A 288,358-nucleotide genomic window follows, 5' to 3' on the forward strand; every position below is an offset into this window, starting at 1 on the left:
CTTTCCAGATTGGGACAATGGTTAACTCTTTCCCTTATGCCATTTTCACACTGACAATTGGCCACAGAACTGTTATTTGCCCCCAAAGAGCTATTTGCAGTCAATATTCTGTATACAACATCCTTCTGTAGTTTTGTTCGCAGATTTTTCTGGCCTTCAGGCATACCAAGACATTTTATTCTTACAGCACACTTAAGATGATGAGACTTATACGAGCTGAATGAAAATGTATCTTGGATTATCCTCAGGTTTGTACCGTAGATTCCGGCTTATTAGGCGACTGGGCGTATTTGACGACCCCCCAAACTGGCAGCTGCCAATTTGGGGGTTCGTCTTATAAGCCCAGTCGCCTAATACGCTGGGCAGCTCTGCGCCAGGAGGAAGCTGCCTAGCGAAGCCAGCTTAATATCGCTGGGCAGCTTCCTCCCAGCGCGGAGCGGAGCCCGCCGCCTGCTGCTGCTGATGCGGCAGCTGCGGCAGCAGCAGTGGGCGGGCTCCATACCTGACATATAAGACGATCCACAACTTTTTAACCTCTTTTCTGGGGTTAAAAAGTCGTCTTATACGCCGGAATCTACGGTAAAAGTCACAGGGCATGTGCACACATTAGTTTCATGCCAATTCTCTCCCCCCTTGAAGAGCCCTGTTAAAGATTGAAAGAGTTAAAGATTGCAACTGAATTAAAGGGAAGGAATGAAAAGGAATGAAATAAAAATGGCCCTCCAATTTTTAAGACAACCTGATTTTATCTGTGTTGCAGAGACATTGCTACAGACAGCTACCAATATTTTGTTCCGGTCACACATAATTCCTTTAACATTCAATGAGCATGCATACTGTCTATGCAACTTACAAATGTTGACTGTCTCCATTAGAAGCCATGGGCTGGCTTCTCCTTTTAAAGGGATGGCATTGCTAAGAAATGAGACAAAAGCTTAGAAAACCTAGATTGGCATGTTCCATTTATTAAGAAATGACTACAATTATTTGAGAGTTTTCCTCCTATGTAAACATTGTCTAAATGTCCGAGAACGTAACAATACCAATTCATGATTTGTTGTGCTTGCACTTGGCAATTCAAACGTTATTGGCAGGGGATTTTGAAGTGACAATGAATGCAGCAGGAAATCTGAGAAAGAAACTAGAGGTGGCCTTTTAAAATCAGTATCAGAAAAACATTTCTTTGAATTAGCATTACTCACTTCATATGTTAACAAGGTGCTTCAGAACAGCTTCAAAATATGTTCTTCAAGCTCTAATTCTTGTCTCCATGATGAGAGGGCAAGAGGGTGTACAGATTACAAGGAACATGTACTAACCAGTGGATATTGCAAACGAAGGAGCACAATACAGCACATAATAGCTTTTAAAAAAAATCTTATCCATCGGTGCCGTGTGCCTCTTGGTTCAGCATCTCAATCTTATCCCGTGCTGCACCATCCTGAGATGCTGGGAGAGACTTTTCTGAGCCACTGTCTTTTTTCATATGCTCATTGAGTTCTGCCCATGTATTTGTCAATGGCTTCCCAAGTGTTTCTGGTAGCATCAGGGTTAGCACTCCACTCAGGAAGGCCATGACTCCTACAATCAGCTAAAAGAAAACAGGTCATGTAAGGGAGAGAAGCTAACTGCATGAAAAGCAAAACAAGAGGTTTTATTTACTATTGTTAACAATGACACAGATGAAGTTGCAGAGCAACCCAACCCCCCAAGTTGCACTTGAGAGGGTTGGATAGAGCCCCCCCTCCCAGCTCTGCTTGGCTCTGCCATCAATAGGGGAGCCCCACCACTGAGGAGTGTTGTAATTCAAACCATAGCTTAGCTCTGGATGAGGCAGCAGCAGGATGACAGGGAGGACTGAAATGGCCATGGTTTTAATTTTGAGTACCTACAGGCTTGTAACTTCAAGCTTAGCATTAGTTTGGCTTAGCATCATACGTGAACTGGTCCATTGTGGATATGCTCAAGTCATTTTCAAAGGGGCTGCAGTGCTGATATTTGTTTGTTCCAGGCCTCAACTACTGGCTGTTCTCACACCTGGCCATCTAGTACATTACTGGCATTGTCGAGTTTGATGAAGCTGTTAAAACAAAGCATTTACCTGTGGCATAAAGATCCAAACACTTGACAGGTAAACACAGAAAGGGGCTACCACGCTCCCTACCCGGCACATCATGCTCCCACTGCCCACTGCAAGGGTCCTGAACAGTAAACAAAAAGTCCAATTTCAACTGATACTGTTATAAGCAGAAGACATTTTCACAGAGCAAAGCTGCAGGATACAATTCCAATTCTTAAGGGGTAAAGAGTTTTGCCTTACCGTGCAACTGTTGGATATAGCTCTGCTGTATACAGGTAGATAAGGCCGAATGCAACACCTATTGCAAACTTTCCAGCCATATTTGCTGCAATAACTAGAACACTGTAATCCTGTTAAGAGGAAACATAGTTTTATAACAGCATAGGGAGCATGAATTCACTGAGGGTCACTGAGGGACTTATGTTCCAGAACTCAGTTCATAAAAGCCTTGCTATTTTGTAAACATTCAGGAACCCCTACTGCACTGTTCAGAGCAGATAATGGTTCGGTTTCCTTTACCAAGTAATTAATTCCATCTATGCACTTGATCATGACTGGACAGTATTTTTTGACTACTATTGTGGGCCCAAAGGCTGCAGTTTCCTTTCTTAATTTCCATCTAAGCATGTAAACACTCACATTTTGGAAAAGGTTGCTGTATCAGCAAGTTACCAGTTTTACAGATGGAATATTGCCGGTATTTCTGGAATTTATGGCCCATTTCTTTAAGCCATGGCATCAGCTATGATCTACAATTAGTTTCAGTAACAACCCTCTGTGTCAACCTAAGGTCCCATAATTGCTGCAACGTTGACAAGAGCTGCTATTGCCAAATGTGGCCTTATGTAGCCCAAAACTTGCCAAGAGGAGATGGAACGGGGGTGGAACTGGGGCCATATTCTTCCGTAGCATTCTGATGCAGTAATTCAAGCTGGCAGCAATTCAAAAACCTTGGGTGGAATTCAACGTCACACTGTTACAGATGTTCCATCTGTTCACATGTATCTGCTTGCCAGATAGGATGATATCCCATTTTCTTATCCTCTGCTATCCTGGGAGTTTTCTCAAACCCCAGGAGCCAATTTTGGGGAGTGCACAGGGGGAGGAGAGTGGGGGAACCCCCTGCACTGGGCTTCTGCTGGTGGGGTTCATTAGGTGAACCCTGCCCTTAGACTCCATCTGTACTATACATTTAAAGAAGAACCATGAGACTTTCAACAATCATGGGAACCAAACTTTGTTAAGGATGTTAGAAGACCCCTGTTTTCCCTAACAAAGCTACAATCCCCGAGTTCCCTCGGAAGAGGAATGGACTATTAAACCACTCTAAGAACTGTAGCTCTATGAGTGGAACAGGCGTCTTCCAACAATCCTCAGCATCTTTAAAAACCACCATTCCCAGGATTCTTCAAGGAAAGCCAGGACTATTTAATAGTGATACTGCTTTAACTATATAATGCAGATATGGCTGAAACTGACAAGAAACAACACATGCCCTGAATAGATCCTCTTGCCTTGCTCAGGATGCTACATTAGTACAAGACCCACAGCATGTTTATATACACCTGATGCAGGTGTGAGTGACTCACCTGAGGTATCACCATGACTAGAGCGCAGATCACTGCACTCGAGATGAGGAATGGGATCAAGGTGTTCCTTCGTCCCAGTTTGTCCATTCCTATGCAAGCCAGGACATAGGCAGGAAGCTCCACAGCACCTAGCATCAGATAATTCACATTTTAAAAATGTGTTAGATACATAAAGACATGGCTAGACTGCTGCTTCTCATGATTTTTATTTTCTCTCCAGTGTGGCCTTAGCCTGCCCCTCCCCTTATGCCTCAGCCCTCCCAATTTGCAATATGGCGATGGCAACAGGGCGGCCTAGAATACTGCAAGGTACTGAATATGAAATACACTTGCCACTTGGGGAAAATGATCTGCAGAAACAAAGGCTGTTACAAAACAACTTTCCCCAGGTGTCAAAAGGATACCTAAAATGGCTCCTGCAGTACTATGTCAAAAAGCCGAAATAAAAAAAGAGTTCTTTGCTCTGTGGCACTTTAAAGACTTACTGTGACACAGGCATGCATAGGGTGAAAAGGCCCTTAGGTCTGCCAGTTAACTGGAGCTCATATGACTAACATCCTGACACTAAATATATTGAAATAATGGGCACAATCCCATCAAACTGAAATACTGTGAAATGTCACTGATAAAAATGGAAGAGATTTAAGTGTATGTTTTAAGTCTCCCGCTGAAATCAGCAGCACGGCTCCAATTTGGCTAAACCATTCCTTAAGTGGTCAGAAGCTGATAAATGTCTTCATGATTACAGAAAAATTCACTTTTGTAACAGTATCGATCCACTGGCAACACACTGCTGCTTAACAAAATGGAATACTAGCACCTTATCTTAAGCACATCCTCAAAAATGTCAACTGATGATGCTAGTTTGCGAGAAAGAACAGCCCAGCCCCATCCACGGCTTCTGATGCTGTGGCACAGAGGCATTTGTCCTGCATACAGCTACAGCAGCCTTTCTAGGCAAGGCAGGTGAGGGAGGGCTGGCCACCTCTGTTCCCACAACCCTTCTGGGTTCCAAGTGCTACTTTCTGTCTGCCTGCATAAACGTCTGCAAGAGCATTAAATGGCCAGAGGACTATTAGGATACTCTCCTAGTAGCTATAGCAGTAGCAGGTGGCATGGTGGGGCAGAGACGCTGACTTGACCTCTTGGCAGGTGAGTCCCTGCTGCTTAAGAAAGGTGAGGTGGTAGGGAGGGCAGCACGGTCAACGCAAAGGCAGAGCCGACTTGGCGCTCCTGCTGCTGCGTTTGCACTGTGCTGCCCTCCCTGCCACGTCAGCTCTTTCCCATCCAGTAAGCAGCTGCAATTCACCTGCCAAGAGATCGGGTAAGCATCTCCACCCCACCAAGTCATCTGCTGCTAGGCTGAAGGCAGACCTGTACCCTGCCAGGCCTGAAGGAAACCCTTGCATGGTACTTCTGCATTGCATAGCAGCTCTTCCACAGTTTTGGTGCTGTTGTAACAATGGCTCCTGGTCAGATGTTGGGGCCAACTCCCGCTGCCAAAATAAGGAGACAAAAATGTTCTCTGGATTCAGCACTGGGAACCCTGCACTTGGTTCTAGGCTATGTTATTGCTGCACAGCACAGAAGCATCTGACTCCAAGCATCTGATCATGCAATTTCCAGCAGGTAATCTTATATGTGTAGTGAGGCATCAGTACAGTGCACTGCATGCACAACTCAACATGTGGCACAGAGTACATGTGCATACGCTTGATTTCAGCATTCTTTCCCCTCTTTGTGGATGTGCAAGGATTTGAGGACATGCATACAGAAGTATGCACCTGCATCCTCATAGCACACCAGGTAATGTGTACAGTGGGAGAAGCATGCATACTTGATTCTCATTTTTTGGCCAGCATTTCTAAACCACATTTGTGTAAACCAGGAGTGGCTAAACTGTAGCCCTTCAGATATTACTGAACTGCAGTTCACACGATCCCTGGCCATAGGCCATGCTGGCTGGGGCTACAGGTTAGCCACCACTGCTGTGAACTAACCTTAAGTGAAAGCCAAATAATTCATGCGAATAGTAGCCACTTGAAACCAACCCCATAGTAAGAAATTCTGTAGGCCTAAAGGGACAGAGAAGCTTTGCAGAACAGCCAGAACATTCATACAGGCAGACTATAGCCTAACATGTTTTAAGTTTGACAGTATTATATCTTAGTGAACAACAATGCTCCTTGCACATGTTTCTTTGCATCTCTAAAAGTAAAAAGTCTAGAGACTTGATGAAAGCTGAACATTTAGCTGGAATATCCCTGAGAGGGCCAGGTCCCCATTCCCATAACCACAGCCCTGCTTGAAACATGACAGTATTACCCTGCAAATCATCTGCCTGTGAAATGGCCCTCACATTATAATTTGCATGTGTGTATGAACAGGGCCTGAGTTTGGAAGTTCACTGGTGGTGGCGACAATCACTAGACATTTATTTTTAAAAAGTTGGTTGCATTTCTGTTGCAAGTACAGTAAGTTACATCAAACAATATTTACCTATGAGAAATAGATTTAAATATTCATTGCCTCCAAGGTTCACGGAACTGAGGGAGAACACATAATATCCTAAACTCCCAGTGAACCAAATCAGCCAGACTGTAATGGTCCTTCTTGCAATGTGCCAGTTATGAAACAGATCTAAGATGTTGTGCTTCTTCACGGGAGAAATGTCATTATCACCCGTTCTGCTACTGACTAGATCATCTTGGACGGGACACAGTTCAGATATTTTACAAGGAGTGCTTACTTTATTCCATCTTGCCATTACATTAATTACTTTTTGTGCTTCTTCGTATCTTCCCTCTGTGAGCAGCCAGAAGGGTGTCTCTGGGAGCATCCAGCAGCACAAGACAAAGGGGAGAGTTGTTACGGAAAGGCATATCTGGTAGACCCACCAGGTGGGGGCCAAGTAGCCTACCAGAGCCACAACCATAATCCCCAGTGCAAAAAACGCATGGACGTGCATGGATGCCCACGTGCGAGCCTTTATGCCAATATATTCAGTCACATACACAAACACTACAACCAGATAGCCACTTGAAACCTGGGAGGTGGGGGAAAAACAGAGAAAGAAAATGGCTTCAGTCTAGTCTCCCTCTACGACAAGAATTAAAAATAGATGGTCATGCTGCAGAGGCTCAGAATTTCAAGAAGTCTGCGATCTGCAATAAAGAGGAAAGCGGTGATCCAAGAACAAACGAAGCAATGGTACTGGATATAAATGTAGGCTATAATCCAGCCAAAAAGGGAGCCAATATGAATTGGATCAGGGTGATCTGGGTTCAGATTTCCCCTCAGCAATGGAAAACTCACTATGGGCTCATCCACACTTCTGTTTGTCCCATGATTACTAGGCCTGAGTCAGAGAGATTTTTCTTTTGTCCCACCACATTCCCTGGGAAAACCCATGCTTTGCTGCTGAATCGGAACAAATGTCAGGTTTTCTGCGGATTGATGTTTGTTCCAATTCAGCTGTATTGGAAAGTGGCAGGACAAAAGAAAAGCCTCTCAAACCCAGGCCTAGAAATCAAGGGGCAAACAGAAGTAATCATGGAACAAATGGATGTGTGGATGAGGCCTAAGCAGTCTTGGGACAATCACTCTCTTTCTCAGCCTAGCTTACCTCAACAAAGCTATGCAGGGGGAAAAGTAAGATTACCCAAGTTCACTTCCCTGCTTCTTTGAAAGAAATATGCTATATGGCTATATATAAATAAGAAAACATTCAGTATTTAAGATCTGTTGATCAAATGAGAGAGGTACATGTTTAATGCTTTCACCTTAAATGAATGATACTTCAAAGTGTTTCGCTTTGGCTGGATTGGGCCTACATATATTAAAGGGCAGTCAATATAAAACAAGGTTAGGCAATATGCTCAGAGGCAGCCAGGCAAACTCCTGGAGAAACTTTAGAAGCTCATAGAAGCATTTTTGTGTCACTGAAATCGTACTGAGATCAATCCGAGTGCTCTGGCTTAACTGGTTTAGAGACTGCAGCTAGAGTATGCTTTTGGAGGTTTAATAATGAAGAGCCTTCGAAACAGTCAAGGAAATTATTTTGTTGGAAAAATCAACTTGGGTTCTTACCATTGCAAGCAGGAAACGGACAATCACAAAGCTTGTGTAGTCAAATGTGAACGCCACTGCAATGCCAAATATAAATTGCCCAGTGCTGGTGAACCACATGACGGGCCGTCTCCCCATCCTGTGGAACGCAGTAAGAAAACAAGCATAAAAATAAATATTGTGGAAACTGCATCAGAAAAGCATTTCTAACTCTGGGGCTTGCATTACCAGAACAAGAGAGAAAGAGGGAAGCCCCACAAATGCTGTACCTAGCAGTTTATGGCTTACTGCAGATTTTACACTTGTTATTTACTAGATTTTTATACTTGATATTTCTGTAATAGATTTTTATTAATCTCTTTTTAAAAACAAAATTATTTTCATTTCATCAACTCAAAATGAGCTTCAAAGCTCATTTTCAGAGTTTGCATTTTAGCTAATGGCTTTTTCAAGGGCAGCTGCTATTACTTTATCTTTGGATGGAGTAATTGTATAGAGAATGAAGGCAACATCCTGTCGTAAGCAAACTTCCAGGGGCCAGAGGCAAAAGTAGGTGGAGCAACAGATGTGACTCTTGCCTTTGCACAGTAGGCTACATTCCTTCCTTGCAAAACAAAAAATCTACAGACACACACCTACAGCCAGCCAAAGCTACACACTTCTATGTCCTATTGAGTTCAAGCAGGAGAGAATGCTTAATTTAACTCCCACTTAAGTTTAAGAATTTTTTTAAAATGCTTGACTTTGGCTAAAAGTTTAAGTGTTCTGAGGTCACAGGCAGACTACATACTTTTAACTATGGAAAGGCAGCGTACAAAGGAAATGATGATGATGATGATGATACAAGCCTCATTGCTTGCTGCCCATTCTCAACATTCTGTAGGACCATCTGAAGTCCACCTACAGTGATGCTAAGGGGCTGGAGTATGTCTGCATTATATTGTGTGTTGCTTTTCCTCAAAAAGGATACTGAGGTGTGTGGTGGAGTTAGTGTAATTTCTCCAGCCTACGTGGCAGCTGCATTCCACCTACATCTTAGGTTCCCTTAGGCTACAATTCTGAGCACGCATGAATAGGATTACCTTTCCATTTTTTATGCTCAAAATACATTCCCATGGATAACATATAAGCAGGGCCTGCCTCCCAAGTTAATAAAAGAGATCCAAAAATGCACTGGAGCTATGTGCCTCTGGCTGAGTAACTTCTTTTCTTTTCTTTTGACTAGGGCATCAGAGAGGGTGGAAAGAGAACAGGACACCAACATTGCATGAGCTTGCAAGTCAACTACATTTCCTCTTGAAAATACTCAGTTAACATGCCTTGTTCAAGCTCAGCCTCCGACTGTTAACTTGATTGAATAGGAATTTTATTCCACATCTCTCAGCTCTGTGTTTTCTACTGCGAGCAGAAACTTGCTTGAGAAATCTAGAATGATATATTTTGATGGCATCCTTCTGCGCTCTCCTGTTGCGTCTAACAAACCAGACCATGTCAGGAGGGCTTTTTTTTTTTTTTTTTGGTGGATGGGGATTTGAACCCAAGTCACCAAAGTGGTTCAGTACTACTGTACCTGTCAGCAATATCTCCAAAGATCACTGCTCCAAAAAGGACTCCCAACATGAATGTGGGCTGTGTGAGTTTTGCAAGCCATTCCCGCTGACAGACCAAATCCCACTCTGTCACGATGGTGCTCTGCCATTTGGTCTGGTCATAGATGAATCCATCAGTGCATGGAACATCCGTCTTGTTACCACTGTATTCGTAAGTAAAATTTGAAGTGTCCTCTCGTTTGGACCTGCTGCACTGATTAAGTTCCCAAACATCTCCATTTTCCAGCTGGACCAAGATGTAGTGTTGTGCTGATGTCCAGAGTGCCCAGGCATCCTCTATTCTTGAACTAGATGAATTATAAATCAGAACACTACTCACGTTTCCAGGGACACTGCATATGAACTTTGGTGTAACAGCCAAGAAGACAGAAGCTAAGTAGTGGATGCCACAAGAAATAGATTGAAAAACAGATGCAAAATAAACCCATGCCTGATATCTGAAAAGGAAAACAAATAATTAATTACCATTATATTTACCATTTGAAATTATATCCTGATGTTATAAAAAGTGTCACATTTTTAAACTCAAAGAAATGGTTTTTAAAACTCAACTTTATCCCAGTGAATTGATAGAAGAAAGCACAGTTCTATTAAGATAAACAATATGCACATGGATCTAGTATGCCTTGTGTAAGGAACATAGACACAGGATCAGGGTCCAAAGTGTTTTGCAATCTGCAGTTGAAGGATTAAAATCTACACATTTTAGTGAGACAACTGGCAAAAATGACACCGATTTTAGCCAATCCAGTTTATAGACCATAAATCAATCTTGTCCTTTTTGCATATTTGGATTTCAAAATGGCTTCCTGCTGTTTCTATATTAACAACAGGTCAGGGGTGGAGATGGATGAAAATCAACCTGGGGTGTCAACATGGAAAAAACCTTAATCCCGGAAATTGCACAATCTGAGGCGGGGAAGGAACATCTCTCCAAGAAGTTCCCCTTTCTTGAGAATAGTCTCCACAGATGGAATAAAGGATTCAGCACACACTTACTGTGATAAGAAGTAGAATCTACACACATATAACACCCATTTTGAAAATGCTTTTTTTTAAGCTTTTTTTTAAAAAAAATACATTGGATTTTCCATAAGGCTCACCATCACCATCTAGTGTCACATTGTATATTGCACTTAAAACACACTTAAAATGTTTTATTTGCAGCTGTATAGCTGAGTCCAGAGTTACAGCCCAGTTTCAAGGAACAGCACCTCACCTTTGCTTTAACAGACTATATTACCTTTTTCTGAGCACTTCCAGTGTTAGCTCTTTAGTTACTATTGTTTGTTGACTGACTGTGACTTGTCTAATTATTGTTATGACTACTTTTTCTGTTACCTATAGATTTCTTTCACTAGACAAAAACAGTAAGCTTACTGAAATGCATCTTAGGCAACCTTGGATGAGTATATACTTTTATTAAAAAAGGCATTTATTTTGTTGAGAGACATCTATCCCCACTTTGATTATTTTTCCTAACCGTTGGTCTTGATTTTTTTCTTATATTTTCTGCTCTGTAGAACCATATTCATCTTTTTTTTGGGGGGGGGGTATGTGTAAAATTCTTTATGCAAGTTTTATTCCACTGATTTTCCATATCATGCATACAGCTCTCATCAAAACAAATAAATACAATTTGCTTTCATCAAGAGTCCTTATATCAGTATGGTATCTCAACATTTACAACTTACTAGCCTGAATAACTAGGTAATTTTCCTATTCCCCAAACCCAGCAAGTCTTGTACACAACACCCTCAACATACCAGGCCTACTGTGAGTGGAAAGGATGAAGAGCTTCTGTTCACAAACCCAAATTACTGCCAACATCGGGCAAAAGCCACACAAAGGGACTCCAAAACTGGCTTCACATCCACTTACTGCAACACTTCCCAAAGGGAAGTCAAGAGAAACTCGACTTATGGAAACCAGAAGCACACAGGACCCGAGCTGAAGCAGGGCTCTGAATGAAATGTACTGAAGAAAATGTATGTGAAGGAGCACTGAGAGAAATCTTCATTTATCACTGCCACCCAGTGTCACAGCTGAAACAAAGATGCAAAGAAGCAATGGCTGGAGGAGTGGTAGGAACTGGAAAGACCCTTCTGGCCTATCTTCAAATCCAGAAGTTAGCCACAGTGCCTATGGGGCCTCCCAGAAGCAACCTCATCCCACATTATTCTGGAGGCCTCAAACTCTCAGAGAGGCTTTATGAGGTGGAGGTGGGAAACAGGAAACTTTCCTTCCATGACCTTCCTCAAGTTAGCTAATCTTAGGCTCTAAGCCTGTGGCTGGATCTCCCAAAATAAATGAACAACAGGTTATTGAACATATTTCAGAAATAACAGCAAAACAACCCCAATAAAAATGCCTATCAATCAATAAAACCGTTACAGACTAAAGTATATGGGGCAAGAAAAGGAGAAGCGCTAAAATCCCATAGCAAGATGTTGCATTTCCCCTTCTAATCTGGAAACCTCAGAGCATCCCACAGGATTTATGGCACCAAAATTATTTTGGTACTTTTCCTGTCCTTCCAAATACCTTCACTAGGAAACTGCTTATTCACAGACAAAAAAGCAACTGTAGGGCAGCAGGCATCTGAGGGGTGTGTTCAGAGGGAGGAGAGTCCCAGTAATAATGCCACCAGTGATACCTACTGTGTTCAACAACTTTAAGAAGAAGGCACTACTTTCCACAAGCCAACAACCAAGTATAAATAGCTGGACATTTCTTCTTTTGGGTTACAGAACTGCCAGAAATGTATGGAAAGTTTGCAAGGCTACACAGCCCAAACTTTCCACAACACTTGCTGCTTTGTGCACCACTGGATGTCATGGAAGGACAATTCCAGTCCCCTCCCGAGGTGCTTTCAGAAATGTGTAAAGAAGTGTGTCAACAACAAACCTATTTGAGATGACTGTGTAGAGCAATCATTTGTGGAATGGATCTGTGGTGCTCTAGTATTTACCATCCCGTTAGGACAGGAGTGGGCAAACTTTGGCTCAGGAACTGAATGCAACCCTCCCGGTCTCCCTGTTTGGCCATCAGAACTCTGTCTAGGCTACACCCCATCTCCCGTCCTGCCCCACACCCTCCTTGAGTGTTTTTGCCTGGCTGGAATGTGTCCTTGAGCCCTGATCACGCCTTTGGCTTCCCTGGGTGGAGGATAGAGAGGGGTGTGTGAGTGCATGTAGAAACTAGCCTACTGAAACAAAGGTGAAATGTGCATTCATCACTCTGACCCCTTTGCCTCTGACCCCAATCACTTCCACCATGTAGCCCCCAGAAGGTTGCCCAGAAAGAAAAGCTTAAAAAAAAATGGTTCCCCAGCACTGAGCTGGCTCCTATACCACATGAATAAATCAATCCTCAAAATACATGAAGCCAGGAAAGTCATAGAATAGTGTGGACTTTGTGCAAAGCAAAAAAACAAAAGTAGAAGTCAACAAACTCCATTATGTTGCTTCTCATTTATAAGTACATTTTCTGAGGCCAAACACAGCAAGTAAGAGCTTAAAATGTCACTAAAAGGCACACATTTCACTGGGAATTAAGTGCCTTACGTAATCTCTTCAAAGTACATAATGAATGCTGTGCCCATTGAGCATGCTCAAGCCTCACTGGGCTGTTTTGGGTACACTCCACTCCATTCTGGTGTTTTACAGTGGGGTTGGACACATTTGTACTCAATTCCAGCTACAGTGGTACCTTGGGTTAAGTACTTAATTCGTTCCCGAGGTCCATACGTAACCTGAAACTGTTCTTAACCTGAAGCACCACTTTAGCTAATGGGGCCTCCTGCTGCCACTGCGCCGCCAGAGCACAATTTCTGTTCTCATCCTGAAGCAAAGTTCTTAACCTGAAGCACTATTTCTGGGTTAGTGGAGTATGTAACCTGAAGCGTATGTAACCCGAGGTAACACTGTACATGAAAAATACTGCATTTCTGCACCGATTCCTATGGGCAGCTCTCACTTCCATCCTTGAGTATATTTAAAAACAGCTTATCCAAATACAAAATTTTTCTTTTTCCTTTTTGTAGCTACCGTTTTAAAATATCAAAATCTCCCTTCCTCCATCCTCCTTTACCAGTCACTTCATTCCACTCCCATCCCATTTTCAGATATCCCCCTCTCTTGTGTCAGTCAGCATTCTGTGGCCAAGCGTTTTGGGTTATTTTGTGGGACTTAGAGGTAGCTTAGAGGTATTTTTTTACCTCTGCAAACCTTGGGGTTATCCTGGGTCTGTCAATATCACCCCCTTGTGTATGGATGGTCCCTTTTTGGGTACGTATGTGTGAGCACACGAGTGTCTGTGTAGGCAAACACTGAAACTAAGCTTAGTAAAAGCATGTCAGATATCCTATAAATATGTCATAACAGACCAGACAGTCAAGGCCTAATTGTCCCTTTTTGTTACCTGTATTTTTCATTTTTGGTATAGACCCATAAGGATTCCCTGGGTCGCAAATAAAACCTTAGGCAGTCACTTGAACAGAGGCCACCTGCTATAATTACAATGAATCTGTCAGCACTGAACATGCCTCTTGACCTCACAAATACATTATGAACCCCACAGAAGGGGGAAAAATGTTTGGGTTAAGCGGACGGAGGTTCAGATTTAGAGCAAAGCCATTGCAGGTTGACATATAGGGTGAAGGAAGCAACCCCACTCCTTCTCCCCCTCCAGCTTCCTGCATTACCAGTGCTGCTCTTCCTTTAAAAAAAAAAAAGCACATGGGGGCACCTTACATACATAGATTAGTTCCTCGTATGTTCAGTTAGCCCTTCGTATCCCACTTTTAAATGTCCTGGTGAGACTTTTCCCAAACAAGAACAATCTGCTTCTGTCCATTAAAACCTAGTTTTGCCTTTCCCTTCCTTAAATCCTTAAAACACATACACAACCATTTAATAACAAACAGGTACAGAGGAGCAAATTACATTTTTGTATCTCATTACTGGATATGCTTTATTTTCGTTAATTTCTAATCTTCAAATGCTCTTCAGCATAGTACTTCCATCCATCAATTATGATGCATGTTTGATGGGATTTAGTTCATTGGTTTGTCTATTTATGCAAGTTATGAAGCAATACCAGTGTTCAATAAAATAAGATGATATCCAACATTGGGCATATTCGAAACGGACCCACTGAGACCAATGGAGTTGCAGAACCTAAGTCAATTAATTTCAGAGGCTCTGCTCTATGACTTTGTTGGATATCACCCTAAGTCTCTGCTAACTACACACTATAATTGAGACATCTACAATACCATATAATTGTCTGAATGTTGTCTATATTAGGCCTATTTCTGTATTTGCACTTGAGTTCTTCTTTTCTCCACAGGTTGTAGGGCTTCTCAAATACCAGTGAAATCTAGAACACACTGAACCCTAGAGCAACTTAAGACAGTTAACAGGATACGTTAATATACCGTGAACAATATCTCTACATGCGTTCAGGTTTTCTTGCTTTTAACAGACTGCTCCTCAGGGTTTGCTGGAACTGATCAAAATTCTGCACATAACGTCTGGATTATTTACCAGTCAGTCACAGAACAGAATTTGCCCAAGGCATTGTGGTGCTTTTGTATTATGATACAGGTGCACTTTGCAGCATTACTGAGACAAGACTTCACTTGCGCATCGAACAAAATATTTTAATAATTTAAGCAGTTGCCCACCCATGGAATTATAAACAACTGTGTGAGTCTCAAGGCTGTCTTCTTTGGCTTATAAGCAAGGCGTGCCCTCCTGCAACTAAAAGAAAAACGTGCAGAGATTTAATTTATACGCCTTTTTCTAAGAAAGGTACAAGAAACCACCAAGATAGTTACTTGGAACTAGAGGTGAAATTAATCACATCTTTGAATTCCCTGCTTGGTGTTCTCCTCTTTTTAAACCTAACTGCAGCAGTAGGGCTGAGGGCATGGTGTTGAAGGAAATTTGTGCTTTCACCCATCTTTACTTTCATACCATTTTCCATTTTCACCCCTTTGCTGCTTTTTACCCATGATATTTCTATTGCAAACAGAAAGGAGGATGTCCACAGGGGAAAGAATTTCTAGAAACCTACAGTCCAGCAAATAAAAGTCAACAGCAGGTATGGGAAACCTGTGATGCTCCAGATATTACTGGATTGTAGCTCCATATGGGGTGTATGGGTCACCAGAGGAGGGGAAGCACCTTTGGTGGGAGCACATCATGCTTCTTCTGGGATAGTTTGTCCATCTTTGGTTCCCACCCTATGCTCAGCTCCCCAATATTTTATTCCAGTTGGCACTCCTGCTTTGGTGCTGCTTATGCAGCGGTTTGACTCCACCCCCCAAGGTGCACTCCATTGTCTCTTGAAACAGATGGATGCCAACAATAGCTCCAATCTTCCCTGGCCATTGGCTTATGGAAGTTGTAGACCAACATCATATGGCGGCCCACAGGTTGCCCATTAGTTCATAGTCAAGCAAATGAATAACATGTAACCCACACTGGTAATGTGCATCAAATCACCAGTTCCCTCCAGGCTTTATGTAGTTACTACCAACATAATGTTGCAGTGTGCTCTTGACCTTTTAGCCATCAAGAAGTTGCCAGTATTGGTGCAAGGCAATAGTGGCCATGAGCACACTGCTGTATTGTCGTTTCAGGTGTTGGGCTAGGATGGAGGCACCCAAAGTAGTCCATTGGGGCACAGAAAAGGGGGGGAGTGGCAGCAGAAGTATCAGTGGAGAGGAAGAACAACAGAGCGGACAAACAGCAGGTTTTGGACAAGCAGTCCCCATGTGTTTTTCCAGGCTATACAAACATTTCTCTCTTATAATGGCTCTAGTGTTCAGCATTAGCCCTTGAATGCCCTGTCAAGAATTCATTTCAATAACTGTCTTGTTATTCATCAGTGGACTCCAATCTAGAGATAAGCTCCAATTAAATGCCAATTACACATGCATAATTGGCCAATTACTGTATTTGCCCAGTTATTTGTAGAGAGAGAAAAGCTCACACTGATATATATTAAGCCTTCCTCTTTATTATTACCGTATAATTTACTATACTCGATTTTCCATGTATACTATACAAAGCACAACTTCCACCACTGCAGAAAAAAATAGATGATGACTTAAATGGAATATATTGACCAATTCCCAGCCCGTTTTCAAGGAAAAGCAGGTTGAAAGCAGAAAGTTGTGTAAATAATACCCTTTTAATCTCCTACCTACCCTAACGATCCTAAAAAGGAAATAACATATTGTTAACGTATTGTTAACTTTTAAAAAAGTTATATTAATAGCAAAACATTCATTGGTTCATCATTTGCTGGTGAGGATAAGCAACATAGAAAGTGGCTTGGTGAAGCAAGGGTTCCCTTCTGCTCCTGGAGCAGCTGGTTATATGAAATTCAGAACCTTATATAAAACTCTGCTATCGGAGTAACACTCGTGAAGATTTATGCTCTTTGGTAAACAAGAATGGGGTGGGGAGAATTGCAGGTTTTAGCGTCATAATTTTAACAGGTAAATCTTAGAAGCAACAAGCTTAACATTCCAAGAGGGGTACAAAGTGCCTAGCTTATGAAGGGTCAAAGATACTTACTAACCTGAAAAAGCAAATGACTGAAGATGCATAAAAAACATACTCAAAGCAGCTATAAAGCAGTCACAGTTTCTATACGCAGTAGTTCTTAAGAATGCTGCTTCAGGACCTGATCAAGCCCTCAAACTCTAACTCTAACTGTACTCAGCTTGAACCACCCTTGCAGTTATGCGTTAACATGTCATTCTGTGATAAAACTGTGGACTCAGCTACATTAGTCAAAAAACAGAGTTTTAATTGTGTTGTAAACATGCAACACCAGATGGAGCTGTAGAGCACAAAACTTTTCTATGTGATTTACATAGGTTTTTTTTTTTTAACTTTAGTTACAACTTATGTTGTAATTTATGACTTATTTATAGCTTTTTTCCTGTGTGTAGATCCACCCAGTGATTCTGGTTTTGGATATGTGTGCGTTATATATGCACATACACAATGCAAACTGAAGGTGAGTGTAGGAGGGCCTACATGCGTATGGTTCAATGTCTGCATTTCCTGGACTTTCTTGCTTTCATGAGAAAGTAGTCTGTTTCAAATTATTGGAAGAGGAGCCATAGCTTGTTGGTATAGCACATCCTTTGCATATAGAACACCCTAAGATCAACCATTGGCATCTGCAGGTTAAAAGGTATCCGGAAGCAACACTGGTGTGAAATATTGTGGGCATAGGGCAGTATATGAATTCAATAAATAATAATAATGTTGGAAAGCCACTACTCATCAGACACCTCTGGGTTAGACAGGCCAATGGTCTGGCTCACTATAAGCCAGATCCATACATATTCGTAATAACAGCATCTATGTAGAAGCTTTATGCAGTTATCTGTGATTGGATGCAGGCTCCCAATGAGGAACTCAGAACCGTTTTGCTTCTCCCCTATCTTTTTTGCTGTTGTGCCGCACTGTGGTAAGCCAAGGTTTGGCTTAGCATGCAATCAGAACATGGGCTCATGGTTAAGCTCTCTCCAGACTAACCAAGAGCCAAGGTTTGGCTTAGCACAATGAGGTCACTGTATCATCCAGTGAAATATCAAATCTGACATGGACAACACTTGCTCTGGAAGCCTCCCAGAGTGGCTGGGGTAACCCAGTCAGATGGACAGCTTATAAATAATAAATTATTATTATAATTTATCATACCTGTGCTGAGGGCAGAAAGGTACCCCTACCCCTCTACGCACAACAAGGGAGAAGGTGCTTTTAAATCGCTTTGAGAAGTGAAATTCCAGATGCAGTGTTACAAGATCTTGTTTCCTTTGGATAATATTTATTTATTTATTTACTTGCTGGCTTAGTTTGAGATAAACCCTACTGGAAGTAAGAACAACAGGTAGTAGATATTCAGATAGAAACACTTGCACCCCCTCCCAATGCTGCACCTAGTTTACACTAACTCTCTGTCTCTTGCTGTGTACATATCACTGCTTAATCTGGATCCAGTGCACACCCACCACTGGTTTTTGAATCCATATGCACTTTGCCCACTATACAAAATGATCCCGTAGCTTCTTGTGAAATACTGCTATTTGATGCATTTTACCTCAAACCAGCTACAATCCAAAAGAAAAACTGTTCATTTGAGAGAGCCATTGTGCATGCACAGAAGACAGCTTCATGAATAGGAGCTGGGTGTGCATGCAGCTGTAGGGAAACCAAACAGATAAATGCACAGACATCCCAATCCCCTCTGCTGTTTATAATAGCAAGGGGGAAGCAATCTCATTTTGTTTTAAGCCACTAATGTGCCCATTAACTCCAAAATATGGGCTCTCTCACACACACCTCCCTGCTGAGCCCTATTCCCCAAAACTAGACCGCCCATTCAGGAAAAATCAACATTCTTTTTTAATAAAACCCTGGATTACTCATTCACAGTGACTAAGCTGGCCAGACTACAACACATGTGCTTAATAAATAAACTACCAAGAAAGCTGTACACCAGATTTCTCTCTCTAAAAGCAAAAACTCTGTAGAGAAAGAAAAAAACTTAATAGGAACTGAACCTACAGGTACAAAGAAACATAGAATCATAGAATTGAAGAGTTCAAAGGGAACCCATGGATCATCTAGTCCAATGCCTTGTAATGCAGGAATCTCATTTAAATATACATGACAGGTGGCTACCAAAACTCTGCTTAAAGACCTCCAAGGAATGAGAGTCCACCACCTCTCGTGGGAGACTGTTCCACTGTCAAACAGCTTTTACTGTCAGAAAGTTATTCCTGATGTTTAGTCAGAATCTCCTTTCTTGTAACTAGAAGCCATTAGTTTGGATCCCAGCCTCTGGAGCAGGAGAAAACAAGCTTGTTCCATACTCCATGTGACAACCCTTTAAATATTTGACAATGGCTATCATATCTCCTCTTTTCCAGGCTAAACATACTCAACACCCTCAACCATTCCTCATAACCTTTTGTCATATTGGTCGTCCTCCTCTGCACATGTTCTAGCTTGTCAATATCCTTAAATTGTAGCGCCCAGAACTGGACACAGTACTCCAGGTGTGGTCTGACCAAAGCAGAATAGAACAGGACTGTTAGGTCCCTTGATCAGAACACTATACTACATCTGTTGATGTAGCCTAGAATAGCATTAGGGGTTTTTGTTTGTTTGTTTTTTGCTGCTGCATCACACTGTTGACTCATGTTAAGCTTGTGGTCTACTAAGACACCAAGATCCTTTTCACGTGTACTACTGGCAAGCTGCCCTGCAGCACATATTCAGGAGAAGAAAAGGCTAAGGAGTAAAGCCTACACAAATTTGGAGTGGTGTCCCTAAGATGGTTGGATTGGGCCTTGTACTCCTCCTGCAGCCAAGCTGGCGCCAAATGGTTTGCTCTGCTTTCCTTTGGACCACATCAGCGAGGCAGAAAGTAAGGACTTGTCATCTGGGCAGCTCAGGACTTCTATACACACTGCCCAGGCTTGTATCCGAGTGAGTTTACTTTGGTGCTGCTAAAACAGCCAAAACAATGTGGGAGGTAGCAGTTACCAGTCTGTGCAGTCACTGTGGGCCCTGTGATTCTCCAGCGGTTTGACTTCACCCCCAGAGGCGCACTCCATTGTCTCTTCAGACAGACAGATGCAAACAGCTAGCAAGCCAGGTGCCCCCCATCTTATATTTGTGCAGCTGGTTCTTCCTGCCTAAGTGTAGAGATAATTTCCTAGAGGTGAGAGCATACTCAAAGAACCCCAAGACACAGGTTTGCCAAGCCCCTCCTTACACACACCCCTGCTATAAGCAGCTTCCAATGTGTTTTGCACACACAGGGCAGGAAGAAAACCTCCACAACCCCCTTCAAACAGAATATTCCATCCCCATGTGGGAATGGGAGCCAAGGCTCACTTGGACCCTACCCACAGAGCTCATGCCACATAAATGACAGGAAGAGTTTTTTTGGAGCATGTGCAAAATAACCACTACCAGACCTCTGGGATAAAGGGGGAAATTTCCATAATTTAGGGAACTTCCTCTTTTTAGTCGTTTGGCCGAAAGATCTCTCACATATATAGTACATATACTCCCTTAAGGGTTCCTACACCAGTATTTTAAAGCAGGGGCTTTTATTAGCCTCCAAGCCCCCAAACGCTGCATTAACGTGCTGTAGTGAATCGAGCTGGGAAGACACCGGGGTTCGAATCACCATTCATTTCTGAAGCTCACTGGGTGGCCTTGGGGACAGCCACCATCTCTCAGCCTAGCCTACTTCGCGAGCTTGTTGTGCGAGGATAAGCCGCGAGCAGAAGAGAAGCGCGCTCTCTGCTTCCCGCTTTTTGGAGGGAGGGCGAGAGTCAAAACTAGCAGCAAGCCTTCACTGGAAGTGGCCAACCTTCGCTCCCCCGCGGTGGACACGTGTCTCCCTCCCGTACCCCTGGCGGGCGCCCGAGTCAAAGAAGCTCTCCGCTTCTCCCGCGCCTCGCCACCCCCACCCTCGCCCCTGCCCAGGGAGCGGAGGGGCAGACCGGAGACCCACAGTGCCTCCAACTCTCCAACCCCACTCCTCCTCTGCCGCTGCTGCCTCCCCCTCGGAGCTCCAGCCTGTTACCTGCCGAAGTGTCCCAGGGAGTCAAAGAGGAGCTCGAAGTTGCGAGCCATGGCGCGGACGCTCGGCGGTGTGCGGGGCCGGCCAGAGTCCCATCTCAGCCTCTCCCCTCCCTGCCCCGCAGAGCCCGCCTGCTGGGAAGGGGCGGCTCCTTCGCCCGCCTGTCCAACAGACGGACCCTTCAGGCCGGTGAAGGGCCGCTCTGTAACCCCTCCCCTGGCGCCAGGGGGGTCAGCTCCCCCGGCCGCGCGCGTTCCTTTCCCGCCCGGTGCAGGCTTCGCTCCCTCCAGGCCCCTGGCCCTTCCGCCCTCGCCGGGCGCACCTCAGCTCCTCTAGCCGCGCCAGGGTACACCTGAGCCCTTTCAGCGCGCTTAAAGCCCCGTTTAAAGTCGAATTCCCTGGCCAAATTTCCTAGGATATGGTGGTTTTGTTCTTGTGGCCGTTCGCCTTTTGTGGGCTTCCAGTCGGGGCGTATGGTTGCCCACCGTGAGAACAAGTACCGGTATGCTGGACTACATTATTTTTATTTATCTGCTTTCACATTCGCACCCCACTTTTCCTGCAAGCTCAATGTGGCGTCCATCGTTTTCTACTCCCCACCCCCCACTCCGCCTGTTTTTCTCCTCAGAACAACCCTTTGAGGTAGGTGAGGCTGGGAGGCAGTGACTGGGCCAAGATTCCCCTGTGAGCTTCATGGCTGAGTGTGGATTTTAACTCTGGTCTCCCAGTTCTTTGTCCGACACACTAACCGCTACACCATGCTGGCTCTCAGATCGGCCTTCTGTTTGAACCAGCAGGGCAATTCTAATGTTCATATATGGAGAACATATATGCCTCCTATGCGCCTCCCCCCCCCTTTAAGGTGTTGGACACCTTAAATACAACATTGTGGAGGAAATCATTAAGGGCTGCTTCAGCCTGGAGCACCCCAAAACCCACTTATGTTTCCTTGTAATACTAAACCTTGGAGCCCTGACTATATGAGACTGAATTGCCAGGTCAGCCTTTAACTCAATTTCTTTACATTCTGGCCTCTGCAGAAATGCATCTGTTTGAGGCTAAGGCAAGCGGCAATCAATGTGATGCACTCCAGATGTTGCTGGATTCCCGACTCCCATCATCAGCCCCAGCCAACACAGCCAATGGGCTAGAGGCACTGGCAGCAACATCTGAAGGGCACCACGTTGGCTTTCCCAGGTCTAAGGGATGCCCTGGGACTGCAGAGCAGAAGGAAGGCACACACCCTCCTTGCCTCTGCTATGAAGTCTGTGAGACATACATCCACTAACAGTCTGCACCCTCTTCTTCCCAGGAAGAAGAACATCATGGCAGTTGTGCTGTCAAGCAAAGTCTTTGTGGCAAAGGTCCAGGGCCCCATTCAGCGCCATCATGAGCAGGAGGACCTCCAAAGTGCAGCAGAGCTGGCTGCCCACATTTTGAGGCAAGTGAAGTTGTAATACACATTGCCATTTCAAGTGTGGAAGGGGGGGGGGCTAAGGCCATCATGCTGCCATTTAGGTTTAAAAATCATAGTTGGGGAAAATAAATGAAACAATTGGCCACATTCTGTGTGCACGGGTTTTGATATTTTTTTGGTCTTCTTAAGTATAGTTTATACTTTGGCAGAGCAGTTTGTAAAATTCTGAAGGCTGGAATAAAAAATGCTGAGGACTGGGTTGTGAATTGAACTGGAATGGAATTAGGTGCCTTTTGCAGAGGGGTGAACCGGAACTGGAACAAATTCCTTTTTTAAAAACAAACTTCTTTGGTAAAACTAACCATCATACACAAAGCAGGCCAAAATCACAGCTGGATTTATTACAAAGATTTTACAAAACAAGGAAATGAGGTTTTACTAACACACAGCCAGAATCAAAGGGTGGAAAGTGCTATTGAGTGGAGACTCATTAATTTCCCAGCAGGAGTTCATGTTGCCTTGAAAGCACGTTGTGCAGCTGAACAAGAGTCTTCATATAACATTGTCTCATGTGACCATTTATTGTTGAGCACGTAGAGATGGATTAGTGTCATCATTGTGAATGGTTTTGAAACAATCCACCCTTCAGAATAAACCTAACCTATAATTTTGCACTGCTATAAATCATGGTAATTGTGAAAAAGAGTCAATTTGCTTCTAGGTTGAGTCACCTGTTTAACAAGGAAGAAGTATATATATTTTCCCTTTCCACTTATCAGATGCTGGATGTACAGACAGGCTGTGACCTACAGCCCTCTAGTGACTAAATTTCCCAGACTTTGCTGGTTTTTGACTCACTTGTAGAAATAATAGCAAAAGCACATTCCTGGGGTATGGGGAATGGAAGGATGGGCTTCATTTTATACTTCAGGGACCCTATACAACATTAAGGGGAAAGGATTACAGTTGTTATAGGGCCACTGTTGCAGCCCCATATTAATTAGGGCTGAGTCAACTGAATCACATTCCATCATTATAAAGAGAAACTGAGAGGAGGTGATTCTACAGCTTTTAGTCAGAAAATAGTTCAACGGACTGATCTGAAACTTGGCTGTGTAAGCGATGTCGATTTGAGGATGGTCCATGCCAGCTCTAGGGTAGAAATAATAAAGGCATTCTTTTAAATGAATTAAATGTTTGACAAGTTGAAAGATGGCATGCATTTTTCTTCCATGGGTTTTACTAGGATGATTTTTAGGAAAATATTTCTCGATTTGTTCAGTAACTTTTGGGAAATGATTTGCTGTGTTGGGTTAAACACAACAAGCATGTGGCTTTACTCATGAATTGTATAACATGCTTGCAGTTTTGGTTTGTTTTTCTTTTTAAAGGTATTTCTGTGGCCAGTGTTAGTCAGTGGTATTTCAGAAGGGTGTTCATCACTCATGTTCAATATGAACCTGTTCTGGGAGAAGGTTAAGTGGAAGGAGAGTTGAAAGGGAAGTTTAGTGGTGTGAGAATGAGTGACAGAGAGGGTGTGTTGGCAAACAGCTGTGTGTGAGGAACATGAAAGGACAGTGGGAGGGAGAGATGAGATGTTTGCTGAAGCTCCAGCATGCTGGGAAATTACAACTGCTAAGGGTCAGAAGGGACGCGGGTGGTGCTGTGGGTTAAACCACAGAGCCTAGGACTTACCAATCAGAAGGTCAGCGGTTCGAATCCCCATGACGGGGTGAGCTCCCGTTGCTCGGTCCCAGCTCCTGCCAACCTAGCAGTTTGAAAGCACGTCAAAGTGCAAGCAGATCAATAGGTACCGCTCCGGCGGGAAGGTAAACAGCGTTTCCGTGCGCTGCTCTGGTTCACCAGAAGCGGCTTAGTCATGCTGGCCACATGACCCGGAAGCTGTATGCCGGCTCCCTCGGCCAATAAAGCGAGATGAGCGCCGCAACCCCAGAGTCGGTCACGACTGGACCTAATGGTCAGGGGTCCCTTTACCTTTACCTTTAAGGGTCATACATTTAACATAAATGTTCTTTAAGCAATATTGATATGATGGCCTACCCTTTGGTTAGTTCTAGCTTCACTGCTGCATTGGAGTTGGATGGCTGTCAGTGCCAGTGTGGTGGACCTAAGTCCCAGATTGTCCGTACACTGCAATAGACACACGAAGTCTATGCAACTGAAGATATCATGCAATTGAATATAGAACACTGTGTTATAAGTACTTAATTCAACTGGTGACCAATGCTATCCAGCTGGTAAAGCCAATTAACATATGTAGCATGATCAAAATCCACCTTTCCTTAACAAACAACACCTGCAATAGTTTCTTCTGCTACATGATGTGCCCAGTTCTCATTGGCCTATGATGACACTACTTGTCAAATTCATAGTCCATGGCTCATTATAGTTTTGGTATCCTACAGTGGCTTAACTTTTCTTTTTTTTTACTATGTTTAAAAGTAGGAGTATTCTATGAACATGCCAAGATAGAACATAATACTGCAAACCTTTACTATCTTTGAATTTGACCCTTTTCCTCCTCTCAAGTGCAAGAAAGAAATGCAAATCCACCCCAACACTGATCAAGTCCACAGTTGTTTGCAAATCACAATAAAATATCCCCCCAAGGCCCTGTTTGGTGTGCCTTCATGCAGGGCTGTGAGGCAATTAAGCGCAAGAGATAGGAGCTTCTCAGCTCTGAAACGCCAACATTCTGGTGGATATCTGGTTCTTTTCACAATAGTTCCTTAAAGTCACCAGAATACCTGTTCAACCCCTTGGGCGTGTGAAAATAAAACTTTCATCTACGTAAGCAAATTTCATCACACCAGCTGCCATTGAGAAAGACCTTCCACTCTTTCAAGTTATGTACTGTAGTTAACAGTGCAGCCCTGCACATGTCTACTGAATTTGATGGGGCTTACTTCAAGGTAAGTGAGCACAGTGTAGGATTGCAGTCCAAGGGAGCCAATATACAACCATAGTTAATATCTCTGCTTGTGTGATATTCTCTGCACATCACACTAAGCTAAACTATTGCATGAGCTCACAGATTTAAATTCGAAATGAAAACGATCTGTTAAGTTTTTTTTAAAATTCTAAGAACCAAGGAATACGTAGCATGGAAACATAGTAAGAACAATATTAAGCATGGTAAGATCTTGCTCATCTAAAAGAGAGCAGGGATTGAGTCAGGCAGATCATAGGAGGACATCTTCTACCCTCCTCACCTAGGGGTAAAGTCCTTCAGGTTCTACAACAATTAACTTTATACACATGATTAATGATTTCAGGCACCATTTATTCTAACATAAATCTTAGTTAATCAATTTCTAGCATTATTGGCTTGGATCCTAAGTTCACAGAAATAACATTTTAAGCAGAGGTTGGATGGCCATCTGTCATTGATGCTTCAGTTGTGATTCCTGCATTGCAGGGGATTGGACTAGATGGCACTCAGGGTCCCTTTCAACTCATAACAGTTCTATCCTCTCCTCCCACTGCAATCACCTTCATACTCCCTCTGCACCTCCCAAATCTCTGGAGGGTGACGGGCTAAAAAATATGGGGTGGGGATCAGGGGGCTGCTGGAGGGGGAAATAATAATAATATTATAATAATTTATTATTTATACCCCACCCATCTAGCTGAGTTTCCCTAGTCAATCAGTCCAGTTTGGGGTGATTCTGCCCCCCCGCCCCCGGCAGCATCCTCCCATACCTCATCTCACAGAGTATGTAGGAAGTGGAAGAGATTATAAACTTTCCTTGCATTAAGTTAATTTAAGACCCAAGATCACATGCACACATATACATTTAAAGCACATTCATGCCACTTTAGCAGTCATGGCTTGCAAATTATGGGAACTGCAGTTTATCCCTTACAGAGCTACAGTTGCCAGCATCCTTTAAAAATCTGCAGTGCTCATGGTACTGTGGGACGGGGATCAGCCATAACTGTTGAAGTGGTATAAGAGTGCTTTAAATGCATGGTGCAGATGTGCTCAGGTCAGTACATTGCTGCAAAGACTGCAAAAACTTAATGTTTCACCCATGTTATTAGAAAGTGCCAGCCATTGCCTGTCCCTCTTGATTTCATATTAAAATTTCTCTGAAGGTTCAACCAAGTGACATTTTCCCAGTAATGCTAGAAGAAGCTGTGTGCCAGCAGCAACTTGCTTTGACACACTTGGCTCAGTGTGTTCTATGGGAATAACCTTACTTAACCAGAACCCTTTTTACAAAGGTTTCTGATTTCACTTGGCCTAACTTCTCAGCTACTCTGCCTGTCACCGTCCTTTATGAGAGATGCTGGAAGTTACTCATCTACCATTTCCTGATTTGGAACTCCTAAATCGAGAGGGGAGGTAGTCCTGGGTATTCAGTAGTGAGGGAAAGATTCTTTATCCAGCCACAGCAAAACTGGCATTCTTATGCCACCCCTTCTCCCATGGCTATCCTGCTCTGGCTCAACCAGGGTATAGGGCAAGGTGAGGTTCAAGGCTAGATGTGAAGCTTTGCTCTGGGGAACATGGAAGTTGATCCAGCAAGGAATAAGCAGAAACTGAGTGCTTTTGTAGCAGTAGCACCAGGACGGTATAGAAAGGACGGTATAGAAATCTAATGAATTAAATAAATAGTACCACTTATGGTTACAATATGCTTCTTTGCCTAAAGGGGCCTAGGCCTTATATACAGCTGTGGAATGGGGAAGGCTCAGGCCTTCTGCAGGAGAGCCCTCCAAATGCGAGGGTGGCAGTGCCACACCCTCAGGTTGGGGGTGCTGCTCTGTTGGTTCATTGGGTATGTGGTGCCCTGCATACCTGTCAGGGTTGGAGTCCTCACCTTCATCACTCAATTAAGAGGAATCCTGCTCCTGTTCCCTGACAACAGAATGCTACAGGTTAGCTTTTTCCTATTACAGCCCTTGCACCACCTCTCAGTTAGGGCCCTGCTCCTGTTTGTCATGTTCTTCCAGGGGTTTGACTCCTGCAGTGGGTGATCTTCCTCCCCAACCTGCATCACTGTCTCAGGACAGTCCACTCTGCTGTATCGAGAAATTTCTCATCTTGCCTGGTATCTTGAAAGTGGATAGGTGGGCATCAAGTTGCTGTACGTTCTCTTCCAGCAAGGCAACCAGCTTGCACTTGCTGCATGTGTAGTTTTTCATATTCTGAGACAGGAATACAAACATGGCACAGGTGTTGCAGGTCACGGCAGCAGCTCCCTCGCCGTCCATGTCTCTTGGTCCTACATACACTATGAGGCAGCGCTCCAGGCCTATCCCACAAAACAGCCTTGCAAACACTCCTGTTTACAAGTCCTTGGTCACAAGCTCCCACAGGCTGCGATAAATAGTTGGGTTGCAACATCGGCCTGCTGCCAACCCTCTCCAAACTGGCAGAGATCGTTGGTTGTTTATGAACATCGCTGCCATGCTTCCAGCAAATAGGAACACAGGAGATATGTGAACAGGGATGTAGCAGAGTTTTTCCAGAGCTGGAGCAAGACCAAAATTATCAAAGTGGCAAATTGACTGAATGAATCTCCTATGGCAAGTGAATGTGGTGACAATGAGACTTTTAAGCTTGTGGCAAATTATCATCAAGGGAATCTAAGAGTGAGGAAAATAATCCAGCATACTACTTTCTTTTTCTTTGGCGAGGTTCCTACTTTTCACTAACAGTTTAAATGTCAACACATCTGTCTGAGATTGTTTGTGTTTCTAATTAAAAGCTAAAGGTTGCGTTTTTAGCTAGCCAGAGGTCTTGTGTAAAAGCTCATTGTGTTTCACAAACTGATCCATTGCAGTCAGAATTCAATGGAGTTTGCTGCCCCAGGAAACTATACGCAGGATTGCAATCATGCTAGTACTAATAAATTGTGTATTATGCAATCTATTACTGCCACAGAGAGAAAGAGACCAGACAGACAGACCTGCCTGGATTTGTGGCATGGCTGCATTGGGGCATGACTACATTGGGGCATGACTACAGGGGCTGACATGGTGAACTCCTGTTCTCCAAAAAATTTCTACTGTCCCACTGAAGGGAAGCTGAATGGAGGCAAGCAGTGGGGCTACCAGTTACTTCCCTTCATCTGGGAACCAAAGTGGGAATTGGCTTCAGACACATCCTTGGCGCCAACCCTTCCCCCACAGTTACAGGGTTTCTCTTCCCAATCCTCCTTTTTGTGAAAAGGGCAATAATAGACTCTGCACCCACCCAGAATGCTGTGTATGTAAATGGGGAAGGCACATGCATAAAATGCACATCTCTGCCCTGCCCATCACATCTAGATTGGCCTTGAGCAACTGAAAATGTAACATTAGCAGAGCACACAGCACAGCAAGTGTTTGGAGGCAGTTTTCCTAACAGGCTCTTCTTCCTTGGCTGCTGCAGTCAAAAGCTCCCCGTCCTGTTGCAATCTGTCAAGAACAAACTTGTCTGTGACAGCTGTTAGCTAAAATTGCTAACATATCCCACTCTTGGAGAAAACAAACACAAGGGTAAAAGCTGGCGTTCTCTGCTTTTGTGCTTTCTGAATTCACGTACAATAGTCATTTTTTTTGTTAGCATTTTAAAAGAGAATAAAATCAAATAGAAAGCCATTCATTCAGCCCGAATAGATTAACAGAACATTTGAGATGCATTACTCAGAATAGCATCTGCCCAAAGCCAAGCCTCCATTGGAGAGGAGCCAAAACGTACTGTGAGAGGGTTTCACTTGATTCTCATGTTACTAAAAGAAACTGTTCAGTTGCTTTCTCTGGTCCTCCATGTGCAGAAGTCCCGTATACTTAATACAGCAGCAATTGTCCCTTGACATGTAAGCAGGCTTCTCGGTTCCTTATCTTATCTATGAGATAACAAAGCAGTATTTCTTTATAAAGAAGAAAGCAGCCACTGTATGAATGGAATATTCACTCTTAGACTAGAGCATAGGTGAATGAGGTACTGTAACTGGCACACTGAATGAAAATCTCTAGGCTTAAAATAGGATCAGAGAAGAGACAGATACTTCACTCTAAAAGGAAGAGCACAGAAATAATTTTCAAATGGTCTTGAGTGCTGGAGCAAACAATCTATCAGGAGTACCATTTCAGATTTTGAGGGAAGGGTAAGGATGGAAATTCACAGCAGAACTGAAAGGCCTGTTCCTTCTGTATACAAGAGGATGGAGTGTGTGTCATTTTAAAAGCATTTCATAATAATAAGAGACACAGAACCATTGTCAGAAACACTAGGAGGTATGCATGACTGTTCTTCAGTATATTAATGGCAGTCCTTCCATTTGGGGGGGGATTACTTTGATTTGCAAAAACCTGAAACCACACACACACACATAATCTGCTATTTGACTTTCTATGGCCAGATCAGATGGAAGGAAGATGAAAAGTGAAATGCAGGCAAAACTAAGGTTGTTTTATTTTTCTTTTAACTTATCCACCATATATTGAGGAGGAACATTCAAAATGACGTGCAATATAGAAGAGTAATTTTCAGTTAGAACAACTACTTTAAATTAGTGAGAGCCAGAAGTTATTATAAAAATATTAAAATGAGAGTCAGAGATTTCTGCTGTGAAATACTTGTCCAACTCTTTAAATTCACAAAGTGTTCTACAACGGATTCATTTGTAAAGCAAAATGGTGTGTCTGAATGGTAACCTATTTGAATGGTGCAGATGGTTGTGTTCTTCAATTGCTCGTGCAAATCTGTAGATCCCTTGCCACTATCTTTCAGTCCTGAACCAGTATTCATGACAGACACACCTCACTTTTCATAGCAAGCTCCGTGCTATAGATATCTGATATGGGAACTATTTTTAGCTGCAGGTCTGGTCTATTTATTTGATTGCACTGGCGTGAATAAGCAGTAAGCAAAGAAGCTGTTTCAGAATACGCATTACACGTACCACCATGTTTTTCACTAAAAGGACCCATGAGCTTAAATCCTTCTTTTTTTCTTTTGTCTGATTGAAAGATGGAAAACTGCAGAGATAACATGCAAGGAACAATACATAAGAAAAAATGGCAGACGGCAAACTTTTGCATAATGTGGAAAGCAGCCCGTGAAGCGCCCTGAGATCTTGTGATGAAGGGTGGTATATAAATATAATAAATAAATAAGCCAGAGAGAAGGCTTCAGAACACAAATGTGAAGCTATTTTTATTCATTCTAATATTTGCAGCTACTACCGGTATATGATGTGAATCTGGAGCTTTGCCTTCAGTCACCAACAGGGGGCCACCTTGTCATGTGCACTCACTTTCCTAAACTATGAAAAGTTCTAGGGGCATTGTCCTTACCTGGATTTGGTTTCATTTTGAAAAGACCAGGGATTCATGGTTTTTCAGTCTTCAGGGCCTGCCCCAGGTTTGAAGGGGCCCTAAGCAACAAGGGAAATAGCAGTAGCAGTTGCAGCTTCTTTGTCCAGCGCTTCTTTGCTCAGGTCCAGGCTAAGCATCACCACATGTCCCCCCATAGACCGGCACTGCTAAGACAAGACGCACTGGGTGAAACAACCCTGACAGTCGCCATCTTCATTTTCCCAGATGCATTCTGGGGAAATGAAGATGGAAGCAGCTGCAGGTTCACCCAACTAAAAGCATGCTGCCATCCAAATGTTTGCCTGACTGTTCTGGGTGCTGATGTTGGGCATGAGGGTATTATTTGAGTTTATTTACAAATATTTAGGTTGAGCATAGATGGAGGCAGATATCTTTTTTAAAAAAAAACAACACTCCCACAACAATTCCACTGGCCCTCATCAGATCTCCAAAGAGGCCGGCCCGAAAATGGGTTTTCCAATGCTCAAAGCTCTCTGACTTTCTCCGTCCCAGTCAAAAACTGCATTACTTTTGTATAGCAAGGGCGGTGTTCTCACAGACACAGATCTAACTTGACATCGTCTTTAGCTGGAATGTGGGGGGGACAGAAAGGCATGTTTTGTTGAAATGGCCCTCGCTTTCCAGAGGTGCCCCAAGCTATTTCCAAGCCATTGTATGCTATTTACCTGTCATTTTCCCAGGTAAAGATGTGCCTGGCAATCTGGCCTACTGCCTGTTAAAGAAGTTTCAAGCTGTTGTTTGTCCCACAGCTGTTAAAGGCACAGATGCCTTGCCAGAAAACCAAAACAAAACTGGCAAACTTCTGGAAAGGGACACACATGGTGTGGTTTGCATTGGACAATGTTTTCAAATTCTTGTGGTACAGAAAGTATTTTGTACCTAGTATGTGCAAATACAAGGCACAAACAACACTTTGAACATTGCTTTGTTTGGCATGCTAATGAAATAACTAAGGCCAAATTATTATTAACTGCAAAACACATTTTGAAAGAGATTCTTGTTTTGATTCAGTGTTCAGCATTGCCAGCATAACAGATGGTGAAGACATTCAATATAATACCCAGCACATGTTTAATTAAACTGGATTTATGTCATTATGACCTTTTTAGAGACTTTAGGGGGGAAAGTAGCCCCTAAGAACCAGCAAAGAAGAGGCCTTGGGTTGGGGAGTCATTTTCACAGGAAATGCTTAGCAGTGAGCTATGCTGAAAAGGAGAAGATGGGGTTGGATCATAGAAGTAGGAGAGGAGAAAGAAAATAAGAGGATCTAACATAGCTCAGTCGGTACAGCAAGAAATAACTCTTAATCTCGGGGTTGTGGATTTGAGCCCCACGTTGGGCAAAAGATTCCAACATTGCAGGGGGCTGAACTAGATGACCCCTTGCATCTCTACAATTCTATGATTCAGTGGGATATTACACTGGCATAGGACCAGGAGTGGCAAGGTAGCTGAGTGTCATTTTCAATGATTGCTGACACTTTGCATATGCAATATGCTACATTTTAAATTTTTTTTCATTTGCGTCACTGACCCACATCCCAGATCTCCAAATGCTCTTGTCTGCATTGCCACGGGCAGATCATCATAAGCCTGGCTGGCTCTGCTTTCTATCTGAGCTTCCAAAAGAATCACCATCCACTTCAGAGATGCTTTAGATGCCACAGGAGTTTGGGCTTCTACACAAGCAGCCAGTTTGGTAACCAGAAACTGGGGTCAAACTAGCAAAGTTATGGCCTGTTTTCTATGCTTCTTGATAGAAAGAGAGATGCCTGGTTACAGAATACTTCCTCTGTTTTCCAGATCTCACACAACTGGGATTGTCTCTTAATTCTCTCCCTGCCTAAAGTATACAACATATCCTGGCCACAGTTCTGTGCAGTTGTGACTGGTGGAGAGGCTTCCTCCAACAACTCGACAGCAGTAGATGTGTTCATTTCTTCTAAGCCTATTGCAAATCCATGCTATAAGCTAGCCAGTTGATCAAGCAGTATCACCTTTCGCTGCTACTGTATATCTTGGCCCTAAATAGCTGCTAAAGTGCATTCCCATTAGCACCATCGGAATATAACTGGAACTACCCCTGCCAATTGGACGTGGGTGGCGCTGTGGGTAAAACCTCAGCGCCTAGGGCTTGCCGATCGCATGGTCGGCGGTTCGAATCCCCGCGGCGGGGTGAGCTCCCGTCTTTCGGTCCCAGCTCCTGCCCACCTAGCAGTTCGAAAGCACTCCTAAGTGCAAGTAGATAAATAGGTACTGCTTTATAGCGGGAAGGTAAACGGCGTTTCCGTGTGCTGCGCTGGTGCTGGCTCACCAGAGCAGCATCGTCACGCTGGCCACGTGACCTGGAAGTATCTCCGGACAGCGCTGGCCACCGGCCTCTTAAGTGAGATGGGCGCACAACCCTAGAGTCAGACACGACAGTACGGGCAGGGGTACCTTTACCTTTTTACCCCTGCCAATGTACAGTCCCCACTTCACAATTACTGTATATGCTTATTTGTAAACACAAATGCACACACGTTTTGTGGGTGCCCTGCATCCTTAGGAAGGGGTGGGTGTGAGAAATCACTGCCAATGCTCTTGCTCCAGCCTCAAGACTGCTTTAGCCTGTCCACGTTCTGGTAGAAATCAAATTGGAATAGTAACTCTTGGCCTGCCACCCACTCCCTACATCCCCTCATAGCAGATGCAAGGGAACGTGTGCCTGCCAGCCATGCTCCGCATGTGTCAACACACACACCATCTGATTTCCTGGCCAGTCAGCATTCCCCAGTCAGTTGGTGGGGCTGTACATGTGTAGAGCCCCTCTGCCAAATGCTTGGTCGCCAGGAAGAGAAAGCACAGCTGACTTGCAAGGACATGGTCACTAGGAATGTTCCCACTAACCCCAATCATCTCTTGCACCTGTGAAGGGACCTCATTTGAACACCCATTTTGTGCACCTTGGAACCTAAAAAGAGGAATGTAGGAAGCTGCCTTATACCATTGCTCCATCTTGCTCAATATTATCTACACTGGCTGGCAGCAGCTCTCTGGGGTGTCAACAGAAGTCTTTGCCCAGCCTTACCTGGAGATGCCAGGAATTGACCGTGGGACTTTCTGCATGCAAAGCGGATGCCATACCCCTGAGCTATGGCTCTTCCCTAAACAGGATTTAGCCAGAGTATGCCAGTGTTTGAACCTCTTTAGCTCACTTGTTTTGGAACAGAACTTGGAAAGAACCAAGTCTCTATGCTTATTTGTTCATTTGTTTCTGTTCTTTTAAAAAATATTTTTTTTAAGAATGTTTAAATTTTTGTAAGAGTTACTTGCCTACAGGGGTGCTGTTGCAACTTTTAAAGAAAGCATTATTTGTACAAAAACAACCTTAAGCTGCTGAAGTAAATGATTGACACCTGGCCAATTAGCCATGATGTCAGAACCAAATTCAAAGGCAAGGGAAAGCAGGACATTTATGTACACTTTCCTCCACCACAGATTACATATACCACCCATGCTTTATTAGAAATAAGTGTTTCCAGACCAAGGGGATGATGCATTTCTCCCAGAATGAAATTGCAGTCTCAGCAAATTTTAGGACAGCCTTAATAAATCAACTAAAGACACAATTAGTTTCATGACTTGCTTATCCTTTCATTATACATTCTTGCACAATTGTACCCAGTTGCAAGCCATTTTGATTCTGTAACTTCTTATTCATGGAATTTCTGCATCCAATTATAGGATTGCAGCTTTCTCTCTATCATTCTTAGGGAGGGGCTTATTTTATGGGATCCTACAAGCCTGCAAGTGGAAGACAGGAGTGCCTGGCGTGCTCTGGTCCATGGGGTCACGAAGAGTCAGACATGACTAAATGACTAAACAACAACAACAACAAGCCTGATGCATGATATTCTTTTCTAGTGAGGGAAGTTGTGTTTCTTTTTCAAGCTGAAGTGAAAAAGTATTGTTATATGTACCTCACTTTCTCAAGCTACAAGAAGTTCCAGGAGAAGCCCAACTCAAGTCTGCTTTCCTTGAAATGAAAGTAATGGAGGCTTCTGATGTTGTTATAGCATTCATTTTATTTTACAGATGGACAAACATAGAATCATAGACACATAGAACTGTGGAGTTGGAAGGAACCCTCAGGGTCATCTCGTCCAACTCCCTGCAATGCAGCCATCTCAGTTAAAGCATCCATGACAGGTGGCCATCCAACCACTGCTTAAAAACAATCAAGGAATGAGTCCGTTCGACTTCTGTTCTGCTGTCAAACAGCTCTTACTGTCAGAAAGTTATTTCTGATGTTTAGTGAGAATCTCCTTTCTTGTAATTTAAATCCATTAGTTCGGGTCCTACTCTCCAGAGCAGGAAAAAACGAGCTTGCTCCACCTTCCATGTTACAACCCTTTAGATATTTGAAGATGGCTATCATCTCTCCTCTCAGTCTTCTCTTATTCAGGCTAAACATTCCCAGCTCCATCAACCATTCCTCATAAGGCTTGGTTTTCATCTTGATCTCCCTCCTCTGCACACTTTTTGGCTTTTCAATATCCTTCTTAAATTGTGGTGCCCAGAACTGGACACAGTACTCCAGGTGTGGTCACACCAAAGCAGTACAGAGCGGGGCTATTTCCCTTGATCAGGACATTATACTTGTGTTGATGCAGCTTTGACTAGCATTCACATTTTTTTTGCTGCTGCATCACACTGTGGACTCATGTTCAGCTTGTAGTCAACTAAGACCCCAAGATCCTTTTCACATGTGCTACCGGCAAGCCAGGTGTCCCACCATCTTCTGTTTGTTCAGCTGGTTCTTCCTGCCTAAATGCAGAACCTAACATTTGTTCCTGCTGAGATTCATTTTGTTAGTTTGGGCCTATTCTACAATCTGTCATGGTCATATTGATTCCCAATTCATGCTTCTGCGGCATTTGCTACCCCTCCCAGTTTATTGTAGTCTGAAATCAGGGATGGGAAACTGGTGGCCCTCCAGGTGTTGTGGGACTCCATCTTCCATTGGCCGCAGTCAGCCTGGGATTATGGGAGTTGTAGGCCAACAATATCTGAAGGGCATTTGGATCTCCACCCTTGGTCTTAAGTGCAGGTGGCCATGTAAGCCTATGTCACCCTTATAAGGCTATATACCAACAATGTCAAGTGAGATACCCAGAGAGAAAGTCAAAGTATTAATGCTGATGGACTGCTCACAGCACACACTCTCTTTCCCTCTGCCAAAATTCAATTTATTCACTACGCTCTTTTCCCCTGTCCTTTCTCCCCCATTCCACCTCCTCCAACCTTGATGGCTGACTCCTGCAAAAGGCTCTGAGAGAGATCTGCAGTTATCTCCTAATCAATTTAGTGGGTTAGGTTGGATATTTCTCAACCATCTTGGGCCATTAACTAGTAATCTGCCTAACAAAGGAAATAGGGGCCAGTGCCATAACATTATTGTTGAAGTTAAGGTTGAGTAATGCAGGCATTGGACTGGTGACTGAAAAACAACTGAACTTTAATCTCATCAGATGTTTTTCACTGAGTTGAGTCTTTTTGCTAACATACCAGGGAAGACAAAAACAGAAAACAAGACAAAAAATCCTGACCTTGGTCAATACTTTATATTTGATAGGACTACCCTTGAAAATGAATCTATTTTCCTGATGCTGTTTTGCTCCTGGGCAGCAAATATTCTATTTCCATGATCAAGCAAAGGGAATCTGGGAGTGAGTATGGATCTCCCATACTAGGAAGAAAAGGGCTAGTGTGTTTTTCAGAAGGGAGGGCAGACTTTTCTCACCCTCCAAATAGGTCATGAGGACTGTAATAGAGATAAGGGGCCATGAAATGTATAAAATAAAACATAAAAAGACCATTAAAACAGCACGAAAGTATCATTAAAATGACTGGGTAATCAAGAAAGTTTTAAACAACTGCATAGGCATGTCAGCACAAAAAGGTCTTCAAGAGACACCTGAAAGTAAAAAGCAGGGGTGCCTGCTGACTTTGCCAGAAGAGTGTTCCGCTGCAAGGGAATGACAGTACTCAGTGTTCAACTTCTAACTGAGGCCATTCAGGTCTCTGTAACACAAGGTGCAACTAACAATGCTTCTTTGTATGATCTCACTCATCAAGCTGGGATATAATATGTTGCATTTGGTTTTATTGGATGGGCTCAGGTGGAGAAATCCTTGAGTACAACATTGGACCCACATTAAGGAAGTATTGATGCCCATGGTTCTCCATGCTTAGCACACTCTTTCCAGGTTTTGTAGATATTTGTGGTTGAGGCACTTTTTCACACAGCACATGTTTAAACAATGGAATACATTAACCTGAAGATCCAGTACTGACGATTGACTGGGACACATTCATGGAGGATATTAGTGGTTACTAGCCATAATGGCCTGGTGCTACCTTCAGTAAGGGAGGTAGCATGTCTCTAAATACCGGTTTCTGGGGAGCCCAAATGGGGAGATTGCTCTTACACTTGTGTCCTGTTTGTGGGATTTTCATAGGCGTCTGTTTCACCACTTTGAGCACAGGATGATGGGCCTTTTCCCCTGTTTCAGCAGGGCTCTTCTTACACTTTGTTATGTTGTACTTCTTTCAAAACCTGTCACATCAGCTTGACCTTCAAATCATATATAAGCTGACATTTCAGTGAGCCAATTGATAGGGATGTATTTTTACATTTAGTGCTTCTGCTGCATATTGCCACTCCAATCCAGAGTTCTACATAATTTTTGCTGTACACAAAACTCAAACTCAAGTGGGAGTGGTGGTGAGTACCGTTAATTTCAATGGTGGCAGGTTTATCCACTTACAGTAAAAATGGCAATGCTACACTGTGTTCCTACTCAAGAGGGAGGAACTACAAAAGAAGACACTCCACTCAATATATATATTGCAGGCCCTCCCCTCTTACACACCCACCCGGAATGCAGTTGCTCTTATTAATAGTGACAGATACGCACAGGTGTTACAAAACAAATGCTGTCAGCAGTCTCAAAGTGTCACTATCAGCATGACATTACAAGACAACTGCAAATGTCAAAATGCCTTTGCTACTAAGTGGCTTATCTCAACCAAATAACAGAACTGTGCTGAAAGCAAATGCGCTTCTTTGCCCAACTCTCCATAATAATTCTATAGCACCCACAGTCAGCAGCAGGCCAAATGACCACTCTGCTGATAGGCAAACCTTTGTTTTGACTGATAACTTCATTTTATCTGCTGCACATGAGATAGCGTTGTGTTTTATGGTTGTGTTTTAATTGTTGTTCGCTGCCCTGTATGGTGCAAGTGCTAGGAGGGAAGGATAGAAGCATTTGCAATAAATAAAGCCTTTCCTGCTTGTTTATGCTCAACAAGTACCAGAGTTTCACCCCATAGTCATAGATAGGATCAGGCTTTGTGTATCAAGGTGCATGTATAAGGGGAAGAAAGCAGAGGGTATACAGATCTGTAAGGCCCAGGAGTCTCACTAATCCCCAACTATGCCCAAGGTGAAAGGCCATAGCTCAGTGGCAGAATATCTGCTTTATTTGCGCAGCTCTAGTCACCTGAATATTGTGGGAAGAAGCACCAGGGCTGTGATGGGGGCTGGAGTTGCCTTCTGCAGATTTCTCTAAACTTAGTTACAAGAGAAGCAGCAGAGCATCTGCTTTGCAGGTGATGGTCCTATGTTCAATTCCCAGCATCTCCAGGTAGAGCTGGGAATGTCCCCGTCTGAATCCCTGGAGAGCTGCTGTCAGCTGATGTGGACAACCCAGGGGAGCTAGATGACCAGTGATCTGACTCAACACAAGCAGCACAATATGTTGGGACTGTACAGAGACCACAAAGGAAACAGAACCTCTGTTGAAAAGTCCGTTGCCTTTGCTGGGCTGACAGATGATATGAAACTCGTGAATGTGCAACAAGGCAAATGCAGCACATGAGGCTGCAGTCATCAGATGATGAGTGTGCATGTGTAAGCCAGCCCTTGGACTCAGGTGGAAGTGTCATAAGCAGCTGAGCTCTTGCTCCTTTCAGGATGGGAAAGAGAGCTAGGCAGCGTCCAACGATAAATCCTGTTTATTCTTCAGGAAGCTTTGGGCTACCTCCTTGTTAGTTTTAATGGCACAGCTGCAATTGTATTTTAAAATGTGCAAAACATAAAATGTATTCTAAAATGCACATGGCCTGGTGTGTTTGGGTGGGTGTCACGTGGGGTTCTTATCTGCAGCCTGCCAGCAGTTGTTGTGCTCCAACTCCTAACAGCCCCAGCCAGCATGGCCAAGGCACATATACTGCAGATCTACATTTAGAACATATAACATCCCCCCCAAATCAGAACTGTAGTCTCCCTCTTCCAGAGCTACACTTCCTGGCGCCCTTAACAAAGTACAGTTCCTGAGGTTCTCACATGACTTTCCCCGATGAATTTTGGGAACTGTAGTCCCCAAGCTACATGTCTCAGCATCCTTAACAAATTGCAGTTCCCAAGATTTTTTGGGAGAAGCCATATCCTTTGAATGGGTGTTGAATGCACTTTAAATGTATGGTGCAGATCTGCCTGGAATTGTAGTCCAGCAATATCTGGAGGGTCACAGCTTAACCACACCTGCCACAGGCCAAAGATCTGAGCTGTTCTGCGATTTACACATTGGTTTGCAATGCATGGCTACAGAGCATGTAGGAACATGCCCCCCAGGCAAAGTGCCAATGTGCATGTTGACTGAGGGTATGGGTAGGCACAAGTGTTGGTCATGTGTATGCACTCACAAAAATGATCAGGTAAAGCAGTAACACATGGACTCTAACCTGGAGCTTTTCTTCTCCACACTTGCTGCCCCCCAAGATTTACCAGCAGAGGGCACCCAAAGCTTAAGAGAGCTGCTAAATTAGCCACACCTTGCCCACTAAGCAAAAGTCCAAAAGGATTAAGAAAATAATCTCTTTATACAAATGAAGCTGCGTAGATATTTGTAAGACAAAGACCCTGCCACCTAATTTTAACGTATAATTAACCAAATTGCATGAGATAAAACTTGGGTTTGGTGATCAAGTTTGCCAATGCAGCTTGTATCTTTGTTCCTCCCGTGCAAAGAAGCAAAGCAAAACACAAAGACTTCACGGATCAGAACAGGGGCTCAGAATCAAGAAGCAGAAGGCCCAGCTTTAGCCCCTGGTCCCAGAGAATTAAAACTACTGTATTGCTTTGACACTTCATATTTCAATTATTAGTAACAAGCTGAACCCCTCAAATAGCCCACAGTAAGACTTGGAATAAATTGAGGAAAACAATGCTCCACGAATCTAGTTTTAAAAGAATTTGGGCACTGTTTGGTTTGACAAAAGTGCAGTAGGGAGATTCTGAAGTGCAAAAAATGGAAGCAAATGTAACAAGCTGTATGTAAGTAAAAAGGAAGATGGGCAGAGAATAGCAACCAGAGGTGGAACAGTTTTATGTTTGAAATACCTGGCCTGACTTTCAGTGGCCAGTTCCAGTGCAAGATAGCCATTTTAATGTGCAATAGATAAACAGCTGTTACTCAGTGCTGGATATCCAAACCCTCTCTGCAATGTAATATTTGGATACTGCATTTCCACTAATATTTTGTTACAGAGAACCACAACTGCACAATTTTCACAGGTCTTTGTTGGTTTAGTGCCAAATTACATCATTACCTAAGTTCTACAGTATTCTGAGTGCTTTTTTAAAAAATTCATTTTTATTTATTTTTATGTAGACAAATACACGTGAAAGTAAAATACAACAAAACTAAATAGTAAAACTTCAAGTAATTTAGTCATTTCCCTTGGAGACACATATCATTAGAGTGCTTATGTGCCCTCATATTTTTGCTTACATTTTCTGGGTAGAAACATTCTGAATGACCAAAGTAAAATAAGTGAATAGGGGAATCTAGTCATAATTTTCCAAAGGTAAACTAAGCATTTGGATCGAAGCAGAGATGTACCTAGCTCACAAGCTACATGTTCTTCCCAGCATAGTTCCTTGAAGACTTTAAATGCAGCCCATCTCCTTCCTGAGCAAACACAGTAGAATAGTAATCCAATTATCATAGCGTAGTAGGCAAAATTTCCTTTATTCCCAGAATTACCAGCTGCTGGACACGCAGAAGCAGCAAACTTCTGGTGTAGCTTTAGATCAACATTACTCATGGCACTAAAAGCATATCTGAGTCTCTCTCACTTTGTATGTATCATAAATGAATGCTGCAATAGCAGGTGTATTGAAAGTATGATCTCATAGTTGGGCAATTTCCCACTCACTCGTTTGTTGAGTGCAGTGTTCATAAGGGATTCAGCAGAATCTGTGTCTTGCAATAATCTTGGGTGCTGTTTAGGATTTAAATCAAGAGTTGACAAGTTTCAGCACACGTTGTTCCAAAGCACGATCATTACTGTATCTAATTCTAGGCATGTTGAGTCTTTGTCATGATGACTCAGGATTACGTTGGTAATTTGATGACAGCCAAAAATCAGCCATAATGTAAGACCTACTGTCCTGTCTGCTGTTTGCATCTTAGTATCACTATAAGGGAGTTCAACTCAGGAGCATAATAGCACGTCCCTAGCACTGCATTACTTTTTTTGTGGCTTGGATTTTCGCCCCAAACCACCTCTGTCTTGCCTCTTGTCCCTTGACATCCCATGCTTTCTTTTCACAGCGGTACGGAATAGCTTTTTAGGAGGAAAATAGGAGGGGAAATCCAGAGTCCATTAGTTTTGAAAGGAATGCATACATGAAAAGTATTGAAGTTAACTAGTCAGCAAAAGATTAGCAAAAATTCTTGCTTCAACACTATTCATCTCAGCCTTTCAGAGAGAAAGAGAGACATAAAAAGGGAAAGAATTGCTTTAATTTATGCTTTGTTCACCTCAGATCACTCAATTCACTGAAGGCTGAAAGCTTACAAAAATTAAATGCAGGATTGATCCAATTAACAACAAAGGCAGCCATGATGCATTTTGATTAATGCTGTTAAAAATCTGAATGAGTCTGAACACTCTCAATCTGTTTTTTTTTTTTTAAAAAAAAAGCTTATTACTTACAAGCTTTGCCTTTCAATTGGGAGAAACGGAATGGAAAACTTGTCCCATTAACTTTCATCACTACAAGCTGGTAAATAGCAGTAGAGAAGAGAAGGATCAATCTTTCCACAGCATATGAGGCTGCCTGGCTTGTCTCATGTATTCCTGCATAGTACTTTGTCCACTTCACACCCTGGCACGTAAACCTGAAGCAAAGGCAAATCTGCCATGGTTGTTAAGGGAATGGGAGAGATGGAGGCAGCTACACTTGTTCCATTGTTTCGCCGAAATGCATGCGCCTATCAACTCCTGATAGCTGTATTGCTCCTTTAAAACATAATCCACAGTAAAGCAATATCTTTATTAGAATGAACCAATGCTCACAGTGCACTACTTCAGCTTTTGTTTCATGTTTATACAGAATCCCCCCTTAAACTGTACATTCTAGACTTTATTTTAAAGGGGAATAAACAAATATTTCCAAGTTAGGGGAAGCTATCATTGCATAACTACTGTATACAAGCAGGGATAGGGAATTTGCTTCCCCTACATATATTGTGGATGAGTGCTCTCATAATCTCTGGCCATTGGTAAGATTTAAAATGCATGTAATGTTGTCATGGGATGTGAGTTAGAAGGACAGAACTCGTGGCATTTCAGCCGCTTGGCCACTGTACTCCATGCTCTGGTAACTGCCAGACTGGATTGTTGTAATGCACTCAACATGGGGCTGCCCTTGAAGACAACTTGGAAACTTCAGTGGGTCCAAAATGCAGCAGCTAGATTACTGGTTGGGGTTTTATTCAGTTCTCACATATCCAGTTCTAAAGCAGCTGCACTGGTTGCCTATTTTGGGTCCATTTCAAGGTACACATGTTAATGTTTAAAGCCCTAAACAGCTCAGGCCCCAAATACTTGAAAGACCCCCCTCCTTCCCTACAGACCCTCTTAGGTATTAAGATAAGCAAAGCGGGACCTTCTGGAAGTTCTGCCGCCCTTAGAAGTTCTGGGGTGGTGGGCCGAAATATTGGGAAATTTTGGAACAAGATGGAGATAGACTAAAATTGCAGAGTTTTGAGAAATTAAAAAACAAAGTGCGAGACTGGCTTCATTATTATCAGATAATGGAGGCATATAATCTGGATAAGAAAATTGGTTTTCAGGTGGAAAAATCAAAATTAGAAACAGAACTATTAGAACCCAAAACTAAGATTTTGTCAAAGATGTATAACTTGCTGTTGAAATGGAATACTCAGGATGAAACGGTAAAATCTGCTATGATTAAATGGGCACAAGATGTTGGTTACAACATAATGATGGCTGACTGGGAACAGTTATGGACCACAGGTATGAAGTTTACGGCATGTAATGCCCTAAGAGAGAATATTATGAAAATGATATACAGGTGGTACATGACCCCAGTCAAGCTTGCAAAAATTTATCATTTGCCCGATAACAAATGTTGGAAATGTAAAGAAATTGAAGGTACATTCTTTCACCTTTGGTGGACGTGCCCAAGGATTAAGGCTTTCTGGGAAATGATATATAATGAACTGAAAAAGGTATTTAAATATACCTTCTTGAAGAAACCAGAGGCCTTTCTCCTAGGCATAGTCGGTCAATTGGTGCCAAAGAAGGATAGAACCTTTTTTATGTATGCTACAACAGAGCATACATGCTACCTTCTTGAAGAAACCAGAGGCCTTTCTCCTAGGCATAGTCGGTCAATTGGTGCCAAAGAAGGATAGAACCTTTTTTATGTATGCTACAACAGCAAGAATACTCATTGCAAAGTATTGGAAGACACAAGATTTACCCACTCTGGAAGAATGGCAGATGAAGCTGATGGACTATATGGAACTGGCAGAAATGACTGGCAGAATCCGAGACCAGGGAGAAGAGTCGGTGGAAGAAGATTGGAAGAAGTTCAAAGATTATCTACAGAAATATTGTAAAATGAATGTTAGAACGATGTTGGATAGAAATTAAGTGGTTTCTAGCTGTAATGCTCTAAGGGAATATGAAAAAGGGGTTGTTAAGAGGTAAAAATCTAATGTTATTATTTTAAGATCAAAGATTAGGATAAATAAAGAGGGTAAGGATTTGCTGAACCAACAAACTGAACTGGAATACAAAAAAGGGAGGTATGAGGAGGTCCGGGAAACAAGCTAAAGAAAAATAATCAATGGAAAACTTGAGTGTTTTTAACCATTTTTATTTTGTATTTTTTTTTCTTTTTCATTTTTATTGTAATACTTCAAAAAAATCCTAATAAATATCTTATATAAAAAAATAGAAGTTCTGGGGTGGTGGAAGCCCAGGAGAGAGAAATCTTTGCTTCAGCCCCTAAGCTGTGGAACTCTCTCCCCATAGAGGTGCATCTGGCAACTTCATTATACAGTGGTACCTCGGGTTACAGACACTTCAGGTTACAGACTCAGCTAACCCAGAAATAGTACCTCAGGTTAAGAACTTTGCTTCAGGATTAGAACAGAAATCGCTCTGCGGCGGCAGCAGGAAGCCCCATTAGCTAAAGTGGTACCTCAGGTTAAGGACAGTTTCAGGTTAAGAACGGACCTCCAGGACTTCCGGGTTAGCGCCATCGGCAATGGCGGAGTTCCTCTGACTGAGAGGAACCCACTCTGTGAAAATCGGGTCTTGCCGCCGCGGCGAAGGTGGAGACCCTTTAAAAATCCCAGGCGGAGGAAGCCTGGGAACGTGGGATTCGGCTGACACCAGGAGCGCCTCCCCTACTCTCAGGGAAACCCTTTTTCGGGGATCCGAAGCGACGTGGGGTGAGCGGCGCGGTGTCTTGAATCGACCGCTATTTTTACGGAGTGAAGCCGCACAGCCGTTGCCGGAGAGCGCTGACTTTTTCCTATGGACAATTGGACTCTAAACAAGTACCCGTGAGTAGAACGGAAAATTGGATTAAGAAACATTTTAATTTGGCACTGTAGCGGGAAGGCTCTAAACAGGAAGTCTGCCTTCTGCTTTTGTAAATAGACTGAAGCAAAAATTGTGCAAGCTAAAGTTTGGAAAGTTGTATATAAAGGTCTAAATTTCCTTCAGTTTTAACCACCAAAACCCCTCTTGGAAGCAGGGGAAAAGAGGGGGAATTTTGATTGTTCAAGCCTGCAGGAGAGAGAGTAAAGAAGGATAAATTTCCACTGTCTCAAACCTGGGAACGGGGTGTCAGAGACAGAAATTTCTGGGGAAGTTCATTGACTGTGAATGCAACGTTTTTTGACAGATAGCTAAAGAAGAGAAACAAATTGATTCCAATGTTGCCTTTTGCATTTAAAAGAAACAAAAAAATTGAAAAATGAAAGTAACTTTCTTTTGTTGGACCTGCTTTTAAAAGATGGATACAAATGGAAATTGTCTCCTCTAGAGGGAGCTTGTTAAATTGTTGCTGGAGTCGATCTGGGGATTTCACAGCTGTGGAGATTAGGATCGTGGGACCAGACTCTGACCTTGAATAAAAATGTGTTTAGAAGTTTTGGTGCTTGCTTTTTGCAAGACAAGTGCTTTGTTGGACCAGATACATGAGAAGATGGATGTCATGACTGTTGCAGTTAAAAACTTTGGACAAACAGCGAATACTTATATAGAAACCATTCAGGAACCAACCCAGGAACCTGTTTTGACATGGCAAGTGCAAATGCAGAAGACAATGGAGGAGGTTGCTGCTGAACCCCAAGTAATACAAATGGAGAGATCCGAGGCCCTGCAGGAGCACAAGCCGCTGTTCTTGAAGAATGAATCTGGAGCGGGCCAGGGGGGGTCTGGAGTTGTGGGGGCTCTTAATATTGGAGGGACTTTGAAACATGTTTTTAAATACTTTCTGGACTACACTGCTGACTGTGGGGAATGGGACTGTGGGGAATGGGCTGATCTGCTGAGGGGAGATGGAGATATCTTTGGGTTGGAGTTTCCCCGAGACCTACTCCTCAATGAGAAAGGAAAGAAACTAAGAAAGAGATCAACAAAAGACAAGGTAAAGTGCAGGTATAAACAAGAAGATCTGCAGAAGGGACATGGAAAAGACTTAAGAGCCTCGGACATAAGATTACCAGGTTGATGGACTAGATGGAATGGACATTAAGGACTGACATAACCCGAGACCAGGAAGAAGAGACGTTGGATGAAGATTGGAAGAAAGTTTTAAAAAACTTATTTTGGGAATTAGTGTAAAATTAATGAGTATTAGGAAAAATGTTGGAATGAAACTATTTGGCTTTAGTATAAATGAAATAAGGAGTTATGTATAAATAAGTATTAAGTTTTAAGCTCTAAGGTATTTTATGGTAAGATAAGGTTAAAATAAATTAAGGTCAACTGAATGACAGAATATAGTGAAAGATGGAAAGGATTTGTTGAGTTAATTAATAGGTTAGACTGTTAAGATAAACTACCCAATAAAAACTGAGAAAGATGGAAAGAATTTGCTGAAACAAATAATTAAACTAGAATACAAAAAGGGAGGTGTGAGGAGGTCGATGAAACAAGTAAATGAAAGATAAAGATATGGAATATTGGATGTGTGTTTTTTATTGTTATTGTTGTATTTTTTTTTACTTTTCTTTATTTTTTATGTATTGTAATGTATGTTTTGTTAATTTTTTTGTTGTTTTCTTTTCTTCTTTTTTCTGTAATTTTTAAACTTCTAATAAATATCATTAAAAAAAAAAAAAGAACGGACCTCCAGAACGAATTACATTCTTAACCCGAGGTACCACTGAACAGTTTTTGGAGAATGCTTAAGACACACTTTATTATCTTAGGCTTTGACACCTAAGATGTATATTTTTAGGACCAGCCCTATTTTTGTGATTGTAGGTTGCTTAGAATACAACATTAAGAATAGTTTAAAAGTGTTGTAATACTGGGACCTTAGAGCGATGGGCAGATAATAAATTAAAATACAACACCACCAGCACAATTGGCACTGGTTCTCCAGGATTCCAACTGTGGGCAATCCCAGTACTTAGAGATGCCAAGGATTGAACTCGAAACCTTCTACTTGCAAACCAGGTGCTTTATCACTGAGCGAAGGCCCTTTCTCAACAAAATACTGTTGCTCACCACCCCAGACTTTGAGCAGTGTGAGATTCCAGGGTTGCCAGGCCTTTATCCAGGGTTTGTGTTTCCTTTGGGGAATGAGGCATAGTACACACTCTGGTGTCTTTATGATATATGGTTTATTTACACATAGATACAACCTGAGCCAATGATAGAGGGTTTCACAGCATTAATACCCCAAGAGGGTCTTGTTTCTCCCATAGCTGCTTGGATTCAAACATTGTGCTCTGCCTCTCTGGAGGAGGGCCCCCACTCATTTGCCATCTGGCACAGAGGCCATTCTCTTTTGCTCTCTTAATAACCCATCACCTTTTCTTTGTTTTCTTAATGGCACTTCACCCAGACGATCACCTCATGAGGAAGCTAGCCTGGCTTATATATAGCCTGGCTTGCTAGGATTATAGGGATTTGAAGTCTGGCACCGACAAATTCATAACAATTCCCTCAGGAAATAATTGTCTCAGTGTTTGAATTAATAAATTGGGGAGCCAGTGCATCTAGAGAAAACCTTCTTCTGTAGTTTGTGTTCTGGATGATAAAAGCCTGTAAACTGTTCTCCAAGCTATCCATTCACTACTGGGTAGGGAAGGAAGTAGAGGACTCCTGGATGAAAGAAATACTGTACTTGTGAGCCTGTGATTCATGTGTGATATGGGATCCCTTAGCACGGCAAAATAGTGAGCTATTTTGACACACAGGACCACTGACTCAGGCTGAGGTAAAGACGTTACTATTCCATTGCTGCAGGAATGGACCTTGGCATCAGCCAGTTGAAGGAAGTTCTCATGTTGCTTCTTTGAGAAGTCAGAGATAGTTTACGTACATCTGAAACCTTGCTTACGTACAATCACCAAGAGTAACTATATTTGGTTAGTACTTTGGCAGGGAGAGTATGCCCGTGTTCTGCATTTTCAGATAATAGATGGCCTCAACTTTACATCTCGGCTTACTAGTTAGAAAACTTTGAAGCAAAGTGATACTAACTGTTTATGTGACTGTTTATCTCCGCATAAGGCAGAAATTAAGACAGTTGGAGTTGTTTTATACATCTCTGCTAGTATGGTAGAAGACCCTGACGTAGAGACAAATTGAAATTGCAGAGTTTTGAGAAACTAAAAGATAAAGTGCGAGACTGGCTTCATTATTATCAAATAAGGGAGGCCTACAATTCGGACAAAAAAATTGGCTTCCAGGTGGAAAAATCAAAATTGGAAACAGAACTGTTAGACCCCAAAACTAAGATACTATCAAGAATGTATAACTTGCTGTTGAAATGGAATACTCAGGATGAAACGGTTAAATCTGCTAGATTAAATGGGCACAAGATGTTGGACATAACATTATGTTTGCTGACTGGGAACAGTTGTGGACCACAGGTATGAAATTTATGGCATGTAATGCCTTAAGAGAGAATATTATGAAAATGATATACAGGTGGTACATGACAGCAGTCAAGCTTGCAAAAATCTATCATTTGCCTGATAATAAATGTTGGAAATGTAAAGACAATGAAGGTACATTCTTTCACCTTTGGTGGACGTGCCCAAGGATTAAGGCCTTCTGGGAGAAGATATATAATGAAATGAAAAAGGTATTTAAATATACCTTCTTGAAGAAACCAGAGGCCTTTCTCCTGGGCATGGTCGGCCAATTGGTGCTAAAGAAGGATAGCACTTTTTTATGTACGCAACAACAGCAGCAAGAATACTCATTGCAAAGTACTGGAAGACACAAGATCTACCCACCTTGGAAGAATGGCAGATGAAAGTGATAGACTATATGGAATTGGCGGAAATGACTGGCAGAATCCGAGACCAGGGAGAAGAGTCAGTGGAAGAAGATTGGAAGAAATTTAAAGATTATTTACAAAAACATTGTAAAATTAAAGAATGTTGAAATGATGTCGGAATGAAATTAAGTGGTTTTAGCAGCAATGTTAAAAAAGAGTATGTAAAAATGGATGGTTAACAGGTGAAAATGTAAAGATATAATATATTAAGATAAAGAATTAAGATAAAAACAAAGAGGGAAAGGATTTGCTGAAGTAACCACTTGAACTGGAATACAAAAAAGGGAGGTGTGAGGAGGTCAGGGAAATAAGTGAATGAAAGGCAAGACATTGAAAGATGGATTTATTTTTAACCGTTTTTATTTCTTTTTCTGTATTTTGTATCTTTTGTTTCTTTTTTATTTTTATTACTTTTTTTACTTTTGTAACCTTTTTTGAAATTCTAATAAATATCATTTAAAAAAAAAAGAAGAAGAAGACCCTGACGTAGAAATACCATATTTTTTTATATGCAGGATTTAATGGAATACCAAATCACTTTTGTAAAACTTAGCAGCTTAAAAGTGATTGTCTGAATTATTATCTCTTGTCTATATTAGTCACCAAGGAAAGCAAGAGTGAGCTTGATTACAGGCTGACAGGGACATGAGCATGTGTTTCCAACATGATAAACATTATTTTGCTCACTAGCCTTGTATGTACATTAAAGCTGAGGCCATTTCATAAGCTGTGTTATGAAAGGCTGATCACCCCACGTCTCTTGACTAACAGGACATTCCTGGAATGACCTCCCTTTGCAGTGCATAGAAATCTAACGCTCTGTCTTAATTCAGGATGCTTTCTTTCTTTCTTTCTTTCTTTCTTTCTTTCTTTCTTTCTTTCTTTCTTTCCCTTTTTCTTTTTTTCACTCACCCCTGCCAAATAGAAACACAGATTCAGTGCCCCAACTGATTTGGTCTCCTCCCACCACCCCTCATAACTTCCAAGGGCCATTGTAGAAACAGCTGATCATGAAGCAATTCAACAAAAGATGGTCACTAGACAGCTAATACAGGGCATGACCATTATTAATTAACACTTCAGAGACTTGCATCAAGCTTGAGTAAATTAGGATTCTAAAGGCATGCAAGCTACAAATCTTCATGTCTGAAAGCATCTGAAATATAGGAGCATACTGAAGTGTAAATTACAACATTTGATTTACAGCACAGAGTTGTAAATCAACTGCATATGATTTTCTTCATTAACTCACACATTGGAGAGGCATAGAATGGATGTGATCTGTTCTAGTGGTCCTAGATCATGGGTGCAATGACTTTGAAGAGGGCAAATTCCGCAAAGCAGCATGGGCATCTGAAGGTGGCTATGACACTCTTCAGAAAGAAAGCCACTGATTTAATATGGCCACTTCTCCTGACAGGGTTCCTCAATACTTTTGCTTCAAAAGGCAAAGTGCCACTCTCTCTGCCCTATTCCCGCTGCACTAAAAAAGCTCTTCAGTAAACTCTGAGTTCAGGCATTCACTCTCTTGGGTATGCAAACACAAAATGGGGTGAGCAAATACATATCTGTTCTCCTTGCAAAGTCTTGCTCCGTCTGTTTCCTCTGTCCACATCAACTATAATTGTGCAATCCGAATGTGCCAATATGTGGATCCCAACTGAAAATAGCAACAGTCTAGAAGATTAGATTAAGTGGCGTACAAAAACTGAAGCAACAACAGACAATTTAAATAAAATATTGCAAAAACACACAATTACATATAGAGATGTTACATTAATACAAAATTACTAATATAGATAAATCAGTATCAATTCATTTTCTTTCTGACACAGCCTCCCTCTCACCCAGAGGACTCTCACTCAGGGCCCAAACAAACTCTCATCTCACCCACAAAAGTCTCACAATGAGAAAAAGTGGACATCACCCTGCTTTCTCACTCTAGACTTGCTTTTTATGGGCAAGCCCAAGGAGCATGGTACTTCCTCAGGCTATGTCTGATTCAGCTGCACTCTCCACCCCCAGTTCCAGGTGCAGCAGGATTGTTGACCCAGGAGGTCCAGAGGATGGGCAAAGGACCCCCGCTCCACTCACAGCTCTTTCTTCACCCTCTGTCCTCTCCTCCTCCATCCATACTTTGTACCTTTGCCCATGTACACCCCCACACACCACAATGATTATTTATGGTTAGCAAAAACATTTTGCAGTGAGCAGAGCTGCAACTTAAGGACAAGCTCCACTATATCACTTTCACTGGACAACAGAACCTGGAGCATCCCAGTTAATGATTAGTATTGGGAGACTGCCTTTCAACTGATAGAGGAGGACGGGAAATGACTATTTTTCTGTGCCTTTCGATATGTGTATCTTTTTTTTATTATTGGTTTTTATTCATTTTGTAACATCATACATTAAAACAAACAAAAGAGACATACATAACACATTAAAAAAGAATACATAAAAAGAATAAAAGAGAAAAATAATAATAAAAAGGACAAAAGAGAAGAAGAAAAAAACGGGAAAAAATCTCCTGACATAAGACAACAACAGATTGACTACATTAACTACATAACACACAACACTGACTGACTTCCCTTCATCTCGGTTTCGGAATGTGTTATAAGATTTTTCTATCTGCAGTTTCTTTTCCTCGAAAAACTCTTTACATCACAAGTGTTATATCGCACCTACTGTAATTTTTAGATTTTTTACCCCTGTTTCCATGTATGCCATAAATTTATTCCAATCTTTATTAAACTTTGTGTCTTTTTGATTTCTTATTTTCTGTGTCATTTTTGCCAATTCTAAATAATCAAATAGTTTGGATTGCCACTCATTTATGGTTGGGATTTTTGGTGTCTTCCAATTCTGCGCTATTAGGATTCTGGCAGCCACTGTCGCGTACTGAAAAAGTGTTTGATCTTCCTTTTTGATTTCCTCTCCAATTATCCCCAGCAAAAAGGCTTCGGGTTTTTTTATAAAGGTATATTTAAATATTTTTTTTAGTTCGTTGTAAATAGATTCCCAGAATTTTCTGATAGGCTCACACAACCACCACATATGATAAAAATCGCCCTCCTTGATCTTACACTTCCAACATGATTTATCACCAGTTTTATATATTTTTTCCAGTTTTACGGGCGTTACGTACCACCTGTACATCATTTTATACATATTTCCCCTGAGTGTTGTACATGCCGAGAATCTCATACCTTTATTCCATAATGCCTGCCATTTATCAAACTCCATGTTATATCCGAAGTCCATTGCCCATCTCACCATTACCTCCTTTACTTCTTCATCCTTGGTGTCCCATTCAAGCAACAGGCTATACATTTTCGATAGGAGTTTTGTTTTGCTTTCTAGTATTTCAATCTGGAATCTAGATTTTTTCTCACTTATCCCATTTTTTTTATCCTCGGTCCAAATAGAATTAATTTGGTGAAATTGGATCCAACCTGTCAATTTGTTCTTTATTTCTTCATATGGCCTAATCCTCCAACCGGTCTCTGTTTTTACTAATAAATCTTCGTAGGTCCATCTTTCTCCTTCGATGTTTTTTTTTTTATTGTCAGGATATCAATTGGCGATAGCCACCAAGGGGTATTCTGTTCCAGTAATTTTTTGTTTCTTTCCCACACCTCCAACAGTGTCCCTCTAAAAATGTGGTTAGAAAATCCTTTATGGACCTTTCCCTTATTACACCATAGGTAAGCGTGCCAACTGAATCTTATATTAAATCCTTCTAAATCTAACAAATCTTTATTTTTTATAACAATCCAATCCTTGACCCAACAAAGGCACGAGGCTTCATAATACAACTTTAAATTTGGGACTGTGAATCCTCCCCTATCTCTTTGATCTGTAAGTAATTTGAATCTAATTCTCGGCCTTTTTCCTTGCCAGATAAATTTAGAGAGTATTTTCTGCCAATCCTTGAATACTGAGGTTCCCCTAATTATCGGTATATTTTGAAACAGGAATAACAGTTTCGGTAGTAAACTCATTTTTATTGCCGCCATTCTTCCCGACCAAGAGAGTTTTATTCTGTTCCAAGTATCTAAGTCCTTCCTTATTTCTTTCCATGTGGTTGTATAATTGTCTTCCATCAGATTAATGTTCTTTGTCGTTAACCAGATTCCAAGGTATTTTACTTTTTTAGTTACTTTAATTCCAGTCTGAGATTCAAGATGATTTTTAACCTCCTCTTTCACATTTTTAGTCAACATTTTAGTTTTTGTTCTATTTAATTTAAAACCAGATAGTTTTCCAAATTCTTCTAGCAAATCTAACACCTTACTGACACTCTCTTTTGGGTCCTCCAAAGACAACATAAGATCGTCAGCATAAGCTTTCAATTTGTATTCTTTCGCTCCAATTTTTATTCCGCGTATCTCTGAAGTTTTCCTTATCTTATTTGTAATTATCTCTAACATCATAATAAACAAAAGAGGTGACAGAGGACACCCCGGCCTTGTATCCTTCGAAATTTCAAAGGGTTCTGTTAAGTTATTATTGATAATTAATTTAGCACTTTGTTGTGAGTAAATTGCTTTTATTCCTTCCAGGAATGTGCCCTCTATCCCTGTCATTTCCAAACATTTTATAAGAAAACGCCAGGATACGTTGTCAAACGCCTTTTCGGCATCAATAAACAATAAAGCTGCAGGAATTTCATTTTTGCATTCTAAATATTCAATGATATTTATTGTATGTCTTATGTTGTCTTTTATTTGCCTATTGGGTAAAAAACCAGCCTGATCGGTATGGATAAGATTAACTAAGCATTTTTTAAGTCGAGTCGCCATTACGTCTGCATAGATCTTATAATCATTATTCAATAATGAAATCGGTCTGTAATTCTTAATATTCAGCCTATCCAAGTCAGGTTTCGGTATCCGCGTAATGTGTGCCTCTCTCCAGGACGCTGGTGCTCTTCCTCCTCTTAAAATCTCATTCATTACTTCACATAGCACTGGTGTTATAAATTCTTCTAGGACTTTATAATACTTGGCCGACAAACCATCTGGGCCTGGGGCTTTCCCCAGTTTCATCCTCTTTATCGCCTCTTGAATTTCCTCTGCTTTTATGGGTTTATTTAATAAATTTCTTTCCTCTTCCGATATGCTGTTAATTCTGTTTTCTTCTAGATATTTTCCTATTTCTATTTCATCTTCTTCTTCTCTTTTATATAGATTTTCATAGAATTTAAAAAAGCTCTTTTTTATTTCATTAGGCTCTTCCAAGATTTGTTCTTCTACTTTTATTTTATTAATAAGATTTTGTTTTCTTCTTTTTCTCAGTTGCCATGCCAGAAACCTTCCAGTTTTATTTGCCGATTTGAAAATTTTTTGTTTCATTAACTTAATTCCCCATTCTACCTCTTGGTTTATTAATGTTGAATATTGTGCTTGTATCATCTTATACAATTGCTTGTTCCCTTCGTCACTCGGTTTTTCTATCAAATTCTTTTCACATTCTCTCAATTGAGTAATTAACTCTTCCTTTTTTTGTTCTCTCGCCTTTCTTCTTTGGCTGTTTTGTTGTATCATAAAACCTCTTAGCACTGCCTTACTGGCATCCCAAACTATATCCATGTTTGACTCCTTGTTAATATTTAAATCATAATAGTCTTTTAAGGTAGTTTTAGCTTTATCAATCACTTCTTCTTTATCAAATAAATGATCGTTCATTCTCCATCTGTACATACCCTGGGTCTTCCAATTTAAATGTAATATTATTGGATTGTGATCAGATAGTGTTCTAGGTAGTATCTCACATTTCGACACTCTTATTGTTAATTCTCTTGATATCCATTTCTGATCCAGCCTACTCCAACTCTGATGCGGCTCTGAGAAGTGTGTGAATTGTTTTGTCATAGGGTTTTTATATCTCCATATATCTATTAAATCTAAGTTTTCCTCAAGGTCATTAAACGATCTCGGAAGTTTCCCTTGATTTAAATTCTTCCTTTTCGAGCTTCTATCTAATTCTGGTTTCGGCACTCCATTTAAATCTCCAAGTAGGACCAATTTGTTATTCTCTAGATCTAATAAAACTTGTTCCAATTTTTTAAAAAACTCCATCTTATTTGTATTTGGCGCGTAGACCGTTACCATGTTAAATTTTTCTCCCTGGTAGTTGATTTGTACTCCTAGGATTCTTCCTTCCTCGTCCTTACATATTAATTTAGGCTCTAATTTCTCTTTCACATAGATTACTACCCCTCTTTTTTTCTTTGAGTCTGAATTAATAAATTCTATTCCCAACTTTTTATTTATTAAAATATGTTTGTGTTTTTTGGCAACATGTGTTTCTTGGCAACAAATCACATCGATATTTTTTTTTCTTTATGATTTTCTCAAATTTATTTCTCTTGGACTTTTCATTAAAACCGTTCACATTCCACGACAAAAATTTAAGGGTCATTTCAACTAACTACACTTTATCCTAATTTCTGATTTAAATTCTAGTGCTTCTGTTTCCAATAGTTTCCACCTCTTCCCCCTCCTCTTCTTCCCCCGATCCCACATCCTCCGCTTCTTCCTCTGCTTCTTCCTCCCTCCCCTCCGCTCCCTTGACCTCTTTCCCTCCTCTCCTCCTCCAGAAGAAAGATCTGGAGGAGGAGAAAAAAGCATAGGGGAGAGGAGGGGGATATGTGTATCAATTAGATTCCATTATGCTTTTGTGTCAAGCTATACATACAGCAGAGCCTATTTACATAAATGAATTGGGCACTAATGGATAAATCCCTCCTCCCTGGAACATATGTACCTTTAAAATGTCTGATTAAGATGTTTTTAGAAGGCTTATAAAATAAGAGCATCAGTGAGGACCTGGCTTGGCAAAGGAGGGACCATTAGTCTCCCCCAGCTATGCCTGACTCTGTTCTCAGTGCAGAACCAACCCAGATCCTCAGAGAGGCAACGTCACCAGAGTTGATTATCCTGTCTGGGGCTGAGCTCTTGGGACAGATTAGATATTATGTTGGGGTAGCATTAGGCCCTCTGCCCAACCACCTCCCTTCCTGAGCAGAGGTGGCCTCAGATCTGTTGTTGAAGACCCCTAGGTTGTAATCCTGGGAGACTAACATCCATTCCAAGGCTCAGTCCACCTTGCGCCCTATACACATGGCAGGTCATGCACTTGGATTTGGCCAATATTACTTACAATGCATAACTACCTCTTCCACCTCCAATATCACAGAACGTTGGGAGCTGCATAGGCTGTTGTAATCAGGTAGTCCAACAGTTGAAGTTTCTTCCTGTCATTTGGGATCAGAAGGAAGTTGTGTTCCAGTTCAAGCCAATACAAGTTTATTGGCTGCTCTAACACTCTGAAACTAGCAGCTCAGTTTTAGTTCACATGGGAAGAAAATTCACACTACAGTCCTGATTTGAATATCTGATGGTGATCCATCATCGTTGAGTTATTGAATTTTATATTGGTACTAGATGATTCATAATAGTAACTAGGCAAAAGAGGAAAGCCTGTAATAGCAGATAGAAAATTGCCGTGAGTAGTGAGAGAGAGAAAATGATGAAACAAAAAGAAATAAACATATTGATTTTGTTTTACAATTGCTGGAATTATTAACAGATCAATCCTATCCCCTGCCCAGGAGCAGCAACTTATGACAAAGTAGCCTAGTCACCACGGCACCATTGGTCACACTGGGTGGGGGTCAAGGGTTGGGTTATGGAGGCTAGAATGGTGTCGTAATCAGGCCCAGTGCATCAACGGCAGCAATGGAGCTGGCTCAGACTATCAGAGGTGCAGTCATTAGGGGGGGAATTAATTTCAGCAATCACTACCAGTATGGCAGAGGCGCTGCTGTTCTTTACCTTTCTCTCCTTCTCTTTGCTAAAGTGGATTGGGGTCTAAAGTAGCAGACTGAATCTCTGTTTCTCAGACACTGAAAATGGCAGACTATGGAAGCCTGGACAAATTGCCACATAAAATCCTCTTGCATTTTTGTGTGTGTGTGTACACGCTGTTGAGGTTGGGTGGGGGTCCAGCGTGTGTAATATCACATCAAGGCTTTTTTGAAGCTGAACCGTCATTCCGAACTGGTAACTTAGTTTAGTTTTGCTTTTAGGCTCTTGAATCCAATATGAAGAGGGATTCAGTTAAATGTTCTGTGGGGGGTGGAATCCAGCTAACTTAGGGCTCAGGTTCATTTTAATTTTCTTATTGTAATCTCAGGGTTAGGTCCACAAAACACTACTTGTCACACTGTTTGAAAGTTAACTATTTATGATTGTCTCTTCATTTTACACAAACATGTACCGTATTTTTCGCTCTATAAGACGCACCAGACCACAGGACGCACCTAGTTTTGGGAGGAGGAAAACAAGAAAAAAAATATTCTGCATCTCAGAAGCCAGAACAGCAAGAGGGATCGCTGTGCAGCGAAAGCAGCGATCCCTCTTGCTGTTCTGGCTTCTGGGATAGCTGCGCAGCCTGCATTCGCTCCATAAGACACATTTCCCCTTACTTTTTAGGAGGGAAAAAGTGAGTCTTATAGAGCAAAAAATACAGTATTTTCTTCTTCAGATCTGGTATTATTATTAGTGTATTGTTGATTTTTAAAAGTTAAAAAAGAAATAAATGAAATGACAATCAACAATGTATAAAATGGATTAATCAAAATGTAACTCTTCTTAACATATGAGGGGTATTTTACTTTGGTTCCTGTCATTCCAGTATGTAAAAAAAACAAAAGTGCTACATTTTTCAATAAAGTTATTATCTACATACCTACTTTCTCTAACTCCTATGAATTAATTTGAGCATATACACTCATGAAGATGCACATGCTGATCAGTAGTGGCAGGAAGCCACTGGGGGATCAACTATACTGCAGAGGTCCCAATTCAGAATTCCACTGCAGAGTCGATCCCTGCCCCAAGCAGGTCTTGCTGTAAGTAAAGATAATATTTTTTCGTGGTTGGTTGGAGACATGCCCACAAAATGATTTAATTTTTTTGGTCACCTGACATTGCTGTGATGACTGTTGATTGACAGTTGGGCAGCCTCCCCCACCTGTCAAAATGGTCTACAGGATGTGAGAAAAGTCAGAATCTGGCTCACCAGCCAAATCCTGTTCCTCACCTCTGTCCTAGAGAAAGAAGGGGTTGAAATACTTGAACAGTGTGAACTCTGGAAAATGTTAGAAAGCACAATTGCAGCAGTAAGGAGCCTGGAGAAAGGGATCCAGAAATCTGGATGCAAATGGGCAAGTATCAGTTTGGTTAGGGAAACAATCTAGAAAGGTAGAGATGGATGGATGCATTTATTTGATCTTATGGGTAAACTGTAAAATTAGTTCTCTTCTATGGATGATTTTTTTCCAAAAAGTGTTTTAACTGAATCCTTAAGCAAAAGCACAATTTGTTTTGGAGAAATTTGGTCAGATGCCTTGTTATACAATCCATGCCAAAGTGCCATACCACTCTAGCCAATATTTGGAGTAGGTTGGGCCAGTAAAAATAGGGAAGCTTAAAAAGCTGTTTGCTTAGCAGCCAGAGAAATATAAAAATATGGCAGCAGTGAAGTTAACAAGAATGAATCATAGATTCGTAGAGTAGGAAGGGACCCTGAGGGTAATCTAGTCCAACCCTCTACAATGCAGGAATCTACACTAAAGCATCCACGCCAGATGGCCATCCAACCTCTGCTTAAAAGCCTCTAAGGAAGTCCACCACCTCCTATGGGAGTCTGTTTCACTAGCAAACAGCTCTTACTGTCAGAAAGCTCTTCCTGATTTTTAGTCAGAATGTCCTTTCTTGTAACTTGAATCCATTAGTTCAGGTCGTACCCTCCACAGCAGGAGAAAACATTCTTGTTCCATTGTCCATGTGACAGCCTTTAGATATTTGCAGATGGCTATCATATTTTCTCTCATTCTCCTCTTTACTCAGCTAAACATACTCACTTGCTTCAACCATTCCTCAAAAGGCTTGGTTTCCAGACTCTTGCTCATCCTTCTCTGCACATGTTTCAGCTTATCAATATCCTTCTTAAATTGTAGCGCCCTGAACTGGTCACACTACAGATACGCTCTGACTAAGGCAGAATAGAACGGGACTATTACTTCCCTTGATCATTACGCTATGCTTCTATTGATGCAGCCTAGAATAGCATTAGCTTTTTTTGCAGCTGCATCACACTGTGGTCTACCAAGACCCCTAGATCTGTTTCACATGTACTACTGGCAAGCCAGGTGTGTCCCATCTTATATTGGTGCAGCTCGTTATTCCTGCCTAAGTGTAGACTCTTACATTTGTCCTTAGTGAATTTCATTTTGTATGTTCGGGGCCCAGTTCTCCAATCTGTTAAGGTCATATTGAATCCTGATTCTGTCTTCATTTGCATTGTTTACTGCTCCCAGTTTGGTGTCATCTGCAAGGGTTGGCTTTCCTGGTTTGCTTTCTTCTCTTCACGTTCACAGTGCCATCTAAAAGCTGCACAATTGTAATACAGTCGTACCTCAGAAGTCAACCAGAATCCATTCTGGAAGTCAGTTCAACTTCCAAAGCGTGGCTTTTGATTGGCTGCAGGAAGCTCCTGCAGCCAATCGGAAGCCCTGTTGGACGTTCGGCTTCCAAAAGAATGTTTGAAAACCAGAACACTCATTTCTGGTTTTTGATTGTTTGGGAGCTGGAACATTTGACTCCCAAGGCATTCAGGAGCTCAGGTACGACTGTACTGTTTCTTAAACTCATAGTAGCTCCTTTCCCTGGAGAAAATCCACATGATTGGATCCTGCCTGCTGTTCCCATGGGCAGTGCTATCCTAAAGGTTCTGAATTGCTGTCTGTGAGCCATAGGAACCCTTTGCCATAGGTGGGAATTTTTTTTTTTCTATTTATAGCTTATTGCCATCGCTGCAGCTGTTAATAATCTGATAATAATTTTCAAATCCTCTGGCACTATAGAGCTTAAATAGCAAAAGAGAACTGCAAGTGGATCCATATATAGTTCATATGATCCGCTTGCAGTTCTCACTTGGTGTTTAAGCTCTATTGTGCTACCTGAGGATTTAGAAGTTATCAGATTATTAATTTTTAGTTCAAAGGTGTGCTAGAGGAACACGCTTTCCAATGGTTGTATCCCCCCAGAGGGCAGTCATGACGTCTTTCTTGAGGAACCTTCAAGGGTGCCAGCACTTACAAGTTCAGCTTTCTTGGAATAAAGTTCACTGGAGCCTGTGATGTCATTTTGATACATGGTTTTAATTACACATAGATACAACATGAGCATAAGATGAATGATCTAATTGCATTAACACTGCAACCGATTTTGCTTCCCCTTAGGATTCCAGGCTGTCTTCAGAGCCACAGCTATGGTTTCAACACAGAGAGCAAGTCTTCCCAGCTCCTGACCAGACAAGACCAGCTCCTGGACTGTTTTTCTTGTACCCCTAGAATGACATCCACCCAGGTGAGAGGTGAAAGCCTACCTCTTTCTTCTGGAGGCTTTACTATTTAGTTGTTTCTGTGGCAACATGGCCAACTCTTTAGTCATGTAAAAAGGGTGTTTAATAGGCTTGGCAGAGCCAGTAACTTAACAAAGAGACTTGTTTGACCCTTTCAGCAGTTTCTTCCATTATAGACTCCCATCTAGAAACATATATGGGGGTGGGGATACAAAAAAAAATTTGCTAACTTTTGTGCAGACTTCCAACACTGATATAGGGCAGTTCTTAGGATGAGTTGTGGGTTCGGGGTCATTTCATACCTCACACTCCTTGGCAGTTTTATTTTTCTAGAAAAAGAGGTGCTGGGACAGAGTTCAGTGTGTTCTGGCTGAAAAAAGCCCTGCTTCTTGGGTAGCTATACCTCTACTTCCTACCAATAAAACTAGCATGATTACTGAATTGTGTTGTGCTAAACCTGTGACTGTTTAAACAGCAGTCTTCTGCTAGCAGTATATATTTCACAGAATTTCAGCTCCCTTCCCTCCCCACTACTAATTGGAGAAGATAAGAGGCAAGGTTGTTCGCCAAACTCACACACCCAGCTAGATTTACACCTTGCAGCAGCACTCCTGCACAGCATGGTAGGTACTGAAGGAAATTCATCGCCTGAGTTAATACAATATTCTGCCAAGTACTGCTTTGGCTCATTCTGTCTCAGCAGCATTTAAATACGTTTATATGGAACAGTGGTGTGCCTGAAAGCTAATTTAGGCAGGAGAACAGCACATTTGATGGACAGTCAAATTTCAGCCGTACACGAGGGCTGCATGTAATTAAAAAACAACACACACAAACTTGTGCTGATCTGAACAGATCCCATCCACAGCAAAACAAAGAATGGAATCCAGTTTAATTAAAGACTGGACCAGAAAGTTTGTTTTCATAGAAAATCTACATCTGAAAATATACTTGTAAATCTGAAAATAATCTTAAACAATAACAGCATGCCCTGAATGGGCCAAGCTAGTATGGGCTTGAAAGAAATTCATTAGGTCTTCCTAGGCTTCCAGTTTTCTATTCATCAACAGTGGGATAATAACCAATTAGTTTCAAAATGAGGATCCTTTAGGCCAAAAGGCAGGAGTAGGTTAATAAAATAAAACAAGAACAAAGTCTCTACAGGTTCTGCTAAATATTACCTGTATTCATGTTCAGAAGTCTCTCGTCACATGGTCTCCACTGAACACACCATCCATACCAAATATCCTACACTGATCAATCTTGTGCATGGAAAATCATGGAAACTATTCCTTGTATCTGGATTCAAGCATCCTCAGTGCTCCTTGCATATCAGACACCTTCTTCCAGATACCTATTATAACAATTTTTGCCCACCAATAGCTCCTTCTGCCAGCTTCTTTCTCTCTTTCCATCTCAAAGGAGTCCCCCAAAGTAGTGCGGCTTAGATCCCAGCATCCTTTAGTACTTCCACTTCCTAGCTCAGCATTTCCCAATCTGGTGCCTTGCAGATGTTGTTGGAATCCATCTCCCCTCAGCCCAGTCGGTAAGGCCAATGGTCATGGGTGCTGAGAGCTGTAATTCAAAACATTTGGAATACACCAGGATGGGGAAGGCTGTCTTTGCCACTTGCCTTCCTTCAAAACAGCAGGTATCTTGACCCTAGGCTATTTACGTGGATTTTAGTACAAGTGGCCATCCCGCACTGGAGTGTCTTGGTCTCCTCATGGGTCTGCAAATGTTTAAACGACCACCCTCCCAAAAATTAGCATGACTCAGCCCCCCCAGAATTGTATAAGCAGCCCCTAATCATCGTAGATGCAACAACCAGCAATATTAGACAGCTTTGGCCAGGGAGGATGGGATATAAATAAATTATTATTATTATTATTATTATTATTATTATTATTATTGAAAGATCTGAAAAAAATAAGAGCTGCAAAAACAGAATATGAAACTGTAACATCAGAGAAAACCAGCCCCATCCCTGAAAACTCCAACGTCCACCTCCCTCCCTTTGACTGACCCAACCAAGTACAGACATAGGCTGTGTACACAACACTATGCATTTAAAGCATCTCACCCTCCCAAAAGAATCATGGGAACTGTAGTTTGTTAAGGGTGTTGAGAATTATAGCTCCATGAGGGGTAAACTTCATTTCTCATGATCCTTTGGAGTGATGTGGTTTAAAACTGTGTTGCACACACATTCACACACTCCTTCACACTCTCACACAGGCACGGCAAGCAGAAAGAGATCATAGCACTTCCAGCTGCACACAAGCAACCTGGGTGCTGTGGGAAGGAAATCTGCATGGAGAACCCAGAGATTTTCCAGGAAAAGGATCACGAGTCTTACTATGGCACTATGGAAACAATGCCTTCATGCAGACAAGTCTCATGACACTTAAAACATTACAATTATATTCACGTCTCCAGGGGGAACCAGTGCTTTAAAGAGAAGGCGGGGAGATGTGGGCCACACGTACAGGAACAGAAGCTGCCAACAGCAGATTCACAACAGGCAACCTAGCAATGATATATTTAGATTTTAAAAAGGGTGACACATTGCAGTTAGCTCCCAGGCCCCTGCTTCAGAAACACCACCTTATCTACAGAGATTTCAGGCATAGGTTCATGGCACATCCCCTTGTAGCATCTAAGGGGCTAAGCCCATGAAATGTCTTCTCCCCCTACCCTGCCTCAGGACCTTATGGACCCAATCATAGGTAGATCAGTACTGAAGTGAAGGGGCTGCATGAGGAGTGATAGCTCCGTGGAAAGGTACAGATTCAACATACACAAGATCTTTTGGTACTGTCTTCCAAGGATCAGCTGAGAAAGGATGTAATGTGCACCTAAGCAAGCGCACACAATTCCCGAGGCAGATTTTAGAAGGGTCTTAAATCAAACAACAGTTCAGGTCTGTGGAATTCATCCTGTTTCCACTGAAGCCCAAAGTTTACACATGTCTCATCACACAGCTGCTTGACTTCAACTTTTTATTATTATTACAAACGTATATTATTTTTGTTTAAAAAATTCACACTGAAGCAATTCAATTTAATTACAACAAAAAATAAAAATGATGTAATGAACAAAAAGCATAGTTTTAACAGTCTTCTGGGACATTATGAAAACAGTAAATGCTTTATGAGGGCAAAGCCTGACAGTTCAGTGTCTTGTAACTGCCCAGCAGAGTTGGTGGACGTTTCTAGCTTGGTACTGAGCCTCTCCCACTGCAGGGCAGGAGGTGAGGTGAGCTGGGTGGCAGCAAGAACTGGACTCCCACAGTGACATCCTATCCTATATTTGCGCCACCTAAGCTAGTTCAAGGTTAATCATATTCGGCAGTTGCTAGATAGCTGCCAGATTCTTACACTTTCACTTCAGCAACATAGCCAGTTGAGATCAATGCTTGGTGACAACAAGGAAGAATGACTGACCTCCAGACAGAAGCAGGAAAGGGCCTGTATGTGTGTGTATGTCTTCAATGGGGCTGGAGGTGTACTTTCTAGGACTCCCCTACATTGTTGACTTGAACGTAATTATCCTAGCTTGAGCACCCCATGAAATCCCAAGAAGTGAGAGTACAAATCTGGATTTGGAAGGGTTTCATTTTAATTTTGCAAAACTCAGCAGCCACTATAAAGTACACTGCCATACGTGGGGCATCACTGTTGAGCTGAAGTTGCATAAGAGAGGATACAGAACTATATAATAAAGACACAAGAATAGAAGATGAATATGTGAAATTATATATAAAATAAAACTTATGGCAGGCACCCTTCCACAGTGAGGAAATACAACTAAAAACCATTTTAAAAGCATACTACATGACAGATATAAAACATTATTTAAACTGCTGTTAAAAAGGGACACCTTCAGTCCACATTGTGTAATACTTTTTAGTGTCTACACAAGACAGATTTTCTTTAAAAAATTAAATAGTATTAATTTACTACTAAATATTTAGGAGATAACAGTGCATTAAGGACTTTCCCCCCATAAAGCAATACACATCGTTCTTGTGTGGCAAAACATATAGATTACACATGGACTTTATGTACAATATGTTTCTTTTATCTTAAAACAGTTATCGTTGCTTAATGTTGCTTAAGTACCATCACTGAAGATTATGAAGGGGAACTAAGCTTATTATGTTTATATAAAATATCGTACATAATCAAATACTTCAAGCTTCCACCTCCCCAACCTCAGGATGTCCTCCCATCCTTCCCACCCCAGCCCCACCCGAAAAGATACAGTGTCACAGATATAGTGTGCAGGACTTGCAGCTTTCACAAAATTCTTCCTTCATTATGCAGTCTATGCTACCAATACATTTCATCACTGCTTTGCTAATCCTAGTTCTTTGCTCCTTTTCTCTGAAAGCTGAGAAGAGCAACATTGTAAGAATGAGGCTTGAGCAGCTGTTTCCCAAAGTAGCAAGACAGAAACCAACCAAGGTCGATTCCACGTCCACTTCTAAGAGCCGATGAGATAGGAAAGAGAAACTTGTTATAGGTGACGTCAAAGCTGCACATGCTAGTAAGAATGAGTTGACAGAGCTGCACAGTTATGAAAATGTCCATGTTCTGTGTTTCCTTAACATACAATATATGATTTGTCTTACATTACATTTTTGTTTCATGAAATTTTCCCTGAAACAAAGCTACCTCACCTTGGCTCGCCTTAGCCCTGCAGCACGTGAGACACTCATTTATTATACACATACAGCTCACTGCAATAGGCCAAGTATGCCCCAAAAAGCCAAAATACAAATACAGAATGAGTGCAGTAAACATTTCAGAAGTGTAAACCTATACTTTCATCTATTCCCCTGCCAATGCTTATTTGGAAGGCCATGAAGTATTACTTAGCACAGCTACATTTGTGTGTACAGACACCATGGGGAAGTGGGGTATAGCAAGCAAGCAATTTGCAACTATCGTCAGTACAGACAACGATCATGGCCATCCTTCTAGGGGACTGGAAGCTCATGGAGATAAAGCACATTCAAGACAGGTCGTCACACTGCATGCACAGAGGAACCCACACTCGGACAGAGCTTGCCGCAGATGCTGGGCTGTAGCAAACGGGAGGTTGGGGGACAGAGCAACAGAGGGAGAAGAGGAAAATGAGCAATTCACAAGCCAATCAAAATAAAGTTAAATCTCCTAAGCTGCTCACCAAGCTTGGGTGCAGGAAGACATGGAGCCGGTAAAACATTTTCACTGAAAGCTGGTGCAAAAGAAACATTACTTCAGTAAAACAAAACTAGTGTAAGATACATGATGCATAAATGTATGTTTGTATCAAATGGAATACTTTTTGTTTTCCCCCCGTTATGGGTATGCTATGATAAATTAATTTTTGGCTCTCTCCAGAGAGCCAGTTGGTATCAACAGCAAATGGAACAATGTCAGTGACTAGACAACTGAGCTTAACATGAGCTGACCTTTTAAAGTTTAAAGTGGAATCACACACAGTCCTGGGATAGGATAAATGTATTACTCGTGGGATTAAAATAGTTCCTCCCTCAAGAAAACTGGCCCATCCCCTTGTTAGCTTACTGCAATCTTAGTGCAAAGATTTGGTGATTTTTATATCAATTCAGATCAGAACACAGAGTGAGCATGAGCTCCTGCTAGACGGCAGGGGTAGGCAGAAGGTAGATCAGGATCTATTGGTAGATAGCAGATTAGTAAGAGTTTGTGATTACCAGTTGTTGTTTAATAGCAACAACAATATAACATTTCCCAAGCACATTAAGCTTGTGAAATGTTAACCAGTGGACTTTTGTGTGAAAAGACTGTGAGCTCAGTCCTGTGCTGGTACAGAAAACACATTTGTAAGCTCAGAATGCTCGAAGGCACTCTTCCTTTAATTTTAACTATATGGCTCTGGCTGATAGATTTTGGGGTTCCAGTAAAAATTAAAGTAGATTCAACAAGCCTGAAGTCTGCAAACCCCCTGCTATACCATGTAAATGCTTATAAATGCATATATCAATAACTGGTTCCTCCCTGTACCTCTTTCTTAATTATTATGACAAATACAGGGTGCTGCATGTATATTCTAAAGTTTATGCCTTTTCCATTTTAGTGCAATAAAGTCAGAGGAGCTAAAACCATTCTGCACCAAGGTAACCTGAATTCCACACAGGAAAAAGCTGGATTCTGCAGTCTGTATAAATGCTGCAAATTAGCAGACATGTTGGACAATGTATTTTGCTTTTGCTAGTGATGGGGAAGGGAAGCCACTAATGGGCACTCAAGATTTAACCCTTGAAAATCCTATTCAGCTCCTCTTCCTCACCACCTAGCATTTCACTAAGCATTGCTGACAAACTTTATGCCTATCTTCATACTCAGAAAGGCAATAAACCTGTGGTTTTTTTTAAAAAAAAGAGACGGGGGGCCCTCAGAATCACAAGATGCTGAACTGCAGAAGATATACAGCTTTTACTAGCTGTATTTCTGGGCCTCTTAAAAAAATAAAACAAAGGGAGATGCCTCAAAGTATGGTCTCTGATCACAGGTACTTGATACTGAGTTTGATATACAGATCTACCTGTGAAAGCGACCAGGCAGAAGGGGACTGAAGGATAGCTTCAGACTCTTAATCTCATGACCGTGGTCTTGAGCCCCACACTGGGTGAAATATTCCTGCATTGCAGGGAACTGAACTAGATGATTTTTGTGGTCCCTTTCAACTCAACAATTCTATGACCTATGACTTTCTTTTCCCCTCTTCTCCCCGGTAGCCCTTGGAGCACCCCTTAAAATATGAGTAGATGCCTCTGTCTGAGCTTCTGTGAGCTCCCTCTTCCATCTCGGACCCCTTTGCCAGAACCACCCCACTCAGCTAAGTGCCATGATCCTCAGAGGAGAATATTCAGGGGTGCTCTGACCTAGTGGGGAGAGGATGGGATAGTCAGTTTCTGCCTACCCCTTCCATAGGTGGATCTTTAGATCCAATCCAATGGCTCTCCAATATTATGCTCTGGTGATAAGCTGACATCTCCTCTGTTAGCTGCCTATCCAACATCCACAATATGTCTGACCTTAGGAAAACAGTCATTTCAGTACAGCCTCACTTACCTAGCACTTAACCAATTTAGGTTAATCACAGCAGTGGTAAGATGGCAAAACATGCATTTTCCCACATGAGAAGGCTAAGCACTTTCAAGACATTGCTCAACAACTTCAATATTTGATGTGGTTCAAATGGATAATGAAGGTTAGAAATAGTAAAAAATAAAAATGGCTTGTCCAGGTTCATGATTGCAAGTGTCCTGCAAGTAGGCAGCAGTTCATGCCACAAATGTGCTAGTCTCTTAAGGTGCCACAGCACATTTTGCCCTTTTTTGCTGCAAGTTACAGAACCATCCACATTTAGCAAGGGAAAGCTTCATCAGAAACAAACAAAACTTAGAAGGTAAAACATATACTAAAAAGATGCTCTGTCCCTCTTGACAGCCCCCCAAAGTAGTAGCACAGTCTCCTTGTTTGCCCTTTTTCTAGTTGATGCTAAACTCCTAGGGCAGAGTTCCAAAAAACATAAACATTGGAGAAGACACCATTGCATGTATGAAAAACTGCTAGAGAAGACACCATAGCATACTCTTGTCCTACTGGAGCCACAAAAGAGTTTGCCTTCCACTTCACTGTTATGCCTTAATTTAAAGCAAAGCTTAGGTCAACCCACTTGGAAGATAATGGCAAATGATCTATGGGAGCTCATCTGAATAATAAAAACAAACATTCATAATCTTCTGTTTGGTGTTCAGTCCAAACACATAACATGTAATAGTTGCTGCAGAGACTTGGGTTGTATATTTTTCTTTTCTTTTCTTCTTCTTTTTTTTTAAAGACCTCATCTGAAAACTAGACTAATAAAAAAGGGAATAATAAAATACTCTGGAACAGTAAAATCTGCTGTTCTTGACATCCATGAGCAAAACAGTAATATCCTGTGAAAATAACATAGTGCTTTTAAAAGGTGCATTATACCTGTATAGCTAAACGGGTTTGCCTAGTAAAAAACTAACTATATACAAGCTTGAAAAGCCTGGGAGTTCAACGTTTCAAAACTTTAAAATCCTGGTAAAGGGATTTGAAAAGGATAAGATTTATGGCAATTACTACAACACAAGAAAGGTGCACCAGGAATCCTTCAAAAATTCCATAGGTTAAAGAAGTTTAAGTGCTGGGTTCGGATCAGACGGTTTCATTCGAGTAACCACAATGGAACGCATGCGAAAGCAAGCTGAGGGGAAACTTCACAAGAATCTCCTTTATGGCAAAAAAAAGGATAAAAAGGTCTCTTGTCTCAAAACAATTAGTTAATAAAAGTTCTCCTTTTATAATTGTTAACTTTAAAATCTGCATCACAGTTTTGCATTTTTGGTTCTTCTCATGGTTATGAACTTCATATTGCTGGAGTCCGCCAACTGCTAGTTCATTCCTTTCTAACACCGTCTATGTGCTCTCCTCAGTATCGGTGCGACTGGTGAGACTGATGGTACTGAGAGCTCTGCTGAGATGATGTAGAATAGCCCATTGTACTCTGGGACTGAGAAGATCCCTGAATGTTGCTTTGGTAACTCAGGCGTGAACTGGAGTGCTAAAGGAGGGAGGGAAACAAAACATGTTAGAACATTTTGGTGGGCAGGAATTGCTCCAAAATGATTTTTCAAAATGTTAATGCTGATGATCCCTATCTTTTCTCTCAGATAGATTTACACTGGGCAGGGAAACGAGACAGGGATTTATACTGTCTGCTCCCCCCACCCCTACTTTTTTTCTTCTTCTTTACTAATAGAATGTCTGGATTATTGCTATTGAACAAAACATATGGTTGGATCCAGAGAACTCTGCTCATGCAATGGGGTGGTTCCTGCCTCCCCGTTTTTGCCCTGTGCAATTTCCTCACACACACCTAACACAGAAAGCCTGGCCAAATGGCCAGGGATTATCTACAATTATGTGGAACATGGCATGGAGGAATCCACAGAAATCACTTGGTGGAACTTCCACAGGAGGTCTCAGTATACAATTAAGAGATTATAACAAGAAGGTATAAATCTACACTATTAATACTGTTATCACACAAACACTGCACATGAGCTACTGTAGATTTTAAAAAGCTATACTGTACAGAAGTTTTATTTTAGACAATGAACCAAGAAAAGGTTCTATGTGATTATGATGCTCCAGTTAATAATAGCAAGAGACAGCTTACTATATGCAGTTATACATTTCATGACTTGGAAGCCAGAGGTATTTCTTTTTATAGCAATATAAAGCTTTACCGAAAGAACAAAATTGAATTATTGGGGGAATGGAATCAATAGAGTCAAACAGCAAAAATAAGGTCAAAGCCTATCAGCCGAAAGGGCAGCTTGTGATGTTCTAATTATTTATTTCATTTATTTATTGCAATATCTTCAGAATTTCTAAGCAGTTTACTTAGAGGTTTACAATATGAAATGACAAGATTGGCTGCAGTTTATCAAGTAAGAAACACTGGCTTTATGATAGACTGATGTCACCACACCACTAAAAGCAATTCTGTGGTTGCAATTGATAAACATACTACGAGTATGACTAAACATTCAGAAATGAAGAGTTATGTCTCAAATATCAATCTTGTGATGGAACTGTTGTGTGCTGCAAGAATAAGGAATTTCTTTCCATTAATGGAAGTCTTAAAATATGGCAAAAGGCAGAAGGGGATAAGAATGAGAAAGGGCTATAAAGATAACAAATGCATAGAAAACCAGTTCCTGTTTATTTAATATTGGAATGAGAAGCATAATTATTCTGTAAATTTATACTGGTTTAGTTACTTAAATGATATACAGTAGTATTTTTTTTAAAAAAGTTTCCAATATTAATCTTTTTCAGTGTGGTTTTCAAAGCCTACTTTTTCTAATTTACTTTCTTCAAGATGGCGAGCACTACTGTATATAACCCACTTGTTCAGAGCAGCCTAGCATGCTTGGGAAACCATATAAACGTTCAGCCAAGACCAGCACAACTGATGACTCAACAAGCGGAACACAGGACATCAGCCTTGGGACAATATTCTTCCAAGGGTCCTATAAACTTTCTGTATTCAGCTTGGATAGGTAGCATTATATGTCTGGTAAGCTTAACTGGGTATCTTAAATCACGTGCTCAGCAAGCATGGCAAGGCAGAATAGGGTAACAGGAGATGTTACAATAAATCTGAAATATTATTTCTCCTATCCCCTCCAAACTGCACTGGCAACTTATGCATGTTTTGAAACTGTATTGAAATAACCAGCTATTAAGGCAGATCAAATGTTCTTAACTAGGTCCTTTCCTTACCTCCAATTAACTTAACATAAAAATGAGAAGGCTTAATGATATTAGTATTCTACATAAATATAGGAGGGAAATTCATAGATCTTCATATTAAATCTAACCTTTCAATGAAATAACTGTTCTTCACCATTTATTTTTCTGTTTTTGAGAGTAAAATGTCCTACCAAAGCTTCTATGGAGGAAGCAGAACAAAACAAATTCTGTGGCAACAACTGGGATTAATGTAAACTTATAGATGATTCCAAAATAGAGAATGAATAATTGGCCTGGGTATCAAAGCAGAGATCCAAATTCTTCAAGCAGTGTTTGAGTGACATTTCAATGTCTTTCCTGCAGTCTGATTCCAGGAATGCATGCACTGGCAGCTCAGCTGTAAATTTTTGAATACATCTAAAGGTACAATGTTCACTTAATGAAAAGACCATTATCCATGAAAGCTAATATACGCTACCAGTTTTGTATGATAATGCTATCATATGACTGTTGTTGCAATTACGCCTCAGAAAGGTCATGTGGATTTAGCTGTCTGCTAGAGATGATTCACATAACCCTAAGTGAATATGCACTAAACTAGGTCATATGAGTGTCTTACAACATATCCCCAAATTGTTGATCACTGTCAGCCTTTGATGAGCTGACTGAAACCTTGTCCTCAATGCAGCAGTTTGGATGTAAGGCTGCTATCTCTTTCATACCCTCCAGGCTCAACAATATTTAAATTTAGCAGACAACGCTTTCCCAGCATAATGGGGGCGGGGGTGGAATTCACCTCCTTTCTTCACATGTGCTGTTAAAGGATGTAGGAAAATGACCAACAAACTGCACAGCGACCTGATCTGGGTGCATGACTACTTTGGTGCAGATGGGTGGGAAATCTGTGGTCCTTCAGGTGTTGTTGGATGATAATTCCTATAATTCCTGACCACTGGGCATCTTGGGTCGGAGTTGGAGTCTAACAACATCTGGAGAGTTCTCCATCTCTGCTACAGCCTAAAAGTTCACCACATGGCTCAGGTGTGACAAAGGGCAACTGTCGCTACAGCATGTTCCAAATGAACAAAAACCGTACCTGATAATCCGAAGGTATGACAGGCCCGCCTGAATTAGTGCCTGAAGGCCCTATGCGTGGTTTCTTATTTGGAGGCACCTGGTTGAGGCTGGAGTCCTGGCTGTGCTGGAGACCTGCCCCAGTACCGCCACCTCCTGCTCCACCTCCCCCTGTAGTTCCATTTGTCTGGGTGCTGTTCTGCTGCTGCTGAGGTGCTGCTTGCTGCTGAGGTGCTGTTTGTTGCTGATGTTGGTTCTGCTGCTGTTGATTCTACGAGATTGAACATGGGAGGGAAAGCCAGAGTTTGCATGAGTATGTTTTAGCAATTTCTTCAGTCCACACAAATTTACACAAGATTGTACTGGCTATGAGTACTGTTTATATACTGTTGTCAAGGGTGCTTCACAGCCAAAGGAATGCACATGGCAGATACTGTAGTTAACTCTTTATTGTCAATGATAATATAGTCGTTTCTACAGTTCTGGAGACCTACGCACACCAGTCTAGCAGCTAGGCAGCATTCTGGGGTCTGAGCCCTATGGAGCAGCTGCCGTAATAGGGGAACCCTCCCCCCCCCCCAGTTTATGTACCTTCCTCAGAGGCTATGCCTGCATAGAAGCTTCCATTGCTCATTCCTTTTCAATTCCCTCCTGGTTCTGGGACACAGAGGTGCAGGAGATGGTGGGGAAGCAGATGGCCTGACACTTGCCTGACCTGCCTCTTCCTCCTGTTGTTCCGCCCCATCCTGTGCTCCACCCTCCAGCACAGCAAAAGCATCTTAGAGGCAAACTAGCTCACTCTTCAACCTCTTCCCTTGTTTGTAACACCGGAGCTCAATTTTTGTAGGATTTCCATAGCATTACATATAAAGTGGGGTTAATAGTGAGAAAGTAAGAATTAAACAGCCACTAAAAAAAAAAGAAGCTTTGGTGTCAATTTCTTTTCCCATGTCTCTCAGTGTAATAAAAGGGTTTCATTGTTTACAATCAGAAGGCTGAACAAAAGGCAACACAAAGCAAAAGGAATTTCCACCACCAAGGATACAAAACTCTGTTTACCACTGCGAGAAGTTACAATTGAAACCATGTTTGTGCTTTTATTGCAAAAGATGTCATGTCACTATTCAATGGGACCAACCTGCCAGGACTACAGTTTGCAATTGTTCATCAGGTTTATGGCCAAAGGAATGTGCTCTTGGCCAAAGATCAAAGTAGTTGACTGAAATGTAGCCCTGTGAACCAGGGGTAAAAGGGAAATTGGTTTATTTGATTTTGTTAACACCTGAAATGATTAAAGGCCATTTTAGAGTGAGGGGGGCGGGAATTCTTGTAACAAGAATTAGCTTAACCTAAGACCTGAGAGTTGAAAAACTGTTTTGAAAATATATGACCAAACATGCATATCCTAAACTAGCTGTTAGGGATGCTGGATGCTTCATCATGTCACAAGAACCTCCTACTGTTTCTGCTTGTGGCTATGTGATTGGAAATAGCCAAGTGCTGGGGCTCTCCTGGAGGTCTAAACATCAAATTTGGGTAAGCCAAAAGTATGGACAATAGCACTAGCAAAAAAAGCTAGCCTTTAGGGGAATGCTGCTAAGGGAAAATCAGTTCCCTTCTCATTTTACAACACTGGGCAGCCCTTCATTGAATATATGTGGCAGGAGGATTGTGCAAAGAAGCCACCCCAAACATATGGAAGAATATGGAATCTTATGGACTAATTAAATTTGTGTCAACTCTGCATTCTTTGTTTTATGAAGGTCTGTGGACACCAAAGTCCTCTTGTTGTATGCGTTTTTGTAAATGGAAAATCAATCAAAAAACTTAAACAAAAAACCACCCAAGTCAAGGCCCTCTGCTACCCAGAATATAGGGCATAAAGGGCTGGAGGGAAATTTCTCATCAACTGAAAGATATAATCATCAGATGATTAGAGCTAAAAGCATCCTCTCTTGCTTCCTCCAGCCATGTGTTACTAAATTAGCTGTTCAAGATAAATCAACCCATGCCCCTGTAAAGGATCAGGCGTGAAAATGCTACATATTTTAGAAATGTCCCATGACACTGTGCTGGGATAGTCTTGACCAGGAATGTGTGTCTGATACAACCCCCTGTGTTCTGTCAGTGTTTCTGCCAAAGAACCATATTTTCTTCTTCTTTACTGTTAGTTGAGTAATCTTTGAACTATACCTTATCCCCCTTCTCCTCAGGTTCATCCTCATTGAGAAATTCTCGTTTTGGGTAAGGAATCTGGCAGCCAGCAAAAACACTGAGGCAGAGAAAAAAAACATTGAGGGTGTTATCCTTCAATCTTGCATTTATTTAAAAGTACTACAATCTTAATGGGACGCGGGTGGCACTGTGGGTTAAACCACAGAGCCTAGGACTTGCCGATCAGAAGGTCGGCGGTTCGAATCCCTGCGACGGGGTGAGCTCCCGTTGCTCGGTCCCAGCTCCTGCCAACCTAGCAGTTTGAAAGCACGTCAAAGTACAAGTAGATAAATAGGTACCGCTCCAGCGGGAAGGTAAACGGCGTTTCTGTGCGCAGCTCTGGTTCGCCAGAAGCAGCTTAGTCATGCTGGCCACATGACCCGGAAGCTGTCTGCGGACAAACGCTGGCTCCCTCGGCCAATAAAGCGAGATGAGCGCCGCAACCCCAGAGTTGGTCACGACTGGACCTAATGGTCAGGGGTCCCTTTACCTTTACCTTACTACAATCCTAATGACTTCATTTGGAAATAATACAAAACTACAGTTTAGTGTTCCATGAACAAGCTTTGGCTAATGAATTTCACATCACACACACTTCGCCAAGCATGGATGTGAAAATGTTGGAATTTTTTTTAGTTCATTTTAAGCTACCTCTGATTACTCATTGGTCATGTTGGGATGTCATCATAAACTGTGTTTTATCATGATGTAAATGAGTCTAGTTTCCCTCTGGGCTTACATGTTCTTCTCCAGTGATGTGGCTGTGAGAAATTTGGGAACATTCACTTCCATTTTTTCTTAACGGCAGCTTTTCATATTGTCCAAATCTGACAAAGCTGTGTTTAATCTTAACCATAGTTTGGAGCAAGTCCACTTCTAACCATGGTTCATAAGCTAGTGTGTTTCAAGCTACAGTTAATATTAACCACGGTTTAGGGGTGAAGGGTCAACTTTCCACTGCAGCTGCATTGTTCAAGAAGGTTGCATTGCCCCAACACTTAGGCTTGAAAAAATGCATTATATTTAAAAATGTCCTCCATGCTTTGTTGTTTAGGCGTTTAGTCGTGTCCAACTCTTCTTGACCTCATGGACCAGAGCACGCCAGGCACTCCTGTCTTCCACTGCCTCCCGCAGTTTGGTCAAACTCATGCTGGTAGCTTCGAGAACACTGACCAACCATCTCGTCCTCTGTCGTCCCCTTCTCCTTGTGCCCTCAATCTTTCCCAACATCAGGGTCTTTTCCAGGGGTCCTCCATGCTACAAATAGGCTTAAAGAAAGCCCACTACAGGAACTGATAGAATGCTTTTTTCCCCAACCATGCTCTGCTATGGCTCCCAACCAAACCAAGAAACTATGGGAAGTATGTCTCATTGAACTCAATGGGACTTACTTCAGAGTAGGACTGTACCATTGGCTGTGCTGTATACAAATGAAGTTTATGTACAGAGGAAAAACCTGTAAATAATGCATAACCCATCATGTTTGCAAGTTCTCTTCACTTTTACTAAATTTGATAACTCATAGGGAAATCTCTGTCCATTTAGTGAACTGCATCATCAAGCTGACTGTCTCCTGGAAAAGGCAAGTGATCAAATGTAAGTTTTTCTTTTTTTATCCCTTGCACTCAGCTATTCCTTACTGAATGGAGAAAGCATACTTTCACTTGGTACGTAAGTAGGTGTTTCAGGGATATAGGCAGACAAAAATTCTGCCTTGTGAACTATTTAGACCTATTTGTTTTTATATATTCACAGGGCACACAGATAGCCAAATTTACCGTTAACAAGAAGGGGAAAGCTCTAAAGAAGGAAAGGGTTAGCAGAGAGACATACTCTGACGTAGGCAGTGGGTCCTCCTGGAAGTAGGGATCCTGCAAAGCTTGCTCTGAGGTAATTCTTTTTGTAGGATCCATAGTGAGAAGTTTTTGAAGCTGTGCAGCACAATATTAGAGAAAGTAAGATTATATGAATAGCACTCACTGGGTTATATGCCAAAATACCAAGTATTAAATGGTAACTAAATCAAAGAAAAACTTAGGATTTCATACACAGAAAAAATGCTGCTTATCTTTATAGTAACACAAAAATTGTGGTTAATACATGATAACATACACCCTCAGAAAAAAAGACTTTTCAGGAGAAGAAGAAACTTAGTTGTCTTTTCTGTGTCTACAATAAGATGTCATAAAAAGTTCAGAACAAAAGTCTATCTTGTCTAGCATCTCGTTCCCTACAGTGGCCATCCAAATGCTTCTGGGAATCCCACAAGAAGAGGAAGAAAGCAACTTTACTTTACTTCTGCACGCCAGGAACTAATATTCAATAGGGCAACCAGCAATGTCACATTTGAGTTTCTTTACTCTTGGATGATGACATTTGGAACTGGTGGCTCGTTAATTTTTAGTCAGTCCTAAAACTTTAGGGCTAATTGAAAAAATAGTCAGGCCAATAACATTAAGAACACAAAAAATAAAAGAACAGAAAACAGATTTTTAAAAGTATTCAGTGCTCAAATCCGTGCATCTTTATCCTCATTTTCTGTCAGAAAAAGGGACACCTGTAATCCGATACAGAGATTTCCTGGGAGGAAGACCAACTGAACTCTACAGGAATTTATTTTTGAATAGACATATATGGAACTGTGCTTATTATTTTACAAAATAAGCAGTCTTCAACAGCACTATGAGATGGGCAGTGTAACTTACCAAAAGAAATACTTTGCTATCAGGCTTAACTTTGTGTTTTTCCATATATTTTATGAGGCTACTATTGGCATACCTGAAAAACCCAACGGAAAAACATGTTTCAAAAGAGTAACACATTAACAAAAACATAGAAATGTATGTAGTAATTTACATTCCAAATAACACTTTCTGAGGTTTTTTTTAATTTACTGAGACAAATGATGTACTCCAAGGCAGGTGGTGGTATTTTGTTCGTGTCTCATGAATATCACTTTTCTTTATTCACATAAGTAAACACGGATATGGCAGTATGTTTTATTATGGGATGTGAGGTACTGGTATTTATTGGGTATGGGATATGTTAAACAAATGCAGGGGTGACTGACTTGTCACAAAATTCCTACATTTATCAATCTGATTAAATGAGATCCCATTTTTAACTGAGGTTCAAGGAAGCTAAAAAGACCACAAAACAACATAAATAATACAAAATATAAACAGTAGCAAGTGATAGAATTGAAGCTTAAACCAGGATACAGAAAAAACATAAAAACAGAAGAATGAATATTGAAGGCTTGTCATCATACAGGCTCATACTACTCTGCCTAGAGTAACCACATGGAGTCCTTTGCCCCAGGCAGCGTGGCTAGTAGTCAAGGATGAGGAAGTTGTAGTCCAACAACACGTAGAGAGCACAATTGTTGACTACCCTTGTACTAAGCAACGTGTTACATATAAATGAAGTCAATAAAAAGTTGGTCCAAATAATAATATTTTAGAAGCATAATTGCCATTAATCAATGATACATAGCACTTACGTTGTTCTCCTAAAGTCCTTTTGAAGTGTAGGATATTCTGGCATCTTCCTAATGTCTTCCCAGTCTTTATCTTTGACAAGAAAAAGCAATTTGAAAACTTATTGAAGGATAAGAAGATATACTGTACACAAATTAATGCATTTTTACTCCCCGGTAATATAAGACTCTAATTTATTGGGAGTGGGCAGAAATCAAATAAAGGATTTTGCATGGGGCTCCTTCATAACATTAAATTACCTGCAGGAAATCCCATTACACTGAATATGCGATCAAGTTGATCATGATGAAAAGGATTGCTTGTTTTGATGTCTTCCTGACGACAGTGGAAGATAGGTTCTGAAGTCAATAGCTCAGCAAATATGCAGCCAATGGCCCATATATCTAGGAAAGAAGATCACATGTGCAATCTAGGTATGCTCATTTATTTTTTCACTGAAGTAAGATACTTCTAATGTTCATCACAAAATGATGTGATGAAATATATAGCAAATATGGATAAACAAAAATGGCATAGTTGTGATGCAACTAAATGAAACAAAATGCCCTGTAAATTCCACATGAATACAGTACATACTTTCATAATCAGATATTGTACAAAACTAATTCAAAGCAGAAAAACTATTATGTCTGATGACAAACAAAAGCTATTTTGTTGACTATCTAAAAAGACATTTGAACAAACTTAAGTAGGAATTTTCTGCAACATTTCAAACTTCTTCAACCAAATTATGAATGCCAGCAATGATTATCAACCCTCGTTTTGGAATTTCCCAAAGGAGGTTGTTTAGGGTGGGTTAGATGGGGAGGGTGCATATAATGATGAAGAATCAAACAAATTATTTGGCCCAAAGGTACTTTCATGACAGTCACATGAAGAAGTTTCTATTTATATAAAATTAGCCCAGGGCACTTCTGGTTGAAAGGAGACTGGTTGAGTTGTGCTGGGGAAGGGTGTAGAGGAGCTGAAACATACTGCTGCAATTGTCCCCCTGAAAGGCCAGCAGGAGTGTCAAAGATGACAAGGGAGCTTGTAGAATTGGAAGCTACAGTCACTGTCTAGAAAACTCACGTGCTGTGCATGAGAGTAACACTCTTACCCCTGTCGTATGTCCCACAGCAATGGGCATTCAGAAGTACGCAGCATCAGAGCACAGAGGTGACATTTAGCTATCATGACTGGGAGTTGTTCAAAGAACTATCCTCCATGAATTTGTTTAACCCTCATTAAAACATACTCGTACTTGCACACTGTAAGCGATCCTTATTGAACCCAGTGGGACTTTCCTGGGTTAACAGGTATAGGATTCCACTCCTAGCCAGGGGCAATCAGCTGCTGCCAGCACCATTTTCTAGCAGTCATTTAAATAAAACTATGTTGTGTGAAGACTTTCCTTTATTTGTCCCAAATCTATAGTATTCAGAGAGAGGGAGAGAAATTCTCTTGTATTACTTCAGCCTCACTATTCCTAGCTTTATTAATGCATCTGCCATCGCCACCCCTCCTGCCCAAATCCCTCAGGAGAGACACAATATCATCATGTAGTGTTCCCCACATTCAAGGGCTTTTGGGGGGGGGTAGCAGCTACTAGCCAGTGACTGCCAGAAAAAGCTTCAGAAATTAGCACTCAATCCTTTCCCCTCCCCCCAATGTTCTGGAGGTGTTTGGTTTTCCCATCCAAAATTTCAACCAGATTTTTCATGAGGACTTTCAGGTGAGCACTAAATTATTTTTGAGCTTTCTTTGAACTTTAATAGGAGCATTTATACAAAAAAATCTAGCAACTAACTAATCATGGCTTGCACTAGTTAAGCATTAAGATAATAAAGCAGGGTTATTTGCTTTAAGTTTAATCATAAATTTAGAATGAAAACACTGCCATTTGGAGGAGCACTTAACATAGCAAGAGAGCTGACAGAGTTACAAAATCAATTCTTGGGAGCATGCTTTCAGTATTCTTGCCTGAAACATACGCAAAGATAAAGGACACATATATTGTTTTACAGATACTGAAATTACTTCTCATGTTAAATTATTCTAGAATTTTACCAGGTACACAGTCACCATTCAACATAAATAAAACTCAGTGCACTGGGGAAGGAAATTTGTCCACACTCATGATACTACAATGAAATTCGCTTTTACCACAGTGATTATTAAGGTCTCTCAGTTATATACTTTGGGCTTAATACACCTAGAGTTAGTCACTGCCAAGTTCTATTGTTTTCAACAGGAGAGCTAAGCACATGCTTTGATCTGTTCCACCAAAAACAAATTTGACTTGGGAACATTTAAATTTTGGCTGCATTGTACACTTAGTTTTTTAAGAGCATGCCATTTTGGTCTCAGGCTTCATGCACCATATTGCAAAATCACTCCATTGGCTGTTAACAGCAATATTTATTCTGTACATCTGTTATACAATTCTACATATTAAAAAACTGAGTCCTCAGTTTAAAAAGCACTATGAATAATAAGGAAAAGCTAGAACCACTCTTCAAATATATGAAGGGCTCATCCCTACTGGAGTTCAATATGGATTTGACTCTGCTTGTGTCTCTTTCTTGCGGTGTCCACACATCCACAGATAATACAATAGGAGAAGAAAATCAGATACAAAACTGCATGTTATGCGACTGGGTGCACTGAAGTGCAGCGTATGGGCAGGATTTTGCACAGGTGTGGTGGTGTTTCACTGGGTGCCATCTATCACTACCACCCTTACTTCCACCTTGCTTCTATCAGCCTTGGCCTTTTCCACTGGTTGTTGCTGAAGGCACATTTGAAGTATTCTTATTTTTGAATCAGCTCTTTTGTGCACAGATCTAGATTAAAAATATTTTCCTTGGAAGGAGAAGGGGAGTGGGAAAGTGTGGGTGATTCCAAATCCTTGCCTGAGTTTGAGCAACACACCTATTTCTTTAACAAGCTGATATCCTCTCCAACTAAGGATATGCTCCAGGAGTGGGAAGAGGTGGGCTCTGGGAAAGCATGATTCAGTCAATAGGAATGCAGAAAGATGGGTTTGTGATGGATGAATTGACTGCATGGTGAGATAGTATAGTGAGCACTCACAATGCACGTTGGCCCCAGTGAAGTCGGAAAATGTAGCCATGAAATCCTGGAAGCAGCTTCCGGTCAGCGCCAGCAACTGTAATGGCGGATTTCCTCCGATCTCCGGAGGAAATCTGCTTCGTGGAGCTAGGGTTCTACCGCTACGGCGAAGCGGGGACCCGAAAAAATCACAGGCGGGGAAGCCTGTGAACTGAAGGCTCGGCGGGCTCCATTTGCGTTCCTCCCCCCCGCTGCAAAGGAGCCTTTTTAAAGGCTCCGGAACAGACCGGGGGTGAGCGGCGCGGAGCTGAGAGCTGTTTACCCGTCTCCGCGAAGCGAACCCGCATGCCATGGTTGGAGAGCGCTGACTTCTTCCTTTGAAAATTTGGACTAAAAGTAACAACCCGTGAGTAATACGGAATTTGGATATCAAAAATTTACTTTGTGATTCGGCACGAGCGGGGAAGGCGCAAAGAGGAAGTCCGTCTCCCCCTTTTGTAAACATTTTAAAGCAAGGACTAGATAACTAAGGTTGAAAAGAACGTCTTCTTCGTGAGAAGTTAAAAGTAATTAATTTTGGCAGTATAAGTGAATGTGCTGGAGGATAAGAGTTAACTTTGAGAGTGGAATTGCTACCCCCCCCCCCAGGACCCGGGAGCGATCCGTGAGGGAGCCTGTTGAAGAGATATAGAAGACTTTGACAGCTGTCAAACTAGCTGTCAAAGCTGAGAGAAAACAAAAAGAGAGAGAACTTTGTTTCTATTGCCTCGGCTGGCTATATTTGTTACATTTAGGCAACAAATTGTCGAAAACAAAGGAAAATAAAGGACTTTTGGATTAGAACTGGAAGGAATACTAAGTAACCAGTACTCCCCTAGAGGGGGCTCTGGGACATTACAGAATGGCTGTAAGTGGAAAAATACAGATGGAACTGGAGAAAATTTTTCTTCGTCTGGGAAAATTTCAAGAACAAAGCATTGTTTTGGCTAGAAATGCTACAACATTGAATGAAAAAGCAAACAAACTTGCGGAAATTGGAAGGGACCTGACTCAAGCCTTTGTGCCAGAACAAAAAGACTTTGCATCTGAGCTAAAAACTCTTGCAGCTGAACAAGAAAAGAAATTTGAGAAACTTGAAAAAGTGGGAGAAGATACACATGACAATTTAGAGGGAAAGGAAGGAGGAGCTATAATGCAGCAGAGGATTAAAGAGAGCCAAAGGCCTGCAAAGATGGATATAAAGGAAAAGACAAACCTGATTAAAGTGGAAGCAGGAGTTTCTGAGACACTTGGACTTAAAAGAAGTAAAAAACAAGATTTGGATTACAATTCTAAATATGGAGGTCTGGCAGGCCAAAGGCCTGTAAAGATGGATTCAAAGGAAAAGACAAACCTGATTAAAGTGGAAGCAGGAGTTTTTGGGACTCTTGGACTTAAAAGAAGTAAAAAACAAGACTTGGATTACAATTCTAAATATGGAGGCCTGGCAGGAAGAAACATGGACCTTATTGGGACAGAGCTTCTCCGAGATTTGGTGTTTATCATAAAGGACTATCAAAAAAACCAGCAGAGAGGAAAGGAGAGAGATTTAAGGGCCTCGGACGTGAGGTCACCAGGCTGACACTAGATGGATTGAAGGACATCGGTTGGAGATTGAAACCGGGAAAGGCGGGGAGTGGGGTTTTGGGTATCCAAAGGCGGTACAAATATATTTGGTTTTTTCTTGTAAATATTTTGTTTTGCTATTTAGATTAAAATGGGGAATCCGTGAAATGGAATTGGGGTTGACTTTAGAAAAAGGTATTAAGAATAAGTTTTGATGTATAAAGATTGAGGTTTATGTTAAAATTGGTTAAGCAAAAGGATTTAAATATAATAAGGTAAAATTTGGGGATAGGAACTTGTTGAATTAAAAACTGAATTGGAATACAAGAAGGGGAGATGTGGGGAAGTCAAGGAAATATGTGATTGAAAGTTATATGTCTGTGTTTTGTTCTTTTTTTGTTTTTTGTTTTTCTTTAAACTTTTTGAAAACTTCAATAAATATTTTATAAAAAAAAAAAAGAAATCCTGGAAGCAAATTAAGTTGCTGGGTAGGATGCTGAAATCCAGGACCCCCAACACAACATTCTCAGAAATGCTACTGTTCTATGTGCAGGTGGTGTCGGAAGAAAAAGTTCAGATGTGTACCAGAAAATGTTTTGGAGAAAGCCCCACCTTTATAAATTTCAAAAGGATAGACTCCACTTGAGAAACATGGTTTGGATGACAGCCAATAATCAAAGTCAATCCTGACAGGACAAAGGTTCCATAAGTAGGTGGTTCGTCTCGTCTAAGAAATGTTGTTGTACTCCCCTTAAAAGGATAAAACATCGAGTCTCGGCGTGTTCCTGGCTCTAGCTTTGTCAATGGAAGCTCAGATAGTGGCAAGGAATGCCTTTCATCTGATTAGGCTGCTGTGCCAGGCTCAGCCTTTAGCTATCCATCCTTGAGAAACATCTAGGATGGTCTACCATAATGCGTGGTACGTTGGACTGCCTTTGAAGACTGTTTGGCAATTCCAGTCAGTTGAAAATGCAGCTGCCAGGATGTTGATCAGGACTGGTTGTTGGGAACATATCTCACCAGTTATTGCAATAAGTTCGCTGTCATCCAGGCTGTTCCCAAGTACAAGTCAAAGTGCCGGTGACTACCTTTCAAGCTTTGTATGGCTTACAACCCAGGCACCTGAAGGAATGCCTGCTCTCATAAGCAAGTTGCCCATACATGGAGGCTACTTCCATTCTTTAGAAGAGGCTGTCCTCTAGGTGCCCTGCCAGGTAATGCATGTGGCCACCAGAGAGCCTTTTCGGTGATGTGGTTCAGTTTCTTGAACTCGCTCCCAGATAGGCTTGTCTGGCATCAGTATTGTTATTCTTCTGGCGCCAAGCAAATGTGCTTTCGTTCTCCCAGGCTTTTAAATGTATTTTAATACATTTTCTGCTTTAACATGTTTGCTGTACTTTAATTATCTTGATTTTGTAAGCCATCCTAGAAGTTCTGCTGAAGGGCATATAGGTATGTATGGGTCTACCTATCTAGCCACACACACACACACACACACACACACACACACAAGCATAATGAACAGTTATAGATGACACATTCCCTGCAAATATATTGGTTGTCCTTTCCCTACATGCTGAACTTCAAAAGGAGTGCTTATAAATCTACAAGCTATTACTAAATAAGGCAAGTCCTCTTATGAGGGTTGTGCAATTTAGATTCAAATGGTATTTAATATAAATATATTTCAAGCTGTAGCGTGAGATTTGAATCACACCACAGAAAGAATGTGCATGTAATAAGCACTGTAGCTGCAAAGCATTATACGATTAACTCATTAACTTTTTTTTGTAAAGTGTGCATAATGCTAGAGGCAAGTCTGGACTCAAGAGGTACATAAACAATTATAGTTATTATGTCTGCTGCTTGTCCTCCTTGCCATGAACCTTCATATGACTATCCTGGTATATTTATCTGTCTGATCGTGTCTTATCATGGCCTTCAATAACACATCTTGGAACACAGTTGTACCACAGCTTCTCTGACTTTCTCAATTTATCACACTTATCCTTGGGCATTTTTCTCTGGATGTGTCACATGCTACAGGGATTTCACATTTTCTGCACAACCAAACTGCTGTATTTAACATCTAGGAAAATGCAGTATATCTCCCATAGTGCCCCCAGCTTTGGTTGTGGCCACATGTATGTGCTTTGTGGGTTTAGTTTGAGATCATCACAAACCTTCCTTCCTCTTTATCCACTTTCCCCTATTGCATGAAGCACTTAACACACACACACACACACACACACACACACACACGTAGTTTTAGAGGTTGTGAACTGCCCTGCTCCTAATGAAACCATAGCACTTTATATAACAGTACGACCAACCACCCAACTGCTTAGCCATCATTTAGATAGGCTAGGTCCCACTATTTAAGGTGTTTGTGTGTATTTTCCACTATTGCTTCATCCTGTACTCCTGGTACAGTGCATTATGCAGAACACCTAGACAAGCAACTTTCAAAAGCCATTGCATACAGTAGAACGTGCATCTCAAGACACTGCATTGGTCTGAAAGTGACCAAAAGAAACAATATGCCCATTGTATTCCATAATACAATGGTACAGACAAAGTAATGTGCCATTGTAACTACAGAGCATGTATATGTATGGATATGTGTGGAATGGGTGAAGCACAGTCAGTGAACAGTTCAGCTGATCATATGAACCCTCAGTAACAAACTCAAATACCAAATTGATCAGTGAAAATATTGCCATTTAATAAACTGACTAGCTTGTTTAGAATCCTGTACAGGTATTTCTCTTAGCCCTGATGTGATCTTGTCAATTTTTTTTAAAAAAGGGATGGCCAACTTGTGGCCCTCCAGATGTAAGTGGAGTACAACCTCATCAGCCATGACCCACCCTCTTATTTTCTTCCCCTGTATCTTCACATTTCTAGATAGCAGTATGAAAGCATAAAATCCAAGGACATGACATTTGAAGGCAGAACATCTGGGATATTAAAGGCTGCCAAAATGCAGAAGCTAAAAATGGAAAGGTACGTGCTAGTGATGTAATTGATGCAGATAATGGTACTGGAGGCATGTCAGGCAGCTCACTCAATGGGATAACAGTGATTGAAAATACAAGATTAATACTAAGTGGCCATTAGAGACACCTCACTTTCTAAATCTGCATCAGCACTAACACAAAGTTCTTAGACCGTTAAACTACTGGAGGCACCACTCTCAGATGTTTCAGCGATTAGCTCAGAGGATGGGTGAATGAGAACATGCTGCCATTTCCCCTGTAATTATGGAAGGCCTTTTGATAGAGATGGCTTGAAGCATAGAATCTTTGGCACCAAAGATCCTTGGAAGAGACCAGAAAAAGACTGGCAGCTGGATACATCCCATTATAAAGTAAGGGTGGGTGGCCCAGCACAAACACATTCATGCAGAAAACACCCTCGGCCTATTGTGCACGCAGTTTACATGTTCACTGACGGAACCATGTCTTGTTTCTGAAACGTTCTTGCACCAGAAATTTCCTAGAAGTGACATATTCTGGAGCCCTAGATTGCAAAACCTAATATCTGTACATCTGGAGACTAAAAAGGTAAGTCTAGCCACCCGCTTACCAATGGCCTTTGTGTAGTGCCTTGCACCAAGTAACAATTCTGGGGCTCTGTACCAGAACGTCACCACAACTGGATCCAGATCTGCAAGTGGCTTAAGAGGTGAGTTGAATAACCGTGCAAAGCCCATATCAGCTGAAAAACAAAACAGTATTTTTATTATACCGAAAGCAAAAGCTTCGAAAGCAAGCTGCAGTGCACCGTACAATTAATATGGGGGGAACTAGACAATGCCTGTGCCTGCTGAACCTCAGAGGGGAGTGGCAGAATAAAACATTACAGAATAAAGTCAAATATAAAGTATACTTTCAAAGCAACATAATTAACAGAAACTACAAAATTATCTTAAAGATTTCAAAATAAAACATTACAAAGGAAGTCAGCTACAGAACACACATTTAATGCAGTATATAAAATGCACATTTAAAACAGCATAATTAGCAATAAAATAAAACATTATCATGAGTATAAACATTGCTGCTGTTGCTGCCAATCCCGCCAATTGTGATTCATGGCGGATAGCGGCTGTGGAAGCTCAGGTTTGATGACGTGAGTCTGCACTAAGTGACAGTCAAGACGGTCTCTGGCCTCTTTAGCAGCCTCAGCTTTTGTAGCTGGAGTCAGTCAGGGCCAGGTGGAAAAAGGCCTCCAAGTCAGGGAGCAGGTCTTCCAGGATTCATAGCCATGATAATCTTTGGCCCTTCAGCAGTCATTACATTACAACCTTAATAAAAGCAGTTGCAACAATTTGCATTAGAAATGTGATGAATACTTACCAATTTTAACTCTTCCTCTTTCAGGACCTTCTCCCATTACCAGAATATTTGCTGGTTTCTGGAAAAAAAGGTAAAATATTCTGCTGAATAGCTGTTAAATCCACATGAAATTAAGTCTTCTATGTACTTTAGAAGTTTAAAGTACTCAGATCATGATCACTTTTCCTCTTTGAAATACCATTTTAAATTGTATGCAAGCAAATAGTTCATGAACTATTTTAAATTACTCTGTTTTACATTATGCAAAACAGAGTTTCAAATAATCCCAATACTGGCCTGTTGCTGCAACGGCCTGTCTTTCCCCGCTGCAGTTGCCCATGGGCCATGGCTGTAAACCAGGAAGGCGGGGAAGCAAAAAGTACCAACTGGAGCAGTTCCAACTTTTGCACCACATTTGCTTTTTGGAACTAATAAGACGGAACATCAGCAACACAGTTAAATCTGCTGTTTAGACTAGAGATAATTGCAACTCCCATTAATTTTGTAGGTGTCAAGCAAATATCCTGAACACAATGAAATAAAACTGCATAAAATAGAATTGTGAAATCTGTCAATGCACACTATGAGGTAGGTTTTGGTTCAATAGCAATCTAAGATGACGTAGGAAGAAAATGAGTTGAGCACAACAGCATAAACTATATCTGTGAAACAGCTATGAAGGTTGCAGGTCTGTTTCTGAGTACAACCATCAGTGAAAACCACCTTATGTCCCTCTCTATCTCCCAGCTTTTCCTTATCCTATTTTACCAAATTATGCAAGTGACAATTTAAGCTCTTCCCTCCTTCTCTTGTTATTCCACTAAGTTTGGCAGATCCTCCTAATGCACCTTCTACGTTTTCCTTCCTTCCTTCCAATAAACCAACCAACATTTCACTATGAATACTGGACAGGTGTTTACAGAACATCATTTGAGAAGCACTATACATAAACTTTATATTGTTAGTAGAGTTTGAAAACAGGTCCTCCAGCACTAGGTAGAAAGTCTTGGGCAATTTTGAATCTCATTTGAATCTACTTAGAAACAGAGAATCATAATTGCTTTGATGAAAACACCTTTGGAGATTGATCAATTTGTTCCTTATGGGTTTTTCCCCTCCAGAAGAATTCAAGAAACTTTACTTACATGTGAAGTTGAAGTAAATACATTAGACCATTTTATGGTGTTGAGTATTTTAAGGAATTAGTACAGAAGAATCATATTAGGAAATGAAAGAGTGTGTTTGCGCATCTACCTGAATACATGTAGACTAAAACTGTGGGTAGGGAGCAAGGGTGTACAAGGAAAGTCTGCAGGGTATTTTTACTTGTATTTGCTTGAACATGAGTAGAACAACATGCACAGTCAGGGACTGAGTGGGCGGAATGACTCAAATCAGATGCTGGGAGTGGGGCTTGCATGCATGCTCCTGTACACGAATTCATTTTTCACGTGTCCAGGCATTTGCCTGGTCTAAATATATGCATGTATAAGAAGACTAAAAAGCTTATGTAGGCATACGTATGACTGAAGTAAGAAAGTATGTAGTTGTTGTTATTCATAAGAAAATGCAGCAAACATTATAAGCCAAAGACAGCATTAAGTTCTCCAACACTAACGTCAGAAAAGATGCATGCGTTCAGCAAATCCAAGGACATCTCAAGGGCATGGCTCCGCTTTGGACACTGGCATTCATTCCAATGAAAACATGAGAATTCATGGTTCAAAATTACCTATCAGACCTCTTAAAATAGTATATATGCTTCCTAATTACGTCAACACCTCTGGGCCAGTTAACACCTAGTTTAAAGATCTTATACTTTTAAAACTCAGCTTACAGTGAACAGAAGATGCCAGCTGTTAAAGAAAATGATAGTACTGATCAGCCCATGTTTAGTTGCTATAGAAACAAAAGGTTAGATTTGGAATCTCATGTTTAAATTATCAGCAATAAAAACTGAACAAACAGATCCCTGCTGAGTGTGAACTATGGGGTCTGACTGTGTAGTAAAGGTGTAAATGTAGAATGTACAAGGTCAACAATAATAAACTGGAACCATCTGCTGCAGAAGTAGCATAGATGTTATAATTTAAGGCAAATTCCTTTGAGCAGTAAATAAGTAAATGATCATGTTTTCTTTCCTCCGGCTAGTGGGTGTAATGCAACGAATACATCTCTGAGAGGCAACACAAAGAGCAAGAGCCAAAAGTGCTCAGACAAACTATCATGTTCTTGAAGAATAAAAATAATTCAACATCAAACAGAAATCAAACTGTAAGAACATTGGAGCTGCTTTAATGTATGCAGGGGCAATCAATTCTTTAGTATGAAGGCCAGAAAGGAGCCAGCAAAAACCAAACATAAGTAAAACTGTCTGCAGCTTTGAATAAGAGGAACACAACTGATTAAATGATAAGGGAAACAATGGCCAACAGAATGCTAGCATTTAGTAGCCTTTACTGTTCCTGAGCTTATCTAGGATATAATTCTTTAGAGATACGACCTTCCCATGAGAAAAATGTTATCCTCTGGGTACTGCTGGTTTTTGTTTTTGTTTTTTTAAATCATTCACATGCAAACAAAAGCAGTTAACTATTGGAGCGTGCCACTATATCAAAACAATCTGTAGAAAATGATTCATGAGCACTTGGCTTACTAAGCCATTAATTCAAGAGAGGATCAAAATTGTTAGCATGCTTCCACAAGAAAAAGTGAAATTTGGCACACCCATTATCCAAAACATCCTGATTACCAGGGGTAGGGTGAAAATAGGATATTTTACACATTGAAAGTTCAAATGTTCCCTGCTGCAAGTATTGTGTAGCTGTGGGTAATGGGCAACTATAGCTGTCCCTTTACATCAGGAGAGTGTAATAACAATTAAACTTTAAAAAGCCTCTCAAATAATGTGAACTTGGCTCACCTCACCTTACCACCCCAAAGTGTGCATATATGAAGCATACCTAAAATGGCCTTGCCTTTTTCCAAGATGGCAGCATCACTATTTTGTACAAGTTCCAGTATCTTAACTATGCTCAAGAATTCCCTACTGCCCAACTATAGAGTGCATTGTCTAGAGCAGGGATGAGCCTCTAGCTCTCCAGATGTTGTTGAACTCCAAGTCCAATCTGCCTCAACCAACATGACCAACCCTCAGAGATGGTGTGAGTTGCTATCGAGTAACAACTGGAAAGCCACAATTTCCCCAGCCCTGGCACCTTTGTAAAGCTCTTAGTATGACTGCTGCTAGGGGACTTGGTGAGGTAGCCAAGGACTGCAATGTGACCTGTAGGCGGCCACGAGTTGCCCATGCCCACCTCTCATCTAGCTAGTAGCTTGCCCAGTGTCTCTCATTGACTATTGAAATAAAAAAATTAAGGTCTTAGATATATAAAAGATAAATGTTCGTAACTGCATATATAAACCATATGTCTGAAACCCCACAGAAAAAGTCCTGAAACCATTTTGTCCCTCCCAAATTGACCTCAAATATTTCTCTGCAAGGTTGAAGGAAAATGGAAAAGCCTCCTCATTGTCTTTTCATTCACAAATTCTGTCTTAAGGGTATGTCTGTGTATGAATAGGGTGAGTCTGTGACCTGGCTCGGGAACTAAGTATTTATCATTACAAAAGACTGGCCAGGCTCCCCCGGGTATCCAGTCAAGCAACCATTAACAGGTAACCTGCCAGACAGGAGATAAACAATGCACTCAGATTTCTGTTGCAGACCGCCCTTTCTGTGATGCAGGTATGATGTATCTGGGGGGTGGTCTTAAGCTATACCCCTTTCTGCAATGTAGGTATGATGCATCTGGGGGTGGTCTTGGACTCCAGGGCGGGCAATTTAAAATGTGTATATAAGGGCGGGCACACCTTTGTTCTGGGTCCTCCTCCTTTCCTGTGTGTGAGGGGAGCACCCTGTTGCAACAGTTCAATAAAGATCAGGCTTACGAGCTGCTTTGCTTCTCAATATTCTCTGGTTGGCCTCTGTTATTTTCTCCGAATGATGGAGAACCTACAAAGGGCTCTATAAGGGATCTTGTGTCCCCCATAAGGGAATAAGGGCAGATTTTTGTTTATTACAGAAAGGAAGTCACTTTTTGAAGTCAGGTGCACAAACTGAATTTAAACAGCAAATTATGTATCTGTAGAACCTTCACTCCCAAATTCCATGTGGTGTTTAATGGCTAATTTTAATAAGCAAAGTAATAGGACATTGTGCTTCTTCTATTACTGATTGTGGGAGAGCCTAGCAATTTAAAAATGTGCACTTTTTAATTATTACAATATAATAAAAAGGAATGAGTAAACATGATACACTGGATTTCAAGATGTTTATCCTGCCATGCTCGCCTTGTGAATAATGTAGTGATGTGTCTGTGTATTTTACTAAAATTGAAACCAGTGGTCAGTGTTACATGACCCTAGTTGAAACTTCATACAAATCACACCATTGAGGTAACACTACTGGAACAAAAGCAAAGTTGCAGTTAAGTATAGACTAAAATATAGGGAAATTGTTTCACAGTTTAGTTTTTAAAAGAAGTACAGTATAACCTGATATGATCAACAGAGATGGTATTGCCCACACAAAGATTCAGATACCTGAACTTTCAAAAATGGATGTCCCATCCCAATTAATATTTTATAATGATAGCAGCAGATTTGGGGACAGCTCTTCTGCATACTCTAAGTGGAATATTAAATTCTTTTATAAACGGGTTAAAAGGGATTGAGTACTGAAAAGGAATCAGAGCTACTGAAATAAAGAATTACTACTATCAAACAAGATCTGCGCTAAAGCAGCAGAATTAATGTTTTGCACTTTCCTACTGTCAATGTCTGCTAGTACATATTAACTTTTGAGAACTGAACTTTCAGTTGGGCTCAGTTTGCTCTAGACCATTGAACAAATAACAGTATTTACATAATCTGAGTAGCAACAGGTATGGGTGACCTGGCTATGGTAGTGTTCTATACTGAAAACATTTTGACTGTTAACTTTGGCATAGTAACTTGCATATGATTCAAAAGCATGAGAGAAAAGAATGGTGGCCATGATCTTTGACATGTATTGTCCATGGAAGCTAATTGGCACTGTCCATTCTCTGGGTTGTCAGCTGGACCGCTCTGGATCTAGATGGAAAATTAACCTCAGATAACAACAAGGCCTTGTGCAGTAGATGGTTCCAAAGTTACTCTGCACTGAGTGCCAACAATCCAAAAACCAGAACCTAAAGGCTGAGAAAAGACACTCAGACAGGAAAGGAAGACTGTGCTTGGCGTGGTGTCTAGGTTCACTTTCAGGTGATGGAATGTATTGTACTGGAGTGATTGTTTTCTGTTGATGAGTAGGCAGCCTACCATGCAATGAATATCACTGAATTCCAGAACATAGCTGCATTTTAAGTGATATTTTTTTAAATGGAAAATCTGATCACTGATCTCTAACATCTGTTTAATTCGGCTCTTTCTTGAAGGCAGGTGATCCAACAAGAAGGGGAAATACAAAAGGGATAAATGGTTGGGGAATTCCCTAACCATCTAGCCCTTTTAATTTATTTGAGTCAGTACAGTGCTTTGTGACTCCACAAATCATTCCCGCAAAGCTCTAACTGGTGATAATATTCACTTTTTGGTGCTGCTTAGCTGTCATTGCTACTCCAGTCTGCTGCTGCCTCTGTGTCTTCGGAGACGTTTAAGGTTCTTTCTCCTTCGGAAAATGATATGAGCCAATCAGTTCCACGAAGTGAATATGGTGATGAGACAGTGTGCTAAGTTTTCCCACCTGTGGCAGATTTACATTGGTAATATAGTGATGGAGAAGGGTAACCCCCCCATACTGTGGTCCCATTCTAATGGGAGTGGGGAGCTCTGGTAATGAAACCAGAGATCCAATCATGAATCTCGCTAAGTTTGGCCCTTAGAGGCTTGAAATGTATAATTCCACATTTATAATGCATGCTGATACTTTTTAGGTATTCTGATGAGTGTATTTAATAGAAGTAATAAATAACCCGGAGAAGTACTCTGTCCTACACAACACTCTTGATATGCTGAGAATGCATGCATGCATGCATTTTCTAACTTATAACAACTTTCAAATATATGTGATGGTTAAAGTACATGCATGTAACTGCCCATCTGACTGAACTTAGGGGCCTTAGGCTAAATGAAACATGTTTGAATCTTCAAGTGAAATAGAATGTTTGAAGGGTGGGCAGGAAAGAGAAGGGCAAGAATGTGACATGACTATTTACAGACAGAGGTTAATTTGTTTTAGTCTTTTTTGCGGTTGAGTTGGGAATACCTCAAGAACAAGTGGTAAAGAACAAAAAACAGATTCCTCCCCCCCCAAAAAATACGTTGTAGCGATTGTTCTGTAAAAAAGAAAGTAACTGAAAAAGAAGCTAATTTTAAATCAAGGATTCTGTGAATTCCAGACTTTTTACAATAGTACCACTATATTATACAAATAAGAGTGATATTTTTTCACCATCTGTGCATGCTGTTTTGAATAGCAAATTGTTAAGACACAATCAGCAGCACTATTTAAGAGCAGCACTCTAAAAATGCCTATTATAAATATTCCCTGAAGGACTTATTATATCTAGATGACACAAACAATGTCCATAAAATGTCAACAAACTAAATATCAACATGGTACCAAGGACAAAGCCAAGAGATTAACATAGTTTTCCTTGTCTTCTTTACGGATACAATATTTTGCCACAGGACCGAAGGAGAAACATAACCCACAGTATTTGCTGGGGTGGAATGAACACAAGGAAGCAAACCAAAAATGAGCCCCACTGAGCTGCACCCATAAAACATTTTAAATGAATGTTTCTGATGGCAAGTTAATATGCAGCACTCTAACAAAAGTTGTTTTGAGCTAGACAGTTTTATAACAAACTTTACTTCCTTTTCACTTGCCTCAGATTTTTCGTTTTCTGCACCAGGGGACTGGAGTCAAGGGATAAAGCCAAGTCAGGACCAAACTAAGAGGCAAGGCTGAAGAGCAAGCTATAAATCAGGACCAGAGGAGGACAAAAGGAGACAGGAATGCACCAAAGCTCATCAAGACTCTATTGCTCAGGCAAGGCTCAACTGGAACAGAAAGACGACTTCTACTCCTTCCTGTCCAGGAAGATCCAATGGCCAGCTTTGGAAGGAAGAGTCTGACCAAGTTGGGAGTTGCCAACCTGGTGCCCATAAGCAGCACAGTAACTGCGAAGACCTTTATTGGTGTCCCGCCTCCCCACGGAGCTCTTCCATCCGGCAAAAGGGGAATTGGACATTTCAGGGCGTATTGGTTTCCCGCGTACACCAACGGCCCTGGGAGGGGGCTGGTGTGGGGGTAATAATTTGTTATTATTTTTATCATAACCCTAATTTATTATTTATACCACATGGGTGAGCTACATACAGATTTCAGTATTCTCACTTTTAGTCCTGGGCACCATCTCACTCATCTGGGATCACCAGCAACAACTCGGTCCTGACATCTATACATCAAACATGTGCCTTCCCCAAAAATATGGTTCCAGGAAAACATGACTATGGGCTGGATTCAACAACCCAGTTCCATTAGTGGAAAACAGCACAAGAATTCCCACTAGCACAATGGGGCTTTACCTCCCCACCTCTCCCAAAACCATTCTGGAGGGTCAGTGAAAACTCCCAGAACAGTATGTGGTGGGAGGGAGAGAGGGAGATTGTTCTGTTGGGCAGGCAGAAATGCTTATGCTGACTGAATGATCTCCATAGCAAAGAGTTTAATTCCACTCCACAATCTCTTCCCACACACTGTCAGCTTTTCTAGACTGCAAGTAATGTTCATCACCTATGGAAGCAAGCAGGTCACCATACATTCAACATGCTAACCACAACTCATGTCCCTATGTCCCTAATGATTGGATCCCGCACACTACAAGTATTCAACCACTACCAGAAAATGTATGCTCAGCATGAAATCATGTAGATGAAAGGTAGGTCTCTAAAGGTTTCCTATTGTACCTTCTTACACAAAGATTCTCATTTTCTGTAGCCGTCTCTCTGAGGACCAAGGAACATATTATGTTAAAAGCATGCTCAGATTTCTGTGCAAACCACCGAATCCCTAATCTGGACCGGGTCTGCAATGCAGGTAAAAAAAGGGGGATAACCTTTCACCTTCTTCTTCATGATCCCAAAGAAAACTGCACATGCATGCACCCACATCAGAAGGAAGCCTCTGTTGATGTCAGATCTGGGTGGGAAGGTGTTGCAACTGCTATTTAAAATGCACATACACAAATGCAAGTATGTTTTGCAAACAACTCTTGGGTGATCTTTTCAAGTAACAGAATGCCATTCAATGGTCTGCTAGGCAATTCTCTAATCCAGCCCACTGGAAATATTTAGCATCACGTCCTTAAGGTTTGATACTCATCAGTTTCCAACTCCTGGGATCAGCAGCCTTAGAACACTGGCTCCTTTCTCCATGGAAGCAGAATTACTGTCATGGGCCCCTGAGGAAAGGCAGCCTTCCTGGTAACATTTGTTTCCTGTATGAGATGCACAACAGGATCTTATATTTGTTTTGTTTGCAGATCTATATCACCACTGAGTAGCTGAACTATGACTGGTTCTCACAATATTTCACAGTTGTCTGTTATTTGAAATTTTCAGTAGGGGTATTTTATTCTCTCTGTGAAAGACTCTCCTGTCAGTCAGGACTGGTATAACATGCTCCAGGCTCCCCTCTACTGTTCAGCTTCATGGATGTCCATGAATACTTTCATCAAACGCTACCGCCAAAGGACAAGTGAAAGTTGAGTACTGTCTAAAAAAGCAAACAGACAAGGTAAACAGCTACCTTGTCAACGATCCAGGGGGCAGTCCACAATCCAGCATCAGTTACAGCCTGACTGATGATCTAGGTAACAAAATTTCTATAGGTGGCAGTGAGATTAAGAAGACATTTAAGCACCTGAAGTTGAAAAAAATATTCCCAGGGGCTTACTCTAAGTGTGTGTGTGTGTGTGTGTGTGTGTGTGTGTGTGTGTATTTGAGATGCTGTTAGTATGTTACACTTTTTGTATTTATCCTGTATTTAATAATACTGTAAGGTTTTGTTGTGCTGTATTTTTGGTCATATTTTTGGTCTGATGAAGATAATAAACAGGAGAAGAAGAAGGAATGCATGTCATGATGGCACTTGTCTGAAGGTGCCTGTGGATCCTGTTAGCCATGAATGCCAACAACTCAGGAGCAGCATGGCCAGAAAAGAACTGGCAAAATACTTTCCATTTTCCATGACTGATTCCACATTCTCTGCATGGATTTAGAGAATCAAGATCAATAACGGCATGCAGGCACATACTGCGGTGAGACCCATGACAGTTCTGCACCAGATCTCCAAATAGAGCCACAGCACCCTAAGGGTGTTTCAATAAATTCAGAGCTCTCTTTGCCGCTACACATTCAAACTGCTTCCGTTTATATTTCAGGGGTCTCGCATTAGCTGAAGGGCTTAATTTTTCCAACTCCCATGAATACTACATTCCAAAGGCTGAAGAGAAGGATCCAGCTATCAAGAGGGAGGAGGGAAGAAATATTTTTTCCATTAGCGCTCACTGATGAAACTTCATCCAATCATTGACAGCATACCAAAGGATGGTCTCCCAGTATCCATAACAGTGCAATACAAAGTTGTTAATGTGTTCAGAGTTCAAATAATTTCATTATTTATTTATATACTGCTATATCATAAAACAACATCAAAGCAGTAGTATCTATATATATAATAAAATCACACACATAAAATTAAAATCAGACACCATCAACTAACTATTATGGAAATATGTGTTCTTAATTGCCTGCAGAAACATGGCAGAATAGAGGAATTTTCAGCAGGTATTTAAAGGTTGAAACAGAAAGCACCCATTGAATCTCTAATGGCAGAGTATTAGAGATTGACTACAGAATCATTTAAATTACACCCACACTGGACACAAACAGCTTATGAAAACGTTTCTTTCACCTTTCAATAATTACGTACAAGCCCCTGAGAATAACTGTGCCTTAATGCATTTGAGTACTATTTATGTGTGCACATGAGAGAAGGTAATAGCAGCAGTGAACTCAAATGGTGACTTCAGTATCTGCCCCCCCCCCCATACAGTCGTACCTTGGTTTTCAAACAGCTTAGTTCCCAAACATTTTGGCTCCTGAACGTCGCAAACCTGGAAGTGACTGTTCCAGTTTGTGAACTATTTTTGGAAGCTTCCTGCAGGCAATCAGAAGCTGTGATTTGGTTTTCGAATGTTTGGGAAGTCGAATGGACTTCTGGAACGTATTCCGTTCAACTTCCAAGGTACGACTGTAAAAAGGAATGGCTGCACCCAAATACCGTATTTTTCACCCCATAGGACGCACCTAGGTTTTTTTTGGGGGGGGGGAATAAAGAAAAAAAATTTTATTTCCCCTCTTCAGCATGCCCCAGGCTTCGGAATGCAGGCAGCTCTGCGCGCCGGGCTCCCTAGGGTTGTGCAGGGTTGCGCGAATCCCCGGAGCGCAGGCAGCTCTGCACAACCGTTGGGAGCCCGGCACGAAGTCGCGCCAGTCTCCCAAGGATTGCGCAGAGCTTCCTGAAGCCTGGAGAGCGAGAGGGGTCGGTGCGCACCGACCCCTCTCGCTCTCCAGGCTTCAGCGAAAGCCTGCATTCGCCCCATAGGACGCACACACATTTCCCCTTCATTTTTGGAGGGGGAAAAGTGCGTTGTATAGGGCGGAAAATACGGTAAGCAATGTTAGATTAATAAGATAAGAAAAAAGCCTCTCCACTTTTTTAAAAAAACAAACTTGCACTGTCCCGTCCCTCCCTTTTGGGAAGTTGGGAGAGGGGGATGCAATGTGACTTAATATTGCCACCTTGCGGAAGAGGTGGTTTCTTAGATAAATTTCTAAACAACTTTTCATATTATTCAGCCGTCATTTACGCTCGTGACAGAATTATGAGGCCAGTGGTTTGTTCTCATGAAACAACAACTGTTTCTGGACGATCAATATCTCAGCTTAACAAGCCTCCTGCATCTGCGTGCATCTGCACACATCTGCTTTACCCCTGTTGTGCAAGCAGGGAAACAAGCTAAGAAGTGACAATTAACTCTAGCTTTCTATTGCATTGAAAAAGCAGAGGTCAATGGCTTCCAAACAAAGCAGGATATTAAAAACATGAATTAATATTTTGGTTTGTTTGGAAGCCATTAACTACAGTTACCTGACCTGAATATAATGAGAAGCTAGAGCTCATTGCAGCTTCATGGTTGTTTTCCTGCTCATGTGAAGGGAGGACAAAAATGGCTCTATGCATGTCCAGGAGGCGCTTTCATACATTGGCTTATTATGACAAGATACGATTGCACAAATGTGGCCATAGTCTCCTAAGGTTCTTCCTACAGCTTGTTGAGTTTCAGAATGGTAGACAGCCAAAGTAACCGAGAGCAGTTTAAACGGCTACCTGCTTTTTCAGTGTAAAGTGTTCTTTGGCTGATGTACTGTTTGCTTATAAAGCTTATTTGCTAACTGGATGAAGCACCAGAGACTTGCAGCAGATGTTGCTGTTAAAAACCAATGATGATACAAAGTTTACTTTTGCCATGAAACCCCTAGGAGTATTTAAGAACATGAAGAAGTGAAGCAGTTTGTGGGATTCCCCACCCCCACCCTGTTTTATTCACTTCCCAAAAACAAAAATGTAATCCAAATTATTTCTAAACAGTTAAAAATCACAGCACTTACTAAGTCTCTGTGAAGCACCCAATTTGCGTGAAGATAATGAATTCCATCAAGAATCTGATAAAGTAGTGATTTCACCATAGATCTTGGCAACTGCATGGGTTTCTTGTTTGCTTTTGAGGCACGATGGAACTTGATAATATGCTAGGAATAAAAAAAAGATTACAGACATGAATGTTGATGAAATAAAATTCTTACAGTGAATTTTAAAAAATAAAAGCCTTGCATGTTCCAGGTGGCTTTCTGAAACTGAAGCATGCTGGCTAAGGGGACTCTCAGTCTGGTGAGTTGCAACGAGCTATAATATTACTTACCTGAGTGGCACCTTTTTACATCTACATGCCATCTGGTATATTTTCAGCATCTGTTCTCCTGAGGAGGGATTCTACTTGCTTAGTGTTGTTATTGTGACTTTTTGAAACTCAGCAAAATATAATTCAAGAAATATAAATTTGAAGCTTCTCTAGTTCCAAAATCAAGTGTGCAAGTATGTCCCATCTTACATGCTTTTACATCTGACACTTCAGAAAATGAAACAATGTGATATGATATTTTAATCTCCTTGGATATGAGATTACTAGGATTGGAATGAATTTTATTTTCAGATTTGCTTCTCACGCTTTCCCAATTTCTATGTAATTTCCCGTTGTTTTAAAGCAATTTTATTAAATTTAGCACTGTGTTCTTAAGAGTCATAGACTCTGGGAGATCTGTGCCAAATAAATGTTTGGAGTCAGTGGAAAACAAATTATGGTATGCAAACCCCACCCCAATGTATTTTGCTTTGTTTACATTACATGTTTGGGATAAGAAGATACAGCCCAGGAGTTCTTTTCTTAAATTTTTTATCAGTAATTAGAGAAGGAAAGTTGAGATTAATGGGAAAACAGGGATAAGGCGTATGGTCATGGGGAAAGGCTGGGGTCAATCATGAAAGAAGTAAGTCTCAATTGGTGGGATCTACTACCAGGTTGCGATCTGATCTAGGGTTGGTCACAACAGCAGCACTGCTACCATGCAAACATTAAGAATTGAATCCTCAAATGCATGTTATATGCCTGTGAAGAACAGTGGGCTACGTGTGTGAGAGGACTGGTGGGTGCAGTGGCTGCTCCATCATTCTTAAAACCCAGCAGTCAGACCAGAAAGTAAGTAGGACCGACCAGAAGTGACTTGAGGAGGAAGAGGCAGGAGACTCTGCCTCCCTCAGGGGAATAAAGCAAGGCAGGGTGGGGAGGTCCCAAGAGAGGAAAGAGGCTGATAAGGCACTTGAAAGGAGTGGAGAGTCCATACATGGGAACAAAGGAAAAGCAAGAAAGAGGGGAAGAAGCTAAGAGGGAGCACATGCAAAACAAAGAGAGTGACTCAGAGTAGGAGTTGTCAGTTTATATAAAAGGACAGGATGCTGGATGAATGCTGAATCTGTTGACCTAAGACTCAACAATTATTACACCAAGCCTCAAATAACTTTGTTAGACGTAACAAGTACATCCATCGCATTAAAATATTCATACTGATTTTTAATTGTATTTTTATTGCTTCTTCTATTTTTTATTTTTGGGGGAGCTTGCATTAAATTTTGAATTCCATTAAAATGTTTTAGCATCTAGCATAGTGTATTACAGCTGCTAAGCAACAGGCAACCCCCCCCCCCACACACATTAAGTGGTTTGCTAAGGCCCTCAGGAATTTTCAAGTGGTCTGAGGTGGGTAGAAGTTTAGGAGCCACTGCTCTAGAGTGCACGGGAAACTGAAGTAAGAAGTTGCTGGAGATCTGGCGATTGGGGGGATGTTACTTGGTTAGTATCACAGGCACACACACCCAAGAGAAGACAGGGACTAAGTTTGTGCCCTTGGTTGTTACAGATTAGTTCAAAGATCTGTTTCCAGTGCAATATCTTTGTCCCAGTATTAATATGTGAAGTGCCCTTCCCTGATCACTGAGGTCTAATTGCACATGTATCAGCAGCTGCTCCCCCATATGGAAGTTTTCAAATAAGGTGCAAACCCTGAGAATGCTACACTTGGTCCCCACCTTCCTTCTCCTATCTCCAGCACAACTCCACACCTTCCTCCCTGGTCAGCCTTTCATCTGCACTGCTGCTAACCATCCTTCCTCTCTCAACCAGGGCTTCCCAACATTTCAAATTCCAATTTAGAGGGTTAGTTGGTTACTGCTGATGAGAGATAAAATAAAAAATCATACTAAAGCTGACAAGAAAAGGAGGAGGGAATTCATGCCAGAAAGAAGATGAGGAACAGAGAGGAAAATGCCAATTCAAGGCTGTTTTCCAATTTGGTTGGCATTACAACCAGAACCAGGTCTCCCCACAGGTGTTTCCAGGGAAGAAGGGCTGACTTCTTAGACACTCAGCATCTAGAAAGGCACAAGCTCTCCATTGTGAAGAGTCTATAGAGAAAAAGAGTCTGGGGAAGGAATGCTTATATTGAGCTTCTATACTATAACCTTAAACTTAATTGAAGCTGTACTGTTTATTATGACCGTTATGTAATGGATGTCTTCAAGAAGTACAATTAAGTTAGTGCTGTCTGTGGTAAGTTAAAGACAGATTTCTCCACCAGCCCTATTTAAAATATAAACTAAAGCCTGAGGACTTACATAACCTGTTCACTGGACCAAAAAACTTAAAGCACCCAGAGATTACAGATTACAGTATTTGTAATTGCAAATATTTCTAATTAGGTTTTTCTCCACTTCATTGGCATGCAATCAGCTTAAATGTGGAAAAACAGCTAACGAAGAAACATATACAGAAGTTGCAATGCTTAGAAATCACTCCAGAAACTAAATGCTCAGCCCTATTTCTCAATTTTTATTTAATTGTTTGCAAAAAAAATTCATACCTCCAGCATTAAGGAAAAAAATATGGCAATGAACAGCATAAAAGCAACAATAAAATTACCGGTACATTAGTAAAACAAGTACAAAAAACATCATAAATCAGTAGATCAGCTTAATACGAAAACCCTGAGGGAAGAGATGAGTTTTAAGCAGGCTCCTAAATGCCAGGACCTTAGCTGCCTGTATGATATTCATTGGGGGCATATTCCAAAGGGCAAGTGCTGTCACACTTAATGCCCTGGTCGTAGTGGACATTAGATGAATCTTGGGACAATAAGGCACTGCCATGTGTTTTTACTTAAAATATTATTGTATTCTACTTATGATCTGGAGAACAATTTATTTCCTATAACAAAGTGTACTGGAATTGATGACTCTTAACTAGTAGCATATTGACAAATGAATTGTGCCGTCTTCCATATTTATGTTTGCCACCCTTTCCTTGGCATGTATGTCACTGCCCTCTGGCAACTGCAATGAGTTTCAGCTCTCCTTCCAACCTTGGAGCGCTAGTGGTGGCAGTGTTCATCCCAGAAGTCAATCCCCTCCCCAGAACCAAGGATGGGTGGCTGCACAGGCCAAGCTACCTAGAGTATGTTCACCATGCAGGGCCAAAATGAAAAGCCACCACATTCTGTCCCAGAGCAGGAAAGTAAAGCAAGATGCTTCATGAGTCTGATTAAGGTGCATGGAGCATTTTAGCTAAGCAACAGCAAAAAAAGATGTGCTCTCCTGTAGGAAAATAAGGTGCAGGGCCTCCTCAGCTGCGCAGAAGCCAAAATAGCAAAGTAAGGATAGAGATTTAGCAACCATAATTTTTGTATTGGTTTCCAAGTCTAGTTAAAACTGTTGATCTATGGAAATGTACCATCTTTGGATTTTATTTTATTTTTCTAAATCTGCCCTTTCTCACAGAACTCCTTCCTATAACACCTATGTGACACATCCTCTCTCTTCCTTCAAATTATACCTTAAATTCAGTCCTTCTGTGATACTTCAGCATAACCCATAGTCCTCATCCCCTACTGAAACTAAGCCCAAATATGCACAAATGCCCCATCTTTCTCCCCTCCATTCATCACCTTTCTCTAGATTGGATTTTTGATTGTAAAATCCTCAAGAACAAGGACCTGCCTTTTTGCTTATTATTCTAGTGACAGTAACACAGCAAAAAGTGTTACCTTCTGCTTGTTTATGTCCTAGCTCAGTGGTACCCAAGTATAGTCATATTATTTATCACTGAATTATTGTGCCTATGAATTTACAAGTTCTAAACTGAACTGAGATTGGGGTTCTTTTTTAAAATGTTGAGCACAAACAATCTCAGGGAGAAAACCTGCTTTATCTTTCTTGCACGAAGCAGCTGAGGAAGAAGATATTTGAGTACAGCGAGAAGGCAGAGACTAATAGTGGCCATTTAAAACAACAGTAGAGATTTGAGTAAAGCAAGGGCGGAGAAACACTGGGGGTGCTTTAAAAAAAACAGTTTTGACAAGGAGAAATAACAGAGGCGTGTACAAGACAGAAGCTCTCACCAAAAAGCTAACACAACAGAGGCTCATATTGATAATATGGCAGTTAACTTTTCAAACTTTGGTGAAAAGAGAAATGTGGAAGTAATATATTCCTAGCTTATTAGATCTGATTTAAGGAACGCTAGGAAGCTGTACGCCGGCTCCCTTGGCCAATAAAGCGAGATGAGTGCCGCAACCCCAGATTCGGCCACGACTGGACCTAATGGTCAGGGGTCCCTTTACCTAAGCGCCTCTAGGACCACCTTGCACACAAAGCTAGAGAGGCTCAGATAAGCTTATATAACAACATTTGTACTGTGTGTGGAAAGGAAGGTCATACAGCAGACTATGTCCAAATTCAAACATCAGAGCTCTTTTTAAAGGCCACAAATCAAACTGTGGCAGAATAAAGTATTCACATGCTCAGGAAAGTAATTATACCCTGGACTGCAGCACTACTGCTATTGCAAATGTTCCAGCTATGATGAAATCTAATTGCCTGACCCAAGAAAGGAAAAGCCCTGGACAGACTTTTGTTTTTTAAAGAAACAAAACCATGGGATTCTGACTAGCTTTCTTGATTCTCTGTCTGGTACATAAAAATAGGAACTTTTTCAGCATCTTCAACCTCTAGAGACCACCCTGTTCAGTACAGAAATGGTGCACAGAGTTTTAATACAGATTTATGCAACTTACTTATCTAGAACTATATTTTAAAAGGTAGATTAACCAAATCAGATATATCACTGATTCTATTAACATTTATACTTATTTTACTATGTTTCATTAAATACATTTTTTAAAAAACAGAAACAGAAATGGCTTTTCCCCAGATACTGTTGGAACCAGCAATCTATCAATTAGAAAACAGATGGAGGTTTTTCCACCAACTTATAGACCTGGTTTTGACATCACATTTAACCACAGTGAAAAACAAACTATGGTGTAAACATGTATGAACAATCTGCTGCTGCGTGTTGAATAAAGGTCCCTACTTCACTATCTCCCCTGCTTCCACTGTTGCCACGCTAGAGAGGAAACAAATCAGAGGCTGGCTTTGCACTATGTGTGAACCAGTATTCATGGCTTGTTTATCTCTGAACAAACCATGAGCAGTAAACCAAACCAACATCTGTTCTTGGTTTACTGCTTGTTCTTTATTTGGAGAGAAAAAGTAGCAAGTGCTAGTTCACATGTAATGTGAAGCTAGCCTCTGGTTTGTGTTCTCTCCAACAGGAGCAAGAAGAAGAAGAAGAAGAAGAGTTTGGATTTGATATCCCGCCTTTCACTCCCCTTCAGGAGTCTCATAGCGGCTAACATTCTCCTTTCCCTTCCTCCCCCACAACAAACACTCTGTGAGGTGAGTGGGGCTGAGAGACTTCAGAGAAGTGTGACTGGCCCAAGGTCACCCAGCAGCTGCATGTGGAGGAGCGGAGACGCAAACCCGGATCCCCAGATTACGTGACTACTGCTCTTAACCACCACACTGGCTCTCAAGGACTTTTGAGGAGTGCACTCCAGCACACTGCTTGTTCATCTTAAGCCAAACTTTATTTTTAGCTATCATTTAATGTGATATTTGACCAGGCATTCCAAGAAGGCTTCAAAGCATCTATAGTTGTTTTACTTCTTTAATGTTATGAATGCTTCTATATTTTCCTTATTTATTCCCCAATAAAGCTTGTGATCCCAACTAGATCTTATCTCTGTGCTAAATTAGAACCTTCTTCATATGACTTGGTTTCCTCATAAGTCATGGCTTATTAAATTACTGTTTATTGCAATGACTTAGTGTTCCATATGAACCTTGAATTTAAGTATAGCTTGGTGCTGACATGTAAATCTAGCATCCATGGTTTGCACAGGCATCCCACTGCAGATGATCACCAAGAAACAAAGGCATAAGACAACATCAATTGGAAATCAAGCTATGTACTGGAGAAACAACCCATGTTAGGCAAACTATGGCTTAGCACTGTGCATGAACCAGGGCATTATTCATTTATTGTACTTGTATTTCACCTTTCTTCCAAGGAACTCAGAACGACACACATGGTTCGCCTCCCTCTCATTTTATCTTCACAAACAACCCTAGGAAGGTAGGTTAGGTTACAATATAGTGACTGGTCCAAAATAACCCAGGGAGTTTGATGGCTGATTAAAGGTTCAAACCTTGATCTACCTGCTACTATTCCACTGCTCTAGTCGCTACACCACGATGGCTCTCAATCTAAAATATAAAATACTACTAGTATAATCAATGGCCCAGACTACCATCTTTTTTATCCTGAAAATTTTAAATACTACTCTTTATTTATAGCACAGAGCATGCAAACAAATATGACACCAAGAATGTAAGTGATCTGATAAAAAAATGTGTCCTTAAACATGTGGGTTTTAAAGTTGGTTTTGAAGGAGTAGAGTGAAGGAGCTTTACATACGTTGATTGGGAGGCTGTTCCAAGTGTAAGAGGCAGCATGGAAAGAGACAAAGTTGGGAGTGAGCAAAAAGACAACGGGGGCAGGGGGAGGTGGAGTGATGCTTAGAATACGTGACAGAGGGAGAGTTATTCAAAACATGAGGGATAAAGTTTTGGCCGTCAGCAACTTCAGTCACTCCCCAGAGAAAGCAAACATTATTCAAAGATGTACATTATGGAGCTCAATAAACAAAGAAGGCATGGATCCTCCTAGAGCTGTGCCCTTAGCAACAATCTTTTCACATTTCATTTCACTTTTTAAGTTTCTCACTGGCCCAAAATAATTAGTTTCTCCACACTTCTGAAATTCCTCCTCCCAGAATTGCATGCTTCCTAAATGATGAAATAGTACAATTGCCCCTATACATCTTCTAACGTTTTATACAAAATATTAAAAAACCAAGAAAGCCAACAGGAATAATGAAGTAGCTAATTTCAAGGATCATAGAATATTCAGATTTTGGGATCCAAAAACACTCCAAAACAAGGCTTTGCTTGCAAAAGTAGAGGGTTGAAGCAATGACCAGAAAGGATCACAAACTAAGATTCTGAGTTAATTCATATTTATTCATGAGAGTCACTTTACTGGAGGACATCCAACACTATTCCAAGAAGGCAGGGCCAGCAATGCAGTTACTACCCACACAAATCTTACTGGCAGAGAGGGAAGCCAGTGTTTTAGTGGTAAGAAACGACAGCATTGGTCCCATCTATATGGCTTGATCATATGCACATTCTCAAAGCAGAATGGTACCTCCCTTACCCCTTACCACTGCAGGTATATGTGAAGTAGTCATTAGCCTGTGGCAACTGCGCATAAATAGTTTTACTTCCTTTAACGAGCTGCATGATTTAGTTAGAAAAATATAAAGTACCTTTTTCAATGGTTCAATGTACAAACATATTTAAAAAGTGGAAGCGTATATCTGAAAATTGTTAGTAATAATAAATTGGTGCATTGCACAGAAAGTGACAGTGCACAGTGAAATATGTACACTTTGCATTATGACTGCATAACAGATAGCTAACAAGTAGTGGTGACCCGACAAACCTATTATTCATGTGGCAACTTTCACACAGTGCAAGCAGCAAGATCTGCAAAATGAATTCTTAAGCACACTGCTCATTTTAGCAGCAAAATATTGTTTTGTGGTTGCTTTTAAAACAAATGAATTCAACTGATGTACAGAGTTAAAGTTCATGCATATAAAATGAAGTTATTCGTAATAAGACTGTGATACTTTGGGGATATTAATTGTACACTCGTTCTTTGTGCAATTAACTTCAATGGGGGAAAACTTCGAAAATGAGTGGGTGCAAGCTAGTAAATCTGTAAGAACAAGTCTACCCAATTAAACTATAAGCAGCATGCAGTAACATGAACCTCATGACTTTATATCATTTTGATCCAAGTTTCTTTTTACTTTGAACATTTTGTGTGTGTGTTTGTTTGTGTGTGTGTGTGTGTGTGTGTGTGTGTGTGTGTGTGTTTCTTTTCCTTGACAGTAAGCTATTACTCATGTATTTTGTAATGGCTTTTCAAAGTGTGGTTTCCTTGCTACTGTATGTTTTACAGAAATTTGTCCCAGGCAAGCCTAAATTTCATGTTAATGTAATCCAAGTTCAGTATAGCTTAAACTGATTAGGGAAGACCAGTGGTAATTAGACTATTTCCACAGGAGGTTATTACAAACAAACTGCTAACAAATATGTTTGATTTTCATATTGTACATGATGCACAAACATAAACGTTCGCACACCAACTTCTAAGCAATATGTGAACAGACTCCTAATTTATATTGTTATTAAAGATTTTCTTGGTTTACGAAAGTACATGCCGTGTCTCTTTTTTTCAGGTTGTACAGTGTTTCTTACAAATCAGTTACATTTGTTGTGAGACCTTAGTGTTGAGTACAGTATAAGGTTGGGGAAGAAGAGGGGGGAGAGGAGGGTGGGGTGGTGAGGCTTATATTCTTTTGTATAGTGTACTGTGGGGTTTTGTGTTGGCGTCAGCTGGGTAACTTCTCTTTCTATTCGTTTATTACATTTCCTTGGCAGTGAGAGGTACTGGGGGGCAGGGTGTGGTTGTCTGTGGTTGGCTGCAGTGGGGTTTGTTTGCATTTGTTGGCGGGGGGGAAGAGGGCTTGTTGGGTCAGGTAAAAACATTCAGGTCATAAGCCCTGATCTCAAACAGTTATCTGGATTGCAGCATTGCAGGCATAGCTATCAATATTTGCATACTCCTAAAACCATAAAGCGTAGAATAGGGCAGTGTGAATTAAAACACGGTGAGAAAACCAGTAATATTACACATCAAAAAAGGGGAAGCTGGGGTGGGAGATTTCTAGTCTTCATGAATAAAAAGAAGCCATGCCTCTAAAAATGAGGATGTCTCAAGACTGTAATTATTTTACAGGAGCAATTCAAATGCATACTGGATCTTTAGTGCAACAAATCCACTTAAATCATAAAATAATTGGACATTTGTAAACTGACAGGAAAACACATTGATGAGTGTGGTATGAATAAAGATCCACAGGAATCCCTACAAGCAAATCAGGAAGAATACAAAACGAATACTCTATGTCATAGAACCACCCCATAAACAAATCAGAACAAATTTCAATAAAGTCAAAATGAATGAAGTCTGACCACCGTGTAAGCTTTGTGCAAGCAAATCAGAATGATGCTAAATAGGCAGGTCATCTGAAGAAGCTCCTTCTTTTAGGCCAACTTTTTTATAAAAATAAATAAATCATTTTGGCACTCAAGCTATGTCTCTATTTCCAATTTGCCTTATGCGGCTGTATCTATATAATAAGCATATGAAAATCTGCACAAGTTCATAAATTATTCTGATTTCTGGGGTTTGGGATTTATTCATTTTTACAGATTTTTACCATCCCTAACTATGGATATGCAACCACAGCCAGTCAAAGCACCAATAAATTCTGAACTTACCCACAAATCATGTTCGGCATAATCAAACAGCAGCCACACTTTTCTGTCACTATGGGAAAGGAAAACTTTCTGTAATGCAATCACATTAGGGTGCTTCAGTTCTCGCAAAAGCTGTAAGTGAAGAGACAAAATCATCAATACTTCTGTCACCACAAAATGGACAATTTGCTTTTAATTTGTCAAAAGGATTTGAAAATTCCAGCAATTCCGGAATAATCAAAGCACAAGAAGTACCTCATTTACAGAACAATAACGGAAGCCTTTCCCCCAAAGTAGTACAAGAGGAGATCAAACAGGAACAATGTGTATAATCCCCTCCAGGGACTGATCTCTGCAGTGGACCCACATACATTGCCTCGAAAGTGAGAGGATTATGGAATTATGGATGCTCTTTGCCGATTCCTCATTTTCCCTGCAGCCCCCAGTCCCACCTTCCCAGCCCCCAGACCCCACACTGTTCCCCTCAGCCTCTGGAGAATGTTTTCAAGAGGCACAGGTGACAGCAGAGGGGAGAACCCTGCAGTGCAAACTGAAACTATCCAACCCCCTTTCTCTAGTGCCAGCAGAACTCCACTTAGTGTAAGTCAGGGTGCAATATATAGAAATGTATCCTAAAAGCATAGTCCAACTTTCAGCCTAACTCTTCAGTGTTCAGGTTGTTTATTGCACTAAACTGATAAATAAATGGAATGCCATGAACAACATAAACCAAAGGCTTCATTTTGTTCTAGGATTAAAACATAGTAGCAGTTGGCAAGTATTATATGGTCATTTAAAAATTCTTAAATGACCTTTACAATCTACTGGCCTATAATCACAAAAGAGAGATCAGTATGAAGTTCAGGAAGGTTATTATTTAACCTGCCATTTCACAATAATTTAATTTCTCTCTTTCCCCACTTCCCAATTTTTAACACAGGGTATTGAATTCAGCATTCTTAAATATAACCTTTAAGAAATGTCAATCTATCGTGGATTTTGACTTTGACAAAAGTTCCAATTTTGCACAAATATTTAATTACTAAACATTGCATAATCTGGAGCATGCTCAAATATAACAAATTCTTGTCATACTGGGCACGTCTTTAACATATTAAGTATATGTAAGAAAAAAAATATTTGTGTTGTTGGCAGTGTTTAGGTGAAAACGTCTGAGAAGAGTTTTGTGATTTGTGGGTTGATTCCACCACAAGAGAAATCTCCCTAAAATACAATGTTCAGCAAAGATCGAATGTGCTTTCTTGGAAAAGTCCAGTGCAGTGACGCAACAGACTCACTCACAAAAAATAAAGCAAGCCATATGGAAAGGAAGAGAGTTTGTCTCTAAATCAATACAAGTATCAGTAAAAAAGTGCCAAGCTTTAATCCAGGAGAGGCAGAATGAGAGAAAGAGAGGAGAGGATGCCCTGTTCTCCCCTGGCTTCTGCTTCATCTGCTGCCAGTGTACAGTCCCCCCTCTTGGGGAAAAAGTGGGAGGAGGTTCCTCATCCTTGCTTCCTCATTCTTGCTTTAATCTGTTATTTGACATAAAGCTTTAGTTGAGTAACTGATGAAGCCTATTTTTATAACAGTGAGCCAGAGAGCAAATAATCTCTTTTATTTGCCTAGGCTATTTTGATGCAGTCCTCTAACAAGAAATGAAAAAGAGCCTTAGAAGATAAGACGGCCGCTTTTTCAATCGGCACATGGCAGCAGCTTATTAAACTGAAAGAATTCCTACACTTCTTTCATTAGCTCCACAAGGCACCTATACTGATGTTTTGGCAATTTGAAATAACTATTGCTCCAGGCCAGCAGTGGCTCTTGTCAGAGAGAAGGAATTTTTGCCTATTCTACAGCCCATAGAGCACCACCTCCCATGTGGTTCTGGAGGGTCTTCTGATCTCCAGAGCAATTTATTCTTCAAAGGGCATAGAGGTTGCAAGGGAAATTTAGCTAAAATCACCTCTCCCCCTTTACTGGCAGGAGCCTTTGCCGGATCAGAGCTTAAATACAGAGCTTATACAGTCATGGAGAAAAGAAAGTACATCCTCCTTGAATTCTGTGGTTTTTCATATGAGGACATAATAACAATCCTCTGTTCCTTAGCAGGTCTTAAAATCTGGGGGATCTGGGGGATCATTCAACTAATCTCCTCCCCTTTAGGTCCAAGGTCTAGGTGGAGAAAAGGAGGGGGGTTTTTCATTACTTATTTTATTAACAAAGCCCAGCTTCCATACCACTGCTATCATTTAGTATCACTTGCACCCTTAGCATATTAACTTTCCAATAATCCCTGATAATTGTGGGATGGAGGTATGGTACAAAGTCGAATATAGTTACTATATTTAACAAAGATAAATATTAAACAAGCATTTATGTTTATTTATTACAAGATTATGTAGCGCCCAATCTTGTGGTTACTTTAATATGCAGTACAGCTTATTTTACACTGCAAAACCAATACAGGTTTGATGAAACAGTTAACTTATTGAAACTCCTTTGCTGGGTTGCCCTTGTACTTACTCCACCCCAGTTAAGCCTCACCGACACTAAAACAGAGCGCCTTTGTTGAAACCTCTGTTTCAACTCCTACTGATCGTTTGGAACATAGATCTGTTTTTACTGTGCTATCCTGGAATCTTCCTCTGGCTTTCCAACCAGACACTACAGCCTAAAATTCCAAGCTGCCTCTCATTTCTTCACCTTTGAGGGATATACCGTACATATTTTCCCCTCATCTCTTTAGCCTGAGGCAAGTGATTCAGCTACTCCAACAAGTCTTCGGCCACCAAGCCACTCTGTTTTCCTTTTGGGTCTTCCTTTTTCTTCTTGACCCTCTTCCTCTGATGTCTTCTTGCTGTCCACCACAAACACCATCAACAAACACTAACTCCCTCTCTGATCAACACAAACTGATACAACCAACGCCAACTCTCCCTGACTAGCACCCAGCCGTATATTCACTTATTCTGGCTCCTCTAGTGCAGCCTTAGCAAACCACACTGTCTAACTCAGAATTCTAAATCTGAAGCCACCTACCATAATATACATATCTTCTAACCTACTCTTGCACACAGGCAGATGGGAAGGGCCTCTACATTTTTATAGCTTAAATTTCTAAAGTTGCAAGAAGTACAAGACAATTTATTGTAAAAGCATCACTAAATGCCAGATCCTTCAAACAGGCTGGATGCTGACTGCTCATAGCTTGCAGAACTATTGGGATGCCAGTTTCGCCTTCAAAACCAGAATTAAGAGGACAAATCACTTAACCAACTAAGAATGGCTATTCACTGCCTAGGATAAATGGTGTGCAGACATCTGAAACCGAGCAAGGGAACTAAAATGCCCTTAGGATATTTTACACAATAACTATAGCTTATTGAATCCTTGATTTTTAAAAATACTTTCTTGTGCATTGTTGGCAAGTGCTGCTTTTCTTTTTTACTACAATTGCTCAAGTCATGCAACACCCTTGTTCCATAACAAGCATTTTGAAAAGCAGTTGTTCTATAAATAATTTCATTTCAAGATCTGAAAATGTTCTGGCATTAATGAACAGCATTCTTCTTAAACAAAAGCATTTCAAGTGACTTTAAAAAGGATTATGCTTTGATTCAAGTAAAGGAAATGAGACAATTAGCATTGTGCTTTCATTCCATGGGGTTCACAGAAAGAGCATAAATAAGTTTGGCACTTTTACTGATAGGAGGCACAGTAAAATATCACAATCACTAGCCTGCATATTTTTCAATAGGGATGGGCTAAGTCTCTAATTCCATCCTATTTCAGTCTTGCTGGCTCTTGATCATAGCTGTGTTCCATCCCATTGCGTCCCCTGGTGCCCACTGCATCCAATTCATCTGCACTTGTCCTGCTGTATGCATTCCGTGCACACTTAACTTAAAATCAGCAAGCAAGATCAGGAGCATCAGATCAGGTTACTGCACTGCAAAGTGGACCAAACAAATTTCCTCCTATGCCTATTTTTTAGTGCAAAGGTAGAAGCAGTCAAACCCCCACACAAATATCATCAAGTTAACAATTGTCTATTCTGAAATAGGGCATATACCACACCCAATCATAGTGACCAATGCGGGAAGGTAAAAACGGTAGCAGAAAAGTTTAATAAATCAGGCAAGCTAGATGATTGCAAGAAAGGAGTGGTGATCTAGCTGAATAAATGATAAGTAGTCTGCAAGTGTTCACAATATAATTTCAACATATTTTATGTCTGCTGATTACATGGGTGTAAATTCTTCTGCAGACATTAGACAAGGAAATCAATGAAGATTTGTAGCAATATTAAAATCTCTTCTAAACCTCACACTTGAGTGTTGTTGTTTTTAAAAAGCCCAATATGTACATGTAGAATTTTATGAAAAGCAAAGAAAAAGAATAGAAAATAAGAATTATGTTCAGACTTTAGGAATGTGTCTTCATTATATTTTTATCTGAGCTTAAACTATGCAACATGATAGGAGTAAGTAAATGTTGCAGATGTCTCTCTATACAGCCACCTAACAATGTACTGAACACATTAAGAGTCAAATAACTAAATATGATTAGAAGTCCAAAAGGTAAAGCATACAATATTCATTTTCCCCCTACAAAATGCTAATTGTGTAAATTGTGACTGAATTAAGTTTGCACAGATTATTTCCATATCTGATTTGTTTGTTAAGTGTTTTTAGCTTGCTCTTCAGCTGAAAAAAGGCTTCCAGAACAGGCTTACAAATATCAATAAACAGCAGCTTCATTCCCAGCATTGCTCAGGAATACTAAGAAACAAAAAAATTAGTGCAGTTTTGAAATCCATGGTAAAAATCAGTGTGGTTTTGAAAGGTTCAATCGACAATTTTGATTCAAAATGACAGTCAATTATACTCAGATACAGATGAAAACCTGTACCTTGATCTCAGAAGCTATCATACAAAAATTGGTTAGCTTCAGAGGTATTCAAATGCATAGTGAACAAACTTTCAAAAGGAAAGGAGACTGGGAAGGAAGAAAGGGGAAAGCAAACTTAGGCAATGGATTTTAATAATAGAATTATTTTAACAGCCAGCTGTACTGGATAGAGTTCAAGGATAGCACGGGCAAAAGTTGGTGTTTTTCCAGTAGAGCCAGTGGAGAAGCCCTATAGTCCCATCTCCCTCTGCTAGAGGCTGGTGGAATGGCTGCTTCATAATTCACATGTTAGGCTGCAATTCTTTAATACAGGTTTCAATACTTATGAAGCAAATTAGATGCACTGATTTTAGTGGGTGATGAAGCACAGAAGTGACAGACTATGCCCCGTTTTAACATTATCTATCATTCTGAAGTATTTTCAACATAGTACAGGAAGGTTTTAAAATGTGCTTCCAAATCATGCATAGGAGGGAGGCATTCACAATTTGGAAACATTTAAGATTTTAATATTCAAGTATATGCAATTCAGTAATTAGAATTCCTTTTGCATATTCAGGAAATAGAAGCCATGACCTACCCCATTGCTGATGTGCTCTGCCTTGCTGGTCTTTTGAAAATTCCTAAAATGTCTAATTGTTTTCATTCTTGCATGCTACAGGCCAACTAAGCATGGAGCTTAGGATCAGCCAGGGGGAAATCTTAAATTCATGCCAGTTGGTTTCAGTGGGAATGCTTCTTGCCAACTTTGCATAACTGCACAAGAACTCCAAACATACAGAAGCCACTCTAATTATTTGATGCATAACTTTAGCAAACCACTCAAGAGCATGTGTTGAAAGCCAGCTGCAGTAAAGCATCACCCTTAAAGCACTACCACTGCTAGTCATTCATACATCTTAAGGGGGAGCGTGAATTATTCACTGGTGGTTATGAGTAGAAATTATATTTTCACTTCATTCGATACACCCCAGAGCGACTCCTAGGTGCCCATCAAGACTCTGTTCTCCTTTGCCATTTAGGTCAAATTGTAGGGAGTGAAACTCTCCTAGTATAAATTGACATATAAGAGAGTTCTTTCAGTTAGGTCCTAGTATTCAGTTTGGGATATGCTCTCAAATAATCCATTTTGTGGCTCCAGAAAGAGGATTAGTTTAAGAAACAAAGGAAGCCTTGGCTTCCTTCCCAGTATTCCTTGCCTTCCTTCATTTTTATTGTTTTGAACTCAAATCAGTTCAAGATCCAAGTGAGCACCACTACACCCTTCCCTTCCTAGTCCCATTCAAATTAGCTTTGTAACATACCATAATAGGCTCCAGGCACCTGCAGAATTGGGAAAACCCTAGCCCCCCCCTGCAACCAACCCCAAATACTCCAATCTGGTGCTAAGAATGATGTCCATATTCAGTCCCTGCTTCTTCATCTCAGGAGAACAAATATTATGGCTTGATTAACCAATGCTTTTTTTGCTCTTAACAGCCTGCATATTAAATCAATGATTTGCTTTGTAATAAAACTATGCATTCCATTTCTGAGCACTGGCCTGTTGTCTGAATACTGTCTCTCAATGGCACTCCATGATTCTGAGAAAAAGACATGTATACACAGTCATAAACATGCATGGCTCAGCTTTATGAGCTTGCCTTTTATAGGTTCCTGGTCTCCTGTTATTTGTTGAATAACATGCCCATGCTTGGTTATCCATTCCTCTCCTAGAAAGAGGTGATTGAGCTATAAATGCAGAATGACAGAAATATTCTAGAAGTGGGAGGGACTAAAGGAAGAGTATCTGTGTCTCGCACCTGGTGGCATATTCAGCTAATGTACCATTTCATATTTTGTCAGTGGCATACAGGTCAGAAATAGACACTACTGCTGAGGATTACATTCATGGATTTAACTTTTCATTACTGAAAAATGAGTGCATACCCCCCTAAGGTAATAAGCACCAAATTTCTTTTTAAAACACCTTTATTTTTTAAAAGTTTTTCACTACCTCCAGCTACCAAAACAGGGAGGTGTTCAATTTATACACTAAGTCCAAAAACCATGTAATCTCTCTTAATTACACATCAGAGCATTTTCATAAGATCCCTTCTAATGATGGCACAAGTTCAAGAAGCTCCAAGCTACAAATTGTTTTCAAACCCAACTGGAGTGGTACCAAATGTTCTGCAAAAGTTTCTTTAAAAATAATTCTTTATTTAACTTTCATACGCACCCACCCACCCCACATAATATTTAAAAATCCCTAGGCAGTTATCATAAATCACAATAAGGTGATTACAGGAGAAAAAAAATCTATGTACATAAAACATTCAATAAAATTACAAGAAATAATGGAGCAGGATTATGAATCTGATGAGCCAGGAAAAGCCTGCCCAACTAGATGGCTGTTCAGGATGTATTTAAAGCTTGCATTTTAAATTTAACAAAATACTTTTTAAAAAATAGTTGTGTATTATACTTGAATAAAGTTTCAATTAAGAAATTTATCAGATAATTAAACCTGAACTTTTACAAAAGTTTTTTTTTTAAAACCCACCATTAATTATAAACTTATTTAAGCAATGTATTCACTTACTGCTATTTCTCTACATGCCGACATGGATATCCCTGTACCTTCAATCTGCTTCAATGCATACTCCTTTTCATCTTTTCTGGAAAAAGAAAACAGTAAATGGTACAGGGCTTATTTATATTTAAAATAGTTAAAGAACACATATACTAATTAATCTCTAGTCTATATTTGTCAGGGATGACAAAGTTCTTCTATTAACCAGAAAACAATAAATCTGGCATGTGATATTCTAGTGAAAATACCTCCTCTTGAAATGGCAGTTTTCCAAATACCACCCAAAAACAGAACAAAAACAAAACATGATGAAGATATGGTATTTTAACAAAAGCACACAGGGCTGCACCAAGCATAGCCTGAAAACCTGGATAATTCCCAAGATCTAAGCAGCCCAGCTACACTAGCCAACAACAGCAAGATAGAATCTCCTAACAGAAATATAGCTGCACCCAGGAAATACAACTAAGACAGACAAAACAAGCTAACTCAACCCAAAAACCTTAGACAAGTTACAGGGTTAGCACCAACAAGGTGCAGGGATCATGGCACTGATGGAAGTGAAGTTGAACCTTTCCCTGTCCATCTGTGATAAATGAACATTGATCCCAGTGCAGTACGGTCATTAGTCTTCAGAAAAGATCTCCCATTGGTACCAACAGGATCATTTTTGACACCAAACTGCAGGTTGAGAATGTTTGTGCATGTGTTTTTCACTGGAACTGGTGCTGGGGAGAGAAGGGCTAAACCTCTTTTTTTTTTTTTTTTTTTTTTTTTAAATCTCTTTATTAATTTCATACACATACATACATACACACATATACATTTACATTTACATCAATGTTAAAAGAAAAAGAAAAAGGAAAGGGAAAAAATCAAAGAAGAACAAAATTGGAACGTAAGTATAAGTATAAATACATAAGAAAAATACCCGAAAAAGGAGAAAATAATAATGTTAATACTAATGATAATGATAATGACGCTTAAATAACACTTAAAAATGTTAGACATCTGAATCACGTGCGACCTACTCCGATTCTCCACTTCAGTACTTGTTCCTCTCCTTTGTTTCTTTAGAACTTCAAATGACTTTCTCTTCTTTTTTCTATTCGACCCCCTACTAACTTCCCTCCCCCCTGGTTTCAGGCTTCTTAATATCAGCTATTTAACTCTCTGCAGTTGGTTTTTAAATTTATATACACATCTATATACACATCGTGAGATTTATATCAAATCCGCTATAGTCTTAAAATTTCTATATTTCCCTTCTATATACACCAAGAATTTGTTCCAGTCATTCACGAACTTTGCCTTCTTTTGATTTCTAATTCTTTGTGTTAATTTTGCTAGACTTACAAATTCAAATAATTTTATTTGCCACTCTTCTATTGTTGGGGTATTTTGACTCTTCCAATTTTGGGCTATTAACAATCTGGCCGCCGTCGTAGCGTACTGAAATAACACTTTGTCCTCTTTTTTAATCTCGTCCCCCACAATTCCTAGTAGAAATGCTTCTGGGCGTTTGGGAAATGTATATTTAAATATTTTTTTCATTTCGTTATAAATAAGCTCCCAATATTTCTTCATTTCCTCGCATGTCCACCACATGTGTAGGAAATTGCCTTCTTTGGTTCTACACTTCCAGCAGTTCTTATTACTGGTTTTGTACATTTTCCCCAGCTTTGCTGGGGTGATGTACCACCTATACATCATCTTTTCCAAGTTCTCCCTCAGTGATACACATGCTGTGAATTTCATTCCACTAGACCATAGTTCATACCATCTGTCGTATTCTATATTATATCCCAAGTCCATAGCCCACCTTGTCATAACCCCTTTTATTTCCTCATCTTTCGTATCCCATTCTAAAAGTATATTATACATTTTTGATAATATTTTATTTTTGCCTTCAATTATCTCTATCTGGAACTTTGATTTTTTTTCGTTCATACCTATCTTTTTGTCCACTGTCCATATCGCATTTATTTGATGGTATTGAATCCAACCCGAAAGCTCGTTCTTCAAATCTTCATATGTTCTCATCCTCCATCCATTTTCCGTCTTTGTTAATAACTCCTCATATGTTAATCTTTTACCCTCCATATTGGCCTTTTTTATTATCAGCATATCCATTGGGGATAGCCACCAAGGTGTTTTCCATTCTAAAAGTTTTTTGTTTCTCTCCCACACTTCTAAAAGAGGGCCCCTGATGATATGATTCGAGAATCCCTTATGAATCTTTTCTTTACCTTGCCACAAATAGGAGTGCCAGCCAAACCTATTGTTGGACCCCTCCAGATCCAACAAGTCAGTATTTTCTAGAGTGATCCAATCCTTTATCCAGCAAAGACTGGCAGCTTCATAGTAGAGTTTCAGATTGGGTACCGAGAACCCTCCTCTCTCCTTTCTATCCGTTAAGATTTTATAGTTAATCCTTGGTCTTTTGTTCTGCCATATAAATTTCGAGAGGGTTCTCTGCCACTCCTTAAATAATTTAGTACCCCTAATTACCGGTAAATTTTGAAATAAGAATAACATCCTCGGAAGCAAGTTCATTTTTATTGCTGCCATCCTTCCTCTCCACGAAAGCTTCACTCTATTCCATGTTTCTAGATCTTTCTTTATTTCTTTCCATATGGCCGAATAATTATCCTGGATCAAATTTATATTTTTTGTAGTTAGCCAAATTCCCAAGTACCTCACTTTTTTTACCACATTTATTCCATGCGTCCTTTCCAATTCTTCATAACCTTCTTTTTTAATATTCTTAGTCAGCATTTTAGTTTTTACTTTATTTAATTTAAATCCGGACAACTTACCAAATTCCTCTATCTTTCCCAACGCGGCGCCCATACTTCTTTGTGGGTTTTCTAGTGAGAGCATTAAATCGTCCGCGTATGCTTTTAACTTAAATTCTTTAGTTCCTATTTTAATCCCCCGGATTTCTGGTGTTACTCTTATTTTGTTTAGGATCACCTCCAGGGCCATGATAAATAAAAGTGGTGACAGGGGGCATCCCTGTCTGGTGCCCTTTTCGATCTTAAAGGAATTTGTTAAATTATTATTTATAATTAATTTAGCAGATTGAATAGAATATATTGATTTTATGCCCTCCATAAACTCACCTTCCAATCCGACTTTTCCCATGCTCTTCAATAGAAATTCCCAAGAGACGTTATCAAACGCCTTTTCGGCGTCTATAAAGATTAGTGCCGCGGGGATTTCATTTTTGTCCTCTAAATATTCAATAAGGTCGACCGTATGTCTTATGTTATCTTTCAAAAATCTGTTTGGAAGGAAGCCAGCCTGATCTTTGTGTATTATATTTACTAAACATTTCTTCAATCTGTTTGCCATCACTTCCGCAAAGATTTTGTAATCGTTATTCAAAAGGGAAATTGGTCTATAGTTCTTAATATCTAATCTATCTGTACCTGGTTTAAGGATCATTGTGATGTGAGCTTCCTTCCATGTTGCTGGCGCCTTTCCCCCTTTTAGAATGTTATTCATTACCTCACTTAGCACTGGTGTTAATTGGCTTTCAAATACTTTGTAATATTTTGCCGATAGGCCATCCGGCCCCGGGGCTTTCCCCAGTTTCATTTTCCTTATTGCCCCTTGAATTTCCTCTGTTCTTATGGGATTATTTAATTGGATTCTTTCCTCCTCTGTTATTTTCCTCCCACTATAATTTTCTAAATATTTCTCTATTTGGGTTACGTCTTCATGCTCTTTTTTATATAATTTCTCGTAGAATTTAAGAAAATTTTCTTTTATTTCTTTTGGGTCTTCTATCATCAGCTCATTTACCCTTATTTTGTTTATAACGCTTTGTTTTTGTCTTTTCCTAAGTTGCCAGGCTAATAATTTACCCGTTTTGTTAGCAGACTCAAAGTATTTCTGTTTCATTAATTTAATTTTCCATTCTATTTCCTCATTTGTCAACATTGAGTACTGTGCTTGTAATATTTTTATCATTTGTATGTTTTGTTCATCTTTTGGGTTCCTTATTAGTTTTCTCTCACAATCCTCTATCTGTTTCAAGATTTCTTCTTTCTTCTTATCTCTGACCTTCCTCCTATAGCTATTTTGCTGGATGAAGAACCCTCTTAACACCGCCTTACTGGCGTCCCACACCGTGTTTAACCCTACTTCTGTATTCAGATTTAACTCCATGTAATTTTTTAAGGTGAGTTTAGCTTTTTCCACCACTTCTTCGTTCTCCAATAAATATTCATTTAATCTCCATCTAAATTCACCTTGAGATTTACCTTTTATAACCGAGATTATTGAGTTATGGTCGGAAAATGTTCTGGGTTGAATTTCACATTTTATGGTTCTCACTGAGAGCTCTCTTGATATCCACACTTGGTCGATTCTTCCCCAACTCTTATGCACCTCCGAGAAAAAAGTAAATTGTTTCTCTAGGGCATGTTTATGTCTCCAAATGTCTATTAGGTCTAAATTATCCTCTAGTTTATCGAATGTTTTTGGTAGCTTCCCTTGATTCCTTTTTTTCCCGTTAGATAATCTATCTAATTCTGGTTTCTTTACCCCATTGAGATCTCCTAAGATTATCATCTTGTTGCATTCTAACTCCAATAGTATTTGCTCTAATTTTCCAAAGAACTCCAATTTCTTCGAATTCGGAGCATAGACATTTATCACATTTATTTTTTCTCCCTGGAAATTGATTTGAACCCCTAAGATCCTACCTTCTTCATCTTTGCAGATCAGTTTAGGTTCCCATTTTTCTTTTATATATGTCACCACACCTTTTTTCTTTTCATTTATACAATTCGTGAATTCCACCCCTAGTTTGTTCTGTGTCAAAATATGTCTGTGTTTTTTAATTACATGTGTCTCTTGAAGACAGATTACATCTAAATTTTTCTTTTTCAACACATTCACTATTTTATTCCTTTTGGATTTTTCATTCAAACCGTTCACATTCCACGATAATATTTTCAGGTTCATTGTATTAACCATTTTCCCGTTAAGTCCCAGCTAATAAGTTGCCTTTAGTTGTTTTTGCTTTCTTCGTACCCTTCCTGTTCTTCCTCTTCCTCTTCCTTACTTAACTCCTCCTCTTCTTCGTCGTCTGACTCTCCTTCCCTGGCGCTATCCTCTTTCCCTTTCTCCAACTCATTTTTCTTTCTTTTTCCTCCTGCTACCTCATATCTTTCTTCTACTTTTCCTAGCTCTTTTTCATACCTACGCAAGAACTTATTCATCTCCTGAATTTCTGCCATCTTGAACCTTTTATCCTTATAGTAGAAGGAAATCCCCTCAGGGAATTCCCACCGGTATTGTATATTATTCTTTTTTAATGCACTAGTCAACTGTCTGTAACCTTCTCTCTTGCGTAGGAGTCTGATCGGTATTTCCTTATATATGATAATTGATTTACCATCAATAATTAACCTCTTTTGGTAGCTCATTTTTAGGATCAGGTTCTTCATTTCTATCGAGTTGAAGATAACTATACAATCTCCTGGTGCATTCTTTAGTCTTAACTGCTTAGTTTTAGTTTTTATTCTGAAGGCATTCTCAATCGAGTATGCCACCTCCTCCCCTTTCATATTTAACCATCTAGCAATTTCTATTATCATTTTTTCTCTGATGTTTTCATTTACTTCTTCACCTACCCCCCTGAACTTTAAGTTTAATTGTTTCTGTTTCATTTCAATCATCGCTAAGTTGTCCAATATCTGATCTTGATTTCTATTCATTTCTCCTATTTCGTCTTTAATCTTTTCTGTTTCCTTTCTATGGTCTCTTATCTCCTTTTGCATCCTTTTATTTGATTCTTCCAGGGTTTTTGATCGTACCGAAAGATCTTTGATTCTAATTGATAATTCACCTACTACTCCTTCTATTTTTTTATCTATAGAATCATTTATCTCTTCTAATTTTTTTTCCATATGTATCTCCCTTTGTCTAAATTCGTCTTTGATTTTTAACCAGAGGATATCCAGATCTTTGATCTCCTCCTGTCTGGATACTTTCCTTTCAGAGGGTGTTCCCCCTACTTTCTTTCCATTTTTACCCGACATTTTGCCTTCTCTGTTTTTGTTATTCTCTAAAGACTCACAATATATCTCCTCTCCCCTAGAGGGCGCACAATCTAAAGTTTACCTTCGATTGTTCCTCTGGGTTTACTCTTTTTAACCTCTACTACAAATCTTACTTTATGCCCCGGATTATCAACCTCTTTTCTCTTTTCTCACTAAACCAGACCACAGCAAAGCACTTGGTCCAATGTTATGACACAATATATACCAATGAACCAGTACACCTTAGATATGAGTTGTTACAATCACAACACACAAAATAAAAAAAAAAGAGAGGTGAAGATTAGAGTCCAGAAAAAGAAATTAATTAGTTGGTTATATCCGATATTTACGTCCACTCCAGGAGAGTAAGTCCAATTTCCAGCCTCAATAATACTATGTAAATTGTTCAAATTAATTGCACTTTATGTCCCGGGGTCTGAGGCTCTTCTGCCACTTGTTAGTTAAGTCCACATTAATATTGTCTATCGAATGAGGAGGGAGGGAAATTCCGAAAGCTGCTCCAACCTCCGACCCTTTAGTTTAGGTCGGTAGTTGAGTTTATAATCCACCGATTTCAAAAAGGGAAGATAGGCACAAATAATTCCTAACAGGGACAAAAGTCCAGCTTGTCCTTTTATATTTCAAATTGTTTTTCAACCCTGAGATGGCTCTTTCAGAATCCAACTTATCCTTCCAAGTTTCTATATTACCCCTCTAGAGTCCTTCCGTCTCTTAACTCAGTTCTCCTTCTTTATTTAAACTCTTCCAAACGCAAGAGAAGTTAAAAAAAAAATATCCAGAACGTGCCTAGAGAGGTGTAGAGTCTTTGTTCTGGTCTTTACTCCAATCTATTATTTACTCAAACTGTCTCTTACAGAGGGACCCTGTAGTTCCAGAAAGTTCCCTTCCACTCCGTTGTGTCTTTCCTATTTCTTTCACAGTTTTTCCAACTTTTTCTCCTCTCAAAAGAAGGTTCAAAGCCTCTGCAGGTTCACGTATTTGATTAAGTTGTCATCCACCGTTTAAATTCCATTTGCCTCGTTTTGGTGGAACTGTCGAGGACTTTCTCTTCTCTCTCCTCTATAGCCGGTAATTCTCCATTTTCTTTCCTTTCTCTCACGACTGGGTGTCCCGCGCCATTTTGCACTGAAATCAGGTAGGGCTCCTTAAGTAACTTATTTTCGCCTTGAACCCCCCTGATATTAAGCAATTAAGTTCCTTAATAAGTTCCTTATATTTTGGGGGGTCCTGTTAGGTAGTTTGTGGAGATTTGTCGCTTATCAGTGGGAGCTAAGAGGCATCATTTCACGGGGTCCGCAGAGCTTACCATTCGCGTTTCTCAGTCCCGTCGTCTTCAAGCTTTTAAAAAAAAACTCGAAAAAAACTCCGAGACTCCGCCAACGCCGCTTGGTAGCTTATCCCTCAAGAACGCCCGCCTTGAGATTTTCGGGGGTCGCAGTGCCCTTGCGTCTCCCCCAAGCCCCCGTGAAACTCAGAAAAGCCCGCAGCGACTTTTCTGCGCTCCCTGCTGTTCGCGATCCCAAACCGGAAGTTGCATGCCTGAATAATATGAGATGGTTGGAGGAGAGAGACTGTACAGTAGGATTAAATTTTAAAGCTATTCGGACATGCTAGCCACGCATGTAATTCACAGTTTGATTCTCCGTCAAGTGATAAGGGAGGAAGCTGGTCTTACCATATTCTTAACATCTACTGGGAAGTGAACAATCCACATACTGCAAGTTTAAGACTGCTTCCCCCATTCCTAATGGGTTTGAAGGTGGTGCTTATGTGGGCGATATCTGCCTCCTCAGTTGGGTGCGTACCAAGTCAGAGATGCAAAGGCATCAGGGAAGAGGGAGATTCCAAACTGCCCACCCCCAAATTATGCTACTGCAAAAACTGAGAATCTGAGAATATAATACTCTTTCTTTGAAAATAATAGGTGAAATGCTTTTTGGAAGTAGCATTGAAAACAAATATTGTTAGCACTCCATTTAAAGAAGGATCAGGTATCAGGAGATGGGGAAAGACCTCTGCATAAGAACCACAAGAACCTAGAGAGCAACTGGAAGACAGAGAAAACAATACTGGGTAAAACAAATAGCCTTGCCTACTATAGAAAAGCAGTTTCCAGGGACTGTCTTTGGACTATTAAACAAGCAACAATCTTGTCTGGAAAATGTTTCAGAAGTTGAATACAGATCATGTTAAGATACAGTGGTATCTCGGGTTACATACGCTTCAGGTTACAGACTCCGCTAACCCAGAAATAGTGCTTCAGGTTAAGAACTTTGCTTCAGGATGAGAACAGAAATCGTGCTCTGGCGGCACAGCGGCAGCAGGAGGCCCCATTAGCTAAAGTGGTGCTTCAGGTTAAGAACAGTTTCAGGTTAAGTACGGACCTCCGGAACGAATTAAGTACTTAACCCGAGGTACCACTGTATATGAATCAACAAACTCTTCTTGCAACGTAAAGCTAGGACCTTTGCATGGGGAAGCTTCAGACTCCAGACTGCTCTTCACTTTCCTCAAATTCTTCCCTCTTCTGCATCAAGTGACATAAAGCCCAATGAATGATTGTCAAATATATACAACCAATGAAAAAACTAACATGTGTAAGAGAGTGAAGAATCTTCTTCCAATTCATGCCATATTCCATTTTCAGGTGTCCATGAAGGTCAAAATGAAAGTTTAAAATCAGAACTATCTTTCAGATACTGATCAGAAAAGGAATTTGAGCTATGCGAGTTTTTTCAATGATATATTATTTATACCCAGCTCTCAGAAAATAAGTATGGTTTTAGGATACCAAGGATGCAATCCTCTACACACTTACCTGAAACCAGCCCCAATGAACTCTATGGGTTAAACTCAAGTAAAACATGCTCAGGATTGTAGTCCTGGTTTTCTATATAGTTAACTTGGATCAGGTTTCCTGGTGTTCTCCAAACATTATTGGACAATTCCCAGCTAGTTGTTGGAAGTTACAACAGTATCTGAGTTCTATGTCTGAGCTTACGTACATGTTTGCATGTTTCCATCTACTGGTGGTCTCCAAGGTTACTAAAACATTCCACTTGGATAGTCTGTGGTAACAGTTATGATATGATAGTTAAACTGTTGTCTTGCCAGCTGGAAGCTTATGTTCTTCCTTCAGCTGTTATGCACGTTTTCTGCCAACATCAGGTATGGAAAGCTTGAGTGTTCCTGTACATGATCCAGGTTGTTCAATGAGGATCATCCTCAAATATGCATAGGACAGCAGCATTTGTAAAATGTTATGTGTCTATTAAGTTTACGCTAAATACTCAAATTCAGTGCTACACATTAATCATGTTTCATTAATGTTTATTTTCTCATCTTTAAAAATGCACATTTAATTTGTTTATGCATTGTTTTGCTCTGGTATACCTGCTTTTATGCTTAGTTAATAAAAATCTTCCTCTGCTTACTAGATCAGTTTTCAACTTCTATTTTATTTCCCCCTTACTTTTCTGACTGACAAAGCCAAAGATGTTCTTAATTATTATTATTTTTAAAAAATATCAATACCTATTTAAACGTTGAACAGCTGAAAGAAGAATATGCATACTTGAAGCAAGCAGGAAACTACCAAACCAGTAGACACTGACCAAACTTTGCTGACATTTTAACTGAGGAGAAACTGAGCATAGCATCACTGGACCCAACACTTCCACAATGTCAAACACCAACTTATTTTTATACACTATTATTTTCATTTTAGCTATTATACCCCATGTTTTACACAATAACACCTGTGGTTTGTATAGGAGGATTCATTCTATTTGCAGCATAGTGGACATAGTGGACACCTCTGCTAACAGGAGAGGGGAGCCAACATGCATCCATTTCCCAACCTCTGTTAGCTACCCTCACTACCTCCCATGCTGTTCTAGAGGGCTCCTATATAGAAAATAGAGTAACACCGGGTCAGGGTGGGGTTGCAGAGGAGACTCAGAATTTCCTCCCATTTCCATTATCAAAGATGATTCCTGGATCAGAAATCCTTAAATTTAAGGACCACCTACCTACAGAGCCCTAGACACGCTTCAGGGAGCATAACCAGAGCAGGTGTTGCTCTGCCTACCTGGCAGATGGGCAGACGCAATCTGATCTTCTGCCTTCCTCAAGCTATCAGGGCCTGCTCATTAAAGTGTAAAATAGGTACTGCCTAAAGCCAGCAAATTATTTTTAATTGGGGGAGGGGGGATATAAGGGGCCACAAAATCCTTTTGACATTGCAGCTTCATAGGAAGGAGCCCATTGGAACAGCCAAATTAAAAACTTTGAAAAATTAAATGACAAGTGGAGGGGGGGCAGACTTGCCCATGAGGTAACCACCTGTAAGGTAGCTCTGTGGCAAACAGGAATTCAACATGTCTGAGCCTTTTCTGTTACAGAAATTAAATTATAAGAAAAGTTTCACCCGCTGACATTCTTTCTGACTGTTAAACATTCTATTACTCATGTGTAGCTCCCCCGACTTATATTTGGACACTCCACCCCACCTGCAAGAGAAGATATATTTGGTGGGACTGGATTTCACAGCCAGATATAGAAACGAGCACTTTACTCATACTATAACCCCAGCGTAATTTGTAGTCCCTGCAAAAGGGTGGTATCCTGGGAAATGGAAATGCAGTTTAGGGATCCAGGCTGGTTTCTGTTAACTCATTCCCACCCAAGGAGTGTTTCCAAGATATTCAGCTCTGGCAAAGGACAAAGGGTTGTTGTGGTTCAGTGTCATTCATGCCATTCTTGTGTAAGTAACTGTCAGAGTTGGCAGCTGATACAATCAAGTGTCTTGCTGCTGCTGTGTTCCTTGAGGCTTCTATACCGCCACCACAACCCAAATTCACTATAAAAAAAGAAATGCACAAGCTTTAAGAATATGGAGAGTGCAATTGATTACTATTATTTGAATTCAGGAATCTATTCCTCAGTTCAGGACAGCTAGTGACACTACAGCTGGTTTTGCCTTTCTTTGGCTTGTGAGACATCATGCTCAGTTGTGCTGTCTGCTTGCGGCACACTGTAGACAAGAGCATGTGAATTCTTTAGGCAGGGGTGGGGAAGAACATTAATGTGTAAAGGATACTTGTCATGATGCAGAGAGCTGGCTCCCTAGAAGAACCTCTCCTCATATCCAGCCCTTAGATTTTTATGAACCATATGTCACATTCATAAAAAGGTTCTACAACCGCTTGCTATGCATCATCATCCTAAAATAGTTTCCTACTGGCAGTGTCACCTTCCTGAAACCAAAGTCTTCCCCCGAGACACAACTCATGTTAGAAATTGCTATAGTACTCAACAGAAATACTGAAGAAAATTGAAGAGAATTGAAATCACAAAATGATAGAGATACCAGTATTAATAATGTGATCCAACAAGTTAATAAGCTACCTTTCACACCCTTTATATTTGGATAGAAATAAATGTCAGCAACAAGACAGGACAGATGATGCATACCTAAGCAATTACTATCACACCAAAAGATTTGTTCTACACATAAATCCCAGAGAAATAAGATTAAGCCTATGCAATTTTTAATATTTAGCCCGGAGAAGAACAGTAAAAATTGAAGCATAAGCCTACTTACTGAGAAAGCTATGAAATGAAAAGCAGACATGCTTAGTTCATTGCATATACTCTTGATGAATTCCATGGGCAACTGTCCCATGTGCTGACCTACATATAATGTGCATTATTTTTTTCCTCTACTTAATTTTATTTACACAAGAAATTAATCAAGCCTGATTCAAGCACTGCCAAGCCCATTAGCAGCCATTATTTAGTTTTGTTTAGTCAACTTGAGCCATGCCAGGTTCTAGTGGCAGTGACTGTACCACTAACAGGCCAGCAGCAACTGTTGAGATTAAAGATGCTATTCGTGTAAAAAGGTTATCAGCTCCTGGTTTTGTTTCATGCATGGTGACAATATAATAAAACTTAAAAGTTAAATTATAAAACTAAATTATATAAACTAAAAAAGTTAAATTATAAAACATGTAGAAGAAATTATCAACAGGAGTTTGTCAAAACTCATCCATAGGAGCCATATTCCACTATAAACAAAAAGTTTAACATACACAGAAGAGGAAATTAAATTAAATGTATTACATATTGGTTTCACCTATAATTATGAGCCTAAACGGAGTATGTACAGGTAACTCAACATCCTTCTGTTTGGTTCAACATTCCTATTCACTTTGGTATAAAGTTGGCATTTGACCAGTCAAATATTGTAAAATAGAGGCCAAGTATTGAAAGCATTAGTTTATTGGAACAAAAAAAGACATAAATTGAAGTATATCAATTACAAAAAAAAATCTGCTTTGAAGAAGCCTCCAGAATCCAGACGTCCCAAAAACCTTCCAGAGGGTGATCTTTTCCATAACAAGTGCAATGAATAAAGCTTATGGGACCTAGAACAAAGAATCTCTTAGAATGTGCAGAGTTCTTTTCTGAGGGGAAATCTTTCCAAAGTGCCATTAAGCATGTGCAGGCTGCCTTTCCTTTGAGAAGGGAATGCTTCTTACCTGTCTATACCCTCATCATCAACCTACCCACTTAAAATGGCAGAGGTCACATGGATGCTGTACTGCTTGAAAAGTGGCCTGTAACACTTTTAAAGAAAGCTGGCTAGCTAGCCAACATAGCACCCAGAAGATGCTAGCTGCTAGTTACAATAGCTATGCTCTTCCTCCACGGTCAGAGGCACTATGCCTCTGAATACCAGTTGCCGAGAACTGTAGGTGGGTAGTGCACTGTTGAGCTCATGTCCTGTTTGAGGACTTCACACAGGCATCTGGTTGGCCACTGAAAACAGGATGCTGAAGCAGATGGGCCATTGGCCTAATTCAGCAGACTCTTATTATGTCTTAAGACCAATACACAAACATACACACTGAATCTCACTAAATGCATCCTATGGAATGGTGGCAGCCACCTCCATGGCCCTCCCATAAAGAAGCAGAACGATAGGGAGCAAAACATGTGCTTGTATCTACAACACATGTAAGTACTTCACTGCAAATGCTGACATGAACCCTTCAAACCTGTGAAGACTCTGTGTGTGTGTGTATTTGCTTGCTGCAAGTTTCTTCCTGAGCATTATGCTCACATCGAGAGATTCCAGACATTAAGTGAAAGGACAGAAGGGGAAGTTAGGCCATGTGGCCTAAATTGGGAATGGAGAATGAGTAAGTCTTCTGAGGAGAGTTGAAAGGAATAACCAGACCTATCTGAGAGGCTAGGGTATGCATGTGAGAGTGACCTCCCTCACTCCCACCAAAGTGGGAGACAAAGGTGGTCCCTTGGGTTACAGACGCTTCAGATTACAGACACTTCAGGTTACAGACTCCGCTAACCCAGAAATAGTACCTCGTGTTAAGAACTTTGCTTCAGGATGAGAACAGAAATTGCGCAGCAGCGACGGCATGGCAGCAGCACAAGGCCCATTAGCTAAATTGGTACCTCAGGTTAAGAACGGACCTCCAGAACGAATTAAGTTCTTAACCCAAGGTACCACTGTATAGCCCTTCCATTGCTATCAGGTGAGCCTATGATGGGAAACAGTGGTAAGCTGAGACTTACACAAGGGCATTCTTGATTTCATGGAACATTTGATGATGGAACTTTTGACCAAGTTCAAACAACAGGCAGTCTATTGACATAACTGTTCTATTAACTAAGATCCCAAGCCGACAGGACTATATTTGCCTTTTCCCTATAAGGATTGTACAACACTAACTACCCCAGCGCACATTCGCACACAAGCACACACTATGACGCCAGAAGGCAACACTCCTCTTTACCTTCTGCTGAATATTCTGCTACCTCCAAGGCTTGAAGTCCATATACGAAGCCCGATGGAATCTATGGACACAGCAGAAGTAAAAGGCAGAGATTTATGTAGATATACAAGATTTACGTCTCAACAGCGCCAAATACCTAGATATCCACTGAGCAGTTCTTTAATAAATAGGCACACCATTTGGAAACATGATAGTTATTAGTCCAAGACTTTCAAGGAAGTTCAGAAGTCACTAAAACAACAAATCGGTAAAGATTATTCTTTGATACTAAACAGAAATATTTGAGAGTTGAAAGTGTTTGTGAGTGGCTTAACTTCCCAGAACATACCCACAAATAGACACATTTCATTGGCCAAACTTTTGCTTCTGGTTAAACACATTTTGCAAATTTCTGAAACAATTTTTAAAAAAAACAAACCTAAAAAAAACTTCTTACCAGTGGGATGGGAGTAAACACTATGAGCAATCACTTGCACTTTCAAACCATCTTAAACTCACTGAAAAAAACATCATCTGTATCCACTTCAGTATTGCTGAACTACATGCAGTACACAAAAGCAGTTATGGCTACCTTGAAAATACAACTTACTCAAAAGTTTTTTTTCAAGGTAAGCACTGATAAGATCTTCATTTACCTTTTATGGAATATAAATGAATATCTTCACTTATCCTACTTTTATCACACATGAGCTAATAAGCTCTTTATTTGAGGGGGGGTGATTCAAAATCCTCTCCATTTATAGCAAGCTAGCTATGTCCCACACAGTACAGGACCACCAGCCAGTATGACATAGAAGAAAATTCCATTCCTCCTGTCTCAAGGGGAGGGTGAGAAGAGAGGACAAATTATTGTGGGAAAACACTTAAGAACAAATGTATATTCAAAAGTTATCAACAAAAACATAGAAACAATACTATAAGGAACTAATAAACAGTGGAAATATTTGCATGGATGCAGCAGTGACCACAATATCATTCATGATAAGAAGAGGCCTTTCAGACATCAGTAGTTCAGAAACTGACCTGAATCAGAAGTTTATACTAAGTATTTTAAAAAATCAGAATTCCAGGCACAGGTGGCAAAAAATAAATTGCCACTTAAACATTTTCCAAAACAGCACCGTTTGCACTATATACTGCAGAACAACTGTAAAAATGAATGGCTATTTGCAAGTGAGGCTATCACCAAGGAGTCTGAATTGTTTCTTCAGTTCTCGGATAAATGCAATCACACCTGTTTCCTAGCCTTTCTGAAGAGAAGAATTATACTTTAAAACTCCTGAAACACCACATTAAAAGTAAAATTAATGCAGTTTTTGAAGACAGGTTACCATCAAAATTAAGAATAATTTCTGAAATATTTATTCAAGCAGTAAATAGAAAAATCTGCTCAAATCAATTAGAAGCAAACAAAGAAATCAGTGGAAGGTCTGTATGCATTAGCATTGCTCCTACTGTGCTATAAAACTGCATAATAGAACTTATACCCCCCCCCTTTAGGGGGCTATGCCAATATACATAGGTAAACAGCTGCCATCTCCAATGCTCACTCAGCAAAGAGGAGAAAAATACAAACAGAAAATCCCAAAATGGTGTAAAAAAAACAACAGACAAGCATATAGAATACCTGAAAACTCTGCCGGTACCAAATAGCCAAGACTTGTACTGCCAATGAAGCCCATAAACCGCCCACACATAGAGGGAGGCAATGAACTAGTGGTGCAGCAATAAAACTCCTAACATATTTGCAAAGCCAAGCAGGATCTGGTATGGTTTCAAATTGGATGGGAGACCACATTTTGAGATTCCTGCATTACAGAGGGTTGGACTAAATGATCATCAAGGTCCCTTTCAACTCTACAATTCTATTCTAACCCCTGTCAACAGGGACATACTCCCAGGTGAGTCATCTGTCATCAGGCGAATCGCAGGTGGGTGGCCCTATTCACCTATCAAAGTGGTAAGTGAGTAAGCAGAGAGAGGAGAGAAGCCAATTCCCTCCCATCTTCTCCTCCCATCTTCCTGAGAGAGTGCAATCCTGAAGCCAATTCAAGTAATGTGTAGGAAAGGAATTCTTATTTACCACTCCACAACAACAAAAACAAGCAGGGCAAAATAACAGTCTTTCTTAAACAGCATCATGGATAATATGGTTTCTGTATTTCAGATGGCTGTTCAACAGACAGCAGAGTAACAGGTGCAGTATCCCTCATGGAACTAGCTCAAAGATAGGAACATATTCATCTGCTGCATAACTCTCTGCCATGAAGCTTGCACGGGTACAGCAGCCTGCCTGGAACAAACAGATTAACAACCACAAAGGGAAACAATCAGGAGCATGCTGGGCACTGCTGCTCACCGTGGGATGGGTCTCCCATGTTCTCAGCATGGAATGGGGTGTTGAACAGGATCCAATACCCAGTGGTTTTTTTTCTTAAAAAGATGTTTAGTGGTACTCTCATTTTCCTACTCATATTGAAATACTGCCCCTCAATGAGGCCAAACTTAGATTCACAAAATGTTTAGGGCTATGTGTACCCCTGCGTACCCCCAGAAAAAGCACTGCCTATACCTGTTGCAAAGCAGTCTCTGTTAGGGCAGACAGAGCAAATAACAGTCAACAGACAGAAAACATAGTTTGTGGACCTGGATGCACATTGCATGTTAAGTATTTCAGAGTGTGTGAAAAAGGGAGGGCAAGTGGTGCTACCTTAGTGCTCAATCAAAACTGATGCCTCTGCACCACCTGGATGGGAGAGGGGAGGGGGGAGACTGTGGTGACCATGAGCATGTTTCTGCTTAGTAGGGCTATACGGAAGCACTATGTATGTAGCTGCTGGTCGTTCTGCGATCTTCCAAGAAAGGGGGTGGGGAACTTGAGGCCCTCCAGATGTTTCTGGACTAGAACTCTCATTGTCTCAGACTATTGGCCATGCTGACTGAGACTGATGGGAGATACAGTCCGACAACATCTGGAGGGCCACAAGTCCCCCACCCCTGCTTAGTGCAGAGAAGTGTTAACAATGTCCTGAAGTCCCTTAGTAATGTTCTGGAGACAAGCTATTTTGTACAAAGTATCCCGTTTCCCAACACTAAAGTTCACCTTGTGAACTAAACATGCATGGCAAGAGAAATATTGCCCCACGCCACTGGGGCTCTAACTATGAAATAAACATGTATAGGTGACAGCCTAAGTATGTTTCTCCCCTGGGCTACCCATGACTCTAGGTTATTTCAGCCTTTCTACCAGTGTATCTTGGCTGTCAGAATGGGCTGCAAACACAATGTTCTGACAGTACCATATTTTTCGCCCTATAGGACGCACTTTCTCCCCTCCAAAAATGAAGGGGAAATGTGTGTGCGTCCTATGGGGCGAATGCAGGCTTTCGCTGAAGCCTGGAGACTGAGAGGGGTCGGTGAGCACCGACCCCTCTTGCTCTCCAGGCTTCAGGAAGCTATCCGCAAGCCTTGCAAGCCCGGCGGGAGGTCCCGCGGGCTCACAAAGCTTGCGGGCAGCAGCCTGCAGCCCACAAGCTCAGGGGACAGCGGGGAGGCGCAGTGCCGCCACCCCGCTATTCCCCGACCTGGTCTGGAGGCTGGCGGGGGGGGGGGAGAGAGAAGCAAGCTTGCTTCTCCCCATCGCCAGCCCCACAAGCTCGGGGGACAGCGGGGCAAGCCGCTGCCCCATGGAGGCTAGAGAGTCTGTCCCTGAAGGCAGAAGAGGAAGACGGAGCGCTCCATCTCCCTCTTCTAGCTTGGGGATGGCTGCGCAAACCTGGGGGGGAAATAAAAAATTTTTCCTTGATTTCCCCCCCCAAAAAAAACTAGGCGCATCCTATGGGCCACTGCGCCCTATAGGGCGAAAAATACGCTATATCTAAAGATGGTGATTAATCATGCATTCTGCCTATGTAAGGGTGATTCAGCCAAATCCTATAGTCTCTCAACTGATAGATATTGAGTATAGGATTGTGCCTTAAAAGTCTTTCCAAAAGAAATATAACACCATCACCCCACCACACAATACTACAGTTCCATTACACTTATACCATGTAATTGAAAGGACTGTGCATTTTATTTTTTTTCCTACCCTTAAAGGGAAACCAAACATGGAAGACATGCATTGTAGCTCTGAACAGCCATACGCAGTAAGAAAATAAAAGATGAGGCACTGCTGTGAGGTGGTATACAACTGAGTATCACACAGTAATTAAACTCAATCTGAGACAGCAGCAGGACTGATGCTCATTAAATGTTGCATGACCATTTTTTCTTTAATTTACAGTACTTGCCAGAGAAGTAGCAATAACACCATGAAACCATGGCCTAATAATCTGTACACACTAGTATCCTGAACTACATCCTGCTTTTCTTCCCAAGGCCATCCTACATCCTGCATAAAAGCATGATATAAAAACACTGCTTGAAAACAACTAGATAAAGGAAATAAGTCTCACAGCACTAAGGAAACAAATATTATAAATTCTTACACATGATTACAAATCTTTGTTGTGGAACATCGATAGTGCTAAGCACATTATCTGAAATACAAACATCACTTTATCTGTTCCAGTTTTCAGTTTTGGTTTAAAACACTGTAAGTTAGGTTTCATTTGTTTTCCCCTTTCAGTGACAGTTTATATTCAATTTATGTTAATTTTCTTCCATTTATTAAAAATGCTTTTACATTTGACATCAACAGCACCTTGCAGTCTGTAATATATGACTTGTGAATGTTGTTAATGCAGTAAGGAAGAAAGTCACTCTACACATCTGATCTTATGTAAAACTGATTAATACAAGAAAAAAACTGGTGGCTATGGAAACAAGCTTTTTGTGAAGAACACAACCAGCAGGAAGTTATACATGAATGAGACTCATACCATAATTCATGTGTATTTTTGCCACTTCATTTGGGGGCGAGGGGTGGGGAATAAGCTCTGTGACTTAATAAAGAACATGCAAGAAAGCATTGAGCTTCTTGCAGATGGTTGGACTAGATGACCCTCACAGTCCTATCTAACTCTACAATTCTATGAGGGGGGCATACACACCAAGAATATTCAAAGACATTTTTCCACTCAAAGCGTGCTGAGCACTATAGTTTGTTAAGGGTGCTGGGAACTATAATGATGATAATAATAATAATAATAATAATAATAATAATAATAATAATAATTTATTATTTGTACCCCGCCCATCTGGCTGGGTTTCCCCAGCCACTTTGGGCGGCTTCCAACAAAGATGAAAGATACACTAAAATGTCACATATTAAAAACTTTCCTGAACAGGGCTGCCTTCAGATGTCTTCTGAATGTCAGGTAGCTGTTTATCACTTTGACATCTGATGGGAGGGCGTTCCACAGGGCGGGCACCACTACCGAGAAGGCCCTCTGCCTGGTTCCCTGTAACTTGGCCTCTCGCAGTGAGGGAACCGCCAGAAGGCTCTCGGAGCTGGACCTCAGTGTCCGGGCAGAACGATGGGGGAGGAGAGCTCCTTCAGATATACTGGACCGAGGCCGTTTAGGGCTTTAAAGGTCAGCACCAACACTTTGAATTGTGCTCGGAAACGTACTGGGAGCCAATGTAGGTCTTTCAAGACCGGTGTTATATGGTCTCGGCGGCCGCTCCCAGTCACCAGTCTAGCTGCCGCATTCTGGATTAGTTGTAGTTTCCGGGTCACCTTCAAAGGTAGCCCCACGTAGAGCGCATTGCAGTAGTCCAAGCGGGAGATAACCAGAGCATGTACCACTCTGGCGAGACAGTCTGCAGGCAGATAGGGTCTCAGCCTACGTACCAGATGGAGCTGGTAAACAGCTGCCCTGGATACAGATTTGACCTGTGCCTCCATGGACAGCTGTGAGTCCAAAATGACTCCCAGGCTGCACACCTGGTCCTTCAGGGGCACAGTTACCCCATTCAGGACCAGGGAATCCTCCACACCTGCCCGCCTCCTGTCCCCCCAAAACAGTACTTCTGTCTTGTCAGGATTCAACCTCAATCTGTTAGCCGCCATCCATCCTCCAACCGCTTCCAGACACTCACACAGGACCTTCACCGCCTTCACTGGTTCTGATTTAAAAGAGAGGTAGAGCTGGGTATCATCCGCATACTGATGAACACCCAGCCCAAACCTCCTGATGATCTCTCCCAGTGGCTGCATGTAAATGTTGAAAAGCATGGGGGAAAGGACAGAACCCTGAGGCACCCCACAAGTGAGAGCCCAGGGGTCTGAACACTCATCCCCCACCACCACTTTCTGAACACGGCCCAGGAGGAAGGAGCGGAACCACTGTATGACAGTGCCCCCAGCTCCCAGCCCCTCAAGACGGTCCAGAAGGATGTTATGGTCGATGGTATCAAACGCCGCTGAGAGATCCAGCAGAACTAGGAAACAGCTCTCACCTTTATCCCTAGCCCGCCAGAGATCATCAACCAGTGCGACCAAGGCAGTTTCAGTCCCATGATGAGGCCTGAATCCCGACTGGAAGGGATCCAAATGGTATAATCCAAACTATAACTTTGTGAGGGGTAAACTACAGTTTCCAGGGTTCTTTGTGGGGCGATGTGCTTCAAATGTGCTTTAAAGGTATAGTGTGTAAAAAAAGCAAACCCAAGGCTAGCTCAATCACAAGGAGTGCTTACAGCAACAATTTCCAGCAGAGTAGCTGTGTAAGTGTTGTAGCAAAGATCCTTGCAGCGCCTTTAAAGCTATTCTATTCTTTATTCTATTCAGAATAGTAACTGGGCTGGGTGAAGGAGAAATAGATTGGTCTGTTCCTCCTTTACCAGGTCATTTGGTTGTGCTATAATAGCAAACAACAACAATTTATTATTTATACCCCGCCCATCTGGCCACATGGATAAAGTTTTTCTTCCTTCTTCCTTCTTCCTTCCTTCCTTCTTCCTTCTTCCTTCCTGGTCCCCATTTTTCACCAGTGCAGAGTTGCTCTACGGCCGCTACTGCTGTGGTTTGTTCCTTCCATCTGTGCACATGCCTCTCCCATTTTTAAATCATCAGACAGCAACACAGCAAAGAGATGGTCATGGTATATCAAGCCACACCACAAGCAGTGAGGGTGGCATTCTTTCTCTTACTTGTTCCCTCTGTTGGGATCTCCTCAGCACCCAGTAAGACAGCATTGTCCCATCCCCAGCCAAACACTCTCTTCAGTGCTGCAGAGGAAGAAAACTGGCCAGCTGAAAAGCCTCTAGCTGTTATTACTCCTGACTCTTTGATACCTTTGCTGAGTACAAAGTGTGTCTCTGGTGCTTAGGGATCATGATGAAAATCCTTTTGGCTCCAGCTGCCACCACTTCTGTCTCCTAATACCATACCAAGACAAAAAGGTTACTCTCCAGCTGTGTATTTCCAGAGTGGATGGTCCAAGAGGCTCAGGAACCCCTGCTCCATGCTTAGTTGGACCCACAAAGGACCTTGCTATTGAGAGGAAAGTGAGTGGCAGCTGCCTTGCATCTGACACTGGGAAGCTGGAATTGGCTGCCCCTTTGCTATGTGCCACCATCACTGGCCCCTCACCTCAATTCTCTTTCACCACTAGTCTCCATCCATTCCCAGGGAGGTAAGTGCCTGGGGCCTCAAGCCTGCCTCCATCTCTGCTGGTCAGTATGCATCAGAAACACAGAAAGCCACTGAGTGAGAGAACCTCTTCTCCCAGTGTACAGAATTTCTAGCCTGCAATTTGTTTTCACTAGGCAACTTTTAATCCCTAAAATAGACTGACAAAGGAGAGCTGAGTTTTCAGGGCATACTCAACCTGCCATTCTTACGAGTCAAAGCAAAGGAAGAAATTTGTCAGGCTTTACCGTCAAGGTGTCAAGGGAATACATTTTCAAAACAATCCACTTTGTGGGTCATGTGTACCAAGTGGGTCATGTGTACCAAAAATATTTTCCCTCTAATATTTTAAAGCAATATATTTTCATTAACATAATGTACCACAACTTTTTACCCCGTTACAATATAGTTGGAACTTTTTTTGGAACTGAAGTTATTGAACAAGCTTGCAAACTCATCATAAAACATCCAGCTTGGAGCAGATTCAGACTTGAAACAAACAAGTCTTTTTTAGGTCAGCTGTTCATGTATTTTATCCAAGGTGAAACCTGAGATAAAATACTGCCTTTGTTTCAGTTCATGAACACCAACAAACAAGGTCAATAAAGGATACATCTTTCAGAAACACAGTTTCAGTTTTTTAAATAAAGTGTGTAATCCTATGCATAGTTACATATGAAATCTTTACTTCTGAGTAAATATGCATACTACTATACATCTCGCTAGCTAGAATGTAAGCTATATTTGACTGGTCTACCAAAGCTTCTTTCCCTAAACAATTGACTTATGTGATGCTGACAACAATTAAAACAAACCAAAACATTCTTTCCAAACCTTCTGCCATTACTGACAATAGACTGGATACCACTTGACTTGTGAATACTTCCATTCCATAAAGGTTTTCAATCTTATCATTGGTTTTTCTTCTCAACAGTTTCTTTATTTAAAAAGAATGGGCCCTTTTCTATGGCAATGGTGTGGATATTTTTTCTAAAATGTACTAGAAGTGCAAAATACTGAAAGCCCTTTAAGTTTCATCCTCAAAAAAATTACTTAATTTCTCAGAAGGGTCAAGTTATTCATCAGTTTGATACATATAGATATAAAGCACCTTTACATGAAAAAATACAATCACAAGTAAAAAATGTGGGGTTTTTTGGCATAAACACACTATTCAGTTTAGCTGCAATCCTATGCACATTTACATTTAAGTTCACTGAATTCACAAGGATCTACCAATTAAACTCAAAATTATTCAAACAATTAAGCATGCTTAGACCATGCTGCATATATCAACATTATACTGTTAATGTTTTTTGGCAAGCAAAAAGGGGAAATATGTTATGCAGCAAACTGATTAAATGTTTGTCAAGTTATAACGCTTGGAAGGGACTCACTAAGCATGCTCTCCACAAAAGCTAGAAAGTCATTAAATGATGTCCCTTCTCACAGGCTGAATCTGATAAGTATTCATAATGGGAAGAAAATGCTTTGAAACAAGCAAGGTGAGCAGGACTGTCTGAAGCCTTTCATACTGGATAGCAAAGGGAGCCTATCTGAAGTTTTGTCAGGTTTTACTTAGGGCCTGTTCACAGTTACGAATCCAGTCAATCTTCACATGAGGAACCTCAGTGTGAATGAGGCTATACATGGAGACTGCAGAATAACTTCCTGAATCTACCAAAGAAATAATTGTAGGTTTCTCTAAACATATACAGTCAGATTTTTTTTACCAAGTTTGGTCCACATGATCCTGTACACACCAGAGAGTGTACAGGGGGAAATGAACAGCTGGTAGTCATGTGAGCCAGTTCATAGTGACTTACTCTCATGACTGGCAGAGCAAGAAAGTCATGTCTGTACTTCCAGGAAACCAGTAGTCAAAATACGGCACTAGGAGTTACAGATTCTCTGTGATAGAAAAGTAAGCTCAAGAGCAGAAGACAAAGTGCATAATGGGCACAAAGTTTGAAGAGAGACTGCAGACAGGTAGGAATGGCTTTGGGGAGAGGTACTATGGTTACTGTAAGGATGAGCAGCAAGCATTAATGCTCTTCCCCAGGGAGGCTCACCTGGCACCTTCATTAAATTTAGGCGTCAGGTGGAAACATTCCTCTTCCCCCAAGTCTTTGGCTGATTAAATAATCTATGGCCTTTAAAACTGAAAGGGGTTATTGTTATTTCGTCATTATGTTATGTATTGTATTTTGTGTTTTCGTACTGTAAACCACCCTGTGATTTTCAGATGAAGGGCAGTATATAAAATTTATTCATCATCATCAAAATATTCCTGACATGAAGTAGCAGCTCTTAAACTGGAGCTAATAGATTTAAATTTTCATAGATGACGGACTTGTCTTACTAGTCTGGATGTTTCTATCCGAATGACAATTACCGAGATTCGTGTTTAAATAGCTTGCAGATGCAGCCCACCTCAACAGCCTCTCAAAGCTCTTGATTTACTATGAGTACTGACTTAGGAAGGTCAAGTTTAGTTGGCTGTCTCAGCAGCCTAGAAAGACAAGATCACTTCAAACACAGAATTCAAACATGCAAGGTTAGCACTATAATAAAAAGGTTATTTAATCAATACAACCAACAGTCTTTCAGAATCACTAAGCACCACCGACAGCCCACTGGTCTGACCAGGCACTTCAGGCATTCATCAACTCCCAAAAGAGTGTGTTTATTTAGGTTTTTAAAATAAGCACTACTGGAGGTATACATTTTCTTTATTCTTACTCCTCTCTAAAGCTAGATTCATGTAGGATGTGGGTCACATGAAAAGCTTTTATCTGGATAAGCTTTACATGTGCTTCACCACATTTAAATTCACATACAAAAAAGAATGTGTGCTCATTCATTCATGTGCAACATTAGCATGCCAATAGCACACCCTGATTGTTGGCATGCTAATATTACATGTGAATGGGGCAACGTATCCTGCAAGTTCTTTAAGATATAGCAAGCATGGGAAACTTACATGAGTAAGAGCTTTCACTGTGGTCAATTTCATGTATAAATCAGGTCTAAGATTAGCTACTACAGAGCTGACCAAATCAAAGAGATATGCCACTGGCTATGCCATCACTCACTACAGGGGGGAAAGCTACTACCATAGCAATTATTTCTTTGTGTACCTATCCAAGCAACGCAACTGTTTTAGAAGCAATATTTCATAGCTGACAAAAGTGTGATATAACAATATTTGTTGCATGATACTTATTGAATCTGTAAAATATAAAGTGGGCAAGCAACAATCATGAAAATGTACTAAGTACTTGAATGCATTCTCCCAATTTGTTTAAGATTCATATGCAGAAAGATTAAGAAGGATGCTGAAACAATCTTTAAGAATGGGTAGAATGGATTTTAGCTATAGCAGTGCCTTGGTACCATGGTGATTGGCAAACTATAAATATGCATCACTGCTGGGTTTCTATGGAGTTTTAGCTGGCAACACGGCTAGAGGCCTCCTTCTACCAATAACATTCCCACACTAAAACTTTGCCACAGCTTTTTCTATTCAAAAACAAGTATTTTTTTCAAGGAGCCATTCTTGCAACTTAGTATTTGTTGATGTCTTTTTTCTAAATTATTTAACTGATACACCTCAAAATTTCATATACGTAATAGGTGTGATTTGCTTAGACACAATGAGGTACACAGAGATATTCAGCGTCACAAAATTAAAATCAAAGCCATTTAACCTAGTGTGATTTAAGCTAAGTTTATTTTAACACAAGCTTTGTAGGTATGATGCAGCCTTCTATGTAGACATTTTTATAATCCTAAATAAGCACTTACCAAGGAAAAAGTTCCACTGAACTGAGTGGATCTAAATTCTGAGAAGACGTTATAGGATTGAACTCTTAACGGTTTTTTTACACCTTTTTTAATGTATTAAAATCCCAAGAAAAAAGATGTCTTAATATTAAGTGGCATTAAATATTCTAACACTCCAATAAATTTATCAAACTTCTAAGGAAATTACCCCTCCAAGCATTTTAATTTAATTTATAAAAGACTCCATTCATTTGAAGGCCACTATACGCAGGTGGCGCTGTGGTCTAAACTACTGAGCCTAGGGCTTGCCAATCGGAAGGTCGGAGGTTCAAATCCCCGCAACGGGGTGAGCTCCTGTTGCTCTGTCCCAGCTTGTGCCAACCTAGCAGTTCAAAAGCACATCAAAGTGCAAGTAGATAAATAGGTACCTCTCCGGCAAGAAGGTGAACGTAAACAGACTGTTTCCGGTAGTGGTAGCCTGCTGAGAGCGTCCGCATGGCCCATCGCCTTCCCAGGGCGGTGAATCAGTGCATACTGGTAGCTGGCAAGGAAAATTGACCACCTGAGGACACGAGGAGACAGCACTTGGGGGGTCTGCTTTTCAGGGGCAAACAAGCCAAGCAACGGCTTGTGGTCAGTCACCACGGTGAAGGGCCGCCCGTACAAGAAATCATGGAATTTTTTTACTCCCTTCACGATTGCCAGACCCTCCTTGTCGATTTGCGAGTAGTTCCGCTCGGTTGCGTTGAGTGTCTGGGAAAAGTATGCCACCGGTACCTCTCTTCCATCCGGGAGTTGGTGTCCCAGGACAGCGCCAATGCCATTGGGGGAGGCGTCTCATGCTAGCACCACCGGCAGCCTCTCGTCGAAGTGTGCCAAGACCGAGTTTGAGACAAGCAAGTCCTTGACTGCCTGGAATGCGGCCTCCTGGCGCTGGCCCCACACCCAAGGGGCCCGCTTGTCCAGGAGTCTGTGTAGGGGCTCCACTACCGCCGCCTTGTGGGGAAGGAAGGAATGGTAAAAGTTCAATAGTCCCAAGAAGGCCTGAAGTTCAGTCTTGTTCTTGGGCGCTGGGGCATCACAAATGGCCCGTACCTTGTCCCCAGTCGGGTGGACCCCTTCTGCGTCCACCATAAATCCCAGAAAGTCCACCTGAGGCACTCCTAGTAGACATTTTTCCCGCTTCACCTTGAGACCCGCCGTCTGGAAACGGTGCAGAACGGTGCGGAGGCGGTCCTCAAACTCCTCTGGTGTGGGCCCAGCAATCAACACATCATCGAAGAAGGGGGTGACGCCAGGAATCCCTTTAAGGAGAGAGTCCATTAGATTCTGGAATATGCCTGGTGCCACGCTGACACCGAATTGCAGCCGCTTTACCCTGAACGCTCCTCTGTGCGTCACAATCGTCTGCGCCTCTGCTGTGGCCTCATCTACTGGCAGCTGTTGATATGCTTGGGCCAAGTCCAGCTTGCCAAAAATTTTCGACCCAGCCAGGGTGGCAAGGACATGGCTGACCACTGGCACTGGGTATGCATGGGCCGTGAGGGCCTTGTTTATGGTACATTTGTAGTCTGCGCAGATGCGGACCGAACCATTAGGCTTGACGGGTGTGACGATTGGGGTTTCCCAGGGAGCATTAGGCACCGGCTCCAGCACTCCTTGCTCCACGAGTCGGTCCAATTCCTCGTCTATACGGGGTTTCAGGGCGAACGGGACCCGGCGGGCCTTGAGCCTGACCGGTCGTACTGCGGGGTCAAGCTGTAGAGCAATGGGGGGGCCCGTATACTGTCCCAATTTCCCATCGAAAACCCCCGGAAATTCCTTGCATATGGCGTCCACGTCCACTTGTAAGCTCGTGTGGTTCACCCCGGTGACGGCTAGCCCCAGTGGTCCAAACCATGCTAATCCCAGTAAGCTAATGTAGGAGCCCTTGACCACAAGCAAGTCCAGTTGCCGCGTCCGCCCTCGGTATTGCACCCTGAAGGTCCCTACCCCCATTGTGGGGACCTTACGTTTCTGGAAGTCCCGGAGGGTGAATGGGGCCGGCCTGAGTTTGGGACCCCCAGTAGGACACAGTTTCCTTAAGGTCCTTGCCGAGATTATGGATAGAGTTGAACCCGTGTCAAGCTCCATGCGGCATGGGGCCCCCTCTATCTGTACCTCTACATAAATTTTCTCTACGTTGGGGTGGGGCAACTGGTATACCGGGAAGTCCGTGAGCTCCGTCGAGTTGCCTTGGTGCGTTGGGCCCCGGGACCTGGGGCTCTTGGATTGGTCATCTGATGCCTGTCGTCGGGTGGGCCGAGCCCGACACACCCGGGCGATGTGTCCCAATTTTCTGCACTGCCTGCACTCTGTGTTGCGGAAACGGCAGGTCCTCCTCTCGTGACTTTCTCCACAGCTTGCGCAGTTCCCTCCTCGTTGAGGCAGCTGTGGTATGTGGGCTGCTTGAGTGCGCTGCTGTACTCGGTGCACCTCCTCCCTGTTGGATCCTGAGTCGTCGGTGAGGTCTTCGTGGTGGACCCTTGGTTGGGACGGCTGGCTCGGCCGTGCCTCTTGCATCGACCTTTCCGCAGCTTCTGTTGCCAGGGCCTCCTCCAGAGCGACCTGGAACGTTAGGTTCTTCTTAGCGTAGAGGCGTCGTTGCAGCTTCTCATCCTTCAGGCCACCGACGAGGCGGTCACGAAGCATGTTCTCCAGCTCTGAGAAGTTGCAGAACCGGGCAGCTTGGCGGAGAGAGGTCACAAACCCAGTTATGGTTTCCCCAGGGGCTTGCCGCTTTGCGTAGAAGGCATTTCAACGAGCCACCACTGAGGGCTGTGGCGAAAAGTGCCCCTTCAGCTGTTCCATTATTGTTTTGTATGGAACAGTAGCGACGTCTTCAGGTGCAAGGAGAGCCCGGGCGATTTCAAACGTCTCCTCTCCGCAGACACTGAAGAATATTGCCCTCTTCTTGGCGTCTTCTTCATCGGTGACCCCTTTGGCTTCTAGGAGGAAGGTGAAACGGGAGGCGTACGCTTCCCAGTCTCCAGATGCTGGGTTGAACGGCGAGAAGCTGCTGTCGGTTGCCATTCTGAGTTCCTTGTGTCCCGGAGCTGAAGCCTGGATACATGGTGCGAGGCAGCGGTGCGGCAGGTGGCGGTGCTGCGGTGCTGTGTGTGGCAGTCAGCTCAGCGGGATCCCACCTTCGTCGCCAGTGAAATATACTCAGAGTCGCAAAGTGATTTCATGCTCTTTATTCAGCTCATAGTGGTGAGGAGGAATGAATGAATGTCCCCTCAAAGTATCTACTTTATATACATTATTTACACAATGGGCTGCACATGATTGGCTAATTCCGGAATTCTACTGTAAGCCAATCAGGTTGTGGATTCACTTCTATCTGGAGCATGATTGGGTGGTTCCTGCCAACCAATCATACTGCTGTTTTGTTCTAGGACCAATCAGACTGCTGCCTTTTGGATCCTATTGTTCTAGGACCAATCAGACTGCTGCAGTTTGGATCCTATTCAACTCAGTACATAACACCTAGCTATGCCCATGACAGGAACCCTATCTTCTTTTTCATCTGGCCACCCTAGTTTTATGTATTGACTGGGTAACTCCCCTTTGCTTGATTCCAAATCCATTCTTCTTTTCCTGAAACCTTGTGCACATCCTCCCTCCCGCCCCCCAAGAACATTCAGGAATAAAGGAACAAGGAGAAATGAGCTTCTCTTATCTTCAGGTTCCCCTGTATCCCCTCCCCCTCCCAAAACATCGCAAGAAAAGCGGAGTGAGGAACCAGCAGCAAAGAGGGATCCTAAGAGAGTGGGAAAGTCTGCTTGTGGGCCTTGTCCTTTATTAGAAATGAATTCTAAAGCTTCTCAATTGCAAGGACTTTGCTTGGAAAAGCAGGAGGACTGGAGCTGAGGAGCTGAGTAGGAGGAGCTGAGTAGCAAGAACAAAGACAAATCCCATTACTAGCTAGACCCAAATTCAGAGGAATCTCAGCACACTATAACGGGGCAAGGCTTTCTGACCTAAATTCACCCTATCACTAGCTTTTAGTGGTCACTACTACATTCTGCAAGTGCCTTCCCAAAAGCTGAATGATGCGAAGTCATTTGATGTAGCATAGAAGACTGGAATCAGCAGCAACATGTTTATTTTGACAGTACTTTTATAACTTGTTTCTCTACTTGTCTTGAGTTTTCGGTGGTGGGGTTAAAAGTCTAAGTACTGTACTGTAAATAAAAATAAAATTTGAAATTGTGGTACACAAGTTAAATGTAACAAAAGCAACTACGTATGTAGCCAGCTCCATTGCTCCTATTCCACCAATACTGAATCAAAGGACATACAACCATTACACCCACGAGAGCCAAAACCACCAGCTTATAACTGTATTTGTATCATAAATGTACCGGTAAACTACAATAGAGGCAACAAAACTGTTTTAAGGTGCAATAAATTTTGCAAGCATTTTTATACACAGAAAGTTTTAAATAAATGCACAAAGGTTTAATCAGATCTTTTGCATTCATTATTCTTTCCCAAACTGTATCCTTTATGGCAGCAATAACCAATTTAATTATAAGACACAACATAAGAGACTCTACGAATTTCAGACTATTACAGCTCAACATTTCAAATTTGTTAAAACGTATCTCAATATGGATGTTTTGTGCAATAGTGCCTTGAAAATAATCTACAACATCTGACTTGCAAAGAATCTCAATACCGTTACATTGTAACTACAGGTATTTATCCTGGCCAATAGGCAAGCAGATGCTTCATGAAAAAACAGCCATTACAGAAGTGAGGTGATAAACTTCCAGAAAAAACTGCAGCGGCAAAGTTAATAAGCCTTCTGTACTGGTTTGGCATATTGACTAAGAGCCAGCAATGACCTTCAAGGAATTTTCCCTAGGACTTCCCTGAAATCGACATGAACCCAAACATGACAAAATCAGAACCAGAGCAGGCCTCTTATCACTCTTGCAAGTAGTTGATTAAATCTTCCTCCCACCTCTCCACCCTCACCCATTGGCTCCCCCTTTTCCCCTCCCACAATCTCCCTTCTCAGATCTCCTTCCCTGCCATCATGGTGCTTTTTCCACACCTACAAAAGGCATTGCAGCTTTCTCCTTCCCTTTTAAAACTGGAACAGGTATCCTGAATGCGGCCACCACACATTTCCTCCAAGTCTGAAAGACGGCAGCAGATCTCACAAGCCTGTATACAAGAGCAGCTAGTGCAGTAAGGTGGTACTGCAGAGAGATGTTTCCAATATGGGCATTGCTGCTGCTTACCAAGAGGTGTTGTAGGAGCAGAACAACTGTGAGCACATCAGAGGGAGTGCTGGATTGGTTCCACCAGTATGCCTGCACAAACCTGACCTCCCACTACTAACCCAGCAAGTGACAGAGAAACCAGTATCAGGAGGATATCTTTGTGGTACTGCTTCACCAAGCTGGCCTCTCCAAGCTGAAAGAGGGAGGTGCATTAATAAAGCTAGAACAATGTATCTCCTGCATTGAAAGAGGAATTGTGCATCAAGAAAAGCCAAGCGTTAAAGTCTGTTGATACTATGCAAATTGAGCCAAAATGAAATATCATGCAAGTCTGCCACATTTATTCTATTCTCCTAGACACTGAGAGGCAGAAAGATCTATTTTAAAAAATTGCACCTCCCACCGCTGGACAACTGAGAAGCCAGACAGGTGGCTAAATAAGGTTTCATTAGGCCTTGCAACATACTTTTAAATATCTTTGCAGGAGTAAGGACAGGGAACTCACTTTATTTCAAATTCAGATACATTCCCAGGAGGCAGAATTCTGTCATCGTGCAGAATCATGAGATACTGGACTTATGTCAATGTCATGTGTAACAATCAACTCTGTAACCATGGCTAACAGCACTGCCGCAGCTGCTAATTCCTTCCATATAAATGGCCATAATGGGTAATGTTTGATAAAAATATTATCTTAAACAATTTAAGTTCTTTTTGTTTATTTACTCCAAAGAGATGCAGGAAGATGCTGTTAATTTCAGCCCGGCCAGTTGTAAGCATCACAGCTATTGCAGCTGCATCAAAGTAAAAGAAAAAAACCAAGTTGTAATAGATCATGCTAACGCAGTTTAAGGCTGCAATTCTAACCCCACATGTTTAGGAATAAGTACTACACTTGAGTTGGGATTAGACAGTAAGTCTCATTTAATTCCATGGCGCTGTTAGTCAGTTTAAATTTTTTTTATTGTTAGTGAGGGAAGGAAAGCACAACTCAAAATTTGTGATCACACCTGATCTCTTGATAACAAAGTCGGTGGACGGAGGTTGTCTAATCATATATTTTGCTTGAATCTTTGGCGTGTGTGGACCTGAGCAACACCTGGTGGGAAACTATTGAAAACCACATGCATGCGGTTTCTGAGCATTCAAAAGGACAAGTAGAATATAAAAATAGCAAAATAAATAACTGTCAATATATTAACACAATATTTGCTGGAAAGCAGTAAAACTTTTTTGTGATTTTTTGTTTCATTATTGCTTTTTCTGGCCTAGTATTTTGATGCCTCTGAAATCTGCCCATGCTTCAGAACAAAATGTAGAGGTATTGGAACAAATATTGGTTCTCCCTCTCCCTACTGAAAAAGCTGTTAATCCTAAAGTTGTGTTTCCCTTTTCCCTACTGCATAATAAATAGAAGGGTTCTCATCTCACGACTTGTGTTGGAAGACTACTGTGATTAACTTTGTCAATATCATAACTGAAACTGCAGGCTTGGTTCACTTACATTTATCCACATGGCTCCCACTGTAAAAGAAAACTACCAAGTTGAAAAGACAACACACACATAGCTATGTTGATCTATCAATGTATTACATGGGAATGTCTCTACCTACTGTGATTTTTGCAATCATTTCTATCAGTTAGCATGAAATTAATACTGAATGTCTGCAGAAGAGAGCTACTAAGCGTTGTGAATTAAGGATTTGTACACTCAATGAGACAAGCAGTCCAATCCCGTACATATTTACTCAGAAGCAAACCCTACTGTTTCATGGAGTTTATTCCAAGTAAGGGTAAATACACAGGACTGCAGACTTACCAGAAAGTGGGTTTTGTGCATCCAGATTTTTAAGCATTTGTACATACTGTAATCAAAATACCTGATTTGCCAAAGCAGAATAGTTACAAAAGGGATTGATTTCTTTTTCATGGTGGAGACCATTGACACTATATTAACATAAAACCACTTTCAGTACTCAAGGGATTTTACATCATCAGCCTGTATATATAGCATTACAAAAATATAGATCAGAAATTTAAACATGGGAGTATACTTTGCTCTTTGTTTTCATACATTAACCAATCCTAGATACACATATATAGAATACCGTAATAATACTGAATAGACTTTTTGATCCAGAGGAGTTCCAAAAACTACCTAGTCAAAACATCTACAAAGCATCAGACTCCTCTCTATCCAGATATACGCCTACACATGACAGTGCAGATTATTATTATCCAAACAGGTAATACCTGTGTCACATGAGATGTACTTGTAGGACAAGTAGTAAAAAGAATTTTTTCTCAAGCAAGTAATTTGTGCACTAACCGCAAAAACCCTTTTATTCCCAGCAGCTAATATGAATTTGGGGGGCTCTCCCCCTCAAATGTGGATCAGCTAAAATCAAAGTATGATATTAAGACCTATTAATCCAACAAAGACCGTTTTCTTAGCTCTGTGACCAGGATACTATCTCAAGCTCCAAACATTCCCAGTGCCTCCGACCCAGAAAGAGGGAAATTTTGTTGCTTACTCAAATCAGGTCAAGCATTTAAATCCTAGGCTTTTAACGGCTGAGACTTGAGAGGATAGTTTTAGTCCTGCTTCAGGCAGAGAAAGCACGGCTTGGGCTGGACCCTACAAAACAAACGAGGGCAGAGCGCGGGGCGAACCCGGGTCCGTCTCTTCCTGGATCCCGTTCGACCCCGAGCCTCCTTCACACCCCAAAGGCACGAGGAGCGGAAGGAGGGCTTCGCCAGCGCGGGACAAAGTTTGTTCCCGCCCTCAGCCGCCTCTAGCGGGCGGGGTTGGGGCTCGAGAAATAAAACCCGCCGCCGCCGCTGTGACAGCAATCGCGGAAAGCGGCGGGGCTTCAAAGTTCAGCCGACCTCGCCGGCGCCTCCTGGCAATCTGCGCTTCCTCGGCTCCCGCCCGGCCGCCTCCCCCCCCTCTTTCCCCGACCCCCCCTCGCCCTTCTCGAAGGAGCTCGGTTCCCTCTTACCCGTCCTTGCGCCGCGCTTTGAAGACGTGCCCGTAGGTGCCTCTGCCGACTTTGCACCCCTCGTACTCGAACAGATCCTCCACCCGCTCGCGCTCGGCCGCCAGCTTGGATTTGAACTCGTAGTCCATGTTTCTCACCCATGGAAGGGGCGGCCGCAGGGAGGGCGGGATGAGGCGGCGGGACCAGCGGCCGCGCGAGCGTCAGGGGCACGAAGCCACCGCACTGGGCACCATTTCCTTGTTTTGGATTTTTTTTGGGGGGGGGGAGTCCGCTCCGCCGCCACCCGCTTCAACTAGGGCTTCCAATAGTTAGGGCCGCAAGGGATTCTGGGCTTGGTAGTATCGGAGGAAGCGCGAGCTCGAAGGCGTCTGGGGAAGGTTGAGGAAGCGGAGACTACAGTTCCCGGCGTCGCTTGCAGCACCGAAGCCTGTGTGCGCCTGCGCATTGCAACCCGCTCCCCGGTTATTGCTGAGCGGGTGGTGGGAAGTTGCTGACTCTTCACGTTGCCGGGCAGTGGCGGGAGAGTCAGACGGTTGCTTAGAAGGGAGACGGCGGGGTCTCTCTTTGCTTCATTTGTCCGCCTGCAGAACAATGAGTCGCAGTCACACTCTTAAGCGGCGGGGCGGGGAACGGGGTACGGCCGAGGTCGGTCGATTGAGGGTCTCGCGCTGGAGCTTGTTTATCTCCTGAGCTGTCATTCAGGTTGTAGCCCCGCCCATCGCTCTTACATTCGTCACCGTTGGTTAGACTTCGTCCCGCCTTTTCGCCCTTCACCATTGAGCCCGCCCAAACGCCGAATCTGAAACGCTGGCCTTTTTGTCAATCAATTGAAAGGCGGAGCCACAAGTCTGAGAGTTGAGGGAGAAAGGCTGCCGCTTGGGCCGATCTCCGCGTCGTCGTCGTCCCCCCGCAGCTCTTCACAAGCCTTCGCGTTTCTCGCCCTTCCCCCCTTCGCTAGCATATTGACAATGGCTCTGCTCACGCGCCTCTCGCTGGCTCCCACTCCCGCCTCCTCCGGCTCGCTCGCTTGACACTGCGCAGCGCTGTTTTCCCGGAGCGTCTCATGTTCTATGAACGGAGCAGCGGCAGAGCACCGGCAAAGCTCTTCTGCCCTCAGATTAATAATTAAAAGAAAAGGCAGCAGGTGCACGTTCCCAGGCGCTAGAGCTGGAAGACGCTGCCCCACAGGCAACACGTACAATATGCCTCACCGACCAGGGGCTACCTTGGATAGAGCAGTTTTCAAGCTGGCGTTGAGTTTAATGTCTCTTGAACATGAAGCCTAGAGACTTCGAAAGTTGACGTAGAGGAACACTTTGCTTACAAAGATAACATTGATTTGGCACCTATTGGTTTGCCTCCACCTCTTCCTAATGTATTTCAGGTAACCATCAGCATTCAAAAGGCATTGTTAAATGACTCATACAGTTTACTTTACATGCAGGTCTGCGCTTGCTCTGCAAGGTCTTTCTCTTCTTCAGATAATGTGAACTTACAGGTGTGCAGACTACCATATCACAAAAGCTGTGTTTTCCCTTTCATATCATTTATACCTTAAAAACAAGTCATGCCAGGCAAATCTCATTTCTTTTTTTTTAAAATGGAGTTACAATCTTGGTGAATCAGGGGAATGCTGTGGACACAGTGTATCTTGATTTCAGTAAGGCTTTGGACAAATACAAATACACACACCCCGTTATATTCTTGTGAGGAAGCTGGTAAAATGTGGCTTGAATGAAGTGACTGACTGACTGACTGAACCCAAATGTACTCATTAATGGTTTCTTCTCATTCTGGTAAAAAGTGACAAGCGGGGTTCTGTCCTGGGCCCACTGTTGTTCAATGTCTTTATAAACTATTTGGACAAAGGAACTGAGGGGATGTTAGTCATGTTAGTCCACCTACCAATGCTACTTCTGTACTCTGTGAATTAAGTTTCAGCTTCTTGTACAGCAGGGGTGTCAAACTCAAATTCATCGGGGCCCGCATCAGCAGTTTGGTCACCCTCAAAGGGCCGGTTGTATCTGTAGGATTTACAGTACAGGAGAGAAGGGTTCAGGCAGCCGTTGGATCTGTCATATCACAGGATGGCATGCGCTCAATATAAAAACAAGTGGAGGTTTCCTGAATGCATGTAAAGTGGAGGTTTCCTGTGTAGAACGGCCGGCGCTGCTAGAGGGCAGACGTTCTCTGGCTTGTAGGCTGCCGCGCATGTGCTGAAGAGGCAGCTTTCTTGTGTCAAAAAAAAAAGTGAGAATAAAGGTGAAGGCTGGCGGCCGGCGGCGGCTACACGGGCCACATGATGAGGTCTGGCGGACCAGATTCGGCCCGTGGGCCTTGTGTTTGACACCCTTGTTGTACAGCATCCAGTCCTTCACAGCTATAAACAGTTCACTGTTTCAACTACCTCCCTTGGTTCAGCTGAAAATGAGAGACATGGTTGGGTGTCATCAACATACTGTTTATTCTGCATCTGAAATATTCATATAACCTCCCCCAGTAGCTTCATTAAGGTGTTAAATAGGGTGAAGGATAAGAAAGAGCATTGTGGAACCTCTAATAACAAGTGGAGCCCTGCTAGATCAAACCATAAACAAATAGTTTACCACACTGTTCTCACATTAGCCAAGCAGATGCCTATGGGAAGCCCACAAACACAATACAAGCACAATAGCATTTTCCACATTTGTGTTTCCCAGCAACTGGTATTCAGTCACATATCACCTCCAATATTAGAGGCAGCATGCAGCTATAATGACTGGCAGCCTTGATAGCCTTATCCTCCAATAGTTTGTCTTATTCTTTTTATCTTTGTGCAAGTTGGTAAGGTAAAGGTAAAGGGACCCCTGACCATTAGGTCCAGTCGTGACTGACTCTGGGGTTGCGGCACTCATCTCGCTTTATTGGCCGAGGGAGCCGGCGTACAGCTTCTGGGTCATGTGGCCAGCATGACTAAGCCGCTTCTGGCGAACCAGAGCAGCGCACGGAAACGCCGATTACCTTCCCGCTGGAGTGGTACCTATTTATCTACTTGCACTTTGATGTGCTTTCGAACTGCTAGGTGGGCAGGAGCAGGGACTGAGCAACGGGAGCTCACCCCGTTGTGGGGATTTGAACCGCCAACCTTCTGATCGGCAAGTCCTAGGCTCTGTGGTTTAACCACAGCGCCACCCACGTCCCTGTGCAAGTTGGTAGCCAATGTTAAATCATGTGGGATAAAATTCAATAGTTTATGTGCTGTGTAGATAGATGACTTTGGGTTCTAATATTATGGGAGGGGGAGAAAGCCTCTCTATCCACTTTATCCACACCATGCATAATTTTATGCACTGTTTCTAACCTAAAAAGCCCCAAATCTTGTAACCTTTCCTTATATAGGAATTGGTCCTGCCTTTCTATAATTTTGGTTGCCTTTTCCAACACCTTTTCCAGCTCTAAGATAGTATTTTTGATGTATGACAACCAGAAATGTTCATACTATAATCTGTCACACCATCAATTTATATAACACCATTATGATTGGCAGTTTTATTTTCAGTCCCTTTCCTAAGGGACTTTATCAAAAGCTTTTTGATAAATGGCCATGTTTATGTTATCTATTGATCACCCCTAGTCATATGCATATGGACACTCTGAACTCTAAAAGGTTAGTTATATATAACTTAAATTTGCAGGAGCCATACCGATTTTGCTTCAGCCAAATTTGGTCTTTTATGCTTGGTAACTCTAATTTTAATAATAGTTTTCATTACAGGTTGGTTACTTGAAAACGAATTTCCTATATATTTTCTGGATCCCTTTTTAAAAGTTGATTATTTATCGACCACTTTCTGGTCCTCAGGTATGCAGGCTGATCTCACAGATGTTACTTTTTTTTGTTAGAAGATCAGTTATTTAAATTAAAGTTTTTAAATGGCTCTCAAGTAGATGCTACCTCCTGGATGTGATGTCTTCATTTTCAGTTTGTCATCAAGGCCTAGAACGTCAACTCTTGTCACCACCATTTGCCTCTTCAGACTCAGTTCAGGCGCAGGGATCAGCACTACAGCTTCTCTGCAATCTCCTTTTCCTCCTTTAGTACACCTTTGACTCATTTGTCATCCAAAGGACCAAACATCTCTCCAGCTAGTCTGCTGGTTCTAACATGTTTTTTAAATGTATTATTGTTGATCTTTAAAAAAAATTGAAATATGAAATGTTCTCTTGTTGTCTGCTTGCATTTATTTTGCCGAAGTTTCTGTACCTTTTTGTTCTCCTCATTTGGATAAGACTTACATTTTATAAAGGAAGGCTTATTTTCTATCGTGACTGGAGCATTCGTTTACCCAATTGAAGTCACCCATTACAGTGGTACCTCGGGTTACATACACTTCAGGTTAAAGACTCTGCTAACCCAGAAATAGTGCTTCAGGTTAAGAACTTTTGAACTGCTACGTGGGCAGGACCAGGGACCGAGCAATGGGAGTTTACCCCGTCGCCGGGATTCGAACCACTGACCTTCTGATTGGCACGTCCTAGGCTCTGTGATTTAACCCACAGCACCGCCCACGTCTCAAGCGCCACCCTTGTCCCAGTGATAGCATGTACTCAGTACTAAATTTATATTGATGCCTTGGTATTGCCACCCACAGCAATTTTGTGGAGGAGTCTACCCCTTTTATAAGTTTTTGCCTGCTGGACTCTGTGTCCTTTGGCATGCAGAGCAACACCACCTCCAGTACACCCTCCTACTGACCTTCCCGTAGTTTACATCAAGAGATAGCTGTTTTGCACTAGTTCTCCCACTGCACAGGTTCTCTCCATCTGGTTTCAACTAGGCCCACTATATCAATGCTTTCCTTTAAAACCAAGCAGAAATTGTGTGATATTCTGTACAATACACTGGCTAGTCCCTTGCTGGCTTTCTACAGGCATACCTGTTATTGTTGTTTATTCAGCTAAAATCCAGCGTTGAATGTAAAAACATTACAGGGAAGGGCACTGTTGTACTGTATTGCTTAACAATATTTACCAAGGGTGAAGCTATGAAATGCAAGTTGTTCAAGTTTTTGATCTTTTGCAGATCTCAGCACCAATGCTCCTGAACTTTTTACTTGGATATAATCAAAGCATGATATTAATACCAGCCTACATGATGGTTGGGCACACAACTACAGAGGAATGATCTTGAAATACTGTATAATCTCTTTGGGAAACTAATTCAGCCACCAGTTTCCATGTAAATATGAACACAGGGCTGTCCCTAGGGGAAGTGCAGCACCTGGGGCAAATTACACTGTGTGACCCCCATCTTCATCTCCCCCTGCCTACAAAAGAGGGAAGCAGAGGAGGGGAAATGCTAAAGCCCAGTGTTTGTCATAGCTTACTCACACAGTGATGAACGAACCATGGTTTTCCATTAGATCTGAAGTAGGCATTAACATTGAGGTATGAAATCAGAGCCTTACTGAGTAAAATTAATAAGAGTTTCAGTAGGTTTCTTGTACACACGTCTACTTTTAATTCCCATTGATACATTTTCACTTCTAACCTCAATACATCTTTTTACTTTTTTTGTTTTTCCCTCTCACATACAAAACATGTTAAGCTTTTCCTGAGGTACTTTTATCCTCCACTAATTCATCATAGGATAGCAATCTTAATTTAGAAAACAAATACTGCATAATGACCCACAATTCTGCTGTCTTCTGCTTTCAGATCAGAAGTAACCATTTGTTCACGCTTTTCCCAGGGAAATCTTGTGTGCTCTGTCACAATTTCCCCTGAATTAAAATATATTTTCTCAGATGCAAAAGCCTCCCTATAAGCTTGTGTTGTTTGCCTGCCCCTTACACATACACTGTTCAGATGTGGAAGTAGCTTAATTTTAGATAAATTAATTCACACAGTCTCATTTGGGGAAATACAATAGCTCAAGGCAGTGGATTAATTGCCATTGTGATTACTGTGTGGGATGCAGTTACAAGTTTCAGTGGCGGCTATTGGGTATTTCCTGTGATGAAATTAGCAGCAGAATGCTTATCTTCCCCTTTCCACACTTTCAGGAACTTTCATAAACTTTCATTTGTTATTATTTTAAAATAAATATATTTTGGATGCCCAGGGATAGCCCTACCATTAGGCAGAATGAGGTTAACTGCCTCAGGTTGCAATATGTTGTGGGGCAGCAGTGGTAGTCCTCTAGCTTCTACTCCTGAATCCCACAGCTTTACTCTTCTGTTAAAGGCAGAGCTTTATGTGCCACACTCCCCTAACTAGCCTGGTACTCTCAGGTGCAGTGGAAGACACTATTCCATTACTGGTCCAATTAGCTTCTGTACATGGAATGGTGGAGACATCATCTTGTCCTTTGCCTCAGGCAGGAAACTGTCTTGAGGCAGCCCTGTGGAAAATCCCAATGCAAGAATTCGCAACCAAGTACCTCCCCCCTTTTCTTTATCAGTACACTGCATAATTCTATACTTGCTTACTCATAAGCCCTACTGTGAAGCTTACTGCCAAATAGGTTAATACAGGCATGGCCAAACTTGGCCCTCCAGCTGTTTTGGGACAACTCCCATCTTTCCTAGCTAACAGGACCAGTGGTTAGGGATGATGGGAATTGTAGTGCCAAATAGCTGGAGGGCCAAGTTTGGCCATGCCTGGGTTAATATAAGATTGTAACTGTATGTCACTGAAGCTTGTCCATCAGCTCTCAGTAGATTCCCTATCTTCATGTGAAACTGTAAGTTCTCCCTCTCGTCCTACGGCCTATGGATGCAAAACACACCCATGCAATAAAATCAACTGTATGCAAAAATTTTCGCATATTTGCATTTTTCCTGGGAAGTGGGTCTGTAGCTTTCATCAGATTCTCAAGTGAGTCTGTAACCCAAAAAAGGTTAAGGACCAGTGTCACACAGCATAACTATGCTCTTCCAAGTCGTGTGCAGATTCATGGATTATTGTGCATTGAAAAGAACTTGAAGTTAAACATAAAACTGCAATCTTAAACATACTTACTAGGGAGTATGCACATTGAACACAGTAGGATATACCTAAATGGAAGCATAATCAGAGTGCATTGAATTATGTTGAATTATGCTTTGACTGACTGTGCAGTAATGCCCTTATATACTATTAAACTGGGGAAGATTTGCTTACTGTTGGTGGAATCCCAGTGGGTTTGGTAGAAATACATCATTGTAAATGGCTGGTTAATCTGCTTGCAGAGGACAAAATCATTGAACAGCTGCTTCAGTGAACAAGGGGGTTTCCCATAGCTTTCCTGTTCCTGAGTTACAGGTGCAGTCCAGTCCTATGCATGTTTACTCAGAGATAATTCCCAGAGAGGTCAATAGTATATTTTATACACAAGGTTCTATATATTAGGCAACACCCTATACTTTCCATTTGTCACAAATATATTGAGTCTGTCACACATTGCTGTTTTCCACCTTTAGCTTGTACTGAAAGAGCCATATTTCAGAAGGTCCCAGCAACATGCCCCAGGCACTCATGATTTAAGTGTAGTCCAAAATGCTCATTAAAACAAATGTCAGCTTTCCAGTACAGTACCTTTATACCTTCTCTCCTGAACAGAACCCCAACCCCCCTCTTCTAACCACAAACATATTTTCTGTTGCTACGCAGCTGTGTGCAGTTTCTTTGTATTCTTTCTGCAGCTATTCTCTCCCTCTTTCGCCCACTGGCTCCCGCGAGTGCCAGCCGGGGACGTTGCCTCCGTCCGCTTCGCCTTCGGGCGCACAGGCTGGAACCGTCAGTAGCACGGGGCGAGCCCGTGTCGCCTGACAGACATCTTGGAGCGTCCTATCGGTGAAGGAGATGGGCGGGACTAACCAGCAAGGACCCAATGGTGGCGCTGCGGAGGAAGGGACCCGAATACCTGTGCGCATATAAAAGCTGCTGCGTGCTTCATTCCTCTTCGCTTCCACAGTATGGCCGGCGACATTAGCTAGCGCTCGCTCTGTGCTTTTCTCTGTAACAGGGGAACACACGGACTACAAGGAACCGAACCGCATCGCCTGCACGCCTGCCTACTCCGCACTTCTCTCCTTCCATCTCCCTCCTTCCCCTACCCCAAAGGACTGTGTAACAACCCGCCACCTTTCCCGCAACCGCTCTCTGGTATATATATCTATATATATATTTCTCTTATAGCCTAATATAAGATTACTACCCCGTCAAAGGTGAAACCTGTTTGGGACGGGCTGAGACCCGGTGAAGGCGCCGCGGCCCGGAACAGCAGCAGTACCAGCCTTGGCCGGTGTGTAGGTGAAGAGGAGGGCGGCGGCGGCAGCAGCAGCAGCAGTTTGGTCGGGGGTGTCTGTCGTTTTAATTTCTGTGGTTGTTGGTTTTTGCGGAGTTGTCTCACCATGATGGAGGAGAACGGTGCACACTTCTTCGAAGGGACTGAGAAGCTACTGGAGGTGTGGTTCGCCTGGCAACAGCCCTCGCCGCAGGAGCCGCACCAAACCAATGGGTCCGGCGATCTCCGCACCATCCCCAGGTTAGTTGCTCGCGAGGGGAGAAGGAAGGGAGCCGACCGGAGTGGTGGCGAAAAAGGGGAAGGTCCGCTCTGCTGGAGGGCGGCCGGGCGCGGGAGAGAAGCAACATGGATGGGTTAGTGGCGAGAGGAGGGGGGGAGCGAACATGCCCGACTGGTGGCGCACATGCACTGGCAAGAGGACTGCCGCGATGCCGGCTCCGCTGGGCGGGAAGTGAACGAGGCTGATGGCCAGCAAAGGGGAAGGGCATGGCGGCTGCTCCATTCAGAGCGCAGCTCGATGTGTGGATGAGTGTGTGACGGGAAGGAGGGACAGTGCGGGGCTGGCCCGACGGAGAGGGAGGGATACGGCGGACATTGAAGTGACGCGTTGAGTTTCGCCGGCTTCTCTGGGCGTTGACGGGCGGGGGGGGGGGGGACGAGAACGAACAACCGCCAACCGCCACCAACGTCCCTCCTCGGCACGCGCGCGGGCCTGGCTTCCATGGACGACCGTTGGCGGGCAGGCCTGCGTCCGAGTTCCAAGCAGGCCGCGCAGCCCTAGGAAAAAGTTGGCCGAGTGGAGGAACTTGGTGGTGGTGGGAAGATCCGGCGTGACCTTGCACGGGCGGAATGTGACCTTCCGCGCCGGCCCTTATAAACGACCTTGCTAAAAAGGTGCCTTCGGGAGAGCTTCCGACTTCAGCTCAGCCCGCGTGGTTCCTCTTCCCCCGCCCCTGCTCTGAGGTAGCGCGGAGCCATGCCATCGCCGCGTGCAGTCGTTGCCGGCCACCCTAGTAATGGTCGGGGAGGGCGGCGGTTGGCTGGGCCTTCGGGGAAGAGTGGGAGGCGCATGAAACCTTAGCCGCGCGCGGGGCCACCGGCAAACCTGCTCGCCCGTGTATAAGCGGCGTCTACGTCTGAAACATACTTCGTGTGCGAACTGGGCACTGCCCGCGGCTGAGAGCACGCAAGCTCCTCGTGGGAGGGTAACGTCACGGCGGGACACGTGTCTAACGCCTCCGAACGCCGCACCGGCGGCCGCCGTTACCCCGGTCTCGCCCCGGCGGGAGGGCGAGCAAGCAGCCTTGCGTGTCTGTGTCGTCTCCGTTGGCGCCGTGGTTCCAACCTGGCCTCGATAATCTCGGACCAAATTCTGACGGAGCGGGCGCTTGGTTGCCTCTGTCAGCCCCAGAATTTGGCTTTGTGGAAGAGTTAATCGAGTCTTTCAGCTACCTGTGAAATGACGCTTTTAGCGGGCCTTACTAAATGCTGCGGAGCGTTAGCCCTCGCACCGTCTTGTGCTCAGCTTCTGACTGGGACAGGTCTAGTGTTCTGGGCAACATAGGGTCGTTCCGGCGAGGAGAGCAAGAACGTGAGGCAGTGTCTGGGGCGGCTCTTACTTGCGCGATTGGCTTTTCTCCTATTTGGGCACTGGGGCGGGGAGAGGCCCCTCCTATCTTTTGAAAAATGTGGCTGGAACCGAGATCACACGTGAGGCTTCTGGCTCGCGCCCCAGATGTGGTGGCCTCTCCTTCCCCATTGACAAGCTCAGGCCAATGAGATTGCAGTATCATTTTAAGGGCTGGGCCTGGGCCTGTCATCCAGTGGGCATTTCAGGAATGTGGAGGAAGCGCCAGCTCAGCCAACAGAGTAGTGGGGGGAAGGGCTGAGCCCTGCACAGCCTGAAATGTACATGTGCTTGCATCTTCCTTGCTTTGTGTGTGAAAGGGACAGTGCTCCCTTGACTAGTTTTTAGTACAACTTTGACACATCGTTTGCTTGTTAAGCATAGGAACCAGAGTGGGAATTAATGACTGACAAGGTTAACTTGCTGAAACAAGACAGAGACAAGTGATGGGCAAGGGGGGCCCTGTTCAAATCAAGTCTTCTGGATAGCTCACACTTCTATAAACTGAGCTATTTGAGAATTCAAAACACACCTGGACTCCTATGGCAAATTACCTACATTGTGGTTGCCAATCTTGTTTGTCAGTGGAATTAAAATACGTTTTGGCCCAACATTGGTGAAACAATTTTTTGTAGTTTTGGCTATTGCATTGAAACATTTAATCCTAAAACAAGTTAATATCCAATCTGATCAACATGTAGTCTAGAAACAAGTACCTGTAATATAGTTGAGGTTATGAAACTTCCTTTAAGACCTATACTTTTTATGGAAGACTAGAGGAGCAGGTGTGTGCCCCTCATAAAGAGGCATAAATGAAAAATGTAAGCACCTACCCATGCATATGAGCATTTCAAGTGTGTCCCTTTTGTATATGAAACACCCCAAAGCTAGGACAGAATCAGCAGCATGCAAACCTCTTAATAAACACATTGCATCCATCTCCCCCTTGTTTGCAGTGTGTTACCAGTTGACCAGAAATTTAAGACCATGGCAGGTTTCAGAAGTCAAGAATACTAGTACAGAAACTTAAGTTAAACCCAAGCCAACCAATATCTACACATATACCTTAAAATTTGACATAGTTGACAGGCAGGGACCGTTGTGGATCACTAGTGAAGTTTATGTGTACTATGATTCCTGCATTGCAGGGGGTTGGGCTAGATGATCCTTTGAGTACTTTCCAACTTAAAATTCTGTACTACAGTGGTGCCTTGGTTTAAGAACAGCCCTGTTTATGAACTGTTCGGTATACAAACTCCGCAAAACCGGAAGTAGTGTTTCGGTTATTAGCGAACTTTAACTCGGTCGAAGAATGGAAGCCAAATGGTGGAAGGGCACCAGCGGCAGGAGGCCTCATTAGGGAATGCGCACCTCGGTCTAAACATAACCAGGGTTTTCCTTGGGACTCTCTCCACGTGTGCTCCTCAGCAACAGGTATTCAGAGGCATACAGCCTCCAATACTGGAGGTGGGATATAGCTTAATTTGTATAATCCTCTTTTAAAGCTGTCCTAAGTTAGTGGTCATCACTACATCTTATGATAGAAAGTCCCATAATTTAACTCTCTACAATGTAAAGTACTTTATTTTGTCTGTCCAGGATCTCTTGATAGTTCTTTGAACTGGCTCTGATTTTAAGGGAGTGGGAAGGTTGATGTACAGTAGCAGCCATCTTGAAACAGTTGTTTTGCTTGAACAAGCTCAAAGTACACCCAAAGCCACCCCCAACCTCTCTCACAAGTGAATAGTAAGAGAACCCATACAAGTAACACTGACACAGCCCCCACACTAAGTAGAATAATAGAAGCATAACCACCTGACCCCACCCACTCGCCATTCCCCCTCCTCTTCTTCCCCCCTTTCTTTTTTCTTCTTCTTAATTGTTTTAAACCAATTCATGAACCAAAAACTTGTACATTGACCACTTATAATGAAACATATGTTGTAGATATTTTTCCACATTTATTGTGCTATTTTGACATGACATGAGAAAACTTGGTATACTTATTTGTGTAACATTATTCTTGTTTATAAAACCCACAATAATAAATAAAGTTCAAAGTACAAGGCAGCAGAGCAGGATGGACTTAAATCTGTTGCTCCTCTTCTGCACTTGATTTGTGGAGGAGGAAGCATCACATTTTGCTTAATGCTGTTATAGAGCAGATGTTGATGGCAGGGAGCAGAACCTGTAGTCGCCACTTACAGTTCACTTGTCTGGAGCCTGGAGAAGGCTACTGGCCGTGTCTTGGAGCGTTTTGGAAAGCAGCAAGGCTTCTCACTGTTTCCTGAGTCTTCACTTCCTCAGTTGGTGTGAGGGGGATTTGTGCCTGCAGTTATGCAAAGCTAGAGGTACAGTTGTATCTCGGGTTAGACACTTCAGGTTACAGATGCTTCAGGTTACGGACTCCACTAACCCAGAAATAGTACCTTGGGTTAAGAACTTTGCTTCAGGATGAGAGCAGAAATCGTGTGGCAGCGGGAGGCCCTATTAGCTAAAGTGGTACCTCAGGTTAAGAACAGACCTCCAAAACGAATTAAATTCTTAACCCGAGGTACCACTGTATTCCCAACTGCCTGGGAGGTTAGTGTGATATCACAGACAAGACCCACCCTGCAGCTTTGTTAGTCAACCACCAATAAGTTGTGGACCCCTGAACATTATGGTTCTGCTGCAGTCAAAGTGTGAGCCACTGACTGCTGCTTCTTATGGGTGGGTCATTATGCAAAGAAAGAACAGAGAGGTTGCATTATGAAGGAAGGAAGTGCACCAGCATGTGCAATGCACCCTTGTGGTCCTCAATAGCATAAAGTTCTCTCAATGCCACCTCCTTACTAAGCAAGAAATATGGCGACCCCTCATCCTATTGCTCCTTCTGTAACTCCAGTGGAGCAGCCTCCCCCCCCCCCCCAGCATAGCATTCCCTTCTTTTAGAGCTATTCATGAGAAAACTGTCCAAAGGAAAGCAGAGCAATGCATTTGGGCCAGCTTGATTGCAGGAGTTGCCAGGAGGTGTACAAGACGTCTTATGAGGACTCCACTCTGGATTTGTGTAGGATTAACTCCTTAGATTTTTCTTGTCTCATAGATGTTTTGCAAGGCAGCAGGTGCAGATTTTTCCTCAGGTTTTAGTCCCGGAGCCTTTTTCATGGATGAGTATAGCTGCAAGGCAGTGGAGGTTTAGGATCAGTTTCCTTTCTCCAGATCTTATTTAGTAAATGCTGAGCAAATAAACAGAACTTAAGCTTACTGTCTGCCAAGGCATATGTTGGAAGCCAGTATGTCAATGGAACTGATTCCAAAGTGTTACTGGGATATAGAATGAGATGTCTCATAGAACTCAAAAGTTCTGTGTAAGACAAGAAAATAAAAAGGCTTTCCCCTCAAACATGGCTATTCAGAATCTGCTTAGTATGGACAAAGGTTTGTGACATTAAATTGAAACCTGATTCTTACTGAAAAAATTGGTACAATTGCTCAGGCAAAAGTAAATCCCTTTCATAATTGTGGTCTAAAACACTACCAGTCTATGAATAGTAAGAGAACTGGTAAGGCTAAAAAGATGTCATTTGTTCTAAATACTGCAGTAGCAAACATGCTAGTAACTGGAAGCCAAAAGCTTGTCCAAACATTCTGATATAAAAAACTAAGCCTATCATGCTATAGGCAGCTTATGTAGGTTATGTGCACATTTGATGGTGCTTCAGTATTTTTATGGTACTCCATTAAGTTATCCTAAGGGTAGGGTTGCCAAACTCTTTGGGACTGGGCACACATTTGCAAACTGGAGAAACACTCATTGGTACGCAACCATCTGCTACATATATTTCTAAAACAGTGGTGTATATCTGACCACTACATCATGTTAATTACAGCTACTTTTATTGACACTATTTTATTTTATTTTGCTTTTGCATCTCTTCATTGTACTGTATACCCTTTGCATGCATTCTGTTTTAGAGGGAATGACATTCAGCCATGACAATAATTAATAATTAAGGGAATATTGGAATTGGTGCACTGGACAGTTGTCAAATTACTTGTGTTTCTGCTTCACTCTGCCTTGGCGCGCGCGCGCGCACACACACACCCCGCCAAAAAAGCAAGCAAAAATAAATGTCCATGATTGATAGTTAATAAGCAGACATGAGTAGTTAATTTTCATCTAGTGCAAAAGAAATACCTATGTATGGTAGGTAGAGGTGTACATATTTGTATATGAGAAATAATCACTTTACTTATTTTACATAGAAAAATCTCATTTTAACTGAAATGTACCTAAGAAAGGCACTTATTCAGTTCAGAGATCTCTAGGGAAAACATTAATATTAACCTAGTGGTTGTTCAAGGAAATAATTAAAAATATATTTAAGAAGCACCTTAAAAATAAATTTTAAAATGAGCCTTTAAAAGCAATTTATTTAGCCACCATGCCAAAACTTCCATTTGGTAACACTTTTGTCTGATTTTTGAGACAATTTTTCATACTACCAGTTTGTGACAAACCTCATAACTGAATGAGACTCTGTTTTAGTTCTTTCTGTGTCCTGTCTATGGTGATGTTTTCCAGGTTTAGAAAATGTTTTCAGTGTGCTGTGAAGCATGGCTTGGCATATAAAGCCTTGAAAGATGCACTTGTGTTCACCAGATGGTAGTGGCAGAAAGCCTGTGGTCCTTCAGATGTTGCATTCCAACTTGCATGAGCCTCAACCAACATGGCCAGTGGTCAGGGATAGTTGAACAACATCTGGAGGGCAACAGGTTCCTCATCCATGCCATATAGTGTCACATTGCAGTGTGTGAGGCCATAGCCAGGCCAGAAACAGGCTCCTCTGCTGAAACTTAAGGCTTTATTCTGCTTTTGCAGCATTCCTATATTCTAATTCTAAAAGCATGTGATGGCTTGTAATTGGTAATACTCAGATACCAGTAGCTTTGAGTGCCCAAATACTAAAATTAACACACAAAAAGTTTCACAAAAGAAAAAATGTTTTGCAGCATGTTGAATTGCAATCTACTATTACTCTTACATCTGTGGCTTACATCTAAGCCATGCTGAGGCTGGTCATTATGTTACTACTCATGTAGTTAAACAGAATCTACAAACCACTTAGGAAGGAAAATAAGGCATTGGACACTACAGCTATGGACTTGTTTGTACTACCCATTTATGACTTGAAATAGTAATGTGGTCGTATTGGATTTCTGCTTGAATTAAAATTTTAAACTTTACTCTCCCTAACAGGTTTGAGTGGGACAAACTTTTGGAGAATGTGCATTGTTTGATCATAAGTGTGACAAAAACTGACAAGCAGGAAGCTTATGTACTCAGGTAAGCTCACAAAGGTTAAACATAGCTTTTTAGAAACAATCTTATCACTAAGGTTCAAAGTTATGTATTTACTTGATAGGTCTGTTGGCTTTACTAGTCAGGTAAGATCTTGGTGGTTCAGTAGAAAACTCAATGAAAATATGAATTCGTGTGCTGTGGTTGTAAGTGAGGAAAAAGTCAGTGTTGAGAAATATACTTACTATTTCCAGTCTCTGTACCCACTTATAGTGTTTTATGCAGTTCTGATCACCACAGCTTTTTTTTAATAAAAAAAACCCTTTATGGTATACTCTGCTCTGCTGATCATAGACATCCCTGTACACATGGAGGCAGCTGGAGGCAACCCTCTGCCATCAGTTCCAAATCTAAATGCTTGCTTGAAAAAACAAGCACCAACTCAGCTCTGCAGCTACCCAAATGGTCTCCAATTGGAACAGGTTGATGGTTCTGATAAAATTATGCTGTGTTTTGGGCTGCATATGTACTATGGTATAAATATTGTGATAGTCTTTTATTGCCACCTCTTGGCTACAGATAGGGTAGAGTTGCTTGGATACTCAGGGGAGGGACACCCCAAAACAGCCCTGTTATGAGTTTTGTTGGAGTGTGTAGCTGTGGAGAAAAGGAGCCTATCCAACTCCCTTTTTGTTACATTTTCATGCTATACTTACACCGTATGAGAAGTTCATCCGAACATTCTAAGGCTAAGTGCAGTCTTGTGGTGGTTAAGTCAAGAATACTGACTTGACCAAAGTCTGATCATTAGCTTTGTAGTCAAGTTGAGATTTGGATCTGGTCCCAACACTGAAGCCTCTTTACCATGCTGGTTTTCACCAATACAGAAGTCTTAAACTATTTTGGTATAGTTATTCATTTCATTGTAAGGAATGGCAAACTAGATGAGATGTTGGAAGATTGTGAGTGGATTGTCTGTGGTGTTCTTTCTAAGAGGAAAGTCAGATCAGAATGGCAATACTACAGTGGGTGGTAATCCTTTTCAACATGCTTCAAATTCAGTATTTCAGAATTAAATCCTTTCCCTTTGAAACTAATATCTGTCTGATGGTGGAAAACATATATGCACTCTTTTTCACCCTGTGGGGCCAGTTGCAGTTGTGGAAGGGATGATCTTAAGTTGGGAAATGGTATTGGGTAGGGAAAAGTCCTCCTTCCCCCAGCAGTGCAGCCCTGATCAGTTGGCTGTCTCCCTGCTCTCAGCAAAAAACGTTCGCTGTCATTTGTGAGAGATGTGATCATGTCTCTTCACATGATATGAACCCATAGATAGACCCATAGAACGTTTTGTGGTTGCTGTTCAGGAGAAAATTGGTGTTACTGTCTAATATTCTATATGTCTACTTCATCAGCCATTAGTGGCTGTGTTTAAGATGGTATATAATGCTGTCATTGTGTTCCTTCCCTGTATTTAAGACCTCCACAAATCTGCATATTGAGGACATAGGCCTTTACTCAGTACTGTTAGAAGCTCCCTTCTCTCCAACAGCGAGAGGAGCAATTCGTCAGGTCACAATGCTGATGCAGGCAAAAGTACTGCAGGAGACCTGTTGGCTTCTGCCTGATCCAAAGCCCATTGTGGAATGATACACCCTCATCCAATTCCCAGGGATGTTTCCTAAGAACAGCTTTGAGTGAACCAACTCAGTTGACAAATAAATTTTGAGTTTCCCAAAGCTACCCAGGTATGAAATGTAACACTACCAATTGTATTTTGTTTTTCAGTGAGAGTAGCATGTTTGTCTCCAAGAGACGTTTCATTTTGAAGACATGTGGTACCACCCTCTTACTGCAGGCACTGGTTCCCCTGTTAGAGCTTGCTAGAGAGTACTGTGGGTTTGACTCGATTCAGGTAAGATACCCAGAATCTCATCCTTATGTTATAGCTGCATTGAAAGGTATATTAACTTCTTAAGTGTGGTGGTGGTTTACATATTTAAGGAAGAGAAGTGTAGAGTGCTAGACCTTGTTTCAGCGTTGTTTCTATGTTTAAAGCTTCAGCAGACATCTTATAGAAATACATTGATTCCTGGATCCTGCACAAAAATATTCTTCATATTAATGTGTTTATTGGACTGAATACAACATCTCTCACAAACCAATACCAGCAGGGTGGCAACCCATATTGCTTTTACACATACATGTTCCATAAAGTAACATTGCCTGTGTTTTTATGTACAAGCAGAAAAAGCTGTGGGAGAGCCAGGTCAAATTCACCTTCTGGTCAAATGCACGACAAAAAGTTGTTCTGGTTTGGTCAAAGATGGTGTATGATGTTCTTATCCATCAGTATACCATATGGGTGCCCTGTAGTGTACCCTTCAGTTAAACATGGCTTGCTGGAACGTGCACAGTTCACAACTGTACAAAAGATCTATTCTACCCAGTCCCTTGCTTCAAAAGTTAACTTTACTTCTGTGTGATCTTAATCTACAAGTTGTACTAAGGTTCCTGAGCACTATTGTCTGCATGGCCTCTTTTAAAGACTATTTAAGCAGTTGGAAATGATGCACTCATGAAAGTATTTTTCTGTATTTACAAGAAGAATAGTGTGTGGCACAATATCTCCTTGTTGTGTGACCTAGCTAGTGTTTTGATTGCATGAAAGTCTGCATGAAAACTAAAACAGCTAAGGTGCTTTGTCAGAGAGGCTGAGCTACAAGCACACACAGATGCTATAAAATAGAGTGGCTATGCTTAGTATTATGAGGCAACTGTTGGAAGTGCAGGTAACTTGACTGTTCTTCCTGTTGTCAGGGCCATTTTTGAAAGCTTTTACATTTATTTCCCCACTCACTGATGCAAATCATTTAAACCAGCCTTTTACGCAAGCCACCGTAATGAATACAGCATGTAATATGTTTCCTTATCCTTACCCTATCCCTGCCTGGCACTGGGCCTTGAATTGGAGTCGCAGCATGTAAAGAGCACTCTAGGGAGAGGCTCTAGAAACACTCCTGTCATCCTGATGGTCATTCTCTCTCACTGCACCTTGGAAATTGGCAAGCATATTGGTAGCGCTTTCCAAAATAATCAGTTTGATAATGTACACATCAAAGTGCACTGTAACATACTAAAGCTATTTCAATTTATATGTGCTTATGGGATCTCTGAATAGCACTAATCCACATTGAGAGGAAGCAATACATATTAAGATAGTGTTCTTGGCTATCAAATCAATTCATTGTATCTTGTTTGGGGTAGACATTTGTGTAAGCCTAGGATTTCCAAGCTGCACAATAGTAAAGTAGATTGATGGTGTATCAAAGCAGCAAAACCAAATGTTGGTAGCTAAACAGGTAAAACTTTGAAAGGGATTGGTGGGCTACTGAAATTAATACCCAATATTGACAATCAAGGTCATGGCTTCTGTGAGCCCTTATCATTGGACTCTCCTTTATTTGACTCAGTGAAGGGAATAGCTTGGTGTAACAAAAGTGTTACCAGTTCTTCTGGTGACCCCAACCCCTGCATTATCTATATGCAGTTGCCAATCTGTATTTTAAAGACACCACTTAAAATCTTTCCAGATCATTCTTATGTATTATATGTGACAAAACTGATGTCATGTTTTGTTTTTGCAGAGTAGTGCATTCATCTTTGAGTTGACAATAGATTAAATTGTAGACAAGAAGGAAAGGCCTTGAGCAGAAGCATGTGTTTAAATAATTTCCTTTTGATCCTAATGGAACTTTTAAGAAAAGCTGCATATTTAATTTCACCCCTCTTATTCTTTAGAGCTTCTTTTATTCACGTAAGAATTTCATGAAGCCTTCCCATCAAGAGTACCCACATAGGAATTTCCAGGAAGAAGTAGAGTTCCTTAATGAAATATTTCCAAGTAAGTGAATGTGTATTTTTAATGGGATGCTTGTAAATAATAAACAACTGTCCAAGAGGCTTATGCGCAGTGGGTTGTTGAAACTAGCATGTAAACCAACATAAAAGCATTATCATGCTAAAAATGCAGCTTTGCCTTGATTAGAAGTGATAGTCTGAGTTGACCAAAAGATGTCAAGAACTGACTCTTACATTATCTACTCTTATGTAGACTTTCACACCTAGTCAGAATTATGGTATGATAAATGTAATAGGTTTATAGTGCACACAGTTTGATGGATGTCCGATATTTTTATGTATATCCTTGGGTTATAATACTCCCTTGTCTTCTGTTGACCGTAAGTTCAGAAAAGGGTAAAAAGAAAACAGTTGCATGGACAAAGAGCTATGTAGTTCTAGCAAATCTAGTAGATTGCTTGGCAGTGAGACATGGCTGTGTCTCTTTTGCAATAACATGGACAACCAATGCCTATAATAAGTAGTCAGCGCTTAGGAGCTCTGTAAGAAAAGCACAGTGACAAATCTCCAGTGCCAACTAGTAATATACTAATTTTTTTAAAAAAATTATTATTATTTTTGCTGCAAGCCAGTGATGTGGGGTTTCATGCATGCATTGGAAAATTTTCTGATGCCACAGAGTGATCTAATTTAGCATGTTTATTTTAATAAATGAAATAAAAACATTGAAACTCAATCTTGCCTAATACTGGAATAGGCATCCTTTTTGTTGTTGTTAATAATGAACTTACAAAATGGAAATATTTACAGGGGTTGGGGAATCAGTTTGCAGTACTAGTTTCCTACCCCCACATCACTGCTACAAACTGATGGATGGCGTGAATTACTCTCATGTTATGGAGACACTAATTAGACAATGGAATTAATTTTTAGCTGTACTAAACATTACGTTTCGAAACAAAGATGATAGTCCTTGTTTCTAAGCTCTATTCCTGGTCTTGTTTGCTTTTTACAGATGGAGCAGCTTATTGCATGGGTCGTATGAACTCTGACTGCTGGTAGGTTTACTTTGAATTATTACTTTATAATCTTGAGCAGTACAAATTTGAATTTTATGTGCTATATATTATCTTCTCTGATTCTCTGCCCCCTGTAAACAGGTACTTGTACACTCTGGATTTTCCAGAGAGTCGGGTCATCAATCAGCCAGATCAAACACTGGAAATTCTGATGAGCGAGCTCGATCCAGTAGTTATGGACCAGTTCTACATGAAAGATGGTGTTACCGCAAATGATGTCACTCGTGTAAGTGTAAATTGTCTACTGTGAAGGAGAAGAACAGAGACTAATACCGTTCCTAATATGTAGGACTGTCCTCACCAGCCCCTCACTTGTAAAGTCGTTAGGCAAATCCTTTCCTGATTGCCAGCTAATTTGTCTGTAAAATAGGAATAATACTCAAAAGGTTTTAAATGCAGGGAGTAGAAAAGTTTTCCCACAATTAAAACATGCTAGGCAAGCTTTTAGTTTTAACTAAATTTAAGCACAAGTTATCATAGTCACTATAAGAAACACTGACTTGTTTTAGGGTTGCCTAGTCAACAACAGAACATTCACTACATCTCTCATCCATATCTCAATGAAGACACCATTTGAACAGCTTAAAACACACATGGTGAAATGCATGCACCTGGAATAGTATTCTCAGCTACTTAACTGGCTTCTTCAGTTAAAACTAATAAGGTAAATTAACAGCCAGACATCTAAAGCCTTGAACTTATTTGAGAGAGGAAGAGGCACACCATGGGTGAAAAGAACTGATTCATCAGACGTACATTAATCGGTTGAAGCAGTAGTCTACACTGAAGATGAGCATGCATTTTAAGAAGACTTTCTGTTTATATGATTAATTTTAATTTATCTTTTTAATTTTTATGTACACTGCTTAGAAATGTCAGCTACATAAATAGCTTAAATAAACAAACACTTTCTTGGCTTTAGGTGAGTGGAATTCGTGACCTGATAACAGGTTCTGTCATTGATGCTACAATGTTCAATCCTTGTGGATATTCAATGAATGGGATGAAAACAGATGTGAGTGCCATTTTTTTTTTTATTCTTTGCAATGAGAATTCACTTATAAACTGTTGCCATGTTGAGATTTCTAACTTGGTTCCTTTATTTTCTTCTAGGGAACTTATTGGACTATTCACATCACTCCAGAACCAGAGTTCTCATACGTTAGTTTTGAAACCAACATAAGTCAGACATCCTATGATGACTTAATTAGGAAGGTCATAGACATTTTTAAGCCAGGAAAATTTGTGACAACCCTCTTTGTTAATCAGGTACAAACATTTGTATTACTTTCAGTAGGCTAGTTTGGGCAGCCAGAGCAGCCAGATAATCCCAAATGATCCAGCTATCCACAAGCATTACAGAAGTAATTGTATTTGTAATCCAGAAAATGTTTACCTAGTCAGTCTATTACAGCAAAACCAGTTTTGTGGCATCTTACAGCATTTTATTTTTATTGCATAAACCATAACAAATTGGAAATGTCGTAAATGGCACATAAAAGGCTACTTCCACACAATCGACTTTACTGTTTCCACTACCATTGCCATTCAGTGTTCCCGTCCCCCAATGGCCATAGTTTTTGCATCTTTGTTTTGTTTCTTCAGAAAACACAAATACACTGATTTAAAAAGAAAGAAATGAATAACAGGTGTATTCCGGCTGCAAAAAGGAGACAAAATATGGTTTTGTAATGTTGATGGTCAAGAGAAACAGGACAGGAGCTACTTTAAACCACACCAAATGTTAGAGGACCCTAACTGATTTGAAGGCTATAATCCAAAGCATGTTTTCCAGATTCAAATTGAACTTATAAGTAGTAAACATTCATGCTTTTGCAGAGAGAACTGTAGATTTTTATGGGGCCACCACTTTATTGCAGAAGAGGAAGGCCTTGAGTGTTTCAGTGTCCTCCTGTGAAAAAGAACTATAGACTGAACAGTGTATTGTGATCTAAAGCTGACATGTCCAACGCCTTAATCACGATCGACGGGTAGATTGCTGGATGGATTTTGGTCAATTGCACTATGGCCAGGCAGCCTTTGCTCCTTCTTCGCAGCCAGGGCTCTGCTGTGGGAGGGAGCGAGCTGCGCCTCTGCTTTTGCCGTACCGTGAGCTCCGGAGCATATGTCTCTTCTTTGCTCTGCTAAGTAAGCTGCTCTCGGCTGAGTGGCCCTTGCTGGGTGCTACAGGGCCACACTCGTGCGATGGGGAGAGGGTGCAGCGGTCCCCCTTGGGAGCAAAGGAAAGGGGGGCGTGGGGGTGCCGATGTTTCGCATTCAGGATGAGGCTGGATAAAAGGAGAGCGCCTTTCCTTCCTCCTCCATACAGACCGGCCTGTGGCTTAATCAGCTCTAGTCTCCGTTTGGGCAATACGTGGAAGAAGGCGATGGAATCAACCATGAATCCGTGCTAAGGAAAGAAAGGGTGTTTTTCTGGCTGCCAGCAACGCCTTACCCCTCGCCCCTAAAGCGAAGAAGTTGAAGAATGACAATGGGAGTGTGTGGTAGATCACTGCCCGTTTTATTTACTGGATAGTAGATCACAGCCTACTTGAAGTTGGACATGCCTGATCTAAGGGAAAGGATAGGGGAAGTAAGATATTCTTCAAGCAAGCCTTTGAAGACTAAACAATACAATACATTTTACTGGATTGCATTTTCATTTGTGTTATGCAAATAGTCTAGAATAAAAGATCCAATCATAGAAGATTTAGCACATCAAGATAAACTAAGAGATAAAATTCTGTAATGAACTAGCCATTCCTAGTTTCAGTTGATCCCTAGTCCTAAATATCATCTACATATGAATTCCAACTTAATATCTTTACATTATTAATTTGCTTACTAATTCATTAGTTGCAAGTAAATCATTCCCTTTTTAACTTACCTCATCTTCCTGCTTTTGTGCATAATAAATCTCTTTGGAGTTACAACAGCCAAGGGATTGTAAAATGTCTGCCCCCTTCAAACTCATGCACACACATTTTTTCTGTACTTACAATAAATTATGCCTACTCAAAAGGTGTGTCATGTCACCCGACTCTTAAATGGAGCTCTGGCCCATTATAGTTTATGCCATAATTTATTTTTTAAGGTGGCACAAGGCTCTTGAAGGGACGCGGGTGGCGCTGTGGGTTAAACCACAGAGCCTAGGACTTGCCAATCAGAAGGTCGACAGTTCGAATCCCCGCAACGGGGTGAGCTCCCATTGCTTGGTCCCAGCTCCTGCCAACCTAGCAGTTTGAAAGCACGTCAAAGTGCAAGTAGATAAATAGGTACCGCTCCAGCGGGAAGGTAAACGGCATTTCCGTGCGCTGCTCTGGTTCGCCAGAAGCGGCTTATTCATGCTGGCCACGTGACCGGAAGCTGTAAGTCGGCTCCCTTGGCCAATAAAGCGAGATGAGCGCCGCAACCCCAGAGTCGGTCACGACTGGACCTAATGGTCAGGGGTCCCTTTACCTTTACCTCAAGCTCTTGGTTACAACAGACAAACGTGGTTACCCCTCTTAATTTGTTAGTATTGAATATTCTACCATCAAGATTCGTGTATCTGAAGAATATCTTTTTCTTTTTCTATTAGAGTTCAAAATGTCGCACAGTGTTTTCTTCAGCCCAGAAGATTGAAGGTTTTAAGCGCCTAGATCGCCAGATTGCTCAGTTTAATGACTACAACTTCGTGTTTACCAGTTTTGCCAAGAATAAACAGCAGAGTTGATTAAGAGAAATGAAGAAAAAGCGCAAAAAGATACCCAATAGAGGAGGTGGTGGTTGCTTTCTAGTTAATGATACAAGGGGCCATATTTTTCATATCCACCTCGTAGTTGCAGAAAGCCCTAAATGTAATCATAGTATAATTTTCAATTGTATGCATTATTATATCAAAAAATTAGATATATTGCATGAATACTCTCTACTGTGTTTAGGTATTCTATTTCACTTTTGCTGTGAAATTGAAATGCATGTAGAAAAATGTTACTGTATGAGACTCTACAGCATTTGTAAAAATTCCAATAGGATTACATGCAGTATAGTTTTTCTCAACGTATCACCAAAAATTCCCCACAGACAAGGATTTCGTCCTCATTAGGATTTCCCATGGACCTACTTATCTGAAACAATTAGTTGTTGCCTAACTTTTTTCATATGTATGCTGTAACTTAAAATTTTAAAAATAATCTTGAATTTGAGCAATTTCTAATTGACATTTATTTTGTAACTCTTTGATGGCAGATTCAAACTTTTTGCAGTTTTGAAATATTGAGACTGGTAGAACAAGACTACTTACACATGGTGGACTACTTCACTTTTTAAAATTTGAGGCTAGTATAAAAAATTATCACTAGGTCTGTGTATATTTTCACAACCAGTTGAAACAATATACTGGGGTTTAACGCACTAGCTTTTTACTTCTGGAAACTTAATTGCTCATTGGTCATTTTATTTTGATCAACTTTTTTCAGTTTCGGCCAAGACCATTTCTGTTCTGTGTTGGTCTTTTGTTCAAAGGCAACACATAGCAACTGGTGAAAATTGTTGAACATCCGTGTAAGGGTACTTACACAATTGTGACAATATAGACTAAGCTGACTCTAGGCATTTGACAAGCTTCAAATAGTTGCAGCGTTGAGGAATCTAATTGGTTTGGAGCTTGGTACTTACTGGTAACTTGGCAGGGACATCTAATGGAATGTGATTCAAACTACTGCACAAAATGGTTAGTTACCATTTACTGTGAAATAAGGTGGCTCTATTGTTGCATATTCAAACACCACAAATCCTTCCACACTGTGACTGACGTCCTGTGACAGCATTGTGCATGTGATATTTAAGCTGAACTTAATAATATTGTGACTTCATCTGTGTTTCTTAATTAACGTGTGGTTCCTTTTTACAAGATGTGGAAGGCACTGAGTGATTTGGCTGCAGGAGGCAAAATATGAGGAGCCTAGACAGTCAAGTACAACACTTTATGCACAACTTTTAATAACAATTTAGGCATGGAAATACCACTTCATGGATATAAACTTCAAGCTTCTGAGACAGTATATTCAAGTAACCTTGGAAATACTGTGGGATTTCAGCTGTTGAGACCAGGAAGTCTGTTACAAATTTGACACTCATCTTTGCTATGTTTTTGATTCTCTGAATATGACAATATTTTGTTCCTTCTGTATTTATAAATGAAACACTTTTTTAGTGTTTCTAGGCTACTAAATCTGCTTGGTTGGATATCAAGCGGTTGAACACCTTTTTATTTTTAAGTAGATTTGTTTTCTACCAAAATTACCAATTTTGCTTATAAGTAGCACCTAACAGTTTAGGGTGCTTTAGATTTTGAGGACCAATTTTTCAAATTGTTTTTGTTCTTGAAAGAGTGCCTCAAGTTGACTTGAGGTCTGCTAGACTGAAGTTCCCTTCAATAATACTGAAAATGCAGATTCAGGTAAAAAGCCTTGGATAGAAAGAAAGCAGCTGAATTGGGTATTTTTAAACACTAGGGCGAACAATGGAGGGGGTGATGTTTGGTGTTAAATCTTCTCTCTTGTCGTGTTAGACATGGATCATTAAAATGTACAAAAATATATCTGTACCTGAAATTGTAATGCTTCAATAAAAGTTTGCTTTCTAAGCTCTTTCAATGAGTGAATGTTGTTTACCCTGACTTGGATAATTCTATTTTGAATTCATACATGGCAACTTCAAGCCTTGACCTGGTTAAGTTCTTGTCTACCTCCAGACAGCCCCTTGTATGTTAATAACTGTGATGGGGAATCAAATGTCAGGGTGACCCAGGAGGTTTAAGCCTATTGGAAGCACTAATCCTGCTAATCAACTACCTGTCTGTACTATTTTTAATCAATGCAAAGGGCAGACTATTAATGTAATCTTGTTTTTAGAATGAAGGCACTACTTAAATAGCAGTTGTGTATAGTCCCAAGTGCAATTGAATGTGTGTGATTATATTCTTACAGAACACTCTGCCATTGCTTATAATCTATCATGAGCAGCTCCCCTAAAAAGGACCGACAAAAGTCAATACCTTTATTTCTGGCTTTCAATAGAAAAGAGAAGTTTGAGAGATCATGGTGATAGGGAGGGGCGATTCTAGGGTGGTTGAAGTAGGCACTGAGCAGTGTTTAAAATTTATTTTAGGAATGTTGCTTTTAAATGATTACTATGGTTAGTTTGCCTACAACCAAGTTGGAATTGCCACTACTTTTTACATTTTAAATCCCTCTGCCCTAATCTTGCCACCGTCTACACATGTATGTGTGCCTGCATCTGAGGCTACCACTTCATGTATCTTAAGTGGTTTCTGGTCCACAAAGATCTTAACAAAACTGTTATTGTGTTTCTTTAAGGTACCTCAAGGCTTGGTTGCAATTTGATCCAATTATAGGTAGTTCTCTGATAGTGAGAGGAGTGGACATACAGAGGAAGTGGTAAATGCAGTGGATGACTGACTATAAGGTGTGAAAAGCTAGTATGTAGTGGTTAGTGTCCGACTAAAACCTGGGAAACCAGGATTCAAATTCCCACTTGGTCATGAAGCTCACAGGGTGACCTTGGGCCAGTCACTACCTCTGCTTAACTTGCATCCCAGGGTGGTTGTGGGGATTAAATAAGGGGGACCAATATGTACACTAACGAGTTCATCTGAGAGAAAAGGTGGGTTATAAATGCAATAAATAATAAGACTGAATCATTGCTGGCAGGCAACAGAAAAAAGCAAATTTAAAATTATAGATGGTAAGCACTTATTTTGAAACTTGTTGCTGTTGGACATAGATAATGGAGACCAACATCTTGGAGGTATTGCTAACCTGTTGTGGAGTAGCACTTAAGAATCCATAACAGTAATGGTGTTTTATATCAATACCCTTACATTGTTGTGTACACAAGTTGCCTTTTAACACCCTATACAGGTAACATTATTGGCTAAAGCTTATTTTCTTCCCGGTTGGGCTGGCACCTTTAACCTTATTAGATACCTACCAATCCAGATGGAAAGCTACACTGCTGGAAAAGCTCAAAGGCTTGGGGATCCCACAGCAGACCCTGATAGCGACAGGCTTCGAGAAAGCTAGGACTACAATTCGCCAGCGTATCTGGGACGTAGAACTACAATGCCACATGAGAGAAATGATCTTTTTTTTCCATTTTTTTTATTGGTTTTAATTCATTTTGCTACATCCAACATTAAAACAAGTGAAGAAGTAAACATACATAACACATACATACAAAAAAGGAGTACATAAATAAAAGAAATAATAATAATAAAAAGAACAAAAGAAAAAACATCACCTAACATAAAACACCAACTAACTAACTTACATTAACTAAATAACTAAATAACACACAACATTAATTGACTTCCCTTCATCTCAGTTTCAGAATATATTATATGATTTTTTATCTGCAGTTTCTTTTCCTCAAAAAACTCTTTACGTCACAAGTGTTACGTCACACCTACTGTGATTTTTAGATTTTTTACCTCTTTTTCCATGTATGTCATAAATTTATTCCATTCTTTATTAAACTTTATGTCTTTTTGATTTCTTATTTTCTGTGTCATTTTTGCCAGTTCTAAATAGTCGCCACATGAGCGAAATGATCAAACATCCAGCAATAAGGGACCATGGGAGAGGTTTCTCTCCAGCTAACTATCTGTCAGGTCTTCAGGTACCCAAATACAGACAGTCTTTTACCCTCGCCAGATTTAACGTTCTCCCTTCTGCCTTACTTCAGGGCAGATTTGAGGGTAAACCATACACAGCACGGGTCTGTCCTTGTGGTTCGTTGGAAGTTGAAACTGCTTCACATGTACTATTACGTTGTTGTCTTTATGAGGATATACGTTTGACTTTTATTACACCTGTTTTGCAAAAGTCTAGGAAAGAATCGGAATACCATAGTCTAAAACTACTGCTAGAGGACAAGAAGCCCAAGACTACATTAAATGTAGCTAAATTCTGTGCGTCTGCAATCAATCGCAGGAAGCAAGTGGTATTCCATAATGTCCAATCCCCTAAATGTTAATTACAGGGGGCACGCTAACAATTAATTTTAATTTTTATATTTAAATTCTTGTTATTGCATATTGTCCCTTGTATTCCTGATATTTTTTATGATCTGTGATATTGTGTGTATTGAAGCTGGTCTATGACCGTATTAACAAATTCATTTCATTTCATTTCATTTCAGGTAACATTAAGTGTATGATACCTGTGGCTTTGCCACTACTGGTAACATTCCTGACTAAATCAAAATAAGATTGCTTAATATCAAATATGCATTAATAAAATAAGATCAACTCCTTTTATTCTCTCATTTCTTGTGTTATTCTCCACTTCAAGTATGTATCTCATCACAAATAAATAAATAACCAGCTTTACCATTATTATTATTATGAATGTAACATCCCATACCAGCCTTGGTTTGGTTTGGTTTTTGTGTTTTTCATGAAGTTGAGCTAGTACAGTACTGAAATCTCAGCTGCTAATTACTCCCTTGTCTTCACCAAGGAAACAGTATTAAATTATTTCCCTGCTTGTGTAAAACTTATGAGATTAATTTACCTATGTGCTGCTGAAATTCTAAGTCTTGAAGCAAGACAGTGTAATTAAAATACATAGTTTAGTAGGGGGTGCAGGTTTTCAGAGCATTATTTATACTGTATATGACTTCCATCAAGATAAAAGGGAGAGTGCATCTGAGATCATGCAGAGTTTATCAAAAGAGAAGGTGAAACTGCAATCTTACGATTAAAAGAATTAGTTTGACGGATGACTGGCTTGTGTTCCCAGCAGCTGCTATTTTAAAAAGCAGCCTACTGACCTTAATACTTGATGACCTGGTACGAAAAATAAATAAGAGAGCTCTTCTTAAAACGCCTATTTTAGTTCTAAAATACGCCGCTAACATTAAGGTTTTGTCCGTTTCCTTTGGATGTCTTGTTATTTTTATTACTATGGCACAGTGGGCGGCTTAATTTTTACACCGTGCTTTGCAGTTTTATACGCAAAGCGGAATATAAATACTTTAAATTTAAAAACGTACCCGGGACGAGAGGATGGCCAGTGAAGGGAACAGTCGTTAACAGAAAGGACTTCGCTAAACAGCAGGAAAGCCGCGAAATGAACCACATTTATGTTAAAAGGGCGGAAAATACAAGCGAGCATTTTTTCCCGCTCCCCGCCAAAGTTCTCTATAGGTCAGGATATATATATTTAAAAACAAAACACCCCAGTAACATTTTCTAGAGGATTATGAGTCATCATTAGACTGCCTGAACTGTACCTGCCTCCCCCTCGGCTGCTTCTGAGCAGAAGCCACCGCCCCAAGACTGCGAACTGCGCGGCTCTCCTGTCCCTGCTCAGAGGCGCTGCTCTTGCCGAAAGGGTCCTGCGTAAGATGGCGGCGGCGGCGGCGGCAGGGGGATCACGTGACACTCGTTGAGGCGCTACCGGCATGGAGGCCGTGGAAGGACCCCGCGACGGGGAAGAGGTGGAGGTGGAGGTGGGTGGCAGGAATGGGCTCTCCCCCCACCCCGCGGGGTTTGCTCCGCGGCTCACCTCGCGACGAGGCTGCTGGCTGCCCTCCCGCTGCGGGGTCAGAGCAGAGAAAGCGGCCTGCCAGTGGTTCAGCCTGGGCCTTTCTTTGTAGCGCCGAGAGCCGTGGGAGCAGCGTCCCGGGTTCGTTGGGAGTCCCGGGCTGACGCATAGGGATGGGTGATGGGGATTGCGCTGCCTCAGGGCAACCTGATACATACGCATATTTACATGGAAATAAGTTCTGCTGAGCTCGGTCGGACTCGATTCCTGGTAACTGGTATTAGTCTCGTCATCGCCAGCGTTTAATGCCATGACTCATCTCTCCATACCTTGCGAAGTGAAACTAGGGCAGGCATCCCCAACCTGCGGCCCTCCAGATGTTTTCGCCTACAACTCCCATGATCCCTAGCTAACAGGACCAGTGGTCAGGGATGATGGGAATTGTAGTCCAAAAAAATCTGGAGGGCCGAAAGTTGGGGATGCCTGAACTAGAGCGTCTTGGAGCACCATTCTCTGTAGTGAAATAGGTGCAACACTTGGATCTCCTAATATTCAAAAGCCTTCTGCCTCCATTGGTCCATATCCAGTATCACTAAAATGATTACTTCATGGTATAAAAGAATGCATGTATACCTTATACGTGCTGTCAGGTTATATTGGTCCATCTGCAGAGTGCCAGCCGCTGCTGAACTACAACTCCCATTATCCATCCCAATGGCAGTGGTGCCTGGGGTTGATGGGAGTTGGAATCTGGAAGGTCACATGCTCCCGTCCTGATCTACAGAATGTCTACCTCCCGGAAGTCCATGCTCCCCTCCATCTCAGACAGGAATATTTCCCGGCTCCATAACTTTTGAGATGCGGCTTTGAACTTGGCCCTTTTATGGGCAAAGCATGTGTTGTACACCTGGAATCAGTGGCGTAGCGTGGGGGGAGCAGGGGGGGCCGGCCGCACCGGGCGCAACATCTGGGGCGGCGCGCACTCGCAATCTAGTGGAAGAGACTCGAGTGCTAAAATCCACGGGTTAGGGGGCGCAAATTACTTGCCTTGGCCCGGGTGCTGACAACCCACGCTACGCCACTGCCTGGAATATAGCCCCAAAGGAAAGGCAAAAAACATGCCCTTTTATTACTTTGATAATAAACATTAATGAATTTTAACAGGCATTTTACTGCTGGATATTGTGTTGAACATGGCCCTGTTCCGCAGGAGTTACTCTGGGCCAACAGTGACAGTAACTACAGCTGCATCTTCCATCATTAGTTTTCATGTTGTCTCCCTCAGGATAGTTGAAACATTGTATGTAAATGGTTAAGGAGCAGAGTGTACCTACTTTCAAACTGTATATAGCTCCTGCATACTCCCCTACTTGGTGGTGGAACAAAATGTGGGAGTGCTAGTACCTTTTATGTCAGCCTATGAAAAAAGCAGAAAGAGGCAGCATTAGTTTACTCTGGGTTGAAATGGCAGTGCAGAATGTACAATAGTGAAGTCATTTACTGCTGGAATTAAGTGGGAGTAAACTGCTGGTGTTTGAAAATATAAATATGAATGCATCTTATGTTTCTTTTACTATAACTCAGAAGAGTAGAATTGCTTTTGTCTACCCCTTGCATATGTTGGTGCATATTTATTAGTAACAGTTCTAGTGGGCACTACTTAGGAATACAGAATCGGAAGTTGATACTTACTCTAAACTGATTTGTTATGATTTTGTTTCTATGTCCTAAGTTGGTGAGAGCAGTGAAACATTTTGAAAAGCCATTAAGTAAAGGCAACAGATTTATTTATTTTTTAATGAAACAAATATAAGACTTGAAATAGTCAACTGCAGCTGCAAATTGGCACTGGAGAAAGATGCACATCACTTTCATTGCATTAGAGCAAAACTAACTAATGTGAGATATCCAATCTACTGAAACTTGGAGGGGAGAAGAATGTGTGGATGTCTTGCTCTCCCATAGCATCACAAACTTGGTTGAAAATATAAATGCATGCAATTTCAACATAGAGGTTGATGGTTGGGTGGATGTGTTTGTATATGTGCTCCTGGAAAGTGGTTGTATAGCAGTAATATATTTGCAGATGGGCTCCATCTGCTGGACTGAAAGGGAGATTGAGTTTATGAATACATTGTTTTAAATATATTTTTAAAACTTTATGCCCCCAGGAACAATTGGTCATGGTGGAACTGTCAGGAATAATTGATTCAGACTTTCTGGAAAAATGTGATAACAAATGCAAGATTTTGGTGAGTGTGATTAATACAAATTTCCATCTTTGCAGTTTTTGTTAAGAACAACAAACCTCTATTCAGAACCTACAAAAGTCAATATAGGTGTTTTGCCTACTATAGTCTGGTTTGCGGTTGTTGTGGGAGGAAGTACTGTCATGTATGAAGAATGTGCATGTCTTCGTTTTGTTGTGTGCACACGAAGTGGGAAGTTCTGATCAGCTTAGGGTACATAAACACTGTCAAAATAGAGACTGCGTGCTCTTTGTGAATGACAATGATATCTGTAACCTTTCATAAGTGTTACAGACTTCAGCAATTTAGGCTGCGCTTTGAGTCAAAATTGCTTGGGAGGTATTTGCATTTAATGATCTTTTTGTTAAATGCAGCTGTGTCTCTTATTTTTCTTATTTGCAGGGAATAGACACAGAGAGGCCCATTTTGCAAGTAGACAGATATGTTTTTGCTGGAGAATATGAAGGTAAGAAAATGTTTTATGAATCCTATACTTCTTTTCATAAGCCAGGATCCAATGCACAATAAAACTAGTCATGTGAGCCAAGGCAGAATTATTTTTTATTAGTAGTATACCTTTGCTGTTTTTCCACACAGAGAAAAAGCAAATACATTTAGGCTGATATCCAGTTCAAGTGTCCTGCTTGCACAATGAACTTCAATTTGCACAAATGGAAATTATCCTTCCTCCTGCAGCCCCTCCCCCCACGCACCCAAAATCTGCTTAGGGTTGGGGACGCAAGGAAGCAGGGGAGGGGCACAGCGGGGAGATGAGGTAGGGGAAGTCCTGTTGCATCTGCTGGCATAGTGTTGGATCTCACCCATAAATTCTCTAATAACATTACAGTAAAAACACCTAAATACAAACATAGGAGATGTTAACATTAACTAAAAGCAGACAACAATTTTCACATCCAAGTTTTAGCTACCATATCTGTTTGCAAATTGCTTTTGAAATTGAGGGGAGTTTTGAGAAGTTTGTAATATGGCATTGGTGTAAACTGATTAAATAAGAAAAAAGGAAGCAAGCAAACGAAAGTCCCTTGTATGAACTAATCAGCTCTTCTGGCCATAACTTTACATACACTTAACTTCTAAATCTATTGCTTAACGAGAGTAGATACCGCTCTTTTGAGTGTTATTCTTTTAAAAGGTAACCTGCACTTTCCTTAACAAAACGTTCATTTTCATTCCCAGATACTCTTGGTACCTGTTTGGTGTTTGAAGAAAATGAAGATCATGGTAAGGAACACTTTTGTTCTAAGCTTTTCAAAAGCTCAAGAGAACTTTAGGCAGGGGGAACATTGCAAAGAGTAAAGTTACCACTTAAAAATAATCTGTAATTTTTCCTTATACTAGATGCAGAAGGCAACCAAAAAATACAGCTAAAATATAAATGCCACACAATGAAGAAGCTGAACATGACACGGACACTCCTGACTGAGAAGAAGGAAGGAGAAGAGAACATAGGTGGTTCTGAGAAAATTGCTGTTGCTTTCTATAGTTCCCCTTCTAGAAATCCCATTTTGCATGCTCACCAGATTTCTACATGTCATGCATTGCTTCATCACCCTCCTTTGCCCAGTTCCTGTATATACAGATTGCTTCACTTCTTTTCAACCTCCCTCGTTCATAAACATATCCTTTTGGCACCACTTCTACTCCACTTGGAAGTAACTGAGCCTACAAGGAGTTGTGGTTCTGGTTCTTTGTTTTAGTGATCCCAGTTAAATCCTAGCCCTGACTTGGTAACATACCAGGCCTGTTTATAAGTTTGCTATCAATAATATGTGCAAAACTCTTTATGTCCCCATCTCCCTCAACTGGTATTCTTATGGCATATATGAATGTATTCCTTAACTACTGCTACATGATTAACCCTAAAACTTCCTATTGATGATGATTATATACAACCATTAGCATAGATTGCGCTTTATAGAATGACATTCACTCTTTTCCTCTGAAGAACTTACCATTTAAATCAAGGCACTGACAAAGAAAGGGGAAGGGACCAAAGGAAAAGGAGAGACAAAGAATAGATATGACTAATGAATTTAATACTACTGTAGTTTAAAAAGTTTTAAAATCCTGTCCCCAACTCATCTTCTTCCTGATTTCTCTCTCTTTCTCTGTCAGGTGGTGGTGTGGAATGGCTAGAGCTTAAGGACAAAGATTTCTCATACAGCAGACCTAACATGATTTGCAACTTCTTATACGAGAAAGAAGAAGATGCAGCTGAGTCCCAAGACAAAATGGCAGAAGAATCTGAAGGAGAAGCCAGTGACAGAGGAAGTATTGATCAGGCCTTTGAACCTGAGATGCATCCACACATTGAAAGGGATGGTGGTGCCCCTCCTATGGATGCCGCCTCCTCCAAGGCAGTGGACTCTTCTTCAGAGGACAGTCAGGTTATTACTGCAGATAATTCTCCACATTTTTCTAAAGACTGTAGTTGAGAGATGACAATTAACGGACCTTCTTATTGTTGTATACCGTTGTCTTAGAGAACTCTTTGTGACCGATGGTTTGTTTACATCACATATAGGAGAATTGGACCCTAAATCTGAGTGCCAAGTAGTGTCATCTTTCACAAATCAGGAACTATGCAGCTAAGTCCATGTTCCCCACAAGCCCTTTTACTTTCGGTGATTCTCCGCTCGCCACAAGACCACACTGCACCATTAGCCACTTCCAAAACTCAGCAAAGCATGTTGTGCAGCAAGGAACTGATATTCAAAGGAAAAAATAAATCCTATCAGGTAAATGTAAGGCCTGAGGCATGTCCACCAGACATGCTGGACTTTGGCCTTTGTCTAACATCCCTGGCCTCAGAAAAGCAGAGGGCTATGCCTGAGGAAGAAATAATGTCAACCCATTCCTGATTCTTCTCAAGTGTGGAAGCAATTTAAAAGTTTTACTTCTATAATTTCTGTTGTAAAATAAATGTTTCCTGTCTTCAAGCATAAAGGCAGACTGAAATTTATATCTTATATGTTGAACAGGCAGTGGATTTATTGTAAACATGTAATAAGTGTTTTCTCCTTCCGCACATGCTATGCTTCACTCCCACAAGGAATTGGGCATCATTGGTACGTTCACCATTGTTAGAAATATCCTGCAGCATCTATACTTTCTGCATCAGCTTCTTACCTTGGAAAAGATGTGGCATGCTGTCAGAAACACATATGATATCCATAATTTTGTGTTCTATTGATCGTAAACATATATATCTATATCAATGTGCAAACATAAATGTTGCTCCCCCCCACACACTAACTAGAATCTCTTTTGAAAGCACTGCCAGTGCAAAAGATTGAATAGGAAAAAAACAGAGCAATTAACCATCTGCTTTTATCTTTTCAGCTCTTATGAATCTAATTTTTGCAACACCAGCAGCTGCAAAAGAACTTTAGCAAGCACAATCTCCAGTTTTTGGTCAGAGAGATGTCCTGTGCCCACTACCCTCGCCGTCCGGTGCATAACATTTGCTAGTGATTCTAGATATCCATTTGTTTCTTTGTTTCTGAAAACAAACAAGCATAGCAAAATGGCTTTGTTTTTCTTTGTGCTTGTTTGGTCAATACCACAAGGACAGATTAAGAGTTAGTATTGTGTTCGCCTCCTGTGGTTAGACACTGTTTTAACCTTCAAATTAAAATAAACATGTACCCTGTGTTCCAGTTAATTGCTAATTATATATAATCACCCCCACCCCCAGCTCAGAATATCCATTCTGCTTAGATTGTTTTGCCTTTCAGTGTCAATTTTACCATTCAAGGTAACAGAAGTATTACAATGTCTAGCAATGATGAAATAATAATATACTGATATAATTACAGATCACATGTGAAGAAATGTGTCTCCATATTCTCATTTGCTTCACCATTGCTATATCTAATAATGAGCTTGGTAGTCCCGTGCTTATCAGCAGGACAGCAAAGTGGAGCCACACACAGATAAGGTAGGGTTTCTACACATTTGGCAGACTCCCCAAGCTTGCAGAAAAATATTGGCTTGCAAATTAAAAAGGAGCAAGAACGAAACGGCATGGCAACATGGAATGTCAAAGGAGGTGTTGGGGGGAAATTGGCCTGACAAACCTCCGAGCTGTTTATATTACCTTGGGAGCACCAGATGATCACTTGGTACCTCCCAGTCTAATGATAGTGTGAGAGTTCTCTTTTGAAGTATTACTGTAACCTGACTGTAATGTAATTTTCTGCAGCAGCTTTCACCAAGCTACTGGCCTTCAGATGTTTTAGATTCCAACTCCCATCAGCCCCATCCAGCTTAGCCCAATGGTCAGGGTTGATGGGAGTTGTCATCCAACGATAACAGGGCGGCACTAGGTTGGCAAAGGCTGCTCTGCAGCATTTTCCTGTCTACTTGCTAGGAAGGCTTGTGGGGCTTGCATAACAAGAACATAAGCTGAAAAGAGAACTAACATAAAATATAATTGTTTTCAAAGTGTTATGCTTAGAACCTCCAAGAACACGTTGCAAAATACTGACTCAAGCATCACTTCAGCAAAGCTCCTGAAATAATGCTTAGAGCCACTTATAAACCTACACCAAGCATTGCCTGGAGGCTGCCAACTTGCGCCTTCTTTTACATTATCAAAGTCTTGATTTGAGAGCTTTGAATAAAACAATGAGCCTGATTTGCATGTGATGGTGCACTTTGATCCCCAACAGAAAGACAAGCCACTATAAATACTATTCTCAAAGATGTAAAACCCTATTATCCATGTGCCTGGCTAGTTTTAGCACACTTTTTTATATACTGAGGGGGAGGTGAAGCAAACGTGGTTACTGAGAGGCTGCTCCAACAGAAACATGTCCCACAGAGTTCAGCGCAGCTTACTGCCAAGAATGTGTGCATAAAGCCTAACACTATTGCATGCTACTTGGAAGTAAGCCTGACTGAGTTTAAAACAACATACATTAAAGCATAGCAGTAGCTATGGTGGGGGGACGACGACTAGCCAGGTTTCTTGCTGTAGTGAAGCCTCCAGAGGGGTGCAGTTGAGGCTCCCAGCCTGTGTGTGTATGCTAATGCACATGGGGGGTGCCATATGGGTATTTGACCCAGGTGCGATAGGGCCTAGTTTTGCCCCTGCTTAAATGATAAGGATTCATCAAAGTACACATTCCTCTAAGCAAGTGCCATTGCATTTAGTATGTTTGACATCTGGGTAACCACAGGATTTCCAGAGGGGTAGTTGTGCTAGTCTGAAGCAGCAAAAACAAGCCCTTATGTTTAATGACTAACAACCTTATTGTTCCATAGGCTTTTCTGGATTTAAAAAGATTATGCCATAACAAATTTGTTACCCTTTAAGGCAGGAATGGGAAATGTATGGCTTTCCAGATATTGTTGAATTCCAAAGCCGAACAATCTGAGGTAGCATGATCAGTGATCAGGAATAATGGAAGTTGCAGATAAACATCCTCTGGAGGGGCCACAAGTTTCCCACCTGTTCTTTGGGTACCACAACCTTCTTTTGCTGCATATGCAACCATACATTTAAAGCACATTTCACACCCACATGCATCAAATCCTGGGAACCATAGTTTACCCAGAACAACAATTCTGAGCACTCTTAGCAAGCTACATTTCCCAGGGTGTGTACACAGCCTTTGTTGTTTATAACCGCAATAAGGCTAAGAAAGAAGCTAGTTTGTAAAAGAAACTGTTGGTAGAAAAAAATGTAAAACTTAGTTTACTTATGTTTCCACTTTGTCTAGCTTGATGTTCAAAGCTCTTCCACTTTTCTGGTAGTACTGCAATACCTATAGTCTGGTCAAGCAAAACATTTTACTTGTACAATAGTACAGTCCTCTGCACTTCTACTCAGAAGAATGTCCCACTGAATTCAGCAGGTCTTATTTCCGGAGAAGTGGGTGTAGGATTGCAATCATAAATATATCGAGGAGCAGGCCTAATTTGATTGAATGGTGCTTACTTCTCAGTAGACAGTATTCCTCTATGGGAGGGTGAGGGTCTTCCAAGCAAAGTTTTCTCACCTCACCCCATTGATTTGGGCAGAGGCAGCAAAGTGGAGAATCACCAAAATAGACACTGAACTGAAGGAGGCAGAGAAAGCTAAACCTCTTGGCCCCGCTGGGGATACAAATCTTCCCACCACAGTCTTCAGTCTTCAGAGCCGCATATCAACTGATAAGCAGAGATAACTGAGGAGGGGTGTGGGGTTAACTTCAGTTCAAAATGCTGTAGACACACCTATAACTTAGCCTAGAAGTTGGCCAAGGGTGACTACAGACTACAGAGCTAAAAAATGTGGTTAGCTGATCATGCTGTATACACAACTGCTTGGGAGTAAATTATGTTGAATCACAGAACTGTCCAGTTGGAAGGGACCCCAAAGGCCATCTGGTGCAACCCCCTGCAATGCAGAAATCACAACTAAATCTCATTTTTGGTGGTGGTTTTGTGACTCTCCCAGTTACCTTCCTGCCCCAGGGCAGAACTTAAGCTTTCTTTTGAGTATGCATGCATTCTACCCTGAAAGCTTGAGGCAATAAATTGAAAGAAAGAGATTAAGTCTTTCAGACTCTTCTTGTTGATATCTGTCTATCTTGGGAGACAATGGAAGAGTGTGCCTTCAGGGGTCAGCCAAACTGTTGGACCAATATGGGAGAGGGTTAGTATTTCTGTTTTCTCAACATTACACCCCTCCAGGCAATACCAAGAAAACTCCCATTAAAATGGAATAAAAGCCTGCATGCCAGAATATCCTGAAAGTATACCTGGTCTCAAAAGGAAGTGTAAATGGAAAGCTTTTAACGCTGCTTCCAGAATATACTAAAGTGTGGAGGAATAAATGATGATGATAAATGTGCTTTTAACGAAATAGAACAACCACTCAAGATTCACTGCTCCATGCAAAGGAAAACTTAAATTTCCTAAGGTTTCAGAGATAAGGGACACCTGGAGCCCGAATCCCCCCCCCCCGCATTTCCCTCTCCTCATTTTAACTGCAACCTCGCACCCTGACATCCTGTATCATTTCCCCACCTTAATAAATAAAAAGTATCCTCAAATTCCCTTAATAGGGAGTGGATCCATTCGCTCATCTCTTCCCCCTGGTGGCCATAAAACAATAGTGCATAGCAACCGTGGTATGGACAGCGGAACAATGGGGATCGGGGGAGAACCATACGTTGCTTCCACCTGTTCCAAGGTGGAAACGGCCCCAGCGCAGCCCCTGAAAAATCCGGTCTTCGTCGCTCCATTTGCAAATGTCATCTACTGTATATAGGACTTCTAAATAAGACCCCAAACAACCTTCATGGAGCAGAAAGGCTATTCTGCTTAAACTGTCCCTTCCTCCCAGACCAAATTAAGGGCTAAATTGCAAACGGAAGCCTTGAACTCATTTGATTGGCAGACAGGCGGCTTGTGCTGTCTCTTAAAAACCTGTGTTAGGAAGAACAGGGGCTCGTGCTCTACGGAAACATTTGGGGCGGCGGCGGGACGCCTACTGCAAAATCCTGTATTTTCCCCTTGATTGCTATGGCCCTCTTTCACTTGCCTTGCGAGGAGCAAGTAAAAATATCTATGCAAGACACGCCTCTCTACATTTGTGTATACAGTATCTGCAATTACGCGCCCAAAGAGAACCATGAATGACAACAGCTTTAAAACCGGAGGTTTATATTGGCTGTTCCATTTTCTTATCTCTATGACCGACGCTCTGCCGTAAGCCCTTTCTCATAGAAATGGGAAACTAGGATCACTTCCACGCAGCCTGAACTTCCGATTTAGCTCTGAACGTTGCCATATGCGGGGAAGGGAATTAAAAAGTGACAAAATGTTATTCCCCCAAAACTATTTAATGCTGCTCCGCCGCGCAGAATATTTCAGTATATTGGCTCTGTGAGACAGAGATACAAATGCTTGCGCGATTGTTACGTTCTAAAGCTCTTAGCCTGTCCTATCTTTTTACGCCTGTTCCCCATGCCGCCGGATATGACGTCACCACACCGGGCGTAGTTCTTCTTCCGGCGCACAGGTTCGACGGACCCACGTGGAGACGGGTGATATTTTTCGGTGAAAATGGATTCCTTGGACCGGGTGGTGTAAGTACAGTTGTTTCGAAGCGTTGCGAAGCTTGTGCCCGTAATTGTGTGGTTGCGTTATTTTGAGGTCGTTAAGAAATGTTTAATTGCCCCTATAGGTTTGGCAGATAAACAGCCTTAGGCTGGTCAGGTCCAGTCCTAAGTAAAGCCCAGTGAGCTCGATGGGATTTACTTCCAAGGTTTGTTTCTTATTATGGCATAAGCGCTCGCGGGAAGCGCGGGAAGCACTTTCCTCATTCCGCGGATACAGAAATCAAGACATCATGCTACTGAATGACCATGGTTATAGTTTGAACTGCAGGCTTTACAGGTGTTATGACAACGTCCTTTTGTATCTGGAAAGCCAAATAAGCCATTGCTCTACTACTCCTTGGCTTAGGTGTAGAGCAGTGAAATGTCTGGTACTCTGCAGCTAAGCTGCTTTATCTATCAAGAAGCGTATTGTAATTATAAAGGCTTATAAAAAAATGGAGTGCACAGTCCTGTTCAGATTTCAGATAAGAGAGCCCATTTCATTAGTCGCTTTAATGGGCGGAGCCACCTCTGTGTGTATATAAAGAATTTCTTGTAGGCAGTGTGACCGCAGAGCCATAAAATGCAAGGGTGACAATCTGATATTTCTGCATAAACGTTCTTCTCGCATCAGTCCATCTATCCCTAGGGAATTTTGGTTGCATACTAACGTGTTCAGATGACTCCAGATTCGACCAGATCTTTATTCAGCTACATTTCGAGTTGTGTCAATATTCTTATTCTTGGAAGGCTTGGTAACAATGCTGAAATGAGGAATTGTTTTATTTGGTTGTCAAAGCATTGGACTTTGAGCCAGGGTGTAACCTAGACACACATAAAAACCATTCTGAAAATGCTTTTTTAAAAAAAGCATTTAGAAAAATATATTGAATTTTCCATAAGGCTCACCATCTAGTGTCACATTAAAACAGACTTTAAAAGTTTTATTTGCAGCTGTATAGCTGAGTCACAGGTAATTATGTGTGCTTGGGTGTGTGAGGTGTAGTTGGGGTGAAAGGACCGCGTGAGGGAATTGTGCCTTTGAAAGTCCCTGTTCCTTTGAAAGAGCACAACTCCTTTAACGTTCGTGTTTAGATCCTAGTATCCAGCACTATATCATCAATCTGAAGTTAATATTCCACTTTGAAAACTTCTAACTTCAAAACACTATTTGTGCTGACTTTAAAGTATAAAAGCATCTTAATAAGGCTTGATTTACCACTGTAAGTAAATAAATACAGCAATAACTAAATATTAAGTATATTTAATAGAGAACACAAAATTATGGGCAGTATTCAACTACCGTATTTTTTGCCCTATAGGGCGCACTGGCCCATAGGGCGCACCTAGTTTTTTGGGGGGGAAATAAATAAAAATCCCCCCCCCAGCCCCTAGAACAGGCTGCTATCCGCAAGCCTTGTGAGCCCGGTGGGAGTTCCCGCCGGGCTCTCAAGGCTTGCAGACATCTGCCCGAAGCCCGGGGCGCCCCCCGTGCTTTGGGCTGCAGGCTGCCTCCCGCAAGCCTTGCGAGCCCGGCGGGAACTCCCACCGGGCTCGCAAGGCTTGCGGATAGCTTCCTGAAGCCTGCATTTGCCCCATAGGACGCACACACATTTCCCCTTCATTTTTGGAGGGGAAAAAGCGCGTCCTATAGGGCGAAAAATGCGGTAATTTGTTGGGCTAGTGCAACAGGACTTCACCATCCCTCCCCTCATGCATGCCCCATGTCATGCCCAAATCTGCTCTGGGGGGTTGGGGCAATCCCAATATGAGGGATGCTAAGGGGAGGATATGGCAAGACGGTTTTGCCGTGCAAGAACAATCCTTGTACTGATGGGACCTTGGGCTATGTTGAACCCAGTTTCTTTATAGATGTGCTCAAATACTTTGTGAGAGCTGACTCTGTGTCTTATAAATTCCCATGGCAGAAAGCCCAAAACTAAGAGGGCCAAAAGGTTTCTTGAGAAGAGAGAGCCAAAGCTCACAGAAAACACAAAGAATGCGATGCTAATAAAAGGTGGAAATGCAACTGCAACAATAACTGACGTGCTCAAAGATATTGTAAGTATGATTGGAATTTGTGTGTGTGAAATAATGGCTAGAGTTCTGGGTTGTGTGGGAATGTGACTTGGAGAATACCGTATTTTTCCCTCTATAACACGCAGATTTTTTCTCCTAAAAAGTAAGGGGAAATGTCTGTGCGTGTTATTGAGCGAATGTGTGGTCCCTGGAGCTGACTGTCCCAAGTACAGGGCAAAAATCAGGCAAAAATCATATCGCGCCCTCACAGAGGACAGGAGGCTGCTGCTTTCCTGCATTCTGCCTCAGGGTCTTACTGCCCACCCTCTTCTGTTTCGTTACTGTGTTTGCTCAAACGGAACAAAGAGCAGGCAAATCCCCTCCCCTCCAGGCAAGCAGAGGGGAAAGCAGAGCGTCCTTCCCTCTAATTCCTCTCCGTGCTCCGTGCTCCGGTGCTGCTGCTGCTGCTGCTGCGTCTAGGGACTCGCAGGCAGCGGAAAACATGCAGGAGAGAGAGAGAGAGAAAGAGAGAGAAAGAGAGAGAGAGGGCTGGCTTGGGGGGGGGACTTTTGCCTTCCTTTCCCCCCCTTTAAACCCCTCTCTTGCATTCTTAGCCAGCTGCTTCTCCGCACACCCCTCTCATGCTCCTTGTCCCTTCTATGTTTTTCCTTCCCTCCCCACTTAAAACGTGGTTACAAAGCACGGATCCACATGGATCCTCAGGATCTTTGCATTGGGTCACCCCAAATTCACCATCAGATCACATAGCAATGATCTGATGCAAAAACAGGGCTGCAATGGTGCAAAAATGTGGTTACAAAGCACGGATCCACATGGATCCTCAGGATTTTTGCATTGGGCTACCCCAAACTCACCGTCAAATCACATGTCTGTGGCCACAGCATGAAGCACAAAAATGATACATCCACTGTTTCATTCGGATTTTTTTTCTTGTTTTCCTCCTCTAAAAACTATGTGCGTGTTATGGTCAGGTGCGTGTTATCGAGCGAAAAATACGGTACATACTCGGCATTATCTTTTAAGTGAAGTCCTCCAAGCGCTGGATTCCAAATGGCCTTACTTCTGTTGTATTAATAGGGTATGCTTAATCTCTGCCAATTCCAAAATTTGTTGCAGAACACTTGGGATATGCAGCCCAAAAAATTCTTGTTGGAATGTTGATTCTAAACCCAAATCCACAGCACCTGGAATTATTGATTGTTAGTATATTTGGAGGATTTTCTGAAGCTGCTCTTTCCAAATGATCCTCTTCTGGTTCCCCCCATTTTACTTTCCTGATGAATCTATATTTACTTCATTCATTTGGAGGTTTCAGGGTGGTTTACAGCCGTATAGCTACTGCAATAGAAAGGGGCCATATATTTGGACCAAGGAGAAAAAATAATAGCGTAATGAAGAGAGAAGAAAGTCCTTTTTTAATTTTTAATATTTTTAATTTATTTTTATTAAAGATTTTCTTGATTTACAAAAGTACATGCCTTGTCTCCTTTTTCAGGTTTTATAGTCTTTCTTACAAATCAGTTACATTTGTTGTGAGACCTTAGTGTTGAGTACAGTATAAGGCTGGGGAAGAAGATGGGGGAGAGGAGGGTGGGGTGGTGAGGCTTATATTCTTTTATATAGTGTACGTGTGGGGTTTTGTATCAACATCAACCGGGTAGGTTCTATTTCTATTCGTTTATTGTATTTCCTTGATAGTGAGAGATATGGGGGGGGGCAGGGTGTGGTTGCAGAGCTCCCTGATGGATCGATCCATTATCAGAAACCTGTTGGGAAGCACAGTACACCGTGAAATCCTTCAGGCACTCCTTAATCTGTTTTATCTGTTCAGACAAGCACTCCCCCCCTTCTATTTAAAGTGATTTGTCATAGAGTGGTTCACGTTAAAATGTTATCTCTAACTTCTATTTCCTTTTGTAGTATGCGCTGAAAAAGCCCTTTGCTGTACTATATAAAAAGTAAGTGCTTTCCCAGTTAATCTAATATGAACTTGTATGGCATAATTTAAGAGCAGCTAATACATACATACACGTGTGTGTATGTGTGTGTGTGTGTTTGTGCGTGTGCAGTATTCAGCAGTGTTAGAAACTGGAACGGTATGTCTAGGTGCCATTTCCCCCCACTTTATATTTTAAAGAAAAAAACTCAAAAGTGGTTTACAACACATTAAAACTTCAAATAAAACACTCCAGAATAAAACAAATTCAAGCTTCAAGCAAAATATTTCAGATCCTTCTCTAAGTAATAGTTGGCTCTCCCCGCATTTATTCAACTACTTAATTTATAGAGCTGCTCCATAGCAGAAGTACTCTAGGAAGCCAGTGTGGTGTAGTGGTAAGTGTCAGACTAGAACCTGGGAGACCAGGGTTCAAATCCCCACTCAGTCATGAAGCTCATTGGGTTACCTTGGACCAGTCACTGCCTCTTAACCTACCTTTTGGTTAATGCAAGAAGTTAAGGAAGAACTGCTTAAATGTGGCATGAACTTAACCTATCAGATTCACGGGTAAAGTATGTTGTGATGCCTTCGAAAAGGGCTAGATATATTTATGAAAATTGAGTCAGGAATTATAAACTGATCAAATGGAGCCCTTATCTACAGAAACAGATGTTGTGGGACAACCACCTTACTTGGTTAGTGTGTTGGACTAGAACAGGCATGGCTAAACTTGGTCCTCCAGCTGTTTTGGGACTACAACTCCCATCATCCCTAGCTAACAGGACCAGTGTTCAGGGATGATGGGAATTGTAGTCTCAAAACATCTGGCGGGCCAAGTTTGGCCATGCCTGGACTAGAACAAGGGAGATGCATTAGCTGACCTTGGCCAGTTGCTAACTCACTATCTCAGCTTAGCCTATCTCATAGGGTTGTGTGAAGATGCAAGTTGGAAACCGTGCCAATGGCAGGTTTACGAGGGCCCTAGGGCAAGACCCCTCCCTCTGTGGGTCTGTTTCCTCTACCCATTATCATTAGATGCTCCGTGTTGTCCTTGTCATAGCTATCATCTGCTTGCATGCCAGGCAGAGAGCCAGTGGCAGGTACTGCTCCTCACCACCACCACCACCATCTGGGCTAGAGTGAGATGCAGAGAAGGAGGTGGGACATGCAGGTTGCAATGGTGAAGAGGAGGAGCAGGTTGTCAGTGGTCCCCTGTTGGGATGTGGGCCCTTGGCAGATTCCCATTCAGGCAGGTCCTTGAGTAGAAAGAATTACACTGCCCTTGGAAGAAAGGTGGAATGTAAACAGAGTAAATAAGAGCATTTGGTTGATCCTTGATAGAGTTGATGTGATATATTGCATGGGCCTTTGCAGTGCTGCAGCCTTCCTTCAGGGTGTTCTGGACCAAGATTCCCAGTAAGGAGTGCCAATGGTCACGGATAATGGGAGTTGAAGTCAAAACAATTGGAATGCACCTGGTTGGGGGAAGGTTACTGTACTACACTAAATTTAAGTGGTGATGAAGCTCTGAACTGATAAAGAGAGCAAGAGTCTTTCAACACAGTGTGCCTCAAACTTCAAAGTCGATCTTGTCACGCCAAAAAAACCCAAACCTTTCTGTTCTCTCTAGAAAAAACATTGCAAGACCATTTGAAGATCAAACCTCGCTGGTAAGTATACAAAACTTATATGTCCAGTTGGAACAAATGAGCTGTCTTCATTACACGGCTCTCAACAACAAAATAAAGATGGATTCAGAGGAGACTGATATGCTGTGCTAGTATATGGATCCACTTCATTTTGATTTTCGTAAAACAAACACTGCAATCTTTTTTTTCCTGCCACAGTAATTCTCTTAACAGTAGTTCTTGGCTTCTAGGCAGAACTTGTTGAGGAGGAGACAGAGGATCCTTTATGTTTAAATTCATTAATGGCTGTGTTTGATTCTGAAATATTCAAATAAGCAGCTTCCATTCTGTATTGTGACTTGGGAAACATGACCTATTGTGAGAAGTTTTTGAAATGAGAAAATTGTTTCCATAGAGTCAACCTGAATGAGGGCTGCTCAAGGCAATGATGGGTAAAACAGGAACAATCTGCAACTCCATTCTGTTTTATACCTTGCTCTATCTCAAAAACTCAGGCAGATAGCAAACATTCACCCAAGCTAAGTTGAATATCTGGGCATTTCCCTAACCTTTTCAAACATAAAGTCATTAGGTAAGTGTTGTTCTGGAGGATCTGGATTTGGAATGTCAGTCTCTTATCTGAAAAATGCAAATAACTTTAAAATGAATGTTTATAGTGCATATTAGGTTTCTTAATAGATGAAGAACATGTGTGATTGATTTCAGATTTTATTTTTTAAAATTTAAACCTCATGCCCTTTTAATCCAAAGTTCTAGGATCCAAAGTGCCCCAGACAGTGTTTTGCACAAGGGGGGGGGTGTGACCGTTCAGCGCTCCCATTTCAGAAGCACACCCTCCCCCATGCAAAACCTGGATTTTTCCAGATCACTATCATCAACTTTCATCAGCCCCAGGCAGCATGGCCAGTAGTCAGGGGTGTGATGGGTGTTGTAGTCCAGCAACATCTGGAGGGCCACAGTTTGCTCACAGTTGCAATAAGGCATGAGAGCTTGTGGCTGGAAAGAAATGTTTGTACCCTCACCTTGTGGGTGAGAGAGTGTCTTGCATGTGAATTACAGAAGCAGTCTGTACAAGCAGGCTGTTCAAGAATCCCAAGACCAAACCCAACTGGATGCACACACTGGGTTTTCTGGATTGCCACCCATGTCTCTCCTGCAGACTTTAAATAAAACGTCATAATATTCCAACAAGGCCAGTTAGGTTTAATCTTGAGATAAGCAGCTAGTTGAGTTTCCTCCTTTGGCAGGATTTTAAAGTTGCTCAGGAGCAGAACATTCTTCTGAGGGATTGGCATTCAGCACTGCAATGTGCTTTTTATGTTGCACTTTGCAAAACCTTCAACTGACGTCTTTTATTAACAGGAATTTTTTTCCAAGAAATCTGACTGTTCTTTGTTCCTGTTTGGATCACATAACAAGAAGAGGCCTAATAATCTGATAATAGGTAAAGTTGTTTCTTTTTTGTGAGTTGGAAGAAATAGATTACCAACAAGATCTAGCTAATGTGAGAATAAAAAGATCAGTGCTCTTCTGCTACTTTGACCTTTTTTTACAAATAAGTTTGGAGGAAAGTAACAGCAGTGTGCTTGAAAGATTCGAAGCAGAATTAGGCTTTCCTGTTACATACTGTATTTTTCGCTCTATAAGATGCACCAGACCACAAGACGCACCTAGTTTTTGGAGGAGGAAAACAAGAAAAAAAATATTCTGAATCTCAGAAGCCAAAATAGCAAGAGGGATCGCTGTGCAGTGAAAGCAGCAATCCCTCTTGCTGTTCTGGCTTCTGGGATAGCTGCGCAGCCTGCATTCACTCCATAAGACGCACACACATTTCCCCTTACTTTTAAGGAGGGAAAAAGTGAGTCTTATAGAGCAAAAAATACGGTAATTCGAACGCTTGTCTGCTTTTGTAGATATGTCGGTTGGAGAGCTCTTGGTTCCTCTGTAACTTCATTATCATTTTTCCATGTTGATCCTACACATGGAGAGGAAGTGGGATTGGCCCTTTCCCCCTAAGTTTTATGCATGCAACTGAAGACAAGAATGGGCTGTAGGGCCTGTATTTTCAAGCAGGAACTCTTGCACAGCCACGCATGTTGAATCCTTGCCTTCCACCAAATGCTTGCAGGTTAGGGGAAGGGCCAGCAGAGGGCATGGGTGAAGCACTGTCAATTCAGCCAGCGCACATTAAAGAAAATGAGGATAGAAATTTTGGTGCACTGATTTGGTTGTGACAAGAAGAGCTGTCACAATTTGTTTAGCACTTCTGATTTGTGCAATACTTTCTATAGTTCATTGCCTTCATCCATATAAATATTTTGTTGGGGAGCAGAACTAGTGGCCAAGGCTATGCAGCGAGTTGGTGGCAGAGGTGATGGAAGTCTTAGCTTACTGGTTTTTCCAACATGCTGAGATGCCTCTCTCAAAGGAGAGGAATGCAGAGTCTGAAATGTATATCGTTTATGAAGACAAGGTTGCCGGTTACTCACAAATGGTTAACCGTTACCTGGCAATACTTACATCTATATAACTTGTGGTATTTAAATATGTACACTGTAATCCTATTGTGCATCTGTCTCTGTGCTGAATATACCTTTTTAAGGAGAAGATTAGATTCACTTTCTTTTCTTTGGCAGGTCGCATGTATGATTATCATGTTCTGGATATGATTGAACTGGGTATTGAGAAGTTTGTAGCTCTCAGAGATATCAAGGTAAGATGCTGTAAAACCAGTAGCTTATCAGTTGCTTACCAAATGGATTGGTGGCTACATATCCTTAAAATGAGGAGTGATGTGGAGAAGTACACCTAAACTATATATTAGGCATTATTCATTCATTTATTTAAAACATACCTATATTTCCCTTCAGTTCAAAATTTCTAGGACTAAAAAAAAGGCAATAAAACAGTTAAAGTGAAAAGAATGACGGAAGCAGGGGAGGGGTGGTTCAGCTTAGGTTAAAAGTGATGGAAAATACAAATGCCTTTGCCTACTGCCTAAATGTGGATATTTAACCTATTGTTTATGCTGTATGGTTTGTAGATGGTATAGGAATATGAAATTCCTTTTAGTGAGCTCTTGTCACAGAGTCTTGTGGCCCTCCAGATGTTACGGGCCTACAACTCTCATCATCCCTGACTTGGCCATGCTGACTGGGACAGATGGCAGTTGGAGTCCAGCAACATTGGGAAGGCCACAGGTTCCCCGCCCCTGACTTAATACCTAGACCTGGCGAGGCTTCTCCATGTGAAATGCTATCAGGCAGTCAGTACAGATTAAGCCAACTAAAATATTTGTACCTTACGATAGCTACGTTTCCCTCTTGCTTGCATTGGGGTTTTGTGTACTTTTTATCACTTATTTCACTGGCAGTTTTCTGAGGTATTGCTTCTTCTCCCACTGCAACACTTCGCTTTTTAATCTTCTGATTCATTTATTTTTTTTAAAAAACAAAATTAATAGAACAGCAAGTGCTCTGAAGGGACAAAACCTATGTTGATATTTGCCGGTGATGCTTTCGACATCAGTGAAGAACACAGGAGATTAAAAAGCCTTCTAATTGGTAAGTATTCTTAATTTGCATTTTTTGTGCAGCAGAGTAGGAACTCTTGCAGTGCTGAGTCATGGAAATTTTCATATTTGGGATTTAGCCGTCTGTTGGGAGTACTAAAATGTGAAAGGTTGCGGTGATTTATGTTGTTTTGTAAAGTTATGTGGAAGTTTTATCTTTCGGTCAGTAACCCAGGCGGTTTTGGGGTCATCTGTTCTTTTTTTGCAGCAGGGGGTGGGGTGGGAGAACACTGAGAACTGTCCTATGAAGAAATGAATCTGTAAGCTGAAATAGTTGCAGCCTAAGTTAAAAATCAAGACCCAGTGGATTGCCTGGGAACATCCGATGCATTACGGAAGCTCAGTGAGTGTGGACTTGCTCAGGACTGTGGCTGGGAAGGCCCTGAAAGCCCTGTGTAAATGTGGTGTGTGTGTGTGTGTGTGTGTGTGTGTGTGTGTGTGTAGAATCCTTGGCAGATGGAAATCAAGCCTGCAAATATAACTTCAGATTCGTAAGTTTTCAAAGTCATATTGGAAGTCGGTATGACATCTAAACTCCATCATTGGTTACTACTGCCCAGTTGCCCAGTTCTTATGTCAGAAGAGAGCGACTGGATGATCAGGGAGATACAGTGGTACCTCGGGTTACAAACACTTTGGGTTACAAACGCTGCTAACCCAGAAGTAGTGCCTCAGGTTGAGAACTTTGCCCCAGGATGAGAATGGAAATCATGCAGTGGCAGTGCAGCGGCAGCGGGAGGCCCCATTAGTGAAAGCATGCCTCAGGTTAAGAACGGTTTTGGGTTAAGAATGGACCTCTGGAATGAATTAAGTTCGTAACCCAAGATGCCACTGTATTCCTAGTCAGATGGGGGGTCCTCCTTTTTTAGATAGAATAAAATTGGAATGGGTAATTTGTGTTTATTTCCCTGTAGGCAGTAAAATATCGAATTAAAATATTGTTGCCTAATCCCAGTCTTGCTTTCTATTAACATACCTCATTTCTAGCCCCAGGAATTTTAAAAAATACCCTAGACTATCTTCTCCTTGTGGAAGAAGTGAACAACCTGTGCAAAGTGAGCGAGATAGTTTTCTCTCCCTCTCTTTATATCTGTGTAGTTCTTTCTCTCGCCTTCTTTTTCAGCCCTTCCATTCTTCCCTCTCACCTGGCTTTCAACATTTTGTTTCTCTTGTCATTCAGCATTCTTTGGCTCTTCAGTCCCTGCTGGGCTGTTTTGGGGAGTTCCATTAGGTTGTTTTTCTTCTTAAAGGCTTTGTGTGTACTTGGCAACCTTAGAATTAGCTAGAATCTGCTTATACTTCCCTCATGTGATTACGCAGTACAGTTTTGGCTGCAAAATTTTGCGAGCAGGAGAAGATTAATTGACTATGTAAAGGCAAAAGAATATGAGGAGCAAGAAGTTTCCCATGAAATCATAAAGGAGTAGACTGGATTTTCTACAGTTTGACCTAAGTGGAACTGTTATTTATCTGACTGGTGAAAAATAAACATTTTGCTTTGGATTTCAGCTAAAAGTAAATGGCTTTTAAAAAGCCACTGCCCTTGTAAATATCACATTCTGCTTTTAGCCCACAGGGAATATCAAGCATCAAATAAACTCTTACCAAAGCTATGTAACCACATCAATGTTCTTGGTAAACAACTAGGTTTCTGTTGACTTGTGAGCCATTGGCCGGTTGTGGAGTTTGCCCATTTGAGTCATGTGACATTGCTGCTGAGGGAGCACGGGTTGGGAAAATGAGGTCATAAGTGTTATGCTAGAACAGGAAAATTCTCCTGGCCCCTTTAAATGTTTTTTTAGGGCATGTGTGCTAGCTATACATGTGACATGGCTACAGTTTCCAGAAGCATATTGAATTTGAGACAGTTTTCTGACACTCACCCTCTTCCTACTTTTAATAAAAGCTTTGCATTCTGACAGATTGTAAATCAGTTTTCTGTGAGCATTAGTTCCTCTCCTGTGACAGCACTGTTTCATTAATCTGTTGGCATATTCTGAATGATAGCTTTGCATTCTGACAGGATTGTAAATCAGTTTTCTGTGAGCATTAGTTCCTCTCCTGCGACAGCACTGTTTCATTAATCTGTTGGCATATTCTGAATGATATCAATCAAGACCAAGATGAGGAATAGTTGAGCACAAATGTCACTCAAATAGTTGAGCACAAATGTCACTCAAAGGAACATTACTGGGTTCTGAGGTGAACTCAAATGACGTGAGTCCAAGAGTATCTCTCCTACTATCGATGTGCAGGTTCCTCCTCTTCCCCACCTGGATAGAGAGTCAATCAGACAGACACCAGTCACCTGTTCTGGATCAAGGGACCCCCATCCATTTGGTGTAGCGTGTTCAGAGTTGAAGCACCACATGTGCAACCCTAGGCACTAGAGCAGTGTTTCTCAAACTTGGGTCTCCAGCTGTTTTTGGACTACAATTCTGGTCATCCCTGACCATTTGTCTTGCTACCTAGGGATGATGGGAGTTGTAGTTCAAAAACAGCTGGAGACCCAAGTTTGGAAAACACTACACTAAAGGGATTTTATCCTGAAGCACTCTTAAATGTGAGCAGCCTAATTCTGTATATAAACAGAATTAAATGGCTCAGGACTGCAATACCTCAAGGACCGCCTCTCTCCATATGAACCTGCCCGGACTCTGCAATCACAATCTGAGGCCCTTCTTCATGTGCCTACTTCACGAGAGGTCCGGAGAGTGGCAACACAAGAATGGGTCTTCTCTGCAGTGGCTCCCCATTTGTGGAATGCTCTTCCCAGGGAGACTCACCTGGTGCCTTCATTCTACACCTTTATGTGCCAGGCAAAAACGTTCCTCTTTAACCAAGCCTTTGGCTAATTAACATCCCATACTCTCTTAAATGGAGGGACACGGGTGGCACTGTGGTCTGAACCACTGAGCCTAGGGACTGCCGATTGGAAGGTCGGCGGTTTGAATCCCTGCGACAGGGTGAGCTCCCATTGCTCAGTCGCAGCTCCTGCCAACCTAGCAGTTCGAAAGCATGTCAAGTGCAAGTAGATAAATAGGTACCACTCCGGTGGGAAGGTAAACAGCGTTTCTGTGCGCTGCTCTGGTTCGCCAGAAGCGGCTTAGTCATGCTGGCCTGGAAAAACTGTCTGTAGGCAAACATTGGCTCCCTCGGCCAGTAAAGCACCGCAACCCCAGAGTCATTCATGACTGAACTTAACTGTCAGGGGTCCTTTACCTTTACCTTTACTCTTTTAAATGTGTTTGCAGGACGGGATGGGGAGGGTGGGAGGTTATTGATTGGAGGGGGTTGTTTCTTGTTTTTCTTGGTATTTTGTGTTTTTCTCTTATATTTTTATGTTGTGAAATGGCCTGAGATCTATGGAGGAAGGGCAGTATATAAATTAATAAATAAAATAACCCTTTTGAATAGGAATTGCATTGTTCCACACAACCTTTATATATTTAAACATAACTGCATCTTCTGAGCATGTGTGAAACTGCTCAGTTTAATCAAAGGTGTCAACCAATATGCTCTTTCAATGTGCATAACTTGTAAGTTTTAGCAATATGGCTGGTTATAGCTCACAGACGGTTGGTTTTGGAAGAGCACGAATTGTTAAGAAAGCAAAAGGGGAAGAAACTGGCAAGAACTCGGAGAATAACGTAATAGAACAAAAAGAATTTTCTGAAACTTAGCACCTTTATGTGGATTTTGATTTAGCAGTGTTCCTGTTGCTATAGAACTTTGGACTAGTGCCAGTTTAAAGATTGGATGCCAAAAACATAGGAAAATAATATTTCAAAAGCTACCCACATAAAACATCAGTCATGGGCAGAGAAAGCTTGACACAAGAAAATATTTTCTCATTTCTTCAGTTAGAAATCTGTTATTTCAAAAGGATACGTGTGAAAACGTATTAAACTGATCACTGGTATATTTGCACTTCATACTTTTGGTTTGGCTGAAATAACCAAGGAAATGACACTGAGAAAAATACAGTTGACTCTGGAAGCTAGAAGAGAACGGAACATTTAGCACTATGGTACTTTTAAAATTGCAGTACTGAGACTTGTTTTTGTTAACATGCCTTGTACTATGCTTCAAGGCCACGTTCTTTCTGTGTTCCTGGCTGAAAGTATAGTCCAAATCCTTCTCTCACAAGCTATATGCGGCCTCAGAAGAGTGTCATGGTCTATTCCAGTTGAACAGTTATGCATACATCCCAGCACAGGTGACTTTGTTCTAATGTGTTGCTACTGCACAATACTATGCAAAATTGTTAAGGGCCGTTTGAAAATAATCTGGGCATACCTGTCCTGCATAATTTCAGAAGTTGTTGGTTCAGGGTTGCTGATCTGAACTAGCAGCCCTTATTTGTACGGATAAGAAATTGCAGAATGTTCAAGTTGCGCTCTCTACCTTGAGTTTATGGCTCTTGGTTTGGCAGGGAATGCTGCATTCTAAGCATCCTCTTAATGTCTCCAACTCTAGTCACATTTTGTTTATATTAATTCAGAGATATTGTTTTAATTTTATCTTCTCTCCTCACCCTCTAAAAAGAAGAAGTTAATATTCCTAAAAGAGGGATAGTCGGTGTAACTCAGATGTTATTGGACTACAGTCCACATCAGCCCCAACCATCATGGTCAAGTATGATGGTAACTACGGTATAATCCAGTAAGATCTGGAGGGCATCACATTGGCTCTTCTTGTCGTGACACAAGCTGGAATTGAGGTTCAATTGGAGAGTCGTCTTAAAATGTACATATTGATAGTTGTTGGAGGAACTCAGTGCTCAAGATGAGATTTCATTTACAGTGGGTTTTACATCTTAGATATGCCTTGAAAATGAGCACATACAGATGGTGCCCTAGGTTGGGAAAACGCCTCCAATTTAACATTTTGAATCTATTGTTTACGGTGCATAGATAGGTCTGTGCAGTGATTACGTTTGTCCTTGGTATCAACAAGCATAGACCAGAGATATCTTACTTGTGCTTTCCCCCCTCATCCCTAAGTCTCAAGGAGGTGTGAGCATCTTCTGATCATAATGACTATATAAAAACCATAAAATAGCTTTTGTGTTTCTGTTAAGTTTTACCACGTTTGATATCATTTTGTAGACCCAAATATCTTGAATATGTTTTGTTTCATTTATGTTTTACATAACTTGCACTATTAATAACAGAAATGCGTCAGGGCTGGGAGGCAATTCTCCAATTTGGTTGTTATAATTAGTGCCAAACATAGGGGGTGGGGGAAGTACTGTTAATCAGCCACTGCTAACTCTTATTTTCCATAACACATAATCTCTTGCAACCTCAAAATTGTCCACTAGTGTCAGCTGTTTGGTGTGTGTGTGTGTGTGTGTGTGAGAGAGAGAGAGAGAGAGAGAGAGAGAGAGAGAGAGAGAGAGAGAGAATCAATCTATTTTTGAAGTGAGGTATTGTTTTCTGTTCTTTCAGTCCTAATTTTCACAAACATTGAAATATGTGGAAAAGCACTATTTTAAAGATAAAGGTCTTTAAAAGTGTGTGGTTATTTTGAATCCTCCTGTTTTGGTTGTTGCATGTGCACTGTTTGACCTGAACTGTTTTGGCCTAGTGGCTCAAAAAAAAAATTTCTCTTGTGCCAGAATATTTTGCTGGTTGACAGAATTACACATCTGGCTGCAAGTGGCGATTCTATTTGCAGATCCCTGATCTTGTTTCTTTTGGCTGTCTAGAAATGGCTCTTGCTCTTTTCCCTCTTTCAGATTTTTTCAGAGGCCCTGTTGTGCCCAGCATTCGCCTGGCAGGCTTAGAACACGTTCTTCACTTCACAGCCATTGATGAAAAAGTCTATATGAGAAGTTACAAGTAAGTCTCTCATTGCCGATTTTTTGCTATTATATGCAATACTAACATGCTTCCTAAGAATTAGATTGTGTGAAGTGCTTTGTAGGATTGAGTTAGAGCAGGCATAGGCAAACTCCGGCCCTCCAGATGTTTGGAACTACAATTCCCATCATCTCTGACCACTAGTTCTGTTAGCTAGGGCTGATGGGAATTGTAGTCCCAAACATCTGGAGGGCCAGAGTTCACCTATGCCTGAGTTAGAGTTATCAGACAACATGAACAGATTCACTGCATGCTATCATACTGGAGCCAGGTGGCTAGCGCCTCCTAGAGGTCAAGGCAGGAATGGCATATTTTCTAAAACTTATAAAAATAATTTCCAACGTGTTCTGCTCAAACTCTTCAGCTTCCAAATTATTTTGGAATATGAGAATTTGCCTTTGTACCAAGTCAGACCCAGTGGTCCTACCAGCTCAGTATTGTCTGGCAAGCAGCTCTCCAGGGTTTCAATAGAGAGTCTTTCCCAGTATTACTTGGAAATGCTGGGACTTGAACCCAGGACCCTCTGCATGCAAACCAGATGCTCAGCTATTGAGCTATGGAATATATAGTAAAAACAAAACAGCTAAACGTTTGTGTAAAAATTCTACTGGTGATTGGAAAATGTGACAGTGAATGGTTTTTTAAAAACAATATTAAGGAATGATCATCCTACTAATTTATTCGCCTCCAAACTAAATGACATTTAAATATATGTACTTGCTTGTAAATCTATATGACATTCATTCCAGGGAAGCACATTTTAAGAGCAGAGCTTTAAGTGGCAGACAAGTATAACCTCGGTGTACTTTAGCACTGCAAAGTAAACAATAGCTTGCCCCAACACAGAAAAAGCAGTACTAAATGCAGTGCAAATGGGGCCAACACATGTTGTGCCCTGCAAATAGTGATTTGCCTGTGGGAGTAGCTGGTTGGAGAGGGCCACTCCTGTGCCCTTAAGGATGCATGTCATGGGGCAGGGTAGTCCCAGTATTTCTGCCCACCTTAGTCCTTCCCCCAAAGTCTGTTGTTCAGCATTCGTGCCCTGTGTTTTTGCTTTACTTAACATTTGCACACCAGCATTACTGAACCAGTCACACAAGCCAGGGCATCAATGGCATCAGGTTCAAAGATGGTAAGATTTGGTTGCTAATGAGTCATGCTGAACTATCAGGATCTTAGTAACTGCTTTCTTCCCAGAAAAAAAGAGCATGTGTGCAATAGTTTCTTATTGGAAGTAAGTCTCTTATTGGAAGTAAGCTTCCAGCCTGCACAAAACTCTGCAGTCTAGAAAAGCACATTGCCCAGTCATGTTGGTATTGCATCACTGTGGAATGCGAGTGAGGGGGAGGTTGATTGTTGCAAGGCATCTGTTAAACATGTCAGATGAGAAGGCAACTTGTTCTTATCTTTTTAAGAGTACTGTTGAAAAAATCTGGTTGCAAAATACCAAGGATTGAACTTGAAGACATGGGTCCATCGCTAGATTTGGTGATGAGGAGGACCCATTTGGCCTCAGATGATCTTTATAAGTTATCTCTAAGACAGCCCAAAGCTCTCAAGGTATGTTGGCACATCTTTACACCCCTGAAAGCTTTTCCATAAGAGAAGAGATGTGTAGATTTCTCGTCTTCAATGTTTACCCTTGATGTAATCAATGATCTTTAGTAGGTTTTTAAAAGATTCCTTGACATCAGGCATGTTTTGAATCTGCATGCCACTGTTAGGTCTCTAATTTAATTGGAATTATTTGGATGCGGCCTTAATTTGGAAGGTCACTGCTGCTAGTAATTCATATTGTCACTAGTGCTCTGTTAAAGGGCTGTCTCCTCCTGTAACTCCCAAATCACTGCTTCTGGAGTTTTCTGCCAAATGAAACCTCATGCCTGAATAGAGTTTTAGTGGGTGGCTCTTCTAAGTTAGTAGTTTGTGAGTTGCATCCAGTCTTGGTTTTTGTCCTTAAATGCAACTGTTTTGAAATGTTACAAGGGATGGTTGCATTATACAAATGCTAGATGTCATTCTAGAGAAACTGTAATGCTTTCTTATTTTTCAGCCAAAGAAGAAGAAAAATATTTCCCATGATGTCTTTGGTACAAAATATGGACGGATCCACATGCAGAAACAGGATCTGGAAAAATTGCAGACCAGGAAAATGAAGGGTTTAAAGAAGAGGCCAGCTGAAAAGAAGACTGAAGATGGAAAGAATCCAAAGAAAGTAAAGTTAGAATGATAGGCTGCATCTGGACTGAGCGCTTGAGCTGGCTGCTCCTTTGATTTATTCATTTAAATACCATATACTTCTGAAATTTATTTTGAATGGGTTTTCAGGCAAAACTACTTGGTTGTTCCTGGAAGGCAGGGAGGTTTTAAAGGGAGGAAATAAATATGTATTGCTTAATTTTTGGACAAGTTTCTTCTGATAAGCACTTGAAACAGATACTGCCAGCCATTGCTTCCAGCAGTGGCTTCCAGCCATTCAGGATGACTTGTTCTACTCTTAATTCTCTTCCCAGCCCCTGTTGCCATTAAGTTTTCAGAATATGGCATTTATGTTTGTGCTTTTAAAGACATTATCATCATGGACATGAGCAGAAATACATCTGTACTCTGGATTTTTAAAAAATAAACATATTTGGATATTCATCACTGGGAAAGCCATTACCTAGTTCCGGGTGTGTGTGTGTGTGTGTGTGTGTGTGTGTGTGTGTGTGTGTGTTGTTGTTGTTGTTGTTGTTGTTGTTGTTGTTTAGAGCATCAGCAAATTGGCTTATGGCTGTTATATTGAACTACAAAATTCTGTCTGTATAAACAAAGAATTCCAGGTTGCTTTGACCTTTTCATCCTATCCTTGGATTTTTCCCTAATCAGGCAGTGCTTTGTCTACCCTTGCTATTGCTTACATGATAAGCTAGCCTGGGTTAGAAAAGAATGAAATGTAGAGCCCAGTATTTATACCAAGAACTTTTCTCTTTCAATTTTTTTTTAAGTAATAAACAAATAATAATTGAATGTTTGAATTTGAGGGGTTGGAAGGCTATTGTAACTGCAATATTTCATTTGACTTCTATGGTTTCTTACTGAGATAGTGTGGTTTTTCCAGTTCTGTTGGAACAGTTAGCATCTGAAAAGCAGACATAGTTCACAGGTTTCCCTGCTATGGTGAAATGTATTTCTATTTAAACTACAGGAATTGTTTCTAAATAGCCAAGGATGTCAAACTGTCTTACATGCTTCTCAACAAGATGGAAATGTACAGTTTTGATGTACCCCCATTCCTTAAACTAATTGCAGAGGTGTTGCAGTTTGGGTCTTAAAACTTGGGTTATGAAACAAGTTTGCACTTTCTGTCAATTTCCCAACCTTCTATAAATCTCACTCCTGAGGCTTCTCTTTTAGGATACCAGACCAGCGGATCACTGCTCCCCTCTAACTGGTTTGGGATTTCTCTTCTATCTCCAGAAGATCTATCCCTTCTCACTGAATTGAGACCCAAGTAGAGTCTTCCTTCATCACTCCCGCTTCTCCTTTCTCAAATTCAGCTTCCTAGTTCTCCCTCGTCTGTATGCTCTTAGAAGACACCAGCCCCTTAGAAGACACCCAGCTCAGACACTTCCTTCTCTGGCTGAAAATCTTCCCTCAGGGCGAATTACACACAGCTCAGAGGCTATACTCCTAACCAGCTGAACGCCAGGGACCCAACTCTCAACTGTTTGTCTCCGCCCCCTCTGGCTAGCTGTACCTGCAGCCAATCAGAGTGAGGTTTCCAGCCCAGCACTCTGCAAACTTCCAGACTCTGGCCTACCTGAGCTTTCTGTCACACCAACCTTTCCTCTGAGGAGCTCAGGGTTCTCTCTTCCACCATTTTATCCCCACATCATAGGGTGGTTAGGCTGGAAGGCAATGGCTGGCCCAAGGTTACTGGGTGATTTTAGGAGATATAGGGAGGCTGCAAAGGGAAGGAAAAGCCCTGTTCCGCAAGTGGATGTCCACTCACGCTACATTCGAAGCCACCAATAAGAATTAGCACATGTAAATATTATGCAGATCTTTGTCTTTGTTCTGGTGTTCTGTGTTGAGATGCTTTCTTCCTAAAGCTAAGTGATCTTCTCAAATGAAGGGTAGTAAACATCTTGGGAGAATAGATATTGGCTCCTTTAAACCTTAGGGGCCAGTAGCAGCTATGTCAGTTTTGGTACTTTGCAGGTGAAGTACTAGCAGCGCTTAATACATAATTTGAAAGTACAATTGACTATTTTTTAAAAAATAAAAAAAGACCAGTTGAGCATCTCAGTCAGCCGTGCAGCTTTTCACATAATATTTCTTGCTTGTAGTACTTCAATTATCTAATTTCCGTACATATAATACAAAAAAAAAATCCCTAAGGCACATCAATTAAACTCCTGGTGTGCTAATAAAACAGTAATAAGCTTTTAATTTCTTTAAGTGCTCAAGTTGAAGTCTCATTAAAACTCATTTTGCAACAGCAATAAATCATGGCAGGTTATTAGGTAGAATATTAAATAGCCTCACAGAAATGGGCTGCGGGGAGCTTTTCCTTTCAATATCTTAAAACTGAAAACTGGTTCTTTTTAGCCATTTATATTTACTAAACCAAACGATATCGGGACTTAGCACCATGGATTTCAATGGGAATTGTTCCTAAGGAATATGCATAGACAAACTTTCAGGCTCCTAACAAGGTAACAGCTTGCTTGCCCTTAGATTGCAATGATACAAGAGAGTGTCTTACTCTTTCTAACCTTGGTTCTGAAGGGGGAGGAAACCTAGAAAGCAACATGAACGTTGTCTTTTAAATTTTTCTCCTAATCTCTGAGCTTCCATGCCCTGATGAATCTGACTTTTTATTGCTATTAAATACTTTGATCATTAGCATGGGTTGAGCAGACCCATTGAAATGAATGGGCCTATGTTAGCCATGTTGATTAAATGGGTCTACCTTTATAGGGACTAATAGTGGCTCAACCCAAATTTTCTAAAAATGAAATATTGGATATCCTCATTTTTATAATATCTAACATCCTACAATATAATGTACAGTCCAGAACCTTGATGCACTTGTTTTTTATTTGTTAATTGTTTAAGGCATAGGAATGGGGGATTGCATTTTAATGAGAACCTAATTTAGGGGAAGGGCTATAGCCTATAGTGGTCGGCTATCTGTTTTATATGCAAAAAGCCCAGGCTCAATCCCCAAGATCTCCAGCTACGGTTGGGAGTGACAGCTGCATGAAACCTTAGAGTATTAATGCTAATCAGTGAGGCTGCACTGTTTTAGATAGATCATTGGCCTGACTGGCTATAAGGCATCTTCCTATGTTCCTAATTCACTTTTTGCCAAAAATATATATACTTGAAACAAATCATAGGTATCCTTTGCACTCCTTCAAATTTTGAGATGTTCAAAAAATGCTTATAATAGGAGAAAAGCGCAGTAAAATGCTGCTGAATTTTCACGAGGATTGTGGGGGAAAAGACTGCAAAGTAATACAAAAATTTGACAAACTGAACTGGAAAAATGAGAAATTGAGGAAAACTGCAATAGTGGAATTTGTTCATTCTTACTAAGGCAGGATATTGCCAATAACAATTCTTGAATTGTGTATTGCACTTCTTTGTGCTTAGGCTATGTTGAGTAGCAGCATAATATCAGAAACTATTCCAGCTTCCATTTGACAACAAGCCTTTGGACAAGTTTCCTCTTGTGGTGTGTATTATAGCGGGAATGATTTTTCTCCACTATTAAGTTTCTTGAATAGAGAGCTTTTACTTTGCTGGTGAAGTCACAAAGGGGACGCATGTGGGGATTATGAATAAGGCTTTATGAGCAGCGTTGAATGTGCTTGTTGAATGAACTAGAATAAAAGACTTGGACGTGCTTGTGATGAACTGGATTGTGCTTAGATTTCTCCTGGACAGAATATGTTTAAGTTTGAATAATGGATGTTGATTAGATATAAATATTTTTAATTTGTAAGCAGCTAAAATATTTGACTTTAATGCATTATCCTAAAGCAGGTGGCTTACACTTTGATTTGGTTTATTTGCTTTTTAAGAAGTGAAGCAGCTGCAATGCTAAATGTTTCCTCCTTCTACCGTATTTTTCGCCCTATAGGGTGCACCTAGTTTTTTTTGGGGGGGGGGGGGAAATAAAGGAAAAAAAAATATTACCCCAGCCCCCAGAACAGTCTGCTATCCGCAAGCCTGGGGAGCCCGGCGGGAACTCCCGCGGGCTCCCCAGGCTTGCGGATATCTGCCCGAAGCCTGGAGAGCGAGAGGGGTCGGTGCGCACCGACCCCTCTCGCTCTCCAGGCTTCAGCGAAAGCCTGCATTCGCCCCATAGGACGCACACACATTTCCCCTTCATTTTTGGAGGGGAAAAAGTGTGTCCTATAGGGCAAAAAATACGGTACTTTGCTTATTGTGGGTGTGCTGTATGTTCATCACAACTCTTGACACTTTTGTATGTGTGAACCACAATGCAGTGGAGCAACTAGCAAATGGTTTATGTCTGAAAAAATGCATTTCATTTGACAATTTTCATGCTAAACAAACTTCTGATGAAGCTCTATATAATTTATTCAGTGCTAGCTTTATCAGGCAATGTCACTGAAAGTTACAGAAAGGTTTTGTTGTTCTATGAACAGGGGAAGGGAAAAATAAATAGGGTAAACTTTTAACCTTAAATGCTAAATCAACAGAACTTGCAGTACTATTACGGTACAGCTTGGAATAGATTGAAAATAGAAAGAGCAGTGAGTCGTCATTAGAGAGGAACTGCTGCTGCCCAGTGCAGAATGAAGAAAGCTTAAATCCCAAATCTGAGGGTTTGATTTTGTCCAGGAAGTGTAAGCCTCAGGTTTGATCTATGTCTTTGCCTTTCTATTGCTAGAACATAAAGACAATAGAACCAATTATATACAGAACATATTTTTTAAAGGTCTTCTTTCGGAGCTGGTGCTACTGGTGCAACTTAGCTCATTTAAGACACGGAAGTTACTAGTCTTACAGGGCACCCGTATTTTCTTCCTTTTCTCAGCCATTTAAAATTTCTAAGCCATTTAGAAAAGAAATAAAAACAATTTGAAAAATCAATAAAAATAATTGGCAAAAAAGAAATAAATAAATAAAAACAGGAATCCAGTTATACAGCATGCAGTTTCATGGATCAAGGAAGGCATGTGCAGAAAGATATGTCTTTACAGTGTCAAAAGCAAGTAATTGGAAATGCTTCATTTATGACAGATGGAAGAGCATTCCAAAGGCAATGGTGGAAAATCCTTATTTTCTGAATTCTCCCTCCCTCCCTCCCTTGTTCATGATATTTTGTAGGGTGCAGGGATATGAATAATTTTTGCCCATATTATCTAACTGATCTTACCGATCAATGCAGGAGCAAGTGGTCCTTCAGGGCATGTGTATTACTTAATTCAGCGTGTGGTAAGCCAGCTTTGTTCATTCTGCTAAGTAGAACTCAAGACTTCTGTCCAAATCCTACCCAAACATACCACTGGCTAGCTCCTACATCTCACTCATGTGAGCAATGTTTATTTTGTAAAGTGGGAACATAACACTAAAAACACTGCTTCTAAGGCAGCATCCTGTATATCAAAGGCCCTTCTAACGAAGCATCCTGATTCCAACAGAAGCCAGAACACAGAGCATGAAGGTAATGGACCTTCTTCCTGTTTGCAGTTATTTTCATCCCTCATCCTCCGTGCTTCCTTGTTGTCAACAATCCACCCTCTTCTGCAATGGTGGCAAACCTTTTTCATTACCTTCTGGGCAACCTTCCAAGTTGCCAGTGGGGGGCGAGGCCAGAGACAAAAGTGGGAGAAGTAACAAAGGTACATCTTAACTTTGATAGGCTAGTTTCTGCACACACCTCTCTCTAGCCTCTATCCAGACAACTAAGAGGGGTTATCAGAGTTCAAGGGCACATTCTAGCTAGGAAAAAACAGTCAAGAAGGGCTGGCGAGAGGTGTGGCCTGGAGAGGATAAGTTACTGAGAAGGGGGTGTGGCCTTGGGAGAGGCTGAGAAGGGGTGTGGCCTGAGGGTCAGATACAGAGACCCAGAGGGCTGCATTTGGGCTCTGGCCTGAGGTTGGTATTGGAAGGACCACTTACAATTTACATCCGATCACACGTTTAACTTAGTTTGATACTAACCTAGGGACCTTCACTCCATCTTGTGTCAACAAGTTCTATAAGTTAATTAAGTGTTGCGTGAAGGAGTACTTTCCCAAATCTTTTCATTTATTTTTTGTGTCTTATGAGCGTGAAAGGCCTGGTTCACACACCGTGTTGAAATGTAACATTAAATAAACTGTGGTTTAGCATGTGTGAACACACTGCGCCTTCCCCACTCTTGGAGCAAATAAGCTGCCTGGGGAAGGGAAAACACCAGAGGCTGACTTATTGTGATGGGCAAACTCAGACTCATGGTTTGTTCATCTCCAAACAAGCCATGAGCGGTAAACCAAGGTTCGTGCTTGTTATGAGAGGAGGAGATGTTGGCAGCATTTGTCCAAATGAAGAGATGCCTCTGTCCTCTTTGGACATTAACATTTTGTGTTATCTGGACCCTGATGCCTAATACCCCACTTCCAAGGTAGTGGGGGGGGGGACTCAAGTGGTCGTTGCAGGATTGTTTAACTTATTATTTGAGACTGCTTTTCCTGTGGTCTGTTTTCCAAAACCTTTGTGAAAGGACCTTTCTAGGATCATGCTTTTAAGTTGTTCAACTTTTCTGCTTTGAGCTCTTGAGATTTGAAATTTGAAGAAACAACACCGAGTGTTGCTACTAATGTGCCACATCAATGTTACAGAATGGTTTGTTTGTTTGTTTCAAGGATGCTTGTCCCAAGCCAAGTAGTGCTGTTAATAGATCCAGTTTTGACTCGTTTGTTTCCTGTAGCCTAAACTTCGCTTGCTCCTGTAGTTTACAAGTATGAAGGATTCATGTGGCAAAGCAGATTATTCCTGTGGGTCTTTGGTTGATGTGTGAGCAGTACTGGATCCAGATTCATGATAAGCTTACTAATGCAAAGAGCTTAGTGGGATTTTGAAAAAGGATTAGACATTTATATGAATAATACAAATAGGAGCAGCTAGGTCCTATTTGTATTTGTAACACACAGTAATGAAAGAGTGCAAAAGTGACAATCTTACTGTGGAAATCTTCCTTAAATGTCTTGTTTAATGCTCAGCTCATTGTCTAAAACATTTGGGGTGATACCCAGCTAAGCAGCTCTGTGTGAGTTCTAATCTGTGTCAGGATTTCCCCCAACTCTCTTGAGCAAATTTATAGGCTGCCTAGAAGCACACGGCGGGAGGAGGAGGAGGTGCAGAAGTTCCATTGGAGAAAGATCCTTGCACTAGAAGAACTGTTTAGTTGGATACTGCCCCTTAGTTTTTCTTTTGCTTATTTGGATGTAAATTGCAAAGAAACTCACCAAAGAATGAGGCTTCTCCTACCCTTACATGATTTGGTGCGTTTTATGGACAGAAACGACAGATTAGGATTCTATGAAGGTTATACTTTTAAAACACCATCATATCCCTTTAAACATTCATAGGAATCCTGGGAACAATGGTTTGTTAAAGGTGCCAAGAGCTGTTAGGAGACACCTATTGCCTTCACAGGGCTCGAATTCCCAGAGTTCCCTGGGAAGAGGAATTGACTACATCCATTTGTTGTAGTTCTGTGCAGGGGAGGGGAGAGCTGTGGCTGTTTAAAATGGCATGATTCTGCTTTATAAATGTATAGTGCAGGTAGGACCAAGTTCTCTGAAAATGATAATGGGAGGAAAGGGAAAGAAGTCCTTTCCATGTAAACAGTAAACATATTTTGGGGGAATGTTTTTTGCACAGATCTAAAGCATTCCCTATTTTCAGAGAGCTTATGAAATGTAATTCAGGCTGTGAAGAAAATAGCAGTTACCAGAGAGAACAATAAGATTGCAAAGTCATATTGATCTCCCAAAGATGCCACATGATTTTTTTATCTTAGAAGAAGCAGTCCTAACCTTGGATAGATCATGTTGTGTACTGTGTAAATGCTTTGATAAAAAAGAGGGCCTCTTGCAGATACCATCTCTTCAGGAGGTCGATTCTGCAAGGTTTAGGAATTAGTTCTTTAGTGTAGTGGCACCTACCCTTTGGAACTTTCTTCTGTTACATTTCAGACAGGAACTATCTTTTACTACACTTACTTTACTTCCGGGTTTGCAGTGTTTGGGTTCTAAGTTGTTTGAGTACCAAGGCATTTGAGAACCAAGGTACCGCTGTATGCACTTACTGTAACAACTTCATGGTGTGTGTCAGCACCATTTCCCCCCACAAAAAAGCATTGATAATAATAATATGTTAATTAGGGGTTGCCATATTTTTTTTTAAAGGTAGGCATTGTGTTTAACCTGTCTAGGTCAAAATAAATATATTTATGCAAGTAACAGAAGTTCAGTGACAAATAGAAATTATCTTTCTTAAAGTACTTTAAGGCTAAATTTAGCCTAAAGTACTTTAGGCTAAATTTATTGCTTTATTATTGCTACATGCAAATACAGCCTCATTAACTACATCGTCCAGTTGTTTAACATTTCTGAACACTACTAGTTGTGGGGGTTTTTAAGGCAAAAAAATCAGATAAACTGCTGCTGCTTCTTCAGGTCTGATGGTTTTGTCATATTGTTGCTCTGACATCAAAAGAGAAAGTGCCTCTGAAAAATAATGGATGGTTGATTTTGATGATAGTTTGATCCTGTCCAGAAAACGGAAGTTTCTGTCTCAAGTTTAAGCTATTAGATTTGCCCTCGGGGCGGGGGGGCGGGGGGCTCTACGCAGCAAACAGTCTGATAAAGTGTTTTAAATTGCATTTTAAGCTGCCTGGGAAAGAAATCCACATTTTGTTGTAAATTATAACCATTATCAAATATAATTATTTGGGTTTCAGACCCATTAATTTACTTGCAGCAAGTATGTTTTTGTGGGGGGGGGGGGATAACTGGAGCAAGTGTGCTGAACCTGTGGACCACATCCAGGCTCACCAAGCCATTACAAGTAGTCTGCCAGCCCCCATCATGTTCCCTATCACAGCTGTGGGCTGAGAGGATTGGTCTCTGTAGCACAGAGAGCACAAATATAATTCCCACTGCAGTGTTGTTTGCTGGAAAGGTGCGTGCTTAGAGAGAGAGTGGCGCCTGCAGGGGTGTTGTAGTGTGTGTGTTTGGTTGTGTGTGCATTTGTGTTCAAGAGACTGTGACTGCAGGGTGGCCCATTTTAGCAATGCCCATTTTTGGTTCTTCTGCTACATGGAATACTGTGTCTCAGCTATTCTTCCTTGAGGTATTCGTAAGTAACTTTAACATGCGTTTTCCCCCACATATGTGCACTACTGGCAGTGTTGCATTTGATTGTTTCTCACAGGATGGAAGCAGCATCTGATACATAAAAATCAAACCCAGATGCTTATACAGCCTTCCATTAAACGACCACCACAGATCAGAGACGGACCTAGGTAATGTGGCACCCTGAGCAATGACAAAATTTGGCATCCCCTAACTTTGAGTAGGTACCTGTATAAATATAGGTATTATTATTATTATTACTATTATTACTACTATGTGCCCCTTTGTCTTAGCGCCCTGTGGGAGGGAACCACCCACACCACCCTAATCTGGCGCTGCACATATTCTCATAGCACAAAATTATTTTCAGAAATGAATGCAGGCAATAATTTAACTGGGGTGGTTTATGCTGGAGAAAGAAATTGGAACCACCAACAATGACAAGCTAAGTTCTGAAATGCCATGATTCTGAAACTAAACTTCAATTGCTCAGGTAACCTGTCTCTCATGTGCTTCTTGACTGATTGCCTCTAACAGAGATAGCATCTATTGCCTTGCTCTGAGTACTGTAACTTGTTTTTTTCAACAACAAAAAAGCAAAAGCAAATACCAGATTGTTTCCTGTCATCTAAGGATAGTGTTTGCTGATTTTACCAGAGAGAAGTAAGAAAGCAAATTGAATTCTGCAACAATTATAGATCTCTCAGCAGATGGCAATTTTACTGCTTTTTTTTTTAAAGCCGCACATGTTCAAGAAGGGTTAGCCCAAAGTCAATAAAGTAATAAAGTGAACTGTTTATGATGCACATAAAATTAACTTCAGCAGAGAATTTTCAGCATAACTGCTTTTGTGAGTCTTTTGAAGGAGGGGTTTTTTTTTAAAGGGTTAACATTGTTATAAAGTCAACTCCTTGGTCAAAGTTGGTCTCTGTCCTAGGTTCACCCTTTTAGGCTGAAGTTTTCTGTGCTACATAATACATAATATTGAACTATGTTGTAACTTCTGTTTTTGTTTGCCTGCAGCGACTGTGTCAAAGTAGGTACTGGAGACTTTTAAACAAATCCATAGTGCACTCAGCTAAACCTTAAAACAATCTTTTTTTAAAAAAACGCAAAGTACAAATTATTGCAAGCGTTCATTTCACAGGCAAGTTTGTTTGTTGGTAACTTGACAGGGCTTGTGCCTAAAAATAAACAGATCACAGGCTATATTATGCAATGAGCAGTAAGCATATGTAGTATAAATTACTGAAGCTAGCAGAAACTAAACAGAGCAATTTGGAGATGTGGTAAAAAGCAAAGTAGGGAAGAGGTTAGCACAAACACGCACTCACACAGCAAGACTGCTATGGATTTCACAAGCTTGAAAAGGCTGAGGTTAATGTCTAAGAAGTAATTATGCAGTACATCTCTTGTTAAGTTTGTTAAAAAGTGAGTATATAGAATGCTTACCTGAAGGTAGTGAATCTCAAATATTACTTACATAGGAAACACAGCCAATTTCAATTATACAGTACTGGACATAACCAGGTCAAAATTACACACTTTTAATTAACTCCTCTTGGTTTGAAGGGGAAAATGTTTAGTATCTGCTTATATTCTCTATAAAATCAATCAGATCTAAAAGCACTGAAGTTAGTTTGGCTGGATCATGCACATTGCTTATAACTTTCAAAAATATACTTCAACACCTAATGGACTAAACTAAAGCTTCTGAATGGTTTGTCTTCAGTTATCTGCCTTAGCAGATAAGCAGATGAATGACCAGCACTGAAACTTTCTCCTAAGTACTCAGCCTGACCGGACCTTGGAGCTGATGTATGCATTAGCTGATGGGATGAAAAGACCCACATTGCATCATTCTTCAGCATCTCATCTCTTCCATAAGTACTGAGACAGAAGTGAAGGCTGCTGAAAATGTATTATTACAGTACTTCATTTGAATGGAAGCCTGGCTGGACTTGGTATGGAACTGAGGAATGGGTATAGCAGGGAAAGATAATACTGACTATAGAAATTCAGAATGCTGTCAATATTTTTTAGGGTTGCCATATTTTGAAGATCAAAAAAGAGGACACTGTGATGGCCATTCAAAGCAAATAAATGCTAATTGCCTCAAATTTTACTCCTGAAAAAGAGGACGTGTCCTGGAAAAAAATGGCAACCTAGACTCAAGAAAGTAGTTCCAAACTACAAACTTATAGTATAGCCCCCCCTTTATTCTGAATATTATTTATTTACTGATGGAAGCCAATGCAGACTTTCAGAGAGACTGACATGTTAGAGGGACTGACAGCAATAGCAACAAAGTACCTTAAAGACTTTAAGTACCTTAAAGACTGCTGCCAGTCAGTGCAGGAAATACTGAGGTAGATGGACCAAATAACTTGGTATAAAGCAAGTTTCTCAGTTCATTAGTTGATTATGGCACAACCTTTCTGTGGCCTAGAGAACATCAATACACTAGAAATTCAGAGAGCCAACATGTGGTCTTCTAAGGCAGCTGCAGTAATGCAGTATAATTGTTGCACAGCACCCCAGACTCTATGAGTAGTGCAAAATTCTTGGGGTTTGGGGTGCATAACTCGGGTTCACTTTCCTTGGTATGAGGGGCAGTGGAGGCTGTGGTGTCTTTATGATATATGGTTGATTTACAGATATATATATACAACCTGAGCCTATAATGGAGAGGTTCACGGCATTAACACCCCAGAAGGTCTTGCTTCTCCAATAGCCAAAGCCTTGGATTCAAGCAGAAATCAGGCATGGCTCTCACTCTCTGGCTTCTGTCTGCACTCTCTCTCTCTCTCTCTCTCTCACACACACACACACTCACACACACACACACATTCTGGCTTTTGTCTTTCTTACTACCAGCCAGGTGAGGGTGGGGACCCACGCATCTTCCCTCTGGCCCAGAGCAACTTATTAAAGATACATACTAAAGACCCAAACTGAGGGCCATTACCAAGAAGCTGGCCTTGTTATTCCAACACTTTAATCCTCCATTAGATTTTAAAGTTAAAGTTAAAGCTATGGTTTTCCCAGTAGTGATGTATGGAAGTGAGAGCTGGACCATAAAGAAGGCTGATCGCCAAAGAATTGATGCTTTTGAATTATGGTGCTGGAGGAGACTCTTGAGAGTCCCATGGACTGCAAGAAGATCAAACCTATCCATTCTGAAGGAAATCAGCCCTGAGTGCTCACTGGAAGGACAGATCGTGAAGCTGAGACTCCAATACTTTGGCCACCTCGTGAGAAGAGAAGACTCCCTGGAAAAGACCCTGATGTTGGGAAAGATGGAGGGCACAAGGAGAAGGGGACGACAGAGGACAAGATGGTTGGACAGTGTTCTCGAAGCTACAAACATGAGCCTGACCAAACTGCGGGAGGCGGTGGAAGACAGGAGTGCCTGGCGTGCTCTGGTCCATGGGGTCACGAAGAGTCGGACACGACTAAATGACTAAACAACAAGATTTTAACCCTTGCTGGGTACATGAATTAGAAGGGACTCAGGCATACACACCAACTCACAACAGTATGTGAGGGAAAAAAAGAGGTAATGTCTGTTTTTATATATCAGTTATGTCCAATGTATTTCAGCATATAGTCTTCCTGAAGGACTAAAAATTGACAAGACACACTGCTCCAATTGCACGAAGGTGAGTCACATCTGCACACAAACCCCAGGTCTTTCACCTAACCTCTGCAGCAGCTCACTGGGTATAGCTAGGTTGTAGATGCACACAATACATTTCTGACTTTGTTTAGCAAAAGCACATTGTGCCAGGTAATTGAATGCATTAAAATAAAGAGCACAGGACATAATATTAATAGAAGCAATTTTGACTAATAATGTATAACTAGTATATCACAGAAGGGAGCCAAATGAGACAAAGGGGTAATTAATGTCATGTAGAGGTCCCTACTTCATTTACCTCTGTTTTTCAGCTCTGGCTAGAGTAATGACTAAAATTAATCAAGCTTCTAGTATTTTAGGCTTGTATCTTAAGAACTTCATAGCAACTGTGGTGGAAATGTTTTCTGCCTATCAGTTTTGCAGACTCAGCTTGGAAACTGAAAGCTCAGATGTATTTCTGCTTCATGCATCACTAAGATTTTGCAATCTCATTGCTCAGCTAGCAGTTCTGTTAATCATACACCAATCTGTATGAAATACTACTAGCAGGACAAAAAAAAAGGATTTTTAAAATATAAAACACTAAACACTTTTGGCAGGTACATATGATGTTTTTTGATTGTCAGGTAGAGGTGATCTTATATGCATAGATAATATAATCTGATGGAATTCTGCAATCAGTTGATGTACTCATTTTGTGGTGAATGCAAGTTAATACTATCATCATGTTTGTAGATTTAAGGATCTCACAGAGTGCTATCGTATACAGATGCACTCAGAAATAAATCCCAGTGTGTTAAATGCAAGGCTGGGGAAGCTTTTTCAGATCAAGTACCGCCTTTTTCTGCGGACAACCTTCTGGAGTCCACATTCCAGTGTGACACGGGGGCAGATGGTAAAGTGGGTGGATAAATAAATACCTTTCAACAGTTTGCTACATTTCCACCACCAGTTTTTCCACCGCTAGCCCAGATACAAGCTTGCCCCATCTCCACTGACTGAGATGCCACCTGGACTTGACTTTCAGGGGAGCTGGGGCTATATATCTGTTCCTGGGCTGACACAGCTCCCCAGGCAGCATTGGCCCTGAAGGGAATGATGCCAGTGTGTCCTTTCCCCCTTGGGGATGAACCACTTCAGAGGGAGGATGCATGGGTCACCTCCCTAATATATCATGAAGGAGGCTTTATGCTGGTGTGAGGTACGCTATCTCGCCTATTTGTGTCTGCTTGAGTGGACTTTTTTAGCTTTTGCTTAACCTGGTGTATATATTGCTGTGTTATTTGGAGGCAGGGAAGCAATACATATGACGGGTGAGATCAGCTGGGGAGAGAACAAAGCAGGGAGGCAATTACAGTGGTTCCTGGGTACTGGGAGATATGGTGTGGGAAAGGGGGCAAGCCATGTAGCAGGTTCATGGCACAGACAATAAGCGGCTATGCCATGGGCCAGCCCCCTTTCCAGCCTGAGGAAGTTTGGTTCTTCTAGCATAGGCATCCCCAAACTCGGCCCTCCATCTGTTTTGGGACTACAACTCCCATCATCCCTAGCTAACAGGACCCAGTGGTCAGGAATGATGGGAATTGCAGTCCCAAAACAGCTGGAGGGCCGAGTCTGGGGATGCCTGTTCTAGCAGCCAGCCTTTAGGTCTGCAGCTACTGAATGCCAGGTCAGCTTTGATTAAGACTTCCCTTATCCGTGATTTTATCATACATGAGGAGACTGATCTGGTTTGTATCATTGAGGCCTAAGTGAGCAAGCATGGTGGAGTTCATCTCACCCTGCTGTGCCCACCTGGTTACTCAAGGCAGCCTAGGCACAGACTTGAGGACTGGGGAAGGGGAGTATCTCAACCTGGTTTTAGGCATTATAACACATTTTGCTGGTTTACTGCCCACCTCACTGCCCAGCCTGACAGATATGGTCTCAGAGCGAGTGTTGAGGACTCCCTGACTGCTTGGGGGGTGGGGTCAGGCATGAACAGCTATGCTGAGGCCATTATTTTTGGGGTGACTCAGGACTTAATGGTCACCATGATAACCTTGGGGGTGTCCCAATATGTCATTGGCTTCATGCATGTGGCAAGCTACACTCTGGAACTGGTTTTTCTCACTGTGACATCTAGTGAAGCTTTTCCGGGTACTATGAGACCTTTTACGGTCTGGCCCAAAGGAAGTAATAGAATTGACTCACTGTGACTTGTCTGCAAAGCATTTTCATTTCAGGATAAACTCACTTCTACTCTAGACAACAGTAGAGAGCCTGGGGCTTTGCAGATGTTGTAACACTCCACCTTCAGCTAGTCTGAAGAATGGATAAGGCTAATGAGAGTCTAACAACATCTGGAGAACCATAGGTTAACAATCCTTGTTCTAAGGATCCTAAACTGAGATTTAACGTCCCAAAGCAAGCTCTGGTCTCTTTTGCTAAATGTTATTTTTCTTACAGAGATAAGCATCCAGATCCTTATTTACTTTTAGGCAAATACATTTCCTCTGCCTCAAACTACTTAGCAGCAGGAGCCCAGGCACTAAGCAGCAGCAAAATGTTTGCTCCAGCCAGAGAGGCATGAATTAAATGCTATGATGAGGAAAAAGCATAAATATTTGATTTCCATATTGCTTGGCTACCATGTAGCCTTCAATTTTCCCTTCCTTCCCTTTTTGTTTAAACTTAGGACCAAATATTGGAAAGAAAACAACAACACCCAGTTAATATTATTAACATTTTATAGTTGACAGCGTATCTCTTTTAAGGGATATGTCCCTATTTATGAATTATTTGTTCTTAATAAACTTGCACAATATGCCAAACTTTCACATTAGGCTGGACTTTTTAATCTTATCTTCCTTTCCTTTTACTCTTGCATTTATTGCCCATGGATTACCTGGAATACCTTAGACTGTGTACCGTACCTTACGTCAGATGTCGGCACTTTTGTGTGGTCTATCATGTGGGCAGCAAATGTTGGACCACAGTGTTTAAAAATATGTTTACAGCTAACACTAACTTCAGTAGGAACAGCTGTGTTTCTTCATAGTCAGAATATAAGGGTGCTTTCAGAGGAGTGTTCGTTGTGGGATGGGTGGTCCTCATGCATGCATTTTTTCCCACAGTATCTAAATGATATTTATGACATAAAAATACTAGTCTATGTTTCCTCCTATTTAATCCAAATTTAATTTAATTTAACTCTGTAAATTAAAGCTTGTTGCCAGTGACTCATTTGCAATATCTGAATGACCTGTTAACCATATTGCATCCTCTGCTGGAAGTACCTTAAGGCAGCTTTAACAGTGAAAAAGCAAATCAGAAAATTAGCTTTTAGCCAGTTTAGTGAATAAACTTTTATTGTCTGATCTGTGTTGTAATTCCTTTCAGACATTATATCTAATATCTATATCTAATTCTCAATTTTGTTGTAACTAAGGTTTGCTTAAGTTATTGCTAGAAGTCTCTCTCTCAGTCTCTCTCTCTCTCTCTCTCTCTCTGCAATACTATCTTAATTACACTCACAGTATGAACCTCTCAAGGTCTTCTGTAACCCCAAACTGAGCAGCAAGGAACATTTGTCAGGCCACAGCTGACCTGTATATGGTGCGCCTGACACCTATCTCCAAGCACATTTGCAGTGCCATACAGAACATTTGCACAGCACTCATGTCTTAGTCTGGAAGAGTGAATGTGGCCAACCGCCTCCTCCCTTTCCATCTAGCTTCCCCTTGCAACTTGGCTTCTTGGCTTTGAGACCTAGACTGACTTTATTTTGAACCTTGATTTGAAGCCTTTTGCGATGCTCACTTTTGTTCCAGGCCCAAGGGGCTGAACCCGCAGAATGCAATAATAGCTCAGTTGCATTAGCTTAAAGGTTCACTCTCTTTCCAGCAGTGCTTATACAGGGTGAGTCCTTTAAAAGAGGCCCCGTGGATACAGAGTACACATGTTGCATGGGGCCTCTTTTAAAAGACTCACCCTATACAAGACCCACAAACATAGAATAAAGGCAATAACCCTCCCTTGCTGTTTGCCCCCAGCGACTGACTTTCTGCTGTTGAAGATGGCATACTTCAAAGGAAAAGAGTTGTGCTTCTTTCCTTCCTTTGGGGTCAAACTCCAAGGACTTCCAGTCATCACTGATAGGCTCTGGCTGAAAACCCTGCTGGAATTGGCAGCATTGGGGAGTACGGGTGATCCCAGTGGCATTTAAAGTCAGTGCTGATCAGCACCAAGTTCAAACTGCCCTTTTGGCAGGGTTTGGCTCCACTTGAGCTTCTGAGCAGAACCAATCCCAGTGGTACATGGATTTGATGTCAAATTTAAAAGGAACCAAAGGCAAGGCACATTTGCAAAGAAACAATTGGAAATGACCACTAACAGTCCCCTGCTTTAATTAACTCACAGAGGCAATTATCCACTGGGAGTGTAATATCAGCTAAGTCCCATGAGCCCATCTGCTGGGGTAGGAGTGATATGAAGCTGTCAGATTCTAGTTAAGAGTCCAGAAGACCCCACCCTGATACCCAGTGTGAAGGAAAGTTTTTCTCCCTCTTTCAAATACTAGAAGTCCATGCATTAAAACTGAAAGTTGAAGGCTTTTGCACAAAGGGAAGTACCACCTCACACAATAGTTAAAAAAAAATCACTATATAGGCAACTTGATGGCCACTGTGAGGATACTGGGCTAAGATGGGTCCTTCTTAATGTTCTAACTGCATTACAGTCACTTCCTCAAAGGCTGGGTCACTGTAAATTCTTTGCAGGGCATTTCAAAACAAACAAACTGTGAGCAGCCTGTTTCCATCCAAGCTCATCATTGTAAGAACCTTTTAAAACTAGGAATTTGGTGCCTGAATTAGAATTTGGTTTGCTTGTTTTCCTTCCCACCCACCCCACATCCCTTTTGTGTCATGTCTTTTCAGATTGTGAGTCTGTGGGCAGGGGCTGTGCTATTTTTATTCCTTTGTAATCTGTTATTTTCTGACTGAATAGTGGGGTGAAAATAGTTTGCATAAACAAACTAGAATGAGTAGAATCTGCTTGGTTTCTAGGGGGCAAACAATTATTTTTCCTCTCCCCACCACCTTTCAAAATGTGGTCATAACATAGCATATGCTAAAATAAATGAGATTTGTTCATAAAAAAGCGTGTTAAGCTGGCAAATATTATTTTAAAAAAGAATTAACACAATGTAATACTTACATTTCATTTTGGGTGTTACTACTGTATTGTGTGCAGAAATATGAGATTTACTATATTTAAGTGGGCAACAAATGGTGATGAGGTTGCACAACAAATAAATCTGCTTGTATTATCTACCTACTTAGAAATCGTTTTATATTCCAGCTTTTAGAGAATCTGAATCAGGAGTCATAAATGAAAACAAGCTAATTTGATACCTTTCCATGGCTCAGGACTACTGGTACTTGGTACACATCCTGCTGGAAAATATTAATTACTAGAATAATTAGTGTAAAAATATGGCAAATACTTATTGCTTTTTGTTTTTACATTCAGGAAAAAATTGAGAAAAAGTGAGATGGTGAATGATTTGTTCTAATGCAGTGAAAATTAGATGCCAAGCAGTCAAATATGTCAAGAAATCTTTACAAAATAATGGAAGTGCTCTTTGAATCAGAACGATGTGTAGCTCCTGCAGCAATCCATGTTCATTTTTTTTTAAAAGCTAGGGTGTACATTGCCTTTCACGATCACTGACTTTCATATGTCAAGACTGTTTAAAATATTAAAAGGAATGGACAAAAAGGCAAATCTGTAATTTAGTTTTTATTTACTCCATTTGAAGCAGAAAATATGAAATAATAAAATATGTAAAGGGGCTTCTGCTGTTTGAAAACCATTCTGTCTTGAGTATGGTGATGTTTTTCTCAAAGAATTTGGGCAAAAATGGTTTAGCAGTTTGATAAGAAAGACATATTTTGTTCAGAAAGCCAATAGGATTGAGAAATGAAAAAAAAAATTAACAGCACTCTAAGTCTCTCCTAGTTTTTCAGAGAAAATTGCTAATTTATTGGTTCACCTCACCTGAGACTGCAATGGTTTTAGTAAAACCCTCATTTGCTTTTATTGTCACATGGTTTAAAGCTCTAGCTACAGTTCTTGGTTTTATTCTTATTGTACACAGATCAACTTGAAATGAATTATTTGTTGGAATTAATTGTTTGTGCATGGAAGAGAAAGAAGAGAAATAGATTATAGTGCTCAAAAAAGTATTAGATGCTAAGAGTCACACACAATAAATCACATGTACAGAGGGCTTTTTACTTCCTGCTTTCTACCACAGCTTCCTGCATCCTCCAGAGAGCCTGCTCTGAAAGGTCAATAATCTTCCATAGAAAAATAAGCAACTCCAATATCCCTCACGAACATAGAAGCCAATTCCCAGTTCCCTTGGCCCCCCTACAATAAAATATTTGAGGGGGCTGCCCCCCACCAAAGTTGATGGGCATTGCCGTTCAAATGGTGTACCTACCCCCCCCCCAGTATTTTAAGTTGGCCACCCCTGCTTGCAAAGCACTTTGTCCACACTTAATCAGCTAGGACTCTCTACTCCAAATGTATTTGTTCCACTGCCTATGAGCCTGTATCCCCCCTCATTCTCCTTTGTGCCCCATACCGAATAAATATTGGTAGGGGAGGGAAGGGGGGAAGCCAAGGTCTTTTCAACCTGAAATGCATTTTATATTGCTAATGTAGAAAGAAGGTTGAGACACACTTACCCTTGCCTGTTGATTGTTCCCTACAAACCCACAACCTCCATGCACTTTAGTTTTCATTGTATTTTAATTATGTTGTTTTCCCCACATGTTTTTAGCAGTCCTTGTTTTTATCTGTAAGCTGCCTTGAGTCCACCCCGCATGCAGGCTCTGTAACTGGAAAGGAGCTAGAGGAGAAGTGATGAATTTAGGAGGAATGTCCCCCACTCTGTGTCTCTGCAGCCTTGTTATTTCTGCAAATAAGAAGTTGCGGCTATGCATTTGCTCATATAATTTGCTTTTTACTCTCTCTTCTCTAAATGCTCAGAATTGCTTTATATACTTTTCTTAGTCCTATTGCAATACCTTATGCCAGTAGTGGGCAACCTTCTTAGGGTTGAGGGTCACATTCTCCCAGAAGCATGTGTGTGTAAAATAAATACATGAATACAAAAGTGAATGAAAGGAGGGGAGAGAAAGAGAAAGGGAATGGGCTTTCTTGCCCACATTTGGCATTGGCTCCATCTGGCAGGTGTGTCCAATACCAAAACTAGGCAGGGAAGCCTCTTCTTCTCTCTGTCCTCCCTCCATTCATTCTCTTCTCTATTCATATATTCTCTCTCTCACACACTTACTATGGCACTTACTATAACAACTTCATAGTGAGTACCGGCACCTCACCCCCCGCCCCAAATACAAAAATTGTGACATACACAATTAATTGAACACTATTTGCATGCACTTGGGTTTGAAGTCAATAATGCTAGTCTGTTATCTCTTTCAGCAAATTCAGACATAGACTTCCTCTGAACATGGATGGAGGAAAGATGGCTATAGGGAACTCAAAGTTTCAGAGGCAGTCTACCTGAGTGAGCTGAAGTTGTGGAGGCTGGCAACAGGAAAGGCTTTGGGTCTCAAGCCCTACTTTGACTAATCACTTTTAAAAGTGTGCCAACCAGTGGCCAACACCTCATGATAACAATCATGGAGAACTTGGAACTGATTTGTCTTGCTCTGTAAACAGTGCAACCCTATGTCAACTCAGAAGTAAGTCCCATTAGATTTGGGACAAGCAATAGCTAACTGGTTGATTTTTTTTCTTCTTTATGTAATATAGAACCTTTTATTCTTGGTATTCCTCGTGCCTCTGATGGTTTCAATCACAGGTTTATGTTTCTGTATATCTTGCAAGTCATGTGCACCACACCTCTTGTTCTCTTATTACTTCTGATGATATTCTCTGTTTACCTATCTGTATCACACTGCAAATATCCAGATAACCAGATTTAATATTTATTATTGTGAACATTCCATGCCCACCTTGGTATGGTTTGGTTTAATTTTTATGTGTTTGTTTCATGAAGTTCTATTTTGTTATTTGGGTTATATGGCTAGTTTAAAAAAAATGCTTTTTGAAAAGGAATAAAAAGACGAAGCAAGTTCCAGTAAGTTAATTGGGACTTACTCCCAGGTATGTGGGAATAGCCTTAATTTCCTCCATAGAGTTCAGAAGAGATTAAAAAGCGACTTTGCCTTCACTTTCTGTTCCCATTTGAGAATAGCCATATGGGTGGTAGGATTGTAACAGATGTGGAAATCAAGTGTCTCTCAGTTGGAAACATGAATATAGACAAACTATTGTAATTGGAACTCTGTTCTTTGCCTTCCATTTGTCCACAGTGACAGTGATTTAAAAAGCAGGGAGTTAATAAGATACCCATTGTCTCACTGTCATGGAAGATAGGGTCTTCTCACTTGCCTTAAAAAACTTGAAACACAAGAGATGTATGTTGAAATTGGGGAGACTAACTTCTCTCTTCTTCACCCTCCATCTCATTATCATTATTCACACACATATACATGTATTTTGACATAAGTGGGTAGTATTCAATGCTAGACCTACTCAAGAGTAAACCCATTGAAGTTAATAGACATGACTAACTTAGATTTATTACTTTCAATGGGTAGGACTTAGTATAATACAACCCAGAGTGTTTAGGATTACTACCCATCCTAGCCACAAAGGATTTCCCATGCATTTCAGTCTCCAGAATGCTCACTTCTCTCCTCACCATGGGAAAAATAGTTTCTTAAGAGTCCTTTTTCCCCTTACAACCCACCTTAGCAAAGAAGAAAAGATGTGCTGCTAGGTCGCCCTCCACAAAGAAAACTTATACAGGGTGCTGCAAGCTAGCGGAGGGAAAATGCAGACTAGAAAGACCAAACGGATAAATTTAGAATGCATAGTTCTGATTGGCTTAGCATGCCTCCGCTTATTTTTTGTGGCTTGGGGTTTGGTTGGCCAGAGAGAGAGAGAAAAGCATGAGGACCTTGAAGAACGGAAAACAAAGGCTTTCCTGTTGGTTAAATTATTTGTTTTTAACAATTTTTGTTGCTGTGCAGGGGGACGGACAGCTTCCTCTATGGGCCTTGGCCTCTTTATATTTCAGCCAACATATCCTTTAGTCAATCATATTAGAGCAGCATAGAATTCTCCCCCTCATCAGACTAGTTTCCTAATCCAACAAGTGACCAATATTTTCTGCCCAATAAGTCAATCAGAAGTGTAATTTTACAAAAGTCTCTCTCAGTACAGTATTTTTAAAGAACTCAGTTTCTCCCAGACCAGACTTGTGTAACTAAATAGCAGATGTGTTACACATTTAACATGACACCCCTATGCACATGCATATCTTAACCAAATCCTATTTTTAAAAGTGATTTCTCCCCAGTAACTCTGCTTACAAAACGAACAACAGCCCTTTTATTGCTTTTAATGGGTGTGGTATATTTTTATGGTATTCTGTAAATGATCCTTCTTGAACCTACATTTCTAAATAATTGGCATTAATACGGCAAGACAAAAATAGCAAAAACCAGGATATTGATATATCAGTAAACACCTGACTTTGTATTGTGCTTTTGGCTTGTTTGTACATGGTGATATATTGCCTACATTGTCCTTGTGGGACTGTTTAAGTTATGTAATATCTCTTTAAAAAACTGACAAAGTTTTCTGGCAATATAAGACCTTAACAGATTTATTTTGGCACAAGTGGGGGCTGCAACAAAATGTTGTAGTGTGGAGTGCTCTTATTCAGGTTTCTAGCCCTGGCCTCAACAGTCAACCAGCATTCGTTACCTACTAAACACAACCAGTCTATACTGGGCATTTCCCCGCACCTACCAATTTTTTGGTACTTCTGCAAATATTGGGATTCCCCCCATGCCTACCGCTTCTTCTTTATTGTGCATTACTTGTACCATTTGTGCTACATAAGCCTGATTCAGTTCTGTTTCGGTTTTCCTAGCACTCAAACACAGGTATGTTTTCTCTCATTTTGTGTTAATTTTTGTTTTTAAGCCTGAATTTGCATTTGTATGAATTTCATACACCCTTTTTACATAAAATACATTTTCAATGCTTCTCAATGCATTTTTCAGGAGAAAAAAAATATGTATTTTTTGCACACTGAAGCACTGCAAAATCTGGAAGTGTGACTGGCCGGGAGTTGCGCTGTGATCTGCAAGAACATTAAACTGGCAACAGCAGATTGCATCTGTTTCCTGTGAAAAACAGACCAAATTCCTCCTGTGTCACAAGTTTATCAGAAAAGGAGAAAGTGATTGTGATTGTGTGTGTGTCGACAAAAGGGAGTAGTCCACAAAAGCTTATACAGTAAATCTATTATAAGGTGTTTGTGTATAAACCCTGCTGTTCCCCCTCTGGATTTTACTTTTAAAGTAAAGAGACCTATCTCCATTTGTGCTATGTGGCTCAGTAAGTAATCGATGCCCAGCACAAACATATTTTCCTCTTTTTCTTCTTGGACCTGTGTTCCCATATGTAAGCAATTGAACTCTGGGAAAAAGGCTTGCCCCTTTGTCCTGTACCTTGGCAGAACCTTTGTTTCCCTGTCGCCCTGCCAGGAAAGTATGTCGCTGACTTTGGGGAGGCGACTGACGTCACAGACACACACCTTGCCTTGTGTGTGTTACGGTTCCAGCCTCTGGGGCCGCTCTTTCTATACTTTACGTTTTATATACAGTATAGCAGTGTATGTGTTTTCATATATATCTCTATACGAACTCTGTCGCAAAGCTCACGGGGACCTTGCCTTCTCACTTTCCCCGCCCCCTTCACCCCTCCCCGCGCGCCAAATTGCGCCTGCTGAGGGAGGAAAGCAGCTTCATTCGCTGCCGCCGCCTTCCACCAACCGCCTTCCATGGGTGGTCGTTAACTGTTGACTTATGGCTCGGCACGCGCGCAAGCGCGCCAAGAGGCACGTTCTCTCCCGAACGTCGCTGCAAGGCTGGAGTCAGTTTCCTCATCCACTGGCACGCTGTACTTTTCTCCTTCTCTCCCGCCTCACCCTCCCAGCCATCCGCTGCGGCCCACGGAGAGGGCGGAGCTTCCCCGCCTCCTAGCCAGTGAGAACCTCAGGATTAGGGGGACGGAGAAGGTGGTGGCAAGGGAGCACGCCCCTTTGCCAGCCACGCCCCTTGGTGGGGCGCGCGCGGGGTGGGGGTGGGGAGTTACTCCTTTAAAATAACCTGAAGGCGCCTTGAGCGAATTTACCACCCTCAGGGGCCGGTTTGTGAGGGAGAATTTTATACGGGGGAATTATATAGATCTATTTGTATATATTATATATATGTTTTCAAAGCGCTGAGTTTCTTTTCCTGTCGAGAAGTTTGATACCCCCCTCACCCGCTCATTCCTGTTTCGAGAGAGATGACCGCGTTGCCTCGGCGGAGCTAAGGAGGGAGCGAGAGGCGGCGGCGGCGGTTGGGCTCCTGAGAGGCAGAGCGAGCTAGGGAGCGAGAGAGAGGGGGGCAGAGCGAGGGAGCGAGCAGCCGCGTGAGGCCGCCTCAGCCTCCCTTCCTTCCTTCCTTCCGCGTAGCTCCCGCCGGCGGGCTGCGATGTCTCCCGTCAGCGAGGAGGTGGGAGCGGGGGACGCCGTCCCGACTGCCCCCGTGGCCCCGTTCGAGGGGAGCGAGGCGCTGGGCGACGAGCCGAAGCAGGAGAACGGCGGCGAGTGGTGCTCGCACCAGACGCTGCTCTCCTCGCTGGAGGCAGCCGCCGGGGAGCCGCCCCCGGTGACGGCGTTCGCGGCGGCCGGGAGCCCCCCGGAGAAGAAGCTGCAGAAGCCGCCCACGCCGCCGCCGAAGGGAGGCGAGGCGCCGTTCGAGCCCCCCGAGGGCGGCTGGGGGTGGGTGGTCATGCTGGCCTCCATGTGGTGCAACGGCGCCGTGTTCGGCATCCAAAACTCGTGCGGGGTCCTCTTCAAAGCCATGCTCAAGGAGTTCGGCGACCCCAACGACCCGCAACTGACGTTCAAGACAGGTGAGTGAGTGCGGGGGGGGGCGGAGGGGAAGGCGGGAGGTGCGGGAATGGAGACCCCCCCCACAACCGCCTCTGAATCGGGGCTCCTGCTTTTGCGTTTAGAGAGATAGGGAGGTGATAGGAAGCGAGAGAGACTGGGCTGGAGCACTTCTGGGCGAAGGTGGCTTGTGTTCAGATTTAAAACCACCTATTCGTTTTTTGTGCACAGGACAAAACCTCCGAATTGGTGGGCGGGCTGGGTGAAGGAGGAGCAGGCGCTAACGTTTTGCAGTTGCCGCTGTGTATGTGCAGAATCTGCCCCCTCTATTTGGGGGAAAGTTACTGCCCTGCTTCCCATTGTTCTGGGACTATGTGTGACGTCCTTAAAACAAAAATATCATAAGAAGGGCCCTGCTGAATCAAACCAGTGGCCCACCTAGTCCAGCATCCTGTTCTCACAGTGGCCATTCAGATGCCTGCGGGAAACCTGCAAGCAACTGGTGTTCAGAAGCATTGCAACCTCTGATCATGGAAGCAGAGCATTGCCATCACGGTTAGTAGCCATTAAGAGCCATATTCTCCATGAATATGTCCTCTTTTAAAGCCATCCAAGTGGGTGGCCATCACTGCCTCCTGTGGGAGCAGAGTTCCATACTTTTAACTATTCACTGTATGAAGTACTTTCTTTTATTTGTCCTGAATTTTCCAGCAGCAGCTTCATTGATGCCCATGAGTTCTAGTGTTATGAGAGGGAGAAAAACTTTCACTCTCTCCATGCCATGTATACTTTTACAAACTTCTATTACTTGTTTTTTCTCTAAACTAAAAAGTTCCAAAGATTGCAACCTTTCCTCATATGGGTGTTGCTTTATTCCCTTTTAAGGGTCATGTTGATCACACTTTTCTGAACCTTTTCCAATTCTACAATATCCTTTTTGAGGTGAGGCAACCAGAACTGTACACAGTATTCCAAATGCAGTTGCACAATAGATTTGTACAATGGTGTTATAATATTAGGAGTTTTATTTTCAATTCCTTTCCTAATAATCTCTAGCATGGAATCTGCCTTTTTCACAGCTACTGCACAGTAGTTCTTCATTTTCATCAAGCTACTACAAACCTGAGGTCTTATTCCTGGTCAGTCACTGCCAGTTCAGACCCCATCCACATATGTGAAATTAATATTTTTTTGTGCCAGCATTCATATCTTTACACTTTTTATGTTGAATTCTATTTCATATTTCACCACCCATTCACTTAATTTGTAGAAGCCTTTTGGAGCTCTTCACAATCTTTTTCTTTTAATGATCCTGAACAATGCAGTCCTGATAGGATTTCTGCTTTTGGATGTGTATTTTACTTCTGTATCTCCTTCACCCTCTCTTTCTGTCTAGCTTGTGCAAGAGTTTGTAGATTCTGTTTTCTGAAAGAAAGAAAATTAAACAGAATTGGGTTTAAAGGTTTGGCTAAGGATTTGTAACCAGCAGGACAACAATACTCATAGAATCATAGAAATATAAAGTTGGAAGGGATCCTGCGGGTCATCTAGTCCAATCCCCTGCAAAGCATACATGACAGATGGCCATCCAACCTCTGCCTAAAATCCCCCATATAATGAGAGTCCAAGAGTCCACTTTCCAAGAGGTCTTACTGTCAGAAAGGTGTTCCTGATGTTTTGCTGGAATCTTCTTTCTTGTAACTTGAATCCATTGATTCAGATCCTACCCTCCGGAGCAGGAGAAAACAAGCTTGCTCCATGTTCCATCCCTTTAGATGTTTGAAGATGGCTATCATGTTTCTTTTCAGTCTCCTCTTATTCAGGCTTTTCCATTGGGTGTCTAAAATAATTATTTTCTCACCTTTGCAGTAACTCTGCAGGTTTCTGCTAATCTGTTTCACAGATGTGTGAGCTGAGACTGAAAAGGAAATTTTACAAGACTAGCCACTGAGTTTGTAGCAGAAATTGGTTTCTGTGGTCCACCTTAAAATATAAATGAATTTTTCTGATTTATTGTGATAATGCTACTTATGTGCAAAACACTTTTAACAGATTTTGTGTCATTTAACGTAAATAAATGTGAATCAGAAATGTCTATGTAAACTGCTAACTTATCCAAAACTTGCAACTATTTGAACAGCTGTTTTGAACTAGTGTCAATCTTCAAGAAATCTTGGCAATATAAAATCCGTCTGAACACATGCAGTCTTTCAAATTTGCCCCCTATTGTAATCAACAGTGTGTTTCTTTTGGATAATAACTGAAAAAGAATAGTCAGCTAGAACAAATCTTGTTTAAATTAATAGTGGCCTTGGGAGGTGCTTCTCTGTTGTATCAAAACAAATTTTAGCAACTGTAGACTGTTTCCTGCTGAGCACCAAGACTTTCAGGAAGCTCCTGGTATGTAGAAGGGAAATTATTCTAGTAGACAAAGTTTCTGTTCATCTGGCTTAAAATTGAATTAACTATGTAACAACTACATCTGGAACCCAATCTGAAGCAGAGGTTTACTTTAGTAAATATGTATAGGATTTCAACCCACACTCCTTATCTCAACTCTGCCTTAAACTGAATAAAAGTTTGAAATACCTTCTGTTTAAAGTTTAGCTCTTATGAATTGCATCCAGTAGTGGCTTTTCCTTAGCATAAAGCACTTCTGTTTAAACAAAATAGGACACCCAATTTTAAAAAAATCTTCTCTTTCCTACTGCAGCCCTCTGAAGCACATCCCATGAAGTTCCAGAAAGTACCCAGACATTTGCTGCAACTTTTTGGAGGAACATAATAAGTAGCTAGAAGGGTGAATAAAAAGCACATATAACCCAGCTTGTGCAAGCAAAAATGCTTTCCACTACACTCTCCCATTTTGGATATAACCCTATATATTTTTCCTACAGCTTTGATAAATGCTTTGATAGTTGGATAAGCTGCCAGGGGAGAATAGAAGGAACACATTTTGTTCCAATCCCTGGTAATTAATTTGTCTATTCTAATGATCTCTGAGAGAAACAACTACTTCCAACTGGAAAGAAAATAGGTACATGTATCTCTTAATCCAATTAGCATGTCTTCCTGTTATAATTAATTATCATGACTGCAAGCATCTGGTTGAAACTGAGCATGAACTTCACAAAAGGTGAAGGCAACCTAATCCCCATTATTTTTGCTCACTGAAGAGGATAAGTGAATTAATAAGCAGTAATCTTTGGATAATTGCTCTGACTTGGGCTGGAGGTGTGCTTCATTCTTATGAAAGTTCTAAAAGTTTACAGAATTGTCAAAAATTGCCAAGTACTCAGAAAAGTCTAATTATTAGAGTGCTATGTGCCTCCTATGCTTGTTTTGAAAAAATAATAATATGGCTATTGAGCCACTCTGGGTTCCAGAGCACTGCATGCGTGCACATGGGAATGGCCAGTGGTGACACTTGCACCACTCAAAGGTTGGACTCCTGTAGACTAGTACTCAGTGATGCATGAAAGGCTGCTGCATGTAGGGAGACTTGGCCGGTTTCTGTGCATGCACAGGCCTTTCTGGATCTTGGATCATATTTTAGAACCTCCATTTTAAAGCTTTCTAGTGGGGGATGTAAGAAAAAACATATTGCTATCTGATGTGTAGCTTGAAAATAATAAAATCGTTGCTTATAGAAGATAAAATTTACATCATTGGTACAGCACTATGTTAAATTGCTAGGCAAGACACTAGATGTTTGCATTAAACCAAACATTTTATTACTGGACTTGCGGTGCTCCTGTCATTATGATAGCAGCACATATTTCAGCTGAGCTATTGTCAGGATATACTGATCCTGCCATAGCACTGATGGAGTGACTATAGACTTTGTGAAACAAGAACAGAAGAGATTGGTCTCTTGGTAGAAGATCTAGACCTGCTAGTGGCTTGTCAATATACCTTCCTCATGTAGTGTCACTCAGAGAACTGGTAGCTTCTGCCATTGCAAAGCAAGTGTGGGATGGACTTTTGCCAGGACATCTAAAGTATTCACTTGAGGCTTCTAGTGTACACATCTCCTTCATTCTGTTCTGAAGTCCTGAGGCTTCTTTCTGGAAACAAAATACTGACTGCTTGACCTGAAAGGTCTTTACATTCCCTTGATTTATCTTCTCTGCTTTACCTTGCCTTTTCTCTGTAAAGAGCAGAGTATAAAAAACTTGCTACCAGAACATATGGTATAGTTGAATATCTGCAGCTGTTGGGAATCAGTGGGCTTTTGAAGAGCCCATAGGTATTGCATTGTTTCTAGAGTGTGCAAAGTCAATGTATATACAGAGGAGTAACTGTTAGTTTGTTGCTGCAAAACAGTAGGCTTATGATACATTTAAAGATAGTGAGTTGTAGATCTAGCTAAGGCATACACAGAATTAGACCCACTGAAATTTATTAAGACTATTAACTTAAATTAGTTTAAAACAATTTTAAACATCATTGATTTTAATTATGTTTTTAAATTTACTTCACCTACCCAGGGACCTTATGATCAAGAATGAGAAAGAAATCAAAGTAATAATGTCCACTGACTTCAGTAGGTCTCTTTTGAGTATGTCTAAGACTTAGTTGATGTCAACTGTAAATGTTAATTGTAGAGCAGGAATGGCTGACATTTTTCAGCCTGGAGGTCACATTGACTATGAGCCCCTCTGGAATGTAAAAGGTGGTGTTTTGAGTGGGTAGAGGGATTGTATCACCCACTTTCCTAACTTAGTACAGCAGTGTGAAAATTAGGAGAGAAAGCTCAGGACTGGCAAACCACATTTCTGGCTTGCAGGGCTGGATATGGACCACAGATTAGCCTTCCATGTGGTAGAATAAGCTTTTGTGAAATTTATACATCTGATGAAGTTGAATCTAGTCCGCAAAAGCTCCATAATTAGGATTGTGGCTGCATTTCATTTAATCAGGGGATACATTAGTGAAGCTACAACAAATCTCAGACACATTCTGCCCACGGTTAAAACTGAGAACTGCATGTTGGCATTGGTTTAATTTATTTAATTTAAATAGTGCTACAATGAAAGAGGCATTAGGATTGGAACTATGATTCTTCAGCAAAAATCTCCCTAAGATGCTATTTTACATTAAAAGGAAGGTGTCACTCAATCTATAGAGAACATATCCCTTTGTTGCATTTCTTATTATGACCCCACTCCCATCAGTTTAAAATATACAAATCCTGGAATTCTCAGGAATTTCTGAGTACACAACTGGAACTTTCAATTATTTAACCAGGGAAATATGCTACAAAAAATAAAATACTTTAAAAAAAAATTACAGTAGAATGTTCCAGTTAGAATTTAGCCTACAATCCAATAACACTATGAAAAACACTTTTGCTGAGAAGCTTCCCTGTTCATATGACAAAAAGATTGTGATCTTTGCACTATGATCAAACCTTAAGTTGTTATTCAAAGGTTACAGATATTACTTATCACAATTTATAGAAATTGCAATATAAGCAAGTCAAAGTCTAAAACTAATTTACTGGTTCAAACTCAATATGCCTTTCTCAAAGAACCTCACAATCGTTTCTAAAATAATTACATAAAATTTCTGTGAGTTTGCTCCAAACTCAGCGTTTTATTTTTCTAGCAATTTTCTTACAGAGCCATGGACAGGAAACATGAATGCCAATTTAACTAGTTAAATTTAATTTGCTGTTCCTGTAACTAGTCATCAGAGTGTCAAGATCTTTTATGTCCTCTTCCTCGCAGAGATAAGATTTATTTCTGTTTAAGACCTCAGTGCTATAGCTACATACCATGTAGTACCATGGGACTCACTTTTGTGTAGATGCATACAGTGGTACCTCAGTTTAAGAACAGTCTTGTTTATGAACGATTTGGTTTACGAACTTCGCAAAACTGGAATGATGGAAGAGCACTGGTGGCGGGAGGCCTCATTAGGGAAAGCGCGCCTCTGTTTAAGAACGGTTTCAGTTTAAGAACGGACTTCGGGAACGGATTAAGTTTGTAAACCGAGGTACCACTGTATAGGGTTTGACTCAGTATCACCACTTCACTTTAGACTTTCAAGCTGACCTTCCTCCTCTGTCTATTTCAGAGCCAAACTACACATTACATTAGTGGAGTCATTGGGGTGAGATTTGTTTTTTCTATTAAAATCAAGCATTTCCTACCTATTCATGCCTCTGTACTTCACAGCAGTCAATGACACTTTCAAATATATTGCCGTAAGCAAGCCTTTGTTCTACTGTTATTCAGGGTTCTTTTATCCATCTTAGACAGTGCTGCACTCAGTTGTGTTTGAATCACAAAAGCCATGTGAACATTTATACACACCATATTGGATTCATGCTTAATGCAAGTATACTAATTTATGGTCAGTGCAATCCTGTATCTATTCAAAAGTAAGTGGCACAAAGTACAATAGGACCTATTCCCAGGACTCAGCTACATTAGTGAAAAAACAATGATTTGAACATGCAACACCATATGGTGCCAGAGAGCAGGGGAATTTTTATACGCGTTTTCGTAGAGGTTTTTTTTTTGTTGTTGTTAGAATGATCTAATTCTGAGTTATTTATAGCATTTCCCCCCTGTGTGTAAACTCACCCCCAGATAAGTGTGGCTAGGGCTGAAGCCTAAACAGGCTGCAGGAAAGTTCTGAAACTGAACCAATTAATTTTCTAAGAAAACTTTGAGATAATTACTATTATTGATTTTCTCTGCCCATATTTTAACTAGGGTCTCTTTTGTCCTCACACTCAGCATTGCAACTTTTTTTTAATAAATGAGATGTTAGTGTTGTATGCAGAAGAGGGGGAAGATTCATTTGCATGTGGGGTGGGTGGGTTGGGTGTCAAGTTAGCCATATTGATTTGTATGCTGTCGGGGAGTTCTTGTTGTTGTCTTGTTAGGTTGTATATGTAATAAAAGGGAGCCATACTAGGGTGAAGACATCCTCTTCTATTTGTCCCCGTGTCAGTTTTAGTCTGTTGGTTAGCTTTTCTAGTAAGACTGTTTCCCATATGATTTGGTACCAGTGGTCCATGCTGACTCCTGGAAGATCTCTCCAGTGTCTGGCTGTGATGCTTCTGGCTGTTCATCATTGCAGCTATTGAGATAATAAGGATATGTAGCAAACAGACTTTTTCCAATTAATTACCCATGCAGAGCTGGTATTAATGAGCCCAGTATGAAACCTTTTCAGGAAATGCTGTGGTGCAAAGAACAGTTTGGCCTTATTTATTTTTAGCCAGGAACTGGGATACTGAACCCTTAAATGGGGACACAGTGCCATTTTTAACCATGGGAGAATATTTGACAAACAAAAGCATAGTGGAGAGTTCAGGTAACCTTGACTGAAAGTGTCATTAACTAGTGAGTTAACTAGTGAGTTCTTAGCTATTTAAGATTGGGTTACAACAGTCATACTTGGAGTAGACCAAATAAGTCCATTGATATCAATTGGTCTGTTCTGAGTATGACCAATCTTGAGCCCTGATCCTATGCAATCCCTTTCATCTCTGTAAAAGGATGCACAGAAGCACTCACTCTCCAAGTATGTTTAAACTTTTTAAAAAAGCATATGTATGAAATAATCATTGTAATCACAGGAAGTGTTAGATGTTAGCAGTATCCCATCTTGTGTTGAAAGTGGAGGATTCTTGGGATATTTCTGTTTTATGCTTTACCCAGCATGAGTTTTTACATACAAGTGGCTCAAACTATTTTAAAAATTGCATTGTGTAAGTAATGGGTACATTAAATAATGACTAAATGAGGAGCAATTGTGTTCCTCATTATATTTAATTGTCAAGGCCTTGTATTCCATAATTCGTGAGTTTCTAAATTTGGTGCCAAGAGACTAAAGCAGTCACTCTCCTTCACACTCATTGCAGAGCTTCTCCTGCAGTTAAAAAACAAACAAACCACATGTTCTTGTTGTACAAAAATATTTTTTACCATATTTTATGTAGAAGTTGAATGTATTGGGGCTTAATAAATTATGCTATAGGGAGGCAATGGCATAACTGTATATAAATTATTTGAAAGGCCTTTGACCTCCCATTCAAGGTTAGGGCCTTTGTTATGCTTATCACCTTGGTTTTCTCCTTAATTCTTCCCTCAATGACAACTAGATCTCCACAGAAATTTATCTGTTTTAAAAGGATACCATAAAATGATTTGTGTTTGTTAAGGATGTGGCATATTCATTTTCCAACCTTGATAGATATTGCAGACCCCATCCCATCTATTTATTTCAGTTAAATTTCTGTTGTTGTAAAAATCATTGGTAGCTGGATGTCAAAAAAACCCTATTGCATTTGCTATTCATGAACGAAAATTAAATAGCGTTGATTGTGACACAAGAAGCCAGAATGATGATTAAGGGTAGAATTCAACGTGGCACTAGGACATTGTTCCATCAAGCAGAAATGCTTGCAATGATGGAAGCATCTCCCTTTCGCCCTTGCCTCTGTGTGCTGTTCTGGGGATTCTCCCAACCCTCCAGAGCAGATCTTCAGGAGGCATGATGGGGGGGGGGAGGAAATGGGGGAAAGTCCTGTTGCACTAGCCAGAGTCTTTGTGCTGGATTGTGCTAGGTACATGAATCTGACTCTAAGAGTGTTCGTGTAGGACTAGGGAGGCCCAGGATGGAAAGCAGGGAGACCAACTATTGGTGGAGCCAGAACCTATGACAGGAGAGCCAAATAATTCTCATTTTGTTCTCATTTCCTCCTCATCTTCCTCCCTGCTGAATTCTACAAGGGCAACACAGACTAAGGAGGAGAAAGCTGACAGGCACTGTCACCCCTTGAGCTGGTTGTAAGAAAGCAGGCAGGTGGGGCTACCTGAGGGCAGACGTGAGGGTGGTGGGCAGTGCCTAATTCATTGTAATAAACCAGCCTCCAATGAGCCCTGGCCTACCTCACAAGGTTGTTGTGAGGGTAAAATAGGGGAATGGAGAACTATGTATGCTTCTTTGAGTTCCTTGGAGGATGATGCAATATAATGTAGTTATTTGCAATATCTTGCAAAAACCTGAATGAATGTGTGAGACATCAAAGATCAACTGTAAAAGTGCTAATGGGTTAGAGTTAAACCTAGCTCAACTCTGTGGTGAAGGTGCTTCTCCAGACTTCCCCTAGAGGTGATGATGAAGCTTGTCAATTTCACTACTATTTTCAGGTGCTTTGCATGGGAGCTAGATAATGTTTGATTATTGCATTTATTTATTTATTAAATTTTATCCTGCCCTTCTTCCAAGAGGAGCCCAAAGTGGGATATAAATTTAATAAATAAATAAATTGGCATTCAACTTTCTAGGACTAATGGCTGGAGGCACATTCTTGTTCACACAAGCCTACTCGGATGCTTAGAAAGTTGAGGTAATTTTAATTTGTTTTAGTATTTTAACTTTTGTATGCTTTAAAGTACTGTTGTATTTTTAAATTGATTTTAGTGTTTTATCTATTTGTAAATTGCTTTGATTTTTGTTTTGTTTTTTTACAATCAAGCAGTGTATACATTTCTGAAATAATAAAAGAAAAAGAAAAGCAAGTTAAAAGGGCATAGACTTGAAAATTGCCTCTGGGCATCCCTGTTCATCTGAAACAAAATGTACTGTTCTGTTCTAGCTGAATTCACCTGTTTTTGAAAAGCAGAAGTCAGCTTTCTGAATGTGTCTCTGTTTTCTTACAAACCTAGAGCGTATTAGGCATAATTGTTAACCTTTTCATTGAAAATTACAAGGTAGAAAATTGCAAGGTTGCTAATTATGTGTAATGAAGAAATAAAAGAATTCCAACAGCTATTCTGGCAAGCTATAAAACAACCTATAAATCATATCACTGTAATTCTCATTATAAAATTAATTTATCAAAATAATTCCTGCTAAAGGGTTAGACAAGGCTAAGTACAATGTAATAGAAACTGTAAACATTCATACTTGTTCCAACCTAGTAAATATAAAATGGTTTATATTGAACTGTATGTGTTTCTAATGTAATACAAATGTGATACTGTACACTTGTATCTACATAAATGGCCAATCTGCTTCTTCTAACAGCAATTATTTGCATGCATTTCATATACGAAGTTTGAAACATTGTGTTAAAAAAACATTTAATGTCACTGACTAAAGAGGTATAGTTATAAAGCAACAAGTATATAACTTGTCATCTGTTACTTCCAAGTGGTGAGAAATAGAAATCAAAGGACTGTGTTGACCCTGAAGTTGTTTGTCTTTCCTCTGTGACTTGCTTTATTCACTCAGATTACAAGCACATTTCTGTGATGGTCTTTTGTATGTAACATGCAGTACAGAAGAGCTGCAGCAGAGCTGTAGTCTGGATTGTACTGTTAGAGCAGATGAGTGTATTATTCTCAGTCAGAAGGAGTGGAGCATACATCAAAGAATTAACTTCTCTTGAAAGAGAAGACAGGGTGAATAGGAATACACTTTTTCCTTAAAGGAGAATAGAAATCTTGTTTCGGGCTCTGCCTTCTAGAGAATGTCAGGACGACACTGTTGCTCCTGAGCTACTGCTTTGAAGTAGCTTACACAAAGACGGAAAGAAGTAGTGGGGAGAAATGTTTTGAAGAGCACTAGGCATTACAGTGGTACCTTGGGTTACAAATGTTTGGGTTATGTGTTTTCAGGTTGTGGACTGCGGGAAACCCGGAAGTATTGGAAAGGGTTACTTCCGGGTTTCGCCGCTCGCGCATGCACAGAAGCGCTAAATCGTGTTTCACGCATGCGCAGAGGTGCCAAGTCACGTCATGCACGTGCGCAGACATGGCGCTGCAGGTTACGAACGCTGCAGGTTGCAGACGTGCCTCCATCACGGATTACGTCCACAACCCGAGGTTCCACTGTAGTGGTAATGCCCAATGCTCTGTGGATCATAGATCCATACAGCCTTCTTTTGGTGGTGGTGGGGCGGGACAACCACATGGGGTAGTGAGAATACCCCCTCATAGCTCCCCACATGTAGCATCCAGCTTCCTCCCGGTTAAGCAGGGGCCAGCTGCCCAGAGTTTCAAGGCGTTATTTCAGCCCCTCAGGTTTAGTGCCCTGTTCCCTCCTTCAGTGGTCATCAAGGTGCTTCAGAGAAGTAAAAGATGGCATTCTGTGCCACTTTTCTTTCTCCACACCTGCTTGGGCAACAGCCTGGGAAAGGACAACCTCATGTTCTTGGCAGCCCAGCTCCGTGCCTAGCAAAGCGACTAGCAGGACATAATCTACAGTAATGTCCCTTAGCACATGCAAGTTGAGAGTTTGCAAGTGTTGGCAATTTCATCAAACTCCAACATCTTCAGTTGGAGGGAGCCTAATCTATCTCTGGTCAGCCAGCAAGCATGGGGAAATGTTACATGGATAATCTGGTCAGATGCCAACTTTTACCCATTGTTAAGTTTGGAGAATCTCTCTAGACCCCTTCACTGAATCAGCAGTCTGTTGTGGCAAATAGATACACTCATCATTCAAGCTAAAGGAGAAGAAAGAGAAGCCCTTTATTGTCAGCAAGCAGTTTCTGTCCCATGTTGAAGGAAGTTTCTGCCACATATCTGCTGCATTCCCCATGAAGGAGAACAGTGGAACTGGCTGCAAAGTGGAGTGTACTTCCCACATTGTCTTCTGGCAAGCAGAAACACACACACAGCCAGCTCTTCTGTGCAAAGAAGAAAGCCAGACTTGACATTAAGAGGAGATTTACTCCCTGCCTATTTTCCCTGCCTACAATCCTGTATCCTAGACAAGAAGCATCCTCCTTTCAGATGGCAGCAATAGCACTGGGCTAGTCCTGGTGAGGGAGCAGTACCAAGCATAGGCTATCCCTAGTATGGATGCCTTCAAGCTGAGTCCAGGTAGCTCAGCATATTGTCAGGTCCCATCCCTTCAGTTTGACTATTTTGGGTCACCATTAATTTAGTCACAGAACTTGGCTATTTTGGGTCACCATTAATTTAGTCACAGTACTGAAATGTGAAATGGCAGGTGGCACTAAGCAAGGAGATCACGGCCTCAAAGGGGCTTGCTTTGTTTCTGCCTAAATGACAGATTATGTCTTTTTACCCGGAGTATTTTCAGCTGAGTAAAATAAGCTCTAAATTGGGGACTGGAAAATGGATTACCATGCCCAAGGGTTTATACCTTTTTTTTAAACAAAAAATGGGTAAGGGTTCTGATATCAGAAGAAGTAAAATGGGTATGAATCAAACTTCAGAGGATATGTATCAGAGCCATTCACACTCCACCAAGCCAAGCTATCTCAGAAGGGGAGACCCTTCACCTCTGCTCCCAGTCAAGTCCTTCCTGTCTGATCAGCAAGCAACAGGCCTCTGGCTCTGCTGACCTGTTACAGTGCTAAGTTTTTAAGTGAAGCAGCTTGTTTCTTTTTAGGCACCTTTATAGGTACATTGCAGCCAGATTGTTGGGGTTTTTTTGGCTATGCTTGGACCCAAAGTCTGAAAAGAGCTTAAGGACACGTGGTCTTTTGTGGCACAGCTTCCTGCACTCTTCCTGCACAGCTTTTCCTCCCTCCACTTGAAGCAAGAAAGCAGCTGGAGCTTGCCTCAGGCATTTCATTGTGTCTTGGCTAATGTGAGGGAGATGATGTTTAGCAGAACTCAATAAAATGACATAAATTACTTCCAATAAATGTCTGCAGCAAGAATATGATTTAATCTGCTGTTAATTTCTGGTGGCTGCTTTTACTTTAAATATTTTTTATAAACTTCTTAGGTCTTTATTGATAATTTGTAACTACGCTTTACAGTTAAACCATGACTAGGGCTTGAACGTACTATTAAAAATAATGTGGAAAGTACAGATTGAGCAACTATTGTTATTGTCAGTCATTCTGCAGACAAACATCTGTTTAGTATTTCACCCCATTATGCTTTACCACAATGGAGTAAATTGAGGTAATGGTTTTAGGGGAAGTGAAATCCAGGACAGACTCTAGATTAGGGGTCAGCAAACTTTTTCAGCAGGGGGCTGGTCCACTGTCCCTCAGACCTTTTGGGGGGTCAGACTATATATTTTTTAGGGAAATGAACAAATTCCTATGCCCCACAAATAAGCCAGAGATGCATTTTAAATAAAAGGGCACATTCTACTCATGTAAAAACACACTGATTCCTGAACCATCCATGGGCCGGATTTAGAAGGCAATTGGGCCAGATCTGGCCCCTGGGCCTTAGTTTGCCTACCCATGCTCTAGATTATCCTTCCTCTTTCTTGTAATCCTTATTTAACAGGCCATAATGCAATAGCTGTATATCAGATTTTGATATCTACGTAACATAGCTCAACCTCTGCTTAATAAATTCCACCATCTTTCTCCACAACACTATAATCTCTAGATTCAACTTTGTCTATTTTGCTATTCTAGAAATCTAGATTTTGTTATGCATCTTGTCTTTCTAAGAAATTACAGTTCTGGCCACAAGTTGTATCTGGGTGCTAAATTGTATGCTGTTGTGACTACACAATAGAAAAGCAGGCAAATAGTAACCCATGTGATATAACAATAAAGTGGAGCGCCTCCACAATGCTGCTGCTGCTGCCCCTACAAGTGCCCCTATTTTCCAGGGACCATCCCGGATTTACAGCTGTCCTGGTTTCTGATTTGATCCAGGAATGTCCTGCTTTTCCTTAGGACGTCTCTATTTTTATAGTATAAATGTTGGAGGGTATGGTGCTGGCTGCTTACCTAGATATCTATATTTGTATTTGACTTTATTTACTTGGGAGTTGGGAATTTCAAAAAGGTAGTCAGCCCTGGCCGTCTTGCCCTGCTGCCAAATTTGCTTGTTACCTTGAAGCTTTGCCAGTGGAGCTGAGATATAAAAGATATGTGAACTCACATTTTAATGCTAAATATTTATTTAAACATTTAAGTATGCTGCTGTACTCAGAATATAGTGGCAAACAAAAATTTGCCATATCAGACAAGTTATATTGGTGTTCTAAACTGTTTTTTTTTTTACTACTTCTTCCTGATGCGGTACACTGAAATGCATCAAGTTTTGATCAAGTTTTGGTCTAAAACACAAAGGCAAAAATTAGTGGGCACTTTTTTGTAGTAAGCTATAAACCACTTTTTTGTCAAAGTAATGAATAAAACAAACCTATTTTAAAATGAGCTTTCGTGTGCATGCACACTTCGTCAGATACATGCACACGAAAGCTCATACCAAGAACTAACTTAGTTGGTCTTTAAGGTGCTACTGGAAAGAAAAAAAAAATTTTTTTTTGTTTTGACTATGGCAGACCAACACGGCTACCTTTCTGTAACTGGAACTATTTTAAAATAAATCAGTAGTAACACAGTAGTCATAGCTACAAGGCAAAATCAACCAAAATCTTGCAGGAAAATGTATTAGTTTCTCTAAAATCCCAGCAATGATGTTATTTTTCATATTTGCTTAGGCAGAAGTTTCCAAAGCTTTGGAAACACTTTTGCAAAGTTTCTAGTTCTAGTTACATCATCCTTACTTTTTTGAAGACAGAGCAGCAAACAATGCTGATTAGTCAGATCTTATGGGGAATAGGAAATTTGGTTTTTCAGATTTGTGAGTTCCAGCTGTGAAGGGCTTTAAAGAATCATTGAGCTTGGAAGCAAATTGGTAACCAATGTAACTAGAGCAGAACAGGTTAAATATGGACATGACCTTTGATGGAAGACTTGCTACATTTGCATTACTTGAAGCTTTCAAGGACATCTCCTCTACTGGTAGTTGCAGAAGTATGGATTAGTGTAGCAAGTTCTGAGCTGCTTGGAATGGGGAAGAGTATCTGCCTTAAGCAGGCCTGAATGCAACAGTAACCCATTCACCTGCTCAGGCAACAGCACCCTATCACGGATAAAACTCCTCTCCAAGGCAGAAATGCTCCTACTAATATAATCTTTGTCTTGTATGGATTCAGTTTCAGGGCAGAGATTGCTTCTCTGAAGAAATATAGACCTGGGTGTCATCTTCTGATGACAGTCAACCCCAGAGCTTCTGCAGTTGCTTGGTAGCTTCACATTCTGTAGATGTTAAGCATTGGAGCTTAAGGCACCTTGGTTAGTCCCAGGTTGCTAACACTGTCCTCAGTAATAAAACTCTTTGTCATACTGGGATGCAGCCCTTCAAGCACCAGCCAAATTTTGTAATGGAGCTAAAAGAAATATTTTGGCCTACCATATCAAATGTTGTTGAGAAGTTGAACAAAATTTAGAGGGAAGTATTTCCCTTGGTCCTCCCTAGTAGATCATGTATCAAGCAGTTTCTGGCACATTGCAAAAGCTGAAGCCAAAACACACAACTCAGGAATGTCTGGAGTTGCTGTGTTATCTTGTGCTCAAATCATTTTGAGAAAGGGAGGTTGAAAACAGGCTCTAGATTGATTTGACTGCCCTTATCTTTAAAAAAATGTTTATTTAAGAGTAGACAAATCATTGCCTTCTTCAACCCCTGAGAAGTCAACCCTTTCTAAAGAAAGCATTATCAATTCTGGCAAAAAAAATAAATAAATCACGAAATTCTTGGGTAAGGATCCAACTTGTACATGCTGGCCTTCACAACCCCAGTTATCAAATCCACATCTTGGAGGAGAAGTCAAACTGACCTAAGCAATTGTTCTTAATGCTTCTGGTATATAGCTCACATCAACAGTGGAATCAAGTTATATCAAACACAAGAGTAAAATTATGTATTGAAAACTTTCCTGGCAGTTAGAGGATGCATCTAGGCCTCTAGGGATTCCTGCCTGTTTAAGAAATCCCATAGCATCTGCTGGATAAGAGTAGAGGAGAAAGCTTTGTTTGACACAATCATTGCCACCTCATATACCTTCTGCTGGACACTCTAGTCTGTTGGATTCAACATGTGTAAAACAGGTCTTTCCTTTTGGGTTGCCATCTTAAGTATATTAAGTTATGATGTTCAAATACTCTGGTAAATTTAATTTTGTGCTACATATTTTATTTCCTTTTATATCATTATTTTTATTCTATGTCTCATGCCCTTCAATACGATGCCCCTCTGTTTTATAGCTGCTATCCCTCAATTCTTCATCCACTAATCATAAAATAAGTCCTCTAATTTTAAATTGTATGAGGCATTAATTGGAAAAATATGCTAATATAGTTATAGGCTTCTGAGTACACACACTCTAATATTTTTCCTCTGTTCCCAACAACTGCTGTTAGCTGCCAGCTGAAATTCAGGCCCCAAAGGACCCAAATCTATTTTTCTCTACACCCTCTGGTGGTCATGATTGGGAAGTATGTGGAGGAACATTTGCAGTAGATATTTAAGATGTGTCCACCATAAAGCAAAAAAAAATGTGTCTTTTTCTGATTAACATTGAGCATTTTCATGATTGTAAGCATTAATTCAGACAGTTTCCTCTACTACTTGTTGAAAGCACTAGAATGATCCTAGGGAAAGGTTGGACCATATCTTCTGCCTCACCCCATCTGCTGCATATCAGTTCTGCAAGTGAGGATGTAAGTGCCCCAGGGAGCTGGACTGCAGGAATTGCACTTCCAAACCTTGCACTCGAAACTATCATTTAGAATGCCCTATTAACACAAGCACATTCACTGTCCAGCATCTATATTAGTGGGGTTTTATACAGCTGCTTTATAATGCAAACACACAGCTTTAATACTGCATCATTCTTACCTGTCAGGATCCGAATGTAGCCTTCTGCTAACAGAAGGGATCTTTCCATCTACAGAAGAAAGAACCAGGGAAGAGACTACATTTGCCAGTTTCCCAAAGCCCTCTGGAGCCCGTTTGTCAGTGTAAGGGGCTGCATGGGGAACTGACAAATGTTGCCTCCAGTGGTGTGCGATCAGTAGACTAGGGGGACTGGACTAGTCCCCTAAATGTTCCCAGTATATTAGAATATTAAAGCCTGGAGCCTCCTTCCCAAAGTCCATGAAGCTTCTGCCTGACTTAGGGAGGGAGGCGTGGTGCTCACAAGTATGACATCGCGCCCCGTCCCATTGCTCTCACAAGCTGCCATCTCTGGCCCTGACTGTTCCCCTATTAAAAATTTCACAGCACGCCACTGGTTGTCTCCCCACTGGTTGGAGCAAGGTTAGGACCCAAGCCTCTGAGTTTACTACCTTAATTTAATTAGAGACAAAACAGAATGATTAAACAGTGGGAGTGAAAGGGAATATTGGAAGAATATATCTCTGGCCTCAGAGTACATACACCAGATCTATAAAATAGTGTGCTTTTGTCACTGATGTGGTTGTTGAAATTATGTCAGTAAGTGGGAAGGAAATTCCTATTGTTAGGGAAGTGATGAAGATGTGCTGGATTGCAACTCCTGTCAGCCCTAGTCAGTGTGGCCAGTGGTCAGGGATGATGGGAATTAGCATAGGAAGCTGCTTTATATTGGGTCAGACCATCTAGCTCAGTATTGTCTACATTGACTAGCAACTTCTATCATACAGTCTTCTGTTTTTGAATAATACAAATTTTAATATAATTTAACATAATTGATCAAGACTGCTCCTCTAATATGCCTATAATTCCAGCTGCTGGGGAATCACAAGTGGGGAGAGTGCTCTGGTCCTGCTTGAGGGTTTCCCACAGGGTTGGCCACTGTGAGAACAACACACTGGAGTAGATGGGCCATTGGCCTGCTCCAGCAGGTTCTTCTTAGGCTGTTAGTTTGCACAACAGTACCCAGAGTTCAACTTAAAGTTTTCCTGAGGTTTTTCAAACTGGTGGTTAAACAAAATGCTGGTTAGTAGTTTGTTTTACTTATAAGATTTCTTTCTGTGTTTCTTTAAAACTAGTTATAATTGCACTATATGCTATTTTGTCATGTAATGAAATCTGCCATGTTAAGTTAACTGTTCTATTCTTAATCTTTTCTACAGCTTGGGTTGGTTCCCTGTCCATGGGAATGATCTTCTTCTGTTCTCCCATAGTCAGTGTATTTACCAACCTATTTGGCTGCCGGAAAGTAGCTGTTGTTGGAGCAGCAGTGGCACTTGTTGGGCTTTTGTCAAGCTCATTTGTAAGGTAAGAATACACATTCCACTGACTTTTCTGAATGCACATGGCCTTTGGCAGTGTATCTTAATTTAGACCATTTTGGCTGACCGACGATATATGATACCGCCTGGCATCCTGATCATATATCCTGAAGATACCACCACTACATAGCTTTAATTTGCAGACCTTACCATACATTCTTTATAGGTAGTGAGCACATGGCATGGTGGCTTATGTGCTACAAAATATTTGAAAGGCAGCCTTTCGAGTATTAAACTGTCATTTATGATAATCAAGTATTAAGCTCAATATGTCCAGGAGGAAAGCAAGAAAGTAAAGTTCAAGTGTCTACTCAAGGTTCTGTCAAACAAAATTTAAATGTAAGAAATATATACTTAAGTATTCTGTGGCCTTATGATTTTCTAAACTGACTAAGTGAACCAGAAGTAATTAACATAAAAGAGTGATATTTGGCATTTATATAGTACTTTGGAGGGTTAAAATCATTTCACATAGATTACTTCAGTAATCTTTTATAAGAATGTCTAGGTTTTTTGCCTATGGTCCTGTAGTATGTTCAAAGCAGTAATGAGATTTTTAACTGGGTATGGAGCTGTGAACCAGCCCCTTTCTTTGCTGCTCATTCTTGCAAGACAAGATAATTCATACACTGGGCCGCACAGATAGTGCACCAAGGAAAGAGCTAGCATAATGGCTACCAATGACTACTAGTTACGATGGCTAAATGTTATCTCCGGTATTGGAGCTAGTATGTCCCTGGATACCAGCTGTTGGGGAAGCTGAAAGGGAGAGTGCTGTTGCACTCATGTCTGTCATATGGCATTCCCATAGGCATTGGGTTGGTCACTGTGGGAAACAGAATGCTGGACTAAATAGCTTTGGACTGATCCAGCAGGGTTGTTCTTATGCTCTTAATAAAATAAGAGGCATTCATGTTTTCCAATGATGGAACCCTGTAGCACCTCATTGTTGCCAGATAGTGTGTCTTTCCATTGATAAGCACCTTGTATATGGGAAAGATTTCTGAGGGAGAAGACAAAATGGAGAAGAGGCTAGTGGTGGTGTTATGGTATCCCTGAAAAGAAGCATTTCTTGCTTATTTGAGCAGATTTTTATAAAGGAGAACAGTCTTGCCTTCTATTACCTTATGCCACATGCTAGGCATAAGCAGTTTGGTTATATTGGTGTCTTGCTCCCCCCCCCTTTTTCCTCCCCACTAGATTTGTGAAGAAACATCTTAGATGTGGCTGTCTGCTTTTCTTCTACCAAACACAGCTCGCTGCTTTTTTATCTCTGTTTTAATGAGTCATAAAGTCTGATAAATATTAACCAGTATTTAATGCTACTTCCTCACTTATTAATGATGATGGCCTTGAATGAGTCTGTTGTACTGGAACATGCTCTAAAAGCTTTCAGTAAAATTAATATGCAGAAATATACTTTTCCAACCAAATTTAATTATCTTTGAATATTTAGTAGAGATAATGTATTATTCTTTTAAATAACATTGATTTATCCTGCACAGAGAGTTCTTGTTTCTTAAAACCTTACTAATTATTGATATACCCATTTTTGTTAACTAAACATAAATATTGGTTTCTTATTTCTACTGATTCCTCTCCTATGTTTTGTAGCTATTATAGAACAATGGAAAAAAGCAGGTTTATGATGTTTATAATAGTACATTAATCTTGACAGAACACACACATCGGATGCAGAGAACTGTGCAACTGCTGTGTACACAAGGGAGCTTGAATTAGTTTTTGTTTTTAAAATAGTAATTCCCCTATACATGCCACATGACAAATTTCATTTGAAACTGAGGTTATGTTATTTTTAAAATGTTAATTTCCAACAGTGGAGGGACTATTCAAAGCAATCTGTGAAAGAACTTGAGAATTGAATGAGGGGGGTGTCATTGGAAGGGAAAAAAATGTTTTTAAACAATCCAGTCTTCATGCCCAAGTTCTTGTGTGCACCTAAAGTTGTGCATCAGTCACATCTGTATTTTTTGGCATAAGTAATTTTTTCCACTTCCAGGAACTTAGTAAAGCAAATAGAGTTCAACAGCTGCAGATGAAGTTTTTAATAAATTTCTCTGATAATCTATTTGCTCTTCAAGGAGAAGATAAGATGTGGGTAGCTTGCTTTCAGAAACAAAGCATACAGAATTGTGGTTTTAATACATATTGTTCAGAGAGAACTCTTCCAGTTTTCCATTACGTGTATTAATCTAGGGAGATAAGTCCATTAACAGTTTCTGTTTTAGATCAACCATAGCTTGTCTTGTTGTTCAAGCCTGTACAAACGTGTGCTTATTCTTAACTATGGTTTGCTGGATCACAGCCTACCCCACAAACCTGCAAATCAAATGAAGTCACATTTGAAGACCTCCCTCCTCACTCTGCCACCGTGAGATGACGTGGGCCTTAGTAGTGTCCCAGTTGCAGAACTCCAACTCAAAGGAGGTTAAACTGATACCTGTTGCCTTTTAGGCAGAAGTTAAAATGCTATTATTCTGCCAGATTCTTAGTATATATTAATCTTCCTAACTATCATTTTACTTCAACTCTTAATGCTATCTTGTTTTTATGTGCATTTAGTGTTTACTGTTTTAAAAAAGTTTGGGATCCCTTCTTAGGGACAGAAGGTAGCATAAAGTGTTTTTATAAGGAAAAATAAAAGAAATATGCAGAACATAACCGTTAACTTTTTCTGTTTTATTGTAGCTCACTTGGACCTCTATACTTCACTTATGGAATCTTATTTGGCTGTGGTTGCTCATTTACCTATCAGCCATCCCTGGTCATTTTGGGGCATTATTTCAAGAAGCGCCTGGGACTGGTGAATGGCATTGTCACTGCTGGCAGCAGCTTGTTTACTGTAACACTGCCCTTTCTTTTAACTGTACTGATTGACTCAGTTGGCTTATACAACACTTTCCGGATCCTGTGCATTTTTGTGTTCGTTCTCTTCCTGGCTGGTTTTACTTACAAACCTCTCATTCCCACTGCCAAAGAAAATGGGGAAAAGAGCAAGTCCACATTTCCTCCTGCAAAAAATATTTTTAATTTTTCCATTTTTAAAATTAAGAGTTATCTAATCTGGGCTATTGGGATCCCAGCTGCCTTATTTGGATACTTCATACCTTATGTGCACCTAGTAAGTAAACTTATTTCTCTCTCTCATATAGATAGATATATATATTATTCTAAAGGAATATAAGAAATAGATACATTTTAAGTCCAAATGAAGAAGATCCCAGGAACAAATATTTAAATCCTATATAACCTTGAACAGGAATATGTAAATATAAACTGCAGTTAATCTATGTATGATTAAAACAGAATTCTTCTGGTATAGAAGACCTGGTTATTTTAACTTAGTAGTTCTTTGTCTGGCTCTTAGCAGAATCTATTATAATTGAGTACATTCTGTCATGCCTCCTGCTGTTTTCAACCAAACAATTGTTTTATTCAAGGCTTTGTGAAACTTTTAGATAAATCATACAGCAATTTCCAGAGGGGTAGCTGTGTTAGTCTTTTGCAGTTTATATATTTAGCTCTAGGCTCTACAACTTGCAGAAGTTATGAGCCTTCTCTTTAGCAATTTTTTTTTTATTTAAAAGGCTATGCATCCTCTTCATTTTATACACGTTTTATTAAATTTGGACATTTTTATATTGATTTAATAAGCCAAGTGATACACAGTTGCTTTGAATCTGTATGCAACCCCTTTGTACAAGTCATGATTAAGTAAAGAAGTCTCTTATTAATCATAGTTTCCTGTTTCATCAGAATTGGGGAACAATGGTTATCAGCTTTGGAACAAGGTGCCTGTGAGAAAGTCCTATTAAATTCAGTGAAGTGTGCTCAGTTAGGTGGGTTTAGAATTGCAGACTAAATCTGGAGGATAGCTCCCAATATTTGGGCAGGAAGGATGGATCTGCTTTTGTGTGTCCAGTCCTTAACACAAAGGCTATGAAACAAATAAGTCATTCACACACACACACACACACACACACACTATTCCTGGGTCATTACTTAAAATATTAACTCTGATTTCATTTGAAAATCACTTTTTGTAAAACCCTAGCAAGAAATATAAATCGTTTTTATGGAATTGGTTATATTTGAAGAGTTTACAATCCCCAAAAAGCACATTTAAAGTATTTTCTGTCCCTTCCTTTGTTTCTGGTAAGTGCTGGGAGAATGCATCCCTTTGTTGTTCGGTATTATGATTGCCAATATTGTGGTACTTAATCTATTGAAGAAGCATGTGAAGCCTATGGGGTAAGGTTTTTGTATGTAAAACTTAGGACAGATAGTGAGAGAATTTACGTTGTTCTTGCTTTTCTGCATTACAACAGAACTGGCAGCATGTAGATGCATCTACAACTCAATGTGTTACCTCAGTTCTACTGCATTCCCCCTTCTCTCTCTTACCCCATTTTCCTCCCCTCCTCCCATTTTTTTTCATCTATTCTGTCTGGTTTATTTCTTACTAATAACTGGCTGCTTGTTCTAGTAGCCTGCTCCCTTTCCCTGTTCCGCCCCTTGGGTGTTCTAACATCGAGAAATGAAGGTGTGTTGGGCCAAGTTGTTTGCTACAAATTGGAAAAAAAATAAAATCTTAGGAAGCAGTGACAAAACCAACATGGGGAGCATGAGACCCAAACTCTATTCTCAATAGACAGAGCACATTGAAGTGTGTTTTTCAGACTCCATCCCATTGGCAGAAGGAAGCATGCATGTACAGGTGTTCAGTACACTTAGAAAAAACCCCAAGCAGAAGTCTGCTTCAGATTCTACTGACTGCAGTGTGATGTGATATTTTGAACATTTGCTTACACTGATGCTCAAATAACTTACAATGTCTTTGTTTCCTCCTCTGCAAATTTATGTCTTTGGTGTTGACTTGATATATAATACAATGCAATGTCTTGTAAACTGGATAAATCATTTGAGCTGGCAGCTGTGGCTTCTTTAGAGAATATCCTTGCTCATTTTTGAAGTATTGAAATTGTTTGTGGTAGGGATCTCTGTTCCTGAGTAAGTGCAACTTCAATTTTGTGAATTTCATAGGTTTGCATCTAGCATTTGATAGAAAAGGGTGCTAGATAAAGGGTGCTACCTTCTGTATATCTCAGATATTTCCTGCATGGCCTTTTTTTTTTTGTAAATGGGTGTGCTTTGGGTATTGATCAAGACTTTTTATATATCCATGTATCTTTTCTAAAATTGAATTTGTACTAGGAAATAGAAATGAGGTCAGCCTGCTCATGAGGTGCATTGAAGGCCTAACTCAGGCAAGAAATAGTAGTTCTGAATAGATTGCCTTGTGCCCTAACTACTGATGATTGGTGGTATCAGGGGAAACAGCTCCAGGATGCTGCAAGGCAAGTGCAATGTGTGCAAACACCCTGTGACTGTGCCATGACATCTCCATACTGGTGATGCTCAAGAGCAGGCACAGGCAAACTCCGGCCCTCCAGATGTTTGGGACTACAATTCCCATCATCCCTGACCACTGGTCCTGTTAGCTAGGGATGATGGGAGTTGTAGTCCCAAACATCTGGAGGGCCGGAGTTTGCCTATGCCTGCTCAAGAGCAATGACTAGGAAGCCTGCTCACAATGGACATCTGCTATCAATTTGGAGCTGAAAGACAACCTGATAATAGACAGAGGTAGCTAGCTTGTTCAGCTAGGGCTGGGAATAAGGCTACTCCATTGAAAAACACCAGTAGCATTATGTATAATGATGAAAACTCATACCTGAAACATTGCTAACGCTGCTTGTCTAACCCCATCTTAACCTTCAGTGTCTGGATTCTCAACAAGTTCTCATTAATGAACTATTGACCCCCCCCCAAACCCTTCAGACTAAATTCCTGGAGTTCAACTTTAGATTGCTTGGAAAAGATTATAAAACAATTTACTTGCCTTTGGATTTGCTTCTGCTGTGTCTGCCCCTGCCCAGTGCCTAAGTTTAAAATTGGAGGACTGTAGCAACTTTGGTATGTGCTTTAGAGGGCTGCTGGAGAACAGAACCAGAGAAAAGAAGAGAACCCCTGCCCCCGTAAACACACATACCTCCCAATTGCCAGAGAGGCCATTTGGATCCAGCCTTAAATAATACTTGGCAATATCTTTTTTTAAAAAGGAAGAATGACTTTGTGGATATTTTACCCAAAATGTAGAGCACTGTGTGTCAAACTTACTGTGATCTTCAAAACAAGTGTCTAGGGCACATCCCAGTCTTGGCAAGCATAGGTTCCAAATTCTGAATGAATTTATGAATTAACTCCTAATTTACTTTTACTGAGTTAAGCATTTACTGAGCTTTTTGCATAATTGTCTCGATAACAACTAGCTGCTTTAAAACAGTATTTTCTATGCCTGTATAAAAATAAGTTCTGGGTGACCGTAATTCAAATTGAGAATTACTATTTTTATTATCGTTTTAGTTATTCTCAAGTATACTGTTAAATATAATATTTATTCCTGCTATCCTCCTCTTGTGTACTTTCCCCTCTTTCTCTCTTTCTGTTTCTTCTTCATCCATTCCATCTTCTACACATTTTTTCCTATCCAAAGTTAATATGGTACCTGTGTATTACAGTGCCATCTTGATTTTTAGCTGGACATTTTCTAAGGCACCAGATCTTCAGTGGCTCCTGTGTGCTGTACTTGCTTTTCTAATCTTTACATTTATCTTCCTTCAGATCTCAACTTCTGCTGCAATTTGACTGCCCAGGTTAGTGAATTTCCCCCCCTTTATACTGCATTTCTTACTATGCATTTCTTATCTCTTCTTTGCTCTTGTCAATATTGACCTGGCAGTCTAGCCACTTTACTTCCATCTGAAAGTGATACATTATAGATGTTCATTTTAAAAATGTCAGGAACCTATTTTTCCCTCCACAGAACAGTACTGTCCTTAACAGTGCGCTGCCGTGTTTGCACCAGCCCAAACTGGTGACTGTTCATCATGACTACTTATCGGTGCTATTTTTGTTGGCATATAGAAATATTCTTCTCTTGAAACTTCTATAAAATATTGGAAGAGGGAAAGGGCAGAAGAGCCAAAGGAGTGTGAGGCATGAATGTTAAATGCAACGAGGCAGTAGCATATAAAATGTTGGCTGACATCAAATATTACTTCTCATGATAGATCATTTTACTTCCTTGTTCCAGAGATTTAGAGCAAGAATAATAATAATAATATTTATTTCCATCAGCCACTAGCCATAGCAATAAAATAAAATAAAATAAAATAAAATATGTAATGGAGATACATTCTGGAAGTTTACATCAATAAAATAATAGATCTTATTCAAATTGCCCCTGCTGATTTTTTTGCAGTTTTTGCTGTAACCTGATTATCTTGATGTGCTAGAAGAAAGGACACAGTAGCAATGGTTGAGGGACCTGGTATAAATAGTAGTAGAGGGGTAATAACCTCATTCCTCAAATCTTTATAAAGAATGCAAGTTAGAAACACATGAGCTACTGATTCAATACTGCCATCTCTACATGGACATACCGTAACTGTTTTTCCAGCGGAATTTTTTGAAATCGACCCTCAAGTACAGCTGAAGGGAGTATATTTAATCTTGTGTAAGTGAAAGCTCATCTGTATTTTGGAATTGTTAAATTTTGCAAATAGGGTGCCAACGTGTCAAAATGACTAGGTGGGAAATAATCATACCATGGACAAAATTTCTTTATCATGGCCAAATCATTCTGTCGCTCAATATCATATAGGCACCGTCTAATTAAATTATTTGCTTTACTGAAACTCAGTGTTAATAACTGTTGTGGTGATAAACCAGAAAAGTTAAGCTTTTGGTTGACAATTTTAGTCCAAGCGCTCTCATGTCAATCTTGCAATACTAAGGGTAGTAGACTGGTGGGGTTTAAATTCAGCTGAAGCCAATAACTGAATGTCCTACACCAAATTTGTAATTCAACAGAGGGGAAATTAGCCTCCAAGCGCAATGAAGCATTTGGAACACAGGATGAAACAGAAAAAAAATTGCCTTAGGAACTTAGATTGAACAGCTTCTGTAAATACAAGGTGAGCGCCTGTCCAAAGCTGAGCTCCATATAAATAACTGTGCTAGAAGTTTAGCTTGAAACACTTTTAATTGCTGGTGGTATGTGATTGCCACCTTTTGTATGCACTTTGAGACACTTTTTTCTTTGCATATTTCTGATGTGCTCCCCATGACTCTGTTGACTGAAAAATAAGGCTGATGTATTTAAAGACTTTAATTTGTTTGATCAACTGATTATCCATATACTCTAAACTTGTGGCTTAGAGCAAGTTACAGCAAGTTAACCCAAACAGGTTAGGGATTTAATTTTTAAAGCAATCCTATGCATGTATGCTCAGAAGTATGCCCCACTGAGTTCAGTAGGACTTACCGCAAGTTAACTGTATATGATCACAGCCTGAATCCCCCATGGCCATACCCAGTTCATCATCCATTGTATTACTTTCCACATGAATCTATGCTATAATCAAATTACTCATTCTCTTGAGGCTGTAATGTGAATCCACATGTAGCATGTACGTAAGCTTAATGACAGTGCAGTGAGCTTCACAAATGCAATGAAGTTTCTGAGCCTTTTCCACCCAAATGGAAGCTGAAACTATGCTACCGTATTGGCCCGAATATAAGCCACAGCTGCATATAACCTGCACCTTTACAATTGGAGGGGGGGGGGAAAGAAAAAAAGAAAAAAATACTTGAATATAAACCGCTCTATTCCTCACTGCTCCTGGCTGCATACTAGGCCGGGGACGGGGGAGCCGCACTTCATTGCCGGTGGCCTCACAGAGTGATATAATAGCTTTGATGTCACTCTGTACAAAACATTAAAATAGTGCTGCTTTTACAATGTTTATTTATGAGCCTCTTTTGTTATCTAATGCCATAATTAGTGCAAAGGACCAATAAGTGATACTAAGCTTAGGGTTATTGAAAAGGCTGAGTACACACACTTCCAAAGTCGTCATTCATTTATATTTAATAATTTCTGTATTGCCTTTCAAGAGTAAAATTCTTCCCAAGGCAGTTCACATAAGCTGCAACAATAAAAGAGAGTAAATAACATTTAAAAGTATTTCAAGAAATTAAACCTATATTATTAAAATAAGAAATCTAGCATGGTGCAAGGCACTTAGATTCCCAGTCATTGTTAGTTTTTGTTAGACTAGATAAATAGATCTTGAAAATATCCAGGGATGGGGCCAAATATCTAATGGGATAGTATTCCACAATTCTGCATCCACTGCTAGAAAATCTCTGGCCCGTGTGCTTGGCAAACTAATTTACTTTGCCTGTGGGGATCTCAACAGAACATCCTCTTAAGGTACAGGCAAACTTGTATGGATATAGTCAATCCTTTTAAGTTACCTGATCCCAAACTGTTCAGGGCTTTAAAGGTCATGACCAGCACTTTAAACTGGGCCTGGAAACACACTGGCAATCAGTGCAACTGATACAATATTTGTATAATGGGTAGCATTCAATGCACTTGTTCCATTAACACAAGGATTTTTATTTGTACCACAGAACTTTCCCTCCCTCTCCACCTGGAGAGTTGGGATAACCCCTTAAACAGATTTAGGGGTTTTGCAGGTAAGCAGGGAGTTCCATTGCATATGCATGAATCCTGCTGACAGAACGAGTTACTAGTGATACATTGAATGCAAACTCAATATGCTGCTTACCTGGTTCTAGCCTGGAGTTGTGGCCACATTTTTTACCAGTTGAGGTTTCCAAACAGTCTTTAAAGGTAGCCCAACATATTGTATTATAGAATGTATTATAGTGTTTTATATAATACACAGAGTATATTATAGTGGCCAGTTTGGGATGTCAGTAGCGCATGGATAACTGTGGCAATGCCCATTCTCTTTAGTTTGTCACAACCGTCAGATCAGCCTAAGCTGATGAAAGGTACTTCTGGCCACAGCAGCCACCTGAGCTTCCCCAAGTGGTTGATATTTTAGGAGGCGTGCAACACTGTCCAAGACCAGTTGTAATCCTCTATCCAGAATAGTCTCTTTCCTTACACACAACACTTCAGTTTTAGATGGATTAAGATCCACCTTGTTCACCTTTACTCTGTCCAATCTAGCTACCAGTCATCGGTCCAGTACTTCAGAAACCTGCCTACAGGCTGGCTCAATACATTTTGCTGCCTAAGGCAAAGGAAAAGATGGTGCCCTCCCCAAGGCACATGCAGAGGCAAAGGCGGATTTAGGGGTGTGCAACCAGTTTGGTCGCACTAGGTGTGGAGTCTGTGGGGGTGTGTGCACCAAATTTTGGTGTCACACAGAGCATTAATGAAATTTGAGACCCCAAGGTTCGCCACTGGCAGAAGCCAATTTGACTGGTAGTTGAATCTTACTCCAATACTGGTAAGAGGACAGTATCTTCCACCACAGATGAGGGCAGCAGGCTAGCACAGGGGGTACAGGGCAGGCAACATGGTACGCACAGCTCTGTCCCCTCCCACACCTCAGCATCTTCCCCCCTGAGGCAGCTGTATCACTAAGCCTCATCATAGGGTTGGCCTTGCCTGCCTGGGATTAGCAGCTGGAAAAGAAAAATAGAGCTGTGTGTCATCTACATATTTATGATTCTTCAGTCTAAAGCTCTAGATTATTTCTCCCTTCATTTTCATGTAGAAGTTAAACAGCATATGTGACATTGTGGAATCTTGAGACACCGGAAAGGCTAAGGGGTGGAACAGAAGTCTCTCAGCATGTTTAATTAAATGTAGTATTTATAACCACAGCAGTTTTATTTGTGGCTATTAGTACACAATTTTATTACACTCTTGAACTCCCCAGAAATATAAGCTATGAGTAGGGGAATGAAGGTTATATTTTCCTTAAGTTAATGTACTTTGAAAGTCTTGAGTTCAGCATTCAAAAGTAGCTAATTTTGAATGGAACAGAAATGGGCAGGTTGACTTGTACTTGGTGTTTGATATTACAGTATATATATAAAATCCACCTTATTTTCTCATTAAACAGCATTATAAAGAACATTAGAAACTGCCTTATACTGAGTCAGTTCATCTGTCTTGGTATTGTTTACTCCAGGTATAGGGAATTTGTAGCCTTTCAGATGTTGGATTATAAATCCTATCATCCATTGGCCATGCTGGCAGGACCTGATGGGAACTGGGAATTGGGAGTCCAAGAAAATCTGGAGGGCCAGAGGTTTCTTATTTCTGGTCTATACTTCCTGGCATTAGCTCATCAATTTCAGACAGAAATTTTCCCAATCCAACCTGGGACATTTCATGCAAAGCATATAGTCAGGGCTGGATTAAGACCTTTAGAGGCCCTAAGCACTTAAAAGATTTTGGTGCCCTTATATATATATAAATATAAACAATAACAATAAAATTTATTTTTTGCAATGAAACGAAATCTACAGAAAATTGAAAAATAATGTTTATTTTTGTATATTTGTATAAATAATGCTTTGTTGTTGTTCAGCCGTGCCATATGGTCCATGGTAAATTCGGCAAAGCTCTGGTGCCCTCTAGTTCCTACTGCTGATAAGGGAGCAGTATTAATTTTGTTAGTTTTCACTCTCTAAATGACTGAGTATATACTTCTAGAAGAGTAAGAAGTGGAGTTATAAATGCTGCAAATTATCACCAGTGGTGACTGGAAGTGAGAGACTGGCACACGCCAGCTAATAGTATAAAGTTAGTGGCATTTAAGATGTATAGAGTACTGTTACCTTTATAAATGATTCATTTGCATGATAACAGTTAAAACAAATAGTGTCTTTAGTGCTTTTCTGTGTGTACATTTCTTGCAGATGTTAACAGTAGTGATAAATCACTGATTTTAGAAGTACTGTCAAAAACCATTGTACATACAAAACCACAATGATCCAAGTTTGGGTAGTTAATAGGATATAACCAAGCTTCTCCCAGACTCCTGTGTGTAGTCTTAAGTGGGTCTTAGCAATAATAATAATAATAATAATAATAATAATAATAATAATAATAATAATAATGTGATGTTATTTTCTTCTGTTGGTTGTGCGGTGACTCTGGTACAAGATTTATGATATGGGTGAAGTTAAGTCTTTTTGAAGTGCCACTTGCTTCCTTTTGGAATTTAAAAGCATATTCCAGGATCAGTTAGCCTTACTAGTGCCCTTTCTTTGGTCTAGAGTGAGTGTACTTGGTAACAAACTGTCCTTTTTCCTTCAGAGTTCCTCCAGATGTTGTTGAACTACAACTCCCATAATCTCTGGCTACTGACCATGCTTGTTGGGGCTGATGGAAATTGTAGTTCAACAACATCTGGAGGGTCAAAGGTTCCTCACATCTGATTTACTTAATCCCTCTTCCAAAGACTTTAGAGTGATATATATATATATAGCTCTTCCCCTTATTATTCCTTTCAACAATTCTGTGAGAGGCAATGAACAATTGGCTTGATGGGCAAACAGAGATCTAGACACAGTATCGTAACCTAAGCCACAAATTCTTAAACTGTTTTAGTTTAGCATTCCTGACCACACTTTCTTGGAATAAACTCCTACTAAAAATAAATTGGGTGCACTTCCAAGTAGAGAAATTTATTATCATTATGCAAAAGGGTGAAGTAAACAGCACATCTGAAGATAAATGAGGCTTCTCAGCACTGGCTATGCTTACGGTAAATTGCAGCTATGTGTTCTGTACCTTGCACCAGATAATTTCTTTTATAAATAGCAGTGGTGAAGGAAGACACTACCGGTAATTCTCTAGAACTTTAATTCTCTAATAAAGGCAGTTTGCCTTGTGGGGGAAAAAAGGGGGAAAGAACATGCTTTCATTTAATGGGTTAAGTACCAAAAAGTGTATAGCCATAAATAAAAAGGTATAAACAAATAGTTTTCACACTTCTGTTCATTAGGAGTTCTGCTTTATAATGCCATTATAAAATAAAGTGTGTCCCATACTTCACAAACTTAGTAGAATTAGAAGCTTTAGGCTTTTACATTCAGTTCTTTTTTTGTTTTGTTTACAACTGTCTAAGGAAATTACATTTTTTACTTTAAAACCTAGTTTATATCAGTGCAATGTTTCTTGACCAACCTACAAATTGGTTTTGTGGGTGGGGTAATGAGAGTGTGGTTGTATTATTCTGTTGGCTTTAAATATGCTGTGACTCATCTGAACTCTTCATTAGCTAATGGCCATACATTCTGTATTATTCTTCCATCTTTAATATTTTTTCCTTCAACAACATATCTTTATTTCTTAAACCATTTCTCATTGTGTGAAATAATAGTATCTAGTCACTCCCTCCCCCTTATTTTTTTCTTGATAACACTTAGGATATCTTAGATCTTTATTTTCTACATTTTCTTCTTTGTACACATTTATAGTTCTTCTAGTTCTTTGTCTTTGGGTGGGATCTGATTAATTCATACTCAGAGTAGACCCTTTGGCATGAACTTACCCCACAATGAATTTTTATTGATTTTCCAGTAATTACCATAACACAGCATAACAACAACTTTAAATTATCCAGTATTACAGTCTATGAGTCTTCATATGCCATCACATTGCCAACTATCAGCTCTGATAGTACTTATTGTCTGTAAAATGGCAGACCTCATATTTTGCCAGTTTACAGATAATGATCCACAGTTACATGTGGCTTGATGGACGGCAGTCTAGAAATATAACAGCAGACCACAACTTCCTCTGTTTCCAGTTGTCTGTATTTTTGTCATGTTAATCTCTTTCAGAAGTAACCAATTGACCTTTCAGGCAACTTTAAAAATATGACTGACAGCATCATGAAGAAAAATCCGTTTTATGATTAGGAAAGGTAGATTTTCTTGTTGAATTCATGCCATCTTTTTGTTTCTGAACAGTTGCACCATGTGAAGGAACGTATTGGTGAACATGTTCCAGATGAGACACTTCTGCTTTGCCTTGGCATTACTTCAGGAGTTGGTCGATTGATCTTTGGCAGAATTGCAGACTATATTCCGGGTGCAAGAAAGGTTTATCTACAGGTACACCAAATACATAACAGCCCTGATAAGATTAGAAATTGTAATTGTTTTTAGATTGCAGCTGATAACAATGTACAATGAAATATTTATATTGTACTTTGTAATTTTGTTTTGTGATTTATTTTTATCTTATGTTTTTATATACAGTACTCCACCAGTTAGATATTTTATATTAAATGGTTTATAAATATATATATTGCGATAAATATTATATTACAAGAAGATCAAGGCCACTATTGTGGCCCATTGATAGTAAGGTAAAGGGCCCCTGGACGGTTAAGTTCAGTCATCTCTCTCCATCACCACTGCCCTGTGTTAGAGAACAATAATATGTTCATCACCAGCCATATATGTTAATTCCTGAAAACTGAAAGCAAACTTGACAGTGTGTGTTATCACACATGTATTTATTTGTAATACAACACATAGTGTTCATCTAAATTCTAAGTCAGTTCACAATTACACAATTACATTAAAGCACAGGAAAACAATAAAATACAATAATCAGAATAAAAGCAGACCATAAAACCTAGAGCAAAACTAAAATGTGGTGCTGGGTGAAAACACACACACACAAATATACAGTGGTACCTCGGGTTACAGACGCTTCAGATTACAGACTCCGCTAACCCAGAAATAGTACCTAGGGTTAAGAACTTTGCTTCAGGATGAGAACAGAAATTGCTGCGGCAGCAGGAGGCCCCATTAGCTAAAGTGGTACCTCAGGTTAAGAACAGTTTCAGGTTAAGAACAGACCTCCAGAACGAATTAAGTTCTTAACCCGATGTACCACTGTATATGCTTGCCTAGTAAAGGTAAAGGACCGTTAAGTCCAGTCACGGACTACTCTGGGGTTGCAGCGCTCATCTTGCTTTACTGGCTGAGGGAGCCGACGTTGGTCCGCAGTTTTTCCGGGTCATGTGGCCAGCATGACTAAGCCGCTTCTGGTGAACCAGAGCAGCACACAGAAACGCCATTTACTTTCCCACCGGAGCGGTACCTATTTATCTACTTGCACTTTGACGTGCTTTTGAACTGCTAGGTTGGCAATAGCTGGGACCAAACAACAGGAACTCACCCCGTTGTGGGGATTCAAATTGCCGACCTTCTGATCGGCAAGCCCTAGGCTCTGTGGTTTAGACCACAGCACCACCCACGTCCCTTAGCACTTAATTCTCAGGGTGCTTTTTTATAACCTATGTGACAGGAAGCAACCAAAGGAGAAGCAGAAGTTTCTGCCAAGCACAGCAGTGATAAGAAGTCATGGTGTTGATACCCAGTAGGCCTCTTCTCCAAACCACTGGAATCGCTGAGGGGAATAATGCTGAGAAATTTAAGTGGCTGTAGCCTATTGAAGTAGCCTTCCCCACAACTGCTATCATCTGACCATTGGCCATTTTGTTGAAACTAATGGAAGTTAACTGATGACGATTAGCAAAATTTGGTTCATTAAGTTGAGAAGAGTGCCCTACAGTTCCCTATAGATACCAAAGTTATTGTGGTCTGGCAGCAGTTATCCTAGGGGTTGTACACGCACAGCTTGGTCATAAACTCAGCATCACTTAGTCCTGCTGTAGTGATGACAAGAGAAGGATCACAGATTTTTAGTGATTGCATAGAATATTCTTATTTTATTTAAAGAAAACTTTTTACTATACAGTGGTACCTCTGGTTATGTACTTAATTCGTTCTGGAGGTCCGTTCTTAACCTGAAACTGTTCTTAACCTGAAGCACCACTTTAGCTAATGGGGCCTCCTGCTGCCACACGGCCGCGCGATTTCTGTTCTCATCCTGAAGCAAAGTTCTTAACCCAAGGTACTATTTCTGGGTTAGTGGAGTCTGTAACCTGAAGCGTATGTAGCTCGAGGTACCACTGTACCTGAAAATTGATTTCCTTGGACTGGTTCAGATATTCACCAGTCTGAGGATCCAGTCTGACATTACTCTGATTATGTATGAAAGGGTGATTGGTATGTTCAATAAATAACTATGCTACATTCAATGACTTTCAATATATACATGTTACATCTCTAGTTTCAGTGATATCCCTGAAGCGAAGCTTAGTAAAAACTTGAGAATCCTGGCACTAGAATGTCAAGTGGAAGAATACTGTGATACAGTGGTACCTCGCAAGACGAATGCCTCGGAAGACGAAAAACTCGCAAGACGAAAGAGTTTTTCGTTTTTTGAGTTGCTTCGCAAGACGATTTTCCCTATGGGCTTGCTTCGCAAGACGAAAACGTCTTGCGAGTTTGTTTCCTTTTTTCTTAAAGCCGCTTAAAGAGGTGCAGTTGCGACGGACCGTGCTTCGCAAGACGAAAAACCGCGCAAGATGAAAAGACTCTCGGAACGAATTAATTTCTTCTTGCGAGGCACCACTGTATTCCCCAGAATATGCATTATTATTATTAGTAATAGCAGTAATAGTAATTTATTTGTACTCTGCCTTCTTCCCTGATGCCAAACCATTCAAACCATAAAGCATTTTATTTGGCAGGGTTTTTACAATGAATCCTACTACTATGGTAGTAATGCATGGCTGGCTGAGTAATGAAGTGAGGCAATCATAGTTTCCTTACAAAATAATAATATTGTGAACAATATTTATTCAGTACGACCTTGTAAAAATGTGCTCTGGCTCAGTGTAAAAATTAAAACAAAACTATTATTATTTTTTACGTGATTGTGCTTTTTTAAGGAACCACACTGGTGATGAATCATATTGCTATCTGCTTGCAATATTGACAATTAAGCATTTTTTGAACATGGTTATAATTGGCTCTAAACAAATGGGCACCACTTAATGCTAGGGGCTAAATGTGTGGCTTGGACCATGTAGTCAGCACCAACCAGCTATGATCCGGTTCAGGGCATGCTGAGGTCTGCCTTTGTGAAAAATCTTATCAGGCAGGAAGCCTGTTGGATCAGAGGGAGACTAACAGGATGGAACAATAGTTTCTCTTGAAGTTTGGCTCCCACTGAGAACTTAAATCAAAATGCAAAGAAGGATATCTTTATGTTCAAGACTCAGCAGGGCTACTTGCTGGAGATGGTATCCAAGTAAATCCTTTTGTTCTGTCTATCAGGGTCTAAGTAAATATTTCCTCACCTGTGTGATTAGGAAGGGGTGCATATGAGCGATTCACAGGACTTTGCAGATATCAGGAAGGGAAGCTAACTACATTCTTCTTTGAAGTTTCAATGTTAGGAAACGACAAGTCTGAGCAGAGAGAGATTAACTCCAGTGTGATTGACTCTGCTTAATAGAAATATTGAAATTCAATATCCTAATATTAGCACAACACAGAATTTTGAATCTGGTCTTTTAAGCATATATTTGAGAGAAGGTACTATTAAAACACATTGAATTGGCCAGTAACTTGTTAGTGATTTAAAAATTGCACATGAAACCTTTCACCATACTTGGCCTGACAGATTACCAAGCTTGCAAGATTATACCATGGATTGAATGTTGAAATTGGTCTGGCGTGTGTGAGTTCAGTGATGATGATGATGATGATGAATCCTTTCATGCTTTGTGAATGCTGTTACAGTAAACATGCACTATATCTAGTCCCCAGCAGAGTGAAGTAAGTTCTAGAGAGGATTGCCTTGATACAAGGTTCAGTTTCACTGTTGTTGTTTTCCCTTATTAAATAAGACTTATTTAAAAACATTTGCTCTAGTACTAGAGATGGGAAGTACACAACTGGCAAAAAAAAATTTCTCCTAACTCCAAAAGTTTATAAATTGGCAGGTCACTGCTGCAGATGAGAGGTGTTTAGTTGTTGCTGATTGCTACTTTTTCTGGTTTATTCGTAAAGAACTACATGGACATTGCCACACTTGTGATAGTGTGAAACACAATAAAAATATTTATGACATAACAAAATTAAACTTTTAACTAGGTGGTGTACATGTTGGGAAGAGTCTCAGAAAATGTTCCGTAGGTGCCCATGGCATGCAAATAGCCTCTCTAAATGGTGGGGAAATGCAATATCCTTGCAATTATTTTAAGAAATTATTTCTTTAAAGTATTTTTTGTATCACCTTCAAATGCAAAATCATTATCCAAGGCAGTTTACAAAATGAAATGAAAACTATTACATAAAACAATTATTATAAATTATAGAAATTACAATTAACTCAAAGAGCATTCCAAATGAAAATGAATGGAAAATAAATGGAAGTGCTCCCTTTATTGCAAGGTTTCAAAAACCTTTCCCCGAATAAATGTAGTTTTAATTGCTTAACCACAACAAAATCTGGAATGGCTTCATAATATTTAGTACCCTGAAACCTGCCCCTTTATTCTGATTTTACAATTACACTTTCCTTTACCAATATGTAGGTGATTTCATTTTTCTTCATTGGCCTGATGTCTATGATGATTCCATTATGCGACTCCTTTGGAAGTCTCATTGCTGTCTGCCTCTTCATGGGTCTTTTTGATGGCTGCTTCATTAGCATTATGGCACCAATTGCCTTTGAGCTAGTTGGTGCACAGTATGTTTCTCAGGCAATTGGATTCCTCTTGGGCTTCATGTCTGTTCCAATGATAGTTGGTCCACCTGTTGCAGGTAGGCAGAATTTTTTTGTTTCTAATCTGTGTAGGAAGCATGTGAAAGTAATAATTGCTTTCAAAGTGTAGAATTGTGTGTGTTTTTTTCTTTGTATGTATAATTGTGTAACTTTCTCAAGAGATTTCAGATCAGTACTATTTTTTCCATTAACAATGTTGCTTCTTATAACATACTGAAGTTGAGGTCTGCATGTGTTGTATTCAGGTCTGTTACTCTGTCACAGAATACTGAATACTATTTTCTATTTCCTCAGGAATACTTAAAGATCACCTGGGTACTTACGATGTAGCATTCTACCTAGCAGGAGTTCCCCCAATGATCGGAGGAGCTGTATTGTGTTTCATCCCATGGGTGCATGAAAAGAAGAAACCCAAAGAAAAAGCTAGTCCTATGGATGGGAAAACTATGGAGAAAATGCTGGAAATCAAAAGCACCTCAGAGCCAGACTCATATGAAAAACCCAGAAAAGAATCAGATTCCGTTATTTAATGGCTGATATTTTTCTTACCAGATTGAATTTATTTTTATAAGAACTAGGTTAGCTTTCTGTTTATGAATTGAATGTACCGTATGATTGTACTTCAAAAGCAAAGCCACAATGAGAGCTATCAAAGTAGTAAAGGTTAAAACAAAATGGTTAATAGCTAAAAATGCCTTTCACCCATTTTTATATGGTCTCAAAACACACTTACACATACTACGTGGAGCTTTTTGTCATCAGAATACATGCTAGTGAGGGCATGTGTCAGGAGAATTTAAAACAAACACATATGACTGCATTTCTGGAACTCAAGAAATGTCCCCCTTCTACTAACTAATCCTTTCATAATGCATCCAGCAACTTCATGATTCACCTAATGGTGGAATGGCATGCATCTGGAATTATTAGTAACATCCTAATGTTCTTAAAGCTACTATTTTTAATCTTTAAAAAGATCTGTGGGGTTTGCAGTGTGGATTCATAGCTTTTTAGATCCTCTTAAAAACAAATTCTATGCAGATTTTGGCATGCCTAAGACCACTGATTTCAATGGATTTAAGAATGTCTAATGCTGTGTAAGACTGCAGCTTAGCTTTTAATCCCCAGGAAACCATTGCAGTAAACTATGAAAATGTATTTTCATAATGCAATAGTGACAATTTAACTTTTGCTTAACTCTGCAGTGGAACCCTTCTTGCATTTCTTCATTTATTTGCTTCATGTATTTTAAAGGTGGGTGGCATCATGGTAACCTTATAACTCTTTATTTCTTAAATAATTTAAACTGCTGAGCTAATGATAAGCTAATTATTTGTGTGTACGTGAAAAACACGGTTCTTACATCATCTTTCTTAATAGGTTACTAGTAATTATAAAATCACATATACTGAATGAAATCCAACGGGTTTTGCTCTGCTGCTGGAAGCCATCCATCAGTAGAATGGGTAGGGGGGTCAATTTATTTTATTTATTTATTAAATTTGTATACTGCCCTATACTTGATGGCAGTTCACAACATAAAATTACAATATAAAAAACACAAAATACATGATAAAAATATAAACAGAAACAAACCAATAATCCTCCCTTCCACAACACATTTAAAAGGGTATTGAATGTCATTCAGCCAGAGGCCTGGTTGAAGAGGAATGTTTTCACCTGGTGCCCAAAGGTGTGTAATGAAGGTGCCAGCTGAACCTCCCTGGGGAGAGCATTCCACAAATGGGGAACAGTATATGGCAATTCCTTCTTTGTAGTTCAGCACTCAAAAATCTTCTCTTGGGGTATCCTCCAGAGCAGATCTGGCCAGGATGCAAGGGGAAGAAAAATTGCCAGATTTGGGTGAGGGGATTCAGGGGTAGTTGCCAAAAAAATTCCCTACCTCACATTTGATAGGTACATTTCATTAGTGCAGTGACACCCATTGGATTCCATCCTATATTATATAGTGTAGTGAGGCAACTGTTTTCCATCAGATTTGTCTATTTTCATTATTTAACCCAAAGTGTAGTAATACTGCTTGTGATTTCTTTTGATGGATCAGTTCAAATCAAGGGGCATACTTAAGATTTCACTAACATTCTGGTTTCAATCCTACTATGCATCTGATTCCTTCTGTTGCAGTATCAAGAGATATACAAAGCAACATAGCCCATATATGGAGGCAAGATTCTGCTTCTCTTTGGTACTTAACAACAGGTATGAGAAGAAAGTAATGAAATCAAGATGGATGGGAAGACCCTTTACTCCTCCAAGTTTCAAACCACAAGCTGTACCTTTCTGAATGTCCCAAAAACCTCTGACGCCTTGCATTTGCCTTCTGTGGTCTATATACCCGCTTTCTTTCAAAATATATACCCCAGTGGGGTAGAAACACCAGCCTTTGGATCCGAAACAGAGCTTCAGTCTCTAGTTGCACGGTCTCTAAAAGACATTCTCCCAAAATAATTTCATTCTCTTTCTAGCTCCTTAAAGATCAGGGCTAAGAATTGGTGTTCCTTGCTCACTATGGGATCATGGAAAAACTATGGAGTAGAAACAATAGGAAACTGCCCTCAACTACTTCTTCCAAGGAGACTTGGAGATTGGATTAGATTCACTGTATCCATGTGAGGTCTTGGGAGGACCTAAGAGGCTTGTAGAAGGGGTATGTGTATGCTCAGAGGTGGTGTTCTTGATAAAGTGCCTTCATATTGCTTGATCATGTTAAAAACTTGCTAAGACTTAACAAGATGTTGCTGCTACTTCTCAGATACTGAGGTATGTACACGGGGAAGGAATTTCTCTCTTGAGAGAATCTCTCTTCCAGAAGCAGCAAGCAGAGGGAAGAGAGAACAAGGGGGCAATAGCATAATATTGTGCACATTAAGGTGTGTGTGGGGGGGGCTTCTATACTAGGCACTGTGTGTGGAATTGCGCACTTTATAGAGCATCTGCATGTTGTCATTGTTATGCTCCTGTTTTCCTGAAGTGGGTCTATCATTTCTCAAATCGCAAAACAACTCTTCTTTCCTTTCCAAGAGGTGTGGTTTTGACACTTGCAGTTGCATATTGGATGGGTAAATACTTTGCAACACAGCAACCTTCCCTATTACCTGTCTATTTTGAACAGTTTGTCTGAACGTCCACTGATATTCCTTAGCCTTCATGATTTGAAAGAAGAAACCTTTGTAAGTCTCAGGAAGCATGCTGGGAGTTGAGTAGTACAAAACTGTATGCAAGTCTCCAGAGATTTCCCCCCCTCCTCCTAATGTCAGTGTGCCTTCCCCGACTATGCAAAGTACAAATAGAAGATGGGAGATTTTTGTGGAGGACAAACGCTCAAAATAAAGTACTGCAGCAAGACGAATAAACTAGCTTGTTCCAGTGTGTCTAGATCTGCACAATTATATAGAGATTTACATCATCTCTGTGTCCATGCACAAAGATTATTTAAATAGACTGTAGCAAAACAAAATTGTTTTGACTAAAACCACATTTTATTCTACAAATAGCATGCAGTGTTTTACTACTGGTATCTAATACAATATCTGTATGTATAACAATGCACATGACAATATTTAAAAATCTATCGTCAATCTGTCAATTTATCACATGTATATGTTTAAAGTGATTGATACCACATGAAATGTTTATCCACTGAAGGTTATTTTAAAAGAAACAGAAAAAAATAAACCCAAAATCCTTGAAAAGGAACAAGCAACAGTATTTTTAAAAAGTTTAATCTGTGCTTGTTCTGTCTCATCTTTACAATATTAACCAAAGTTTTTCTAAAAGCACGGATTTTATTAAATAATTCTCAAGCTTTGCTTTTAACATGACTAAGGCAGGGACTATTAATGTTAGAAACTGGATAGTTGTGAAATAGGATTGTTGCAATGTAACTTTAAAAATTGCAAGACTTGTTCCTGCACTTCAGTAGCCCCTCCATTGCCCCTCAGGTCTGTTCTACACAATTTTTATGTACAATGCAAAATCTGAAAGTGTGGTCATGAATGTGGAGTGGCACATGTGCCCTACAATAAACACACACTTTTTTATTTGGTAAAAATAATATTACAGTATTCATAAATGAAACCAAACTCCTCTTGGCCCCATTACTGCTGGTGGAGGGGTGGGAGTCATAGCCTTTGATGTTTTCATTACTGCTGTGTAACCCATGTGAATGTAAAAAAAAGTTCACCTTTTACTATGTGAACAAAGCTTTCTATCTGAGAAAAATACTAAGTTTTCTTGCAGCATAAGTTAATCCCATGAAAAAGAAGCATTTTTTGAACTGGCATGTTGTTATTTCTACACACACACACACACACACACACACACACGGAAGTGGCTTATCTATGCAAATCCTACACACATTTACTTGGGTGTATCACATTGGACAGGGACGCGGGTGGCGCTGTGGGTAAAAGCCTCAGCACCTAGGGCTTGCCGATCGAAAGGTCGGCGGTTCGAATCCCCGCGGCGGGGTGTGCTCCCGTTGCTTGGTCCCAGCGCCTGCCAACCTAGCAGTTCGAAAGCACCCCCAGGTGCAAGTAGATAAATAGGGACCGCTTACTGGCGGGAAGGTAAACGGCGTTTCCGTGTGCAGCGCTGGCTCGCCAGATGCAGCTTTGTCACGCTGGCCACGTGACCCGGAAGTGTCTTCGGACAGCGCTGGCCCCCGGCCTCTTAAGTGAGATGGGCGCACAACCCTAGAGTCTGTCAAGACTGACCCGTACGGGCAGGGGTACCTTTACCTTTTTTTATCACATTGGACACAATGGGATATGCTTCTGACTAGCAGGCAGAAAAAGGCCGACCTCACTTCTAATTTACTGTGCTATATCTTCTAAAAGATTCATTTTAATGTGCTGATGTTGCACTCTGCAATAATTAGCTCTTGGATCCCTTCTTTGATTTAAAATGTATACTGTGTGACATGAAAAAGTGTGCAGAATTCTATAAACTGTTTATAATTGTGCCTTGCTCCATCTCAAGAATGCAGCCCCACAGTGGTTGAAAATAAAGACGTCATAAATAGTAATGGTACAGAATGTACATCCTGTGTAACTAAATGGATACATTTGTTACTTGTACTTGTTTACATTTAGATACATTTGTTACTTGTACATTTGTTACTTGTACTTGTTTACAAGATAAGGGCAGTACCAAGAAAGTGAGAGCATCAGTAACTACGTCTTTTGACATTTTACCTTATCAGTGGAATGCAATAAACTGACTTGCAAAGTACCCAGTCATAATTCTTTAGAAGAGTAACCTTGATTCTTAACATATTTGTAGTTCTACCTCCTCCACTTATACAATAAACAGTTTTCAAGGAAACCTTTTTAGTTATTACCCAATCTGAAAACATTTATAAAAATTTCCAACTTTTACTTCTAGCCATATTCCTATTACCAACATTCTAGCTGCATAAACAAAAAAACTGCTTATGTCCGAAGTACAAATATCTATCAACTTTATCTCACTTTTCTTAATAGCTTAGCCCCATGTATCTGAGGCTTTTTCTCTTAGCTGTGCTTCTCTGTGCATGTGCCATGCTTAAGGAGTGTGGTGACAGCAAAGGTTTAATAACCCTGTCTCAAATATTAAAAACCCATTGCCAACTATTTAGTTGTATTATATATTTTGTTACCTCCTTGAAAAAGTAGGGTGGTGAATTTTCTGCCTTGTCAAAATGCAAATGGGCATCTATACCCAGATAGTCGATCAGCAGAGGTCACAGCGGGCAGGGTGGAAATTCAGACTACTCAGCCCCACCTCCTAGCAAGGTGCTATATGAACAGGGTTCTCCTAAGCCACTCTCCGCCCCAGCCCCCCAGCTATTGAGAATATATATATACCAGCCTACAGAAACGATATAATAAAAAGAGTAGATAAATAAAACAGTACATTTAAAGATCCAGAATACAATAAATACATTGTTACCGTCATTTAAAATAGCAAGTCATTTCTTGAACAGGGTAACACTCAGGACTCCAAATAGGTCTGAGTAAACAACTCGAGTTTTTAGGAGATGGAGCATTATTGCGAAATCTCCTTTGGAAGGGTATTGCAGAGGGTTGGGACTACGACAGAAAAGGCCTGCTTCAGAGAGTTTTTGTATAAGGGGAACTTGCAGTGGCAAGACATTTTCTAACCACTTAAAGACAACCCCCATACACGGCATTTTCCACACGCAGTAAGATCCGAGTTATAAAAAGCATCAAGTCCTGTTTGAGTGGATGGTCACATCGTTACCCAGCCACAACCATAGGAAATGTTTGGCTTTCTCCATTGCTTTCTCCCCTTCTTTTTTTCTTTTTTAATTTCAAGTTTACATACCAGTACAAGGAATTACCAGTTTCTTTCTATGGCGAAAGGGAGCTTTCACTCCCGTCCCTGTAAAAAGGCAGCGGGGGTGGGGGGAGGCGGAGGACCCCCCAAATGCACAAGAAATCAGTTTCCCGGCAACGGAACGGTCCCTTTAGCCTTTTCCTCTCTCTGTCCCCTTCAACATGTTCGTTCCCTTGGCAGCACTTCGGCAACAGCCGGCAAGCCCAGATCTACAAAATACTACAGTAACGAGCAAAGGGCAGGTAGCGACCCGGCCACCCGTTTTCACCTGTGGCGGGAAACCGCTTCCCTAAAGCAGGCGACCTAACTGAGAAGCTCGTAAAGCACATTTGAGCGACTTTATCCAATGCGAGCACTTGAACTGCCTTCACGGAAATAAACAGGAATGAGCGGGCATACAGTTTGCGGCAGGGCCTACTTCCCGGGGCATTCTGGGAGTTGTAGTTTTTAACAGGAGGTGCCTCCTGGCCCTCCGGCCTTCGCCGCGCAACATGCGGAAGCCACGTGTGCGTCGCGAGGTCACGTGGCCCGGCGCTGCCGTAGCGGCTCCCGGCTGTAGGGATGGCGGGCGCTGCCGAGAGGAAGAAGCAGGTTCGCTTCGCTCGTCTGGAGGAGGAGGATGAAGGCGGAGGAGGAGGAGGAAGCCGCCGCGAGGCAGAGTGTGAGTCGATGGCAGCGGCAGGAGGGGCGTCTTCGGAGGAGCCACTCGGGGGCTCTGCTGCGCGGCTCGCCCTTCAGCCGCTGGTCGTGGTGGCCGAGGGCGGCCGAAGAAGCCGGGCTGGAGGCGGCGGCGGCGACAGCGCCGCAAAGCGGGAAGCGGCTGTGGCGGCGGCTCCGCGGCGGGCGCTGAAATGGTGCACTTCGGCGGCTCTTTGCGCCGCTTTCCTGGGCCTGGTGAGCTCACTCAGCGTTTCGGGGGTGGGTGGGCGTGTGTCACTCAAAGTTTCCAGGGTTTCTTCTCTCTCCCCCCCACCCCCGCCCCTGGTTGTCCATGCGAGGCTCCCTCGTAGTCCTGCCGAAGGCCCTCAGTCCACGGAGGAGCCGAAGGAACGTCAGGACGGGACTCGGCACGTTCCGGTCCTTGACACGGGCAGAAATGTGGCGTCGCCGCCAGTAGATGCGTAAAAACAAGTACACGTGTGTGTGTGTGTGTGTGAGTGAGAGAGAGAGAGAGAGAGAGAGAGAGAGAGAGCTGAAAGATGGAGGGATTTGCGGGGCGCCTATCTTCCCTCGGACTTCTCCAAGAAACAAACAGACGCCTTTTCTTTAATTGAATTATTATTATTATTATTATTATTATTATTATTATTTGAATTAGTGCACTGTTCTCCTCAAGTACTTGAAATACAGTACGTTAGCGTGGCCTTCCCAGGGATGTGGACTAGAGTTCTCATCTACTGCAGCCAGGCGAAGATTTGCAGGTGGTTGTGGCCCAAAACACCTGGAAGGCTCTAGGATGCCGAAGGATAATATGGTGAATCATCCACTCCTGTGTAGTGCAGCTGTGGTCTCAAAATAGAAGCCCTTAGTTTGTTAGGTTTAGATCCTGCCTTTTGCCAGGATGGCCTTAAGATAGCTTGCAATATATATTTTTAACCATATAAATTAAATAGCTCAGACCAGCAGCAGCACCAGCAGAAAAATCCATGTAAAAAGGAGAAGTATATTTGTAGGGTCAAAGGATGAAGATATTGTTGCCTATTGCATGAAACCACCTAGTGGTTTCTGAGGATTTTGAGTCAGGTGTCGCCAATGCATATGCTGATGTTGCTCTGCTGTTTTTGTGGTTAAGGTGGGAGAGTGGAAGTGCTAAATTGTTGTTAGGGCTTGGTAATGGATTAATATATTTAAGATCAATCTCAGCAAAATGGAGGTGCTGTTGGTAGGTGATTCTTCTGTCTCAGACATGGTGTTCAACCTACTGAAGGTGGGGTTATATGTCTAGCATGTAGTTTCTTTCTTAAACTACTCTTGCACTGAAATAATCACAATGTACTTGCTGCTTTTGACGATTATCTGGAAACCACAGTTAGTTCACAATATAGCTGTTTGGGATGGTTTCACAAGCATTTAATTGATCTTAAAACTGCTTTTGATCTTATTCCTAAAAAAATTTAATGGGAGAATAAGTATTTGTATTCTGTGGATAAGATACTTCTTTAAAAATTTGAATTGCGAGTAATAATCTCCCATTATCCCACTAATATCAGTTGCTCTTACTTCTGGATAAGTGTGCTTAGGATTGCAGGGAGTGGTTGTCACCTACTGACTTATTTTTTATGCCAAGTTTATTAATAACAGAAAGTATGTTTGATTTGCCTTCACAATGATATTTATTTATTTCCAGGGTATGGCCATTGCTATCCTAGGGCCCACATTTGAAGACCTGGCTGCAAATGTGAACAAAAATGTCAGTCAAATTTCTTATATTTTTGTGGGCCGTTCATCGGGGTACTTTGGTGGTTCTCTGATTGGTGGTATACTTTTTGATTGCATGAATGCCCAACTTCTCTTGGGTAAGTACGCAGGGAATAATACTGATTTTTATATCATTGCCCTGATTCACAAACGTTGGATGGGCAATTGCATAGTCAAAAATGTTAGGGCACAAATACGTATGTCACAGGCTGTGCATGCAGTACAACCTGAGGGGAAATGGAGTGGATTAAGTTTCTCTCACTCCCGCAGCCCATTCCCCAGGCTGTTTGATACTTTCTTTGCACCGTTGAAGCAAGTCATTCAGTTTTTTAAAAATGGCTTGACTCTTCAGCAGTGAGAATTCAATGGAATTCAGCTTTATGGATAGCTTCCTTGCATGTTAATAACTTTTTTTAGATTGGTGCTTCAATATGCAATCAACCTTTTGGAGTCTTAAGACTTTAGTACTATTCCTACTTACCTGGGAGAAACACGCACTGAGTAGACAAGTATATGTCTAAGGAGACATGTTTAAGATTATACTGCATGCATGCTTTTGATGTCTGAATGTAAAACTAGCATACAGGGTATTTTGTGTGACTAATGTCTTATTTTTATTACATAAATCTAATTTAAATATTTTCCTGGAATTAAGAAATTCCAGAATAAACTTAGATTTGAAATTATTATAAATTGTAGCTTTTAAAAAGTGCAATATGAAATGGTGTGTTTAATTATTTCTCCCTTATAGGGTTTTCTATGCTGGGTACAGCTCTGGGTCTTTATGTCATCCCCTGGTGCAATAAAGCACTTCTGTTAACATTCATGATGTCTGTCATTGGGTTTGCAATGGGAGTCCTTGATACAGGTAATAAAACCACAACACTTCTTTCATGATATTCATCCTGTTTGAAATGATTCAGTTAGGATTATGTTGAATCTCTTAATTGAAAATGGCTTACAATTTTTAAATCAAAAATATCAATATAAAGAAATATAGTACAATATATAAAAATCTGCTACAATAAAAAGGTAAAGAGCAGTTAACAGAGCACTCAGCAAAGCTTAAAAAGACCGGGAAACCAACTAATGCTGATGCTAAGCCGGCTTCTTTGTGAAGAGCATTTTATAACTGGAGCACCACACCTGAAAACCCTCCGTCTCAAAGTTGCTGCCTTCGTGGTGGCAATCAGAGAAGGCCATTGGCAGACGATCTTAGAGCAATGGGAGGTTGATATGGCAGAAGGTGCCTTTGATAATCTTCAGGGTTGATTGACTGTGTGTGATTCTGGATAGAAGAGGTGTAGGGATCAGAAGAGCAAAAGTGTTTTTTCGGAGAGCAGCGCAATCAAGTTAACTATTGAGACAGTCTTGAACTGAAGCAGAAATAACAGGAAAGTGAAGAGAGATGCTCACTTTGAAGAAAACTACTGCTTTAGTGGTCATGGAAGGGGTAAGAGATACCATGCGGGGGAAGATGGAGTGTGCCCAGTGTTGAAGAAGCTATGGTGATGATCAAACAGATGAGGCAGCAAAGAGCTTGGAGACAGAACAGTTTCTGTTGAAGATCAAGAGAGTATCCAAGGCAGTGAATGGGGTAGTTAATTCAAAGGTGAAGGTCAAAGGAACACAGCAGAGGCAGTGTTAGAAACTCAGATATATAAGCTAGGAGCCAAAAGGCTTCTTAAACCAAGATTGCAGTCACCAAAACAGAATGTCTAGTTGCCATTTTTGGGCAAGACTACTCTAAGGTCTTATTTTCAAATGGTGGACTGACTGATTGATTCTCAATTACACATCTGGCTAGTTCAGATGACAGCCTTGAGCTAGGTTAATAATACTTTGAGAACTTAAAGAAGAAAAGCCACTTGATCCAGGGACAGTTCACATATATATTGGCCTATCCTGACCTCTTTTTCTTAATACAGACCATTCATAACATAGGAATATTCTTCACAACTGCGAGCAGGGCAGTGGGATAGGGTAAGTGAAGACAAGCTACAACAATTAACTATAACATCCTTCACTGCTCCTGCTCAGGCTGCACAGAAAAAGCATTTTGGTTGTCATGTATATTAAAGGAGATGGATGGGAATATTGTCAAATAGGAAGAAGGTGAGCCAAGGATTTTGATATGAAATGATTATTGAGAAGGATCAAGGAGTGATAAAGGGAAGCAGAATGGAGTGGTAATGGAGAACAGCATCATACAGAAGTATGGATTTTGGAGGTTGAAAAACAGTGAGATGGGTGTGGTTGTGGTCAGGCACTGCGATTAGCAGGGAGAAGGTCAGTGCTAATGCAGCCACAGGAAAGAGATGAGTGCCAGAAGGAGAGACCACTGAAGGAGAGGGCAGCAGCAGTGTCAATGCTGGTGGTAGAGAGTCAGATTTTGGTGAGTGCAAGTTGCTGGAGGGTTTAAGAGAAGAAAGGATTGTGAAAGATAAATTATTTCTGAGTGAGGGAGCAGCAGTTCCAGAGGAAGCGTGAAGCAGTGGAGTGGGAAGCAGTGAATGGGAGATGGCAAGTGAATGCCACAATGCTGGAGGAAGCCACTAGAGCTCCGGAGCCAAGAAAAGGCGCTGAAGGAGAAATGGAAAATGATATTGGTAGAGCAGTGAGGGTCATAAAATGCATCTCTGGCAGGTAATCTTGTTGTCTTCAGTGATGGGTTGTTTCTATGGTGTAATGCTGGTAAGAGGGTCAAGCAGCTGTGATATCTTGCCTAGTAATGTATCTGCATCTTTCGGTTGCAAACATAGTGCTTTCCTTTGAAAAAGAAGTTTAGTCCTCAGTAGCACTTGGAGCCAAGGAAGAAAGAAGACTGTCAAGACAACAGGGTTGTTGTTTTTTATGCTGGCAGGCCTGTGCACTTGTTAAACAATTTCTTAAGGCAGTCATTTTAGTGATTGATTTTAATTTTTTTATATTGCTGTACACCGCCCGCCCTGGTATTTTACGAGAGTATGGGATATAAATCCTTATCAGTAAGCAAACCTTTGACCTTTGAAGTGTCACTGTCAAGCTAGAGGAAACTTTCTGTGTTTCTGTGAATAGAGGCCGTTGAACACCTCCTGCTATTTATTCATAATATTATCAAAACTGTGTTTTCAGCAGGAACTGTTCGAGAACAATTAGAATTTTATGGGAATGTTCACTTAGTTATTGAAATAATTGTGAAGCTTTATAGTTGACATTGAATATGCTCTGTTAAATTGGTGAGCAGATGGATTCCATTTAATTAAGATACTAAACATATTATTGCAAATAGTGCTTGTCACTTGAGAGAACCTGGGTTCTGCCTGTTGAGAATTTTGAAGGAACTCCTTTCTGTCTTACCTCTTATGCTCTCCTCCTCTGTGCTTAATCAATTGGGGGAGGAGTTCATTCACCAACTGGCATGACCTGCATACAGCTGCCAGTTGTCGTCCCCCTGAACCTCCCCCTCACCTGTGATCACTGAGTGAAAGTATGATGTAGGGCTTTGCATGTGTGATTGGGGAAGCAGGGTTATCCTAGTTGCCCTAATCATTTGTTCAGGCCCTGTGTGTTTACAGTTGAATGTGCACAGGGCCCATCAGCAGGGGCCCAACTGAATATGGATTGGGAGTGTGAGAAGAGGGCTTTCAGGAAGACTTGGGGTGGAGGAGCTGCTAGTCTATCTGCTTTTCATCATTTCTTCCCCCCTCAACTCGTGAGTAGGGGGGCTCCTTGTGGCTCTTCAGGTGCTGCTGGGTGCTAGTTCTCATCTTCTTTGAATATTGGCCCTAATGACTGTGGCTGATGGGGATTTAAGTCAAGCAGCAACTGGAGGTTCCCACCCTGGGAAAGTACACTGGGAATTGAAAACAGGCTAACTAGCCACAGCTCCCCCTTTCTTTCGTTTGGCTGTAATCCCTTCTAGTTACCTGTGCCTGTTGAAGAGGGAGCCTTCAGAGTTCTCAGCAGGTGGAGTGAGGTTGCTCTTGAGTGATGATGTGTAGTTCCAAGAAACCAGTCTGAATATGGAAACTATACCCTATATATTTTCTTTACCCCACAGGTGGCAATGTTCTTGCCTTGGACACATGGGGAGAAGAAGCCGGTCCGCATATGCAGGCCTTACACTTCAGTTTTGCTCTGGGTGCTTTTGTGGCTCCCATCCTGGCCAAGATGGCGCTCGGTGGCTCCGCTGTTGGTTCTCCGGTTCTGTTGGGTGGTAATGTTGACAATCGGTCTGCCGTGAATTCTCTTCCTGCTGCTACACCAGTCCTGAAACTGCATTTAAGCTTGAACTTTATGTGGTCTTATGTTGTTATAGGCAGTTATCTTTTGTTTGTTGCATTGTTTTTCCTTGTTTTGTGTTTGAAGAGCAGTCCCGCCCGCGACAGGACAAAGGTTTCCACACAGAAATACCAGGTTGCTAAATACCACCGTGCCGTCATATGTCTCCTCTCTGTGTTCTTTTTCTGGTATGTAGGGGCAGAGGTCACTTATGGTTCTTACATTTTTACTTATGCAAAAACCTTCGCTGCCATGAAGGAACATGAGGCAGCTGGGTTGAATTCCCTCTTTTGGGGATCATTTGCAGCTTGCAGAGGACTGGCAATCTGTTTTGCTGCTTGCTCTTACCCTGGAACTATGATCCTTCTGAGTATCATAGGCTCCACTCTGTCATGCCTATTCCTGGCACTGTTCAGTACATACCCAGTCTCTCTGTGGCTTGGCTCTGCAGTATATGGAGCATCCATGGCGACTATCTTCCCTAGCGGCATTTCCTGGATTGAGCAGTATACAACCATCCATGGGAAATCTGCAGCATTATTTGTAATGGGTGCAGCTCTGGGGGAAATGTGTATTCCTGCAGTGGTTGGCTACCTTCAAGGACATTTCCCTGCTGTCCCTGTGCTCATGTATTCTGCGTTGGGAGCAGCAGCCATGACATCAGTGCTGTTCCCCGTGATGTATAAATTAGCTACATCACCCTTCGATGCTAAACTGAAGGATGCTGGGGATGGTGAGCTCCAGGAAGCCTTATTGTCCCATTCTCATCTTGAGGATGATGACGACGACGACAGCGGCAGAGAATGGAATGAAGTAGACTTTGAAGTAATTGAGATGAATGACACTATGAGGAACTCTGTCATTGAAACATCCAAGAAGATCGAAGGGGAATCGACACCTGCCACCTCTGGTCACCCTTCTTCAAGAAACATTTTTAATTCTTCTCCTCGGCTTACTGTCGGCTCCCCAAAACAAAAGAATTCTAGTAAGAATGACTAAGCCTCTCTTGCTTTAAGAACAAGAGGTTCACCAAACACTTCATTAAAGTGGTAAGAAGCTTGGTTAAATCCCAGTTAAAGTTGGTTTTTGGTATAAATGTGTGTTTGCAGGTACCAAAAAGGGATGATGTGGTGGAGCCATTTATGCGAGTGTGATGGTAGTAGAAAAAGAAAACAAAAGCCAGGTTTTTATAAATCCATATTCTAGTGGTTCTTTAGTCAGATGGTGAGCTTACACCTGGGAAGCGTAGTAAAATAATCATGACTGTCTTGATTCATATCTGATTTCTATACTGAACATTGTAAGCAAGCTTTGACCAAAGGGGGTTGCATTTCATTTGAACCATGGTGTGATACTTAACGAGGTACCTTGTGAGGGCACCAGGGGTAGTCCTCATTCTGTAAATAGTTATCGCTTGTGTTCCTAAGATGTTGATGCCGAGATTTACTCTAATAACAAATATATTTTTAAAAAAGTGAAAAAGTTTTTTTGCGGGTTTTGAATAGTTGTATCTGATTTTTGAAAAGCAGAAGTAATCACATTATGAAAATATGTAACTCTTTAGTACTTACATTATTGGTACAGGCAGTTTTTAATTTGTGTGGAGGTTATGTTCCGGACTCCTGTGCACATCAATGGAGCACGCGTAAGCCTGTTCTGCTCCCGCCCCACTCCTTTTCGTGACATCTTTATGTTTGTGGGCTACTTTAGGTTCAGGGCCATGTGGGTGATTGTGCGTCTTTCAGACAATCCTCAATTGATTGTTGCCTGTACTTTCTCTGGGAGCAAGCTAAAACCCAGGCACATGTATTTCCCTTTATGCATGAGTAGGCCCTAGCCATCCTATTTCCACTAACAGAACTTACAAGGCATATCATTTTATTTTATTTTACTGAAAAGCACATGGCAACAGCAATTTGCTAGGCTACTGTAGAAGGGAAATGCTGTAATCTGTAATGGCACTTCATCCAGATCCTTACCCTCAATAATGCCACTTGGTAGAGGTGTTCTTTCTAGAACATGCAGAATGTGGTTTAAAGAACACAACATTGCAAGCACTACTAGAAGAGCACAGGTTGTGCTTTCTTCCCCCACTCCAATCCAGGCATAAGTTCTCAACTTATTAGTGTACAGACTGTCCATACATAAGAAATGCTCTTTTGTAACTGCTGTAAAATTGGAATGGCATTATTTATGACTGTACAATTAAATGGCAAGATTCTGTGGTATGTGGTTTGTTCATGGTGAAACAGAGGAATTGTGGACTGGAACTTGGGAAAGCTAGCATTTTGGCTGTAGACAATGAAGCTACCTCAGTGGGATGATTTTTAATATTAAAAGCTGAATAAGTGAAGTCTTTTAAAAACTAAGCATTAATATGCAATAAATTGCGATTAGACTGAATTTGTACACTGTTTCACAATGAGAAATATTACAAATGTAAAAGCCAGAGTTAATTGTTTCCATTAACTGAATCTCATTAGTAAATTTCTTAACCGTTGGAACTGCCTGAAGTGTGTGTATCCAGCTTATAGTTGCCTGTAAGAACTAGGATCCAAAATACTACTTTAGGCATGCATAGAGGATTGAATATGCCCAGGGGATTGTCTCCCCGCCCCCATTTTGAATGGTGCACCTCATTGCCATAACAAGAACAGATTTTCCATGCACTATGAAAAGCTGTTGTTGCTGAATTACAGTTTCAGAGTTTCTCTGAAGCCGAAGCCATGTGGTTGTGTGGTAGCCTTTTCATTGATGAAAATCGCTTCCGGTTGTTGGGTAAAATCAAATCAAGAGCATGGTAATAGTTTATGTTTTTCAAGAATTTGTGCTGAATTGTGGGTGTTGGGTATTACAAGGTCGCATTAAGGATTCTTGCTCTTCCTTGGGGTTCTAGGTATTGTAAATACTGTAACTCCAAACTCAGTATTTACTTGAGGAATCGGGTCCTTTCCTACAATGCAAATGTTATTCCTGGTATATTTGTGATTGTTTTGTATGAAATAGACATTTTGATAACTTGTTTTAACTCACATCAATGCTACATTTGCCTTAAATGTTATAGCTCTTATTTGGGTATGATTATTAGTTTTTCTCAAGTGTGTGTCTATTGGTAAGGTAATTTTGTAATGTAAATGCAGCTAGGGAGTTAATTGCTTGTGTTTACAGGGGTATTGGGAAGTGTGATATTTTCTTGAATAAAAATTATTTATTTACCAAAGTGAGCCTTGACCACCATTTCTTAGGGAATCCAATAATCAAGTCCATGAGTAAACAGTACATTCATTGTTTCCCTAATGATCGACTTTGCATGTAACTAAGCCATGATTTAAGAAACTACAAATAAATCCTGAGTTGTTTCAGTCAAACCATTGCTTCTCTCTCTCCATAGTTTGGTATGTTTTCCAGGTGCTCCTGCTTGTGGGGTGGCCAAAGGAACTATGAAAAAGAGTGCCAGGTTCACACATTAGACAAAGCCATGAAAAATTTAGTAAGGTAAGAAGCAATTGTGTAAACAGGTCATTTAACAGTATTCTTTTTCTTTAAAGCTTGCTTTATCCTATGAGAATTTCTCATTTGGGGGATTGTGATACTAAATTGTGATTAAAGGTGGATTTCTCAAGAATTAAAAACGATGGTTTTGACACTAGCTTCAGTTTTTAGGGAATGTCATTTTGGAACTCATTGGCCGTTATTGTTAAAGAAAAGCACTACAGCTACATTGAAGTTTAAAAATGCACATACATTTATTTTATTTTACTATGGTTTCCATTAATTTTTAAAACAAAATGATTTTCAATTAAAAAATGCACTGACCACATAATTCCTTTTAATTTTATAGTTATACAAATATTCTAAATACACATTTTCTCAAGATGATGGCAAATAAGATTTAACTGTACAGTACATCATGAAATATTAAGCATATTTAGAAGCAATAGAAATGTCTATACAAAAGCAAAAATGGAATAAAATTTCTTATTTAAAGTATTGCAACAGTCCCACAGGTTTGTAACAAAAATGTCTTTGCACAGTTCTTCACAATGCCCCAATTAATAGCTAAAGCAAGACAGTGATTTTTAGAAAATGTTTCAAAAATGCTACACGCTACTGTTTGCACAGTCTGGTCAAAACAACAAAGCTACTTGGAATCAAGCAAAACTTAGGAGAAATACTCCAACTGATTTTAAAATTGTCCGTATAAAATTCATTGCACATTATTTTTACTCAGTTGTTTGAAAAGTAAAAAAGTCTATTTACAAAATATTCTGCAGTCAAAATTATAAAGTGGATGAGATATCTATAAGTAACATCCTGATACTGACAATTCAATAAAACACAATGACATTTCCCCAAAGATTTTCAGTACTTCAGAAGCCCATTGGGAAAAAGTTTTTATATTGAAATGGATATACAGGATGTTAACACAGCTATTTCAACATCTGCATTATAAAACAGTATGTTACAAAGGCAGAAGAATGAGGAAAATTGACATTGTAAAAAGTCAGTTATTAATAGATTAACAAGTGTTTTTCAATTTACTTAGGACAAACATTTATTATTTCTCAGAGTAGATCAACAATGAATGAAAATTCTAGACAAGATGAAATTGAAGGACCATGCATGATAGTTTTAGAATGGTAAACATTGTTAAAAAAAATAGCACCTGCAATCCTGCTATTATAGGCAATCTAAAATTGATCAAGTAGTTGGCGAAGATACGGTGCCTTGGATAATTCTCTGCTCACTCTTGAGACCTTGTAAAGTACAGGACAATTCAGTGAAACACAGGGTATCTGTCGCTCCAAGCAGCCTGTACAATTCTTGCATATCTAGAGGTACATAAAATGGAGTAGTGTAAAATTCACATAACTAGAAGAATTATAATAATCTTGGCTACAACATTTACTTGGAGGAAGACAGGTGAGATGGGACCAACACTAAAAACAACGTGAGGAGGGTGGTAGGAAATGAATGGGCTTTCGAGAGAGAGGGACGGAAAGGCCAGAATCAACTAACCCCATAAAAACACAGCAGCGATGCCCACACTACAGGTTGGATCCCCATATGGGAAAACAGCCTTTTCCTGCATTGCAGGAGGGAGCTCACATTCCACTTGAGAACACATTCACTCAAAGGAAAAAATTAAGCATAAATAATGGAGAATATTTTAACAAAAATTCTAGCTGACTCAGCATTTTAGTATCATGCATCTGGCAAGGTAAGAGATTTATAAACGGCAAGAGCTGCATTGCAGATAAAATTGATTTCGGCTATATATGTGGGATTAAGGTATATTGGACATAAATACACTGCAAATATTACAGTTCCATTAAATCCTAATCCTAGTACTTCTTCGTAATATTAAATAATATATTGAAATTAACAGAACAGTGGGGAATATACTTTTAACGGCAGAAATTCTAACAGTTTCAAAGTGGAAACTGGATGATGATCCTTTGATAAAAGAGTGGCTTAATAAACCTGTTTACAACCAAATTCAGTCAGATTTAATTTCTGTACAAAGCAAACAGAATCCGTCACATAAAAGGAAGATCTTTATGATGGGGTTCAACATAATTTTGTATTAAAAGGTCATTCACTAGCCTGCCAGTTTCTCTGATAGCACTTTTTCATGCCTTTGGAATACCTTTTGTGAAAGTTCGTTATTTTGCTTATTAGGGATTTAAAAAACAAAAGGTGCTGTTTTCTCCACCTCAGAAAAGTTTCATTTAGGTTCAAGTTTATCAGAAGCAAAATAAAAGATTATTTCCCCTACCTTGGCTAGGTGTTCATGTTTACGTTCCAGCTCTCGAATTTCTTGATTAAGAATCACTACCACATGCTGTGGTTGGCTCCTACATTTACTGCAGATGCCATGCTGAGTCAATTCATCACACACAGGACAGTGTAGAGTGGTGAAATACTGGGAAATTGTCCCTTTTCGGCTTTCCTGCTCGCTGTGGGATGTGGTAGCAGCTTTCTGGATCTACAAGGTTTAAAAATATTTGATACATATGAGTAATTATTTTTGCCAACATACATTGATCAAATTTACACCTTCTCAAATTAAAGATTGCTGGGTCTTGGCATCCTACGTTCCCAAAGACGTTATCAAAACAGTCATCAAAACATATCAACAAATCCATTCAAAACTGTTGGAGGTGAGATTTTTCCTATTACCACTAGGTGGAGCTGAGCACCCATTTTGAGAGCAGCTCCACATGCTAAGCGAAACCGTTCTTGAGAGGCTGCCCACACACAAGGTTGTTCATATCAGGATGGATGAAAGCCAGCCCTATTAATGTGTTGTTTCCCATTTGGCCAACTAATTCCAGGTGGGACCCAGAGGTATGAACAATCTGAGGTTTGGGTCTATAGCAAGCAAACTCCTTGTCTGCATAACCTGTAGGTGTGTGTTTTGCTTTATTTGCTTTCTTCTTTCTTTATTGTGCATTGCTATTACTATGGGCAGTCTTTCCTACAACCCTCTTCCCAGTAAGTCTTGCATCAAGCGATAGGGGGTTGAAAGGAAAATCTATTTGTTAAGCTGTCCCAAACCTGTTAGTGATTCATCAGGTAACTGGACCTTCCCTCCCACAGCAGCCACAGGCTCACATTGGTAGGAATACCCTCTACCCTCTCCATTTGGTTGAATAACACTGATAGTTAGCCAATTCAGTAACCAGAAGAAGCACTAACTGTTTTAAACTACAGTGGTACCTCGGGTTACAGACGCTTCAGGTTACAGACTCCGCTAACCCAGAAATAGTACCTCAGGTTAAAAACTTTGCTTCAGGATGAGAACAGAAATCGCTTTGCGGCGGCAGCAGGAGGCCCCATTAGCTAAAGTGGTAGCTCAGGTTAAGAACAGCTTCAGGTTAAGAACGGACCTCCAGAACGAATTAAGTTCTTAACCCTAGGTACCACTGTACTTATCTATAAAAACTCCATTCCAGCTGAAGCCATATCCAGATTTACTATTTCACCTACTTACCCTTGGTAATTCATGATACCAGCTGAAAACATCTATGCCAATAAGTGATAAGATTCTAGCCAGCGGAGGAAGAATTTGTTTGGTGATGTAGTAAGTGGCATTCAGACGCAGGTTTGGATCCTGTAGAACCTCAATTGGCCGCCTAACCAACTGTATGAGAGGCAACCCTGGCACGCCATACACAATGACATAGGGCACCCTTTCACCAACTCGTGGCTCAGACCGCCGATCATAGGCAAGCATCCTTCTGTTGGGACAAATAAAATCAATCTCAAAATATATGGCCCACAAATGAGAGAGACAGATCTATGTACCTGTTTCAACTCCCATTAATAATCTATATATATTCCTATCAGTCTTGCCAGTTTGCACAGCAACATTAAACACAAAAGAGAAAATGAAACAGCACCTTATGCAACCAGAGAATAATTCTAGAAAGAGAGGACATGTTTATACTCACCACTGCACCTTAGGGCTCACAGTGGTTTATTCATTTCCCCCTACATTTCCCAGACTCTTAATTTCCGCTTTGTATTTGTGCTTTCACATGACATAAAAGCCACTTCCAGAAACAGAAGAGGTTTAGGGCTCTTTTTCATGTTATTTGCTTCCAGAAAAAAAATTTGTTTGCAAACAAGTGCTAAATTTGCACTATGCTGTATTCTGCTATATTTGATTATAGGGGAGGATGGGTCAGCCAGAAGCACTTCTCATTCTTT

General features: G+C 41.0%; 8 protein-coding genes and 3 long non-coding RNA genes across 17 annotated transcripts in view; 7 read left to right on the forward strand and 4 right to left on the reverse strand.

The window, feature by feature from the left end:
• Positions 1–945: 945 nt before the first annotated feature.
• SLC22A16 (solute carrier family 22 member 16) lies at positions 946–21,118 on the reverse strand. The gene is made up of 8 exons (XM_083608569.1): positions 20,985–21,118; positions 9,308–9,784; positions 7,759–7,876; positions 6,169–6,715; positions 3,670–3,797; positions 2,321–2,430; positions 2,102–2,201; positions 946–1,591 (listed from the first exon to the last, which is right to left on the reverse strand). The coding sequence occupies exons 1-8, from the start codon at positions 21,032–21,034 to the stop codon at positions 1,379–1,381; spliced, it is 1,743 nt and encodes a 580-aa protein (XP_083464695.1). The 5' UTR covers positions 21,035–21,118; the 3' UTR covers positions 946–1,378.
• Positions 21,119–21,377: 259 nt separating this feature from the next.
• LOC310760359 lies at positions 21,378–25,467 on the forward strand. The gene is made up of 3 exons (XR_014546923.1): positions 21,378–21,623; positions 22,294–24,039; positions 24,407–25,467. It is a non-coding gene; the product is annotated as an uncharacterized lncRNA (long non-coding RNA).
• Positions 25,468–63,084: 37,617 nt separating this feature from the next.
• Positions 63,085–149,827, reverse strand: CDK19 (cyclin dependent kinase 19). The gene is given in 15 exon segments (XM_083608620.1): positions 63,085–68,727; positions 71,524–71,772; positions 73,695–73,773; positions 75,549–75,646; positions 76,421–76,493; positions 77,218–77,287; positions 77,455–77,598; positions 85,463–85,594; positions 86,236–86,293; positions 98,002–98,142; positions 107,816–107,926; positions 115,293–115,368; positions 129,184–129,236; positions 129,238–129,244; positions 148,827–149,827. Coding segments are annotated over 15 exon segments (1,551 nt in total). The 5' UTR covers positions 148,955–149,827; the 3' UTR covers positions 63,085–68,595.
• On the forward strand, positions 90,390–95,392 carry LOC310760364. Its single transcript, XR_014546928.1, has 2 exons — positions 90,390–91,521; positions 93,156–95,392. It is a non-coding gene; the product is annotated as an uncharacterized lncRNA (long non-coding RNA).
• Positions 149,828–156,710: 6,883 nt separating the features above from the next.
• Positions 156,711–174,579, forward strand: AMD1 (adenosylmethionine decarboxylase 1). 6 transcript variants are annotated; one of them, XM_083608656.1, is made up of 9 exons: positions 156,711–157,335; positions 163,968–164,054; positions 165,795–165,921; positions 167,808–167,910; positions 168,883–168,925; positions 169,028–169,172; positions 169,869–169,961; positions 170,060–170,215; positions 172,527–174,579. In XM_083608656.1, exons 1-9 carry the CDS (start codon positions 157,202–157,204, stop codon positions 172,659–172,661), a joined length of 1,023 nt encoding a protein of 340 aa, XP_083464782.1. In that variant the 5' UTR covers positions 156,711–157,201; the 3' UTR covers positions 172,662–174,579. The 6 variants fall into 6 exon arrangements, with proteins under 6 accessions (XP_083464782.1, XP_083464783.1, XP_083464787.1 ...); XM_083608657.1 differs by having other exon boundaries at positions 156,728–157,335; positions 171,276–174,579; XM_083608661.1 differs by having other exon boundaries at positions 156,732–157,335; positions 165,795–166,657; positions 166,902–167,910.
• A 3,742-nt stretch (positions 174,580–178,321) lies between these two features.
• GTF3C6 (general transcription factor IIIC subunit 6) lies at positions 178,322–183,716 on the forward strand. The gene is made up of 6 exons (XM_083608699.1): positions 178,322–178,465; positions 180,672–180,752; positions 181,152–181,215; positions 181,947–181,991; positions 182,109–182,219; positions 182,886–183,716. The coding sequence occupies exons 1-6, from the start codon at positions 178,418–178,420 to the stop codon at positions 183,203–183,205; spliced, it is 669 nt and encodes a 222-aa protein (XP_083464825.1). The 5' UTR covers positions 178,322–178,417; the 3' UTR covers positions 183,206–183,716.
• Positions 183,717–188,702: 4,986 nt separating this feature from the next.
• On the forward strand, positions 188,703–206,572 carry RPF2 (ribosome production factor 2 homolog). The gene is made up of 10 exons (XM_083608677.1): positions 188,703–188,851; positions 190,792–190,924; positions 192,824–192,861; positions 194,473–194,512; positions 195,854–195,935; positions 197,128–197,204; positions 197,955–198,054; positions 203,806–203,908; positions 205,345–205,489; positions 205,983–206,572. Exons 1-10 carry the CDS (start codon positions 188,829–188,831, stop codon positions 206,157–206,159), a joined length of 918 nt encoding a protein of 305 aa, XP_083464803.1. The 5' UTR covers positions 188,703–188,828; the 3' UTR covers positions 206,160–206,572.
• Positions 198,081–229,820, reverse strand: LOC310760355. Of its 2 annotated transcripts, none has more exons than XR_014546917.1 (3): positions 229,543–229,820; positions 221,129–221,239; positions 198,081–199,774 (listed from the first exon to the last, which is right to left on the reverse strand). It is a non-coding gene; the product is annotated as an uncharacterized lncRNA (long non-coding RNA). The 2 variants fall into 2 exon arrangements; XR_014546918.1 differs by lacking the exon at positions 198,081–199,774 and adding an exon at positions 214,472–214,668 and having other exon boundaries at positions 229,543–229,813.
• Positions 229,821–229,932: 112 nt separating this feature from the next.
• On the forward strand, positions 229,933–271,883 carry SLC16A10 (solute carrier family 16 member 10). Its single transcript, XM_083608613.1, has 7 exons — positions 229,933–230,436; positions 230,471–230,995; positions 248,857–249,001; positions 251,725–252,157; positions 262,915–263,058; positions 267,411–267,639; positions 267,896–271,883. Exons 2-7 carry the CDS (start codon positions 230,572–230,574, stop codon positions 268,129–268,131), a joined length of 1,611 nt encoding a protein of 536 aa, XP_083464739.1. The 5' UTR covers positions 229,933–230,436; positions 230,471–230,571; the 3' UTR covers positions 268,132–271,883.
• A 1,115-nt stretch (positions 271,884–272,998) lies between these two features.
• Positions 272,999–283,862, forward strand: MFSD4B (major facilitator superfamily domain containing 4B). The gene is made up of 4 exons (XM_083608562.1): positions 272,999–274,855; positions 276,309–276,477; positions 277,131–277,247; positions 280,422–283,862. The coding sequence occupies exons 1-4, from the start codon at positions 274,523–274,525 to the stop codon at positions 281,639–281,641; spliced, it is 1,839 nt and encodes a 612-aa protein (XP_083464688.1). The 5' UTR covers positions 272,999–274,522; the 3' UTR covers positions 281,642–283,862.
• Positions 283,863–284,363: 501 nt separating this feature from the next.
• Positions 284,364–288,358, reverse strand: part of REV3L (REV3 like, DNA directed polymerase zeta catalytic subunit) — a 63,014-nt gene continuing 59,019 nt past the window's right edge. Inside the window, exons 30-32 of the mRNA XM_083608472.1 lie at positions 287,640–287,886; positions 286,422–286,631; positions 284,364–285,474 (exon numbers count right to left, since the gene is read on the reverse strand). Coding sequence (XP_083464598.1) covers positions 285,334–285,474; positions 286,422–286,631; positions 287,640–287,886 — 598 coding nt within the window. The 3' untranslated portion in view covers positions 284,364–285,333. The remainder of the gene's footprint in view (positions 285,475–286,421; positions 286,632–287,639; positions 287,887–288,358) is intronic.

This window comes from Podarcis filfolensis, assembly GCF_964270895.1.
Source record: "Podarcis filfolensis genome assembly, chromosome: 3".
Taxonomy (NCBI): domain Eukaryota; kingdom Metazoa; phylum Chordata; class Lepidosauria; order Squamata; family Lacertidae; genus Podarcis; species Podarcis filfolensis.

What these genes read in the sequence shown, in the direction of transcription:
- SLC22A16 (XM_083608569.1), bottom strand. Translation starts at nt 21,034, where the DNA reads ATGGCTCGCAACTTCGAGCTCCTCTTTGACTCCCTGGGACACTTCGGC. An exon ending in TTTAAATCTATTTCTCATAG is followed by an intron (nt 3,798 to 6,168) that starts GTAAATATTGTT and finishes ATCTGATGCTAG; the next exon opens with GTGCTGTGGAGCTTCCTGCC. An exon ending in TTTGGATCTTTATGCCACAG is followed by an intron (nt 1,592 to 2,101) that starts GTAAATGCTTTG and finishes GTTTTCTTTTAG; the next exon opens with CTGATTGTAGGAGTCATGGC.
- AMD1 (XM_083608656.1), top strand. Translation starts at nt 157,202, where the DNA reads ATGATGGAGGAGAACGGTGCACACTTCTTCGAAGGGACTGAGAAGCTA. An exon ending in CGTATGAACTCTGACTGCTG is followed by an intron (nt 168,926 to 169,027) that starts GTAGGTTTACTT and finishes CCCTGTAAACAG; the next exon opens with GTACTTGTACACTCTGGATT. An exon ending in TGAATGGGATGAAAACAGAT is followed by an intron (nt 169,962 to 170,059) that starts GTGAGTGCCATT and finishes ATTTTCTTCTAG; the next exon opens with GGAACTTATTGGACTATTCA.
- GTF3C6 (XM_083608699.1), top strand. Translation starts at nt 178,418, where the DNA reads ATGGAGGCCGTGGAAGGACCCCGCGACGGGGAAGAGGTGGAGGTGGAG. An exon ending in GGGAAGAGGTGGAGGTGGAG is followed by an intron (nt 178,466 to 180,671) that starts GTGGGTGGCAGG and finishes TTATGCCCCCAG; the next exon opens with GAACAATTGGTCATGGTGGA. An exon ending in GGAAGGAGAAGAGAACATAG is followed by an intron (nt 182,220 to 182,885) that starts GTGGTTCTGAGA and finishes TTTCTCTGTCAG; the next exon opens with GTGGTGGTGTGGAATGGCTA.
- RPF2 (XM_083608677.1), top strand. Translation starts at nt 188,829, where the DNA reads ATGGATTCCTTGGACCGGGTGGT. An exon ending in GATTCCTTGGACCGGGTGGT is followed by an intron (nt 188,852 to 190,791) that starts GTAAGTACAGTT and finishes TTCCCATGGCAG; the next exon opens with AAAGCCCAAAACTAAGAGGG. An exon ending in TAGCTCTCAGAGATATCAAG is followed by an intron (nt 197,205 to 197,954) that starts GTAAGATGCTGT and finishes CAAAATTAATAG; the next exon opens with AACAGCAAGTGCTCTGAAGG.
- SLC16A10 (XM_083608613.1), top strand. Translation starts at nt 230,572, where the DNA reads ATGTCTCCCGTCAGCGAGGAGGTGGGAGCGGGGGACGCCGTCCCGACT. An exon ending in TTGTCAAGCTCATTTGTAAG is followed by an intron (nt 249,002 to 251,724) that starts GTAAGAATACAC and finishes GTTTTATTGTAG; the next exon opens with CTCACTTGGACCTCTATACT. An exon ending in AGTTGGTCCACCTGTTGCAG is followed by an intron (nt 267,640 to 267,895) that starts GTAGGCAGAATT and finishes CTATTTCCTCAG; the next exon opens with GAATACTTAAAGATCACCTG.
- MFSD4B (XM_083608562.1), top strand. Translation starts at nt 274,523, where the DNA reads ATGGCGGGCGCTGCCGAGAGGAAGAAGCAGGTTCGCTTCGCTCGTCTG. An exon ending in GCGCCGCTTTCCTGGGCCTG is followed by an intron (nt 274,856 to 276,308) that starts GTGAGCTCACTC and finishes ATTTATTTCCAG; the next exon opens with GGTATGGCCATTGCTATCCT. An exon ending in AATGGGAGTCCTTGATACAG is followed by an intron (nt 277,248 to 280,421) that starts GTAATAAAACCA and finishes TTTACCCCACAG; the next exon opens with GTGGCAATGTTCTTGCCTTG.